General features: G+C 37.8%; 2 protein-coding genes, 1 non-coding gene and 3 pseudogenes across 3 annotated transcripts; 3 read left to right on the plus strand and 3 right to left on the minus strand.

Moving 5' to 3' along the window:
* Positions 1–66,061: 66,061 nt before the first annotated feature.
* On the plus strand, positions 66,062–67,376 carry LOC131812169 (splicing factor 3B subunit 4-like; annotated as a pseudogene).
* Positions 67,377–70,085: 2,709 nt separating this feature from the next.
* Positions 70,086–73,431, minus strand: LOC131812170 (elongation factor 1-alpha 1-like; annotated as a pseudogene).
* Positions 73,432–76,010: 2,579 nt separating this feature from the next.
* JAK2 (Janus kinase 2) lies at positions 76,011–216,086 on the plus strand. Its single transcript, XM_059143324.1, has 25 exons — positions 76,011–76,146; positions 76,466–76,546; positions 126,057–126,307; positions 142,048–142,171; positions 150,177–150,294; positions 156,471–156,616; positions 162,865–163,186; positions 163,944–164,063; positions 172,249–172,406; positions 174,423–174,534; positions 176,855–177,041; positions 177,759–177,886; positions 180,133–180,267; positions 181,517–181,604; positions 185,292–185,419; positions 186,160–186,298; positions 188,018–188,169; positions 188,316–188,466; positions 189,321–189,457; positions 197,213–197,402; positions 198,017–198,141; positions 198,324–198,496; positions 206,777–206,894; positions 208,443–208,556; positions 208,818–216,086. Exons 3-25 carry the CDS (start codon positions 126,088–126,090, stop codon positions 208,923–208,925), a joined length of 3,393 nt encoding a protein of 1,130 aa, XP_058999307.1. The 5' UTR covers positions 76,011–76,146; positions 76,466–76,546; positions 126,057–126,087; the 3' UTR covers positions 208,926–216,086.
* LOC131813300 (U6 spliceosomal RNA) lies at positions 90,440–90,547 on the minus strand. The gene has a single exon (XR_009346725.1). It is a non-coding gene; the product is annotated as a U6 spliceosomal RNA (small nuclear RNA).
* A 4,286-nt stretch (positions 216,087–220,372) lies between the features above and the next one.
* On the plus strand, positions 220,373–224,241 carry LOC131812171 (26S proteasome regulatory subunit 10B-like; annotated as a pseudogene).
* A 4,637-nt stretch (positions 224,242–228,878) lies between these two features.
* INSL6 (insulin like 6) lies at positions 228,879–244,283 on the minus strand. The gene is made up of 2 exons (XM_059142881.1): positions 243,911–244,283; positions 228,879–229,281 (listed from the first exon to the last, which is right to left on the minus strand). Exons 1-2 carry the CDS (start codon positions 244,188–244,190, stop codon positions 228,944–228,946), a joined length of 618 nt encoding a protein of 205 aa, XP_058998864.1. The 5' UTR covers positions 244,191–244,283; the 3' UTR covers positions 228,879–228,943.
* Positions 244,284–279,081: the final 34,798 nt, after the last annotated feature.

The following is a 279,081-nucleotide window of genomic DNA, read 5'->3' on the forward strand; positions in this document are numbered from 1 at the left end:
TTGATTGATAGTGTGAACAGGCATACTTGGAGTCAGTGGATTGGGTCAGGGGACCCGCGCGCGAAAGCAGACAAAGCAATCTTGCAGAAGCAGAACTGGCCGGTTAGCCCACGCATGCGGAAAAAAAAGCACTATCAGGATATTGAAGGCCTGGTTACTATCAAGCCAAGGCCACTTTCCCTCTAATGAGACACTAACATAAAGACAATTGGGAGTCTCCTGGTGAAATGTTACATTCCGGCTATCAAACGTAAGGTAACTTCTTTGTTGTAAATCTCAAGGACATTTGCAAACCAAGGGAGACTCCTACCCTGCAGGACTGTGATTTCTGCAAGTTAACTATTTATCATTTTATGGCAGTCAGGGGTGCCTGAGGAATGCTACACATATGGAGGGGAGCGGGTGAAGGGGGGGTGCAAGGCGCCAGCTTTTGCTTTGTTCTCAGCCAGCCTCCTGCTCCTTCAACATTACTGATTTTGAGTCTGTGAGAGGGCTTTAAAGTTCTAAGGCGGGATGCCTGGGTGGCTCAGTTGGTTAAGCAGCTGCCTTCCGCTCAGGTCATAATCCCAGCGTCCTGGGATCGAGTCCCACATCGGGCTCCTTGCTCGGCAGGAAGCCTGCTTCTCCCTCTGCCTGCCATTCTGTCTGCCTGTGCTTGCTCTCTCTCCCTCTCTCTCTCTGATAAATAAATAAAATCTTTAAAAAAAAAAAGTTCTAAGGCAAAGGGTGTGGATAAGGGAGGGGGAACAATTAGGGTCATTTTTACAGTATCACAATTTTCCCTTTGGCTAAAATTATTCAAGTATTTCCCACATGTAATAGTCCCAAGCTCATCTCAGGACACCAAAAGTCTCATCCAATTACGGAATCAGGCTTGAAATCCACGTTCTGAAGATCTGTAAGTCTGGATGTGATTCTTTGTGATGCAGAGACTTAAAAACAAGTGATCTGCTCCCACACCCCCCACACGCAGGGCTGCAACAGGGAGAAGATATATGCAACAAACATTCCCATTCCCAAAGTGGAAGAATGGGAGGTGCATAGACGGGTCCATGTGGTCCTGAAATCCCGCTGGACAAATACTGTCAGATTCCCTTAGTCTGGAGATGGGAAAGGTTTTCTCATTAGACCCTAGTTCTGCTCCCTGGGAATGGTTTGTCTTTCTGTTCTCCACTGTTGCTGGCTCTGCCCTCTGATAGGCCCCCGTGTTTTCCATTTAGAGAATTATGCCCTCTGAGCACATTTCTCTGTCTGCTTCCTTTCTGGAGAAGGTTGGGAGCCAAGTGGCCTTTTTTAACATTTTGAACAGTTTCTGTTCCTCTTAGTTTAGCCCATTACGCTATTTCAATGATTTGTGAGTTCCTTCATTTTGAGAGAGAGGGGCAGAGGGATAGAATCTTTAGCAGGCTCCACGTCCAGCAGAGACTGACTTGGAACTTGATCTCACGACCCTGAGATCATGACCTGAGCTGAAATCAAGAGTCAGACGCTCAATGGACTGAGCCACCCAGGCATTCTTAATTTGTGAGTTTTTTTATTTTTTAATTTGTGAGTTTTATATGAATTTTGACTAAACTACATGTGTCGGAAAAAATACCCCCCAGTGTCTGGGGACCCTGTCTCTCTCTCTGGAGTGAATCTGTGCGAATTTGGAAATGCCAGACTGCCGTGAGTCCCAGAAGCCCTTTTGTCCCACTGAGTGGGTCTGTTCTTTCCTACCTGGAATCTTCCAGATGTCTCGACAAAGGTCTCACAGCTACATCTTGAACCAGTCTGTGTCCTGAGGCCATATCTAAATCTAAGAACTCTCCTGACTTGGGAGGCTGGACCTAAGCAATTGTTTCATTTTGCAATTTAGTAAATTCTGGCCCCTCTCTGTTCTGTGAAAATTCTGCCTGCAAGAACTGCCTCCAAAGAGCTGGCCTGTTCTTCGGAGCTCTTCTCTTTCTTGAGGTTGCTGATGTGTGCGCAATAGGTAATTAAAAGCCAACTGATATCATCAACATTCTTCCTGGAAATCTTTGCTCAGGTCTGAATGTTCATTTGGCACTTCTTCTGTCTTCTATTACTGCAGGCTATGCTTTTACCAAATATCTTCCCACTGGAAAACGTGGGTCGCCGCTTTTCCACCCCGCATTTATTACTGCCTGGTTTTGAGGCTGCCGTAATTCAGGTTTGGTTACAGCTGTATTACACTTGCAGGCGTCAGTTCTCATATTGATTATCTGCTGACACAATTGTGTTTCAGAACAAGTAATGACAAGATCTCAGTAGCGTTCCTTGTTTAGCACAAGAGCCTGAGCGGATTAGCTGCTTAAGGTTGAGCTTAGGTGATCCTCCCTCAGGTTACTTATGTGTGTAGGTGTCTGGGGCTCATCCCTGGCTGGCAAGACCAGCGAGTCAGGTGTGCTCCGTAGACTCTTCGTCCCCCAGCAGCCTGTGCGTGTCCCATGGAAGTCACCAAGGTGCATGAGCCAGGTCATGCTACTGCTGCTGCTTCTTTTTAAGATTTTATTTATTTATTTGGCGGGAGGGTGCAGAGGGAGAAGCAGACTCTCTGCTGAGCAGGACCCCATCCCAGGCCCCTGGGATCGTGACCTGAGCCAAAGGCAGATGCTCAATGCCAGGTGCCCCCTGAGCAAGCCTCTTATATATAAACGGAGGTGGGTAACCTGAATGGGTATAGATGGATGGATAACTCATAGACCTAAATGTAAAACTCAGAACCATGAAACTTCTCAACGTAGGAGGATATTTTCAAATCATAAAATAAAAAAATTCATAAATTGGGCCTTATCAAAACAAGAATTTTCTGCTCATCCAAAGATATCATTAAGAAAATGAATAAATAAACCATAGTTTGGGGGGAAATGTTTGCCGTATATATATATCTGACAAGACTGATACCTAGAATATGTTAAAAAAAAAAAAAGCCTAGAATTCATAGTAAAAACAAACAACCAATTAAGAATGGGCAAAGGCTTGGTCAGACCTTCCCAAAAGAGAGAGAGGAATGGTTAGATGAAAAGAGGCTCTAATTTCATTAGTGATCAGGGTGAAGTGCACAGGAAAGCCCCTTAGACGAGCTTAGAAGAAATGTGGCAGAGCTGGAGCATTTATTATTTGGTGTAAAATACTACAACCATTTTGGAAAATTGTTTATCAGCTTCTTATGAAGGTATACGTCTACCCGAAGTTCCAACAAATTCACTCCCAGGTGTTTACTGAGAAGAAATGAACATGTATGTCCACACAAAGGCCAGTACAAGAATATTTATAGCAGCTGCACATCTAACAGCCTCAAACTGGAAACAACCTAAATGCCCTTCAAAAAGAGTAGGGAAAAGCACATTTTGGTGTATCGCCATATGGCTGGATGTCAGATGCATTCTGTAAAGCAGAAGAAGCTGGGCATAAGAAGAGCACACACTCTGTGGCTTCGTTTGCATTAAATTAAATATGGGGAAAAGGAATCTACGATGGTAGAAATCAGATAGTGGTTTTTTTGTTTTTTTGTTTTTTTTTTTTAAAGATTTTATTTATTTATTTGACAGAGAGAAATCACAAGTAGATGGAGAGGCAGGCAGAGAGAGAGAGGGAAGCAGGCTCCCTGCTGAGCAGAGAGCCTGATGCGGGACTCGATCCCAGGACCCTGAGATCATGACCTGAGCCGAAGGCAGCGGCTTAACCCACTGAGCCACCCAGGCGTCCCCAGATAGTGGTTTTTAGGGGTGGGGAGGATAGTCGACTAAAATGAGGGCACAAGAGAAATGTAGGAATGGTCTTATCTCCTTTTGGATGGTGAATACATGGGTCTGTACACTTTGTCAAATCTCGAAATCTGAAACAGAGCATTTCAGATTTTGTTCATTTTAATGCAGGTTCATTCTCTGAAGATGGTTTGGGTTGGAATGATCACCAATTATGTTTGAAAAACAGTGGTATTTCTGTGTGGTTACTCTCTTTTTTCTACAGTGTAGCTCACAGCTCGAAGGGGAAGTTAGATGTTTCTAGAAAATGGAAACCACCTGTGGAATGATTCCTTCAATAGCTTTTATTTCTAGGTATATGTGAAAAAAATTTATGTATATATACACACATATATATGTGTGTGTATATATATATATGTGTATATATATATGTGTGTGTGTGTGTATATATATACACACACACACACATATATATATACACATATATATATATACACACACATATATATGTGTGTATATATACATATATATATATATATATATATAATAGTTTTGTTGTGGCTGTTTTGTTTTGCTTGTTTTTGCACAAATGGAAACTACTATGTATCCAGTTATGCAACCTGATTTATGTCTGCCTTGAATGGATATCCTCTTAGTTTGGGTTTGCCCTAAAACAGAATTTGTGTAAAGGACCTAGGGGCAGGTAGCTGTATTTTTACCTTTTCTTTTCTTGTTGGTAATTCTAAGACGCTGGAATGAAATAAAGGGAAGGAAAGAAAGCCAAAGAGGGGTAAAAAAAAAAAGCAGGACCACTAAGTTGACTAGTGCAGTGGGCATAGGAACCAATGTCAGGAGACTCTGGGTAGCTGGGTGGTTCATTTGTTAAGCGTCTATCTTCAGCCTGGGTCATGGTCCCAGGGTCCTGCGATCGAGCCCCGCATCGGGCTCTCTGCTCAGTGGGGAGTCTTCTTCTCCCTCTTCCTCTGCTCCTCCTGCTTGTGCTCTCTCTCTCTCTTTCTCTCTCTCCCTGTCTCTCTCTCTGTCAAATACATACATAAATAAAATCTTTAAAAATAAATTAAAGAACTAAAACAAGGAAACCATGGAGAATGTACCTTGGAATTGCCCTTCCAAAGGATGGGAGGCTGTGGCACTTGCTGAGAGTTTCCTAAAAGGTTAATTCCGTTGTACCTGCTGTGTGCTCTGAGAGCGTTGAGAAAGCTCCTCAGCTTCGGAGAAACTCCTGGAGGTAGAAAATCTGAGAGATTGGGGCTGGTACTTTTCGGGAAGGCTTCATCATGTGTGGGAACTGGCCCCCAGGGCTACTGCTGAGGTTAGGGCTGAGGGGGTGTGGCCTGTGCACTGTCATTAACACGACGTCTTCCCACAGTAGCACACATAGATCTCTATCATTGTTTTTAAAGGCTGCATAGCTGGGGTGACTGGGTGGCTTAATTGGTTAAGCATCTGACACTTTATTTTGGCTGAGGCCATGATGTCAGGGTCGTGGGATTGAGCCCCCCATTGGGCTCTGCTCTCAGCACAGAGTCTGCTAGAGAGTCTCCCTCTCCTTCTACCCCTCCCCCGGCTCACTCTCTCTCTGAACAAATAAAGTCTTTTAAAAAAATAAAGAAATAAATAAAGGCTGCCTAGCATTGTCTGAATGTGCCATGATGAAATTAACCAGAACCCAATTACGGACATCAAGCATGGATTCTCTTTTCTTGCTGTTGCAAGTGACACTGCTAGTGCTGCAGCTCAGACTTTTCTGCTGGCCCGGTTAGTCAGAATGTGATAGAAAGCAGCTGAAAATGGTATGTTGAAATATTTGGGATTCTTCTTGAAGGGGGAATAAGATGTCATCTTTGGCTGGACTGAGTGTCTGCAAGACAAATTGAAAAACATGCTGGAAATTAGACCAAAATCGTTCTAATCAGACTGAGTGTCTACAAGACAAATTGAAAAACATGCTGGAAATTAGACCAAAATCGTTCTAATCATTCTAATGTGGTAATGTTTGCACCAACAAAGCCTCACATTGGAGGGTATCTGCTATCTACTTATTTGTGTTTACTTAGATAACTCTGCCCCACCTGTACGCTCCCTCCTTTGACTGGTTTTGCTGGTAATACCCTTTAAAAAAATGAGAGCCATTCCTCAACTCTCCTTGCAGATGTCCTGCCATCTCCGTTAGGCCCCCACCCACATCCCATCGAGCTTTCCATTTACAGCCTGACGACAGACCTGTGCTCCTTCTCCTTGTGCAGTCTGCTTTGGGAAGGCCCTAATGTTTCTTTAGGGACAACAGACTGCAAGAACCTGAGCTCACATCTTGTACAAGGTCCAGGTAAATTAAACCTAGGTGGCCTGGGGGACGTCTGTGGATCAAAACTGCAGTTGAAGCACCAAGATCCAAAAGATAAGTGAGGACTTTTTTTTTTTTAAAGGATTTTATTTATTTGAGAGACAGAGAGATCTTGCCCTTGCGGGAGAGAACACGAGCAAGGGGAGGGTTAGAGAGAGAAGCAAACTCCCTGCTGAGCAGGGAGCCTGACCTGGGGCTCGATCCCAGGACCCTGAGATCCTGACCTGAAGGTAGCTGCTTAGCCAGCTGAGCCACCCATGTGCCCCTGAGGGCTTTTATTTATTTATTTTTAAAAGATTTTATTTATTTATTTGACGGAGAAAGAGACAGCACACAAACGGGGAGCAGCAGAGGGAGAGAGAAGCAGGCTCTCTGCCGAGCAGGGAGCCCAATGTGGATCCCGATCCCAGGACCCTGGGATTATGACTGAGCTGAAGGCAGATGCTTAACCAGCTGAGCCACCCAGACACCATCCCCCTGAGGGCTTTTAAACATATTTCCCAAGGACTAAAATAATCTGAAAATTGTTGTATGGAGAACTAAAACCTTGCTGAAAGTCCCTTTTCCTCTGTGATTATAATATATTTTTAAATAGAAAATTTTCTCATAACCACAAGTATTTGCTTATACTTGATAGGTTTTATGCTTTTTTCTTGATGTAGTTTTGAACTTTCTAAGCCCCCATTTGCTGACGTGATACTTGTAGGAGATATTCTTCTGGTTTCGCACAATTCAGCTAAGCATTAGACAGCATAGAGTAGAAGGAGTATTTCCCTGTTGCCTCTGCTGTGTCTCAAAAGCCACATTGTCAGGCCAATTCTACCTGTGTCATCACGCCTACTGTGATGGAAGGACATCCTGTGGGCCAGGGGTTGGGAACTGTGTCCTTGATATCTCGGGCCAAGGTACAGCATGACTGACCCAACTACTAGTTCATCCTTGGGAGTCTCTATCCTTGGGAGACCCTTGACTCTCTATATTGGCACTAGTTATATTCTATGCTGTTGCTGTGAACACTGATGAGCAAATACTGAACCATTGCTTCTAGGGGAATTACAAGGTTTGGTTCTTGCAAGTCACTGGTCACAACATTTTCCTCAATTGATACTTACCTAACCTATTTTTACATGTTTTTGTTTAAAGGCACCTTATTTAATATATATTATCGATTCATTAACATTGAACTCATGGCCAGTAGCATTATAACTTATGCTTGAATGAAGCTTACCTAACACACATATTTTCTCTGTAAAGCACATCACAGCTTCTCAAGCTTAGGACACTACACGGCACTTCAGTACTATGCTCAGGTGTCATTTTTGTTTTTTGAAGATTTTATTTATTTATTTGACAGACAGAGATCACAAGCAGGCAGAGAGGCAGGCAGAGAGAGGGGGGAAGCAGGCTCCTGCCGAGCAGAGAGCCCGATGCGGGACTCGATCCCAGGACCCTGGGATCATGACCTGAGCAAAAGGCAGAGGCTTAACCCACTGAGCCACCCAGGTGCCCCTCAGATGTCATTTAAATAGCAAAATCACCAAGGAAGAGCACCCACCCCCCCCCAAAAAAAAAAAAGTGAAAACCATGGCACTGGATGGGCCGTGAGAAGGACTCTCTTTTACAGCCTAAGTATTGAAACAAGGAGGTAGAGCATTGTTCTTATACTTCAGCTGGGAATTGTGGGCTCTCTGATGACTTACATTTTTTGCTGTTCTGTGCATGTCCTCAAATGATCCGCAAAGCTCCACCAGTATTGATTTTAGTGTTCCAAACAACTTTCAGCAGGTAGGTGAATTTGTAAACTCAGAATCCTCCTATAATGAGGATGGACTCTGTGTTACACTGATTGTAAGTCATCACTTTCCCTTTAAGTATACTCTGATCCTTGAGTGCCTGGACAGCTCAGTCGGCTGAGCGTCGGTCTTCAGCTCAGGTCCTGAACCCAGGGCTCTGGGATCGAGTCCCGCATCAGGCTTCCTGCTCATTGGGGAGCCTGCTTCTCCCTCTGCCTCTCTCTCTCTCTGTGTCTCTCATGAGTAAATAAGTAAAATCTTTATAAAGAAATCTCTGAGCTCTAACGTTGCTCTGACCCATCATGACAATGAAAAGGTGAGATTAGATTGGAACTTGGGACAAGAAGCTACGTTTAATTAACATGAAGGATCTCCAGTGATCTTTTGAAGGTTAAAGTCTTTGCAACACCTTGACCTGCTGTTATTTGTTCCTAGTGTTTGTTTTCATTTTTTAAAAGATTTTATTTATTTGTTTATTTGAGAGACAGCACAGAGGGAGAGTGGGAGAGAGGAGCAGACTTCCTGCTGAGGGGAGAGGCTGATGCAGGGCTCGATCCCAGGACCCTGGGGTCAGGACCTGAACCAAAGGCAGACACTTAATAACTGAGCCACCCAGGCGCCGTTGGTATTTGTTTCTGATGAAAGTTTCCTTGTAAGCCCTTTGCTATTATGTCTAGAGGACCATTTTAAGTCTTGGTTTGAAAAAAGTTACTGAAAAACACAAGCAACAAGAAAACAAAGTTTGTGAGAAGGAATTTCAAGGGGGAACTCACTTAAAGCTGTATGCAATTGTATTAAATTTGGATTTTTTTAGGGACGCCTGGGTGGCTCAGTTGGTTAAGCAGCTGCCTTCGGCTCAGGTCATGATCCCAGCGTCCTGGGATCAAGTCCCACATCGGACTCCTTGCTCAGCGGGGAGCCTGCTTCTCCCTCTGCCTCTGCCTGCCATTCTGTCTGCCTGTGCTCGCTCTCTCCCGCGCTCTCTCTCTCTGATAAATAAATAAAATCTTAAAAAAAAAAAAAAAAAAAAAAAAAAAAATTTGGATTTTTTTAGGTACCACATAAATTATTCCCAAATTATTAGGAGTCTCAATATTAGTCATTCTGTTGTTCTTGGAGTCTGCTCAGTTTGTGTGATCCAGTAAGGCCATCCCGTAGAAGGTCCCTGATCCCCTAGAGGAAAACAAAATGGCAAGGAAAGATAAAACCTGCCCAAGCTGCTCAAACTCCTGCTCTGGAAAAATCCCAACCGGAATGAATCACCACCCTACTGAGTAATAGAGCCTTCTCAGCTTAGTTCCCACAGAGTGGGTTCCGAGTGTCTTCTATGAATGACCGTCTTAATAAGTGATCTTCTGTGTCCCTCTCAAATGACACATTCATGTGCTCTATCCTTTCATGTCTATCCCCAGCTCTTGTTTCAAAGTGTGAGTTTTGCCTTCAACGTCTTGTAGCTTCTAGACAGAAATAGTTCACTATTAGGTATAATTGTATTCTGCCCCACTCCCACTAAAAAATGTAATAAAAGCCTAGTGCTTTTCACACATTAACTTGTGCATTACCAACCGAGAGGAATAAGTGACTTTATGCCAAGCATTGTGCCCCTTTATAAGAGGCAGAAACAACTTTCAAACCTGAACCCATGCGGCCTCAACGCTTCTACAGTTTATCATTCACCAAGGTGTGCCATCTATGAAACAAGTCACATAATTCATTGGGATTAACCATGTTTGGAGTAAGAGATTGGTTTGAAAATGGATCCAGAACAAGTCTTCCTATATGTTCTCTAAAGAGTCCCAGCTCTGACATCTACTGGGTCAGGCCCCTAATCTCTGGGGGCCTAACTTTATTTATCTATAAAATGACCTATTTTAAGATTATGTTGTGCTTTTGAGGGACCCTATACTGAACTGAGTATATTTTGAAACTGACAAATAGAAATACTCCGAAGACCATAATATTCATTAAAAGTTTAGGACTTTTTTTTTTTTTTAAAGATCTTATTTGTGTATTTATTTGAGAGAGAGAGTGCATGTGCACGCTCAAGCACCCGTGAGTGGGGGTGGGGAGTGCCTGGAGGGGCTCAAGGGGAGGGAGATGGAGTGAGAATCTCCAGCAGACTCGGCACTGAGTTGGAGCCCACCTCGGGCTGGACTTCGCAACCCTGAGATCACAACCTGAGCCCAAACTAAGAGCTGAGCCACACAGGCACTCCAAAAGTTTAGGACTTTTAAAACCCAGTGTATGTTCAAAAGACATTATTATTATGAAGTTCTTAGATGTAGGGATCAAGGGGCCCCTGGATGGCTCAGTTGGTTAAGCATCTGCCTTCCACTCAGGTCATGATCCCAGGATCCTGGGATCTAATCCCACATTGGGCTCCCTGCTCAGCTAGAAGCCCGCTTCTCGTGCTTGTGCATTCTCTCTGTCAAATAAATAAATAAAATCTTAAAAAAAAAAAAAAGAAAGAAAGAAAGGAAAATATATAGGGATCAAAAATGCTTGCCAAGTACCCCGCACTGCTTCCTGAGAAATTTACATGCATTTTCTCATTTAATCCTCTTTAAAGACTCTATTATTGTTCTATTATTGTCATCCCGATTTTTCAGTGTTGGAAACTGGCATCTAAAGAGATTACGTAATTAGCCCAAGGTCACAGAGCTCACAGGTGCTAGAATAAGACTCTCAACCCAGGCTCGCTGGATTCCAGGGCCCAAGTTGTTGTCCTGAATTCCAAAGAATAATTTAAAGTTTAAAACCTTCTGCTCCAAAGACGATGATGTTTGAATGGGGACTCTTGAAGATGCAACAGATTTAATTAGAATGATGGAACATCTGACTGGTAGAAATGTTTCTTGTTCCTGAAATTAAACCAACTTTGGTTATTTTCTCCCTTTTTCAACTCTTCCGTACTTTGAAATATTTTTGGTACTGTGTATGTATTCTTTACTTGTTTCTAAGAAACAGAATTCACGTATCGGAGAACGTTCACAGCTAAATTGAGCAGGATGTACAGATTTCCCACCTGCCCTCGGCCCCAACTCCTGTACTCCTCCCTCATTATCACGTTTTTTACAGTTGATGAGCCTACACTGATGCATTATTACCCACCCAAATCCAGAGTTTACATCGGGATTTATTCTTCATGTCCATTCTGTGGGTTTGGACAAATGTATAACGATGTGTATCCACCATGATAGTGTCACGCAGGTCGTTTCCCTGCCCCCGAGATGCCCTGTCCTCCACCTGTCCATCCCTCCTCCCCTCTAATGCTTGGGCAGCCCCAGAGCTTTTTATTGTCTCCATAGTTTTGCCTTTTTTAAGAACGTCATAGAGTTGGAAACCCACCGTCTGTAGGTTTTTCGGATTGGCTTCTTTCACTTAGATCAATTAGGTTCCCTCCACATATGTGTTATTTTAAAATGATAAGATATATGATACATACTCCCAACCCCCCCCCCCCCAAAAAAAAAAACCAGGATGTTCCCTTAGGTGGCTGTTCTTCTCATAAGATGGGCACCACTCTGATTTTGCCAAAAGTCTAGAGAGGTGTCAAGCCAGAACTGTTTGAACCATCAGACCAAGCCCCCTGTGAAAAGAGTTTGCACTAGGTTGTCACCAGAAAAAGAGCAAGTCAGAGAGAAGGTCAAGCCTGCCCGTAAATGAGAAGGAGTGTGTAATCAAAGCTGACTTTAGAAGACCTATTTTTAGAAGAGTTCATAGCTCTCAGGAAGACTGAGCCAATGGTGATATTTTCCTGCAAATAATCACCAAGCCTGCATGACGGGAACCGGCAGACAGGACTTACGGGACTTAGAGACCCTCCAGAAAACCAGATGGTATGCCCTGCCCCCAGTGCAGTGCAGTGGCTTTAAACTGTGGTCCACTGGCAGCTGCAACAGGATGTCTTAGGCTCCCTCACAAGGTCACAAGTGGGGAAAGGTTGTCCATGCCTTTGTCACGTGCTCCTTTTCAGGGGCGGTTGGGTTAGGCCAGACAAACGTCTTCTTAGGAAGACGTCTGGGTGGGTGGGTGTTTTTCCATACCCCCTCCAGGAAACTGGAAGTGACCTTGGCTCTTCACGCAGCTGGAATCTTTTTAGTTTCTGGAACTAATTTCCATTTCTGTGGTCCACAGCTCTGACTGCGGGGCCGGGCCCGGCCAGCTCCCTGGCTCTCTCTTGTTATCTTTTCTTTCCTCTGCTCACTCTTTAGCCTTCTGTCCTATCTTTCTCCTACTCTCCCCTGGTCCCACATCCAGGGGTTGTGGGGCCAAGTTTGATCTTATCACCACTCCCCAGGAGCCCAGAGAAATTAGAAGTCATCAGTCAGTATTTAGAGGTGCCCCCTGCTGGTTGTGGGCAACTCGATCTCCAAAATAAAGTGGACACGGAGTTTCCTGGTTGGTTTAATAAAGTTGGAGTGGAGACATAAGCGGGTAGGATAAGCACAAAAGAAAACGCGGCTCGTGTTCTCAGAGCGAGAGCATCTAAATTGCGCTGAGTAGCGCTCAGCTTGTGGTAGAGCCCCGGTTTTCAGCTAGATGTGATTTTGCCCCCAAAGGGACATTTGGCAAAGTCTGGAGACGTTTTTGGTTGTCATGGCTCGGGTGGAGGAGGGTGCTGCTGGCATCAGGTGGGTTGATTTCAACACCCACTGTGCACAGGAGATCCCTAGCCCCCCAGGCCCCGACAGACTGCTCCCGCCCCAGTAGACTGACTCTGACCGACAGGGGTGCGAAAGCTGAAAGCAGACTCTCAGGATTGTGGGGTCTGAAGCAGTTGGGAAGGGAGCTGAGTGGTCCTCAGCCTTGACTGCCCACGGCATCACCTGGGAAGCGTTGAAAACCGGCGCCGGGTCTCATCTCTGCAGACTCTGATTTGCCGTGGTTTGGCCGGGGGGTTTCTATCTCCGCAGGTGGTTTTAATAGTCCGCTAAGGTGAGAACCTCCGATGGATTGTGCTAAGTGAACGAAGCCAGAACCCAAAGGGTGTGTATTGTGTTATTCCCTTTAGGTAAAGTTCTGGAAAAGGCCAAAATTATAGGAAGAGAAAATGGAGCAGAGGCGGGAGGGGAAGGGAGTGGGAGGAGAGTGGGCGTAGAGGGAGAAGCCGGAGGCAACGCTGGGGTGCTGAGGAGTTCCCTGTCTTCATTTTGGTGACAGTTACTAGACTATGCATTTGCCTAGGCTCAAAAAACTGTATACCAAAAAAGAGTGAATTTTACTGTGTATGAATTTTTTTTTAAGATTTTATTTATTTATTTGACAGAGAGAGATCACAAGTAGACGGAGAGGCAGGCAGAGAGAGAGAGAGAGAGGGAAGCAGGCTCCCCGCTGAGCAGAGAGCCCGATGCGGGACTCGATCCCAGGACCCTGAGATCATGACCCGAGCCGAAGGCAGCGGCTTAACCCACTGAGCCACCCAGGCGCCCCTACTGTGTATGAATTTTAAGAGTGACCAAAACAATACATAAAAGCTCAAAAAATAGAAAACTATAAGAAGGAGAAGAAAAAGAAAAAAAACACCAACCAACCACCCAAAGTCCTGTATCCCCAGATGAGGGTAACATTGGGTCAACTTATTTCCAGTTATTTCTCTCTGCATACCGATATGAAAGACATGGATAGACATAGGTAAATATTATGCTCTGGGGTCTACCTACACAGAGGATTGTGTTATAAATAATATCATTGTTTAATTTTACTTGAATTATATGTAAAATCACACTATAAATATTGCCTTTAATTTTAGTTGACTTGAACAAAGGCAAAAGAAACTGAATTTCAAATAATGTTTTGTTTTTGTTTTTTTTTTTCACCACAAGGGATATTTTCTAGACTATCCTTTTAGGGCTAAGAAAAGAAATTATGAAAATCATTAAGAGTCAGTAACTTTTAAGAGAAAATGTGCTTCACTTTGGACAGTACAGGTGGATCCTTTGTTAGGAAAACAGAAGTAGTAGGAACTCCTACATTTTCTCCGGCCTCACTTTGCATTTATGTCCCGATTTTGTTGTTTATATATTTTAATTGCCAAGAGTTGTAAGTAACCTTGGCATTCTGGATTAGTTATAAGGCGCTCAGGTGTTTAGTCTTCATTCAATATTTAAAAGACTTCTGTGATCACCATTAGCCCTTTTACCATGACTTTTCCATTCCTGAGTGGAATTTGATTGGCTGGATTACATAGGTTAAGTTGCTTTTCCAAGAGTTTTATGGGTTCTATGTGACCTGAGTTCTCTTAAATTTTGAGACATAATATCCGCCTGTTCACACAACAGCTTTGTAGTCTGTAATATTTCCTCTATTACTCTTTTCCTCAGAACTTTGTATTTTTGTCTTAACGTTGCTAAAGAGCTTTTGGGAGACTAATTTGATTATTCCTCCTCATAGGTGTCTTGCTGTCTATATGCCTGGAAATAGTCTTTATGATTGAAGTTCACTAACATGGAATCAAATGTTGATTTTTTTTTTCCTAAACATTAAATCCTCATTTAAAAAACACTCTTGGGTACTTGCAATCAATTCTGCCATTATCTCAGGGAAAATCTCTGGTATTATGCTTCTGTCAGCTTTTGCAAGGGTACCAGTTATCCTTATAGAAGATTTGTCTTTAATTTATCTCTTTATGCATCAGCTTTTCTCTTAACTCTCTTAATTTCTTGGTGTTACTCTTCCGCATTAACTGATCGTGTGTTACATTTTCCTTCGTGCCATCAATTCAAATTGTTACTGTTTCCACCTTTACTGGGATAGATTATCTTTCACATTCAGTACCTTTTAAGAGTACTAGGGTGCTTTCCAAACATTTTTCTGTAGACCAGGAAGATGGGTGCGGGTGTGAGGGAGGAAATAGTCTGGGCTGAGAGAGGTCTGTAGTTGGCTGTAGTTCTGCTTTGTTGGCTGTGATTTTTGTGGAAACTCACAAGAGTGAGATGAAAGACCCCTCTCCACCCAGCCAGTGGTCTGCCCCACTTCCATTTCTCTGAGTCAGCACAATACCCTGGAAAATGACAAGCCTTGGCTGCCCTCCTTGTCTCTGTAAACGCTGACTTTGACTTTTTCCAGGGCTGTGTACTCGTCTCTCACTGCACTTGCAAATTGAGTATAATTACTGAGCGTTCTTATGACGTTGTTGACGTACTTTTCCTTAGGGCTCCACTTCTGGTTTTTTTTTTTTTTTTTTACCTTGGTTACCAACCAAGTTTTGAATCTATGGCCCAAGAACAGTCTTCAGTAAGATTATGAGTTCCCACAGTGTTTTCTCATCTTTGGTTACCTATCGATTACATATTGGGGATTTTTTTTTCTATATTTGTTTATTTCAGTATTATTGCCAGTGAAGATTCTGCAGATCTGCTTTTTATACCTTATATACCGGGAAATCTGTTTGTGCCATCACTTAACATTTGAGATCTATTTTCTTATCCATACAGATAGGAGGAAAGCCAACCCTTAAATGATAAAAAGAGGGGCACCTGAGTGACTCAGATGAATAGGCATCTCCTTCGGGTCAGGTCATGATCCCAGGGTCGTGGGATTGAGTCTGCATTGGGCTCCCTGCTCGGTGAAGAGCCTGCTTCTCCCTTGGCCCGCTGCTCCCCTTGCTCCTGCTCTCTCTCTCTCTCTCTCTATCTTTCTGACAAATAAATAAATGAATAAAATTAAAAAAAAATTATTCTAACTTATGCACTTACGAGGCAACTGTTGTTGAAAACATTCTCCCACAAATCACTCGGTGTTCCTGAATAGTGTCCCCTGCAAGGACTTTCAGAATTCAGTACCAGGAAAACCTTTTCTTTCTTTCAGACATTTTCACAGTTCTTTGTCTTAGCTAACTACACACAATTCTTACTAAACTTTCCTCCTTACCCTGGCTTCTGAGAAGCTTAGAGTCAGATCTTAGTCTCTCATAGCAACGGTGTTCATCCAGGGACACTGTGGAATACAACTCCAGGGGCCCCAAATTAGAAGGCCATTATAGACATTTAGGAAAGAAAACTAATCTCTGGAAAAATGAAGGTCTTCTGAGTCCAGACCTACTCTGGAGGGCTTCCTCCCTCCACCTCTTACTCCAGGGGTCTTGAAAAGCTGCTGTTCCTTGGAAGACAGCTTTTATGCTTCCCTGAAATAGATTATTATATTCTCTCAGAGGAAGATGGCAAAGGACACTTCCTCTGGGAAAGCATTTACCTGCACGGTCTCTCCAGAAGTTCATCTTGAAAAGCCTCATTTTCACTGTTGGGTTAATCACACAGAGTGCTATTAGCTGGCAGGCCACAATTCCACTGTCTTTATGTTAAAGCGAAATCAGAGTGTACCTGTGACTTGTCCTCGACTCTGAGAGGTCACACGCACACAGGTTCAATCCTTCGTATCATGCAGACACATGCCCACGCCTGTGTAAAAGCTGACTGTTTTTACAAAGATGGAATATGAAAATTTTCTAGGAAATGATACTCACTGACTCATCAAAGATTTCTCTAGCCTGAATCTTCTAGCATCAAGGCATAATTTTCAATAGAACTTGGATTAGTATCTTCTCAGTTCAGAATCTGCTCAGTTGCGTGAATGTGTGTGTGTAGACATGAAAAGAACATAGCTCTCTATCTTCACCTACTTGAGTTTACTTTGTCCCCATATCTGGGTGAAAGGCTACTTCTTTGTTTTTCCTCTTCTTCTCAAAAACACCCTTCATCTCTCATGAGACCTTTGGCAGTGGGACTCTGGTTGATTGCTCCGAATTTGGTTTTCATACTTGTTCCTGCCTAGGTCAGCTGTTAGCAGGTCCAACGTAGAAATATGATTGGTCTTTCCACTTGAGGGGTTTGTCAAACTCTTCCAAGGACGGAGCATTCTTACAGAGGCTCCCAGCTACTTTTACCCCCAAGAATCAAATGTGTTGGGATAAGTTTAAATCAGAGGTTATGGAGGCCTTTCCTTGCATCTGGAGTGAGGATCCATGTTCATTCTCTCTCCTGTGAGATTCCTGCTCACTCGAGTCCAACAGTTTGAATTGAGCTGTTGGCATTGGTTTGCTTCATGCAGCCTATTTGTGGCTCATTAATCTACTTTGGCTTGACTCTTGGTCATGTGGTCACCTACATGCTGCTACACTGAGAGGGCCTGAGCCGCCTTCTTGGGAAGGAGAGCACCCTGTCCCTGCCTTTGGAAAGCCAAGTGGGAACCAGACAAAAAGAGACCTTTGGGCTGCAACTCTAGGGCTTTCGGAGAATCCCTCTTTTTCAATGCTTTCTCTTGGGTTTTACTGTTTCTCCTTTCCATGAGTTGTGCGCCCTGGGGATTTGGGCCAAGAAGATGATTTTGCTCAAGTTTTTTCCAAGGCACTTGATCTGCTTCTAGCCCAGGCAAATGGAATCCTCTCAGCACACACCCCATGTCATCCAGGCCGCTGGGTACAAGGCTGGAGAGTTAACACCCAACTAGGGAGAAAGGGCCAGTGTGCTTCGGTCATCTTCATCTTCATCTTCTGCTCCAGCGTCTTGGTCAGTGGAGATGTCGGTAGTCCTGGGATCATCAGTCTCCACCCTCCCACCCTCTTTCCCTCTGTCCCTTTTTCCTGTTCTTTTCTCCCTCTTTCTGCTCTATCCCCTAGAAACATAACTGACACCGTGCGTCTTCCTTCCCCGCCGTGTTCCTCCTATGTTGGCTGTCACAGTGAAGGGTCACCTTCCTGCTGAAAGCAGACCCCTCAAGCTCACCTCCTCTTTAACTCTTCCCTGTCCATCCTCTTGTCTCTACCCACACTTTCTCAGGTTCGTTCCTCTCACTCCCGTAGCAGCTTCCAGTCCTGCCCCTCCTGGTCTTCAGGAGCCCAGGGAGAGGGTGGTAATACCCACCATGCACAGGAGAGTCCTCACATGGGAAATACTACCCTACACTGGGAACTCATTCTGTTCCTATAGGACACCCAGGGGCCTCTTGTCTGTATGCCCACAATACCCTGTGTTTACTCGTGTTGTGAGTAGAACTGTACCCCCCCCCAATAAATGATAAGCTCATTATTTCCCCTGCATTCTTGTATCTCCAGTGCCCATCCCAGACCTGACTCCTAGTAGATGCCCAAAAGCTAGCTGGTAAGTGAATGAATGAGATATTTAGAAGACATTTGGAAAGTTGAGCTTTTACCTGAGGAGAGATAACTGAGGGCATTAAGATACTTTGTCATTGTTTTTGCATAGGTGTTGAAACATGATTACCATTTCTACCTGTCTTTATCTTTTTCAAATTTATAGTGCTAACATATATAGAATTGATACTTTCTTATAATTTGCAAAGTGCTTCTTTGGCTACTTTTCATTCTGTAGTCTGCACTGTATTGGTAGAGGGACTTGGAAAGGAAGCATGTGTTTTGAATTCCCTTGATTCCCACGTGACTTTCATGGTGTCCACCGTGCTGCCAGGACCCAGGCAGGCTTGATGAGATCTGGGCAGCCGACAAGAGTTGGCTCTTGGAGGAATTAGCCAGCTTGTTGGATTCGCTGGGTGAAAATGGCTCTTAGTGGGAATGCCAATAAACGTTGGAAAAAGATCAGTGCTAAGGGAGCCAACGTGGGAACAGCAAACCAGGAACCAGGAGGGAGATGGACCACGCACACAAGGCTGGTCAGAGACACAGATTCCAACTGGAGCGTCTGGGTGGTATGACAGCCAAAGGATCCTGCATCTGAACAGGACTGGGCTTGCATTTTAATGCTCATTTATGCAAATAATAAGGAGTCCTATAAAAGTGTTGGCCCAGGAAACCTGCCTGTCCTGTCCAGCCTTGAGAGAGCCCATTCAAAGGACAGCTAAAGGATTTCCAACAGGTCTGTACCATTTGTCCCAATTTATTAGATGCCACATTCAGATCACATTCGGACTGATTTATTTCTCATGATGTACTTTCAAAAAAGGATTTGGGGTAGTTTAGAATAAAAGCACAGATATGCTAAGATCAATACCAGCAATACACATTAAAAGGCAGAAATCCAAGCAGAGAGAAAGAAAATGTTCTCTTAAAAAGTCGTGGCTTAAGGAAATGACATCATGAAGAGCAAAGTTTGGCCCTGGGCTTTCTAACAGTTTTAGCAAAATAGAAACTGCCTGGGCTTTATATTTTTAAATCTTTCTTAAATAGTTTCAAAGTTTTGGGTAACTGAAAAAGAGTATCTATTCATCAGGAGAGGAAATTCTGTATTGGCTATGAGCTCTGGGAGGAATTGCCCTGCAGATCTTTATCTACATGGTAATTAACAACGTAAAAATTATTCAGATCTGTAGTATCCTTATTAATGCTCTTTTTTGATAGTGTTCTGAAAGCAGAGTATCAAAATCTTCTCATCGTGGGTTACATTTATGCCTTATTTCCATATATATATATTTTCCTATATATTTTTATCTGATGTATTTTTGCTATATTTAGAGCGTAAATTTAGGATTATTGTCTTTTATCATTATTAGGGCTTTGATTAAAATGTCCTTATGTACTGCTGCAAATGCTTGTCTCGCAATGCTTTTTGCTATAAAACTGACATGATCAGATACCGTAATTGAACCTTTAAAATGTCATCATGAGTTTGCTTATGTGAGCCACATTTCACGTAATTATTACCACAGATCTTTGCTCAGTTGTTTGAGTCTCTTCTCTTCCTCCCATCACAGTTTTTAGATTTTATTAAAGCTCTCTCGACACAAACGTCGTTATCATTCATTACCGCTGCACATTTCAAGTTTTCAAGCTTTTGGAGGCTCTTCACCTTTCAATTTTCCAGGTGGACTGTGCCGGTTCAACTGGGCACACAGGCTCAGACGTACCAACTTCAGGCAAAAGTTAATTTAGAACGAAGCTCTGACATTGCTTTTCTGTCCTTCTTGTTTTAGATATGATCTGACAAGCGGATGCTAAGAGCGAACTGCTTTTTGTAATAATACCTGCTTTCCACCTCTTTTAGATGCCTCCCCAATGAGCTTCTCAAATCTCTGGCTACTAATATCTAAATTCCTGATCATAATCATTACTGGAGGCCTCATTCATTTTCTTTAAGATCTTTTGGAACCTGAAGTTTCTATATCTCTGTCAATAAAACTGTGTGATGAAATCATTTTATTTACATAAAACTGGCATCATTTTGTAACTTATTTCCTTTGGAGTCTCAAATGTACTTTGTCAACTTTATTACTGCGTGATATTGGGAAAGGGAATGATTTGGACATCAATGCCAAAGTGGTCAAGAGGCTCGTCTGATTAATTCCTGAATTACCAGGCACAAAGTCTCGCTGAAATGTTGGTTGTTATATTTTATGTACTGCAGCCAAGATGTGGAAGCCACTTTAGCTTATTAAGTGGGTATTTCTGGAACCATCCTTGGATCTGCAGGAACATGAGAAATGAGGAAAAGCGGAGGTGGTAATAAGAAATATTCAATAATTCGAAGGATCTGATGAGGGCATCTGGCCTTTGTGGGAAAAGTATCTCATAGGCTGAAGAAATATGGCTAATGATATGAAGAACTTCTTGATAAGGAACCTTGTTAAGTCTTATAATCTCTTACTACATCCTGATGTAATTTTCTTTCTTAAGAGAAGAGATATACAACGGGCCAGGATGAACTGTAGGGTTCTGCTATAGTTTTGCTGTAGGGTTTTGCTACTCAAAGTGTGGTCTGCAGACCAGCAACATCTGTATTACCTGGGAGTTTGTTAGAACGGCTTGGGCTCTACCAGCGAGGTAGCCATCAGTATCTGTGTTTTAACAACAAGATGGCCAGGTTATTTGTCTGCACATTAAAGTTTGCGAAGCACATTGTCTTGGAGCACTGTTCCTGATGGTTACAAATCAGAATAAACTGAGGGGTTTTAAAAAATGCTGATGTCCACCTGCAGAGATTCTGACTGAGTAAGTTTGAGATGTGGTCCTGACACTGGGGATTTGAAAAGTTCTCCAGATAATTTCACACCTGGGTGGCTCAGTCAGTGGAGGAGCCAGTTCTTGGTTTCAGCGCAGGTCATGATCTCAGGGTCCTGGTTGAGCCACCCAGCAGGCAGGGAGTCTGCTTGAAGGATTCTCTCTCTCCCTCTCCTTGTTCCCCTCCCCTGGCTTGCATGTTCACTCACTCATGCTCTTTCTCTCTCTCTGTAAAATAAATAAATCTTTTAAAAAGATTTAATAAAAATTCCCCAGATAATTCTAATGCATAGCAGTTTCCACTGCCTTGGACCTGGCTTAGTGGCTTACAGAAGCCCTGACTCAGACAGTTTTGTATTGTTCTTTGTTTTTAATTGTGGTAAAGAAAAATACATAAAGTTTTCTATTTTAACCATTTTACGTGTACGGTTCAGTGACATCAAGTACTTTCACAATGTTGTGTTAACTAGCACTGCTATCCATTTTCAGAACTTTCTATCATGCCAGTCAGAACTCCATACTCAACAGGGAGGTCATTTCCCATTTCCCCCATAACCCTGGTCAGTCTGCTTTCTGTGTCTATGTATTGACCTATTTGGGAGCATTGGACATAAATGGAGTCACACAGTGTGTGGCCTTTTGTGTTTGATTTATTTTACGTGGAGTATAATGTTTTTAAGGTGAACCCATAATGCAGCATATTTCCTTCCTTCTTAAGGCTGAACAACATTGCCCTGTATGGATATGGATATGCCATATTTTGTTGATCTGTTCATCTGTGGATGGACTTTCGGATTTCGTACACCATATGGCTTTGGTAAATAATGGCGCTATGAACATTAGTATACAAGTATCTGTTTGTTTACCTGCTTTCAGATCTTTTGGGGTATATATCCAGGAGTGGAACTGCTGAATCATTTGCTAGCTCCGTCTTGCTGTTTGAGGAGACACCATACTGTGTTCAACCGTGGCTCCATCATTTTATGTTCCCTCCTACAATGAGAAAGGGTTCCTCTCCAACACTTGTTATTTATTATTGTTTTTACGGTCGCCATCCTGATTGTTTTTTTTTTTTTTTATAGTTAATGTTTATTGTATGGGGATAGTTGCCGCATAAACAAAATATCCACATGGGTGACATGCTGACCATGGATTCTCTGAAGGGCTTTGTGTAGTTGCAATGGCTTCTGTTTGGGGATGATGCAAACACAGCTGTGGCCCACCAGCCTGCTCGTAACCAGGAATGGGAGGGAGGCAAGAAGAGCAGTGCTGCCTCACTCTTCTTAAGGGGTTTTACTTAGAGACCCCTAACCGTTAGGGTCCCAAAGGAATAGATTACTCCCTTCACCCTGGCCTCCCCGAGGCAATGGTGGTATGTGCGTTTCTTCAGGCTGGAAACTACTCACCTGGTGGGGACCCGGCAGCCTATGATGTGGGTGCAGGGAGGCATTTCACTTGAATTATCTCAAGTAAGGAGATATTTTAAGTATAGAGGAGGGATGGCACTCTTCACCACGCAAGAGAAAGCAAAACAACGGAGCCTCGGGGAGACAGGAACCAGAGGCTGGTTCTGCGTCCCCAGATGCTCTGGAGACTGAGTGAATGGAGCTTTTCCGTGGCCTTCCATCGTTAATGGATCCTAGCTACTCGTCAAAAGTAGTTTGTAGTCTGTAGTGCGGTTGTAGTCTTTCTCTTTTTGATGACAATTTCCTCTACCCCAACTCTGCTTCATACAAAGCATGAGGCTTATCAGGAAATCTTCAATTCCTACAGCTGCCATTGCTAGTTGCCTCATTCACTTAGTCAAAATACCAGAGATACCAGAAAAATCTGATTGGTTTAGCTCAGTGCCCTCTACCAGGTGACATCAGTCATTCTCAGGCAGTGGTCCTTCTGGTCCAACCAGCTGGCCTACTTGGCTCCTTGGGCGGGGGGTGTGTGTAGGGAGGTTGGACATGGAAGGGCAGGAGTAAAGGCCAGGCACGATTGGTGCGTCCTGAATAGAATGTGACCCAGAGCTGGCCTCTCTGTACCTACTTGTGAACTCAAGTGCATAGTGAACATCATTTTTTCCTGTGGAAAAATACTGGTTCATCGTGAGGCCTGACTTTCCCACCCACTTGTAAAGGCAAGTGTGTTCTTAAGTGGACATTTAAGAAGCAGTGAATGGAAGAGTCCACACCTTCCCATGAGCGGTAGGGTTGCCAAATACAATGCAGGAGACCCAGTTAGATTTGAATTTCATGTAGGCAATGAATACATTTCAGATAAGCAACATCGATGTTTGTGACATTTTTACACTAAAATAATTGCTCGTTGTTTTTGTTACTGTTTTCTAAATTGGGCCCCCCTAAATGATGACAGGAGATTTTTCAAAGAGAAAACTACTCCTGAGGCGTGCAATGGAAAGGTCCGGAAGTAGGGAATGGTCTGTTATTCCAACTACCTCCTGTGGGAGGGGAGATTTATTTGCAGTGCAATAAGTATTTTGCAGTGTCTATATTATAATTTGATTGGTGCTTAGCGCTTAGCCTTATGGTCCCAGATAAATCATGGCTTCTACTCTTGGCTACTTTTTATCCCATGGTGCCCTCCAGCTGGTAATCTGAGGAGAGGTTAACAAAGGGTCTAGTCACAGTGCCGTGGGGAGTGTGTGGGAAACCATGAGGAAAGAGGGAGACAGCAACCCAAGGAAGGCGTGGTCACCTCACCTCAGCCTTTAGGCCACCTGTCAAAGGACCTCAGCAGACCCTCTCGAACATATACGTTGCCTTCACTCTCCCACCTTCCTGGGGCTCCCAGGTGACCAAATCCAAGCAGAAGGCAGCACACATCGGGGTGGAGAAGAGAAGGGAGGCACCCAGAGGGTCAAATGGGGAGGAGTCAAGGTTCTTCTGTGTGGAGCCCTGTTCAGCATCTACCATGGGCACCTTGCTTAATCCTCACAGTAGTTTTGTAAGGAAAGAACGATTAAGGTCCCCTATTACCGAGGTGGTATGGGATGAGTGATACTGAACGAACGGCTCACGGTCACAGTCAGTAAATAGTGCTGGAATCCCAAACTATCCTTTCACCTTTGTATCCCTACTCAAGACTTTCTGGTGACATCTTTTCATTGTGTGTGTGTGTGTGTGTGTGTGTGTGTGTTTAACTTTTATGTTTTAAAATTGTCAATATTGCCAACTACTAAAATATCACTGCAGACCCAGTTTACAAGCTGGTATACCAAACGTGCGCACTCAGTGTTTGCCTACTTGCAGTTTGATTTCTGGTATTGGGTGGGATGGTAGCAGGACTGGGGAGACCAGAGTTAACAGTTGGCTCAGTCTGGGGGCTCCGGGTAGGCTCAGTTGGTTAAGCATCTGAGTCTTGATTTTGGCTCAGGTTGTGATCTCAGGGTTGTGAGATGTGGCCTTACATTGGGCTCCACGCTGAATGTGGAGGAGCCTGCTTAGGATTCTCTCTCTCCTGTTTCCTCTGCCCCCCAAACTCGTGAGCACACTCTTTCTCCCTCCTCCCAAATAAATGAATAAATCTTAAAAAAAAAAAAAAAAAGAGTTGGGTCAGTTTATTGTTGCCTTGTGGGACAAGTGATGGAAGGAGGCACCTACTTGGAATCCATGGTTCACTGGCACGAGACAAGGTCCATCAAGTCAAGGCTCTCAAACATCCCAAAGAGTAATTTTACAGATCTTGGACTTGCAAGGGGCCTTAAGAGGTGATGTCGCCCACCACCTCTCCCTAATGTGTGATTCCTTGTCTTTATTCCATCTGTCCTTTGTCCCTAGGGCTGCCTCCTGAGCAGACATACTGAGAGAGTGTCTGACCAAGAGGTTGAGGGAAGGGTCTCCAACTCTCCTGAGTGGTTCTTTTTGAGCCCAATACATCCATTTCCCAGCTGACCTGTGATGCCTCTTGGTTTATCTGCTGACCCCGTGGAGGTGGGTAACGTAAGATAGATTCATCTCCATAATCTCCTTGAAAGTTTGTAGTGTTTCTTGAAGAAGGTGCCAATTTGTGCTGTTGAAATAAGTAGTGACTAACTTAGACCTCCCCCTCTAACTCTGTTAGATTTCTGATATATAAAAGTCAGAAAAAGAGAATGTGAGCCAAAAGCTTTAATTGTGAGACAATGCATGAATGATGACTCAGTTAGTATGTTATTATTGTAAAGTAGAAATAATGGAAGGCAAATAGTTTTTATTTCTGGGAAATGAAACAGAGATTAAAAAAAAACAACTTTAAAGAAAAAAAAGGTCAAGCCCATTGTCCATGAAAGCTGTAGTCTTTTATTTAGTGTTTTGAATCCTTATTCCCCCCAGAAAAGTAGTTTTTATTGAGTTTGTGGTTCCCTGAGAATTGTATGTTACTTAAACGCTATTAAATTTACTTCAATTTTATGTATTTTACATGATTTATATATTTTTTCTTCCAACTTTTAGGTTTAGAGGTTTTTAGTAGTCAATGAAGATGGTTTGAGTTCAAAGATTGCATTTCAGAGGGAGGTTAAGTAAAGGGAGAATTTTGATTTTTGAACTTGGTTTTGTCTCTTAGTCTGTTTTAGGGGCACAGGTATCGTGGGCCAAGTTCTGTGTTCATTATGCCTGTCCTTGCAACCCCTGGCCTCCGCTTGGTCCTGTCACCCAGGGCGCCCCCTTCCTGCTCCCAGCACACATCGCACACACACCTGGACACACACGCTTACTGCAGGCGTCTCTCCCCGACCAGGACCGGGGGGCTTGTGGGTAAGAAGTATGTCTCATTTGTCTCAGGAGGCCAGTGGGCCTGGCTCACAGTAGACGCTCAACAAATGTTTGCTGAGAGAAAGGAGCGTCCCAGTCCCCTCTGTGTAACTGGGGTGTGGGAGTGGTGCCCACTCCACTGTGGGGCCATGGCGGGCTTCCTGCGTTCATACCTGTTAATGAAATTTCTTACTTTGTGCCTCTTTTCTTTGACTGGAGACAGGTGCTTTACTTCCACTTAAAGTGCGCCTGTCCTCTGAAGAGGGAACTCTTGAAACTTCACAAAGTCGTGAGCCTTATTCTAAACCTTGCACGTTAGTGTAAGTCCACTTACAGCCTCTGGTCCTGGAAGAGGGTTAGGAAGAGCAGGAAGGTGGCAATGGCCTGCAGGAGGGTGCAGAAGAGAGAAAGCTGAGGATATGGAGGGGACCCTCTAGTTAATTTCATGTCCCCCACACCACGCTGGTTTTTAACGCTTTTCAAAGGTTTGTTGGGCTGTGAGATAAGAGTCCTGAAAACTCTTCCTTTCCAGATAAAAGTTTCGTAACCAAGGCCTTTAAAGATAATGCCTGGGCCTAGGATGTCTAATTGCACTGAAGAGAAACATAATTTCATGAATAACTTACTGAAGGTAGAAATGGCAAGTCAGGAAAGAGGCAAGGTCCACCAAGTCAAGGCTTTCAAAGTCTGCCGGTCATTTGAGGGACAGACAGAATGGCCTTTCTGGCCGCCTTTAAATCATGGAAAGTCATTGAGGTAGCTTAGTCTGCCTGCTGCTAAGATTGGCCCAGGATAATGCTGTGATTTGCTGTTGGGAAATAAGTAGGGCAGCTGTCTGCCTGATTAGTCCGGGACTGCCCCCATTCTAGCCCTGGAAGTTCCATACCTCGGGAAACCCCCGGCCCCTGGCAAACCAGAGCATTTTGGTCACTTTGTAAGACCCACGCGTAAGGCCGATGATGTTCTCTTAATTTTAACGATAACACAACTGCTAACTTGGTCTCCAGTGTCTGTGGGGAAAAGATAAATATTTAAATAAGTAAACAACTAACCCAGTTTGGGAGGATGTCAGCTCTGCTATCTCATGACGATAAGGCAATCTTATTATCAGCAGAGAACTCCCAAATGTGGCTATAAAAAAAAACCCCAGCAGTTACATAATGAAATTTCCCTTGCTTAAACCGCTAGGAGACATTGCCAAATTTTAACTGAGGTTGTGAAGATAAATGCCTTACCTGCAAAGATGTTGCATCTCTCTCTCTCTCTCTCACATACAGTAGAGTTTTATTTTTCTGGTTTAGCACACTTCTGTTTTACCGTACTAAGAGAACACAGTGGGCTGTTACGGCAGCAGAATATCATTTTCAATGGGTATTTGTTGCTGTTGTCTATTGAAAGCACTGTACTGTGTCATTTATTTATTTATTTATTTATTTATTTATTTTTAAAAGATTTTATTTATTTCTTTGACAGAGAGAGACCACAAGCAGGCAGAGAGGCAGGCAGAGAGAGAGAGAGAGAGAGAGAGAGAGAGAGGAGGAAGCAGGCTCCCTGCTGAGCAGAGAGTCCGATGCAGGGCTCGATCCCAGGACCCTGAGATCATGACCTGAGCCGAAGGCAGTGGCTTAACTCACTGAGCCACCCAGGCACCCCGATGTGTCATTTATTTTTAAAATATATGTGATGAGGCATCCTTTCAGTGAGAGCCTACCTGCACTGAATATAAATTTTTGAGAGCTGGCATCATTTGTAGAGATGCCAATATGGAGACAGGAGCTATAGAGAGAAGGCAGAGCCGCAGAATGGCTACTGGCTTCCATTTGCCTAATGATACAGAGGCAGGAAGACACCACAAATCAAATCAATAATAATATCCACCAAAGCCAACCATCTAAAAAAAATTAAAAACTTGTTATTAAATAACTCTTGGGTTAAGGAGAAAAATCAAATGGAAATTTTAAAAAATGTAATTATGAACGGACACAGTATTCCTTGACAAAATCTGTGGTTTATAGTCAACAGGCTGCCCAGAAGGAAAGCTGTAGCCTTAAAGATAGGTATTAGAAAATGAGACATTTTGAAAATAAATGAAGCAAACTTTCAAATCAAACATTAACACCTCAGCCCAAGAACCAGTCAAACAGAAATAACAAAATGAACACTAAGGAAAAGGGAAAAAGTAAACAATGGATTGGCAGGGAATCCTGCAGTAGAAAGGGATAGTAAGGAGCAGCTGAGCTTGAGGAAGTCATTTTTCCACGTTGACCTCAGCGGCCTGGGTTCTGCCTTAGATATTCACCTTCCAGCCCGAGGAATGTGGGTCCGGGACAATGAAATGGAGATAGAAGGAAGACAGCAGGAAACCCATGATGGCACCTCTGTGGGGGAGGACTGCCAAGGGCAGGGTACTAACTGACATTTCCTCAGATCCATGTGTCAAGCATTATGCTGGGCTTGATAATAAATTTTTCTCACTTACAGATGAAAATATTGAAGCACAGTGTAGCTTAGTGATTTCTTCAGATTCACCAGACATCAAATAATAGAGCTTGGATCTGAACTCTAGAGGAGCTAGTATTAATTGGGGTTTAATTTGCCAAATGCTGTCAGTCAAAGATGCCACTGGTTTTAGAAATGTCATGTTTTGAAACTCATGTCTGTCTGGGAAGGTCATGGGCTATCGGTCATTCACATTTTAAATGTTTTTTTTTTTTTTTTTAAGTTTTTAAGACTATTTATTTATTTATTTGAGAGAGAGACAGTGAGAGAGATCATGAGTGAGGAGAAGGGCAGAGCGAGAAGCGGACTCCCCGTGGAGCTGGGAGCCCGATGCGGGACTCGATCCCGGGACTCCAAGATCATGACCTGAGCCGAAGGCAGTCATCCAACCAACTGAGCCACCCAGGCGTCCCGGTCATTCACATTTTAGAGTGAAATGGTTCAAACGGTTGCTTTTCTCTGAACATCTAGCCGAGGTTACCTGTATGAACAGAACAGGACATCTGAAATGGTTGGAGAGAGGAGCCATACAGTAGGAGGGGTCCTGCTTGGAGGTGAAGGCCACCTTCAGAATACGGGGCAGCGGGGATCGGGACGAGATGGTAAGCGAGAGTACAGAACAGGATGTGGGAAGATGCCCAAGATAAAGTCTGACTATTTCAAAATTTTGGCGAGTGTAGGCCCCGCCCTCAGGAAGAGAAGGACAGGTTCTTCTTCCTCTTTCTCTGTCCTCTACAGATGAGTCCCCCCTTCCTGGGCCCAGGAGGACCAGGTCCTCAGGCTGCGTTAGGGAAAATAGAGTGGGGCTCGACTTCGAAGCCATCCCTCCTCCTCAGCTCCAGGCCTCCCTCAGACCCACACATGACCCCAGACTACCCCCAACCATCTTGGCTGCAGCAGAGTAATAGGAAACATGCTCCTTCTCCAGACAGTCTGGGTGTGATCTGGGTTTGAGCTAATTGCTACAAAGGTCTTCCTATCATTAGCAAAAGTCTTGTCTCCTTTCAGCCTCTCTTCATTGGTTCCACTTCAGCCCTCTGTAAGGTATTTGTTCAAATGGAATTTGATCTGTCATGTACTGTTGTTTTTGGCTGATTGGCTGAGTTGATGAGATCCTCTAGAAACTCAGGGCTTTTGGATCAAAGTAAATGCTGATAAAATGTTCTAGCGATTATTTTTCGGAAAGGTTTTGCCACTGCTCTGGTTTTTGTTCCGTTTTCCTTTTAAAGAATGCTTCCAGGGACTCCTGGGTGGCTAAGTAAGTTAAGTGTCTGGCTTCTGCTCAGGTCATGATCCCACTCCAGCGTTGGGCTCTCTCCTCAGCAGAGAGCCTGCTTCTCCCTCCTGCCGCTCCCCCTACTTGAGCTGTCTCTGTCTCTGCCTCTCTAGCTCTGACAAATAAATAAATGAAATCTTTAATATATGTATATGTATTTTAATTTTAGAATATTTAATTTATTCATTTGACAGACAGAGATCATAAGCAGGCAGAGAGACAGGCAGAGAGAGAGGAAGGGAAGCAGGCTCCCTGCTGAGTAGAAAGCCCGATGCGGGACTCGATCCCAGGACCTTGAGATCATGACCTGAGCCGAAGGCAGAGGCTTAACCCACTGAGCCACCCAGGAGCCCAATAAATAAAATCTTAAAAAAAAAAAAAAAAAAAAGAATGTTCCCAACTTACATACTCCTTCTATGAGAATAGGTTTATATATAAATCTGTAGAATAACACACATAAAGTATCCACATAAAAAAGAAACAAGAAGCATATGTTTTCTTATTGATAGGCGTGGCTTGAAAGCTACTTCAGTACTTTTGTGATATAATTAAATAAAGAGATATTGCACAAAGGAGATCATCTAGCTAACCAACATGGGAAAAAGTTCCACTTCACTTTTAATTCAAAAAGTAACAATGGAAAGGATGATAAAGTATCTTTTTTCTCCCATTCATTTAGTTACAAAACAAAACAAAACAAAAAAAAAGAATGTTCCCAACTTACATACTCCTTCTATGAGAATAGGTTTATATATAAATCTGTAGAATAACACACATAAAGTATCCACATTCACAATAATATTAAATATCTGTTAGAAAGGGGTGAACCTAGTACTCTCATACATTATCATTGGTATTAGGAAATCTCTTGGAAATTGATTTAGCAATATCTATCAAGGATTTCAAAGTATTCATATCCTTGTGCCCAGTAGAATCTTTTGGGAATTTGTACTAAAGAAATAATCAAAAGATTAAAAAAAAATATGACCAAAGGGTGTGATTCATTATAGGAAAGTTATTTGTATTAGCAAAAGTGTTGCTCACAGCCTAAAAACCCAACAGTAGGGAATGGCTGATTAGATTATGGTATAGCTATTCTGAGAGATTAGGGAGCCATTATAAAAAATGATTATGGAAAAACACATTGTGTAATCTAGATGGTCCTAGTGGAAACAGCTTTGTTAAGTCTTTTGTGTGAAAGCAGAAAAATATTGAGACTCAAAAGTGTTTGTAACCACAGGAAAAATTCTACAGTATATAAACATCATTTATAGGAGACACACGCTGAAATTGTTCTTGTGATGGAAAGATAGGAGAAGAATTTTATAATTAACCAAGATATTAGCTCAGTGCCTCAGATTTAAACCAAAAGTGCTATATAAATTAATGTTCTTCTGGACTGTTGCCAAGAACTGCATCGCTAACCTTGACTAGCAGAAATGTAGATCTATTGTGATAATATACAAATATAAGTGTAAAAAGCCCCTCTCTGAAAATAAGACTTTCAGGGATCTATCCAACCTTTTATTCCTTCCTGTGCTGCTCTTCTAACAAAACCAGAGAGAGACCAAAGAGAAGAAGAAATTCCCAGAGGCAGATTTTTGAATGTTAACAAGATACTAACACATATACCCATCTCCTTTTCTCCAGGACAGCAGGGAACACCCTGGGAGGAAGAAGTGCTCAGAAAAGAGGGGAAGAGGGAGGAAGTGCAGCAGAGTGAAACCGCTTCAGGCCCTTGATGCCCAGAGAGAAGTCAGAGCTGGATGGTATCCCCGATCCTTGGGCCTATGGAAAGGAAGGCAGATGGCCTGTTAAGTACACACCTTCTTCCCTGCTCCTGCTGTTTCTCTGGAACTCTTACAGACAGAATCTTTAGGACTTTCACACATTTTTTTGACCCTTTTAGTCTACTTTTTTTTTTTTTTTCCTTCAACTTTATTACGGAAGATTATCTAGAGTTTCCAGTTTGTCTGGGGTCTCCATGGAAGGTACTAGAAACACTGCTTCTTGGGGTCTGCAGGACTGCCTGACTGCAGATTTGGAGACCAAGAGTCGATATAAGGATATGAGCGTGTCAGTCAGTTTTCACACCTGTCTGTGCCCCTAAACACGCAAAACTGTGGGTTATACTAGCTATTGTCCCACCGAAGCTGAGTAACAAACAGCCCCGAAACTCGGCAGGTCACAAAAACAGCCTTTCTCTTCTCTTGTTTGTGGGTGTGTAGATGAGCCGGGATGGCTCTGTTTTGGTTGCAGGTCAGCTGGACTTGCATCAAACTTCGGGCTGGGCTCGGGTGCACTCCCTGTGTCCTCAGAATTCCATGAACTGCCCGAGATGCTTCCGTTTCCTGGTGCATCATCACGCACAAGCAGCCGAGTCAAACTGCTTATCTGAGGCCTGTCCTGGTCCTTGCTGTTCTTCAGTGAGCCAAAGCAGGCTGATGCATGGCTGTACCCAACATCAGTGACGGGGAAATCACTCTCGTTAGAAGCTCACACAGCAGGGGCGCCTGGGTGGCTCAGTGGGTTAAAGCCTCTGCCTTCGGCTCAGGTCATGATCTCGGGGTCCTGGGATCGAGCCCCGCATCGGGCTCTCTGCTCTCTGCTTCCCCCCCACCTCTCTGCCTGCCTCTCTGTCTACTTGTGATCTCTCTCTGTCAAATAAATAAAATCTTTAAAAAAAATTAAAAAAGCTCACACAGCAGAGGGAGGGGCTGAAGAATTGAGGACAAGTCTCTAATTTACCACTTGGGACAATGTATCAACAGATTAATTCAAATACTTCAAAAGGTATACCTTCTGACTTGCAGATTAAGTAGAATTATGTCTGTGTGTGGAAGATATCTCATTTTCCAATTAGACTAGTGAAAACTTAATAACATATCTCAGTAACTACATATTTTTTAAAGGAACATAGAATATCACTGTACTTTAGTGACAGTTCCCGGTTATGACTATGTTGGGTATCTAACCAAGTAGAAACTGATTTCATTATAGGTGAGTTTCTGATTTTGAAGTCATACACACACACCCACAAGCACACACACACACACACACACACACACACCACTTGTTTTTAGGAGTTTGTAATCAGTGAGTAAAATGTGCCCCGAAAGGAAATCACTTGGTAAGAACCACTATTTGGTAAGAAAAAGTGACTCAAGAAAAGAAGTTCCTTGTGGTTTTAAACATGATTATGTTACAGGTCTCCTCAAAAATAAGAGTTCCTTTAAAAAATAAGCTGATTTAAGGCAAAAGTTATAAACTAGAAGTTTCCATTTTAATTTTTCAAAATGAAAACACTTCTTAGGAAGTTTTTCTATGTCTTTCAACATAAAAAGTGAAGGCAAGGGTTAAATAAAATCTGAGCTCCCGCTAGATTGGTTTGTTTCCATTGGAAAACTTTAACTCTAGGAAGGAAGAGCTGACGGCTCAGAAGAAATGTGAAAAATGGAGTCAAGGAAAAAAAAAATTTTTTTCTGTTTGGTTTTTAACTTAGTAGAGGTCTTTCTCCAAAAATTTTCTGGCTTTTAGATTCAGGCTAAATATTGAATAGGTATGGGAGATCAGGGAATTAGTCAAGAACAGAGAAGGATGGGGAAAGTTCCACTGAAAAAATTTTATCTAGTTTGCCTGTGTGGAGAAAGAGACCATTGAAACATGAGAGTTTGGGAGTTTGTGTCCAGCTTAGAGGATTACTCCGGAAATGTTGCTGTTAGTTTGAAGCCCAACATCCAGTTGTCTTTTTCCAAGGAAAAATGAAATTGCACATTCTGATTAACCAGCATTAATTATCCCTAATTAATTAACAAAGCACAATTTTCAGAACTTTCCTGCTTGGTACTCTGGAAGCAATCAAGTGAGACAAGGCCTCTATAGCCATAAGAGCTTTTTTCTTTTCCCCCTAGAACAGACAAGAGTAGGGTAATTAAGTGGGTAAGAGCAGTAATTTTATAATCAGAAAGACTGCAACACATTTAATCAATCCTTTGACAAATGCATTAGAGTAATATTGATGCTTTTCTAAAGACTACCGCTCAAAATGGATGAAGAAAAGGAATTGTTTTAATCATGTCCCAGCAGATTAAGTAACATAACTTTAATTTTTCAAAGTGACTTTGTTTTTTGTTTTTTATTTTATTTATTTATTTGAGAGAGAGAGAGTGATCGAGCAAAAGAGAGAACATGAGCAGGATGCTATGGGGGCAGGCGAGAAGCAGAGAGAGAAGCAGACTCCCCACTGAGCAGGGAGCCCACTGTGAGGCTCGATCCTGAGACTCCGGGATCATGATCTGAACCAAAGGCAGACTTTTAACCAATTGAGCCACCCAGGCGCCCCTTCAAGGTACCTTTGAAGCCATCATTTTATTTTATTTCACAGTATTTCTAAAGCGAAGGCATTTTAAAATCCATTTTAAAGATACCTATAATAGAGAAGTTACATTTTCTAAAGAAAATCCAGCAACTACTTAGTGGCTATGATATAATTAGGTTGTGAAACTCTTGAGGACATCTAAAATCAGATTCATGCCATCCATGCAATGCCCTGTGAATGCTCAAAGAAAATGTGCTTCGAGTAATTTATCTTTATTAAACTAATTGCTCTGTGGGACAATGAAGTCCTTTTCCCCATATCTTTAGTATAAAGTTTGCCTTTATAATGGATTAATTGTATAGGTAGAAAACTATATTCTGCTGATTAGTATATGATGAAAAAACATCTATTTCTTTTTTCTGCTTCATGGAAATTGTAGGAAGCTTTAAAAATATAAAGTGCTTTTTTCTTTATAAAATTAATGTGCACTATTAGAAATAACTAGAAAAATATTCCAGAGTATTGACATCTGAGGTCAATTGTATTTTCTTTTATGCATAACTCTTAACATTTTGTTATGAAAATTGTCAAATATACTGAAAAAAATGAAAAATTGTCAAATATACTGAAAAATAATGAAATGAAGTCAGTTCATGTATACTCACCACCCAGGTTCTACAATTAGCAATTAATTTGCTTTGTCACATATTTATCCAAACATCTGTCTGTCGACCCCTCTATTGATCTATCAATCCATCTTGTTTTTTCTAAAACAAGGCAAGAGAGAGTGAGTGGGAGTGGGAGATGGGGGGAGGGGCACAGGGAGAGGGAGGGAGAGGATCTCAAGGGGACTCTGCACTGAGCACAAAGCCTGATGAAGGGCTCCATCTCACAACCCTGAGATCATGACCTGAGCTGAAACCAAGCGTCAAGTGCTTAACCAACCGAGCTACCCAGGTGTCCCAGTCCATCTTATTTTTTTTAACACATTTGTAGTAAGTTGTGAACATCAGTATAATTCACCCAGTACTTAGCATGCCAATCATTAATTAGAGTTCAGTATTTATTTATGTGTTTTTGTGATGTAAGCTTTTTATATAGTGAATGCACAATCTTGGGTGTACCATTCAATGAATTTTGGCAAATAAGTATGCTTGAGTAACCCCAAACCCTATCACCATATGGAATATTCCCATCTTCCCACAGAGTTCAGTTATACTCTTTCTCAGGTAATCCTTACATAGGCATTTATCAATGTTTTTCAACACAGCTTAGATTAGTAGCAGCATGTAAGAATTTCATTTGTTGCACGTCCTCACTGACCTTTGGTATCGTCGGTCTTCTTCTTTTAGCCACTCTGATGCACTTACAACAGGATCTCACTGACTAGTGATTTTGAGCACTAATTCATGTTTTCATGGCATTCCTATACTTTTGTGAAATCTCGGTTTAAATCTTTTGCCCATTTTTAATTGGGTTGTTTGACTTTTTATTTATTTATTTATGTTTTTAAAGATTTTATTTATTTATTTGACAGAGAGAAATCACAAGTAGATGGAGAGGCAGGCAGAGAGAGAGAGAGAGGGAAGCAGGCTCCCTGCTGAGCAGAGAGCCCGATGCGGGACTCGATCCCAAGACCCTGAGATCATGACCTGAGCTGAAGGCAGCGACTTAACCCACTGAGCCACCCAGGCGCCCGGGTTGTTTGACTTTTTAATACTGAGTTGTAGAGCTTTGTATTTTTGGATAACAATCTTTTGTTAGATAGATGCTTTGCAAATCATTTCTCCTAGTCTATGTCCCACCTTTTCATTTTCTTAGCAGTGGCTTTTGATGTAGAATATTGGTTCACTGGGTTATGTAGATCTTTCAAATGTTGACACATTTCATTGTACAAATTTTTCAAATGGCATTCATTAATATCACTACCAATCTTAGCAGAAAAGGTTTAGAGTATTGAAAAACTGTCAGGCTTATGTTGGATGATACAAGGGTTCCAAAATTCTAATTTTTGCTTGAAAGCTTGAATTTTATATTTATATTGTCAGTTTTTCCTCTTGAAATGACAAGCTTATTTACTTTCTTTTCAAGACAAAGTCTGTCATTACCCAATTCTGAAGTACCATAGTTTGTCAGTCATTCTTTCAAGCAAAAATGATGCTCTGTGAAAAATTGGCTAGTTCAGCTCACAAGTCAATCACCCAAGTGTTTTTCCTCTAGAAAACCTTCATACGTCCATATGCGGCATTAGTACTTTATGTGTACTTCTGGTTTCATCATACAAAGTATTAGAAAGCTGTATGTGGGGTGCCTGGCTGGCTCAGTTGGAAGAGCATGTAACTCTTGATCTCAGGGTCATGAGTTTGAGCCCCACATTGGATGTAGAGATTACTTAAACAAATAAGTGAGTAAACAAACAAACTTCAAAAAAAGATATATTTAAACAATCCAATGGAAAGATGAGTAGAAGATCTGAACAGAAACACCTCACCAAAGAAGACATACAGATGGCAAATAAGTATATGAAAAGATGTTCAACATCATATGTCATGAGGGAAACACAAATGAAAATAATGAGATATCACTACACACCTATTAGAATGGCTAAAATCCAAAATGCTAACATCTCCAAATCTTGGCAAGGATTGGAAACAGCAGGAACCCATTCATCGCTGGTAGGAATGCCAAATGTTACAACCACTGTGGAAGACATTTTGGCATTTTGTTATAAATTTAAACACAGTCTTAGCATACAATCCAACACCCACACTCCTTGGTATTTAAATAAGTAAGTTGAAAACATGTCCTTGCAAAAACCTGCATGTGAATGTTTATAGCAGCTCTGTGCATAATTGCCAAACCTTGGATGGAACCAAGGTGTCCTTCAATGGGTGACTAGATAAATAAACTGTTAGGTCAATATAATGGGATACTTATTTTTCAGCAACATAAAGAAATGACCAAACAAAAGACATGGAAGAAAATTAAACGCGTCTTGATAAGTGAAAGAAGCCAGTCTGAAAAGGTTTCATGTGGATGATTCCAGCTATATGACATTCTGGAAAAGGCAAAACTCTGGGGACAGTACCGTATCAGTTATTTCCAAGATGTTAACGGCAAAGGGAAAGAATGAATTGGGGAAGCACGGGGGTTTTTTAGGCATTGGAACTATTTATGATACTGCAGTGGTGGATATATGACGTACAAAACCCATAGAACTTTGCAACTCAAACAATGAGCTTTAATGCAAACTATGGATGTTAGTCAATAATAATGTATCAGTATTGGCTCATCACTTATAGCAAATGGGTCACACTAATGCAAGATGCTAAAAATAGGGTGACTATGAGTAGAGAAAAAAGAGGATGTGCGAACTTTCTGTAGTATGTGCTTAATTTTCCTGTAAACCTAAAACTGCTCTAAGAATGTCTATTAATTTTAAAAAGATAAATACTCAAGGGTCCAAGATTTAATAAAATTAATAATTTTTACCGATTCATCAAGACATTCTTAAAGCTGGCTTTTTTCTTTCCTTTTTTAAAAAGATTTTATTTATTTGAGAGAAAGAGAATGAGCAGTGGGGAGCGGTGGGGGAAGAAAGAGAGAGAGAGAAGACTCCCCACCGAGCAGGAGGCCCAACATAACAGACGCTCAGCCCTAGGACCTGGAGGTGATGAGCTAAGCCAAAGGCAGACACTTAACAGACTAGTCACCCATGTGCCTCCCACTCCCCTTTCTTTGTTTTTTAAATCAGAGTTTCTGGTGGTATAAATGATAATGAATGTTGCTATAGTTTTGTATCACTGCCTTGATTTATGGTGAAGTGCCAGCCCTTTCACAACTCCTACTTTTGCCTCGTTAGTGTAGGTGTCAAACAATGAAAAGGGTGCATGTTATCTCCACATTATTTTGAGAAATTTGTTCTTGTAAGACTACAGGAAGGTCTCAGAGCTCTCTAGAAGTTCATGGCTCATCTTCTGAAGTCTATTGGACTATGATTTTCCTCGTTGTCATTTTCTTCACATTCATTCTCTGGAATTTATTAGTATTCTTGAATATGTAAGTTCATGTTTTTACTAAATATGAGGAAATTTCAGCCATTATTTTTAGCTTTTTTTTTTTTTTTTTGTATTCTTCTCTCTCTTTTATTTTATTTTTTTTTCCTTGTGAGACTTAATTGGATAAATGACAAAATATTTGGCATTGTCCCACAGGTCCCTGAGGCTCTGGTTTTATTTTTTCCCCAATTTTTGTTTTCTCATCTTCAGTTTGGATAATTTCTACTAATCTGTCCTCAGGTTCACTGACTCTTTTATCTGTCATTGTCAATATGCTTTTAAGCCCACTTAGGGAAATTTAATTTTTTCCACATACTGTAGTTTTACTTCTAGAATACTTCACTAGAATACTTTACTAATCAAGAAAATAGCAAAGTATTCTAGTAAAGAACATTTTACTTCTAGAAAAGAAAATTTGGTCCTTTTCATAGTTTTATTTTTTCCCTGAGGTATCCTATCCATTAATTCATTATGAGCTTATTTTCTTTCACATCCTTGAGCATTATTATGACGGCTGCTTTATTTTTCTTTTACGTTTTTATTTTCATTCCAGTTAGGCAACATACAGTGCTGCATTAGTTTCAGGTGTACGATACAGTGATTCAGCTCTGGCAGACGTTACCGAGTGCTCGTCACAAATGCCCTCCTCAATCCCGTTACTCATCTCACCCATCCCTCTACCGACCTCCTGTCTGGCAACCCTCAGTTTGTTCTCTGTAGTTATGAGTCTTTTTCTTGATTTCTCTCTCTCTCTTATTTTTCCCTCTTGTTTTTGTTTTTTCCACATATGAGTGAAATCAGATGGTATTAGTCTTTCTCTGATGAAATTATTTTGCATAGCATTATACTCTCTAGCTCCATATGGTGGCTGCTTTATATCTTACTGGTTATGCCTACAGCTAAATCATCTTGGTGTTGGTCTCTATTAATTACCATCATGGGGGGGGGAGTGGGTCACATTTTCCTATTTCTTTGTATGTTTAATAATATGGAATTTACCCTGGACGTTGTAGATAATACATTGAAAATACTTAAATTCGGTTATGTTCCTTTGAAGAATTCTTATTTCTCTCTTTTACCTTTACAGGGCAGTCCCCTTGGCTGAACTCAAATTCCAAAGTCTTGTCTTTCCTGTAGTGGGCAACAGTTAAACTCTGAATCACTGAGCTTAGCTTAGCTGCGTTGTTTAGCATGTGGCTGTGCATGTGTAAGTCAGAGGTCAGCAAGAGGCCTTGGGGCAAAGTTAATATGGTCTTTGCTGGGATTTATTTATTTGTTTCCACCTGCTGCCCAAAACCATATCACCTTTCCCTTTAAACCAGTAAGACTGCATGTTTTATACTGGAATATTGGCTGTCCAGTTTGGTACCGACTGGGACTTGCCCTCAGGCAAAGAGCTATAAAATCAGGGAGCGCTCCCATGGATATTACCTAATTCCACCTGCAGACTTCCCTTCAATTTCCATCTGCCTTTGCTTACTCTCTAGTACTTGGGGGTAGTTGTTTTCTTGGTCAGTCTTGAATATTTGTCAATTTTGTCAATGTTTTCAAAGAACAACATTTGGTTTCATTGATACTTTATTATTTTTCTATGCTGTATTTCATTTTTATCCGTTCTAATACTTACTACTTTCATCTTTTCTAAGTTTTGAAGTTAGCTTGCTCTCCCCCCCCCCTATTTTGTTAAAGCATAAAGTTGTGGCATTGATTTCATAACTTCATTTTATTAGAATATATGTTTATACATTTTATTTTAAAATAAAACTAAAGAAGTGATTTCAAAAAGAAGAGAAATTGAGAGACAGGGAGAGAGAATTATATCCTAAATATCAATATACAATATACTTACAATCCAGCTTAAAATATGAAATATTTCAATTGAGAACCATTGCCTAATCTTTCTGGATCTCATTTTCCAACCTCCCAACCAGAGTTAATCATCATTTTGAACTTAAAATAGTGGTTACAAATTTTATTTATTGCTTTAGGCTTCATTATATATGTGTGCAAATTAAATAAAAGCCATATATATAGTATTATTTTCTGTTTTAATACTTTAATTATATCATTATCATGATTGATTCAGCTCTGTATAATTCATTTCCAGAACTGCGGAATGCCTTCATGTATGCATATACTAAAATTTATCATCTATTCCTCTGCCAACAGACATTTTATTTATTTCTAAATTCTTATGATTTCAAATACTGGTCTTGTGAGCATCCCTGTACATATCGTAAGAGAACATATTTAACTGTTTATTTAAGGCATAAACCTGGAGTGGAATGGGTGGTGAAGTATATGCAGCAGTTCAACTATAGAAGGTGCTCACCAACTTAATTTCTTCTTTTTCTTTCTTTCTTTTTTTAAGGTTTTATTTGTTCTTTTGAAAAAGAGAGAGAGAGAAGGGGAAGGACAAAGGGAGAGGGAGAAACAGACTCCCAGCCGAGCAGGGAGCCTGACCTGGAACTCGATTCCAGGACCAGGGGAGCATGACCTAAGCTCTAGGCAGACGCTCAACCAACTGAGCCACCCAGGCCCCTCTGTTTCTTTTTCTTTCTTTCTTTTTTTTTTTAAAAATGTAAACACTTATAACTATAAATTCCCCAAAGAGCACTGCTTTTGCTATATTCTTATAGGTTTGGGTGGGTTGTGTTTTTATTTTCATTCATTCAAAGTATTTTCTCTTTTTTCTTCAGCTAAATAAATAATTGTTTTTCCCAGTTTTATCGAGAAATAATTGACCAGTATCACCTACATGATGTTTTGATTTACATACATTGTAGTGATTGCCACAATGGGTTGAGTTAACGTCATATAGAAACAATGAGAAGAAAAGAAAGAAAAAAAGAAAAAATTGTTCTCCTTGTGATGAGAACTTAAAGGACTTACTCTCTTAATGACTATCTTGTCTGGCATACAGCAGAGTTAACTAAACTCATCATGCTGTATAGTACATTCCTAGCACTTATTTATCTTACAGATGGAAGCTTGTACCTTTTGACCGCCTTCAAAGTATTTTTTAATTTTATTTATGACTTCTTCTGTGACCCGTAAGTTGTCTAAGAGTGTGTCCAAGATTTGTAATCTCTCTAAGATTTCTAATATTATTCCACTGTGGTCAAAGAAGATACTTTGGATGATTTCAATCTTTACAAATTTCCCGAGACTTGTTTTGTGATCTAACTTATGCTTTAACTGGAGAATGTTCCATATACACTTGTGTATTCTGCTGTTGTTGAATGGAATGTTCTACATATGTCTGTTTGGTTTCCTTGGTGTAGTGTTTTTCAAGTTCTCTGTTTCCTTATTGATCTTCTCTTTATCTATCCATTATTGAGCATAGACTGTTGAGCCTCCAGCTTTTTTTTTTTTTTAAAGATTTTATATATTTATTTGACAGAGATCACAAGTAGGCAGAGAGGCAGGCAGAGAGAGAGAGGGAAGCAGGCTCCCTGCTGAGCAGAGAGCCCAATGCGGGGCTCGATTCCAGGACCCTGGGATCATGACTTGAGCCAAAGACAATTTACTGAATGAGCCACTCAGGCGCCCCAGTCTCCAGCTTTTATTGTAGAACCACGTGTATTTATCCTTTCAATTCTGTCAGTTTTGGGGCTCTTTGTAGGTGTATATATAGTTTTATAATTTTCACAACCCCTCAATGGATTGATTGTGGTTATAATGTCCTTCCTTGTCTCTTGTAATAGTTTTTTACTTAAAGTTCATTTTGCCTCGGGGCACCTGGGTGGCTCAGTGGGTTAAAGCCTCTGCCTTCTGCTCTGGTCATGATCTCAGGGTTCTGGGATCGAGCCCTCTGCTCCGCAGGGAGCCTGCTTCCTCCTCTTTCTCTGCCTGCCTCTCTGCCTACTTGTGATCTCTATCAAATAAATAAATAAAATATTTTTTTAAAAAGCTCCTTTGCCTCATATTGGTATATCATCCCACCTGTCTTTTGGTTACTATTTGCATAGAATTATATTTTTCCATCCTTTTACTTTCAGCCTGTTTATGGCCTTGGGTAGAAAGTTTGTCCCCTTTAGACATATAGTTGGATCATTTAAAAAATTCATTCTGTGGGGTGCCTGGATGGCTCAGTGGGCTAAAGCCTCTGCCTTCGGCTCAGGTCATGATCTCAGAGTTCTGGGAACGAGCCCTGCATTGGGCTCTTTGCTCAGTGGGGAGTCTGCTTCCTCCTCTCTTGTGATCTCTCTCTGTCAAATAAATAAATAAATAAATAAAATATTTATTAAAAAATATTCATTCTGCCAATATCTGCTTTTTATTGGAAAGTTTAATGCATTTATATTTAAAATACCTACTGATAGGAAGTATATACTTCTGCCATTTTGCTGTTTGTGTTGTGTCTGACATCTTTTTGTTCTTCAGTTATTCCATTTACTGCCATTTCTTTGCTCAACTTTTTTTTTCTATTTTATTGATTTGATTTCCTTTTAATTTATTTTTTTGTATAATTTTTATTTTTTTTCTCTTAGTGGTTACCCTGGGATTGCAATTGACATATTAACTTTATAGCTTCTTTATAAGTTTATAAACTTATATGACAGGGACGCCTGGGTGGCTCTGTGGGTTAACCCTCTGCCTTCGGCTCAGGTCGTGATCTCAGGGTCCTGGGACCAAGCCCTGCATTGGGCTCTCTGCTCATCAGGGAGCCTGCTTCCCTCTCCTGCCTCTCTCTGCCTGCCTCTCTGCCTACTTGTGATCTCTCTCTCTGTCAAATAAATAAATAAAATCTATAAAAAAAAATAAAGCTTTAAAAAAAAACTTACATGACAAAGTTTGAATTTATATCAAGTTAGTTTCAATAATATACACAAACTGTGTTTCTTTACTACTTTATCCCTTTCCTCTTTATGTTGTTATTGTTACAATCACATCTTTATCTATTGAATGCCCATTAATACAGTATTACAATTATTGCTTTATGCACTTATATAAATCATACAGAAATAAAGAAGAGGTACAAATGAAATATGCAATACTACTGGCCTTTACGTGTACCTATGTACCTACCTTAATCATTGTTCTTTATTTCTGTATATGGCTTCAGGTTGCTGCCTAGTGTCTCTCGTTATAGCCCGGAGCAATCCCTTTATCATTTCTTATAGGGCAGGTGTTCTAGTGACAAGCTCCCTCAGTCTTTGTCTATTTGGCAGTCTATTTGGGCATGTCTTAACATCTCCTTCATTTTAATTAGTGTATTTAGACCATTGATGTTCAAAGAGATTATTGGTAGAGTTAGATCATTCTCTAACTTTGTTACTGTTTGCTATTCATTGCACTTGTTCTTTGTTCCTGTTGTAGTCTTCCACTCTTTTTCTGCCATTTGTGGTTTTATTTTTAAATTTTTTTTAAAGATTTTATTTATTTATTTGACAGAGAGAGAGAGAGAGAGATCAGGCAGAGAGGCAGGCAGAGAAAGAAGGGGGGAAGCAGGCTCCCTGCTGAGCAGAGAGCCCGATGCGGGGCTCGATCCCAGGATGATGAGACCATGACCTGAGCCGAAGGCAGAGGCTTAACCCACTGAGCCACCCAGGTGCCCCGCCATTTGTGGTTTTAATTGCACATTTAATATGAGTCCCATTTTTCTTCTCTATCTTTTTTTTTTTTTTTTTTACTTTGTTTTGTGGTTTCTCCTAGAGTTTGCAATATATGTTTACAACTAATCCAAGTCTACTTTCAAATAACACTGTACTTTGGGGCACCTGGGTGGCTCTGTTGGTTAATCATCTGATTTCAGCTCAGGTCATGATGTTCGGGTCCTGGGATCGAGCCCCCACTGGAGCCCCATGTTGAGCCTCGTGTTGGGCCCTGAACTCAGCAGGAGGTCTGCTTGTCCCTCTGCCCCTACCTCTGCTTGTATATACTCTCTCTCAAAAATAAATAAAATCTTAAAAAAAATAACATGTACCTCTTCATGCCCAGAACAAATACTTTACAATAACAAAATATTCCTAATTCCTCCCTCTTCTCATTGTTGTCATTCATTTCACTTATACATAAACACATACAAAGATATACATAATATTATATGCTTTATATTATATTTACAGACATACATATTCAAATACATTGCTGTTATTTTTCTTTTAAAGAAATTGTTACCCGTTAGGTCAATTAAGAATAAAAAGTAAAAGTTTTTATTTTTCATTTATTCCCTCTCAGTCTTCTTCCTTTCTTTACATAGATCCGAGTTTCTGACCTTTATCATTTTCTTCCCTCTGAAGAGCTTTTAATGTTTCTTGCAAGGCAGATCTCCTGGTGACAAATTCCCTCAATTTTTGTTTCTGTGCAAAAGCTTTTATTTTTCTTTCACTCTCGAAGGATAATTTCACAGGGTACCAAATTCTTGGCTGGTTTATTTTTTTTCCTCTCCCTCAATGCTTTAAATATTCCTCTTTACTCTCTTCTTACTTCAGTGGTTTCTTTGGAGAATCAGACGTAAGTTTTACTTTTGTTTCTCTTACATGAGATATTTTTTTCCTTCTAGCTTCTTTCAAGACTTTATCTTTGCTTTTCTTCAATTTGAATATGATATGCCTTGGTGTAGGGTTCTTTTTGTTTGTTTTATAATTTTGGCATTTATCCTGCATAGTGTTTTCTGAACTTCCTGGATATGTGGTCTGGTATCTGACATGAACCTGAGGGAAATTCTCAACCATTATTGCTTCAAATATTTCTTCTGTTTCTTTCTCTTTATTCTTTCTTCTCTTCTTTTCCAGTGTTCCCATGTTACATATGTACACATAAATATTGGATATCCATTGGATATTCTATTCTGCTTTTTACCCTGGTCTTTTTTATTTTTTCTTTTCCATTTGGGAAGTTTCTCTTGACATATACTCAAACTCAGAGATTCTTCTTCAGCTATGATTGGTCTCCTATTGAATCCCTCAAAATCATTCTTCATTTACATTACAGTGTTTTTGATTCTAGGATTTTTTTTTAATTCTTTCTTAGAATTTCCTTCTCTCTGGTTACATGCCCATCTGTTCATGCATGCTGTCTATTTTATCCATTAGAGTCCTTAATATATTAATGATAGTTATTTTAAATTCTTAGTCTGGTAATTCCAACATCCCTACCATATCTGAACTTGGTTCTGATGCTTGCTATATCTCCTGTTTTTTCCCTTTTAATATGGCTTGCAATTTTTGTTGTTGTTGTTGTTGTTGAGAGCCACAGTGTAATGGATTAAAGGATATCTGGTAAATAGACATTTAGTGGTATAGTTGGAGGGTATGGGAAGAGGGGAAGCATTCTCTGGTTACGTGACTAGGTCTTGGATTTTTAGTGAGTCTGTGCCAGTGGACTGTGAACTTCACAAGTACTTCTCAGTCTCCTTCTCTCCATTAGGTTGGACAGGATGGCTAGAGAGGGCTAAAATTGGTTATTTACCTTTGCCCATATGAAAAGCTATGATAGGCTGGAGTTGCCTATTTCCCTGCCTCTAGGTCAGTCAGTCCTTGACAAAACCCCCACAGTTTAGGCTTTGGTAAAATGGTTTCTCTTGAGACAGGTCTTATTAAGAAAAATAGAATGCTGTGCCATATTTCAAAATGGTTGCTCTTCCCCTCCTCCTGCCAGAAGCTCAAGGGGATTTTGCTCCAATATTCCCTTGAGAACCAAGTCAGTTTTCTTCCCTGGAACTGGTTCCTTTGAAGATTTCTGCTTGTGAGTTTCTGCTCTAGTTAAGTTTTGATTCTCGGTATCTGCCTGTTTGTGTCTTCCATGTTTTGGGTGGCAGTTTGCCCTGTGATCTCACTTCTGTCATGGATCAAAGAAGAGTTATTGATTTTTTTGTTTGTTTGTTTGTTCAGCTCTTCACTTGTTGGGATGGGGTGATGATGTCCAAGCTACTTACATGCTGGTCTAGAAACTGGAAGTTTCTCTTTCATTTTTGAAGATGAATTTTCTAGATATAGAATTCTTGGTTGACTTCCTCTCCCCACCCCCCACCACCAGCACTTTAAATATGTCACCCCCCTGCCTCATGGCTCCATGGTTTGTGACTGGAAATCAAATGTTATCCTTAGTATGGATCACTTGTACATGACGAGACATGATGAGTGCCTTCTTTCTTGCTGATTTCAAGATTCTCCCTTTCTTTTGGCCTTTGACAATTTGACAATGGGATCATAACCTGAACCAAAAGCAGATGCTTAACTGACTGAGCCATCTGGGTGCCATAGAAAGATTTTTTTAACTCCAAATTAGACTTATTGTCTAATTAATTAGACATGTCTAATTAGACATTGTGCTATTCATCTTATCTTTTTTTTTTTCAAGATTTTTTTTTTCAGTAATCTCTACACCCAGTGTGGGGCTCAGACAACCCCACGATCAGAAGTTGCACGTTCTACCTTCTGAGCCAGCCAGGTGTCCATACGTACTCCTTCTTGAGTGAATTTTGGTAGTGCCTTTCATAGAATTTTTCTGTTTCATCTAAGTTATCAAAAGTACTGGCAATATGCTGCTCATAACATTCTCTTAATGTCCCTTTAACTACATGATACGCAGTGATGTCCCTTTTCTTATGAAGTATTGGCAGTTTTTGTCTTCTGCTTTCTCTGTTTTGATGTCTGTCTAAAGTTTGTCAGTTTTGTTGATCTTTTAAAATAATGAGCTTTTGTGTTTATTGACTTTCTCTATTGTTTTGTTTTTTTTTTCCCAAAGATTTTATTTATTTATTTGAGAGATAGTAATAGAGATAGTGAGAGAGCACAAGTAGGGAGGAGAGGGAGAAACAGGCTATACTGGGGGTCCAACTTGGGGTTCCATCCCAGGACCCTGGGATTATGACCAGAGCTGAAGGCAGATGCCTAACTGACTGAGCAACAGGTAAGGTACCCCTGTTTTTTTCTGTTTTTAATGTCACTGGTTGCTAGTTTTATCTTTATTATTTCTCACCTTCTTTTTGCTTTGGTTTTAATTTGCCCATAGTCTTCTATTTTCATAAAGCCAAAACTTCTGTTATTGATTTAAGACCTTTCTTTTTTTTCTAATATTATCAATTGATGATACAAATTTCCCTCTAATTATTGCATTAACTATGCCCTAAAAATTTGATATTTTGTGTGTTCATTTTGAGTCATTAGGACATTTTCTAATTTCCCTTATGTTTTTTGTTTGTTTGATCCATAGACTTATTTAACATTGTGTTGGTTAATTTCCAAGCTGCCAGTGGTTTTCTAGATAACTTCCTGTTACTGACTTTTTAGTTTCAGATGTTCAAAGCTTAATGTTTTTCTTTTTTTCTTCTTTCTGTCTTTTTTTTTTTTTTTTAAGATCTTATTTATTTATTTGAAAGAAAGAGCCAGAGAGAGAGCATGAGCAGGGGGAGCAGCAGGCAGAGGGAGAGGGAGAAGCAGGCTCTCCACTGAGCTGGGAGCCCCACGCGGGGCTTGATCCCAGCACCCTGGGATCATGATCTGAGCTAAAGGCACACGCTTCACCGACTGGACCCCCCAAACCCCCCAGTGCTTTCTCTTTATGTGAGAGAAGGGTGTGGGGGAGTGGGCAGATTTCCATCCTGTCCACAGGGGCTGCTGATCACTAGGTACCCACCTAGCCTATTGTGGTAAGGTCTCTCGGTTTTCTACTTGACTTCAGTTACTTATTCCCGTTAATCTGAGGCATGGGGGATGGTCGGTGGGTGATTTAAAACACTGCAGTGCTCTCTTAGCAATAAAGCAGCAGCTTCTTTCTTTACCAGGTCTTCTGGTTGTGATGTTTTTGAGTCAGTTACAGAGCTGTGCAGAAGTTAATTCTGACTGTTTTAGCCAGTTCCTTAGTTGCTTGTGCAGGACAGAGACCTGGAACTTCTACCCATTTTCAGTTCGTGCTATATATTTAGTGAACTTAGGTTTGGTTTTTGAATGAAAGTCTATCTGGTAGAGTGCCATAATTTACTCACACTTTTTCTATCATTGCATATTTACCTTGTTTACAATTTTTTGCTATTTTACATAAGGCCACAAGGATCATCTTTGTACATAAAGCTTTTGCCATTTCACTGAATTCTTTCTTTGGGATACATTTCCAAATTGTCGTAGCAGGGTCTGAGAGTATAACCATTTAAGCATTCCTGATGCCGTTACCAAGTTGTTGAAAATATTGTACCAGTTTATACTCCGACCTCATAAGTAATTTTAGACTTTGAATTTTTCTACAGTGGTTCTGTTATTGGCAAAAGTCTTTATGAGAAACAATATATATTTTAACTTAAGGAAGTGCCTCTCAAACTGTAATGTGCATAAAAATTAGCATCAGATTTTGTCAAAATGTAGAACCTGATCTGGGGTGATGCCCAAGTTCTTGTTTTTTTAAAAAGCTCCTGAGTTGTTCTGCTGCTGCTGCTTGCAAGTGGGAAGACTTCTGAGGCTTTAGCTGTGATAGAAAAGGAAGTGGTAGAGCCTTTACTGAGTTTTAAAAGTGAAGCAAGTTTGAGAAATGGCATTTTTTTTTAAAGCCCCAAAGAAAGTAATCCCCCAAATTGCCTAAATTAAATCAAAGAAAAGGAAAAGGATACAAGGTTTTTAATTATATTAATGAAGGGGGAGAAAAAAAGTAAAACTAGAGACACTGCCTGTGGTTTTGACCAAAAAACTCAGGTTGGAAAGCCTCTTTCTGTGAGGAGTATGTTGAGACTGGAAGCCTGATATAAAAATTAATGTTAAGATATTATTCATCTAGATAAGTAACATTTTCAATTTTGTCAATCAAATGCATAAGTCTCTCTCTGGTATCATGACTTTCTCTGTAGGAATCTCATATACTACACAAATATGCCTAAGATTGTTTTTTCCAAGTTGAACAGATGTTTGTAAATACCTTTATTTTTCATTTGGCTAATTTTGAAGAGTATTTCTGCTCTAAACAAATTCAGATTTCTTAATGGGTATTTGGATATTTACTCCAAGCAGTTAAACCTTCTGCATGCAAGGCATCGACTAATTTAATCATCTAATGTCCTAAAAAATGAAGGATAAAATTACGTAAAAAAAATTTTTTTATGTTTTCATCATTGGACATTGTAAACGTATATATTAACGCCATTAACCTAACAGAGTGACACTCTTTTTTGTCCTCCCTCCTGGGAGTGGGATAAAAGAATTGTGGACATGCCATTTGACTTTCTGTTTGTGAGTCAATTGAATAAATATTTATTGAGAGAGTTTTTAGGTTCTTTATTACTTTAACTATGAAATAGTTTCTACATAATCTCATTTAGGGAGAAACTGGCAAACAAATCACTGAGACAGTCCATCTTTTGGTAGTCTACAACTTGTCTTGGGTTGAAATTAATATGACAGAAATTACAAGGTGAAAAAAATTGACTATTTTCTAGTCATTTTTAATTGATGACTCAAACAAATGTCTAATTGTTTATTCAAGAAATAGTGGCCTTCAGATACTCAGCATTTTATAAGTGGGCTTACCACTAAGTTGCAATGGTGAGGACAGATGCCCCTGTAGAGTAATGTTTCTTAGCCCAAAACTTGTGCCTCTTTTTAATAAACACAAAATTCTCTCTCTCTCTCTTTCTTTCTTTCTCTCTCTCTCTCTCTCTCACACACACACACACACCATCCAATGAGGCTCTGATATTAATCTCCTTCCCCTCATTGCTAATGGTCCGTCTAAAAAACTCTGAGCCAAGCAGGATATGACACTGTTATTTCCTTAATAGTCGAGTTGCCTAGCTCCCCGAGGATTAAATATTAAGTATTTCTGACATGTGAAGAAATCTAAGTAACTGCATCTGGACTCAACTTTAAGGACTATGTCAATATTGAGAGTCTTACCCTTAACGTAGTGTTAATTTGCTGGGACTGGCGTTGGCACATTAGGGTTCCATGACAGTTCATACCTGAATTCATACATGAATTCCAGGACAATTCATACCTAGTGCTTGGAAGGCAAATGAAAGTAAGAATGCTTTTGCTCTGTTTTTAAATTCAGTCAGTGATTTCATGGAAATTTCTGCTTCTTTCTTGATACTTTCAATTATTTTGCCTTGTGGATCTGGACCAGTGTAGTAGACAGGGCTCCTGGGGACTTTTGTGCTGAGGCAGGCCGGGTACTGAATGGTGAAGAAGGCTGGAGGGTTTTGTGGGAATAGGTTCTGGGGAAGAATGGTCTGAGCTGGGTGGCTCTCTTTAAATAAACTGGTGGCCTCTATCTGAGTCCCCAAGTCTTCGAGGACTGCTCAGTGAACCAGGCTCCCCTCTAACTATATGAGACAGCTATAGATCTCCACCAGGAAGAACTGATTAGGGGTACTGCTGACTATGCAAGTCCCCAGAAATTAAATCTCGAGTGCCTGCTGGATTCCTATATCTTATAGGGCAAGATGTGGGGAGGGCAGTTTACAAATGCTAGTCTGGTATTGTGAATTTCACCCTAATTTGAGAACGGGTTTATCAGCATCATATACAGTTGTGTTTCAACTCTAGCTCTCCACTGGGATAAACTGGGAAACTTTTTTTTTTTTTTAAAGATTTTATTTATTCATTTGAGACGGGGAGAGGGGGGGAAAAGACAGAGGGTACACATGAATGGGGGGAAGAGCAGAGGGAGAAGCCGAATTCTGGCTGAGCATGAAGCCTGACTTGGCGGGCTTCAGTCCCAGGACCCTGAGATCATGACCTGAGCCAAAGTCAGAAGCTCAGCCGACTGAGCCACCCAGGCGCCCCTCAACTGAGAAAATTTTAAAAAACACCAATGCTTGGGCTTCTTTCCATGTCAATTGAATCAGACTCAAAAGCCAGCAGTTTCCTCTTGGCCTTGGTAATCATCTAAATGCAACAAGGAGGATGAGAGGCAGAAGTAGTAAATGCTATTTTTTATTAATCTTGGAGATACGTATAATCATGAACCACAAAGTATGGGGAAGGCCTGTCTGAGAGAAGAATCCTCAGGGCTGCAGAACTCAGACCATGTCAGAAGAAGATAGTTCTCCAGAGCACGAGGCAAACCTTGATGTGGAAGGTAAAAATGTGTTTGGATGAATAGGAGTAGGGTAGGCTAGCTGGTAGCAGAGGCATCCCGGCAGCCCTGTTACCTTCTGTGGTTCCACCTCCTCTGTTTCTAGGTCACTCCTTCGGGGATCCTAACACTAAGTATCCTTCAAGGGTCCCCTACTGGACAAGCCATTAGTACTTTTCTGTTTCCCTCACTCGCTTCATGTCTTCGCTTCCTTGCTTACCCAATTCAGATTCCATGATCAACGATTATAGTCCATTATTTGCACACACCCTGAACTCCCCTGCCCTCTTTTCATTTCCTCTTACCTTGAAAAACTCCAACACTGATTTAATTGAACTTTCTCCAAGCTTTGACTTGAGCTGAATGTGGATGGAGAAAACCCCACTTTTCTGAGTCTTGCTTTAAATTCTTGATGTCGAGCAGGCTCTTAACACTTCCTGGTTGTCAAACTGCATTTCTTTGGTCCTTTCAACCTCAAGCTCTTCGAGATGACTTCATTTTTATCTTCAAAGCCCAACATCTCCACCCACTCCCCACTCAGATTCACTGTCGGTTGATAACCTCATTTCCTATGGATAGAAACAAACTAGAATCAATTAGTGAATAGAAGACTCAGCCGTCAGTATCATAGTCCTTTAACCTGACTTTTTTTACTCTCTGGCAGCCTTGGAAGGATCTGCTCAAGGGAACCTCCTGTGAAGTGTGTAGTTGGCTGACGGCCTTGGTGATGTTCTTAAAGTGTTACTGCAGAGTTTACCTGGAGAGCCCTCCCTTCCCTTCCCCCCACACTACTACTACTTCTTCTTCTTCTTCTTCTTCTTCTTCTTCTTCTTCTTCTTCTTCTTCTTCTTCTTCTTCTTTTTTTTTTTTTGAGGTTTTGTTTATTTATGTGTCAAAGAGAGAGAGGCAAGAGCACGAGCAGGAGGAGGGACAGAGGGGGAAGCAGGCTCCCCGCTGAGCAAAGAGCCCAATGTGGAACTCGATTCTGGGACCCTGGAATCATGATCTGAGCTGAAAGCAGATGCTTAACCAACTGAGCCACCCAGGCATCACTTCCCCACACTTCTACTCCCCTTCTTGGGCTTCTCCCAGCCAATGACTGAACATGGCAAGAGTACCAGAGTCATATCATCTTTGCCCCACATGTGATTCCTCTAATGGGCAATCTCTGCTCAAAGACTTCCTGTTGACCCAGCCAAGACTATTTGAGTAGCACTGCATTCTGAGTGTCTTCCTATCCAATCCTCGTTTTTTTTCTTTATTTTTTTAAAGCTTCGTGGAGATGTAATTCACATAGCATATACTTCACCTATTTACAGTGTTCAACTCAGTCATTTTTACTATAGTCACAGAATTGTGCAACCATCATCGTAATCAATTTTAGAACATTTACATTATCCAAAGAGGAAACTCCTACCCTCTTGCCTTCAGGGTTCAAACTGCCAATTTCTTACAGCTTTGGACAACCATGAATTTACTTTCTGTCTCTATAGATTTGCTCCTCCTGGATAATTCACATAAACACAGTCTTGTAATATGTGGTCTTCTGCAACTGGCTTCTTTCACTTAGCACGTTTTCAAGACTCATCCACATTTATCATTTGTTCCTTTTTGTTGCTGAATAACATTCTATTATATGGACATGCCACATTTCATTTATCCATCCACCAGTAGAAGATACTGGAGTTGTTTCCGCTTTTTGCCTATTATGAATAATAGTGCCGTGGACATTTGTGTGCAAGTTTTTGTAAGGACATTTGTTTCCATTTCTCTTGGGTGTATTCTTAGGAATGGAGCGTTGGTCCATGGGATAGCTCTGTTTTTATCCTTCCAGGGAATCACCCAATCCTCTTTTATTTCTCAGACTTGCATCATGGTCTGAAGGCTCTTCCCACCTGCATTCTCACCTTTCTCTTTTATCCTTCACAAGGGTTTCTCCAAATAAATCTCTTGCCTGTCTAATTTTATCCTGACCTCTGTTTCTCAGAGGACCTACACTTACACATCCTCGATGAATGCTCCATGCCACCATGTAAAGCCAAACTTTTCATTTATGATCTAGATCTATTGCCTTTCCCTATTCGAGGACACAAATCTAGCAATTCCCCTTCTTCTTCCCTCACCATGAATCTCTACCTTTCTACTGAACATTTCATTGGATTACATGTATGCTGTTATTTCTCATGATTGTTTAATTAATTAAATCATTCTTCTCTTGCCTTCGCTTTCCCTTCCAGTACTTCCCATATTTCTCTCTTCTCCTTTAACAACAACAACAACAACAACAACAAAAAAAAAAACCCAATAGTTGTCTATATCTTCCATCCTCAGTATCTCTGCCCATTCTCTCTTGAATCTGTTAGAGCAGGATTTTGCCTCACTAATCTGTAACTCCTTTTGTCAAGGTCATCATTAGTGAACTCCAGTGTTAAAAAATAGATAATTCTCCATCCTTATCTTACTTGATATAGCAATATTTGATGTAGTTTTTAGTAACTTTTCTTTAAAATACTTCATTTGGCTTCCAAGCTATATTGATTTTTCTCCTATTTACTGGTCCGTCCTTGTCAATCTCATTTGCTGGTTCCTTGTCATGTGGGCAAACTGTGAACAATGGAGTGTACCAGATCTATGTTATCGGACCTCTTCTCTTTTCTATCTAAATCCACATTCATTATTCTGGTGATTTCACCTAATCCCATGGCTTTAAATATAATCTCTGTGCTTAGGATGGCCAATTTATATCTTTGGCTCAGACATCTCTGCTAAACATCGGTCTAGTATAGTTAGCTGCTTATCTGACTTCTCCTTTTATATAACTAATAAGCTTCTCATACTTACCATACCCCAAACTGAGCTCATATACCTTCTCCTTACCTAGCCTTCTTCATCATGGATAGTCATTCTTACAGTAGCTCAGGCCAAAATCTTGGAGTCATCTTTGGTGGCTTTCTTTCTCTTACACCCTAGCTCCAATCCATTAGCAAATCTTTGATTCTAACTTAGAACATATTTAGAATGCTGTAATTTCTCACTATTTCCAAGGCCACTTCTCTGGTCCAGTCCAAACCGTTTCTCATCTGGTCTTTGTGATGGGCTCCTTATTGGTCTTCATATTTCTGCTTTTGGCCCCTGCAGTCTGTTCTTAACACAACATCTAGAATTATCTGATTAAAATCAAAGTGGGCATACCAACTATCAAAAGACCTCTTTGGGACAATCAGTTACCATTTCCATATGAATTAGATAATACATGATATTAAGGCATTTTTGGTTTCTTTGTGCTATGATAATGGCATGATAGTTGTTTTTAAGAAGTGCTTAATAGTTAGAAATACATATAATTAGAGGTGTACACTAAAATATTTACAGGAAAAATTACATGATATATGGGGCTTGCAAAAAATATAGAGGGAGGTAGAGAAAAACAAGATTGGTAAATGATAGTTCTGAAGGCGAGTTCTTCCCACAGTTGATCAAGCCCGGTATCGGACTTTCTGCTCCACAGGGAGCCTGCTTCCCGCACCCCAACCCCCACCTGCCTCTCTGCCTACTTGTGATCTCTGTCAAATAAATAGATAAAATATAAAAAAAAAAAAAAAAAAGAAGAGAGGAGGGAAATACCTCCAAAGCCTTCAAAGGAACTAAGGTACAACCAAAAAATTTATGGTAACCAAACTTGTTTAAGTAGAGAAGAAACAGAAAAACATTTTTGAACATGCACTACTTAGAGACAACTTCTCCTGAACCCTTCTTGAAGAAACCACTAAAGCATCAACTGACAAATAAACAGAGAAACTATACCAAAATGACTATGAATGTTACCCCCTTGTTCTTGTAGGACTAAGAATACCATAAATGTAGAAGTTATAGCTGCAGAAGAGAATGTAAATTTTGAAAGAAGCCATGTAAGTTATGAAACAGTTCCAGTACTACCCACTTTTAAGCTCAAATGACATCTACTTTAAGAGAACATCCTTCATGGGGAGATAGCTAACTTCAAATAGCAACTTTAATATTTCATGGTTATATTATTTTGGGCCAGTTAATTTCACTGCATTTAATTTCTTGTCCATGAAACAGACATACTAATCCTTACCTAATAGAATATATAGCAAAGTAATTAAAAGTTCATTCATTCCATAGTTATTGGTACCTACGAGGCACCAGGCCCTGACCTAGGTGCTAGGTATACAGGATGAATATAATGCATTTGGATCTCACCTTCTACTTGAGAAAAGATAAACAAGTAAATAAATGAAATGTATTCTATGTGAAGTGGTAAGAAGTGCTGTGGAGAAAATCAAGTCAAGGGACTGGTGTAGGGAGTGGAGTGCTGGGGACTGGGAGACATTCAATTTTATTTTCACCAATATTTCTTAGCAGCTGCTATGTGTCAAACTTTGAATGGTACTGGATATGCACTGGGGAATGAGACAGATATTTCTGCCTTCATGGTCTACAAGAGAGTCTTTGGGTTCTTATGCAAGAACCTCTTTTTAAACCTGTCCTGCCAGACAAGATGTAGGTGGATTGCTTGGGCTGCATCATTTTTGCAACCTTTGTAACTTCTAGAATGTGGTATTAGACTTGATGATTGTATCTAATCAGTGATCTTTATGACCTGTCAGCTTCTTCAACACTTTGTGATTTTAGAATTTTGGTTTAGAATTTAGAATTCAGAATTTGGTTTCATTTGTATTAAGTTTACCCAGGGCTATTTGACTTCAATTCATTGCATTGTAACTTAATATAACCTTAATAAAATTATGGACTTCTATATGATCTAGGCATTACACAGTAACTGCTCAAATATGCACAAGTTTAATACCTAAGAATGATTGAAGAGAAAATTGAAGTTGTACTCTTTTTTTAAAGGTTTTATTTAAATTTTAGTTAGTAAACATAGAGTGTAGTATTAGGTTCAGGTGTACAACATAATGAATCAACATTTCCATACAACATCCAGTGCTCATCACAGAAGGGCCCTTCTTAATCCCCATCGTCTATTTAACCCATGCCCCTACCCACCTCCCCACTGGTAACCCTCAGTTTGTTCTTTGTAGCTAAGGATCTGTTTCTTGGTTTGCGTCTCCCTCTATTTTTTCCCTTTGCTTGTTGGTTTTGTTTCTTAAATTTTACATATGAGTGACATCATATGGTATTTGTCTTTCTTTGGCTGACTTATTTAGCTTAGTGAAATACTCTCGAACTCCATCCATGTTGCAATTAGAAAGCGTTCATTCTTTTTTATGGCTGCATAATATTCCATTGTATAAATGTACAACATCTTCTTTATTCATCAATTGATGGACACTTGGGCTGATTCCATAATTTGGCTATTATAGATAATGCTGCTATAAACATTGGGATGTATATATCCCTTTTATTTATTAATTTTGTATTCTTTGGGTAAATATCTAAATGCAATTGCTAGATTGTAGGGTAGTTCTATTTTTAACTTTTTGAGGAACCTCCATGCTACAGTGACTGTACCAGTTTGTATTCCCACCAACAGTACAAGAAGTTTCCCCTTTCTCCACATTCTCATCAGCACCTATTGTTTTTGTGTTGTTAATTTGAGCCATTCTGATGGGTGTGAGGTGATATCTCATTGTAGTGTTGATTTGTTTTCCCTGATGGTAAGTGATGTTGAGCATCTTTTCATGTGCCTGTTGGCCATCTGGATGTCTTCTTTGGAAAAATGCCTCTCCATATCTTAAGCCCATTTTTTAATTGGATCATTCATTTTGGGAGTGTTGAGTTTTAAAAGTTCCTTATATAGTTTGGATACCAATTCTTTTTTTTTTTTTTTTAAGATTTTATTTATTTATTTGACAGACAGAGATCACAAGTAGGCAGAGAGAGAGGAGGAAGCAGGCTCCCTGCTGAGCAGAGAGCCCAGGACCCTGGGATCATGACCTGAGCCAAAGGCAGAGGCTTTAACCCACTGAGCCACCCAGGCACCCTGGATACCAATTCTTTACCAAATATGTCATTTGCAAATATCTTCTCCTATCCAGTAGGTTGCCTTTTAGTTTTGTTGATTGTTTCCTTTACTGTGTGGAAGCTTTTTAAAAAAATATTTATTTATTGTTTATTTTAGAGAGAGAGAGCTTGAGTGGGAGAGGCAGACGAAGAGAGAGAGAGAATCTGAAACAGACTCCACACTGAGCATAGTGCTGGATGCAGGGCTCAATCTCGACCTTGAGATCATGACCTGAGCTAAAACCAGAAGTTGGACACTTAAGCAACTTGAGTCACCCATCCATCCCTGTGCAAAAGCTTTTTATTTTGATGTAGTTCCAATAGTTTATTTTTGCTTTTGTTTCTCCCGTAATTCAGGAGAATACCTAAAAGGAAGTTGCTATTGCTGATTGCAAAGAGGTTACTGCCTGTGTTCTCCTCTAGGATTTTAATGGCTTCAGGCCTCACATTTAGGTCTTTAAACCGTTTTCAATTTATTTTCTGTATATGTGTGTTTGATATAAGAAAGTGGTCCATTTTCTTTCTTTTGCATGTAGCTGTCCAATTTTCCCAGACTACATATGTTGAAGAGACTGCCTTTTTTCCATTGAATATTCTTTCCTGCTCTGTCAAGGATTAACTGACCATATAGTTATGGGTTCAATTCTGGATTTTTATTCTAGTCTGTTGATTTCTGTGTCTATTTTTGTGCCAGTACCATACTGTTTTGATCACTACAGCTTTGTAATATTACTTGAAGTCTGGAATTGTGATGTCTCCAGCTTTGCTTTTCTTCTTCAAGATTGCTTTGGCTATTCAGGATGTTTTGTGGTTCCGTATAAATTTTAGGATAGTTCTAGCTCTGTGAAAAATGTTGTAGTTTTGTTTTGTTTTGCTATTGGTATTTTGATAGGAATTTCATTAAATGTATAGATTGCTTTTGGGTAGCATAGACATTTTAACAATATTTGTTCTTCCAGTCTAGGAGCATGGAATGTTTTTCCATTTCTTTGCATCGTCTTCAATTTTTTTTCTTAAGTGTTTTATAGTTTTCAGAGTACAGGTCTTTACCTCTTTGGTTAAGTTTATTCCTAGGTATTTTATAGTTTTTGGTGCAATTATAAATGGAATTGATTTCTTAATTTCTCTTTGTGCTGCTTTGTTACTGTTGTATAGAAATGCATTAGATTTCTGTACATTGATTTTGTATCCTGTGACTTTACTGAATTCATGTATAAGTTCTAGCAGTTTTTTTGGTGGAGTCTTTGGTTGTCTATATTTAGTTTCATGTCATCTGCAAGTAGGAAAAGTTTTACTTCATCTTTACAGTTTGGATGCTTTTCTTTCTTTTCTTTTTTTTTTTTTCTTTTTTTTTTTTTTTAGAGGGGGCAGGGGCAGTGGGAGAGGGAGAGAGAATCTTAATTAGGCTTTATGCCCATTTCAGTGCCTGACATAGGGCTCAGTCTCACAAGCTGAGATCATGACCTGCGCTGAAATCAATAGTCGGTCATACAACCAACTTAGCTACCCTAGTGCCCCACATTTTATGTCTTTTTGTTGTCCAGCTGCTGTGGCTAGGGCTTCCAGCACCATCTAAATAACAGTGGTGAGAGTGGACATCCCTGGCTTCTTCCTGACTGTAGAGGAAAACCTCTCAGGTCTTCCTCATTGAGGATATTAGCTTTGGAATTTTCATAGATGACCCTTATTATATTGAGGTATGTTCCTTCTAAATCTACTTTTTTTAGGTCTTTTATCATGAATGGATATTGTACTTTGTTAAATGCTTTTTCTGAATCTATCGAAAGGATCATATGGTTCTATCTTTTCTTTTATTAATGTGCTGTACTATATATATTTTTTTAAAGATTTTTATTTATTTGTCAGAGAGAGAGCAAGTGAGAGCGAGCACAGGCAGACAGAGTGGCAGGCAGAGTCAGAGGGAGAAGCAGGCTCCCCGCAGAGCAAGGAGCCCGACGCGGGACTCAATCCCAGGACGCTGGGATCATGACCTGAGCCGAAGGCAGCTGCCCAACCAACTGAGCCACCCAGGCGTCCCAATGTGCTGTACTATGTTGATGGATTTGTGAATAGTGAACTCAGGAATAAATCCCACTTGATCATGGTGAATGATTCTTTTAATGTATTGTTGGATTTGGTTTGCTTGTATTTTATTGGGAATTTTTGCATCGATTTCATCTAGGTTATTGGCCTGTATTTCTTTTGTTTAGTGGGGTCTTTGACTTGGGTATCGGGGTAATGCTGGCATCATATAATAAATTTAGAAGTTTTCCTCCCATTTCTTTTTTTTGGAATAATTTGAGAAGAATAAGTATGAACTCTTCTTTAAATATTTGTTAGAATTCCTTTGAGAAGCCTCTAACCCTGAACTTTTGTTTGTTGGGAGTTTTTGGATTACTGATTCAATTTCTTTGCTGGTTATCAGTCTGTTCATATTTTCCATTTCTTCCAATTTCAGTCTTGGCAGTTTATATGTTTCTAGGAATTTATCCATTTCTTCCAAGTTGTCCAATTTGTTGGCGTCTAGTTGCTCATAATCTCTTATAATTGTATTTCCGTGGTGTTGGTTGTTATTCCTCCTGTCTCATTTGTGATTTCATTTATTTGGGTCCTTTCTCTTTTCTTTTTGATAAGTCTGGCTAGGGGGTTATGAATTTTATTAATTCTTTCAAAGAATCTGCTCCTGGTTTCATTAATCTGATCTATTGTTCTTTCGGTTTTGGTATCACTTATTTCTACACTAATTCCTTCCTCTAGCTTTAGGCTTCTCTTGTTGTTTTTCTAGCTCTTTTAGGTGTAAGATTAGGTTGTTTATTTGAGATTTTTCCTTCTTGAGGCAGGCCTATATTGCAATATACTTTCCTCTTAGGATCACTTTTGCTACATCCCAAAGGTTTTAGACTTTGGGATGTTTTCATTTTCATTTGTTTCCATATATTTAAAAAAATTTCTTCTTTGATTTCTTGGTTGATCTGTTCATTGTTTTTTGGTTGATCTGTCCACGTATTTGTGGTCTTTCCAAGTTTTTTCTTGTGGTTGACTTCTAATTTCCTAGTGCTATGGTTAAAAAAAAAAAAAAAGTTGGATGGTATGATTTCAGTCTTTTAAAAAATTTTTTGAGGTCTGTTTTGTGACCTAATATGTGATCTGTTCTGGAGAGTGTTCCATGTGTACCTGAAATTAATATATATCCTGCTGTTTTACAGTGGGATGTTCTGAATACGTCCATTAAATCCCTCTGGTCCAGTGTGTCATTCAATGCCATTGTTTCCTTGTTGATTTTCTTTTCAGATTATCTATTGATGTGAGTGGCGTCTTAAAGTCTGCCACGATTATTGTGTTATTATTAATTAGTTCCTTCATGATAGCGATTAACTGTCTTATATATTTGGGTGCTCCCATGTGGGGCATAAATATTTACAGTTGCTCTTCTTCTTGTTGGATTGTCCCCTTTATGGTTATCATCCCCTTCTCTGTCTCTTTTTACAGTTTTTGTTTTAAAGTCCATTTTGTCTGATCTAAGTATTGCTACTCTGGCTTTCTTTGGACATCTTTTTGCATGATAAGTGTTTCTTCACCCCCCTCACTTTCAATCTGCAGGTGTCTTTCAGTCTAAAATCTCTCTCTCTCTCTCTCTTTTTTTTTTAGAGAGACCAAGAGCACATGTGAGTGGGGTGAAGGGGCAGAGGGAGAGAGACAAAATCTTCAGCCAGGCTCTATGCTCAGCATGGTGTGGAGCCCAACACAGGCTCTATCTCACAGCCCTGAGATCATGACCCTAGACAAAATCAGCAGTTGGACGCTTAACCAGTGGAGCAACCCAGGCTCCACTAAAATGAGTCTCTTGTAGGCAGCATAACGATGGGTCTTGGTTGTTTTCTTCCATTCTGATATGCTCTATCTTTTGATTAGAGCATTTAGTCCATGTACAAGTAATTATTTATAGATATATATTTATTTCAATTTTATTACTTGTTTTGTCATTGTTTCTGGAAATTTTCTCTGATCCTTTCTTGTCTTTGTCACTTTTGGTTTCTCCTTTGCACTGAAAGAGTTCCCTTTAATATCTCTTGCATGGCTGATTTAGTGGTCATGAACCTCATTAGTTTTTATTTCTCTGGGAATCTCTTCACCTCTCCTTCTATTCTGAATGATATCTTTGTTGGTTAGAGTGTTCTTGGCTACAACTTTTTTCCTACTCAGGATATTGAATATATCATACCACACCCTTCTGGCTTGCCAGGTTTCTGTTGAGAGACCTCTAGCTTGCCTTACCCATGTAAGTTAAGGACTTCATTTGTCTTGCTGCTTTTAAGATTTTTTTTATCACTGTATTTTGCATATTTAATTACAATATATCTTGATATATGTAATTATATATGTTGACCTGCTTTTGTTGATTTTGATGGGAGTTTTCTGTGCTTTCTGGATTTGAATGTCTGTTTCCTCCCACAGATTAGGGAAGACTTCAGCTATTATTTGTTGAAATTAATTTTCTACCCTCTTTTCTCTCTCTCCTTCTTTTGAGCCTCCTACAATATGCATGTTATTATGTTTGATGGAATCACTGAGTTCCCTTAGTCTATTCTCGTGTTGCATAATTCTTCTTTCTTCCTTTTGTTCAGCTTCATTATTTTCCATTATTTTTTCTCCTAGGTCACTAATTTGCTCCTCTGGTTCTTCCAATCTGCTCTTCATTGTATCAAGCCTGTTTCCAACCTTGTTTATTGCCTTCTTCATCTCTGATTGATTCTTTTTTAAATCTTATGTCTCTGTAGCCTTGCTGATGTCTTCTATTCTTTTCTCAAGCACGGTGAATATCCTTTAAATTCTCCTTCAAGCATATTACCTATTTCTGTTTCGCTTAGATCTCTGGCATTGTTCTTTCATTTGGGATAAATTCCTCCATCTTAGCATTTTATTTAAGTCTCACCTTCTACTCTGTGTTTGAAAAGCTTATTCATGTCTTCTGCTCCTGAAAGTATTGACTTTATGAAGATGAGGTCATGTACTGACTGTTGCTTTAGAGACTGTTGTCTCTTGTGTGTGCTGTGTGCACTCTGTTAGTGTGTTTTGGCTGCTCTCTCCTGGCTCATCATTTGCAGAGCCTGTCCTTGCTTGCTGTGGGCAGTGTTTAGTCCCTGGACTGAATGTGGTGAGTTTTAACTAGATGTACTCTCATAAGCTCGTGAAGTGAGACCTGACACCAGCTCCACCAGAACTGACATCCTGCAGAGCTCTCTGGTCAGTACACAAGTGATGAGCAGAGTTTAGGCTGGTCTTCTCAGGGAGGGGTCTGCCATGCTGGGACTGAAGCAAGCTTGATTGAGAGAGAATAATTTGCCTGCTGTGTACCCCAGGCATTTTCCAGATGCTGTTTCAACACTGTCTGCCCTGGGTTATTTGCTTTAATCCCTACTGATTGCAAGAACTCACGAAATTTAGCCTCTTGATTTTCCAAGCCAGTGACTTTGGGGAAATGTTCTCCTTGTGCATTCCTGTGTGTGTGTGCCTCTCTCTTTCTCTGTCTCTCTTTCTCTTGTCCTTCTCTATGACCATGGGTCCCTCCCCTCTGCATTGTGATCTGATTCTCCCCTAAAACATGTCTCTGTACTTCTTAACTTCTTCATTGTGACCTCTTCTCTCCCTTTCTTTAGTTGTGGGGTTTGTTCTGCCAGTCTTCAGGTCAGTTTCTGGGGTATTTAGGATGATTTGATTGTTATCTAGTTGTGTTTGTGAGACAAGTGGAGCCTAGGGTCCTCCTGGTCTGCTGCCATCTTGAAAATCAAGTTGTTCTTTTAAGGGCATAAAAGTGAATCTTATTGGGGCGCCTGGGTGGCTCAGTGGGTTAAGTCTCTGCCTTCGGCTCAGGTCATGATCTCAGGGTCCTGGTGTCGAGCCCCGCATCGGGCTCTCTGCTCGGCGGGGAGCCTGCCTCCTCCCTCTCTCTCTGCCTGCCTCTCTGCCTACTTGTGATCTCTGTCTGTCAAATAAATAAATAAATAAATAAATAAATATTTTTTTAAAAGTGAATTTTAGTTATAACATAAAGCAAAATACTTTAAAATCATCTTGCGCTGTCCCATCTCTTGTTTCCCTACACATACTGCAGCAACGTGAAACAAGGATCTCTTCTTTCTGCTCGTCACTCAAGTCAGGTTTCATATTCGGGCCTCACATATCTTTTGTCATTCCCCACCCCCCTTCTCTGCACCATCTGTTTATTCTGAAAGTCCATCCAAGCTCTTTGGCTATTTCTTTTCTCTTCTTTTCACTTCACCCATTACATGGATTCCCTACTATAGCAGTTCTTAAACTTTTACATGCATCGGAATCATCTGGAAGTCTTGTTAAAACACAGCCTCACCTCCAGAAGTTTATACAGGAGGTTTGAGTTCGGGCTCAAGTATTTACATTTCTGACAAATGCCCAGGTAGGACTGACATCCAGGGACCACATTTTGAGAACCACTGCTCTACCACATAGGAGCATCTGGAACTGTTCCAGCAAACAAGAATCTGTCCCTGGGTAGAAGCCTTTGTTATACATTAATTGTAAATAATGTTACCTGATTCTTTAGAATGTAATGAATCAGCTTCCATCACCATGTTTAACATTCTTTAAGTAAGGATGTGCATTCGGTAGACTCTGCTGTAAGACGATAAGAATAAAGGAAATAAAATCTATTGTTGATTGCCTGTTCAGGAGACAGTAGAATGTGATCGGCTCTGAAGCCAGGCCTTCTAGGATTCAGCCCTGGCTTGGCAGGATTTCAGGAAGACCCTAGGAAAGTTATTCTTTTGTGCCTCAGTTTCATCCTTTTGAAATGAAGGTAACAAAATGAACCATCTCATAGAGTTATTGTGAGGCTCAAATGATTTAATACATGTAAAGTCCTTGACGAATGATCGGCGTGTTTTATGGACTCTCATGTCATCTATTATTATTCTCAGGAATTTACTGATGTTTTTTATATGTTACATCACTGTAACTTAAAATCAGCCCTAAAAGGTAAGCACCCCTAATATTCTCATAGGGTAGACTAGGAAACAGAAGTTTGGAAAGGTTGAATAACTGATCAAGGTCCCTTAGGCAGTAAAAATCTCAAGTCTTTGTATGTCACCAGTGTTTACCCTTAGAAATCATTTTCTCCCATAAAAAAAAAAAATGGTATAAGGCAGCTGATTTCGAAGATATATTTGAATGTGATTGAATAATTACCTGCTTGGTCAAGACGGTTGGTGAATTTTACAGTCTAATATTATTATGTCTACTTAAAAGTGGAGGCAAGAATGGGTAGGCATAGGGGCCCCTGGGTGGCTCAGTAGGTTAAGCCTCTGCCTTCGGCTTGGGTCATGATCTCGGAGTCCTGGGATTGAGCCCCGCCTCAGGTTCTCTGCTCAGCAGGGAGCCTGCTTTCCTCTCTCTCTGCCTGCCTCTCTGCCTACTGGTCATCTCTCTTCAAATAAACAAATCTTAAAGAAAAACAAAAAAGGAATGGGTAGACATACCAGGAAATGTGTGACATTTGTGGAACACCTGTCACATAACTGGTGTTTAATAGATACTTGTTGAACTATTGGAATTAATGTGATTTGGAATTAAAATTACGTAATATCATAATATCCAGAGTTAGTGAGATTACAGAGAAAGGGGTATTTATATGCTACTATGAGATTTTTGAAAGTGAATTTAACAAGAGCCACCAAATTTTAAATATGTGTTTCCTTTGGCCCAGGCAGTCCAGTGACTATCGTAGGGAATACCTTTGTGCCCATGAAATATATATATAATGATGTGCCAATTTAGCATTGCTTTTAATTGTGAAAATCACATTACTAAATGTTGATAGATTGGGAAATGATTTAATAAATTAGGAGTCACCTGTTTTATTGAATACCATATAAGAGTTAAAAAGCATACATGTTGAATGAAATATCTCCATGTTGAAGTGAAAAAATGGTCACAGAAAAAAGTGTAGAATTATCCATTTTGTTTACAGAGCCTGAAACTGCATTTATAGGAGATAGGCAGGAAAATGCTTAGGAGAAAGTCTGAAACGTAACATACCAAATAGTCGTCAGTGGTTACATCTGGCAAGTGAGGAGGTCCGGGGGATACTTTACTATCTATATTATTTGGAACATTTACTTGTGAGATCTAAAAAGAAAAAAAGTAGCTTGTTCAACAAATCTTCTTAGTCCCTGAATAAGAATATTAGATAATAGGATGATAAGGATAATAGATGCATGATTCTTGCTAAATACTTTATTACTTGTAGTGCTGTTGATTTCCAGAACAGGCTCTGTGAGTAGTACAAGAGTTGAACTGGCATCTGAGTAGAAAGCACCCGAAACTAAAATATTCATAGCATTAGACTGCCTGACTGAAAGAGTTTGCCTGTGGACTATTACCCTTGCTTGTTTTCTGACATGCTTGCTTTCTGACAGATGCAGTGACAATGAGAGAAAAGAAAGAAAAACCAAAGACAAACACAAGTGAGCAAAAGCACCAAAAGGAGAAAGCAAAGAAACAGTATTTTTTTTTTCTTCAAATGGGAATGGTGATATTAATGTTCACTTGGAGACAGTATTTGGTATCAATACTAGAAGAGAAAGTTATTCTCCAGGCTTTTCTCAGTTTCAGTTTGAGAAATGTAGGGGCGTTGTATTTCTATATTGCTGGAACTAAGTATCACAAACTGGGAGGCTTAAAACAACAGAAATTTATTCTTTCACAGTTCTGGAGGCTTCAAGTCTGTGCTCAAGCAAATGGCCATTGCTGTGCTCTCTCTGGAGCCTTCAGAGGGGATTTCTGCCTCACCTCTTCCAGTTTCTGGTAGCTTGAGGGGTTCCTTGGTTCAGATGCATCACTCTAGTCTCTGACTCTCTTTCCCTGGCTGTTTTCACTCTGTGTGTCTGTCTTCTCCACTTCTCACAAGGACACCAGTCCTGGCATAGCTGGGTGGCTCAGGTGGTCAAGCATCTCTCTTCTGCTCAGGTCGTGATTCAGGGTCCTGGGATTGAGCCCAGTGTCGGGCTCCCTGCTCATCAGGGAGTCTGCTTCTCCCTCTCCCTCTGTCCTTCCTCCCTCTTGTGTGCTTTCTCTCTCTCAGATAAATAAAATCTTAAAAAAAAAAAAAAAAGGATGCCAGTCCTATTGGATTAGGGACAATGACCTCATCTTAACTCGATTACATCTGCAAAGACCCTCTTTCCATATGAAATCACATTCCCAGTTACTGGTAGTTAGGACTTCCACATGTCTTCTTGATGGATTCAATTTGTAATTCACAATTTATAATTCCTAACTGAAGTCTGACCAATCATTATTAACAGTTATGAAAGTATGACTTTTGCATATGACTTTGATTCAGTGGGCTTTCAAGCACTTCATAATGGAGCATGCAGGAGCCCCTTGCCATGCAGCCAGGCTGATCTCTGAGCAGAACCAGGGTGCTGCTATCTACATGGGAGGCTTGGATGGGGAGGTTGGCCAACCACGGCTGTGGGAGCTAATCCTCCAGGCAGGGCCAGTAGTCACCTCCCGCATGCCAAAGGATGAAGTCACAGATCAGCACCAGGCCAAGGCTTTGTGGAATTCTTGGACAACGAGGAAGCTGACTACACCACGAAGATCATGAACCTGATCAAACTGTGTGGGAAGGTGGACCAGACATCAGCTCGCAAGAACCTGGATGTGGGGCCAACGTTGTTGTTGGCAACCTGGACTGAGATGGATAGGAAGCTGTTTATGGTATTTCCAGTGCCTTTGGGGTGATTTTACAAACTCCAGAGATTGTGTGGGACCCTAACACAGGCAACTCCAAAGATTATGCCTTTATTAATTTTGTTTTGTTTGATGCTTTGGAAGCAGCTGTTCATGTTCTGAATGGGCATTATCTCTGTAACCTCCCTATCACTGTGTCCTGTGCCTTTGAGAAGGACTCCAAGGGTCAGCACCAGGGTTCAGCAGCCGAACAACTTCTGGCAGCCCAGAACCAACCTACTCTCGCAGGCTGATTGCCCTTGTCAGCTCCTTGCAGAGTCACCCTCTCCACCTTCAACCCCCAATTCTGTGGCATCATCACTGGGATCTGGGCTTCCTCCCTCAGGTAGCCCTCCTCCTCGGCCCCTCCCACCCCCAGTGCTGCCTCCTGGAACCATTCTACCTGGGATACCCCCAGCTAGGCCCCCATTACCTGTGTCTCCTGAGGCTGGAGGACATGGCCCACCATCATCAGGAATGCAGGGTCTGGACATCCTGGACATGGACACTCACATCCTCACCAATTCTCACTGTATGGGATGCCCTATCCAGGGATCTCAGATACAGCTGGCCTACCATGGCCCTCATGGGTCAGGACATCCCCATTCCAGGCCATTAGGCTCTGGGGGGCAGCCATCACCCCAACCCTCACCTGGCATGCCTCATCTAGGACCTCTAATGGGCATGCCTCCCGTCCCCCACCAGTGGCCTCTGTTTGGATCTCCCACGCGTCATCCAGGTCTATGCCTCTACATGGGATGCATGGACCTCCTCCACGGATGCCCCTCATGGATACACTGGGCTTCCACCACCCCCCACCAGATGGCTACCGGTGGGGGCCCCCTCCCTCCACCCAGACCAACCCCCGGCCTCTAGTTCTCCTTGTGGCCCACTTTCAGACACTTTTCCTTAGTAATTGCTCATTCTTTTGCCTCCTGTTCTAGCTTCCCAGTATCTTTTCAATTCTTTGGACCAATCAGAATTTCTGTAGCTCCCTACAGCTAAGACACCAATCCTTCTCAGGCTTTTTTTTTTTTTTTTAAGTGTAACTTTTTTTCACAGGTGGTTTTTTTTTTTTTTTTTTTTTTTTTCCTAAATTGGTCCTAAGTGTTTTTGGAAATGCACAGAGAAAATAAAACTAAATTCCTTGTTAAAAAACAAATAAAATACTTCATAGTCCTTCAGCTATGATAATTTCAACAATGGCCCAGCATAACATAGGTGTCTTTTTTTTTTAAGAAAACATATTTCAAGTCAATAAATTCAGACATGAGCCACTGTTGGGTAACAGGTTTCCAAAAGAACTGAGAGGACAGAAATGTGGATAAAGTAAGACCACCCTAAAGACAGTGCTCCCCCATTACCAGCTGCCTATGCTGGGGGGAAAACACTGGCTTTCCCTTTGACCAGCTCTCATCGTGCAGAGGTAAAGAAGTGCAGCCTCCAGACATTATTTAGAAAGAGAAGGCATGGAGGGAGAGATGGGGACAGGGAGGGGTCTCTTTGTTGAGCAAATATACTTAAGGACAAATTATAGACATTGAGCGTATGTAGAAGTTAAAGTTGAGAACTGCTTTAGGCAGGATTTTTTTGTCCCACTGTGTATTTCGTAGGTAAAATTGAAATACACAATATTTAAACATAGCAGTAAGATGTATTAATATCAAATTAGATTTCCCTTGGGTCAATAGTTTAACTGAAGTGGAGTGACCACAGCAATTATTATAGCTATGGCCCAGAAGATTCACAAAATTCAGTTACAGAGAAAGTTGGATGAAGTGAGTGAGAAGAGAAAACCCAACATCCCTGAAGGGAGTGATGATTTGGAAGAGGAGGTGAGGGTGAGGAAAATTTCTCTGTAAGACGTAGCCACCCTGCTCAAAGATAGCTTATTTTTGGCTAACCAAAATTACATGGGTTCCGTGTAATGTCTCAGATTGTGACTGATACTTACATAGTTATGCTTGGCTCCTTCATTGGAGATAGACTTCAGAATTTGTGGGTAAATTGGATTTTTAAAAAGTTGTACATCTTCTCTCTTGAGACTTGAGAGAATATTCCTTGTTTCTCTTCTCATCGGTGTGCTATAGTATCTGTCTTCTTCAGGTTATTTTGTAGCAAGTACTCTACACTAGTAGATCTAGCTTAAGTAAAAAGCAGAAATTTGTCATAAGGAAATATTTTCAAGATACCAAATACAGGAAGTTTCTTTGGGCCTTAGAAGGAAGAGGAAACTGAAACGTGATGAGGACTCTTTATTGGTGTGTTTCTCTCTTTTTCTCTGTCCTGTCTTAGATCTGTGTTAATCTCCCCCACCCCCAGCAAATTAGGCTTCTGTGCAACTCCATGTACATAAAGATGGCCACATCACAAAACCAGATTTAACTTTAGAGCATTGGAAGCAAATAAGCGAAAAGAGAAGTCTGAGCAACTGTCTCTGAATCCCAGTTTGGGCTTCTCCGAAAGGGAGACCTTGATTGGCTCAGCTTGAGTCAGGTGACAACTCATGCTGCCCTCAACAGATGTGGAGGCTGGGTCATGAACAGTAAGGGGCCAGAGGCTGGCTATTCTGGGTCAAGAGGACCATTCTTAGAGAAAGAGGGCAGAATCCATAATCTAAATAAGAACTGAGGAATTAATGCTCTGTAAACAAAAAATTATGCCAGGGGAATTTCTATTCTTAAGAGTGAATCACAATATGACTCCTTTTATAAAGAAAAATATTTTTAATGAATTGCTAACCATACTCCTGTTTGAAGTAAAACAGTTTCAGTAGAGCATAATTATAATAGACATTTTGCATATTTCACCAATTAATTATCCTCACTTGAAGAAGGTTATTAATTCCTTGTTTACAGAGGGGAAAACTTTTGGTTTTCATACACCAAAGTTAAATGTATCTGGTTATCTCAAGGGAAGGAGGGATCTGTTTGCTAGAAACACCTTTATCTTTGGGACTATAGGAAGGATGAGAGATCAGGGATATGCTGAAGTACAGAGGACGTTTTCAACTCCCTCCACCCCCATAGCTAAGCAAACTTTGAAATGAATGATTCTAAAATATCTGGGTGGTTCAAAGCTCGTCTGTTTATCTGATTTACACTCTGGCCTTTCTGTTTGTATTATAGACCAGGAATAAATCAGCCTCTCTCCATAGCTACCTCCCTTGCCTTCAGAAAAGTACTCTTCCCTATCTTGGAAAGAAACAAAGCAACTCTCCATCTAACCCCAACCATTTGCTTGACCTCTTTCCCTTTCCAAGGACTTTTCTGTGTCTTTTTTTGCTCTCACTTTTCTCTCCCTCTCTCTCTTTTTTAAAAACATTTTATTTATTTACTTGTCAGAGAGAGAGAGCAGCAGGCTGAACAGGCAGAGCAGGCAGAGGGAGAAGCAGGCTCCCGCCAAGCAAGGAACCCATATGGGACTCAATCCCAGGGCCTGAACCCTGAAGGCAAAGGCCCAACTGACTGAGCCACCCAGGTGTCCCTTTTTTTGCTCCTCTTAAGAATGATGTTTTTATTATTTCATCATTTAATGCATAGTTTTTGGTTATATTTGGGTTTTAACCCAAATGTAAATCTTTTTTTTTTCCTCATTTGCTGTTTTTTTTTTTTTTTTTAAGATTTTATTTATTTGACAGAGATCACAAGTAGACAGAGAGTCAGGCAGAGAGAGAGAGAGGGAAGCAGGCTCCCCGCTGAGCAGAGAGCCCGATGCGGGCCTCGATCCCAGGACCCTGAGATCATGACCTGAGCCGAAGGCAGCGGCTTAACCCACTGAGCCACCCAGGCGCCCCCTCATTTGCTGTTTTAATGGGTCTCAAAATTCTGGGACAGACTTTTGGTCAAGTTGTTTCCATTAAAAAGTACTAATTTTAAAAACTAATAACTTAAAAACTGCCACACACAAAAAAAACCAAATGGTCTGCAAAACAGTCTTTCCTTCTGAAGATTTTATGATGCCTTGTTATCATTAGCCAGTCTTTTACTATTAAAATTAAATGGCCAGTTGACTCAAACAGTTCTGAGACTTTTCTTCCATCACTGATTAAGATGAGGTTGGCAAATATTGGGGATAATATTTATTTAGCCTTCTGAGCTTTCTGGACAGACTTGGTGACCTTTCCAGCTCCAGCTGCCTTCTTGTCCACTGCTTTGATGACACCCACAGCATGGACAGCAAAACAGACTAGAGGAGGATAGTCAGAGAAGGTCTCATCACACACAGGCTTTCCAGAAACCATATCAACAATGGCAGCATCACCAGACTTCAAGAACTTGGGACCATCTTCCAGCTTTATTCCAGAATGACGATCTATCTTCTCCTTCAGCTCAGCAAACTTGCGAGTAATGTGAGCTGTGTGACAATCCAGCACAGTTATATCCCCAGCACTGATGTGGCCTGGATGGTTCAGGATAATCACCTGAGCCATGAAGCCAGCTTCTTCCATTGGTGGATCATTTTTGCTGTCACCAGCCAGATTGCCAGGACAGACATCTTTGGCAGATATGTTCTTGACATTGAAGCCTATGTCGTCCCCAGGAAGAGCCTCACTGAGAGCTTCATGGTGCATTTCAGTGGACTTTACTGGACTTTACAATGTTTGTTGTAACATTGACTAGAGCCAAGTTGACCACCAAGCCAGGTTTAAGAACACCAGTCTCTGCTCGGCCCACAGAGACAGTATCAATACCACCAATTTTGTAGATGTCCTAGAGAGGCAGACACAAGGGCTCATCAGTTGGATGAGTTGGTGGCAGAATGCAATCCAGAGCTTCAAGCAGCATGCTTCCACTGGTGTTCCCGTCTTTACGGGTGGATTTCCATCCCTTGAACCAAGGCATGTTATCACTTGGCTCCAGCATGTTGTCACCGTTCGAACCACAATCTGGCATAAATGCTACTGTGTCAGGGTTGTGGCCAATTTTCTAAATGTAGATACTGACTCCCTTAACAATTTCCTCATATCTCTTCTGGCTATAGGGTGACTCAGTGGAATCCATTTTGTTAACACCAACAATTAACTGTTTTATACCCAGTGTGTAAGCCAGAAGGGCACGCTCATGGGTCTGCCTGTTCTTGGAGATACCTGCTTCAAATTCACCAGCACACAGCAGTGACAATCAGGACAGCACAGTTAGCCTGAGATGTGCCTGTTAATCATGTTTTCGATAAAGTCTCTATGTCCTGGGGCATCAGTGATGGTCACATAGTACTTGCTGGTCTCAAATTTGTCAGGCAGATAGCAATGGTGATACCATGTTCATGTTCAGCTTTCAGTTTATCCAAGACCCAGGCATACTTGAAGGAGCCCTTTCCCTTCTCAGCAGCCTCCTTCTCAGATTTTTTGATAGTTCTTTTGTCGCTCTCACCAGATTTGTAAATCAGATGGCCAGTAGCAGTAGACTTGCCTGAATCTATGTGTCCAATGACGATGATGTTAATGTGAGTCTTTTCTTTCCCTTTTTGGTTTAGGTTGAGCAGTGGTTTTCACACCTGTGTTCTGGCAACAAACCCGTTGTGAAAAAGCCCAAATGTAAGTCTTTGCATTTATCTCTGTTAAAGCTCTGTCCTTATCATTACAGCCCACACAGTTCTGGGGAATGTGATAGATTGTGACAAATGCTTCAGGATTACTAATAAAATCCAACATAGTTCTCATACCTCCCAGCCTGCTGATATCTGTAAATTGACCTTACCACAACTCTAATACGCATTTAATAGCTGTGCTAAGGGTTTAAAAATACTTTTTCATCTAATCTTCCAGATATCTCAAGGAAGATATTACTATCCTCATTATAGTGATGAGGAAATGGAAGCTTAGAAAATCTAAATGACATCCTTGGTGAAGGCTGGGATTCAAACCTGGGTCTGCCGGACTCTCAAGCTTAAGTTCTTAAACCCTTGGCCACGTCTTTTCAACCTTGCCTTTGCATCAAAACCACCTAAGAACTTTACAGAGACACAACAGCCAAAACCCCATCTGACAACATTGTCACAGTCTTGCTGTAGAGGTGGTTTTGGAGAGCAGTAGCGAGACCCACTTCTGCCATGTTCTGCTGCAGTGGAAGGACAGGATCTTAGTGGGTGCCACACACTGCCCCATAAAGGTGACAATTAGCTGCTAATTTTTACTTTTAGATCTGGCCATATAATCAGTTTTGAATCTAAATAAATCCTCCAACCCACATTTCTTCTTTCTCATAGTGTGTGAGAGAATGTCATGAAAGACTTGGTAAAATTTATTCTCTTGGGGGGCACCTGAGTGTCTCAATTGGTTAAGCCTCCAGTTCTTGATTTCAACTCAGACCATGATCTTGGGGTTATGGGATCCAGCCCCATATCGGGCTCTGCACTGGGCATGGAACCTTCTTAAGATTCTCTTCCACTCCCTCTGCCCCACTGCCCCACACTCTCTCTCTAAAAGAAAAGAAAAAAATTGTTCTCTTGGAATTCTTTTTTATCGTTTTCAAAAATAGGGGTATCTTTCTGAAATGTTTGTCCTGGGAGCAACTTTCTAGCTATGCCACTACCAGGGATCACATAAAGAGCTAAAAAATTCTCTATGAGGTGAAAAGAGCTCAACATCCAAGGGGAATATTGACTTAAAAATCATATAGTCTTAGTGAGAAGAGAGGCTTCCACTCTCTGAAAGACCCTAAACAAGTCACTTTATCTCTCTGGGCAGGCAGATAAATTTCTCAATTCTATAAACCTAAGAATTTTTCTTTTCTTTTCAGGCCACCTGTCTTCCATATCCAAATCACTTTTATTAAAAAAAAAAAAAAAGTCCCTTTGTAGAGGCTGCTTTCTGGTAAACAGGATTGAGCAAAGGAATGTAGAGAAGGTCCAAAATAGCCAGAGGCCCCAACTGACCAATAGGCTATTTACACAGAGGCACCATTACCAAGAAAAGGAGAATTCCATATGTTGCCATACCTCTTTATCTTCCCCCTTGAAAAATGGCCCCCACCCACTGGTTGCAGACAGCCCCTCCATGGCTATCCTGTGCACAGCTCCCTTTCTGTGTATTTGATAAACTTCTATCTCCTTTGTTCTGCCTTGGGTGAACTCTTTCGCTTCCTGTGCCCACGGATCCCACCTGATCTTCACCCTGCATTTCGAGGCCCCCATCCTATCAAGAGACACCCATTTAGACACCACACCTTTCCCCACAAGGAATTCTGAATATTCACTTTTTCCTTCCTGCAAACAGGCAGTGGCTGGTAACAGGCACCATGTCTGGTTGAATAAATAAGTATTATAAAATATAGGAATATAGAATTATAGATTATAGAAATATAGAAATATCACTCATTGCAGTGAATACCTCTGCACTGTTTCAGAGCTCATAAAACAGGCATTTTTTCTCAGAAAAGCGAATGTTTCCATTTCCACAATTCAGGTAGATGATTTTAATCTTAGCTGTGACATGAAAGATGACTCTGCCATTTTATCTTTTTTGTGTGGGTCTGTGTTCTGGTTTCTACTCCAGTAACAGGTTTCATTTTCAGGAAAAGGGAACTTGCATGGTGGTTGCTGCTTGTGATCTCGGCCTTTATATTCTAAGCAGATTTTAGATTTGCCATCGACTCACAACTATTTTTGATTCCTTTTTAGATATTAAAAATAAGGACTCTCCAGCATATTTTGCTTGTAAAACAGTAGCCATTGGAACGCAATTCTCCCTCACTCTTATGAGAAAACTTAAATCCCTCCCTCTTATGAGAAAACAAGAGCTGTAGTTCACTATTTACTTTGAAGGAGTCAGTATGAATTCAAGTCATTTCCTATCCTGCTATCATCTGCTCAAAGACCTTTTGCAATGGGTCTTATGTAAGAAGGAATGCAAGAATTGCACTGGTGAGTTGGTTTAAAGATATCATTAAATTCAAGTTAGACCTGAATCTCAGCATCAATTTGTGAGTGGAGAAACAGGTATAAATGCATCAAATGTTTCAGAGAGAAAGAGAGCTAATAAGTGAGAAAGACCGTACATATTTGGGTCCCAGGCTACTCCTTTGGACTCCTCTTTTTCCACTGCCCTCTCCTTCGCTGTCCTCCAACCACATTGACCTCTTTCCTGGTCCTTGAACTTGTCAAGCCCATTCCTTTTTCAGGGTCTTTGCCTTTGCTAGTCCCTCCGCCTGAAACTCTCTTCCCATGTAGTCACACGACTGGCTCATTTTCATCCTTTACATCTCTGCTCAGATGTCACTTATTCTGGGAGGTCTTTCCTGGCCACCCTCACTAAAATAGCACCCTGCTTCCTCACTTTCTTATTCCTTTACTTTGTATTATTTTTCTTAGGTGCAATTATATCCTGGTATATGATACAAAGTATATTTGTCACTTTTATCCGAATATATGCTCCAGTAGAGCAAGTGGAATGCGGGTTGCAATTACTTAGCAGCATCCTGGGAGCCCTTGCAGCCCAGCACCTGGTAGATGCTATGCGAATATTCGTTGAACGAATGAATGGGGCTTTGGGGAGGCGGTGGGCTCTTTCTCCTCATTCGCTGGGTCTCGTCGCCAATCGGCGAGCAGCTGGGCGCCTCGTGCCACCCGCCCCCTTTTCTTGGGTTGGAGCCAGGCGCTCGGGATTGCACCTGCACAAAACTGCGCCTGTGAATGTTGCCCCAACCCTCGGCGCCACTTTCCCTCGGCCTAGAGGCCTGGACTGGGGAAGGACAGGTTTGCCGGACGCGGACCGTGGAAGCGAAAGCAGAAGGGGAACCAAGAGCAGGGCACGGGAGGATGGCGCTGTGGTGCCAGGCTGCGCGCAGGGGGCGCCTTCCCGACCCGGCTGACTCATTCCCGGCCGCCTCCACGGCGGGCGGCGGCCACACACACGCCCGTCTGGGGAGGGCCAGGCCCAGCGCCGGCGCCGGGATCCTGGGGGCTGTGGGGCCCAGGGTAGCCAGCTCCGGCTCCATTGCTCACGCCCGTTCTCCCAGGGGACGCCCCGGGACTCTCCGCGCGCTCCCGCCAACTTCCCGAGAAGCCCAGGTTGTGCGCGGCCTGCCTCTGCCTGCCTCACAGCGCGCGCGCGCACGTCGGGAGAAGGGCAGCGCGGCGGCTCGGCGCACGCGCGCACGCGCAGTCGGGGGAGGAGGGGCGCGGTTGGGTCCCGCCCCCGCCGGTGCCGCGGGTCCGCCTGAGTCCGCGGTGAACCGTCCGCCCGAGTGGAGGCTGACGCCGACGCGAAGAGAGCTTCCGAGCCAGTGTCGCCTGAGGCACTGAGAACACGGGGTGGCCCGGGAGAGGGCGGAGACGACGCCTGTGACGACAGGCTTCCTGGCTGCCCAAAGTGGGAGTGGTGTGCGCTGGAGGAAGGAGAGAGGAAGAGAAGCCGAAGGGGGTAGCGGCGGCCGCGGCCAACGGCTTCCCTCAGCTCTGACAGGCTGGGCCGGCGCCCGGCGCGCTCGGGAGTTGCTGCCGCCGCCTCGGCCGCTCGACCCCGGGCCCGGACTCGCGGCGCGCCTCGGGGCGGAGAGCTGCTGCGGCCGCGCGGGGACAGGCCCGGGGCTCGCCGCCCAGGGATGTGAGTGGGAGCCGACTCGGCGCGGGAGGGCCCGGGAGGGCCCAGCCTGGCGGACGCCTGGACCCCTGCCCACGCCGGGGGCTCCGCAGATCTCGGCCCGCCGCGGGCGCCGGTCGGAGCAGTCCCTGCGGGCCTGGGGGCGCGTCCTCGCCGCGGGATCGGGGCAGCTGGTGCGTGCGATCGCTGCTTGGCCTCTGGGTGGGGGGCAGCGGGCGTCGGCACACCTCCCTCCCGCCCTCTAACCCCGGCTCTGCCCCCGCTGGAGCAGTGAACTTCTCGGCAAAAAGCCTTGCTCTTGGGAGGGGAAGCCGGCCGCGGCGTGTTCCGCTGTTGGCTGTTCGCATCCCTGTGTCCCTCTCCCCTGACTGCTCTTTAAAATGTTCTGGACGTCGGAATGGTCTGGAGGAGAGCATCTCTTTCCCCCGGATTTCTGCGGTAATAACGGTTGCTTCTTCTTCTTCTTCTTCTTTTTTTTTTTTTTTTTTTAAGGTTTCAGAACCTGGCGAGGGAACAAGATGTGAACTGTTGCGCTCCTGAAGAAAAAAGGCCCTTCCTCCCCTTCTCGCGAAGGTGGGTTTGCGACCCTGGCGGCGGGGCTGTGCGGCGGCGGGGAGGGCGAGTGTGGGGAAGCGGGAGTGCGTGCGTAGGACGGCCCGGAGCGTGTGTAGACAGGCCGGGCTCCCTGTGGTTCAGCCTCTGAAAATGGCAGCGCGGAACTTAGAATGTTGGTCCGGGAGGGCGATTCGGGGGTGCGTACTGTTGCCCGCTCGGATCCTTTAAGAGATACCGCTGCTTCTTTCTCCTCTGATCATACAAGTAACAAGGCTTCGCAGAAGAAGCGTTGCCAGAGACTCTGTCTCCTCGAGCAGCCGGAGATTGTTGATCTTTCAAGGAGGAACGTTTTCAAGGAAGGGATACCAAGTGGGAGAACACGTTGGCTCCTCTTGCTGGGCTTTCTGCTACCACGCTGAGTGCTTCCTGGGTGGTTTTATCTGCCCAAGTTTGCTGTGTCGGTTGAATGTACCCAGTTTGCTTTCCGGTGGTGGTTAATCAGTCAGCAGAGACTCGTTTTCTTTGAATGAAACGACAGAAGCGGCTGAGTATGTCACAGAGGGAAGGAGAAATGTGGAGAAGGAAACTAGAAGTGGGAATAAGAGAGATGACAGTTGCTTTTGGTTTCTTAATAGGTTATACAAGTGAGTCATTGCTAATGCAAATAGTCTGTGCAACACCCAGCACATTTGAAGATGAATAATCACCTTTTGACCTGTCTTTCTCCACCTCACTCACCTTTTATCACGAGTGTGGACATCGCTAGCTTGCACGTGCAACATGTCTGTTAGAGAAACACCTGCAAACTGGATGTCCAACACTTGCCTTAATAGTACGTGTACTTACCTGTAGAGGAAAGTTACAGTATTTGCTGACTACATGAGAGTGTGAAGCTTTGTTTTTGCTCGAACTGAATGTCCTGTGTTTGGAGTTCATAGCATGTTAAAATTAAAATTAAAGGAAACAATAGTTTGTTTTGTATAGTGGGTTTACCTAGTGACAGAGACCGGAGTCTCAGTTATGGGAAGGGAACATGACGTCTTTTCTCTACTTCACCTGGCTGTCGCTGAAAGGTGGGATGCTCTTGAGGCAGAATAGGGAAGCACTGGCTCTGGAGTCAGATCTGGGTGTTCCTGCCCCTTCATAGTCGTATTATTTAAATGTCTTTGAGCCCCGCTTTTCTTAAAAGGTTGCTGTGAGGATCAGTAAGATTGTGCAGGGGAAGGCTTGGCTACTGTTGAAGCCTGGGCTACTCTCAGGGGCCGGACAGGCAAAGGAGATTTAGAGAAAGGCAGTATCACTCTGCATGAGGTGGTCTGCCAGGGACCAGTGATTCTTCCTCTTTAGCAGAAGGAAAAAAAGCACTTACAGTTCTTGAACTGGTCAACTAGGTCTTCTTAGAGTCTTTTTATGGGAAGGTTCCACTCTTATTTCTACTTGACACCCCTCCCCCCACCATCGTGTGGCCTCTACCAACTATTGTGCTGCCCTCTTGTGGTTAGCTGTGCTAAAAACTTTCTTCTGCTCTCCCCTCTTACATTTTGTTTTCCCTCTTTTTAGGCCCCTTGCCTTTGCTCCCAGTTTCCCAAACTGTGCTGAGGTGCCCAAGAGAAGCAGTGAACTCAGGCTTGGAACCATTAGTTTGAGGAAGTTCACAGTTTCAACGTTAAATTGACACATTCTTTTTTCTACAATGCCCTGTCTTTGAAAGCTGTTTTTTTTTAAGAAGTTGCTCTGATAAAAAGCAACTACTGTATGAGGATCAGTGTGATACAGGAAATGAGAGTGTGATATTGTTCAGTTTGATTCCAAGAAGTTGTACAAGGCCGGACAAGAACTAAGTTATATGGATATTAAATAGCTTGAATTCACCTACTCAAGTATTCACACCACTCACAGAAGTGCTGTGAATATATTACTAAAACTAAGAATTCCCTGAATGGAGAAAGTTTGGGAACCCTTGCCTAAGCTTTTGGTTGACTTTTCTGATACGAACAAAATTTTTTTAAACAGAAAAACTGCATTTTTTTTATGTTGGTCACTAACTGATTCCTGTCCCCCCAGAAGTATTGATATAATTATTGATGCAAAGCCAGTACCAGCTGATCATGGCTTAGTATATTTCCTCTCCTATTTAATATCTTTATAACATTTGCCTAGTTCTTTTATTTTATTTTATTATTTTTTTAAGATTTTATTTATTTGGCAGAGAGAGAGAGAAAGCGAGAGAGAGAGAGAGCTAGAGCGTGCCCGTGTGCATAAGCAGGGGGAGTGGCAGGCAGGGCAGAAGTGCTCAGCAGGGAGCCAGATGCAGGACTCTATCCCAGAACCCCAGGATCATGACTTGAGCAGAAGGCAGACGTTTAACCAACTGAGCCACCCAAGCACCCCAAGTTCTTTCATTTTAAAACAGATTCTGTTGCTGGGGCACCTGAGTGGCTCTGTTGTTAAGCGCCTGCCATTGGCTCAGGTCACGATCCCAGAGTCCTAGGATCTAGCCCGGCATTGGGCTCCCTGCTCAGCTGGAAGCCTGCTTCTCCCTCTCCCACTCCCCCTGCTTGTGTTTCCTCTCTGACAGTGTCTCTGTCAAATAAATAAATAAAATCTTAAAAACAAACAACAAATTCTATTGCTCACTTGTTATTCTAGTCACTTCCTGGTTATTCCAGGCCTGCTTTTCTAGTATTTTGAATGTCTCCTTAAACTCACCATGCCCCAAATGAAAATTTATCATTTTTATACCCTGTTGGAATTTCCTTCTCTCCTGATCATATAGATCATCTGGGATGCCTGGGTGGCTCATTCAGCTAAGTGTCTCCCTTCAGTTCAGGTCATGATCCCAGGGTCCTGGGATCAAGTCCCACATCAGGCTCCCTGCTCAGCAGAGAGCCCACTTCTTCCTCTCCCTCTGCCTGCCACTCCCCCGCTTGTATGCTCTCTTTCTGTCAAATAAATAGATAAAATCTTTAAAAAATAATAAATTAGGTATCATCTTTACCTCTTTCATTCACCTCTTGTGTTAACCCGTTCAACATGTCCTGTCCATATTTCTTTTCTCCCTCATAGCTCTGCTTACCTACTTTACCACCAGGACTTATTTCCTCAGCCTAGAATATTGAAAGTCATATCAGCTTCTCAGAATCCAGCATCTCTTTCTTCTGTTTATCCACAATAAAAATGTCACTAATATTCCTTATTGTGGCATTCTTTTGTCCCCAGATCTTCAGTGGCTTCACACACTCTACCTGTTAAATTTAACTTTCTCTTCTTGGCTGTCAGGAGACTCGGTCATTATTCCCTACGCTATTTATTTGGTCTTTAAGGAACTGCAATGATCATTCTCTGCTGTAGTCTTTCAAGCCACTTTTCTACATTTTCTGATAATAGTTATGCTTATTTCAGCTTTTGACTTCCATTAATGTTTTCCATCCTTTATCCACCTCGCCCAGTTCTGCTTTTGTACCACTCACTATTCCATAAGAAAGGAGGGCCTCAATCTCATCCGAAAACTTGGGGATGACTGTAGTACTTTTTCCATAGGGTTGTAATGAGAATGAAGTGAATTAATAAATGAAATGTCTTTATGACCGGTGCCTGGCACAGTAAGCACACCTCAAGTTTTAGCTTTTATTATTGTAATTATTAATTTATTAATTATTAATAATCATCATCATTATTACTATTATTACTATGGCTATACTCTCAGTTAAAATTCTTCCTCATTTCTAAAACTGTTTCTCACTACATACTGCTTTTTCCTTTCTATATTTCTGCTGTTCTTTTAAGTCACAGAGGATCTTCATGTAGTTTATTTATATATCCTGATTTGGTAGTTTGATAATTATTTCCCTAGTGTTAACCTTATCTTTTCTTGTTGGTTGTATATACTTTGAGGAACACATACACAGAGTGCTGAACACATGAGGAGCTTTCAGTGAGTGCTGTGTATTAGAAAGGAGCTTTAGTCAATCACCACACAAATATTTATTAATATCTACAATATAGAAGGTACTTTGTTATGTCCAAAGAGATGCAGAAAGATATAAAATAGGTTCCTTTCATTGAGAACTTAAAATGTAATTTGGAAGATAAGGTAAATAATAAAAGTTATCGATATTTGAGACGACTTAGAGTTGAAGTGAGCAGGGAAGTCTCCAGAGAGGAGGTAAAATCAAAACTTGGCATGATTTTATTTTGCATAAGAGGAAGGACCTTGTACAGGTGGTAAACAGAATCAAAATATGCACGACATTTTCAGAGAACAGTACATAAAACAATTTGAAATGAAGGTTTGTATGGTAAGGTAGTAAGAAATCAGGTTGATAATAGAGATTGGAATTAGATTATGGATGCCTGTAAGTGCTAGGATGGGAAGAATGTACGTTGCTCCATAGGTAACAGAGAAACTTTAAAAGTTTGGATTGAGAAAGAGCATGCTAAAGGAGTATTTTAGAAAAAACTGTGGTACCAGTGCTATGTATGAATTGGAAAGAGAAGTGATAGAGCTGGGAAAATAATCTAGGCCTGGTGTTTGGATTTAGTGAAAACAGGACTGGAGAGATGTCACATAAGACGTCATTATAGACTGGATAGGAAGGGAGCATGTGGGGGGCGGTAAGGGGGGAGAAGAGTAATCAAAGATGACTTTGAAGTTTCGACCCTCAATCACATAAGAAATTGAAGACTGTTGGAATGCCAAGACATCTGAGAACATCTGGGCTAGCCCATGGATTTTGTGCATTAGGATTCTGATGCCCAGAGAGATTTAAAAGTATATACAAAGTTACTCAGCCAGTTAGTGACAAAGAAAGAACTAGAATTTTTTAAATGGCAGTACTGACAGAGATAAGAATGTAAGTATTAGTAGTTGTTTGGAGATATCTAAAGAGCTGGACTTAAATTTGGGTATCTTGAGTTTGAGATGACAGTGGGATAGTCAAGTGAAAATAGATGGCTAGACAGTAGTTAAGTAGAACTCGGTAGAGAAATTTAAGACTGAAATTGTGGTGGTCAGAAAGAAGAGCAGTGGACCTGAAATTGAGCCTTGGGTATTGCCCGTAATTACAGCGTGAAAGAAGAGGAACTGACAAAAAAAGATGAAAAAGGAGCAGTCGGCCTGAGAGGCGAGTGGGTGGGTAGGTTAAGAGGGTGGGAATGATTAACATTTTGATCACTGTTGATCACCTCCAAGAAATGAGAAGAGTTAGAACTGAAAAAAGGCCTTAAAAATGTTCCTAACATGAAATCAAGAAAACTAGAAGAAAGAAGAAAATTGCTTATAGTTTTCCCATGTAGAAATAGCCACCGTTAGTATTTTGTTCTCCTTAGTATAATAGATGACCTTTGGATTTGACATTTGGGTGAGTAATGGAGACCTCTATCCAAAGCTCTTACCACTGGGACTAAAGATGAGAATTTTAGGCATAATAAAGACAGGAATGTATTTTTGACAGTCTTTGTCATTCATCTGTGTCCTATATAAGTAACTGCTATTCCTTGTGGGAATTAGCCTTACAGATATGTTATTTGAATGAGTAGACATTCAGTGGTCTTATTAGACCTTCAGTGGTCTTGCAGGTTAGAAAGGTGATCTCTGGGTGTGTCTGTACTGGTAAAATCTGAATAAAATAAGGTATAATTTCTAAAAGGAAAGAGAAATCCTTGGTAAATAACTTATAGAAGTGAAGGTAGCATGGTTAAAACTGTTCAGATTAGGAGAGCTGGAAAGGGTAAAAGGAAGCATAATCTGTCTTTAAAACCTGTACAGTACAGTTATCAGAGGTGGACTAGGTTGAGAATCCATGGGCTGTTTGTTTTGCCAGAATGCTTATTTTGATCTCCCAAGGACATACTTTAACCTGCTCTTTTGCTATCAGTCCTTGGGATTAGGGTATTCATTATTGCTTACTAAAGTGACTTTCATAAATGCTGATTATGAAATAAAATGACACTAGGTAATATTTTGTAATTTGAACATCAGTGTGATGTGAAGAAGTGCACTGTTTTGGAAATCAAGGGGGATCAGGGACTAACTGCTGTCAAAAAGAGTTTGAGCAACTCATGTGATGATTGAACCTTCCCCCACCTTCATTTGGAAAATGAGAGAATGGAATAAATCTGTTTTTTTTTTTTTTTTAAAGATTTTATTTATTTGACAGAGAGAGAACACAAGTAGGCAGAGAGGCAGGCAGAGAGAGAGGAGGAAGCAGGCTCCCTGCTGAGCAGAGAGCCAGATGCAGGACTCGATCCCAGGACCCTGAGATCATGACCTGAGCCGAAGGCAGCGGCTTAACCCACTGAGCCACCCAGGTGCCTATAAATCTGTTTTTTAAAAAAACTTATGTGTACTTTAGAAATGTGGAGTCACATAGTAAAATGTGAATAAACTTAAGTAATGGCTTACTATGGTTTATAGCGAAAAAACCAGCCTCTTCCTCCTTCTCTATCTCTGATTCCTGCTTTCCAGTAAACCACTTTCAGATTTCCTAAGTATCTTCTGGTGCTTACCTCCATATTTCTAAATAACATAATCCATTATCACCCCTAACATAATCCATTAGCACCCCTCCTCATTCTATATCTATGCCTATACTCTGTCCTTTTGACCTTTATTTATTAAAGATTTTGCTTACTAGAGAGAGAGAGAGAGCGCGTGCGCGCACACACACGAGAAGGTGGAAGAGTGGAGGGTGAGGGAGAAGCAGATTCCCTGTGGAGCAGGGAGCCTGACCTGGGCTCCATCCCGGGACCCTGAGATCATGACCTGAGCCAAAGGCAGATGCTTAACAGACTGAGCCATCCAGGCACCTTTGTCCTTTTCCTCTTTAAAATGAATGAATTGGTCAATGTCGTATCTAAGGCTTCTCCACTACGTGTGTAGAGAAACCCATCTCCTTTTGCCTTCAAGGACTTTGCTATTTTATTTCTCCCTCATTTTTTTGCATTTTAAATTTTTCCCTCTATTGGCTCATTTCTGTCAGTGTGTATTCTGGTTGTTATTGCTGTTTGCTTATTGCAAAACTTAGTGATTTAAAACAACTATTTTATTAGGCTCACAGATATTATGGTTCAGTAATTTAAATAGGGTACACCAACCATGCCTTGTTTTTATTCCACAAAGTCTAGAACCTCAGTTGGGAAGACTTGTTGGCTGGGGGTACTGTGAAGGTGGGGGGCTAGAATGAGTCATCTGGAGGTGTCTTCACTTACATGATTGGTAGTTGATGCGGGCTGTTGACTGAAGCATACATGGGAGCCTCACTTAGCTGTCTTTCTTACATGGTGAGATGGTATTTAAAAGCGCGTGTTTCAGTGAACATGGTGAGGTGGGGATTAGACTCCACCTGTTAACTAGACCCATGTGAAAGAAAATATGTGGGATGGGAGATATTGTTATGGCCATCTGGACAATACTATTGCCATAGTTCGTCTTTTTTGCCACACTTCATATGTCTCTCACATGCAAAATACACTAACTCCCTCCTCAGAGGCCTCTGATTTATGTCCCATCATGACATCAGCTCAGAATCTAGTATCTCATCATCTAAGTCCAGATGCTGTTGAGGTTCCTTGGGTCTGTTTTTTGAGAGTGATTACTCTTTAGCTGAAGACCTGCAAAGAGACAAGGAATATTCCCCCACAGGGTTAACATACTAGACTGGAAAGGCACATGTTAATTGCCTTAGAATTCCTGTTCAAAAAGAGGGACAAGGGAGTATATGGTAGTCTACAACAAATATGAAACCCAGCAGGCATATGTTGGCAGTTCCTTGAGTAGGGCTCAGTGTTCCTGCCCATAATTGTTCCAAATGGGCCATGGCTACTTCTTTTGGTCATTGAGTTCGCTTTCTGAATCATACCTTTTTCCCAAAAGACCTGAACTGTCTTTGCAACTGAGTAACCATTGGAACTTGTTTCCTACTTATAGTCATTTAGGATCCCAGAGGCTGAATTTTAGGTAGTTACAGTCCCCTTCATTCTAAGCCGATGTAGCTCTTTTAAAAAAGTTTGTGGGCTTCCTGTGCATCAGGTCGTAATCTCTTCCCTCCGTCAGAGAAAAGCCATACTTACAAATCTCTTAGAGGAGCCTTTTTTTTTTTTTTTTTTTTTTTTTAACCTTAGGCTCCCTGTGAGGCTACTGTGGAGCAGTACCCTTAAGATCTGTAGGTAATTTTTTTGTTTGAAAGGATCAATGAGGTACTAACTTGGATCTTTCTGAGGTTTTAACAGTGGATCTTACAGTCCCACTCTAGATTTAATCTTTGCCCTGAAGCTCTCTTACTTTAAGAACATTTGGCTGGCTGGCTGGCTAAGAAAGGGTATTCTCAGCCCTTTACATTTGCTTGAAATTGCATTCAAAAAGTGAATGGCTTATTCTTTTTTTTCTTATTTTTGTTAAAATTTTATTTATTTGACATAGAGAGATCACAAGTAGGCAGAGAGGCAGGCAGAGAGAGAGAGAGAGGAGGAAGCAGGCTCCCCGCTGAGCAGAGAGCCCGATATGGGGCTCGATCCCAGGACTGGGGGATCAGGACCTGAGCCGAAGGCAGAGGCTTAATCCACTGGGCCACCCAGGCACCCAAAATGGCTGACTCTTTAGTTCATCTCTCTACTCTCTCAGGAAGGCAACTACAAGAAGCCCCCCCCTGCTGCTTTAGCATTCTACCTAGAGTCTCCTTGACTCATTAGGTAGATACTACATTTCCCATGTTACTCTAGGTGATAGTTTTGCCAGACATTTTGCTATTATATAGCAAGGGTCTCCTTTTATTCAGCTTTCCAATAGTATTTTCCTTAATTGCCTTGAAACTCTCATGAACAGCCTTGTTGGGGCCTTTTGCTTTCATTAAGTCTCCTCTGGCAAACTTTAGCTCCCAATTTGCCAGTTGACTGTTTTTGTAAATAAATCTTTACAAGCCCATTCATTTATGTACTGTCTATGGTTGCTTGTGCACCAAAAAGGTAGAGCTGAGTAGTTGCTGCAAAAATAATCTTGCCCACAAATCCTAAAATATTTACTATCTGGTCCGTAATAGAAAAACTTTGCTAATCCCTATTTGTTTGGTTTTTTTAAAGGCTTAAAATATATTTTAGTAAGTTGATGCTGCACTACTGCTCCATTTCTCAGAAAAACACCAAAGGTACCAGGGACAAATCAAACATGGTATACCAATAAAAAAGAGCACAGCATAACTACCCAAGATAGGCAAGGCTAAGAGCTACTGTTCAAATCTTCAGCACATAGCAACCCTGTTTCCAAGACTACTAGGCCTATCAAGAAAAGCTGTAAACAGCAACATCACAGACACAAAAGGGCTGTTCCTGTGTCAACCCATTTCAAATCAGTGATTCTCAGTCTGGTCCCCAAACCAACATTATCAGCATCATCTGGACACTTAGAAATGCAAATTACTAGGTCCTATTCTAGACCTCCTGAAACAGAAACTCTGGGGGTGGTGCCCAGCAATTTTTATTTCAGTTGGCTCTCCAGGTAATTACCGCCAGTTTAGGGGACAGTTCTGGTACAGCCAAGGAATAGGAAAGGACACATCTGAGGTTTTGAGTTTACATAATTAAAGGAGCTTGAGGAGACTTAATGTAATAGATCTTTTTATTGTACATTTATAAAACTTGAATGACTTCACTGTCATTAATGTGTATAAAAAGGCTGGTTACGTAAGATAGTAGGGAAAAAGGAGATCCATGTCTTGCCTAAAGCATTGAAATTCAAGTGGGTATTAAAAAAACTTTATTTATTTATTAAAAGATTTTATTTATTTATTTGTCAGAGAGAGTGCACATGCACAAGCAGGGGGAACAGCAAGCAGAGGGAGAGGGAAAAGCAGGCTCCCCACTGAGCAGGAAGCTCCATGTGGGACTTGATCCCAGAACCCTGAGGTCATGACCTGAGCCAAAGGCAGATGTTAAACCAACTGAGCTACCCATGTGTCCTTAAAAAACACTTTATTAGCCAAAGTAAATATGGACTCATACAGTCAATTTGTTTGACTTTTGTTATATGAGTTTTGGGTTTCTCATTTTGTATAACAAAGTTTTTGGTTTCAGGTAAAAGTTTCCCAAAGATTCTTCCAGTATTTTATACTTTATTTTGGAAGTATTTTATTTTGTTAAATATTTATTCAGAGGTTATTTATTTTTTTATATAAAGTATAAGTTTAGCATGTTTACTCTGGTTGTATTGTTATGCTAGTGCCTTTTGTCTTTTTTTACTGTATTGAAATGTCATCGTTATTACCTTGAGTTCCCATATATACTTGGATTTATTTCTGGATGCTGTTTTGGTCCACTGATCTATGTGTATGCTAGTACTATTTTGGTTATAGTTTTTTTTATAGTAAGTTTTAATATACGATGGGGTAAATTTTTATGTTATTTTTCTGACAAATGTGTATATGACAAATACAACAAAGAAAAAAATAGGAAAAAGCCACAGACAACATAATTTCATAAAGAAATATACCAATATATATTGTTGTCCAATATATTTGGACAACAAATATACCTACTTATATTCACCAATAATAAGGAGAATCTAATTAAAGATAAGAACTAACTTCTTTCCTTCTTTCCTGGTATAATATTTCTACTGGAAAGTTTGAATTACAAACTATGCAAAAAAAAAAAAAAAATCCCATCCCTAATGGTAAGAACTTTTAATGCCTATCAAATTCACATAGAATTTCACAGGATCTGCATTAAAACAAAACAAAACACCTCTTCTGCATTTTTAAAAAACATTTTATTTATTTATTTGACCGAGAGAGATCACAAGTAGGCAGAGAGGCAGGCAGAGAGAGGAGGAAACAGGCTCTCCATGGAGCAGAGAGCCCGATGCAGGGCTCGATCCCAGGACCCTGGGATCATGACCTGAGCTGAAGGCAGAGGCTTTAACCGACTGAACCACCCAGGCGCCCCCTCTTTTGCATTTAATCTTGTTTTTAGGTGATACACATGTCCCTATCTAATCAGTGAGATTCTCGTGTTATCCCAGACATACCTTCATTAGTCCTTTTTTACTATTAGTGCTTTTATACAGCTTTTAAAGCATATTTTAGATAAGGAAAGAGTCTGTGTATGCACAAATAAAGCAAGATCAGCAAATAACCAACTGCTTTTTATGTACCATCTTTTGGTTTACTATATCAAATTCAGAGGACCTTTCTCTTTAGCAAGCATTTCTAGGTTTTGGATAATTAAAGTATGTGATACCTCCCCTCCCACAACTAAAGCATTCAAAACCCCTGCCTTCACAAAATTTAGCTGATGGTTTCATGGTAAATGTACTTAATATAATAGTCTCTACCATTTCTGACTTTATGGCATTTTTTCCCTCTAATATTTATATGCAAACAAAATGTGTAGCCTAATGGATTGGATGGTGTGAATATGAGATAAAAACACTTAAAAAGCTGTATCTTTTTAAAAAATTTTTTCCTCAATTTATTTTTCTCTATTCTAGATAATGTTACTTCTAGACTCTCTTTTTCTTATGCCATGTTGGGAGGACATTCTGTTTTTGACAAAAGAAGAATGTTCACTCTCTCTTTAAAGAAAATACAGTCAGTTTACGTGTAACTAATATTATTAAAATTAGCGTCACTCAGTTTTCAAGCAGAAGTTGAGGAAGAGCAAGTTCTGGATCAAGTAGTCCATAGAGCACAGACCACATCTCCTTTTCTCTTTTTGTTCTCTTTGCTAATAGTGTAATTGTATAGCATGGCTGTAGTTGATGCTGTACGTGATCCACCAGTAGCCCCTGAGAGCTTCACTGCGCTTTGGGAAACTTCCCTTATTATTTGCATCTCTAACCTGCTAACTCTTCTTGGAAATGTAGGAAGCAGTGCTTGTGGGGTATGTGGCAGGCCCAAAGGGCTGTGAAATTAACACTCTGGGTGCAATCTCAGGGTTTGTTATTGTCTAAATACTCCAGTTGTTCCCTTGGGTGGGATGGTTCTGAGACAGGTTTTACACTGTTTTTTAGAGCTTTTCTGAGGGATTAAGCCCACTGTGGTAGCTGGTTTAAGAGTGCAGTTTTAGGGGCGCCTGGGTGGCTCAGTGGGTTAAGCCGCTGCCTTCAGCTCAGGTCATGATCTCAGGGTCCTGGGATCAAGTCCCGCATGGGGGCCTCTCTGCTCAGCAGGGAGCCTGCTTCCCTTCCTCTCTCTCTGCCTGCCTCTCTGCCTACTTGTGATCTCTCTCTGTCAAATGAATAAATAAAATCTTAAAAAAAAAAAAAAAGAGTGCAGTTTTATTGGCTGCCTTCCCTTCTCTATACCATTTCTCTGTTTTTCTGCCATTGTTACCTGAACTTCTAAATTAACCTCCTTTGTTTTGAATCCTGTACCAGGTTTTGCTTCTAGGAATATTTAAACTAAGATGGCGCCACTTTGGCAGTAGTGTGACCAAACTTCAATGAGAAGTTTCATTTCTCAGCAATTTTATTTTTCAGCATACATTAATTACCATACTTTTTTCACCCTCACTGTCTATATGATTGGAAGGGGAAAAAAGGAAAATCAAAAAGAGAAAAGAAAAGGGAAAAAAGAAAAGCTCTAGTATTGTCTAATACAATGTGAGGAGGAAGGAAGGTGCTTGTCTCCACGTGAAGTTATTTCAGTTTATTGCATTTAATCCTTATAAAAATCCTATGAAGTAGTGGCCATTGTTATTATTATTTTTTTTAAGATTTTATTTATTTATTTGACAGACAGAGATCACAAGTAGGCAGAGAGGCAGGCAGAGAGAGAGGAAAGGAGCAGGCTCCCTTCTGAGCAGACAGCCGGATGTGGGGCTCAATCTCAGGACCCTGGGATCATGGCCTGAGCTGAAGGCAGAGGTTTAACCCACTGAGCCACCCAGGTGCCCCATTATTACTATTTTTTAAGAAATAAAAACTGAGCTCAGAAGGATTAGGCTGATTTCAGAGAAACATCACAGGGGACAGGATTCAAACCAAGTTCCATTTCAAACTTGGATCCTAACCCAAAGGCTATATTCTTCTTTTTTTTTCCTTTTCATTTTAATATTTGAAAACAAATTTTTTGAAATATTCTTAACATATGGGAAATTAAAATAAAATAAATTATTATAAATAAAATTATTATCTGCCATCCAGTTTTAACAAAGTTGGCTACTTTTTGCTTTAGATCTTATTTTTTTAAAGAAATAAATATTGTAGACACAGTTGAAGCTCATCTACATATTCCTACTCCTGTGTCTCCCCCATTTACCTCACTAGACATAACCACTAGCCTGAAGTTAGTATCGTTTGCATGCATATTTTAAACTTTTACTGCATATATGTATCAGTGAATAATATGTGGTAGTAAATCATGGGTTTAAACCTTAAATAAATTGTATCATGCAAAAATATCAATCTGCTACAACTTGCTTTTTAAACCTCACTTATCTTTATGACATTCATTTATCCATGTTTTGAGATAAACTCTAGTTCATTCATAAAATTGATGAACAATTATAAATTATTATGATAATTACAAATTATGAATATGAATAATATATGAAATAGTGGCCATATATATAGAATCTTATATAATTTATATACCACTTTTATATAATTTATATACCATTTTTACCATCTGTAATTTATATACCATTTTTTTCTACAGATAGACATTTAGATATTTGTTTTATTTTATTAAGTTTTCATTTTAATTTCAGTATAGTTAATATACAGTGTTATATTAGTTTCAGGTTTATAATACAGTGATTCAGCAATTCCATACATTTCTCAGTGCTCATCTCAAGTGCACTCCTTAATCCCCATCACTTATTTCCCACATCCTCCCGTCCATCTCCCTTCTGGTAATCATCAGTTTGTTCTTCTATAGTTAAGAGCCTGTTTCTTGCTTTGTCTCTCTCTTTTTCCCCAGAAATACAGAGTACTTCATGAATTTGCATGCCGTCCTTGCACAGGGGCCATACTAATGGTCTCTGTATTGTTCTAATTTTAGTGTATGTACTGTTGAAGTGAAGCACTATTTATGTTTTTTATCATTACAAATAATGCTACTGTGAACATCATGCAGTGGTATACTCATTTCTCTAGGGTCATAACTGGAAATGGAATTTCTGGTTTGTAGGGTAGTTGTATCTTCAGCTCAGTTAAATGTGACTAATTGCTCCCCAAAACCAGTTGTTTGAAGGGTTCTGCATCTTCTCATCCACACTTGGTATCTTCAGACTCCTTAATTTTGGCAACCTGATGAATATGATTTGGTATCTTGATTTGCATTTACTTAACTACAAGTGAGACCTACCATCTTCTTTGTTGATCTATTCATATCTTTCGCTCCTTTTTCTGTTGGTGTTTCTTTTACTTATTGATTTATATTTTGTAGTTACCTTCTTTTAGTTTGGCTTAAAATCACAAGGATTAGTACCATCTGGCACCTGTCAGCTTGACAAAAATGTCCTTTTTTGGTTAACTTTTCTGTATGGTTTTGTTATGTGTCTCTTCTAAGCACTATATACATTGATTTCAAAAAGGAAATCTGGGGCGCCTGGGTGGCTCAGTGGTTAAGCCGCTGCCTTCGGCTCAGGTCATGATCTCAGGGTCCTGGGATCGAGTCCCGCATCGGGCTCTCTGCTAAGCAGGGAGCCTGCTTCCTCCTCTCTCTCTCTCTCTCGGCCTGCCTCTCTGCCTACTTGTGATTTCTCTCTGTCAAATAAATAAATAAAATCTAAAAAAAAAAAAAAACAAAAAAAAAAAACAAAAAGGAAATCTGCACTGGGTGCCAGGGTAGCTCAGTTGATTAAACATCTGACTTTGGCTAAGGTCCCGATCTCAGAATCCTGGGCTCCAGCCCTGCCTTGGGCTACTCCTTCAGTGGAGAGTCTGCTTGTCCCTCTGCCACTCCTCCTGCTTGTACACACACACACACATTCCCTCTCTCTCTCTGTTTCTCTTTCTTTCTCTCTCAAAAAAATAAATAAAATCTTAAAAAAAAATACAGTCTGATGTTCTTTGTCTTCTAGAAGGTGGGTTTCATAGGTTTATTATTTAACATTTATTATATTTGTTGACATTTGGACTTTAAAACTTCTTGCCAGCTTTTCCTTTTAATTTTTTCCTGCCATTTTATAGATTATAAATCTTTTCTTTAAATTGTTAACCTAAAAATTTTTGACGTATATACTTAAATATTCACTTTTATTTAAAAAGCTCAAAAGTTATTTAGTATACTTCTCCTGATAAATAAGCGGTATCCTGATAAATAAGGAGGTATCAAATACCCCCTGTTATCTTAGTCTCATCTAAAGTTTCAGTTTTACCTGTTGCTTTTTAAGTTCTCCTTTTTTAAAAACCTGTCAGTACCTAATACCACTTTTACTATACTGAGAGATCAGAATCTTTAAACAAAAAGTTTTGTAGTAAATGTTATGAACAACCTTTGCTTTTAAATGTATGAGAGAGATGAATTGTAAAATACAAAATAAAATCTGGGATTTCATTTCCTGAAATTTTCTGATTGAGTAACCTGAAACCACTCATAAGAAATAATAGATGAAATATAGCAAACATCCTTTTAAAAAGCTTTTTTCTTAGGGAGAATTTTGAACATACAAAAGTAAACATAATGGTACAATGAACTCTTACGCACCAATCACTCGACTGCAGTAGTCCTTATTGCCTGTAGCATCTTATTCTGTGCTACCTGCTTTCCCTGTTACTGTGTTATTTTGAAGCATATTGTAGACATCATATTATTTCTTCCATTAATATTTCAGTATGCATCCCTAAGATATAGGAACACTTTTTAAAATTAAAAACATTATATTCCTTAATATCTTTAAATATTCAGCAAGCAATTAAATTTCTGAATGCCTGATATATCATGATATCATATATCAAATGGCTTTTAAAAATGATTTTAGGGGGCGCCTGGGTGGCTCAGTGGGTTAAGCCGCTGCCTTCGGCTCAGGTCATGATCTCAGGGTCCTGGGATCGAGTCCCGCATCGGTCTCTCTGCTCTGCAGGGAGCCTGCTTCCTCCTCTCCCTCTCTCTGCCTGCCTGTCTGCCTGCTTGTGATCTCTGTCTGTCAAATAAATAAAATCTTAAAAAAAAAATGATTTTAGGTTTTTTTTTTTAAATGGGGGCCAAATGAGGTCCATACATTGTAACTTTACAGTCTATTTTTCCTGCATCCCTTGTCTTTTTTCTTTTTTCTTTCTTAACCATGTTGGTTATAATTTCCCATAGTCTAGATTTTTCTGATCACATTTTTAGGGTGTTCCTCTGTTCTCTGCATTTCGTATAAATTGGTATTTTACAGACTTCATTGTATTCAGAATTGTCATAGACTGCCAGAAAATATTTCCTTACATATTGTTGTCTTACTGTTTATACTTTTTCAGCTGATTGCCTTCCAGTCCTTCTTATAGGATGCTTCCGAATTCCCCTTTCCCTTATAAATTCAGTTTTCTTTTTTAAATTAATTAATTAATTAATTATTTTTTAAAGATTTTATTTATTCATTTGACAGAGAAATCACAAGTAGTCAGAGAGGCAGGCAGAGAGAGAGAGAGGAGGAAGCAGGCTCCCCGCTGAGCAGAGAGCCCGATGCGGGACTCGATCCCAGGACCCTGAGATCACGACCTGAGCCGAAGGCAGCGGCCCAACCCACTGAGCCACCCAGGCACCCCTAAATTCAGTTTTCTATAGCATTAATCTCTTGGGTAGATAGATAGGGTAGATATGATGTGATACCTTTAGGAAAGGTATCATTGATGTTGCCTTTCCTAAAGGTATCACATCATATCTACCCTAGGGTGTAGAGGAAGTATTTACATTGCTGCTTCCAAAGGGTAATATTTATCACCCTAATACCAAAACCAAAAATCTTATCTTTTGAGATTAGTATGTTACAGATTACATCATCCTCAGTCCTTCCTGTTGCCCTCTGCTGTGCTTTCCTTGCCTACTCCTATGTTGTTAGTTGAGAATTTTTGGCATCTAACCTGGTTTTCCTCTAAACCCCTTTTTTTCTGCCATTATCATAGGTTATGTCATTGTCGAGGTGAAGAACTCACCTAAAGACACTTCCAAGTTTCTTAATATATCTGACTCCGCAGTGTCATCCAAACTTGACACCATTACTCCTTTCTTATAACCTCATTCTAAGGGAACCTTGTTACTATCTCAAGTTTGACGGTCTCTGAAGTGAACGGTTAATTGTACCAATCTCTGGTCATGTTCTTCTGGTTTTTTTTGTTCGTTTGTTTGTTTGGTCTTTTATGTTGTATTCCTGTGCCCTTGATCCTGTCCCTGTCCTCCTAGGGCTAACACCTTCCCCCTTTGTTTTTCCCTTGTTTCTTTCGAATTAGCTCAAGAATGATCTCTTAGCTTTTTTGTTTGTTTGTTTGTTTTTTTTTTTGTTAAATCCCCTTCTTTCACTATCAGCAGCTATCCTGTCTCTTTTCTGCTCTTCATTCTTAAGAATAGCCTTGCAGCCTTGATTTCCTTTTCCTCATTACTCTTTTCTTAAATTCCACTACCCCCCACCCAGATATTTCATAGGCGTTGGTCTACAAATCAGATCACACAGAAGAGTTTATAATGCAAAAACCATTACAATGAGAACTTTTATTCTTCCCACTTCAGTCCTTTTCTTCAGGAGTTCATCTTGACCAGTAATTTCTTGTAGTTCGATCTTGATTTCACCTAAGCACTGTTCCCTTCCCCTTTCCTCAAATTATGCATTTCACGTAAGGTGAAGTAGTATATTGAGAACTTGATTTCTTCCAGAAATCGTAGGCAGTATTGATTTCTCACTTTCTAGGATTAATGGACTTCTTCCCAGCTTCTCTTTAGCCACCCCCTTGCCTTCAGCTCTCCACCTCTAGCACTTGCATTTTTATATCAAGATGAACATTTACATTGTGCCTGGTAACCATAATTAACACTTGAGTGCTTTGTAGATGGTTCTAAATTTGCAAAGCAATGACAGTGCTTATATTATATTGAGGGTTGTTACAGAGCCAAGACACTTGCTATAATTTCATCACCTTTCTTGTCAAGTTTTCTTCTACTGGAATTGCCTTATTCCCCCTTACTTCTAGTTTTCCTTTATCCTCTGTGACTATGTTGTGTTATGTTGTATTTTGTATTTGTTTTTAACTCTTTCAAGCAGCCTAGTACCCACTTTTTTCTGAAGTCTTCCTTCCAATGTCCCCTTGCTGGGCTGAGTGCTTTAGGTCTGCTGACCACCTGTCTCTCAGCACGTAACTTCACTACTGTCCAGGGTTGGATCAATCTTCTGGACCTGATGTCATCTTTTTGATTTACTCCTTTGGTTTAGTTGGTATGTTGTATCTTAAGAAATTGACTTCTGAAATGTTGCTTTTGAGGTAAACTTGAAATATTTAAATATTTGAAATCACTTTATTCTGCTGGGTAAGAATTCTAAGTTGAAAACCATGCATGAGGTTAGAAAATAAAAATAATGACTCAAAATGAAAACTATCTTTACCCTTCAGTACCTTTCCCTAGGTTTTTTTGCTAACTTCTTAATTGCTAAATTCAGTGAATTTTTCCCCTTTCTGTTTCTATCTTATTTAACCTCTTCATAGTATTTGACAAATCTCATGACACTCTTTTTTCTCTTTTCTTTCTTTTAAAGGAACTTTAGTTTTATTAAGATAGATACAGAAAAGCACGCTACTCAGAAGTATACATATAGCACAGTGAATTTTTACAAAGTGAACACTTCCAGCTTTTCTCCTGCTTCTTGACCATTTCTTTTTAAGAATCTGCTACATTCCTCTTTATGTTCCCCCATTTCTGACATTTCCAGATAGTTCTTAAATGTTTGGACTGCAACAATTTGGTTTCTAACCCTTTTCTCATCTTGTATATCGTGTATCTTTATGCTTAATGACTTCAAAAATCTTTAGCAAAAACTACATAATGTTGCCCTTAGCTTTTAGGAATCTAGCTGCCTGTACGATATCCCAATCCGGATGTATCATAGGTAACTCAGTTTCATTATGTGCCAAACTGAATTAATCATTCCTCCAAAGCTATTCTTCCATCCTGCTCTGGGAATTGTGACACTGGACACCTACCTAGCCTCTCAAACCCTAAACCTGGAAATCATTCTTAATTCCTCATATAGCAAACTGATTACTATGAATCTTCCTTGTACTTGTTTTATAGGTGCTTCATAGTCCAAATATCTAAAATCTACTTTCCTTTCAAACTTACTTTTCTCTATCTTGGTGCTTAGCATTGCTTTCTTTATACCTAGTTGTTCAGTTGGAAATCTCAAATTCAGGTTAGATTCCTCAGTTTCCCCAATGTCCAGTTAGTAATAAAGGTAAATCTTTGCGGTAAATCTAGGTAGTACACAGCCCTGTCCTTTCACCATGTGTATTCTATTACAGTTGTTGTAACACTTTATGTATTGATTTATATCTGTCCACATTATTTCCTTTCTACTCCAGTGAAGAGCTTTTGAGGCAAAAAGTTACATCTTTCTTTTGGAAAATGTTGAACGCGTAAATGAATATGAGATTAGTTGAATGAAGTCAGATGATATGCTATGTAAACAGAAAAGTATTGGAATAATACATTTAGACTAGAAAATTTGGCATCAACAAGTTTAAAAATTCCAGAATTTCTCATAAGCTAACAAACATGGTACATATCTGTCTTATCTAGGTTTTGGTTGAATTACTTCTAAAATATCTTTGTAAAGAGAGGGGAAATATATAAGTGAGCACAGTGTACTGATATTTTATCTTTTTTTGTCAAGGATTCATAAGGCAGCACTTTATATTTTTCTGTATCACCTGGAAGTTTCTTTGACAGTTACGGATTATTGTGGTATATTCTCCAAAATAAGCTCCATTCTGTGAACACGGGTTTTAAGTGATTTTTTTTCTACTTTTAATTTTTATAAGTAATAGTAGAGAATAATGGAAACCAACATAAAGAAAACTAAATTTCAACAAATTAATTAGAATATATTCCAAATATTAGCAGTTAGCAATCAGTACAAAAATATTTTATGAAATGTATACCAGAGTTGTTTTAAGGTTAGCCTGAGGCTGATTAAGACATTTTTAATAGTATATCAAAGAACAATTCTACTTAGTGAAAGAGGTGATAGAAGCAAAAACTGAGGGAAATAAGAAACCAGAATATGGTTTTTTAGGAAAGAGTCCTTTTATTTGAGATGGAAGTGTATAGTAAAGACAATTTCTTAAAGTGACAAATAAAAGTAGGTGAGGCTAAAAAATAATTGATACTTCTTGCTGTTACCTTTTTAGCTGTCATTCCTCAAGTGTTAGTTTAGCCTTTGAGGAATGTACGGATACAGAAAAAGAGGCACTTTAATTCTGTAGCATTCTACTACTGTAGTTCTCAGTCACTGTCATTACTGTGGGAAATTACATTTGATAAAAAAATATCTTGAGACCTTTTTTTCACAATAGTTGCTGAAAAGTAGATAGATCCAAGTTCTTACTGATGATTTCTGTTGAAGACATAATGTTCCCATTACCATTGATGAGAAGCTCAAATTGGACTTTCTCTGCCCTTGTGCAATTCATGTTATGTAACTTCTTGGCTGTCCCTGTACTTGGATGTTTGATTACAGTTTGGGGGAGGTATTGCATTAGATGTAATTGGCCAAATATGAACTTTAAAAGTATGTCTGGCAGCCATATATCTGGTAGAAACCAACAAATCTGAAGTAGGAATGAGAAAAGGTAAAGACAACAAAAGTTTGTTTTGATGCTAACAGGTATCTGAGGGAATTGTTTCACATTCTCTATGTTTCTTCTAAGAATAGGCATGCTTTTGGGGCTCCTGGGTGGCTTAGTCGGTTGAGCCTTCAGCTCAGGTTATGATCCCAGGGTTCTGGGGTCAAGCCCCATATGGGGTTCCCTGCTCAGTTAGGAGCCTACTTCTTCTGCCTCTCCCCCAGTTGTGTTCCTGTTCTCACGATCTCTTTCCCTGTCAAACGAATAGATAAAATCTTTAAAAAAAAATAGTTTTATTCAGATGTAATTCACATACCATACATTTTGCCCCAACCATACATTTTTGTCTTAAATTGTAGAAGCAAAACTAGAATCTATATGAAAATGAATAGTGATAAATTGTGTTTAGATATCATTCCCAACTGCTTTAGTGATAGGTTTTTTGCTTTTTCAAACCATTCTCCAAGAATTTTCTAGGCTTATTGGGTTAGGATGAGGGATTTGGGAGATGACAACCATTTGTCTTCTAGAATGGTATTGTAGATAAGGAACAGAGGGAAAGTTATCCATGTTATATGTTTTTCTGTTCATAACTTTTTTCTTGACTAGTTTCTGTGATTTTGAGCTAAGAGGATCCAACAGGCTTAAAGAGTGAGAGTCTGTTTTTGTGCTGTGCCTTAGTATTTTTGCTTCTTTTATCAGAAACTGCTAGAATTAGTAATCAGACCTTGGGATTAAAAATGGTGAGGGAGTATCTTTTGGGGTGCATTTCTTTTCTAAAACAAAGTGCTTTTGTGGGAAATTCTTTTGATTTGAACCTTTGTGGCCTTAAAGATAACATATCTTTTCGACTGGGTTTGCATGTAAGCAATACTTTGCATAAATGGAGGATAAGGGAGTCCTGGGAAGGCTACAGTTCCAAGAAAAGATTTATTTACTAAAGTTTTTTTTTATTTTTTTAAAGATTTTATTTATTTATTTGACAGACAGATCACAAGTAGGCAGAGAGAGAGAGAGGAGGAAGCAGGCTCTCCGCGGAGCGGACGGCCCGATGCGGGGCTCGATCCCAGGACCCTGGGATCATGACCTGAGCTGAAGGCAGAGGCTTTAACCCGCTGAGCCACCCAGGCGCCCCTTGTTTTTGTTTTTGTTTGACAGTAGGTTATTCAACTTTATAGGTAGTTTCTGCTCTTATTATTAAATGCCCTTTTCACATGATTTGATTAATTTATTTGGATTTTTTTTCCTTATATAGTGTAAAAGAGCTATAAGACCTGCTAAATTGCATCACAGAGATTTATTGTCCGTTCAAAAAAGACAAAGCAGAACGTGATAAGTAAAATTTACCATTTGTTATTCTAAGGAATCAACTCTACTGGTTGTAATTCAGTTGAATTAATTTGGTATAATTATAAGGGTGGCTCCTTAAGTTATTTATTTCAGAGACTTGATTCTGTTGGGAAAGAAGTTGAATATACTAAAAATTATTTTTAAAACCAACATTTTGAGGGGTGCCTGGGTGGCTCAGTTGGTTAAGCGACTGCCTTTGATCGAGCCTGGGATCAAGCCTTGCATCCAGCTCCCCGCTCAGCAGAGAGCCTGCTTCTCTTTCTCCCTCTGCCTGCCACTCTGCTTACTTGTGCTCTCTCTGTGTGTCAAATAAATAAATAAAATCTTTTAAAAAATAATAAAACCAACATTTTGAATATTTATTTATTGGAAAGAAAACTGTCTTTATTCACAGATAGTATATTCAAACAATTCCAAAAAATTCCATGGAATCCACAAAATAACTAAGAAGATTACTATGAGAATTTACCTGAACTGTTAGGGTGTATCAGGTCACACAAACCAGTTGCATTCTATTTACTAATAATAAACAGTGGGAAAAAATATTTTAAACATTATTTGTAATAGATTAAAAAGAAAAACAAAATAGAAGATGTGTAAGATTTTTATAAAAGCTACAAAGCACTGTAGGAACAAATTAAGGAAGATACTAAAGTGTTTTAAAGTTGAGATTTGGAGAAGCACATCATTTTGGACTTGGTTTGGCTGCATATACAGAAAATTGCAAGTAATAGTGGATTTATGTTTCTCTCCAGTAAAAGAAGATATTATGCTGGACATTTGGCTCCATGATTATCAGGAAGCTAGTTACCAGCTGTCTTTTTCTTTTTCCAAACTTTACCCTTAACTTCCATCGCGGGATCACCTTGTGGTTGCAAGAGGGCTATTAAAGCTCTAACCATAGTATGTTCATTCCTCATAGCCTAAAGGAGGAAAGGGCAACAAAAAGAATGCCACTTCATAGTTAAATCAGCCAAGAGTGGAATTACTGCATCATAGTGTGGATATCTGGCGCCCAATGGGTGCAAGAGCATCTGGCCCTGCAGGTGCCAAACAGACAAGTTCTGCTCTTCAGTGCTGACAAAATCCAAAGGCAGAGAGATGAGAGGTGGTGAAACATGAAAGTAATTTATTTTGTGAGGCCAATATTGGAAGGACAGCAGGCCAATGTCTCAAAGACTGTTTCCCAAATCGTGAAAAGGTTTATGTAAGGAAAATGTGGGACAAAGGTAGGTGAGTACATTCATGTGGGCAGTAAAGGTCAAGTTGATCATTGTCTTGGAGTCAGTCACCCAGGGTCTTGCTGGCATCATGGCAGCCATTATTGCTTGAGGGGGTAGTTTTGGTTCCCATCACAGGATGCTACTGCCCCATTGCCCCAGGTCTTTTGACTGAGTTAAGAAAAAAAGCTGGAAAGAATTTAGTCAGTTGGAAAATACAGACTAAGGTCAGATGGAAGTAGTTAAAGTCCCCTTTCATATGTATAACTTTGTAAGAAACTGCCAGTTTTTCAAAGTGGTTGCTCATTTTTTTTACATTCCCATCAGGAATGAAAATTCCAGTTGCTGTACAACTTTTGTAACATTTGGTGTCATTAGTCTTTTTACATTTTTGCCATCCTAATGGGTGTGTGTTGGTATCTCATGGTTTAATTTGTACTTCACTGACTTGGTGGTATTCAGCAGTTTTTCATGTGGTCTTGGGCAGTTTTTTAAAATCTCCATTTGTTAAGTTTGTTCAAATATTTTTGTCTTTTTTATATTATTGGATTATCGGTGTTTCTTTGTATTCTAAATATAAATCCTTTGATGTATGTATATATTGCACATATTTTTCTCCCTGTCTTTTCATTTTCCCAACAGTCTTTCCGTCAGCAGAAACTTTTAAGTTTTGGTAATATCTAACTTGTCACTTTAGTAATATCTAACTTGTTGCTTTTTTTTTTTTTTTTAAATGGCTAGTACTTTGTGTCTTATCTAAGAAACCATTATAATTCTAAGGTTAATCAACTGATGGTGTGTGTGTGGTTCTATTTCTAGACTGCCTGTTCCATTTCATTTATTTGTGTATTCTTATGTCAATACCATATGTATTGATTATTGTAGTTTTATAGACAATCTAGAGATCAGGTAGTATAAATCATTCACCTTTGCTCCTTTTAAAAACTGTTCTGACTTTTCTAGATCCTTTGCATTTCTTTTATATATATTTTTTAAATATTTAAAAAATGTAAACATTTAAAAAATATTTATTTATTTGACAGAGAGAGAAAGAGAGCACACAAACAGGGGGAACAGCAGAGGAAAAGAGAGAAGCAGACTCTCTGCTGAGCAGGGAGACCGATGTGGAGCCCCATCCCAGGACGCTGGGATCATGACCTGAACTGAAGGCATTGGCTTAACCAACTGAGCCACCCAGGCGTCCCAATCCTTCACATTTCTATGTACATTTTAGATTTAGCTTCTCAATTTTTGTAAAAATGCCTGATGGGACTTTTTAAAAAGGATTTTATTTATTTGATAAATTGATAGACAGATCACAAGTAGGCAGAGAGACAGGCAGAGAGGAGGAAGCAGACTCCCTTCTGAGCAGAGAGCCCGATGCTATGCAGGGCTCCATCCCAGGACCCTGAGATAATGACCTGAGCCGAAGGCAGAGGCTTTAACCCACTAAGCCACCCAGGCTGATGGGATTTTGATTGGGATTGATTGGGATTGCATTAAATCTGTATATCATTTTGGGGAGAACTGACAGATTGGCAAGCTAAAATCTTCTACTAAAATCTAGTCCATAAAAATTATTTAGTTTTCTTTAATTTTTCTCAAGTTTTTCATCTCATGTTAAATTAGAACATCTTTCATCATCTGTATCTCTCCATATTTCATTTTTTGATGTTATCATGGGTAGTATCTTTTAGATTTTATTTTGTAGTTTGTTGTAGGTATGTAGTTTAAAATGTAGATTTTATTATTCCGGTATGGTGAGCCCAATAAATCAAGAGATAATTACCATTGATAAGATAATTGTTACACTCAGAGATTCCAATAAAAGGAGGGGTTATACCATGCCAAGAAGGGCCACAAAGGGAAACATCAGGGTCAGTCAGGAGGTAGAGAGAGGGGGTGAAATGTAGGCAGGAAGCTTTATTGTGGTTTTTGTGGAACACATCGGGTGAGGCCAGGTATGCATGTTGAGGATTGACTAATCTGAACAATTTCAGTGGTCTCTGGGGTACAGAGGCTATACCAGTTTACATTTCCACTTACAGTGTGCACAGGTTCCCTTTGTCATATCAAAACGGCAGTTTTTTTTTTTTTTAAGATTTTATTTATTTATTAGAGTGTGCACGTGAGAGTGTGTATATGCACACTGCATATGCATGTGTGGGGATAGGTGGGGATAGGAGCAGAGGGAGAGACCAGCAGACCTCCTGCTGAAGGTGGAGCCCTTCTTGGGGCTCAGTCTCAGGATCCTGAGATCATGACCTGAGTAGAAATCTAGAGTCAGGTGGCTAACTGACTAAGCCCCCCAGGTGCCCCTCAAAGCAGCTTCTTGTGATCTTTATATTTCATTGTGCAGTATTTGCTCTACCATTTTCCTTTCCCATTTTTGTCTATTTGTGTTCTCCTTCCATTTTGGTCTTGAACTACTTGATTATTTTAACTTCCTACCTTAAGATCCTAGATTTGTGCTGTCTAATAATAACTACCCAACTACATGTGACTATAAAGTTTAAAGTAATACAATTAAAAGTTAAACTTCATCTCTCAGTAGTAGTGGCTAAATTTCAAGTATTCTATAACCACATGTGTGACAGTTATTATATTGTACAGTACAGATACAGAGCATTTCTTTTATCTTGGAAAATTCTGTTGGCATGGTGATCTACATCTTATGTTTTTATTATTTTTTTATTTTAACTACTTCATTTTTTGCTTCTCTGAATTAATTTCTTTTTACCGATTTCATCAGGTGATTTTCTTCATTCTTTAAACATCTTTAGATATGTCTTATTAAAAATTAATATATATTTAAGACACATAATTTCATGTGAATATTGTTTTAGCTTTGTTTCATTTGTACTTACACAGAGCTGTATTCAAATGTTACTATTTTTCATAATGTACTTAAAAATTTTGCATTAACTTTAAAGGAGATTTCCCCCCCTTAATTTTTAGTTGACAGATTGTGTCTTCGATGAGTGTTGTTTTCTGACATTGTTTCATTGTAGGGCTATTGCATATTCCTTTTTTAAAAAAATATGAGCTTTTCCTCCATTTTGGTACAGTAAACCATTTGTATGCACTGTCCGTTACGCACCTTGAAAACATCTTTTTAATGATATGCTGCTTTCATAGATAAAATTCTAGAATAATTGTAAACTTAAATAAAATTTCACCATTCCTGAATTGCTTTGAATGTATTAGATGTTGAACAAAGGTTGAACTTTGATTTGTAATCCAATGTGAGATGATGTATTTCTTTATTTTCAGTATTAATTGATGTACATTTGTTTTGGTTTAATACTGTCTTCATTTTATTTAAATGAAGAAATAGGGACTTTCTTTGTACCCTATGATTTGTCTTTGCTTAATTGTCTGTGAATTGCTAAAATGTAAGAAATAAGGAGGCAAACCATTTCAGTGATGTGAACTACTATATCCTTAGCACCTGGAATAGTGCCTCGCCCATCACTGGTGTTGAATTTTGAGGGAGCTCAGTTAATAACATCACTTTCCAGACTGTAGTTCCAAATTGAATAAAAGGGAAATGGCAGGTGAGTGGGTATGAGTAGATATCATTTGTTTTTATTGACAGATCTGTTGGCGACCACAGATACGCTGTGGAGGAACAAAGGTCCTTAAAGCACTCCAGAGGTAACAAAGTGTGTACAGATAGCCCTGGGATGGCTGGAAGTAAAAGACCTACTTCTTCAGGGTTAGCAATGACTTTAAAATGTTAAGGCATTATTGAGGAGGCATAATGCCTCCTTCCAGTTAGCTCTTTAAGATCTGGGGGAAGAACCTCTAGTGTGTAATCACCCATTGTGAAGTCACCGAAGATATAAGTTATTATTTCTGCTTTAGTGAGAAAGCTAGTCAATATATTTTTGCATGAATTACTGAAAAATTTATAATCATTAATTAGGTTTTGTTAGTTTTTTTTTTTTTTTTTTTTTTTTTTTTATTTGACAGAGAGAAATCACAAGTAGTCGGAGAGACAGGCAGAGAGAGAGAGGGAAGCAGGCTCCCCGCCGAGCAGAGAGCCCGATGCGGGACTCGATCCCAGGACCCTGAGATCATGACCCGAGCCAAAGGCAGAGGCTTAACCCACTGAGCCACCCAGGCGCCCCGGTTTTGTTAGTTCTTTTAAAGATTGCTTGTATTGCTGTGGTTTTTGAAATGTATTTAATCCCGATTTTCTTTTTCTTTTTTTAAGATTTTATTTATTTATCAGAGAGAGAGAGGGAGAGCGAGTGAGCACAGGCAGACAGAATGGCAGGCAGAGGCAGGGAGAAGCAGGCTCCCTGCTGAGCAAGGAGCCTGATGCCGGACTCGATCCCAGGACGCTGGGATCATGACCTGAGCTGAAGGCAACTGCTTAACCAAGCCACCCAGGCGTCCCTAATCCCAATTTTCTGAGATTAGCAAATCAGTTTTGTTGAACTTTTCAAAGAATCAGATTCTGGTTTTATTGATCTGTTCTATTTTTTTCTTCCAGTATAATTTATTTCCGCTCTAATTTTTGTTATTATATGCTGGGTTTTGGTTTTGTTTGTTCTTTTTCTACCTCCTTTAGGTGTATGGTTAGGTTATTTGAGATTTTTCTTGCTTTTTAAAAAATATTTTATTTATTTGACAGACAGAGATCACAAGTAGGCAGAGAGGCAGGCAGAGGCGGTGGGGGGGGGGGGAAGCATGTTCCCTGCGGAGCAGAGAGCCGGTTGCGGGGCTTGGTCCCAGGGCCCTGGGACCATGACCTGAGCTGAAGGCAGAGGCTTCAACCCACTGAGCCACCCAGGAGCCTTTTTTTTTTTTTTTTAGAGATTTTTCTTGCTTCTTGATGTAGCTTTGTATTGTTATAAACTTGCCTGTTAGATCCACTTTTGTTGCATCTCAAAACCCTTAATAAAAAGATAAAGAGCCAATCAGAGATGAAAAACACAATAAGTGAAATAAAAAATACACTTAATAAAATACATAGCAGACTAGGTGAAGCAGAGGAATGAATTAATAATCTGGAATGAGAGTAATGGAAAGGAACCAAGCTGAGCAAAGGAGAGGAAAGAAAATTCTGCAAATCCAAAATAGTCTTAGGAAACTCTGGGATTCTGCCAAGCACAATGACATTTACATTGTAGGGATCGCACAAGAAGAGAGAGAAAAGGGGTAGAAAATTTGTTTGAAGAAATAATAGCTGAATACGTCCCTAATTAGGGGAAAGAAACATATCCTGATCCAGGAGGCACAGAGATCCCCACTACCCCAAATTTAGCCCAAGGAGGTCCACACCAAGACACATAGTAATTAAAATGCAAAAAGTAGCAATAAAGAAAAAAATTTTAAAGCAGCAAGAGAAGACAGTTACATACAAGGCTGACCTCATAAGGGTATCAACAGATTTTTCAGCAGAAACTGCAGGCCAGAAGGGAGTGACATGAAACGTTCAAAGTGCTAAAAGGGAAAAGTCTGCAGCCAATAATACTCTGTCCAGCAAGGCTATCATTCAGAATAGAAGAAGTGATAAGGTGTTTATCAGACTAACAGAAACTAAAAGAGTTCATGACCACTTAAACCAGCTTTCCAAGAAATATCAAAGGGGACTCTGAGTGGGAAGGAAAGACCATGAGAGAGTATGAAACGTAAAAAAACACAAAAGCAGTAAAAATAAGTATTTCTATAAAAGTCAAAGGATTCATAAATAAAAAGATATAAAATATGACATATGCCTAAATATACTTAAAACTTTAGGGTGGGGAAGAGGAGTAAAGAATGGCTTCAAACTTAAGTGACCCTCAACTTAATATAGATTGCTATAGGAAGAATTTTTTATATGTGAACCTACTGGTAACCACAAATCAAAAACCAATAATAGATATGCAAAGAATAAGGAGATAATAGATAATAGATATGCAAAGAATAAGGAGAAAGATATCTTTAGAGATATCTAAAGAGATATACTTGGATATCTTTGTTACCAGGTAACAAAATGGTAATGGGTCTGTTCAAATAACCAATCTTTGTTACCAGGTAACAAAATGGCAATACATCCATACTAGTTATTAATAAAATTAATACCAGTGTTAATTTTGAATGTAAATGGACTAAAAACTCCGATCAAAAGACGTAGGGTGACAGAATGGATAGAAAAATAAGACTTATCTAAATGCTGCCTGCAAGAGACTCATCTCAGACCGAAAGATTGAAAATAACAGATTGAAATGAGGGGATCAAGAAGCATATATTATGCAAATGGGTGTCAAAAGAAAGCCAGAGTAGCAACAGTTATATAAGACAAAATAGCCTTTAAAACAAAGACTGTAATGAGACAAAGAGGGACACTATATAATAATAAAGGGGACAGTCCAACAAAAGAATATAACATTTGTAGGGGCACCTGGGTGGCTCAGTCAGTTAAGCATCTGCCTTTGGCTGAGGTCCTGATCCCAGGATCCTAGGATCAAGCCCCATGTAGGGCTTCCCCCTCAGTGGGGAGTCTGCTCAACAAAATTGATAAACCTCCAGTCAGACTCATCTAAAGAGAAAGAGAGAGAACACCCAAATAAACATCACTAATGAAAGAGAAATAACAGTCAATACCTCAGAAATACAGTTGTAATACAGTTGTAACAGAATGTTATGAAAACCTATATGTCAATAATTTGACAACCTAGAAGAAATGGCTAAGTTCTTAGAAACCTCTAAGCTATCAAAACTGAAGCAGGAAGAAATAGAAAATTTGAACAGACCAATTACCAGCAATGAAATTGAATCTGTAATAAAAAAACTTCCCCCGCCCCCAAAAGCCCAGGACCAGAGGGTTTCACAGGCATGTTATGCCAAACATTTAGAGTTAATACGTGTTCTCACACTATTCCAAAAAACAGAAGAGGAAGGAAAACTTTTATTTTTTATTTTTTATTTTATTTTTAAAGATTTTATTATTTATCTGACACAGAGAGAGAGAGAGAGAGAGAGAGATCACAAGCAGTTAGAGAGGCAGGCAGAGAGAGAAGGAAGCAGGCTCCCTGCTGAGCAAGCCCGATTCAGGGCTCGATCTCAGGACCCTGAGATCATGACCTGAGCGGAAGGCAGAGGCTTTAACCCACTGAACCACCCAGGTGCCCCAAGGTAAACTTTTAAAAATTCATTCTATGCGGCCAGTATCACCTTGATACCAAAACCAGATAAAGACATCACACAAAGAGAACTGCAGGATAGTATCTCATGAATATGATGCACAAATCCTCAACAAAATATTAGGAAGCCAAATCCAACAATACATTGGAAAAATTGTATCTCATGGCCAAACGGGATTTATTCCTGGGGCACAGGGATGGTAAAATATTTACAAAGTAGCCAATGTGATATATCACCTCAGTAAGAGGAAGGATAAAAACCACATGATCATTTCAGTAGATACAGAGAAAGCATTTGACAAAGTATAATATTCATTCATGATAAAAATCCTTTGCAAAATAGGTCTAGAGGTAACATACCTCAACATAATAAGGGCCTTATATGAAAAACCCACAGCATCATCCTCAGTAGTGAAAAACTACTACTCAGTAGTGAAAAATAGTGAAGCAGTAGTAAGTGAAATTAAAAAAAAATTCCATTTATAATTGCACCAAAACTATCAGAATACCTAGGAATAAATTTAACCAAAGGGGGGGGACCTGTACTCTGAAAGCTATGAAACACTGATAAAAGAAGCTGAAGATGATGCAAAGAAAGACATTCCATGTTGATGGATTAGAAGAACCAAATATTGTTAAGATGTCTATACTACCCAAATGAATGTATAGATTTAATCCAATTCCTATCAAAATACCAACAGCATTTTTCACAGATCTGGAACAAATGATGGTAAAATTGGTATGGAACCACAGAATAGCCAAAGCAATATTGAAAGAAAAAAAAAAAGCAGGGCGCCTGGGTGGCTCAGTGGGTTGGGCCGCTACCTTCGGCTCAGGTCATGATCTCAGGGTCCTGGGATCGAGTTCCACAGGGAGCCTGCTTCCTCCTCTCTCTCTCTCTCTGCCTGCCTCTCTGCCTACTTGTGATCTCTCTCTCTCTCTCTGTCAAATAAATAAATAAATAATCTTAAAAAAAAAAAAAAAAAGCAAACCTGGAGGTCTCCCTCTCCCAGATTTTGAATTATACTACAAAGCTATAGTAAGGAAAACAGTATGGTACTGGCATAAAAATAGATATATAGGTCAGTGGAATAGAACAGAAAATCCAGAAATAAATCCACAATTATATGGTCTATTAATCTCTGACGAAGGAGGAAAGAATATACAATGGTAAAAAGGCAATGTCTCAGCAAATGGTATTGTTTACTGGACAGCTTCGTGCAAAAGAATAAAACTGAACCGCTTTCACTATACATAAAAATAAACTGAAAATGGATTAAAGACCTAAATGTGAGACCTGAAACCACAAAATCCTTGAAGAGAGCACAGGCAGTAGTTTCTCTGACATCAGCCATTGCAACATTTTCTCTGTACATCTCCTGAGGCAAAGGAGAGAAAAGCAAAAATAAACTATTGAGACTACATTAAAATAAAAAGCTTCTGAACAGCAAAGGAGACAGTCAACAAAACGAGAAGGTAACCTACTGAATGGATAAAGGTATTTGCAAATGACGTATCTGGTAAGGGGTTGGTATCCAAAATATGTAAAGAACCTATACAATTCACCACCCAAAAAACAAATCACCCAATTAAAAAATGGGAAGAAAACATGAACAGACATTTCCCCCAAAAGACGTGCAGATGGCCATTAGACCGATGAAAAGATGCTCAACATTACCTATTATCAGGGAAATGTAAATCAAAACTATGAGATATCACCTCATCTTTTAGAATGTCTAGAATCAACAACACAAGTATCAACAAATGTTGACAAGGGTGTGAAGAAAAAGGAACCCTCTTGATGGGAATGTGAACTGGTGTAGCCACTGTTTTCCATAGAGGCTATACCAGTTTACATTCCCACTTAAGAGTGTGCACAGGTTCCCTTTTCTTCACATCCTTACCAACATTTATTTTTTGCCTGTTTGATAATAGCCCATCTGACAGGTGTGAGATAGTATGAGTGTTTTGATTTGCATTTCCTTGATAATTAGTGATGTTCAGCATCTTTTCATGTACCTGTTGGTGCCTATATGGCTTCTTTGGCAAAATGTCTATTCAGAGTCAAAGAGCTTCAGTCCATGTTTTCTTCTAATTTTATGCTTTCAGGTTTTACATTCAAGTTATTAACACATTTTGTATTTATTTTTGTATATGGCGTAAGATAGTGGTCAAGTTTCACTTATTTGTATGTAATGGATTAGTTTTCTCAGCAACAGTTAGTGAAGAAACTGTCCTCCATTTCATATTCTTGCCTCCTTTGTAAGTAGGCTAATTGACCATATATGTGTGGGTTTATTTCTGGGCTCTCTGTTTAATTCTACTGATTTGTGTGTCTGTTCTCATACCATACCGTACTGCCTCCATTACTATAGCTTTGTAGCATAGTGTGAGGTCTGGGAGAGTGATGTCTCAGCTTTGTTCTTCTTTCTCGATTACTTTAATTGGGGCACCTGGGTGGCTCAGTGGGTTGGGCCTCTGCCTTAGGCTCAGGTCGTGATCTCAGGGTCCTGGGATTGAGCCCTGCATCGGGCTCTCTGCTCAACGGGGAGCCTGCTTCCCCCTCTCTCTCTGCCTGCCTCTCTGCCTACTTGTGATTTCTCTGTCAAATAAATAAAACAAAATAAAATAAAAAGATTACTTTAATTATTTGGGGTCTTTCATTTTTTCATGTAATTTTAGGATTCTTTGTTCTAATTTTGTGAAAAATGCCTTTGGTATTATGAGGATTGTATTGAATCTGTAGGTTCCTTTGGGTAATACGTACATTTTAACATTAATTCTTGTAATTTATGAGCAATATATTTTTCTATTTTTGTTTTCAATTTCTTTCATCAATGTCTTACACATTTCAAGGACAGAATTTCTATACATACAGGCTTTTCAAATTTAATCTTTTCAAATTCACTAAATTTAGTTTATAGACTAGGCTGGCATATGATATAACTTAGTGAATATTCCATGTGCACTTGAAGAAAATGTATACTCTGTGTTTGTTGGGTATAGTGTGCTGTAAATGTTTTGCTAGTTAATGTTTTCAGGTCTTCAAAATTCTTGCTTATTTTTTTGATCTGTTTCATTTTTGTTAATTCTGGACAGGAGTATTAAAATTTCTAGCTATTATAGTCATTTTGCCTATTCTCTCCTTACCTTTTTGCTTCATGTGACTTGAAACTATTATATGCATGTAAGAAGTCTAATATATAAATCTATTATAGTTTTTAAATGTCTTGTTTTAAGAGATGTTATGAAGATACTCACTTTTTTTTCTGGAATGTTTATTACATGACTTATTACATATTGGTTAGTTCTCCATCTCAGTATCTTTGTATGGTATAAATTGGAGGGCAAGATTTCTTTTTTCCCTTGCCATTTAAAAGTCATTTGACTGGGGGCGCCTGGGTGGCTCAGTGGGTTAAGCCGGTGCTTTTGGCTCAGGTCATGATCTCGGGGTTCTGGGATCGAGCCCCGCATCGGGCTCTCTGCTCAGTGGGGAGCCTGCTTCCTCCTCTCTCTGTGCCTGCCTCTCTGCCTGCTTGTCATCTCTCTCTGTCAAATAAATAAATAAAATCTTAAAAAAAAAAATCATTTGACTGAAAAACATTTACTCTAAAGACCAACATTTCTCCACCAAAATGCAATTGATATATCTAAGTTTTAGGTTACCATATGTGTGGATGTTTTTCTTAACTCTGTTTGTTCCTTTGGTCTATTTTTCTGTATTTATGCCAGTACTGACTTGACAATTACTCTAACTTCATGGTAAATCTTGATGTCTGGTCATGTAAATCCTGCTCTTCTAGATTATTTTGACTCTTGTAATCCTTTGTTTTCCATGTAGATATTAACTTGTAAATTCCCTTAACTACTAAGATTTTCATTGGGACTGTGTTGAATTTATAGATTAATTTAGAGACGAGTTGGTAACTGAAAATACTGAGTTTTCCTGTAGTCTTATATCTGTATGTTCTATTCTTCCATTCTTTAGCTGGCCTTTATTTTCTAGCAGTGCTTTATAGTTTTTATTACAGAATTCTTACAGATATTTTAATAGATTTATTCTTAAATATTTGACTTTTTATTACTATTGTTAATGATACTGTTTTTATTCTTCACTGTTTAAATTGCTTCTGGTATAAGGAAGTCAATTAAGTTTTGTATATTGATTTTATATGTACTATTCTTACTACATTCACTTAGTAATTGTTATATCTTTAAAATTTTCTACGTCTATAGTCATCATCTGTGAATGATAGTTCTTTAACTTCCTCCTTTCTAATCATTATACCTTTTATTTACATTTCTTGCCTTATTGAACTGAACTTATTAACTTACTGAACTTATTAACTCCATTAAAATGTTGGGCGGAAGTCATGAGTTTAAACATATTAAGTTTTTGAATTCAAGAAGAATGAAATGAATACTGCACCATTAAGTATTTTAATTCAAGATCTTAAATAGTTACCTTCTATCAGAATGAAGAAGTTTGCTGTTTTAACTAGTTTAGCTGTGAGTTCCTAGTCCTAAACCATTGTTGAATTTTATCAGTCAGTTTCTACATCTATTGAAATGGTCATATATTACTTTTCTCATGTATTATAATAATGTGGTAAATTCTGTTGATTGATTTTTGAATGTTAAAATAACTTTGCATATTTGGAGTACCCAGTCAAGATTTGTTAGTCTTCTAAAATATTACTAGCTTCAGTTTTCTAGCATTTTATTATTTTTTTCATATATGTTTATAAGAGATATTTATGTAAAATTTTTCTTGTCACAACCGTATTACATTTTGGTATTATGTTTGTATTCTTAAAATATGTAGTGAAGTGTTTTCTGTTTACTGAAACAGTTTGTGTAAGTTCTTCATTCTCGCACATGTTTGGAAAAATTCACTAAGAAAGTCAGTGGACATTGAATTTTCTTTGTGGAAAGTTTTAAGATATATATTCACTATATTTAATAAATATTAGAATTTTGAAATTATCTTTCTTCCTTTGTCAGTTTTGATAAGCTGTGTTTTTCAGTAACTTGTTCATTTCTTCAAAAATTCCAAAATTTTTAGAGGATGTTTCTATATTAACATATATTTTTAATATTGGAAGCTCTGGTTATATGTAATTTCCAACTCTTGATATTGGTCATTTATGTTTTCTTTTTTTAAAAAAATCAGTCATTTTTAGTGTTTTATCAATTTTATTAATGTTTAAAAGCCAACTTTTTTTTTCCTTCCACCACTAATTTCTGCTCTTAAATATTTTTCATTCTGTGGTCCTTAGATTAGTTTGTTGTTCTTTTTCTAGCTTCATCCTAGCTCATCCTATAATTTTGTTTAGCTTTATTCTTTCTTTCTTTCTTTATTTGACAGAGAGAAAAATCACAAGTAGACAGAGGCAGGCAGAGAGGGGTGAAGCAGGCTCCCTGCTGAGCAGAGAGCCTGATGCAGGACTAGATCTCAGGACCCCGAGATCATGGCCTGAGCTGAAGGTAGAGGCTTAACCCACTGAGCCAACCACTGGGTGCTCAGTTTAGCTATATTCCTTTCTCACATAAGACTTTAAGACTAAACATTCTAGTAAATACTTTTAACTTCATTTCTTTCATATGTTTATCGTTTAACTCAAAGTATTTTCTGGTTTCTTCTTCGCACCATTTGTTATTTAAAAGTATGTTCCTAAATTTCTAAATACATGGGGATTTTCTAATCATTTTTATGTTACTCATCTTTAGTTTAACCCATTGTGATAAGAGAGCATACTGTATAATAAGTATATGTTATGATACTTTTATCAGTGGTCATAATTTCCATAAGAGATTTCTGTGCATTTGTAAGTTTACATCAGTTCACATGCAGAACTTTGTATTTTTCAATAAATTTTTTTCTTCTTGGTTGAAGTTATTAATAAGAGCAGGAATTTACGGAATATTGAGTGTTACTGAATATCATATGTCCTATTTTGCAATTAAATGCAATTTTTTAAAATTTTAATTCAGTTAATTAATATATAATGTGTTATTCATTACAGAGGTAGAGGTCAGTGATTTATTAGTCTTGCATAATACCATATCCAGTGCTTGTTACTTCCTGTGCCTCCTTAATGTCCATCCCCCAGTTATCCCATTCCCCTACCTCCTCCCTTCCAGCAACCCTAGTTTGTTTCCTATGATTAAGTCTCTTATGGTTTGTCTCCCTCTCTGATTTCATCTTGTTTTATTTTTTCCTCTCTTCCCCTACGATCATGTTTTATTTCTTAAATTCCCCTTATCAGTGAGATCATATGATAGTTGTCTTTCTCTGATTGACTTATTTGCTTAGCATAATGCCCTCTAGTTCTATCCACATCATTGCAAATAACAAGATGTCTTTTTTTTTGGTTGAATAGTATTCCATTGTATATATGTATATACACCCCATGTTCTTTATCCATTCATCTGTCAATGGACATCTAGGCTCGTTCCATAGTTTGGCTATCATGAACACTGCTACTATAAACATTGGGGTGCAGGTGCCCCTTTGGATCACTACATTTGTATCTTTGGAGTAAATACGCAGTAATGCAATTGCTGGGTGGTAGGGTAGATTTATTTTTAACTTTTTGAGGAACCTCCACACTGTCTTCCAGAGTGGCTGCACCAACTTACATTCCTACCAACAGTGTAAGAGGGGTCCGCTTTCACATCATCCTTGCCAACATCGGTTGTTTCCTGAGGAGTTAATTTTAGCCATTTTGACCAGTGTGAGGTAGTATTTTCTTGTGGTTTTGATCTGCATTTCCCTGGTACCGAGTGATGTTAAGCATTTTTTCATGTGTCTGTTGGCCATTTGGATGTCTTTGAAGTTATGTCTGTCTTTTGCCCATTTCTTTTTTCTTTTTTTAAGATTTTATTTATTTATTTGACAGAGGGAGACACAACAAGAGAGGGAACACAAGCAGGGGAAGCGGAAGAGGGAGAAGTAGGCTTCCTGCTGAGCAGGGAGCCCAATGTAGGGCTCAATCCCAGGACCCTGGGGTCATGACCTGAGCTGGAGGCAGACACTTAACAACTAAACCATCCAAGCACCCCTGTTCTGCCCATTTCTTGAATGGATTATTTGTTCTTTGGGCACTAAGTTTGATAAGTTCTTTATAGATTTTTGGATACTAGCCCTTTATCTGATAAAACCTTTGCAAATATCTTCTCCCATTCTTTTGGTTGTATTTTGGTTTTGTTAACTGTTTCTTTTGCTGTGCAAAATCTTTATATCTTGATGAAGTCCCAGTAGTTCTTTTTTGCTTGTTTCCCTTGCCTTTGGAGATGTGTCTAGCAAGAAGTTGCATAACTAAGGTCACAGAGGTTGCTGCCTGTTGCTGTTTTGATGGATTCCTGTCTCCCATTTAGGGCTTTCATTCATTTTGAGTGTTTTTGTGTATGGTGTGAGGAAATGGTGCAGTTTCATTCTTCTGCATGTGGCTGTCCACATAATTTTCCCAACAACATTTGTTGAAGAGACTGTCTTTTTCCAGTGGATATTCTTTCCTGCTTTGTCAAAAATTAGTTGTCCATAGAGAAAGGTCCATTTCTGGGTTCTCTATTCTGTTCCATTGACCTAGGTATCTGTTTTTGTGCCAGTACCATACTGTCTTGATGACTATAGCTTTGTAATAGTCATCTTGAATTCTGGCATTGTGATGCTGCGAGCTTTTATTTTGGCTATTTGGGGTCTTTTCTGGTTCCATAGAAATTTTAGGATTATCTGTTCCAGCTCTGTGAAAAAAGCTGATGGTATTTTGATAGGGATTAAATTGAATGTATAGATTGTTCTTGGTAGCATAGGCATTTTAACAATATTTATTCTTCAAATCCATGAGTATGAAACATTTTTCCATTTCCTTGTGTCTTCCTCAATTTCACTGATGAGTGTTTTATAGTTTCCTGAGTACAGATCCTTTGCCTTTTTGGTAAGGTTTATTCCTAAGTATCTTATGATTTTGGGTGCAGCTATAAATGCAACTCCTTAATTTCTTTCTATCTTATTGTTAGGGTATAGAAATGCGACGGACTTCTATCCATTGAGTTTATATTCTGCCACTTTGCTGAATTCCTGTATGAGTTCTAGCAATTTTAGGGTAGAGTGTTTTGGGTTTTCCACATAGAGTATAATGTCGTCTGCAAGGAGTGAGAGTTTGACTTCTTCTTTGCCGATATGAATGCCTTTTATTTCTTTTTCTTGTCTAGTTGCTGAGGCTGGGACCTCTAGTAGTATGTTGAACAACAGTGGCGAGAGTGGGCAACCCTGCTGTGTTCCTGATCTTGGGGGGGAAAGCTCTCAGTTTTTCCCCATTGAGAGTGGTATTTGCTGTGGGCTTTTTGTATATGGCTTTTATGATATTGAGGTATGTTCTCTCTATCCCTACACTGTGAAGAGTTTTAGTCAAGAAAAGGATGCTATACTCTGTCAAGTGCTTTTTCTGCATCTATTGAGAGAATCATGTGGTTCTTGTCCTTTCTTTTATTAATGTAGTATATCACATTGACTGACTTGCAAATATTGAACCACCCTTGCAGCCCAGGAATAAATCCTCCTTGGTTGAGGTGAATAATCCTTTTAATGTACTATTGGACCCTATTGGCTAGAATTTTGGCAGCTGTGTTCATCAGGGATATTGGTCTATAATTCTTCTTTTTGATGGGGTCTTTGGTTTTGGGGATCAGGTAATGCTGGCCTCATAGAAAGAGTTTGGAAGTTTTCCTTCCATTTCTATTTTTTGAAGCAGCTTTAAATGTTTGGTAGAATTCCCCTGGGAAGCCATCTAGCCCTGGACTCTTGTTCGAAGGGAGATTTTTGATTACTGCTTCGATTTCCTTGTTGATTATGGGTCTGTTCAGGTTTTCTATTTTTTCCTGGTTCAGTTTTATAGTTTATACATCTCTAGGAATGAATCCATTTCTTTAGATTGCCTACTTTTTGTCATATAGTTACTCATAGTATATTCTTTTCTTTCTTTTTTTTTTTTAAGATTTTATTTATTTATTTAACAGAGAGAGAGAGATCACAAGTAAGCAGAGACGCAGACAGAGAGAGTGGGGGAAGCAGGCTCCCTGCCGAGCAGAGAGCCTGATGGCGGGGCTCGATCCCAGGACCCTGAGGCCATGAACCGAGTTGAAGGCAGAGGCTTTAACCCACTGAACCATCTAGGCATCCCTCATAGTATATTCTTATAATTGTACTTCTGTGCTGTTGGTTATGATCTCTCCTCTTTCATTCATGATTTTATTTATTTGGGTCCTTTCTCTTTTCTTTTTGGTAAGTCTGGCCAGGGGTTTATCGATCTTATTAATATTTTCAAAGAACCAGTTCCTAGTTTTGTTGATTTGGTCTCCTTTTCTTCTAGTTTCTATTGCATTGATTTTAGCTCTGATCTTTATTATTTCTCTTCCCCTGCTGGGTTTAGGCTTTATTTGTTGTTTTCTCCAGCTCCTTTAGGTATAAGGTTAGGTTTGTCTTCTTATTTCTTTTTTTTTTTTTTTTTAAAGATTTTATTTATTTATTTGACAGAGAGAGATCACAAGTAGATGGAGAGGCAGGCAGAGAGAGAGAGAGAGGGAAGCAGGCTCCCTGCCGAGCAGAGAGCCCGATGCGGGACTTGATCCCAGGATACTGAGATCATGACCTGAGCCGAAGGCAGCGGCTCAACCCACTGAGCCACCCAGGCGCCCTGTCTTCTTATTTCTTGAGAAAGGCTTGTATTGCTATATACTTCCTTTTTAGGACTGCCTTTACTTCATCTCAAAGATTTTGAAGAGTTGCGTTTTCATTTTCATTTGTTTCCATGAATTTTTAAAAAAATTCTTCTTTAGGGGCACCTGGGTGGCTCAGTGGGTTAAGCCGCTGCCTTCGGCTCAGGTCATGATCTCAGGATCCTGGGATCGAGTCCCACATCAGGCTCTCTGCTCAGCAGGGAGCCTGCTTCCCTCTCTCTCTCTCTCTCTCTTTCTCTCTCTGCCAGCCTCTCTACCTACCTGTGATCTCTCTCTGTCAAATAAATAAATAAAATCTTTAAAAAAAAAAAAGGAATTTTGAAAAGAAAAAAATATATAATGATGCAGATTAAATATTAACAACAAAGTTAAAAAAAAAGTTCTTCTTTAATTTCCTGGTTGACCCATTCATTCTTTATTAGGATGCTCTTTAGCCTCCATGTATGTTTGTTTCTTTCAAATTTTTCTTGTGGTTGACTTCAAGTTTTAAAGCATTGTGGTCTTAAAATATGCATGGTGTAATCTCAGTCTTTTTGTATAAGTTGAGATCTCATTTGTGACCCAGTATGTGGTCTATTCTGGAGAATGTTCCATGTGCATTCAAAAAGAATGTGTATTCTCAGACTTGTACCCCTGGGGATAAAAATATGTTTATAAAAAAATTAAAAAATTAAAAAAAAAAAAGAACAATGTGTATTCTGCTTTAGGATTAAATGCTCTGAATGTATCTGTGACGTTCTTCTGGTCCAGTGTGTCATTAACAGCACTTGTTTCCTTGTTGATTTTCTGCTTACATTATCTGTCCATTGCTGTGAGTGGTGTGTTAAAGTCCCCTACTATTATTGTAATGTTATTAATTAGTTTCTTTAATTTTATAATTAAGTGGTTTATATATTTTGTTTCTCCCAAGTTAGGGGCATAGACATTTATAATTGTTAGATCTTCTTGTTGAATAGACCCTTTTGTTATGATATAGTGTCCTTCTTCATCTTATTACAGTCTTTGGTTTAAAATCTAGTATATCTGATATAAGGATGGCTACTCAAGTTTTCTTTTGATGTCCATTGGCATGGTAAATGGTTCTCCAACCCCCTCACTTTCAGTCTGGAGGTGTCTTTGGGTCTAAAGTTAGTCTCTTGTAAGCAGCATTTTGATGTGTGTTTTTTTTTTTTTTTTTTTTTTTTTTTAATTCTATCAATCTCTGTGTCTTCTGATTGGAGCATTTAATCCATTTACATTCAGAGTGAATAGTGAAAGATACGACTTCATGCTATTATATTATTTGTACAGTCACTGTTCCTGTAGATTATCTCTGTTCCTTTCTGTTCTTTGTTACTTTTGGATTCTCTACTCAGAGATCCTCTGCTCAGAGGATCACCTTTAATATTTCTTGCAGTAGTTTAATGTTCACAAATACCTTTAGTTTCTGTTCGTCTTGGCTGCTCCTTATTTCTCCTATTCTGAACAGTAGCCTTGCTGGGTAAAGTATTCTTGGCTGCATATTTTTCACATTTAGCACATTGAATATATCATGCCCATCCTTTCTGGCCTGCCAGGTGTCTGTGAACAGATCTGTTGCCAGCCTTATATTTCTGCCCTTGTAGGTTAAGGACCTCTTGTCCAGAGCAGTTTTCAGGATTTTCTCTTCATCTTTGAAATTTGCAAGACTCACTGTTATATGTCAGGGTGTTAAATTATTTTATTGATTTTGATGGGGGGGTGTTCTCTGTGCCTCCTGGACTTAAATGCCTTTTTCTTCTCCCAGGTTAGGGCAGTTCTCTGCTATAATTTGCTCTGGTATACCTTCTCCACCCCACCCCCCTGCCCTTCCTCTGCGATCCCAAGTGTTTCAAATATTGTTTTGTTTTATGGTATCAGTTATCTCTTGAATTCTCTCCTTGTGATCTCAAGTAATTGTTTCTCTCTTTTTTTCTAAGGTTCTTTATTTTCCATCATTTGGTCTTCTATATTACTAATTTTCTTTTCTGCCTCATTTATCCTTGCAGTTAGAGCCTCCATTTTTATTGCATCTCTTTAATAGCCTTTTTAATTTCTACTTGATTCGATTTTAGTTTTCTTTCTCTAGAAAGGGGTTCTCTGTTGTCTTCTGTGCTTTTTTTCAAATGCAGCTAGTATCCTTATAATCATTATTCTGAACTACAGTTCCAACATCTTACTTATCTTATACTGATTAGGTCTCTAGCAGTCAGAACTGCCTCTTGTTCTCTTTTTGAGGTGAGTTTTTCCATCTTGTCATTTTGTCCATATAAGAATAGATGAACAAGAGAGCAGAATACTAAAATGGCCATGACGACCCCAGAGAAATATACATAAAACAATTCAGCAGAGACCTGAAACTGAAAAAAAAAAAGAAAATTAAAGAGAGAGATTATAATCAGACAGTTGAACAGAACAGAGCAATACACTGGATTCTGTGTGTATTTTATTAGAAAATTAGATCCCAAAATTGTAATGATAGGAAAACTTATATATGTATAAAAATAAAATTAAATACAATGAAAGGATAGACTGTAACTGTAAAAATGAAAATTAAGACAAAAGAAGAAAAAAAATACAGACAGGTGAACAGAACAGAGCAATATACTATATCTGAGTATATTTTGGTCAGTTAGTTAAACTACATTTCAAGATTGTAAAGAAAGAAAAATTTATGCATATACTAAAATAAATTAATTACAGCAAAAGGATAGAATGTAACTAAAGATGAAAATTTAAAAAGACTTTAATAACAACAAAAAAAGTATGATCAGACAGGTGACTAGAACAGACTCATACACTAGATTCTAGGTGTATTTTTTTGTTTGTTAGAAGTAACTACATCCCAAGATTGTAAAGAAAGAAAAATAATTTGAACTTTTTTAGAGCTTCCTTATTATCTTTGGTTTTATGACTGTTTCTTTTTATCTGTGTAAATAAAAGTGTTTTTATTTATTTTATTTATTTATTTTTTTAAAAAGAGATTTTATTTATTTATTTGACAGACAGAGATCACAAGTAGGCAGAGAGGCAGGCAGAGAGAGGAGAGGAAGCAGGCTCCCCGCTAAGCAGAAAGCCTGATGCGGGCTCGAACCCAGGACTCTGGGATCATGACCTGAGCTGAAGGCAGAGGCTTTAACTCACTGAGCCACCCAGGTGCTTCAGTAAAAGTGTTTTTATTTTATTTATTTATTTATTTATTTTTTAAAAAGATTTTATTTATTTATTTGTCAGAGAGAGAGCGAGTGAGAGCACAGGCAGACAGAGTGGAAGGAAGAGTCAGAGGGAGAAGCAGGCTCCCTGCGGAGCAAGGAGCCCGATGTGGGACTCGATCCCTGGACGCTGGGATCATGACCTGAGCCGAAGGCAGCTGCTTAACCAACTGAGCCACCCAGGCGTCCCAGTAAAAGTGTTTTTAAAACTGAACTTTATCTCCTCTCAGAAGATTCTTTTACTGTGAACCTAGACATGTTTAGTACCAGTGAAATTTCTTCTTCTATTTTTAAATGTTTTTTTCTTGTCTGTGTTCTTTTTTCTTCCTAATGGAACTTTTAGAGTTAGACTTTCTTGATTATTTCCCCCTTTCTTAGTTTTTTTGCTCATATTTCTCTCTTTTGATCTGGGAGACCAGGAGTTTGTCTTGAACTTGTCTTCTAAATTATTTGATATTTTCTGCTGTATTATTCAGTGTTTTCACTGAATTGTCATTATTTTTTTGTGGTTAACTATTTTCATTCTCTGGTACTTTTTAATGATCCTTTATGTTTTCAAAATATTCTGAATCTCTCTGAGGATACCAAGGAGTATTTTTTAAAATTTTAATTCAATTAGCCAACATATAGTACATCATTAGTGTCACATGTAGTGTTCAATGACTCATGGTTGTGTAGAGCATCCAGTGCTCATCACATCACGTGCCCTCCTTAATGTCCGTAACTCAGTTACCCCATGCCCCCACTCACCTCCCCTCTGTAACCCTCAGTTTGTTTCCTAGAGTCAAGAGTCTCATGGTTTTTCTCCTTCTCTGATTTCCTTCCATTCAGTTTTCCCTCCCCTCCCCTATGATCCTCTGTACTATTTCTTATATCCCACATATGAATGAAACCATATGATAACTGTCTTTCTCTGATTGGCTTATTTCACTTAGCATAATACCCCCCAGTTCCATCCATGTCAGTGTAAATGGTAGGTATTCATCCCAAGGAGAAAAAAACACTCTCTTCCCTGTATTATGTTGTTTCATCTGGAGTCCGCTGTTTTGCTGCTCATTTTGGCCCTCCTCTTTTATGCGTTCTTCCTGTCCCCCTTCACCTCTAATATGTGATGATCCTTATCACTCCATATTTATGCTATTTGTATGTGTATGCAGACTATTTTTAAATACCCCCTTCTATATGTATTTTAAATAAATACTCCATTCTGTTGTGTCTGTCATCTGTTCCTATCTACTTTTTATCTTCCATCAGTTCTTTGAAATTTCTGATTTTGCTGATAGCCCTGTTTCTTATTTTTCCAAGCTCTCATGAATTTTGTCACATGTACATTTTACTCCTTTTCATCCTTTTGGCTATTGTTGTTATCTCTTTTGCTTTTACATCTATTATAAATTTCACTGTCCATTATCATGCTTTTAAATAATTGTTATTGTCTTTTTAAAAATTGAAGAAAAGAAAGAAAAATAGGATGTTACACTTACCCACATATTTACTATTTTTGAGTTTTTCATTTCATTCTACAAATCTAAGTTTGCATCTGGTATCATTTGCCTTAATCCAGAGACCTTTTTTATTTTAAGCATTTCTTGAAGTTTGGGGGCAGTTTTTGGTGATGTGTTCTCTCAGCATTCATTTATCTGAAAATATATTTATCTTAAATTTTAAAGGTCGTTTTTGAGATGTCAGTTGTAAGTTTTATCATGGCTCTCCTGTATGTATGTGGCTACTTTTCAGATTTTATCTTTGATTTTTTTTTAAAGATTTTTATTTATTTATTTGACAGATAGAGATTACAAGTAGGCAGAGAGGCAGACAGAGAGAGAGAGGAGGAAGCAGGCTCCCTGCTGAGCAGAGAGCCTGATGTGGGACTCGATCCCGGGACCCCGAGATCATGACCTGAGCCGAAGGCAGTGGCTTAACCCACTGAGCCACCCAGGCGCCCCTTCTCTTTGATTTTTAACAGTTTGATTATGGTGTAACTAGATACGGATTTTTACAAATTGGGGCTATATGAACTGTTTGTATTTGTGGTTTGAGATACTCAATTTTAGAAAAAATTTAGCAAATATTTTTCCAAGTATTTCTTCTGTCTTGTTTACATGTATTGGATTGCTCAGTATTGTAGAGGTCATATGGTTTTTTATATCTTCATGCATTTATCTTTTAATGTGAGTCTATTACATTTGTATCATAGTGAACACATTTTATAAAATAAATTCAACATTTGGATTTGCTGTTATTCCTTTCTTCATATTTTATCTCTTGACTCTCTATAACATTTTTTCTTTATGTTAAGTAAGTTTCAGTTGACAGTTGTCTGTTGTGGATGATATCTTGTATAAACCCTGGGTAGTGTGGATTTCAGTCTTTCTTTGAAGTGTAGAGCTTTGTTGTAGCAGGTAGTTCACCCTGTGGGGCTTTGTGTTAGGCTTTGTTAGGACTGTTCATCCAGTTTTGTCCTTACTTCTGGTATGTGGCTCCTATTCCTCAAATGTGCCTTTTCTGGAGTTTCAGTGAAAAGGGTGGGATATTTACCAATTCCTTCTACATTCAAACTCTGATTCCCCAGGACCAGGTAGCTAATGAAATCTCTTCCTATTTCTTTTAGGTTCCTAGTTATTGCCTCTCCTTGGGCTTTTTGGGTTTTCATCCCATGCAGGGGGTTTCAGGAATCAGCCCCTCTTTTCCCCCAGGATTTCTGCCTTTGATTTCTTTCTGATTTAGCAACTTCCTTGATTCTTCCAGCCAATAAGGCTACAACTTTGTATAAGAACTCTGTCCTCTTTTCCAGCAACCACTTGGGCACTACAAAGACTTTGTAGTTCTTCAGGATAAAAGGTGGAAGAATATGGACCTCATTCAGTGTTTTTCCTTTGGTCAAGGGTCATATCTCCTTCCGTTGCTGTCTGCTTTTGTTTGCTTGTAAATATCTTCAGTGTTTTTTAAGGATAGTTTGTTCTAGTGTTTGTAATTATTAGTAGTAGATTGTATGGGTTTGTGTAGGATATCAAAAGCATCCAAATAGGAAGAAGTAAGTATGTATGTGTACACACACACACACACACACACACACACAGGAGGAGTATTCAGCCTTAAAAAAAAGGAATACACATTATTTGCAACAACATGGAGAAACCTCAGGGGCAAGTAAAATAAGTTAGAATGACAAATACTGCATGGTACCACTTACATGTGTAATTAAAAAATAGTCTAACTCTAAGAAACAGGTAGAAAAGTCTTGCTAAGGACTGGGATTTGGGAGAAATTGGTAAAAGGCTATAGATTTTCAGTTATAAGGTAGATAAGTTTTGAAGATCAAATATAACATGGTGACGATAGTCCTGAACATTGTATTGTATAAATGACATTTTCTAAGGGAACAGAAATTAAATGTCCTCACTGGGGTATAAAAAGTACCTTCATGAGGTGACAGGATGTGCGAACTCAGTGCTGGGGAATCATTTCACAGTGTATACAATGTAAATCATTATGTTGTATACTCTAAGTATGTTCCAGTTTTGTCAATTATATTTTAGTATGGTGGGAAAAATATTTTTTTCAATCAAAGACTAAAACTTAAAAATCGTTAGGGCCTCACTGAGAGACCTACTAAAAGACACACTTCAGCAGAAAAAAAAGTCCAGAAGGAAAGCATAGGATCCAAAACAATGGTGAGGACAAATTGATGAAATGATTGCAAATTTGCCCCTTAATGGCTAAGAGTTCATTTTAGATGCCGTTCTCTGTTTAAAAAAAGAGTATAATAATTAAAAGAAAATTTATAAAAATTTTTATTTTTGAACAAATTAAAATTGTTTGAATTTGTGTATCCAGTTGCAGGTAGACTTCACAAATCTTGTGGTTTTAATAATTGCCAGTTTCTTGTTTCTCGTTTCTCTAGTCACTGGAAGTCCCCAGTTATTTGAAGAACTAAGTATTAAACTCTAGTGTTTTCTCTAATTTAATAAGGTCCTTATAGTTAGATACAGAGCTGAAGTTCACCTTGCACTTCACTTAATCATCATTTCTCTTTTCCTTTAATGTCTAAACTTAGTATGGTGCTTGGCACTCAGTAAATGCTGTATGCTGTCTGTTTGCTGTTGTTTTCCCCTTCTTCCTTCACATGGCTCTGCTCATGAGTTAAATGAGTACATCTGTGGGAAAGATTGTGAGATTTTTAGCTCTTTCTGATGTCAGTCTCATGTTTAGCTGCTAGCTAGATGCTTGTGTAATTGCCCTGCTTCATTTCCAAACAAAAGTGTGTAAAGCAGCAGTCTTGATTCTCCTTACCTGCCAGGTCAAGGGGCAAAGTCTTCATTTTCTCATTTCCATTAATGGTATTATAGATCTCATAAACCTGAAATAGTCACACCATCTAAACCTGAAATATTCTCACTGTGTTTTACTCCTGGATTTAAAAACATTTTTTTAGTACAGTTTTTAGTATAGTATAGTACAGTGTTGCATTAGTATCAGGTGTACAGTATAGAGATTCAGCATCTCTATACATTATGCTGTGCTCACAAGTGTAGCCATCAACACTATTATACTATACTATAGTATAATAGTATAGTATAGTACAGTATATAGTATACTATACTATACTATTGTACACTATTACAGTATTACTATGTTCCCTGTGCTGTGTCTTTTATTCCTGGGACTTATTCATCCCATAACTGGACTCCTGTCTTCTTCTATATTCAGTTAATTACCAAGTTGCATGAATTCTTACTGTTACATTACCATTCATCATTCAACTATTAAAGTTTCACTTCAGGATCTTACTTCTCCTTGGACTATTGCAGTCGCCTTTTAACTGTTTCTGGTTTCAACTTTCTAATTCATCATTGACTGTAGGATAAAGTTTAATTTCTTTGATCTGATCTATTTATTTGTATATTTATTCTTAAGTAGGCTTCATGCCCAATGTGGGGCTTGAACTCACGACCCTGAGATTGAGTCGCATGCCCTACCCATTGAGCCAGCCAGGTGCCTCTTAAGTTCTTTGATCCGATACTCAGATTTTTCTTAATATTGCACTATAGCAATTAGGATTGCATTCATTTACAAATAATAAGATGTCTGGTGGTAGATAGGTGATTCTTGACATTGATTTGGATGCTTAAGTTTGCTAGGTCTTTTATTCTCTTGGCATTTCCTTCCTGGTTGCTCCATGGTTTTAAAGTGACTGCCCTACCCGGTATTTATGCTCAGAGGCAGGTAGGAAGAAAATGAAAGGGGAAAAGCAAAAGGCAAAAAGGGAAGCCAAGTCAACTTCCTTTTAAGGAAGGCTCCTAGAAGTACCACCCAGTAACCTCCACTTAAATCTCATTTCTTGAAACTGGTTCACGGGGCTATCCATCTGCGGGAAAGTACAGTTCTTTGGGGATATGTTGCTCTCCCCAACAAAACTGGGCTATATCAAGAAGGAAGGAAAAATGTTTTTTGGGTATGTAGTTGCAATTTTCCACAAATATCTTTTTTTTTTTTTTAAATCCTTTCTTAAATGGCATAACTTCTCAAATACTGTACTTCAGGCCAGTAAATGAGAATTGATCTTATACCTTCCTACTTCTCAGCACAGTTCTACTCTCTCATTCATACAAATCCAGTCTGTTGTACAGAATCAGTTTTAAATGTGACCTCTCTAATAAAACTCATCAGTTTTAACACAGTTTGAAATGTGATTTACCCCCTGCAGACACCCAATAAGCAATTGTCATAGTAATTCATTTGTTGAGAATTTATGTTGCCTAGTGGGATCTCTTCTGTCCTGTGTTTGTTTGGTTAATATTACATATCTGTATTATGTTTCCTCAGTTAAATTGTAAACTTCAGCTTTATGTTTTTTTTTGTTTGTTTGTTTGTTTGGTTAATATTACATATCTGTATTATGTTTCCTCAGTTAAATTGTAAACTTCAGCTTTATGGTCCTTGTCCACAGGAAGTTTATAATCTCAATTTCTCTCACTATGCTTTGTATAGTAGTATACAGTATTTATTTAGTTAATGAATTTAGCAAAGTCACTGCTTTCGGGGAAGCCTTCTTTATATATGAGGGATGCCTTATCAGTATCACTTCATTTTGTAACTTACTGTTTTTTTTCTTAACAGGCAAATGTTCTGAAAAAAACTCTGTGTGGGGATGGCTTGCCTTACAATGACAGAAATGGAAGGAACGTCCGTATCCCCTGTACATCAGAACGGTGATGTTCCTGGAAATGCTAATCCGGTGAAGCAAATAGATCCACTCCTACAGGTGTATCTTTACCATTCTCTTGAGAAAGCTGAAGGAGAGTATCTGAAGTTTCCAACTGGGGAGTATGTTGCAGAAGAAATCTGTGTTGCTGCTTCTAAAGCTTGTGGTAAATATTTTTTAAAAATTATTTTCTTCTTTTTTAATAGATTATCACTTCATTTATGCTCCTATAATACAATGTGCAGGTATAATGTATTATTTTTTATTTTTTAAAATGCTTATATGGCAGTGTGCTTTCAAAGAAGAGCTGCTAGAGCTTGGAGACCTGCATGCTACCTGGTGCTGCCTCACAGTGAGGGCTCTGCAGGCGCTGAGCTCCTCGGTTGCCCCAGGTGCAGCTCCGTAAGTGCCTGGTGCAGCAGCTGCCCACCATACGGTTCAGACAGCAAACTTTGATGGAGTGTGTTGTTTGCAGCAGGGGAGAGTACATAGGCCCAGTGAGAATGGCTGTCTCCACCTAGGTTTCAAAGGATGGAGCCCCAAATCCATAGGGGCTGGGCAGCCGGGAGTTTTGGGGCCAACCTCTGGTAAACAAGGACAGAAACCTTGTCCCAGTGTGTCCTGTAGGCAAGACCTCTGCCCTAGTGGGCTGGGAGAACAGATTGTCATGTCAAAGAGGATTATTCTCAAGCCTTGGATCTGATAGAATTTTCCCTGTTGGGTTTTAGACTTGCTTGGGACTGTAATTCCTTTTTTTCTTCTTCCTTTTGGAACAGAAAAGTCTATCTTATGGCTGTCCTGTCATATTTTGGAAGCATTTAAATTGTTCAGTTTCATAGATTCAGAGCTGGAGGGCAGTTTGCTTAAAGATGAATGAATGGTACCTTGAGTCTCACCCAAATATGATTTAGTTGGTATTCAGATGAGTCTTTGAACTTCAGAGTTTTGAGTTGATGCTGGAATGAGTTAAGATTTGGGTGACTGCTGGGATGGAGTGAATATATTTTGAATGTGAAAGGATGTGAATTTTGGGGTCCGGGGCAAAATGGTAGGTTTCTGTCGCTATGTCTTTATGTCTCCTTATCTTTATTTTTTCTGCAGCTTTTACTCTAGAAGTTTTATTTGTATTGCTTTTTAGTAATTTCCATTGCCTCATCATGTTTGTGTTTTGTGCTACCTTCTTTGCTAGAGGGAATATATTACAGTACCTGATTTATCTATCATTTATAGGTATCCTTCTACTGATTGATGTTTCTTCTGGTTATAGGTCATATTTTCCTGCTTTTTTGAATGCCTACAATTTTTTATTGGATGCTGGGTATTGTAATGTATATTTTCAATTTTCATTGTTACCTGCTGGATTTTGTTGTATTCTTTAAATAGTGATGGACTTTTTTCTGGCACAAGGTTAGGTAATTGGTGGGTGGTTTACTTAGCTGCTTTTGAGATCCCCTCCTTTTCTTTCTTCTTCTTTCATTAATCCAATGTTTCTAGTACATTCACAGAGCCATGCAACTATCATATCAGTTTTCCACCCCCAGAAAGAAACCTCTTACCCATCAGAAATCATTTCCCATTTCTTTCCCAGCTCCCAACAACAAATATACTTATTTCTCTAAGAATTTCTTTATTTGGAACATTTCATATAAGTGGAATCATGCCATATGTGGTTTTTTTGGTGACAGTTTGTTGAATTCCTGAGTCATACTGTGACTTTGTGCTTAACGTTTTGAGGAACCACCAGAATATTTTCTGGGCACCTAAATCATTTTACATTTCTACCACCAGTGTATGAATGTCCCAGTTTTTCTGTGTCCTGATCAACACTTGTTATTACCGGTCTTTCTGATGAATGACACTGGTGGGTGTGAAGTGGTATCTCATTGTGTTTTTTTGAAAAAGTTTTACTGATAAATGATCCATATTTCATATTTTTAGAAAGGGTACATCTCAGTGATTTTTTAGTATCACCAGTCAATTTTAGAACACTTTTTCACCCCCAAAGAATCTTTGACTATTGACTATCACTGTCAAATCCCCTCATCCCTCTCCAGCCTCAGGCATCCCTTAATCTATATTCTGTCTCATTTGTTTGTCTAGATATTTCATATAGATGGGGTCATATAATAGGTGACCCTTTGTTACTAACTTCTTATACTCATATGATAGCTGATTGCCATGAAAATCTTTAGTAAAAGTTGAAAGATTTTTATGATTTGAAGAGAAACTCCAGAATATTCTACTCATGCAGTTTTTGTGAAGTTCATCCATACTGTACCATCTGTCAGTACTTCATTCTTTTATGACTTGATAATATGCTACTGTATGGATAATGCAATGTATGATTTAACTGTTGATCATTTGCTGGACATTTTGGCTGTTTTGATCTTTGTCTATCATGAATAATGTTCTTGTGAACATTGTATACAGAGTTGTGTACAACGTGGACAAATGATTTCATTTCTGTGTGTATACTCAGGAGTGGAATTGTGGGTCAAATGGTAACTCTTTGTTTAACTTCTTGAGGAACTACCAGAGTATTTTCCAAAGTGGCTGCACCATTTTTTTATTCATACCAGTATGCATCAGGGTTCTGATTATTCAACATCCCTAATGACAGTTGTTGTTATATGACTTTTAAAACTTATATCCACTCAAATGGATATAAGATGGTATCTTATTGTAGTTTTAATTTTTTTTTCCTGATTACCAATTCTTTTGAGCATCATTGCAGTGGTTATTGGCAATTTATGTATCTTCTTTGGAGAAATGTCTATTCATATCATTTGTCCCTTTTTTAAATGTTTTTTGTTTGTTTGTTGTTGAGTTGTTAATAGTTATATTTTCTAGATACAGATCCTTTATCAAATATATAATTTGGAAGTCTTTTCTCCCATTTTGTGTTTTGTCTTTTCACTGTCTGGATCTGGTAGTGTCCTTTGAAGCAAAGATTTTCCATTCTAATGAAAGCTTGTTTATTTATTTTTGTTGTTGTTGCTTGTGTTTTTGTGTCATATCTAAGAATCTATTGCAAAAATCCAAGTTCTTGGAGAATTGCCCCTGTAGTTTCTTCCAGGAACTTTATAGTTGTAGTTTTGCTTCAGTTTGAGTTCGTTTTTGCAGCTGGTTTGAGGTAGAAGTGCAGTGTCACTCTTTTGCATGTGAATGTCTGTGTGTTAATGACTTCTACCATTTTGTGTAGTGTTTGTAAGTTTTGTCTATGTTGTACCATGTATTAGTACATTATTCTTTTATGACTGAATAATATTCAGCTAAATAGTATCAAATACAGGGTACAATACGGATGAACCTTGTAAATATTATAGGAAGTGTAAAAAGCCAGTAACAAATGGATATCTACACTCAAATCCCAGCACCATTTGATGAAGAGGCTATGATTTCCCCACTCAGTAGTCTCAGAACCCTTTCAAAGTATCATTTGGCCATACATGAGTGGGTTTGTTTCTGGATTTTCAGTTCTGGTGTCTATATATCTTAATGCCAGTACCATACTCTCTGCATTATTATAGCTTTGTAAAAAGTTTTATAATCAGGAATTGTGAGTTTTCCAACTTTCTTATTCTTTTTTGAGATTGTATTTTTTTTATCCTTTTATTAGATTTTGTGTTAGAGTTTTTGTACTGTTCTTTTAGAATTATCCTAGATACCACAATGTACATTTTTGGCTTATTACAATCTTAAGCTAGTATGTTTTAATTTTCTAAACAATTCAAGAACTTGAGAGCAGTTTAACTCCATGTACTTCTTTTCACTTTTGGTACTATTTTTTTTATTTTATTTTATTTTTTTTATTTTTTAAAGATTTTTTTTTTTTTTTTTTTTTTAAATTTGTCATAGAGAGAGAAGCGAGAGCAAGCACAGGCAGACAGAGTGGCAGGCAGAGGCAGAGGGAGAAGCAGGCTCCCTGCCAAGCAAGGAGCCCGATGTGGGACTCGATCCCAGGACGCCCGGATCATGACCTGAGCCGAAGGCAGCCGCTTAACCAACTGAGCCACCCAGGCGTCCCTCACTTTTGGTACTATTGGTATCATATGTATTATTTCTGTAGACATCATAAACCCCACAGGGCACTTATATTATTGTTGCTTTAATAGTAATTCTTTTGTATTTACTCTTTCCTTTGTTATTTATTCTTTCCCATGCTTCCACCTGACATCATTTTCCTACAGCTTAAAGAACTCCTTTTAGTATTTCTGTATCACAGGTTTGCAGGTGACTGATACCTTCAGCTCTTACTTATCTGAGAATGTCTTTTCTTTCTGATTTCTTTTTTGAAAGGTATTGTCACAGGGCATAGAATTTCTGGTTGGCTTTTTTTCATTCAGTATTCTCAATATGTCATATTCATTCATTGTCTTTTGGCTTCTCTGGTTCTTGTTGAAAAGCTACCTATTAATCTTTTATTTCTCCTTTGAAGGGAATATGTTTCTACACTCTGGTTACTTTTAAGATTTTTCTTTCTGTTGTTCATCTTTAGCAGTTTGATTGTGGTGTACCTATATGTTGTTTTCTTTGTCTTTATTTTGCTTTGGGCTCTCTGATCTTGCTGAATTTGTAGATCAGTATCTGTTTAGCTTTGGAAAATTCTGGGCTATTCAGTTACATGTAAATTAGGTCTGTTTGACAGGTCTTAAATGCCTTTTATACTCTCTTCAGTTATTTCCATTCTGTTATTTTCTTGTCCTTCAATTTGGGTGCTTTCTGTTGACTTGTTATTGTGTTGTCTAATTCTCTCTTCTATAGTATATTGTGTGTTGTTAAATCCATCTGTTGGTCCACGGTTTAGTAGTATCAGTATCACCAGGGAAGTTGTTAGAAATGCAGTATCTCAGGCCCATCCCAGAATCGGTGAGTAAGAAATTATCTTTTTCAACAAAACCATGCTTTTCAAGGTTTTCAGCAAAAACCATGGAAGCCAAAAGACAGTCTCCAGGTTGTTATAGGGATAAACATTAAATTTTGAAAAGTACTGGTATGGCTCATTCTAGCTTATTCAGTTAGAGAGAACAAAAAACCCTATTTATTTATTTATGCAGTTTATGAAGCCCGGTTAGGATATACTCTTGGGATCTTTACAGTGGAACCCATATTATATGCCATGTACTTTGCCAAGTGCTTTATTCAGATTATAGCATTTTATCCTTCCAACTATCTTATGAACTCAGTTTTCTGTCCTTAATCTTAGTTGATGAAGTATAAGCTTAGATTAACTACCACAAGTTTACCTAGCTAGTAAATGGCCGAGCTCAGACTTGACTCATATCAGACTCTAAGCTAATGGTATATAGATTATCACTGTTTAAACTGGGATCCTTTCGAGGTGAAAAGATAGGCTATTAATGATTATGCTGGCACAGCAGACAAACCAAACCTGTCTTGGTCCAGCCAGATTATATGCTCCTCCTGTCTGTAGTTCTATGCTGTATAACTCCTCTCTTTTCTTTTCTATTTAGCTATTTTAGCTTCAGGAGCATTTACAGCAGATCCTTTATGAATATATACATTTTATGTATTCTGCTTACAATTACATAGAATAACTAAATCCTAATGTGCTTTCAGTTTATACATTATCTCTTCAGAAGCCTTCATTGAAGTCTTTACTTCATTTGACTCTCTCTCTCTTTTTTAAAAGATTTTATTTATTTATTTGACAGAGAGAAGGCAGAAAGGCAGGCAGGGGGTGGGAGAAAGCAGGCTCCCTTTCTGCTGAGCAGAAAGCCTGATACGGTGCTTGATCCCTGGACCCAGAGATTTTTAAAATTTTTTCTCTACTGTACTTTTAACCATTCTTTTCTTTGTCCCATATTAGTAACTGAGGCTGTAATCTCTTGTGTATCCTTCTATTATTTTTTCCTTGATCATATAAATACATCATATTATATATGGAGACATAATCCCCCTCCTTCCTATACACAGTCATTAGGATTTTGAGGTTATTATTTTATATATTAGAATCATATTTTATGCTTCTTGCATTTATCATGGAAACATATAATGTGAAAAGTTTATTCAAGCCACACACTTTTGCATTAATTCTTTTTATTGAGTTTCCTAATATTCTGCTCCATGGATTGCACTACCATATTTTTTTTTAATTTTTTATTTTTTATAAACATATATTTTTATCCCCAGGGGTACAGGTCTGTGAATCGCCAGGCTTACACACTTCACAGCACTCACCAAAGCACATACCCTCCCCAATGTCCATAATCCCACCCCCTTCTCCCAAACCCCCTCCCCCCAGCAACCCTCAGTTTGTTTTGTGAGATTAAGAGTCACTTATGGTTTGTCTCCCTCCCAATCCCATCTTGATTCATTGATTATTCTCCTACCCACTTAAGCCCCCATGTTGCATCACCACTTCCTCATATCAGGGAGATCATATGATAGTTGTCTTTCTCTTCTTGACTTATTTCGCTAAGCATGATATGCTCTAGTTCCATCCATGTTGTCGCAAGTGGCAAGATTTCATTTCTTTTGATGGCTGCATAGTATTCCATTGTGTATATATACCACATCTTCTTGATCCATTCATCTGTTGATGGACATCTAGGTTCTTTCCATAGTTTGGCTATTGTGGACATTGCTGCTATAAACATTCGGGTGCACGTGCCCCTTTGGATCACTACGTTTGTATCTTTAGGGTACATACCCAGTAGTGCAATTGCTGGGTCATAGGGCAGTTCTATTTTCAACATTTTGAGGAACCTCCATGCTGTTTTCCAGAGTGGCTGCACCAGCTTGCATTCCCACCAACAGTGTAGGAGGGTTCCCCTTTCTCCGCATCCTCGCCAGCATCTGTCATTTCCTGACTTGTTGATTTTAGCCATTCTGACTGGTGTGAGGTGATATCTCATTGTGGTTTTGATTTGTATTTCCCTGATGCCGAGTGATATGGAGCACTTTTTCATGTGTCTGTTGGCCATCTGGATGTCTTCTTTGCAGAAATGTCTGTTCGTGTCCTCTGCCCATTTCTTGATTGGATTATTTGTTCTTTGGGTGTTGAGTTTGCTAAGTTCTTTATAGATTCTGGACACTAGTCCTTTATCTGATATGTCGTTTGCAAATATCTTCTCCCATTCTGTCAGTTGTCTTTTGATTTTGTGAACTGTTTCCTTTGCTGTGCAAAAGCTTTTGATCTTGATGAAATCCCAATAGTTCATTTTTGCCCTTGCTTCCCTTGCCTTTTGTGTTGTTCCTAGGAAGATGTTGCTGCGGCTGAGGTCGAAGAGGTTGCTGCCCGTGTTCTCCTCAAGGATTTTGATGGATTCCTTTCACACATTGAGGTCCTTCATCCATTTTGAGTCTATTTTTGTGTGTGGTGTAAGGAAATGGTCCAATTTCATTTTTCTGCATGTGGCTGTCCAATTTTCCCAGCACCATTTATTGAAGAGGCTGTCTTTTTTCCATTGGACATTCTTTCCTGCTTTGTCGAAGATTAGTTGACCATAGAGTTGAGGGTCTATTTCTGGGCTCTCTATTCTGTTCCATTGATCTATGTGTCTGTTTTTGTGCCAGTACCATGCTGTCTTGATGATGACAGCTTTGTAATAGAGCTTGAAGTCCGGAATTGTGATGCCACCAACGTTGACTTTCTTTTTCAATATCCCTTTGGCTATTCGAGGTCTTTTCTGGTTCCATATAAATTTTAGAATTATTTGTTCCATTTCTTTGAAAAAGATGGATGGTACTTTGATAGGAATTGCATTAAATGTGTAGATTGCTTTAGGTAGCATAGACATTTTCACAATATTTATTCTTCGAATCCAGGAGCATGGAACATTTTTCCATTTCTTTGTGTCTTCCTCAATTTCTTTCATGAGTACTTTATAGTTTTCTGAGTATAGATTCTGTGTCTCTTTGGTTAGGTTTATTCCTAGGTATCTTATGGTTTTGGGTGCAATTGTAAAGGGGATTGACTCCTTAATTTCTCTTTCTTCTGTCTTGCTGTTGGTGTAGAGAAATGCAACTGATTTCTGTGCATTGATTTTATATCCTGACACTTCACTGAATTCCTGTATAAGTTCTAGCAGTTTTGGAGTGGAGTCTTTTGGGTTTTCCACATATAGTATCATATCATCTGCGAAGAGTGATAATTTGACTTCTTCTTTGCCGATTTGGATGCCTTTAATTTCCTTTTGTTGTCTGATTGCTGAGGCTAGGACCTCTAGTACTATGTTGAATAGCAGTGGTGATAATGGGCATCCCTGCCGTGTTCCTGACCTTAGCGGAAAAGCTTTCAGTTTTTCTCCATTGAGAATGATATTTGTGGTGGGTTTTTCATAGATGGCTTTGATGATATTGAGGTATGTGCCCTCTGTTCCTACACTTTGAAGAGTTTTGATCAGGAAGGGATGCTGTACTTTGTCAAATGCTTTTTCAGCATCTATTGAGAGTATCATATGATTCTTGTTCTTTCTTTTATTGATGTGTTGTATCACATTGACTGATTTGCGGATGTTGAACCAACTTTGCAGCCCTGGAATAAATCCCACTTGGTCGTGGTGAATAATCTTTTTAATGTACTGTTGAATCCTATTGGCTAGTATTTTGTTAAGAATTTTCGCATCTGTGTTCATCAAGGATATTGGTCTATAGCTCTCTTTTTTGGTGGGATCCTTGTCTGGTTTTGGGATCAAGGTGATGCTGGCCTCATAAAATGAGTTTGGAAGTTTTCCTTCCATTTCTATTTTTTGGAACAGTTTCAAGAGAATAGGAATTAGTTCTTCTTTAAATGTTTGGTAGAATTACCCCGGGAAGCCATCTGGCCCTGGGCTTTTGTTTGTTCGGAGATTTTTAATGACTGTTTCAATCTCCTTACTGGTTATGGGTCTGTTCAGGCTTTCTATTTCTTCCTGGTTCAGTTGTGGTAGTTTATATGTTTCTAGGAATGCATCCATTTCTTCCAGATTGTCAAATTTATTGGTGTAGTGTTGCTCATAGTATGTTCTTATAATAGTTTGTATTTCTTTGGTGTTAGTTGTGATCTCTCCTCTTTCATTCATGATTTTATTTATTTGGGTCCTTTCTCTTTTCTTTTTGATAAGTTGGGCCAGGGGTTTATCAATTTTATTAATTCTTTTAAAGAACCAGCTCCTAGTTTCGTTGATTTGTTCTATTGTTTTTTTGGTTTCTATTTCATTGATTTCTGCTCTGATCTTTATGATTTCTCTTCTCCTGCTGGGCTTAGGGTTTCTTGTTCTTTCTCCAGCTCCTTTAGGTGTAGGGTTAGGTTGTGTACCTGAGACCTTTCTTGTTTCTTGAGAAAGGCTTGTACCGCTATATATTTTCCTCTCGGGACTGCCTTTGTTGTGTCCCACAGATTTTGAACCGTTGTATTTTCATTATCATTTGTTTCCATGATTTTTTTCAATTCTTCTTTAATTTCCCGGTTGACCCATTCATTCTTTAAAAGGATGCTGTTTAGTCTCCATGTATTTGGGTTATTTTCAAACTTCCTTTTGTGGTTGAGTTCTAGCTTTAGAGCATTGTGGTCTGAAAATATGCAGGGAATGATCCCAATCTTTTGATATCGGTTGAGTCCTGATTTAAGACCGAGGATGTGGTCTATTCTGGAGAATGTTCCATGTGCACTAGAGAAAAATGTGTATTCTGTTGCTTTGGGATGAAATGTTCTGAATATATCTGTGATGTCCATTTGGTCCCGTGTGTCGTTTAAGGCCTTTATTTCCTTGCTGATCTTTTGCTTGGATGATCTGTCCATTTCAGAGAGGGGAGTGTTAAAGTCCCCTACTATTATTGTATTATTGTTGATGTGTTTCTTTGATTTTGTTATTAATTGGTTTATATAGTTGGCTGCTCCCATGTTGGGGGCATAGATATTTAAAATTGTTAAATCTTCTTGTTGGACACACCCTTTGAGTATGATATAGTGTCCTTCCTCATCTCTTATTATAGTCTTTGGCTTAAAATCTAATTGATCTGATATAAGGATTGCCTTTCCTGCTTTCTTCTGATGTCCATTAGCATGGTAAATTCTTTTCCACCCCCTCACTTTAAATCTGGAGGTGTCTTCGGGCTTAAAATGAGTTTCTTGGAGGCAACATATAGATGGGTTTTGTTTTTTTATCCATTCTGATACCTTGTGTCTTTTGACAGGGGCATTTAGCCCATTAACATTCAGGGTAACAATTGAGAGATATGAATTTAGTGCCATTGTATTGCCTGTAAGGTGACTGTTACTGTATATGGTCTCTGTTTCTTTCTGATCTACCACTTGTAGGCTCTCTCTTTGCTTAGAGGACCCCTTTCAATATTTCCTGTAGAGCTGGTTTGGTGTTTGCAAATTCTTTCAGTTTTTGTTTGTCCTGGAAGCTTTTAATCTCTCCTTCTATTTTCAATGATAGTCTAGCTGGATATAGTATTCTTGGCTGCATGTTTTTCTCGCTTAGTGCTCTGAAAATATCATGCCAGCTCTTTCTGGCCTGCCAGGTCTCTGTGGATAAGTCAGCTGCCAATCTAATATTTTTACCATTGTATGTTACAGACTTCTTTTCCTGGGCTGCTTTCAGGATTTTCTCTTTGTCACTGAGACTTGTAAATTTTACTATTAGGTGACGGGGTGTGGGCCTATTCTTATTGATTTTGAGGGGCGTTCTCTGAACCTCCTGAATTTTGATGCTCGTTCTCTTTGCCATATTGGGGAAATTCTCCCCAATAATTCTCTTGAGTATACCTTCTGCTCCCCTCTCTCTTTCTTCTTCTTCTGGAATCCCAATTATTCTAATGTTGTTTCGTCTTATGGTGTCACTTATCTCTCGAATTCTCCCCTCGTGGTCCAGTAGCTGTTTGTCCCTCTTTTGCTCAGCTTCTTTATTCGCTGTCATTTGGTCTTCTATATCACTAATTCTTTCTTCTGCCTCATTTATCCTAGCAGTGAGAGCCTCCATTTTTTATTGCACCTCATTAATAGCTTTTTTGATTTCAACTTGGTTAGATTTTAGTTCTTTTATTTCTCCAGAAAGGGCTTTTATATCTCTCGAGAGGGTTTCTCTAATATCTTCCATGCCTTTTTCGAGCCCGGCTAGAACCTTGAGAATTGTCATTCTGAACTCTAGATCTGACACATTACCAATGTCTATAGTGATTAGGTCCCTAGCCTTCAGTACTGCCTCTTGTTCTTTTTTTTTGTGTTGAATTTTTCCGTCTTGTCATTTTGTCCAGATAAGAGTATATGAAGGGGCAAGTAAAATACTAAAAGGGTGGCAACAACCCCAGGAAAATATGCTTTAACCAAATTAGAAGAGATCCAAAATCGTGAGGGGGGAGAAAGGGAATAAAAAGAGGTTCAAAAAGGAAGAAAGAAAGAAAAAAGAAAAAAGAAAAGAAAAGAAAAGAATTTTTAAAAAAAGAACACCTAAAAAAATATAAAAAAGAAAAAATATATATATTAGATAAACTAGTAAAAAATCGTTAAAAAAAGAAAAAGGTAACAGTTAAAAAAAAAATTTTACCCGAAGGCGAGAAAAAAAAACAAAAAATGAAAAAGAAAAAAATTAAATTAGCTGCAAGACTTAAAAAAAGTCACAGGGAAAAAGCCATGAGTTCCGTGCTTGGCTTTCTCCTCCTCTGGAATTCTGCTGCTCTCCTTGGTATTGAAACCGCACTCCTTGGTAGGTGAACTTGGTCTCTGCTGGATTTCTTGTTGATCTTCTGGGGGAGGGGCCTGTTGTAGTGATTCTCAAGTGTCTTTGCCCCAGGCGGAATTACACTGCCCTTACCTGGGCCGGGGTGAGTAATCCCCTCGGGTTCGCTTTCAGGAGCTTTTGTTCCCTGAGCGCTTTCCATAGAGTTCTGGAGGACGGGAATATAAATGGCGGCCTCCTGGTCTCCGCCCCGGAGGAGCCGAGAGCCCAGGGCCCACTCCTCAGTGCGCCCTCAGAGAACAGCGCCCAGTTACTCCCGTCTGCCTGACCTCCGGCCGCGCTCCGAGCTCACTGAGCCTGCGACCGGTTCAAGGTCCTCCCGAGCTGCGAGCTTACTGTCGGCTCTGTCTCTGTAGCCGGCTTTCCCATTCCAATACCCGCAAGCTCTGCGACACTCAGACACCCCCGATCCTTCTGTGACCCTGCGGGGCCTGAGGCCACGCTGACCCCATGTGTGCTTTGCCCCGGGTAGCCTCTGGAGCGATGTCCCTCAGCGGAACAGACTTTTAAAGGTCCTGATTTTGTGCGCGGTTGCTCCGCCGCTTGCCGGGAGCCGGCCCCTCCCCCCTGGGGTCTATCTTCCAGTCACTTTGGATTCACTTCTCCGCCGGTCCTACCTTTCAGAAAGTGGTTGTTTTCCTGTTTCCAGAATTGCTTTTCTTCTCTTCCGATCTGCCGATGGATTTTCAGGTGTTTGTAATCTTTAGATAAGCTATCTAGCTGATCTCCGGCTAGCTGAGGAAGTCTCAGCCTGCTACTTCTCCGCCATCTTGACTCCTCCCCTGATTCATTATGCACTACCATATTTTTAAAATTTTTTCTACTCTTGAATTTACATTTTCTTACTACTGTACTTTTAGAAGTACATTGCTGGATCGAAAGGGTGACATTTCTAGCAATTATGTGACATAGTCCCTTTTCACCTCATCCAATCAGCCCTAGATGTTATCCCTTCTATTTTTCCTAGCTGAGTGATATAAAGTGATTATTTTATAATTTTGATTTGCATTTTCTTCAATACTAGATATTACCTCCTTTCACATGTTTATTAGTTATTACTCTTTTAATTGCTCTGTTGTGACTGAGTTCCATTTTTTGCCATTTTCACTTTTGTTTTGCATTTTTAATCCTGATTTTTTATTATAAAATATTTAAAGTAATACTTTGCATAGAAGAATATAATACTTACCAGTGTAGTCACCATACAACCTTTCAAATGTATTATTTTGCCATTTTCACATTTTCCTCTGATTCATTGTTAGGAAGAATTACATTAATTTTTCCAGTTAAGCCATCTCAACTGTTGTAAGACAAATGAACTTTGTCTTAATTTTCTTTAAAGAAACGTTATAGGATTTGGTTTGCTGATAATTAAAATGTTTAGGGTTTTTCTGTCTGTTCGTTTACGATGTTTGGCTGGTTTTGGTGTCATAGTCAAACTAAGCTCACAAATTATTTCAATTTCCCTATTCTCTCTCTCTTTTTTCTATAATAGTATACAGAAGATTAGAATTGTCTTTCATGTTTCATTGAACTCACATATAAACTTCCTCTGGGCCTAATTGTGTTTTTTCCTTTCTTCTTGTTACTTTTCTTACCTCCCTGCCTTTCTTCTTCTTTATTTTTTTTTACATGAATATATTATGGTTCCTTTTGAAGTTTTTTGTTCTTGAATCCATTTTTTAAAGTTATATGTGTTTTTAATATTGTCTGTCTGCATTTTCAAATTTATTGGCATTATCTATTTTTGTCTTTATAACCTATAATTACACTTTAAAAAACCATTAGGGTTTATCTGTTTTTTTTTTTTTTTCCTTGCTCAGATTTGACAAAAGCTTGTTTATTTTGTTGGTCAATGCAAATAATGAGCTTTTATTTTGTTGGTTCTCTTTACTGAATCTTTATTCTGTTAACTTCTATGCTTTCATATTTTTTCAGCTCTCTTAGAGATTACGCTGTTGGATTTTTTGGGGTTTTGTTTTTTGTTCTTTTAAAGGTTTTATTTATTTATTCAACACAAAGAGAGATCACAAGTAGGCAGAGAGGCAGGCAGAGGGAGAGGAGGAAGCAGGCTCCCCGCTGAGCAGAGAGCCTGATGCAGGACTTGATCCTGGGACCTTGAGACCATGACCTGAGCCGAAGGCAGAGGCTTAACCCACTCAGCTACCCAGGCGCCCCAGTGCTGTTGGTTTTTTTAATGTAATGTTAGATTATTCTGTTATTTTCTGATATAATTGGATTAAAGCTATAATTTTCCCTCTTACGTATCAGCTTAGTTATATTCCATAATTTTATTTTTATTAATCTTTTTAAAAATACTTATTTGTTTATTTTAGAGAGAAAGAGAGTGTGTGTGCACGTTGGGGGAGCAGCTTCAAGCTGACCCCATACTGAGCACAAAGCCCAACGTGGGACTCTATCTCACAACCTGTGAGATCATGACCTGAGCTGAAACCGAGTCAGCCAGTTAGCCTAGTGAGCCACCCAGGTGCTCCTGTTCCTTAATTTTTAATACATGTTATTAATCATCATTCATTATAAATACTCTTTAGTTTCTGTTATAATTTCTCCTGTGACCTGTGAGGTCTTTAGAAATGTGTGTAAATAAATACAAGAATGAATGCAAGGATACAGTTTAAAAGTTACTTTTATATTGTGTAACTTACTGAAATTATTACATATCTAGGAGTAAGCAGTTGTGATAATTTTAATAAAAATTGTAAATCTTTGTTGTCAGTGTGTCAAGTTGGTGTCATTTTTGTTTACAGTGGAAAAGAATGAAAACATTATTAGAATAAATATACTTTGGGGGTTTTTTGAGGCATATGTTTTTAAATATATAGGTTTAAATATTTTTAAAATACTCATTTTTTTATTTAGTTGAAGTGTAGTTAGAGAACATGGTGTGTGTGATTATTCCCTAGCATTTTGAAAGACTGTGTTTTCTGTGTGCTGGGAAGTAATGTGCATTAATTAGCTGTGTGGCTTTGCTGTTTCATATGTTTTTTTTAAAACGTTCAATAGCCAGGGCACCTGGGTAGCCCCATGGGTTAAGCCTCTGCCTTTGGCTCAGGTCATGATCTCAGGGTCCTGGGATCGAGCCCCACGTTTGGCTCTCTGCCTCTCTGCCTACTTGTGATCTCTGTCAAATAATAAAAATAAATTTAAAAAATAAATAAAAATAAAAATATAAAAAGTTCAATAGCCTTCAAACCTTTGTTAATATAGCTCCTAAAATATCTTTGAAAAAAATCACATACCCTTGCAATTTAAGTTGACATTTAAAATTTTTCACTGTAAGTTTAAGTAGTGCAGAAGATACAGTTTTTACAGTATCTTCTGTAAAATTTTACAGTGTAAAATTTGACATTTAAAAATAAAACTGCTGTGCTAGTCTCTTAAACGTATCCAGTGACCTCTAAATATTTCAGTTGATACCCTTATTATCAATTAAAACTACACACAAATTTTTTTTCTAAAGATTTTATTTATTTGACAGACAGAGATCACAAGTAGGCAGAGAGGCAGGCAGAGAGAGAGAGAGGAGGAAGCAGGCTCCCTTCAGAGCAGAGAGCCCGATGTGGGGCTCGATCCCAGGACCCTGGGATCATGACCCGAGCTGAAGACAGAGGCTTTAACCCACTGAGCCACCCAGGTGCCCCTAAAACCACACAATCGACCTTTCTGTGTAAGAAAACGAAAATAATTGGTTAAGATGTTTTTAAAAATCTGAAATAGTTCCAGCAGTCATATTTTAAAATGTAGGGAAAAAAGATTTAATTAAGAATTCAGTTGTAAGCCATGTTGAACCAAAAGATATCAATTGCTACTGCATTCGTGCTGATATGAGGAAGTGGTGATGCAACATGGGGGCTTAAGTGGGTAGGAGAAGAATCAATGAAACAAGATGGGATTGGGAGGGAGACAAACCATAAGTGACTCTTAATCTCACAAAACAAACTGAGGGTTGCTGGGGGGAGGGGGTTTGGGAGAAGGGGTTGGGATTATGGACATTGGGGAGGGTATGTGCTTTGGTGAGTGCTGTGAAGTGTGAAAACCTGGCGATTCACAGACCTGTACCCCTGGGGATAAAAATATATGTTTATAAAAAATTTAAAAAAAAAGAGTTGTTATTTTTAATGCCATTATAAATTAATGGATGTTATATAAATGTACTTGTTAGTATCTGTAATCATTTCTTTTTCTACTTCTTTCCTAGGAATCACACCTGTGTATCATAGTATGTTTGCTTTAATGAGTGAAACAGAAAGGATTTGGTATCCGCCCAACCATGTCTTCCATATAGATGAATCAACCAGGCACAATGTACTCTACAGAATAAGGTACTTTCTCTAATAAAGCGATTCATTTAATTGTGAAAAGGCAAAGTGAGAGAAATTATCAAACATATTTTTAAATTGCAAGGTACTTTATAATAGAGACCAGAACTTCATTTAAGATATTCTGTCCACCAGAAGACATGTTTTTATATAGTTTTTCACTAGACTGCTCTTGAGCTTTTCTGGTGGGATGCTACTTTACCACTTGTGATTATAAATTAAATTTTAAAATGATGAGAATGGCCTTTACTAACAAAATCCCAAATGTTTGGAATATTGTTAGTTTCCCAGGAAATTCAGTGTTTTGTGCAATAAAATATAATCTCACATCTCTTTTTAATAATTTAATTTTTAAAGTTGAAGTGAAGGAAAGATGTGATTTTGCCAGTGTTTATTTATAGCCTCATATTATTAGTTAATTCATTTCATAATTTATAGACATCTGTAGTACCAATATAGAGCAATCCAGAGGTGCTTTTCTATTCAAAGGCTAAAACAAAGTAATAAGTTTGATCTGTGGCTTTTATGAAATAGATTCATTCCATTTGCAGCGTCAGTGTTGCACAGTAAAATAGCACTTGGACTCCTTCATGATCTTAAGGGAAAAAAAACGAAGCCTTAACAAAAACTAAGACTCAAGAGAAATAGCCTTAGCAGGCAGCAAATAATATTCTCAAATGGTGAGGTGTTAGAAACAATCTCTGTAAAATCAAACACAAGATAGAAAACAAAGAAAGCCACCACCACTGCTTCTGTTTAGGATTTTAGTGGAGTTCCTAACAAGTACAGTAAGACAAGAAAAATGAATAAAATATTTAATAATTGTGAACAAAGAAATAAAGAGTCATTTTTTTGGAGATGATATGATTGTTAACGTAGATAATATAAACAACTTTAGGCATCAGTAATAAGCATTCAGAAGAGTGTGAAGAGTGCTAGATCTGTATGATCAGTATGTTAAAAAATCAACTATTTCTGTACTCCACATACAGAAAAGGGGTCATTTAAAATAACTAGTAGCAACAAAAAATGCAAGTACCTAGGATTTAATCTACCCAAAGTTATATAAGACTTCTTTGCAGGTTTAAGACTTTACAAAGTTGTATTTAAAGAAGCATGCTAACATGCTACGTATGATTGATAAAATATCAGTATCTTCTTAAGAATATTTTTTCACTTTCTGTGTAATGACTATACTTTCTGCAATTAGCAAGTGTATTTTTTTATTTGAAAAGGTCTGTGGAGCAGAGGTCTACAGTCTTTATCCGTAAAAGACCAGTAGTAAATATTTTAGGCTATATTATCTCTGTTCTAACTATTCAGTTCTATTATTATAGTGTGAAAGCAGCCATGACTAGTAAGTAAATGGATGGGCATGACTGTGTTCCAATAAAACTTTATTTGTAAAAACTTAACAGTGGACCAGAATGGGGCTGTGAAGCAGAGTTTGCTGACCTCATCTTAAGAATTAAAAATTGGAAACAAACAAACAAAAAAAAGAATTAAAAATTGGGGGCACTTGGGTGGCTCAGTGGGTTAAGCCTCTGTCTCTGGCTCAGGTCATGGTCTTAGGATCCTGGGATCAAGCCCCACATCGGGCTCTTTGCTCAGCAGGGAGCCTGATTCCCCCCTCTCTCTCTGCCTGCCTCTCTGCCTACCTGTGATTTCTCTCTCTCTGTCAAATAAATAAATAAAATCTTTTTTAAAAAAAAGAATTAAAAATTGTTTCTCTTATCAAATTTATGTATTTTTCCTATCCTACATGCTGTCTATTATAAGAGGCACACTTTACATTAAAACACACAAGTAAACTGAAAGTAAGGGATTGAAAAAGATATAACAGGCCCTCAATAACCAAAAAGGAGCTGGTGCAGCAATATTAATATCAGACAAGATTGATTGAAAAATAAATTGTTACTAGACACAAAGAAAGGACTTTTTATAATAATAAAAAAAGAGTTAATGAGTCAGGAAGACATAATATTTGTTTATAATTGCTGTAACTTGGATCTGAGGACAGAACTCCAAAATCCATTAAGCCAACAACTGACAGAATTGAAGGCAAAAATAGATAATTCCACATTAGTAGTTGAAGACTTCAATATATGACTTTCAGTAATGGATAAGGCAGCTAGACAAAAGATCAGCAAGATAAAGGAAGATTTGAGCAACACTATAAACCAACTAGATGTTCTTATATAGAATACTCCACCCATCAATAGCACAATCACATTCTCTAGAAGAGACCACATGTTAGTCTTCAAAATGAGTCTCAGTTAAGTTTTAAAAGACTGGAATAATACAAAGTATGTTCTTTGACCACAGTGGAATTGATTTCAAAATCATTAACAGAAGGAAAACTGGGAAATTCAGTAATATGTGGTAATTAACAACAGTTCTAAATAACTACTTAGTCAAAGACAAAAATCACAAGGGAAAATAGAAAATACTTTGATAGGACTAAAAATGAACATGTCCACTTGTAGTCACAGTTTAAACAGTGCTTAGGTGAGAATTCATAGCTGTGCACAGCTATGGTGAAAAAGGAGAAAGTTCTGTAATTAAGAGTATTCTACCTTAAGAAAGTAGAAAAAGAAGAGTAGAACTCAAAGCAAGTCAAAGGAAGGAAGTAATAAAGATCAGAGTAGAAATAAATGAGAAAGAGGAAGGAAAACCACAGAAAATCAAGAAACAAAAAGTTGGTTCTTTGAAAAGATCGACACTATTGCTAAGTCTTTAGCTAGATTGATTAAGATAAAAAGAAGCTTAAATTATTAAAAATAATAAGAGAGAACATCTCAAGAAGAGAGAACATCAATCACTGTGACATTACAGAAATAAAGACCACAGGGAACAATTGAATGCCGACAAATTACATAGCCAAAATGAAGTGAACAAATGGCTAGAAAGAACAAACTATAGGAATTGCCAAAAGAAGAAACAGGAAGTCTGATGGACCTCTCATATAAGTACAGACATCGAATTAATGATTTTTAAAAATCCCCACAAAGAAAAGCCTGGGCCCAAATGGCTTCAGTGGTAAATTCTATCAAACATTAACAAAAATTAATACCAATTATTCACAAAAAGAATGAAAAGAAAGGAACACTTCCTAACTCATTCTGTGAGTTCAGTATTACCCTACTACTAAATCCAGGCAGATATCCAGAAGAAATGAAAACTATAGGTCAGTATTCCTTACGAATACAGGTGTAAAAGTCTTCAAAATACTAGCAGACCAAATCCAGCAATATTTAAAAAGGATCAAATACCATGACAAGGGATTTATTCTAAGAAATATAAGGTTGCTGTAATATCCCCAAATCAATCACTATGTAGCACTGTATTCGTTAAAGGACCAAAACCACATGATCATCTTGTTGAAACAGAAAAAAACATTTGACACAATCCAACACCCTATTATGATCAAAATAGTCAATGCAATTGGGATGGAAAGGAGCTTCCTCAGTCTCACAAAGTGCTTCTACAAAAATGCCAAAGCCAATATTATTCATGATGGTAGAAGACTGATTGCTTTCTTCCAGGGATCTGGAACAAGACAAAAGATACCCATTCTTACCACTTCTTTTTAACCTTATACTGTAGATTCTAGCCAGGGAAAAGAAAAAAAAAAAAAAGGCATATTGGCAAAGAAGTAAAACAATCTCTATTTACAGATGATATGGTCTTGCATATAAAAAAATCCCAAGGAGGGACACCTGGGTGGCTCGGTTGGTTGAGTGTCCGACTTTCAATTTTGGCTAGCGTCATGATCTCGGGGTCCCAGGATCAAGCTCTGAGTTGGGCTCCACACTCTGTGGGGAGCCTGCTTGAGGATTCTCTCTCTGTCCATCCCTCCCCCTAAATAAATAATTTGTTAAAAAAAAATCCTCAGGAATTAATAAACTATTAGAACTAAGTAAATGAGTTTAGTCATTTGGAGGATAGAAGATCAATATATAAAAATTGGTTATATTTCTCTACACTAGCAGTAAACAATGCAAATGTGAAATTAAGAAAATAGTTCCATTTGCAACAACGTTTGAAGAAATACTTAGGGATAAGCCTCACAAAAGAAGTGCAAAAACTATGCATTGAGAAAAGTAAGATATCCCTGAAGAAATATATTTTTTTCCTAACGATTTTATTGAGAGAGAGAGAGAGAGAGAGAGAGCTAGCAAGAGCACAAACCGGGGGAGCAACTGAGGGAGAGCGAGAAGCAGACAGACTCCCCATTGAGCAGGGAGCGGGACATGGGGCTGGATCCCAGGATTCTGGGATCATGACCTGAGACAAAGGCAATTGCTTAACTGACTGAGCCACCCAGGTGCTCCATTGAAAGAATTTAAAGAAACACTTACCTAAATGGAAAGATAGCTCATGTTTATGGATCAGAAGACTTAATACTGTTAAATGGAAGTACTCCTCAAATTGATCTGTGTAGTTAATAGTCTCTATTGAAATCCTAAATGTCTTTACTGCAGAAATTGACAAGTTGATGGTAAAAATATCAAAGTGATTTGAAATAGTCAAAACACTTGAAAAAGAACAAAGTTGGAAGATTTATGCTTCCTAATTTCAAAACTTACTCCACAACTTTAGTAATTAAGACAGCATGGTATTGGCTTAAGGTTAGGTATATAGGTTAGTGGAACAGAACTAAGAGTGCAGATGTAATCCCTGATATTATGGTGATTGATACTTGATAAGAGTACTAAAACAGTTCATGGGAACTGTTCATGCAACAAATGCTGCTGGGACAACTGGATATTCACATGTATAGTAATGAAGTTACTATACATAATGTATAGTTATGTCACACTACAGACATACAAAACATTTACTTAAAATGAATCATAGACCTAAATCTAAGAGCTAAATCTGTAAAACTCTTAGAAGACAATATAAGAGTACATCTTTGTATACTTAAGAGTAGGCAGTGGTTCCTTCAGTATGGTACCGAAAGTTAAAGTGATGCAAGAAAATAGATTAGTTGGGATTCATCAAAAGGTATGTTTGTGCATCAAAGGATGCTGTCAAGAATGTGAAAAGACAGCCCACAGAAAAAAGAAAGTGTTTGTAATCATATTTAACAAAGGTTTTGTATTTGGAATACATAAAGAAGTCTTGTTCAACAGTATAATGACAGCTAGCCAATGAAAATGAGGGCAAAGGGTTTGAATAGCATTTTTCTAAATAAGACATACAGATAACCAGTTAGCACATGAAAAGATGCTCAATATTATTAATCTTTAGGAGGAATGTAAATCATAAACACAACAGCATACCACTTCACCCCAATAGGATGACAAAGGTATAAAAAATGGTCAATAAAAAGTTATAAATTTTTCTAATTATCACCTTTTTTAAAAAAGATTTTTATTTATCTATAAATAAAAGAGAGAGAGCGAGCTCACAAGCAGAGGGAATGGCAGGGGGAGAGAAAGAAGCAGGCAGGGAGCCTGATGTGGGGCTTTGATCCCACCACCTAGGATCATGATCTGGGCCGAAGGCAGACACTTAACTGACTGAGCCATTGGCGCCCCTCAAATGATCACTTTTTACGTAGAGCATAGGGTGCTAGGTAGTGAGCCATGCTTCAACAACAGAGCACAAGAGAAACCAAAGTAGAAAAGTTTATTATTCACAGGTCCTGGAGGAAGTACCCTGCAGGCCTCCAGGGACCATATGGGGAGATCAAGGCAGAGTAGTACAGAGACACAGGACCCAGGGCACATGCCTTTACTAGGGTTTGTGAGTGGGGTTCCAATTTTAATTTTGGGGTTCCAAATTTAGTTCAAGCCAAAAGAGCTGGTCTTTGATAAGCCATGTTGGGTGTCTTGTTGACTTATTGACTTCAGTAAGGGTTAGGTGCTGGGAAACGGGAGATTGTTAGGAAGCTGTATCAGAAACTTGTATTTGCTTATGACTCAATAGGCTGTTCTCTAGGGCATGCATGTGCATGAGGGGCTATTGTCATTTTAAGATCACTGCAGGCCTCTTAGCTAAACAAAATGGATGCCAAGGCAGCAATACCAAAGATTAACTTAGCTAAACTCTCCACATGTGTTGGCAAGGATGTGAACTATTGAGACGATCATGTGTTGCTTTTGGAGATATAAACTAGTACAGCCAATTTTTAAAATTGTTTGGCTGTTCCTCAAAAAGATGAACATAAAATTAATATATGATACATCGATTCCATCCCTAAGTATGTATGTCGGACTAACACACACACACACACACACACAGAGACAGTTGTACATATAGTTCTTAGCAGCAGTGTTCCACAATAGCAAAAAGATGGAAACAGCCCAAATGTCCATCAAGTGATGAATGAAGAAGCAAAATGTGATTTAGCCATGCAAGGGAATATTAAATGGGCAATAAAAAGGAATGAAGTGCTAATACTTGCTATAAGGTGGATAGTCCTTGAGCATATGCTTAGTGAAAGAAGGTAGAAAAAGCCACATATTATATGATTCCATTTATATAAAATGTTCAAAACAGGCAAATTTATAGAGAGACTAGTGGGAATTCAGGGCTGGGGAGTAGGTGGGGTGATTTGGATGTGACTGCTGATAGGTATGGAGTTTCTTTTAGTGGGGATGAAAATGTTCTGAAATTAGATCGTGGGAATGTTTGTACAGTGCTAGGTATATAGTAAAAAACATTGAATTGTATACTTGAAATGGGTGAACTTGAAGGTATGTGAATTATTATCTCAGTAAAGGTGTAAATAAAGCAATATAGGATATTTTTAGTTTCTTTGAAGGACAAGTTTTTAACCTATTTTATTCATTCATTCATTTATATTCATATGTAACTGACATATTAGCAGCAGATAGACAACACAGTGATTTGACAATTATACACGTTATAAAATGCTCACCATGGTAACATCTATCACCATACAAAGTTACCACAATATTATTGACTATATTCCCTATATTGTACTTTACATCCCCATGACTTACTTATTTTACAACTGGAAGTTTGTACCTCTTAATTCCCCTTTATTTTGTCTATTCTCCCCTCCCCCCAACAACCACCAGTTTGTTTTCTCTGTTTATTAGTCTGTTCCTTTTTAACTTTTTTGTTAATCTGTTTTGCTTTTTAGATTCTCTGTATAAGTGAAGTATGATATTAGTCTTTCTCTGACTTGTTTCAGTTAGCATAATACCCTTTGGGTCTACCCATGTTGTTGTGAATGGTAAAATTTCATTCTGTTTTATGGCTGAGTAATAATCCATTGTGTATATACAACATACCTTCTTTATCCATTCTTCTCTTGATGGACACTTAGGTTGCTTTCACATCTTGGCTGTTGTAAATTATGCTGCAGTAAGCATAGGGGTGCCTATGTCATTTCAAATTGGGTGTTTTCATTTTCTTTGGATAATACTTAGTAGTGGAATTATATACCCAGTTGTATGGTACTTCTGTTTTTAGTATTTTGAGATTCTCCACACTGTTTTCCATTGTGGCCATGCCAGTTAACAGTCAGTCCTACCAAAAGTGCATAGAAGGTCTCTGTTCTCCACATCTTTGCCAGCACTTGTTATTTTTTGTCTTTTTGACACTAGCCATTCTGACTTGTATGAAGTGATATCTTAGCGTGATAACCCCCATTCCTTAAAGGAAGAAGCAATTATTTGTTTTCATGCCAAATCAGTATTTATTTTGAATTCCTTTACTCATATTATTGGATTAATATTAAAAAATTTTTAATATTTTATTTCTATATTTCTCTGTTTCCTATTATTGCTTTTGCATTCTGCACATAGAAGCAGGCAGCATATTGATTGTACAGTTGTGTTTCTTAATTTTCTGTCTACATTATCATGGTCTTACTCAGATTTTCTTTTGTCCCCAACTTGTATTTAACACTGTTAGCTATGTTTTCTGGTTATGGGATAATACCTTTCAGTATGCTGGAAGTGGTTGTATGTATACATTTTGTTTCCATTTTAACTATTTGAGACTGATTGAATATTTTGTCTCCTAGATTTTACTTTCCTTACTGGTATTGTAACGGCAGCAACAGAACCTATCGGTATGGGATATCTCGAGGTGCTGAAACTCCTCTTCTTGACGACTTTGTCATGGCCTACCTTTTTGCTCAGGTATCATTATGTTATCTTACTTGCATATGTGTTAAATGATAAGAATCTTGCTGTGTAGTATAGCTCTTCATCAGGAAAATCTTCATATGTGGGAAAATTGATGTTCTGTCTTGGATAACAGGCACAGAAAGGTAACAGAGTTGAGTCTTCTTATCACTAATTTTTAATCCCATAATTTATACATAATAGAATTTATTTTAAAATGGTTCCCTTTATTGGCCCTTTTGAATTTTTTTAAAGTGTTTTAGGACATTTTAAGGATTTCACAAAGTTTAGATTGAGTTATACAGCAGGATTCATGTAGATATGAGTATCTGGAATATAAGACAGTAAAATTTCCTCAGAGAAACTTCTTAAAATTCCTGAACAATTTCAGACTTAATTAGTGGATAGTAAAATGTAAAGAAAGTGGGAAAGTAAACAAAAAGTGAGCTATAGTAGTTGTTTATTTCCTCATAAGAGGATGACTGGGTATTTTTACATGATCTGAGAGTTGTGCTCCGGTTGTTTATTAATACTGTTCTATGAAATTTTTATAGTATATTTGAACATTTTGTAATGCTTCCTTACCTATTACCTTAATTTAAACAGTAATCAAAATGTTCTGTCATTAAATAACTTTTGTTTTTTATGGGCCACAAAACTGAGGAGTAGAAACTAAAGAAAAAGATATTAGTGCTTTTGGGTAAAGATATACTGTTGTTATCCCAAAGATGTCAGATTAAGGAGTTCTGAATCAGATTTGCTAATATCATAGGAAATTATCCCGCGGATCCTCATGGTTCACATTTCTAAGATGCTAGGAAGACTGGTTCAGTTTGTGAGCAACACATTGATAAATATTCCTTTTTTGGGGAGAACAAGCAACTTTTTTTTTTTAACTTTTTTTTATTCTGGTAAAATATACTTAGTAAAAGTTGCCATTTTAACCCTTTTTGGGTGGGGACAGATTGATGGTGTTAAAGCTCATTCACATTGTTTTGTAACCATCACCCTGATTCATCTTTAGAACATTTTTCTTCTTTTTAGATTGGAACTTCTTACCTGTTAAACAGTAACTTGCCATGCCCTCCCCTTAGCAGCCAACTTCTACTTTCTGTCTCTGTGGATTTGCCTATTCTGGGTGCCTCCCATAAGTAGTAGTATACAGCATTTGCTCTTTTGTGACTGACATATTTCTCTTAGCATAATGTCCTCAAGGTCTTCCATGTCGTTGCGTGTGTTAGAATTTTCTCCTTTTTAAGGGTGATTAAAATTCCTTTGTATCTGTCACATTTTGTTTATCCATTTATCTATTAATAGATTTTTGGGTTGCTTCCACTTTTTGGCTCTTAAGAATAACACTGCTATGAACATGGGTATATAGATATCTCTTTAAGATCCTGCTTTTTGTTCCTTTAAATACATATCTAGAACTGGAATTATTGGATTATTTGGAAATTCTACGTTCAATTTTTTTTTGAGGAACTGATACACTGTTTTCTATGGCAGCTGTTCCATTTTACATTCCACCAGCAGTGTATAAGTATTCCAATTTCTCCACATCCTTGCCAACACTTATTTTCTGTTTTTCTAATAGCTATTTTTCTGTGGAGTGTGGAGTGATACCTTGCTGTGGTTTTAATTTGCATTTCCCTAGTGGTTACTGATGTTGAACATTTTTCTTAAGCTTTTTGACCATTTAAATATCTTCTTTGGGGAACTTCCTTTGCCCATTTTTAAATTAGAATGTTGTCAAGTTGTAAGTGTCCTTTATATATTCTGGATATTAACTCCATGTCAGCTATATGACATATTTTCTCCCATTCTTTCGTTTGCCTTTCACATTTCTTGATGTGTCCTGTGATGTCCAAAGGTTTTTAATTTTTGATATAAACAGATTTGTTTCTTTTTTCTTTGATTCCCTGTGCTTTTGGTGTCATATCCAAGAAGTCATTACTATCATGAAGCTTTTCCCCTATATTTTCTTATAACTGTTTTATTGTTTTAGCCCTTAAGTTTAGATCTTTGATCTGTTTTGAGTTAATTTTTGTTGATGGTGTAAGGTAAGGCACAATTTTATTCTTTTGCATGTGCATATCCAGTTTTTCCAGCATCACTTGTTGAAAAAGACTGTTTTTTCTCTATTGACTGGTTCTGGTGCTCTTGTCAAAAATAATTTGACCACCACCCAACTTTTATATAGCTTTCTTTTTTCAGTAGTCATTGGAAAAAGAGGGAGAGATAGGCTTTTGAGAATAGATACTATGTGGTTATGACTTTCTGTTGCTTTTATGATTGTGCTATATCATCTGTGCTGAAGAACTGATTTTATTTTGGTGGCGTGATAGTTTAAATCCCATTAATAAGACAATTTTTCTAAACTGTTCATCTGCTTTACCCTAAAACTGTGGTATCTAATACTTTTGATTTAGAAAAAATATGATTGATTTCTAATTTTGTCTTCCTAGGAAGGATTTTCTCATTTAGGAAAGCAAAATAATTTCACAATAGAATCGTAAATTGTGTCTAGATAATAAAGACCACATGTAATTTTTCTATTTCTTAATGTTTCTATTTCTCTAAACCTGTGCCCAGAAAAATACATAAGGTAGTAATTAACTTATCCAGATTATTTTGATATCAGCATGGATTATATGCATTTTATAGAATAAAGCATGTTTGACCAGTGACGACATCAGAGTATAAGATTATGTTGATATTTTTTAATAACTAAAAAATAGTTCAGCCACTGAACTATGAAGTCTGTTAAGACACTACTATAGAGGGCGCCTGGGTGGCTCAGTGGGTTAAGCCTCTGCCTTCGGCTCAGGTCATGATCTCAGGGTCCTGGAATCAAGTCCCGCATCGGGCTCTCTGCTCAGCAGGGAGCCTGCTTCCTCCTCTCTCTCTCTCTCTCTGCCTGCCTCTATGCCTACTTGTGATCTCTCTCTGTCAAATAAATAAATAAAATCTTAAAAAAAAGACACTACTATAGAAAGATGGATTTAGAAAAGGTAAGCCAATGAAAGCCAAAAGTTAGATATCCCTTTTAAGTTCATTTTCTTCTGAGGATTGCCTTGATACCATCAAATATGGTGATGCAGCAAATAATTTGCTGCCATGTGAACAATCTTTAATGAATTTCATATACTTGGCAAAAAAATGTCTATTCACTCCATGTTGTTTCTTTGGTTCATTTCTGATTTTGTGTCTGTCACAGTTTTCTTATTTTTCTGGGTGAATGCAGATAAAATTTTTTGGTTCAAATGTTGTCGGCTACTGAGATGAAAAACAATTAAAAAAAAATTTCTTTCTGTTGGGGCACCTGGGTGGTTTGTTGGTTGAGCAGCTGCCTTAGGCTCAGGTCATGATCCCGGAGTACCAGGATTGAGTCCTGCATTGGGCTTCCGGCTCCATGGCGAGTCTGCTTCTCTCTCTGCCCTTCTCCTCTCTCTTGCTCTCCTTCACTGTTTCTCTCTCAAATAAATAAATAAAATCTTTAAAGAAAAATTTCTTTTAATTTAAATTATCCAATGTATAGTACATCATTAGTTGTTGATATAATGGTCAGTGCTTCATTAGTTATGTATAACACCCATTGCTCATCACATCACATGCCCTCCTTAATGTCCATCACCCAGTTACCCCACCCCTCTACCCACCTCCTGGAGACTCTTGACTCCGGAAAACTACTTTTCTACAGTTACAATTAAAGGCAGTTTTCATTTGTACACCTGCATTTTTGAAAGGAAGTTTAAAAATAGTTGAAAATAGTATGCTTTGGTATTTGGGACTCTGTTTCGGTTGTAATTCTTCTCTAATGAGCATTTGATTGGTTATGTTCTTAGTGCTGCTCTTAATGGCTTTTCCTATATTTATTGTCTTTTGGGTATAAATTGCACAGAATATCTTCATGATCATAATTTATTATACTTTGGTCCTATGTAAGAGATGGAACAAAAGCAAGGTATTAAAAAGAATGGACCTAGCAATCAGTTACCTTTTTAAAAACTTAAATTCAGTTAATTAACATAGAATACATTATTTGCTTTAGGGCTACAGGTCTGTACTTCGTCAGTCTTATATAATACCAAGTGCTCATTACAACACATCCTCTTTCTAGTGTCCATCCCTCAGTTATCCCATCCCCCATCCTCTCCTCCAGCAGCCCTCACTTTGTTTCCTAAGATTAAGAGTCTCTTATGGTTTATTTCCCTCTCTGGTTTCGTCTTGTTTCACTTTTTCCTCTCTTCACCTTGTTTCTTCAATTCCACTTATCAGTGAGATCATATGATGATTGTCTATCTCTGATTGACTATTTCACTTAGCATAATACCCTCTAGTTCCATACATGTTGTTGCAAATGACAAGTTTTAAATTTTTTGATGGCTGAGTAATATTCCATTGTGTGTGTGTGTGTATATATCCCACATCATCTTTATCCATTCCTCTGTTGATGGACATCTGGGCTCTTTCTGTAGTTTGGATATTGTGGACATTGCTGCTATAAACTTTGGGGTGCAGGTGCCCCTTCTTTTCCCTACATCTGTGTCTTTGGGTAAATAGCTGGTAGCGCAGTTGGTGGGTTGTAGGGTAGCTCTATTTTCAGCTTTTTGAGGGAACTTCATACTGTTTTCCAGAGTTAGCCATCAGTTATCCTTTTTTTTTTTTTAATTTACTTATTTAACAGATAGATCACAAGTAGGCAGAGAGGCAGGCAGAGATAGGGAGAAGCAGGCTCCCCGCTGAGCAGAGAGCCAGATGCGGGGTTCGATCCCAGGACCCTGGGATCATGGCCTGAGCCAAAGGCAGAGGCTTCAACCTGCTGAGCCACTCAGGTGCCCCAGCCATCAGTTATCTTAATCAGAATAATTTACTTGCCTGTTTCTGTAAGTGTGGTGAGATGAATGTTAGCAAAACAAAATCTAACTCCTTCTGTGAATTAACTTTGTTACCAATATTAAGCTTTTGTTTTGGTTAATACTGGTTACTTCGTGATTTGTGCCTTTTAAATAATATAGTTTTTTATACTAAAATGCCTTCTAATTTATTAATAGGAAGTTAGCAAATATAATTTTAAATGTGTATTTATTTCTTTTAATAAAATTATTTTTTTATTTTTTAAAAGATTTTATTTATCTGAGAGAGAGCATGAGCAGGGGGTGGGTAGAGGGAGAAAGAGAAGCAGACTACCTACTGAGCAGGCATGGGTCTCGATCCCAGGACCCTGAGGTCATGACCTGAGCTGAAGGGAGAAGCTTAACCCACTGAACCACCCCTATTTTCTTTTTAATCAAATTATTTTTTAAGAATTTGTGTTAAACTTTAATTTCATGAGACAAGTTATCACATTAAAAGGAAGGAGATATATACACGAAATAAAGAGAGTGATCCTGTATTTCTCTTACCCAGTTTAAAACCTTGTTTAAGGGGTGCCTGAGTGGCTCAGTCTGTTAAGCGTCTGCCTTGGGCTCAGGTCATGATCTCAGAGTCCTGGGAATTGAGCCCTAAGTTGTCATGCTCCCTGCTCAGCAGGAAGTTTATTTCTCTTTCTCCCTCTACCTTTTGCCCCCAGCTTGTGTTTTTTCTCTCTCTCTCAAATAAATAAATAAAATCTTTTACAAAACTAATAAAACCTTGGATAAATATTGCTATTTCAGCTAATATTTTAGTTCATACCTTTCTTATCAAAAAAATTGCTATGTTTTTAGAATATTGGTGGTTTTTATGTTTTGACTTTCTTTTCTACCATTATATGTTCAATCTCATTTCCAAATTATCTAGACCAAAATCTTATAATTTCTTGTTTTTCTTTTTCTTCATTTTTATATATAATGATAAAGTTATAAGCTTTTTTTCGGACTCTTTTTGTGTCTTCTGTTCCCTATATCCCTACTTATTTAATTAACTAATATCTATCTTAATTAGATATTTTTATCTCATTTTGTGATTTTTATGTAGAAGATATAATTTAGAGATACAAGTAGGGAAATAGGTTGACATCATATGTACTGTATTCAGTTTCCATTGATAAAAAAAGTTACACTGAAATTTTATGGCAAAATGAAAATCAGTGAAGGAGTTGACATTCTTTTTAAATGCATATATTCTAGAAATTATAGGTTACAATATAATAGATTTAAATGTGATAGTGAAATTTAAGAGATATTTCCTTTTAAATTTTTTTCCTGTAGTGGCGGCATGATTTTTTACATGGATGGATAAAAATACCTGTGACTCATGAAACACAAGAAGAATGTCTTGGAATGGCTGTGTTAGATATGATGAGACTAGCCAAAGAGAAAGATCAGACCCCATTGGACATCTATAGCTCTATCAGGTAGTTTCCTTATGCAAATCCATATGCATAAACGTGAACAGTTAGAGTTTTTCTATAATTAATTGCATTTTCTGTGTCAAATCTTTCCAATTTTATAATTAAAAGTCACATGGGTAACTTTTCTTCCTTGTGTACAACACATACTTTGTGAGACAAATTTATTTTTTCTTTTTTTCTTCTAGTTTTATTGAGATATAATTGTCATTTAGCACTTGTAAGTTTAAGGTGTACATCATCATAATTTGACTTACGTATATCTGTGAAATAATTACCAAAATAAGTTTAGTTAATATCCATTATCTCATATAGGTACATAAAAAAGAGAAAGAAAAAGAAATTTTTTTCCTTATGATGAGAACTGTTAGGATCTACTGGTTAAAAACTTGCGTGTATACCCTATAGTGGTGTTATAGTGATCATATTGTACATTATGCCCTCAGTACTGATTTATCTTAGAGTTAAAAAAATATTGAAAGTTGGAGTACTGCAGAAATATCATAGACGTTTGATACCTATTAATTTTTTGATCCATTTATTCTAAAAAGGGTAAGCAAAGTTAGGGGAGTGAAAAGAGCACCAGGAGGCATAATTTCTGATAGCAAATTCTCAAATTGTCTGTTTTGTCTCAAATAATTCTGAAGCGGTATTTCTCGAATATTGGCCCATAGTTTACTTGAATTTAGTATCACACGAAGTGCCTGCTAAGATTGAATATTTCTGAGTGCTACCCAAGAATTTGGATTCAGTAAATCTGAGGGAAAAGCCCACCTATACAAATCTTCACAAGTTCTCCTGGGAATTTTCCTAAAAATTTTACACTTTATTGAAGTGTCAGTGCCATATAAAATTGGGAGGTGATTGGAAGTGTACTTCCTGGTGGTTTGCTCTATGTATACACAGTGAAAGCACTCCCCCATCTACTTCATTAACACATCCATCGCCTCGCATATTTATCTTTCCTACTTACCGTTTTTTTGTTTTTTTTTTTTGGTGAGAACATTTATACACTCCTCTTAGCAAATTTCAGGTCTACAGTATAGTCTTATCAGTCACCATGTTTTATATTAGATCCTTAGATCTTTTCATGTCATAACTGATCCAGCAGATTCTTTTATAAGTGCTTCACACTCCACATTCTCCAAATTACTCTTGTGCATATTGAATTTTGTCTTGCCTAACAGGATTTTTTGAAATACTTCTTCTACAACCCAGCTTTAATGGCTGTAAGACTTTTGCTGTTTTTAAAGGTGTATATGATTATTATAAGAGTTCTTTGAGTTTTTTTTTTAAGTTTGAAGATTAAATATATGTTTTACATATTGCATACTTAGGATTAGAAGTTTGAGGATATTATGAATCTGGTTAAAACTCTCTGTATTTCTTGAAATCCTTCTCTCAGTAACTCATTTCAGTTACTCCTTTGCTAAGTGCCTTAAAAACAGTTACATACCCACACTGCAGGGTATCATTTTCTGTTTCCTCTTTGGTTTTAGGTATTCTTGTTATTATCAGATACCTGTTAGGCCAAGTTCACTCATTTAAAATGAACAACTCACGATTTTTTGTTATTAAATTGTAAGGGTTCTTTACATATTTTGGATACAAGTCTTCAGATGAAAGTTACTATATTTCTAATTTGCAAATATATTCCCCATTCTTTGGATTGTTTTTTCACTTTCTTAAAAGTGTCATTCATAATACAGAAGTTTAGATTTTGAAGTAATTTATTTTTTGTTTCTTGTGCCATGACAATTTGATATTAGATGAATAAATTCTCCTGAAGTAAATATGCCTGCCTTGCTTGCCTTTTTTAATAATTTAATTCAACTGATGTTTTCTAAATTCACATTTAATGCTTATTTTTGAGAAATAATCAAGAAACTCCACTCAGTGTTAAAATATTCAAGATTGATGGGAGAATAGATGAATGATTAGTTGTTGGCAGAATGAAATACACTGTTTTGTTCCCAGAAAATCCCTGTAGGATATGGATATCTGATTAGCATAATTAAATACATATTCCTCCCCCGACTTTAGAAAAATGCATGTAAAGTGCATCTTTGTGTGCCTATGTGTTAGCTGTGTTTGTGGGTGTGGGTGGACACCTTTTTGTGCATGTGTATGCATTAGATACTTTTCTATATGACACTTCCTAATTAAATATTATGGCTTAGGTATTAGAGCATAGAAAGTGAAGGAAAGTATAACATTTTTGCGTTTTCATTCTTCATGTGCTCTTTAAAATCCTGTCTGCTAACGGGTGGGAAGAAGAGAACTGGAAAATGCAAAGAGTGTTAAGGAAACTGCTGAATTTGTAAACATTAGGCCAGGACCAAGGCCACTTATATAGCTACTGAGCTACTCACCTCATCTCACTGGACTCCCTTTCTAAAAAACTAAGTAAATAATAATGGAGTTTCTAATGGCCTACTCTAATAATAAGCTGCAGATTTCATTTTATAGTGTAAAAAATAATATACAGTTTCTAAGCCAAAACTCAATTTCAGAACCTTTTGGAACCTCAATTTTAGCATTCTTTAAAAACTCAAATAAGAAAAGCATGAAAAAAAATGTTTTATGCTTCAAGAGTTAACCTTTCTCTTGGAAAAATTTTGTGTTTCTAACAAGTCTGGTTCTGAAAGCATGATGCTGAAGTGGATTCACCATGTTCAAGAACCACACATGCCTATGGTATTCCCAAAGGAAGCATTTCTGGTCCTTTATGCCAGGCATCAATGTGGAAACTTTGTTTTCTGTTGTTATTTTAAATTACTCTTTTTATATCCAAATACACCTTATTAAAAAGTAGCCATTGGTGATTATTTATTTTGCATTTTTGAAAAATGTTTATATAAATTGTATTCGGATTTAGTAAGTCTCTTGGTAACTAATGTTTTTGACAGAAGTAGTTTAGCAAGAGTCATTTGTATTCTGATTCTATTTTTTAAGTCTTTTCAGTGTTTATTCTAAACTTCCTGAGGCTCTCCTCTATGCTATCTAGACTTTTTAGATTTCATATATCTATTTATTTAGAAATATATAATTGTTAGGAACAAAAGTGTGACTTGTAATATCTGAAAAAAAAAAAAGAGTAGAATTTGATGACAGAGTGAGGGGAGTGATGGAGTGTGTAGAGACTCATGGAAAAGGCCTTGTAGCAGAAGGGAGAGTGAAGAAAATCAGTATGGCTAGACCCCGAAGAGTTAGGAGGGACAAAGCAGGGACTAGATCAGAACCTACAGAACCTTAGAACCATGTTGACAAGGTTATGAGCACTCAGAAACCATAGAAGGGTATTAAGCAATGGTGAAATGATTAGATTTGTGATTCTGAAAGATCCCCATGAGTCCAGTGTAGAAAAAAAAGTCAGACAATGGCAGAGTAGATGGAAATGCTATTTTTTCAGAGACAAAAACCATTGCAATATTTTCTTCCAGGCAATGTGGTTAGTAATGAGTTCGTAATGAGAAAAATGGGTAACTAAGAGAAGTATTTAGGAGGGGAACTCATGGGAACATGCTGATGAATGGAATAATAGGAGTCAAAGGAGAAGGCCGCATCAAGGATTATTCCCAGGTCTTGGGTGAATTGCAGTGCTATTTACTAGATAGGAAATGCTGTAAGAGGATCTTTTAGGGGAGAACATCAGTAGGACTTATGAGTTGGGTTTGACGTATTGTTTAAGGAGATTTTGAGACATTTAAATTAAATGATCGAATGACTTGCCTACAGAAGATAGGAGTGTGGAGTTGAGAGGTCATTGCTAAAGACAGGTATCAGAGTCATTTGCATATAGAGAATCTAGAGAGAGTTAGTTTAAATAAGAAGAGAAGAGGGTCTTAAATCCTGAGGAACTTCAACATTAATCACTAGGTAGGAGTGAAGGTAAAAAGGAGATTGAGAAGTATCCCAAGAGATAGGAATAAAGTGAGGAAAGCTGAGGGGAGAAAGCTGAAGGAGAGAATGATCAGCAATGTTGGATGCCGAGGAAGAATGGCAAGGTAGATGAATATGGGAATTTGGTTTAAACAACATGAAAGTTTTTCTTGATTTTTAACAAAAGCATTTTCTATGGAATGATGGAGTAGAAGCTAGACTGGAGTGAATTGAAGAGTAAGTAGAAATGACTGTATAAACTCTTTCAAAATTAGGCCAGATAAGCTGTAGCTGAGGGGGATATGCAGGACAAAGAAATTTTACATTTTAAGTTGGAATGAACATTAGTCTTTTGTGGCTCGAAGAGAAATAAGAGTAAAAGTCCCCAGAGTAAATGTATATTAGAGGAAGAAAGAGGCTATAGGTAAATACGTGTCCAGGAAGTGGCGTTACCTTGCTGGTAACATTTGTTGGAACAGATGGGGAGGAGGAGGGAATGAGTGCACATGAATGTGGATTTGCTAGTGGAATGTTGAGGGAACTCTGCTCAGAGAAGCTTTTTTTCCTCCCTAAGAAAGAGATGAAGTCATGTGGTGAACATAAGGAGGAATACAGCTGAGGTTTGAGGCGGAAGAAAGGTAGGCAGTTTGAGAAGATTGGAGAGGGTTTGACATATTGTGGAACTTGGGAGAATTAGTTGAACAGAGAAGTGTTGTAAAATTGGTCGTGTTGAAAGCATGTTTGAAATTGGTGGTGATGAATTTATGCTGCTGTGTCTGCCTTATCAAATGACTCTCCAGCCCCTCTGCTGCCTGGGTACAAAGCTGAATGTTCCTCAGCCAGGTTCAGGGAGAGTAGGGGAGGGAAGAAGCCATGGTATGCTAGTAAATGCATAACAACCAGTTCTCAAAAAAACCCAAACCCCAAAGGTGTGATTGGTTTGCCATCTTTGCTGATATCCATGGTATAAATCCTGCATATGGCCAGTTTCAGGGTATCAACCTGATGTGCCTGATGTAGAATTGGGAAGAGATGAGCAATAGCAAATCTTTTACATCACTCATGTACGAGTGATGTAAATAACCTCAAACGCATAGGTAGTAATAAAGTGTAAAAATTTAAAATGTAAAATAATTAGAAAGTGATACATTTTGAGTATTCCCTATATTTTTACTATAATTGTAACCATAGAACTTAAATTTTAATGATAGCTCTTTAGCAATCAACTCAATAGTCTTACACTGTAAGCTCTCAGCATGAGACAGCTGGAGCACTAGCTATAACTAGTCACATACAGAATAGAGTGAGAAGTGATCTCATGGAGTGGTGGTGCACAGAATGCTGTCTGACAGTGGGGAGTAGTATGTAATGTAGTCCTAGAGAAAGGTTGTCTGGATTTGATGATGCTTGAGCTGAGACTTTTGGAATGAGTTAGAACCAACCAGGTAGGAGATGGTGATGGGAAGGATTAGCATAGGTGAAGGCATGGAAATTTAATGCAGTTGCATCTTCAGAAATAAAATGGTCTTCATTTGTCAGATATTTGAGTAGGAGGAAAGTCATCATCTCTCTTCTTTAGGGTATTTTATATAGACACAAAATTACAGAAGCATCAGAACATTTCTAAGTAGAATTGTTTTGAAGGCAAAGGAATTATTAAGAGTTATTGAAAAGGGTCTAGAAAATAGTATATACAAAAGAAGTATGTTTGCATAATGAACAACAAAATGTAGCAATTTCCAGAATTCAGATAAATTTTGGTGTACAGCATCATAGGAAATATTGCAACATGGTGCCAAAATATAAGATATAAGATATCTTATAAGGTATAATAATAATAATAAGGTATAAGATAATCAGAGAAAACAAATTTTTAGAGACTCCATTATTAACTAGACTAAGTCTTCATTTCATTAGGGGAAGAAAATTAACATATCCTATTCTAAACATTTATGGTGACTCAGAGAATTTTTATATGTATTCACATCATCAGTTAAAACCTTAATATTAGGGGCGCCTGAGTGGCTCAGTGGGTTGAAGCCTTTGCCTTCAGCTCAGGTCATGATCCCAGGGTCCTGGGATTGAGCCCCACATCGGGCTCTCTCCTCGGTGGGGAGCCCGCTTCCTCCTCTCTCTCTGCCTGCCTCTTTGCCTGCTTGTGATCTCTATCTGTCAAATAAATAAATAAAATCCTTAAAAAAAAAAAAACAACTTAATATTGTACACATGGTGGCTGTGTCACCTTTCTCCGCTTGACCACTGTGTGGTAGCAGTTACCAGTCGTGGAGAAAGGTGGTAGTTTCTCTCCCAGTGTCGTTTTAGATTTATCTTCCAATTTGTTTTGTTTTTCTGTGTGTGCTCTTTATCCCCAGCTACAAGACATTCTTACCAAAATGTGTTCGAGCAAAGATCCAAGACTATCATATTTTGACAAGGAAACGAATAAGGTACAGATTTCGCAGATTTATTGAGCAGTTCAGCCATTGCAAAGCCACTGCCAGAAACTTGAAACTTAAGTATCTTATAAATCTGGAAACTCTTCAGTCAGCCTTCTACACAGAGCAATTTGAAGTAAAAGAACCTGGAAGAGGTCCTTCAGGTGAGGAGATTTTTGCAACCATTATAATAACTGGAAACGGTGGAATTCAGTGGTCAAGAGGGAAACATAAAGAAAGTGAGACACTGACAGAACAGGTAATCCTTAATGATACGTTCTCATTCTTTGTTAATTTAAGTGAATGGCAATAGAAGCAGAGTAATTTTACTCATTGGAAACATGGTCTTGCAATTCTCTTCTCTCATTGATAGAAGAGGAAGTTTTTAGTAGTGTGAAACTATCAAGGTCATATCTATAATTCTTTTCTCGTTGTTCTTAAATGGTTTTTTATTTAGTTTTTTAAATGACAAATATTACTAATGGTTTTCTTATAGTTTTCGAAAAGGCTTGAATTCTAAAAGTGATTTTTAAGGTAGTTTTGCCTCTTTAAAATTTTGCTGTTACTGGTAATGGGCATAATCATAAAATTTAATTGGAAAAAGTTAATTTTAATTGATTTTATGATGATGCATTCATTTTTTTAAGGTCTGTACTCTAAGTTTTAAGTTTGTACATATCTCTGTTGTTCTTAGATTATTAGACATTTACCTTTACCTTTCTCCTTTGGTGATTAAACTTACAGTTTTCTGACAATGGTTCCTATTGACATTGATTGGATTGAAGGGAACTGTAACATAATTAGATTCCTGGTACCTTTAATGCTCTCATTTTTAAGTCAAAGCAAGATATGGTTAAGTCTTAGGGTTGGATTATTGAGGGAGAGAATCCCATTTAGTTACTATCAATACTTTTTTTAGTTTAAAGAATTTGGAATGCATGTTGTTATGTCCTTCTTGTTTTAAAATGGCTCCCTTAGTTTTACCTGTTTTTAATTTCAAATGCTCTTAATTATAGGATTTACAGTTATATTGTGACTTCCCTGATATTATTGATGTTACTATTAAGCAAGCAAGCCAAGAAGGCTCAAATGAAAGTAGAATTGTAACTATACATAAGCAAGATGGTAAAAATCTGGTAAGTTTACTTTATAACCAAATAATGATTATGCTTGTTGTCAGAAAATTTTAATACTAAAGTTATTTTCTCCTAGGAATTCTGATTATAGTTTTAAATATAGCTCTAAACATAAATTATCAGTTTAGTAAGGTTTTGGTCACATCTAGCTCTTCTTGTATCGCTACCAATACTATATTCCCAGAGTTTCTTAAACATTAATGTATTTTTCATTCATTTTTATGATTAGCAAGGCAACAGTCATTCCCCCGGAAGCCCCATTACTCTGGATTGTGCTAATTCCCTGTTGTAATGCTCACTCTGGACTATATTCTTTTTCTTTTCTTTTTTTTTTCCAGTAGGGATGTGCATAATTCCACTAATACTGCCTAATTAAAAGAGAAAAATTAAAACAATGCTTTCTGGGATTCACGTAACAGTGTAAACCAATCCCAAGTTAGCCCTACCCAAGCTAAAACACATGATTGGTTCTAAAAGATTAATTTCTTGAGGAATCTCCACACTGTTCTCCAAAGAGGCTGCACCAGCTTGCATTCCCACCAACAGTGTAAGAGGGTTCCCCTTTCTCCACATCCTCTCCCACACATGTTGTTTCCTGTCTTGCTAATTTTGGCCATTCTAACTGGTGTAAGGTGATATCTCAATGTGGTTTTAATTTGAATCTCCCTGATGGCTAGTGATGATGAACATTTTTTCATGTGTCTGATAGCCATTTGTATGTCTTTATTGGAGAAGTGTCTGTCCATATCTTCTGCCCATTTTTTGATATGATTGTCTGTTTTGTGTGTGTTGAGTTTGAGGAGTTCATTATAGATCCTGGATATCAAACTTTTGTCTGTACTGTCATTTGCAAATATCTTCTCCCATTCCAAGGGTTGCCTCTTTGTTTTCTGACTGTTTCCTTTGCTGTGCAGAAGCTTTTGATTTTGATGAAGTCCCAAAAGTTTATTTTCGCTTTTGTTTCCTTTGCCTTTGGAGACATATCTTGAAAGAAGTTGCTGTGGCTGATATCAAAGAGATGACTGCCTATGTTCTCCTCTAGGATTCTGATGGATTCCTGTCTCACATTGAGGTCTTTTATCCATTTTGAGTTTATCTTTGTGTATGGTGTATTCCTCAAGAAATTAAAAATAGAACTTCCCTATGACCCTGCCATTGCACTCCTGGGTATTTACCCCAAAGATACAGATGTAGTGAAAAGAAGGGCCATCTGTACCCCAATGTTTATAGCAGCAATGGCCACGGTTGCCAAACTGTGGAAAGAACCAAGATGCTCTTCAACAAATGAATGGATAAGGAAGATGTGGTCCATATACACTATGGAGTATTATGCCTCTATCAGAAAGAACGAATAACCCAACTTTTGTAGCAACATAGATGGGACTGGAAGAGATTATGCTGAGTGAAATAAGTCAAGCAGAGAGAGTCAATTATCATATGGTTTCACTTATTTGTGGAGCGTAACAAAAAGCATGGAGGACATGGGGAGTTAGAGAGAAGGGGGTTGGGGTAAATTGGAAGGGGAGGTTAATCATGAGAGACTATGGACTCTGAAAAACAATCTGAGGGGTTTGAAGTGGCGGGGGTGTGGGAGGTTGGGGTACCAGGTGGTGGATATTATAGAGGGCACAGATTGCATGGAGCACTGGGTGTGGTGAAAAAATAATGATGCTGTTATGCTGAAAATAAATAAATGAAAAAAAAAAGAAAAAAAATAAAAGATTAATTATTTCTCTTTTTGATTAGCTCTGGAAAACCCACATATTTTTTAATTTTTTTAATGTCAAATACAATGTGATTTTAGTTTCAGATGTACTGCGTCATGATTTGACAATTCTATACTTTGCACAGTGTTTGCCATGATAAATGTAATTAGAAATCCCACTTACTGTAATTGAAAGGGAAGAAGTAAATTCCTTTATAATCTCTTAAACTGGCTTACTTACGTGACTCTTTTTTTCTTTTTAACTCCGATGTTTTTTGACCTCCTGGCTGAAATGTCACATTAATGTTATTTGTTCGTTTAATTTCAGTATTTGTATGCTATCTCTCTATTCTATGGTTATATTTACTAAAATTATAACTAACTTGTAATTCACTTTAGTCAGCATACTTAACTGTTCTTAGGTAAAAATTTGTAAATAGTGTACAACCACTACCTACTAGGCTATGAGCTTCTTCAGTGTAAGGGTCATTTTGGGCTATGCGTTTTTACCCTCTGCACCTTGCATAATACTCTAGGCCCCACTTTAGAAAGAGCTTGATCTGTATTTTATGGATCAGTGGAAGGATGATTAATAACTTTCAACCACAATGTGGAATTAAGAGAAGAAATATTTATTCTGTACATATCAAAACTACACATGTGTATTGTATAAATACACCTAAATACTTATAAGCATACCCTGGAGATATGGTGGATTCATTTCTGGGCCACCACAATAAAACAAATACCACAATAAAGTGAGTCAAATGATTTTTTTTTTTTTTTTTTGGTTTCCTAGTGCATATAAAAGTTATGTCTACACCAAACTGTAGTCTATTAATATGCAGTAGCATTAAATCTGAAAAAAATGTACATGCCTTAATTAAAAATACTTTATTGCTAAGAAATGCTGACCATCATCTGAGCTTTCAGACAGTTATAATATTTTTGCTGATGGAGGATCTTGTCTCAGTGTTAATGGCTGCTAACTGATCAAGGTGCTGTTTGCTAAAGGTTGGGGTAGGCTATGGCATTTACTTAAAATAAGGTAACAATGAAGTTTGCCCAGCTGACTCTTCCATTGACAAGTGATTTCTCTGTAGCATGTAGTGCTGCTTGATAGCTTTTTAATTTAATTTTATTTTTTTCAGTGTCCCAAATTCATTGTTTATGCACCATACCCAGTGCTCCATACAATACGTGCCCTCCATAATACTCACTATCTAGCCCCCTCACCCTCTCCCCTCCAAAACCCTCAGTTTGTTTCTCAGAGTCCACAGTCTCTCATGGTTTGTCTCCCCCTCCAGTTTCCCCCAACTCACTTCTCCTCTCCATCTCTCAATGTCTTCCATGTTATTCCTTATGCTCCACAAGTAATTGAAGCTATATGATAATTGACTCTCTCTGCTTGACTTATTTCACTCAGCATAATCTCTTCCAGTCCCATCCATGTTGATACAGAAGTTGGGTATTCATCCTTTCTGATGGAGACATAATACTCCATAGTATATATGGACCACATCTTCCTTATCCATTCATCTGTTGAAGGGCATCTTGGTTCTTTCCACAGTTTGGCAAACTTGGCCATTGCTGCTATGAAAATTGGGGTACAAATGGCCCTTCTTTTCACTTCATCTGTATCTTTTGGGTAAATACCCAGTAGTGCAATTGCAGAGTCATAGGGTAGCTCTATTTTTAATTTTTTAAAGAATCTTCACACTGTTTTCCAAAGTGGCTGCACTAACTTGCATTCCCACCAATAGTATAAGAGGGTTCTAAGCCAGGGTTCCTCTTTCTCCACATCCTTTCCAACACTTGTTTACTGTCTTGTTAATTTTGGCCATTCTAACTGGTGTAAGTTGGTACCAATGTGGTTTTGATTTGAATCTCCCTTATGGATAATGATGATGAACATTTTCTCATGTGTCTGTCAGCCATTTGTATGTCTTCTTTGGAGAAGTGTCTGTTCATGTCGTCTGCCCATTTTTTGACATGATTATCTGTTTTGTGTATGTTGAGTATGAGGAGTTCTTTATAGATCTTGGATATCAGCCCTTTGTCGGTAGTGTCATTTGTGAGTATCTTCTCCCATTCCATGGGTTGCCTCTTTGTTTTGTTGATTGTTTCCTTTGCTGTGCAGAAGCTTTTGATCTTGATGAAGTCCCAAAAGTTCATTTTTGCTTTTGTTTCCTTTGCCTTTGGAGACATATCTTGAAAGAAGTTGCTAAGGCCGACGTCGAAGAGGTTATTGCCTGTGATGTCCTCTAGGATTTTGATAGATTCTTTCCTCACGTTGAGGTCTTTTTGCTTGATAGCTTTTTACCCACAGTAGAATTTCTTTCAAAACTGGAGTCCATCCTCTCAAACCAAGTTGCTGCTCTTTCAACTAAGTTGAGGTAATATTCTAAATCCTTTCTTACTATTTCAATAATCTTCACATTTTCACCACAAGGAGGTTCCATTTAAAAAAAAAAACAAACACTTTCTTTGCTCATCCATAGGTAGCAGCTCCTTATCCATTGAAGTTATATCAGGAGATTGCAGCCACGTTCAAATTATTTATTTATTTTTAAAAATATTTTATTTATTTATTTGAGAGAGAGGGAGAGAAAGAGAACTAGAGCTCACATATGCAGTCAGGGGTAGGGGAGAAAGAGAGGCAGAGAATGCAAGCAGGCTCCTCACCAAGCACAGAGCCTGATGTGGGGCTCAATCCCAGGACCCATGAGATCATGACCTGAGCTGAAATTACGACTCAGAGGCTCAGCTGATTGAGCCACCCATGTGTCCCACATTTTCAGCTCCACTTTTAATTCTTTTGCTATTTCCACCACTGCTGCAATTATTTCTTCCCCTGAAGTCTTGAACACCTCAAAGTCATCTGTGAAGGTTGGAGTCAACTTCTTCCAAATAGCTCTTCATGTTGATATTTTGACCTCTTCCCTTGAATCACAAATATTCTAACTGTCATCTGGAATGTTGACTCCTTTCTGGAAGGTTTTCACTTGATGGCTCAGATCATACAGAGGAATCACCATCTATGGCAGCAATAGCCTTAAGAAATGTATTTCTTAAATAATAAGACTTGAATACTAAAATGACTCCTTGATCACAGGCTGCTGAATGGATGTTATGTTAGTAGGCATGAAAACATTAGTCTCATTGTTCATCTCCAAGATGTATGAGCAAATGCTATAGGAAAAGTGGCACTGATAGACTTGCTTTTGATGCAGTGTTTCCTCAAACCTTCAGTGTGTGTGTTTGTTTTTAAAAAGGGCAGTATCTGAGAAATGCACTAAATGAATTGCACTGAAACAGGATATGCCTTCATTCTGTAAATGTGGTATTTATAAAAGAGTAAGTATGTCTAGAAGAATTTATTGATACTTATGTGGACATGGGGTAGTAACGTAAGGAACTTCTTTATGGGATGGTATTTGGACCTCTTGGCTATATTTTTAAGTCTACAACATAGAGAGGTTAAGTAACTTTCCAAGTTCACAGTATTAGTTAAGTGATAGGACCTGTATAAAACCAAATGCATGATTTGACAACTTAAGCCCATCACTGTGACAGTGCTGTTTGTTGAGTAGTCCTGAAGTTCCTCAAAGTATTGTATTTACATTTTGTTAGAATCCCTATAAAGATTAATTTGGGAAGAATGTATATTTACCATATTACATTTTCTATTTAAGGGATACATCATATTTCTCTTTGTATCCAAGTATTGTGTTTTCAGTAACCTTTTGTCCTCTAAGATTTTATTTATTTATTTGACAGAGAGAGAGCGAGCGAGCACAAGTAAAGAGCAGCAGGCAGAGGGAGAGGGAGAAACAGGCTCCCCGTGAGCAGGGAGCCCAGTGCGGGGCTTGATCCAGGGGTCCTGGGATCACGACCTGAGCCGAAGGCAGACGCTTAACAAACTGGGAGCCATCTGGGTGTCCTTGTATTTCAGTAACTTGATGGTTTTATTCATATCGATGCATCATGTTTCTTCCTGAGTTTTATTCATGGTATATTATCCTTTTTCTGTCACTTAATAGGATTCAGAACCTTTTCTTAATATATATTTTTCTGACACATTATTGCTAGATATGAGAAATAAATTTTTGCTTATTATTTCCTTTTTCCAGTGTTATATATTAGTTACACTTTAAAAAAAAAACATCCTTTTACTCTACTCTGACATTTTTCTTTGTCTTTCTTTTTCTCTTTTAAAAAAATATGGTAAAATACATTTCATGAAATTTAGCATCGCGATTTAGCTCTTCTGCTTCTGGGTATATATCCAAAGGAAACAGAATCACTACCTCAAAGAGATATTTGTACCCCCATGTTCATTGCAGTGCCCTTGGATGTTATCAATTTTTAAATATTTTGGGACAAAAATTGCTATCCTATGTAATATTTCATTTCCTTAATTAGAACCTGAGTTGGAGAAATTTCTCTGTGTTTACAGACCGACTGTTTGTGTCTCTTTATTGTGTATTATCTTTTCATATGCTTTGACTCATTTTCTTTTCTGTTTTTAATTGATCTATAGCTTTTTTTCTCAATATATATATATTGCATATTAATCCTTTGATGTACAGATTTACAGTTCCCCAGTCTTTTAACATTGTTTATGGTATCTTTTTTAGTACCTATTTTTAATTTTTTTTTTTTTAATTTTTTGAGAGAGAGAGAGAGAAAGAGAAAGCTTGAGCAGGTATGGGGAGGGGCAGAGGGAGAGGGAGAAAACCTTAAGCAGGCTCCATGCCCAGTGCGGAGCCAGACATGGGGCTCAGTCTCACAACCTTGAGGTCATGACCTGAGCCAAAATCCAGAGTTGGGCCCTTAATCAACTGAGCCATCCAGGCATCCCTAGTACCTATTTTTATGGCCTAATTGTGTTAATTCTGTTATAGTTCTGATACATCATACACTCTCTCATTATACTTTTGGGATAAATCTGTATTCTGTGTTCTCATTATGACTAAATATTTGTTCATTGCTGAGGCAAGTAGTAGTATTCTGTAAACACATTTCCATTCTTAACACAGGTTTTTGTTTTTCTGGGGATTATTCATTACTTCAACTTTTTTCCTTCGTATGTATCCTTTCTCTGTATCTCTTTCTGTTTCCAGTGAGCACTCTGAAGTAGCTCACTTCTCAACACATCGTTTTACATAGTGAAACATTATATGACTTCTGTTTCTTTCCTGGAAAAGTCACTTTGAGATCACTGGTTTTGCTCTCTCATCTGGACTGGAAGCTCTTTTGACCTTCACAGCTGTCATCTTTGGGTATCCTACTCTTATCACCCTGGGAGTTATCTTGTCTGTCTTTACTTGGATCCCTGGTTTTCTGAATCTCATATTTGTCTTGTTTTTCCTGCCAGTACCTATTGGTATTTTTGTTGGGATTGTGACAAATTAGAAAATTAGTTTAGGGAGGATTTTTACAACTTCATGATGTTGAATTTTCCTACCCAATAACATGGTAAATCTCTATATTCAAATAAAAAGTTACATTTTAACAATAGAGTTTTGAAGTATTTTAAAAATTATTTTGCTCATTTTTTGGTGAAGTTTAATATTAGATATTATCTTTGTATATGTACTGGTATAAATGAGGCTATTTTTTCATTATATAATCTAATTGACTATTTTTTACATATGTGAAAGCTGTTTTTTGTATCCTACTATCTTAAGGAATTAATCTTTGTGTTGTAGTAGTTTTATAATGGTCTTCTTTTGTATTTCCCAAGTATACAATCATATAATCTCCAAATTGAGATTGTTCTACCTCCATGTTTCCAATTTCTATTCTTATATTTCTTTCTGTGGCCTGATTATGTTAATTAACTACTATGCAATGCATTAAGTATTGGACTTTCTGTCTTACTCCTGATTTGAGGAGAAGTTGCTTCTTTCATTAAATAAAGTGTTTTTCCATTAGATGTTGCATTTTAGGCTGATTATATGCTCACATACGTATGTATGATACAATCATAAGATACCTATGTATGATTTGATTTAGACTACATACCTTTGAACTTACGTCATGAATGTTTTAACCTTAGCCATGTATACTTGGTATATAAAAATAAATGCTCATTATTTCTAATTAGTACCAACTTTTGTATCAGACTAGATAGATTTCTCATTGAGATGACTGACATATTTGTCTAATAGGATTATGGGAAATATAGTAAAATTATGGGTGAAAAGTGAACTGGAAATATATAAGCCCATATTTGAGAGGGTCTTAAATATCATACACAAGAACTTACAATTCAGATTGGGTAATTTGGGAGCCACAAAAGACATTTGAGCAATTTAGAAGAAAATTAATTTGGGGAATTAATCTAACAACATGAAGTGAATTTTTTTAGTATATGTGCTGCCGAAGCGAGCACCATGAAGTGAATTTTTAATATGTAACATGCAGTTGACTTTCAAATGGTACTGATTATTTCCTTTTCTTTTCTTTGTTTAGGAAATTGAACTTAGCTCATTAAAAGAAGCTTTGTCCTTTGTGTCATTAATTGATGGCTATTATAGATTAACTGCAGATGCACATCATTACCTCTGTAAAGAAGTAGCACCTCCAATGGTCCTTGAAAATATACAAAGCAACTGTCATGGCCCAATTTTGTGAGTAATACTGACTTTAAAAGTAAATTTTTTAAAAAGTAAATGAGATACTAACAGAATTTTACATAATGAAATGGTACATGTAGGTTTAGGAGTTGAGGAACCAAAATACTATCTTATGTGGCTGAAATTTCTTTTTTTTTTTTAAACAAAAGTTTGCGACTAGATTACATAATAATTAGAATTATTTAGGATATCATTTACTGTCTGTATGCGACTCTCTAATACTTAATTGTAAGTCTGACATTTTGTTGCATTGGTGTGTTTAAGTAATTCGTGGGTGTTAATTTTTTTTAAAAATCCTCCAATTTATACTTCATTAATTTTGAAATACTGTGGAGGAAACACAATGCAAAATTTGATAATTGTTATTATTTTTGGATAATCCAGCTCCCTCTACTGAAAGTTTTGAACACAAGATGTATATGATGTCCCTCTTTCTGAGACTCCTGCTAGGTAGTACTTTCTGCAGTGATGCAAATGAAGATGTTTCATTTCTCTGCTGTATAATGCAGTAGCCACTAGTGTAACTGAGGAAACTGAATTTTAATTTCTTTTATTTATTATTAATTTTTTAAAGTAGGCTCCCTGCTGGGTGAGGCTTAAACTCACAAACCTGAGATCAAGACCTGAGCTGAGGGCAAGAGTCAGATGCTTAACTGACTAAGCCACCCATGTGCCCTGAGGAACTGAATTTTTAAATTTAATAACTATATTTAAATAGCAATGTGCGGCTATTAGCTACCACATGGATCTTCACAGTTATAGACCTTTACTTTAATACCAGATAAAGCCAACTATCATGCATAACATTTGTTTTGCCCAAGTACTAGTTATCTCTCAGCCACTATGTACTTTAGTGATTGGCACTGGGCTTGAAACACTCAAGCAGAAGTAGTCTGAGTTTGTGAGCTTGTGTCTTGACATTAACCTACCCTTAATTAAATATTTGAAAACATATCCTGACTGATGTTTAAGACTTGATTTTGTCTTCTACCTCTTATCTGCCTAATAAGTATTGTTCTGTCTAAGTTCTATTTAAGTATTATTGTTCTATATAAGTATTATTCTATAACTTAGGTGGTTAGTATTTAAAAATTCCTACCAGGGACGCCTGGGTGGCTCAGTTGGTTAAGAAGCTGCCTTCGGCTCAGGTCATGATCCCAGCGTCCTGGGATTGAGTCCCACATCAGGCTCCTTGCTCGGCAGGGAGCCTGCTTCTCCCTCTGTCTCTGCCTGCCATTCTGTCTGTCTGTGCTCACTCTCTCTCTCTCCCTCTCTCTCTATGACAAATAAATTAAAAAAAAAAAAAATCTAAAAACTCCTACCATTCATTCTTTCATGTGTTATTTATCCATTCATTCAAGCGTTCTTTCATTTATTTATAGAACATTACTGGGTACCTGATATGTGTTTCTGGTTTATGTATGAGAAATACAGTGATGAATGAAACAGATTTTTCTTGCTTTATTATAGATTACATTTGACTTTTATTTCAAGATGTTCAACTTCAACAAAACATATAGCACATTTTGAAAATCAGTAGTTTTTGTCACCTGCCATAGATCTTCTATTATACTTTGGTATTATATTAAATATTAAAATAATCCATATGAATTTTTATTGCTATATCGAAAATTGCTATGTAGAAAAGACACAAGTGTTTTACAATATATTGTTTGCATGGTAGGAGTAAATATGGTTTTTAAAATACTAAATTTTTAATTAGAAGGCAGAAAATTCAAATGAATGAAATGTTCTTAGTGATTTTGTGTGTCTTATAATCCCTTTTATTTGTTTTTAAAATCTGTTGAATTGGTTTGAACTTATTGCAAAATAGCTTGGTGCTTCAGTGTTTTTCCTTTTTCCTTGTAAGATAACTGATAAACATATAAAGTAGAGGAAACTTAAAATTCTCAGACTTTCAGATTTGACTTTTGATCTCTTAGATGACATTTTGGTCTTAATGTCATGGCACTTGCTACATTATCATTCAAGTTATTTCTTTACCTTTAGAATGGATTTTGCCATCAGTAAACTGAAGAAAGCAGGTAATCAGACTGGACTCTACGTACTTCGATGCAGTCCTAAGGATTTTAATAAGTATTTTCTGACTTTTGCTGTTGAGGTTAGTATTTCTCATTAATGGTGACATTTTTCTTTTTTAAATTTTATTTCCCATTCCATTCCCTTCCTCTGGAAAATGTAACATCTTTATTTAGTCTGTGTAATTCCCCCTTCATGTTGATCTACCATTGTTTCTTTTTTTTAATACTCAGAATTACAGCTCTGGATATGATAACTAATATAAAAATGCTTAGTTTCTCTTAGGGATTCTGTATCAATAAATAAGATATAATTTCTAGACTTTTTATAAAAATATAAAGTTATTTTTAATGTCTATATTTGGAATTTATTGATGTTTGAATGTTACTAGTGTGTCATATTTTTTCAAGTCTCTTCAAGTCTCTTTTCACAAAAATGGAGATCTTTACAAAGACACATAGGACTAAAGGCATCAAAAGAAAATTTTGCTTTTACTGATAGTGGTTACAGGATTAGAGTGAAATAGGTCAATGACAAACAGAGCATTTTTTTTTTAAAGATTTTATTTATTTATTTGACAGAGATCACAAGTAGGCAGAGAGGCAGGCAGAGAGAGAGAGAGAGGAGGAAGCAGGCTCTCCGCGGAGCAGACAGCCCAATGTGGGGCTCGATCCCAGGACCCTGGGATCACGACCTGAGCCGAAGGCAGAGGCTTTAACCCACTGAGCCACCCAGGTGTCCCCAAACAGAGCATTTTTAACTAGTGATTTTCCAGTATTCAGGATAAGGTTCTACATTATATTTGTTTTAAAGATAATACTACAAAAAACCACACTATTAATACAGATAATTTTGGATCTTTTCTAAGATTGTTTATTACCCAAAATATTTAAAAAGGCACTATCGCTTATAACATAGTTTTTGGTATAAATCTTGAGAAACTTTATAGCAGGTTCCAAAATTTATCTTACTTTTCCAAAGTATAGCATGAGGATTTGGTTGTTATTTTAACTTTTAGAAAATGCATTCATATTTAGCATATAGAATAGATTAATTGTCCATAAATACAAAAGGTAGGTTACTCAGTGTGTTTAGCATCGTATAATACTAATAATCTATCCTAATTTCATTGCATCTTTTAATATAACAGTCCATTATATTCAATTATCAATTCTAAATTTTTTTTTATTTTTACTGTATTTGCTTAGGCTAATATGAGGACTGTTATATTAGAGAGTGTATGATACAATCTTGCTTTAAGAAATATATCTTTTGGAAAAAGTAGGAAGATACACCTAAAAAGTATTAAATTGATCACTGTAATTGTTTAATATAGACAATAACAAAGGGTTACAATTAAGAAAGTGCTTTTTTAAAAAGATTTTATTTATTTATTTGTTTGAAACAGAGAGAGTGAGCACATGGGGAGGGACAGAATGAAAGGGAGAAGCAGACTCCCTGTTGAGCAGGGGACCTAGTGTGGGTTTTGATCCCAGGAACCTGAGATCATAACCTGAGTGGAAGGCAGATGCTTAACTGACTGAGCGACCCGGGTTCCCCACCCCAGCAAATACTTTTAGGGTAAAGAGGACTTAAGGTATTTTGCCCTTTTTTTTTTTTTAAAATAAATGGTCCCATGGAGGTTGAATATGCTAGTAAGAAACTCAAAAAATAGATGAGGAAGTTCATTGTATAGTACATAAAACAGACATTGAAAAGCTGAAGAATATTAAAATCGCCATATGAGAGGTAGCTATGTAGATACAGTAGTGGCACAATGAATGGGTAATCACCTCTGCTTGTGAGGTGAGGTCAGGGTCGTTAAGGAGGACCTCACAGAAAAGAAGATACTTGAACTGGCTGTTAAGAAATGTCTAAAAGTCCACTGCTCAGAAGGAGAGGATGTATATTCATAGGTAAAGAGATAGCATGTACATTTATCAAGGCATGAAACAACATGGCATTTGCTTGAAATTTTTGAATTCTCTTAGTAGAGCTGGAACATAGGTTGTATGTCGGCAATGGTAGATGGTGAAGTTGGAGATGGCATCAGAAGCCAGCTCATGGAAGGCTTATGATGTAAAATAGTTTTAGATTTTATCTTGTAAATGACCCAAAACTGTTAAGGATAGTATTATTATTGTTAATTATCATTGCTTTCTTACTTGCTTTTTGAGAAAATCGACCATTAAGCCATTTATTGTAAGGGTACGTAATTATCAGATACCTTTTTGAGGAACCAGGCACTCCTATCACCCTATACCAGTACTACATTAAGATTCAGAGTTCAAATGTCTAAATGTTCTGTTGGCTGTTTTTGTGATAACATTTTTGTCACAATAATTACTGTTTTGACCATTGTAATTTTGCCTTCTGTTTCTTTTATAATTAAACTTACATAGCGAGAAAATGCCATTGAATATAAGCACTGTTTGATTACAAAGAATGAAAATGGAGAATACAACCTCAGTGGGACCAAGAAGAACTTCAGTAACCTTAAAGATCTTTTGAATTGCTACCAGATGGAAACTGTTCGCTCAGACAGTATAATTTTCCAGTTTACTAAATGTTGTCCCCCAAAGTTGAAAGGTAAAATAATTTTCTTGTTAGTTTTAAAATGCTTGTCATGGATTGTGTGTATGGTAGGAGGCATCTTTAGTATATTGCTTTCAAAGGAAATAGAAAAGAAGCTGCTTGAAAAACAGAATTTTGTCTCATTGTCTCATATGAGCATCCTCAGATAGGATTGTTCAGTTTGGTTTAGGTTGTCTAGACATGACCTGAAATGCTATAATGCTGAAATGGCATTTAAGAAATGGTAACTGCATGGTATAAAATCCATCACCTACTTACTGAACTGTGAAAGACTTCACTACCAGATTCTCCTATGTTTTTCTAAGTAAAACCTTTCTACTCTTTTAGAATTTTAATTTCTATGCTTTTAAAATAAAGATAGTAAGATTGGAAATCCTTGAAGTAACAGATTTATTAAAAATTATTATTAAATTATTCATGAAAAATTGTATTAGTTGAGGGAATCATTACAATTTTGAAAGTTTGAAATAATTTGTTAAAATATATCAAAGTTCAGTGAGTAAATTTCTAAAATAAATTTCTGTTTATTAAAAACATTAACAAGCTGTTAAGTGTTTTTTATATATAGAACACATTTTATTTTCTTCTTTGGAGCAGTTTATATCCTCAATGTATTTTGGTTATATACATTTTTTTCATTGCTTCTTTTCTTCTGTTTTTTTTTTTTTTTTTTTTTTTTGTTTGTTTTTTGTTTTTTTTTTTTGGTAACAGATAAATCAAACCTTCTAGTCTTCAGAACCAGTGGCATTTCTGATGTTCCCACATCACCAACATTACAGAGGCACAATAATGTGAACCAAATGGTGTTTCACAAAATCAGAAATGAAGATTTGATGTTTGTAAGTCATTAGGTGCTAATTATTATCTTTTTTGTCCTTTTAAAACAACTGTTTTCTTAACTTCCTATCCCACATTACATTCATGGGACATTTGGAATTATTTCCGTTAAACCTATAAATTCCAAAATTTATTTCAGTTTAAATATTTTTATTTCTTGTGCAATACCAAACTTGTGATACCAAACTTGAGTTAGAAATTAGCTAAACTAATTATTTTAAAATATTTTATTTATTTATTTGACAGAGAGAGAGATCACAAATAGGCAGAGAGACAGACAGAGAGAGAGATGAGGAGAAGCAGGCTCCCTGCTGAGCAGAGAGCCCGATGCGGGTCTCGATCCCAGGCCCCTGGGATCATGACCTGAGCCGAAGGCAGAGGCTTAAACCACTGAGCCACCCAGGCGCCCCTAAACTAATTATTTTAAGAAAGGAATTTTATTCTCTTTTTAAGAATTTAAAAATATTCCTTTGTGAATCTTAATTTAAAAATTAAAAATCTTCATCTACAAAAGACCTGTGTCTTAATTCTCAAGTTCTCAAGAAAGTAAGGGAAATGCAAGGGATTAAAAATAGTTAAGGAACTGAAGACAGAGTGTACTTAGAACTGATGTTTGGGCTGCGGAACATGTTAGGGGGTGGGGATTAGTTTCACTAATCAAGGGAATTAAGATCTAAAAGCAACACAAAGAAGCGCCAAGCCTTAAGACCTACATAAGACCAGGAGTTAAAAGTGAGACCATCTCTGAATAAAGCCAGGACCGTCAAGTAAATACATTCTCATGGATTATGAAAAATTCACCCACTAGAAAAAGAAAAAAAGGAGTGTTGTGTGTTTTAGTTGGACTCTTAGGGAAAAAGTATCTTCTGAGAATTTGTATCCATAAGCTTTTCAATTTAGATTTCTTTATACCATCTGCATAATCTGAGAAACCCTAAGCTAATAAATTAAAATAAAAGGAAGTATTCTCCTAGTAGTACCCTGTGATGCTTGGAAGAAGCAAATACAAAATCTTTTTGAACGAACTTACTCTTGACCTTTGCCATCCACGATCCCCTCAAATAAACTACTCTAAACATGAGTGTTCAGTCAAAAATTTTAAAACATACATGGAAATAACTCAGGATTAAGAAAGAGTCAGCAGACCAACAAACATCAAAGTTAGACCTCCAAGAACTTCATATAACAGACTTTTCAGATTGACATAATAAAATACATGTACATGTTTAAAGAAATAAATGGAGTTAAAAACATGGAAAAGAATTAAGACATTATCAAAAAAACCAGAATGATTTGGAGAAAGAAAAGTATAGAAATGAAAAAATATGCTCATTGACATTAAAACAAAACAGACAAGTTAGAAAACAGATTACTCATGATTGAAGGGAGAATTAGTGAATTACAAAATAGACCTGAAAATTATTCAGTTAACAGCAGATAGGGAGGAAGAAATGGAAATTATGAAATAGAGCTTCAGGGACACGGAGAGGGAAAATGAGAAAGACCAACTGATGTCTGAGTCCCATAAAGAAACAGTAGATAGAATTATACAGAATTATAAAGATAGGGATCCCCATGTGTGTGACAGCAAACAAAGAGTTGCTACATGACTTAATGTCACAAAACTAGTAACAGTAGATCTTCAGTTTGAACAGGGGTGGCCCTACTTTAGCGCTCAGGCTTTCAACAATAGTTTTGTAAGGACATGCAAGAAGTTCTAGTAATAGTAGTAATGACCAACCCTTATCGAGCATTTACTATATGTCATGGACTGTACTCAGTGCTTTCATGTGTTCATTCATTTATTGTTCATAATAACACTATGGAAAAACGATTCTTCCCATTCCTCAGAGGAGGAGACCGGGATAGCTGCATCCCAGAGATACATTAGCCTGTCCGAGGTCACACAGCTAGGAAGTGGTGATGAGGAACAATCCACCTTCTGCCTCCATAGACCATTCTGTACTGCCTTCTCTGTTACGAGAGGCAGACAGAAATATTTGTATGTAAGTAAGTGTAGGTAAACACTGACACTGTGAAAATAAAGTGATAATAATAGCTAATTTCAGGGGGTTTAAGAACATTGTAGAACCAAAATGTACTTTATTCATTTAATCCTCCTGTTCTTTTATTACAGAATACAATTAGTATTTGCTCATGGATTTTTAAAAACTCTTGTCATTAAACATGTTTCCTAATTCCTATATCTTACTTCATTCTTTTTTTGGCCCCCTTTTTTCTTTTGAAGAATGAAAGCCTTGGCCAAGGCACTTTTACAAAAATTTTTAAAGGTATAAGGAGAGAAGTAGGAGATTATGGTCAACTACATGAAACAGAAGTTCTTTTAAAAGTTCTGGATAAAGCTCACAGAAACTATTCCGAGGTATGTATACTCTTTGTGTAGCTTGTGTAGTTTCTGATATTTAAACATACGCTCTCATATTGACAGAACACATTCATGCATGGATCTCTTCAAAAGTGTAATTTTTGAAATTATATTATTTTAAGGACCTTTCTGAGGATGCTTTTTTAAGATTATATTTATTTGTCAGAGAGTGAGTGAGCACAAGTGGGAGAGCAGCAGGCAGAGGGAGAAGCAGGCTCCCCACTGAGCAGGGAGCCCCATGCGATGTGAGGCTCAATCCCAGGACCCTGGGATCATGACCTGAGCTGAAGGCAGAAGCTTAACTGACTGAGCCACCAAGGTTTCCCTAAGAATTTTTTTGATAATAACTTATTTCCAAATTAATTACTCTTAACATTGTATTATGGGTATTAGTACATCTCTGCATGTATTAAGGCAGGAGCTTTCAAACTTGGCTCTCCAATGTTTTATGGGTCCCATAGTTTTCCTTCACAGCTTATTTTTTAAAAATTTTGATAGGCACTGTACTAAGGGACACTCTAGATGAAATATTGATGGCTCTGGACATCATCCAGAGATGCTAGCCAGCAGCAAGCCAGTCGTTAGTTGCCAGGATCCTTAAAATAGCAGGGCATCAAAAACATGACATACAAACACTTAAGACACTTAAAATGTCTTAAATGATATTAGTGGAAGGTGACATGAAACATCTGAGTGAGTGTTTTTCTAATCCAGAATACCACAGTGTTGGTGATTTCGATCTTCCTCAACTGTCCCAGAAGTTCTAGTCAAAGGTTGGTTGAATTAGAGTGATAGTCATACCATGCTGGTCTCCTGACTTAATTGTCATAGTTTATCTGCACAGAGAACATTTTTAATCCCTTGGGGAGTTATTTGAAGCTCTCATCCATTTACTTGAGTCCCTTATCACGGTCTCTGGTGTCTGCCTCTGTGCTCTCTCCCAGGTGCTGAGGGTCCAAGGCTGTTGATCTCGCAGCATTTATGTGGCCCTGTGCCACTATTGCACGCTCTCTCTTTGCTGTTTCTTATTCCAGGCTTACTCAGGGGTTTTCTCAGAATGAACTCTAGCATCGGGATTGATAGCAGTCACAGGTCCATATAAGGGAACCAACACAGCCTTATCTGTAGTCCTGCTGGGAATAGGAGAGAGTGCATTTCTCATACAGCAGACAGTATCTTTCTGACCTTTGAACATTTATAGACAAAGTAATTCTTTTGCATTTTTGTATGTTTTTCTTTTCCTTAGTCTTTCTTTGAAGCAGCAAGCATGATGAGCCAGCTTTCTCACAAGCATCTAGTTTTAAATTATGGAGTGTGTGTCTGTGGGGAGGAGAGTAAGTAAAACTACAGACTTCCTTATGGTAATGTTATGCCTTCTCAGAGCATCTATTTTTGTTTATAGAGAAAATTTAATTTCAGGATCATAACTAAGTATCACTATAAACCATAATTTAAGAAGAGTTAAATATTGTTGAAATAAAAAACTGTTCAGTTATGTCTTCTAAAAAAAGAAACCATTTAATGAAATTAAAATGCAGTAGACAGTTAACATACCTTATGTTAAAATGCCCAAATAGTAGAGTGTTAGAGTAAACAAATGTCTTACAACCTTTCCTGGTAACCATAGCAATACGAATTTTGGCTGGTTTGGTATCACTGGAATAACTGGCTATTTCAGTATAAGTTTCTTTGGAATTATTGAAAAAGACATAAAAATAAATGATAGACTGAATTTTTAATGGAACTGACTAAAATGACTGGATATTCAGTTTATTCTAGGTCTAAATTTAGACTGTTCATAAAAACTCATGAACTTTATATTTAGAAAATTGTGTATGTAATTCTCCATTTTCCTTCATAATATAGATTAAATATGCATCCATACTTATGCAATATTTTTTCATATATCTTTGAAAACATAATCATTTCAAAGGCAGTGATTTTCAAATCTGTTCTGTGGAGATATTTCAGTTATCTCGGGGTTGATGAAGTGAAAGTAAATTAACTACAGTCATGGAGACTTCTGCTCACTTATTCCCAGCTAGAGTAGTTCTGTATTTATCTTTTTTATTGATTGATATTTCTCATAATTTTCCATTTAAGGGAAGAAAAAATAAAAATTTTTTTAAAGTTTGAAAACAGTGTTTCAGAGCAAGTAATTCCAGTTCTTATGCTTGCTTTTAGGTTTATTTTATTGATTCTGTGATGTACTTTTTTCACATTTAAAAATACCTGAAATTGGGAAGTGTGATATAGTCGATGGCATGTCATAATTCAATTATGTTTTTCTTTTATGATACATAAAATAATGGACTTACAACAATCAGTTGTATCTGTAAAATAGATCTTAAATGCCACATAAAAAAGTTTTATTAAGCTTTTGTTCGTTGTAACTCTTAGATATTTATTGTTTTTTTTCTTTTCTTTCTTTTTTTGACACTTGCCATAAATTTACCTGTGGTCAGTTCTTAATTATTAGTATATGGATTATTCTCTAAATTAACCTTGGCCCAGCAAAGCATTCATTAAATTTGTTTTAGTTACCCAATGAGGTCCAAAGTTACTAACTTTTGTCATTAACAACAAAGTTGTTACACACCAAGTGAGAACTAAGTGATTTTAATATTAGACCAAGGAAAATCAAAATTTGAGGTAAGATTATGCTTTTTATTTTTATTTTTATTTTTATTTTTATCTGGGGGAAGGAGGGGCCAAGGGAGAGGGGGCAGACAATCCCAGACAGGCTCCACGCCTAGCACAGAGCCTAAACTCTGGGCTCAACACAGGGCTCAATCATACAACTCTGAGGTCATGACCTGAGCTAAAATCCAGTCAGAGGCTTGACCAGCGGAGTCACCCTATGCCCCAAGATCATGCACTTTAGTTCATTTTTTTAAAAGATTTTATCTATTTATATATAGAAAGAACATATAAGCAGGCGAGGGGCAGAGGGAGAATGAGAAGCAGACTCCCCTCTGGGCGGGGAGCCTGGTGCAGAACTTGATCCTTTGACTCTGGGGTCATGACCGGAGCCCAAAGCAGATGCTTAAATGACTGAGCCACCCAGGTGCCCCAAGATCATTCATTTTAAAACAAATGTGAGCCTGGTGGTGGGTATTACGGAGGACACATATTGCATGGAGCACTGGATGTGGTACATAAACAATGAATTCTAGAACACTGGAAATAAAAAAATTAATTAATTAAAAAACAAACAAAAAAACAAATGTGAAACATAGGCATGGTGAAGTATAGGCACTTAACTTACTGGGCCACGAATTAACATGGATTACAATGTGAAAGTCTGTCAGAATTTCTTTAAAAATATAAAAAATTAAAAAAAAAAATAAAAATAAAAATAAAAATATATATTTTGTGATGCCGCGGTTGAATTTTTTGCTTGAATTTTTTTAAATTTAATTTTAATTTTATTATTTTAATTTCCATTTTTATAATTAAAAAACCCGAATCTTTTTTTTCTCATTTATATAACTTACTGTTTATTAAGCATTAGCAACAGTAAAATAATCTCAATAAATTTAGATTTGAAATTGAGAACCTGAGCTTATTGCATTACAAATTAGTACTAGATGACTATAAATAAACCCTACACCCAGTTTAATTATTAAATAACATGTCTTAATGTAGAAACAGTCTTGGCTTTAAGAAACTTGGTCAGTACTAACAGGGCTGGGGATTTTTATCTGTTTTAAAAGGCAGTGAGGACTTTTTAGAAGCAAAATATATCTTAATAGTATATTTAAAATATACTTCTAAAGATAAAGCAGTACAAAACTAATTTTTGCTTTTTGGCAGCATAAATTAAAAGGATGAATAGAGATCAAACTCAAATTCTCCTTAATGCCTGCAAAAATAGACATTGTTGTAAATTTTTATGTGTAGAAGAATCTCAGGAAGTTTTGATGTCTAAATACAGTAGTCCTCTTTGTCTGCAGCGCATTTTTTTTTTTTTAAAGATTTTATTTATTTATTTATTTGACAGGCAGAGATCACAAGTAGGCAGAGAGGCAGGCAGAGAGAGAGGAAGGGAAGCAGGCTACCTGCTGAGCAGAGAGCCTGATGTGGGGCTCGATCCCAGGACCCCGGGATCATGACTTGAGCCGAAGGCAGAGGCATAAACCCACTGAGCCACCCAGGCGCCCTGCAGCATATTGTTCTAAGACCCCCAATGGATGCCTGAAACTGAGGATAGTACCCAACCTTATAAACACTAAGTTTTTTCCTATACATACATACCTGTGATAAAGCTGAGTTTATACATTAGGCACAATTAAGAGATGACAACAATAAGTAAAAATAAAATAGAGCAGTTATAGTAGTCTACTGTAATAAAAGTTGATGTGGTTTCTCTCTTTCAAAATATCGTATTTGTATTGTACTCACACTTCTTGGTCTTGGTAATGATGTGAGACGATAAAATGCCTGTGGGCTGAGATGCAATGAGGTGAAGGACATGGGTGGGCAGTGTGACACAGCATTAGGCTACTACCTTCTGACGGTAAGTTGGAAAGAGGATCATCTACTTCTGAACCTGTTGACTACGAGTAGCTGAAACTGTGGAGAGCAAAACCACGGATAAGCAGGGGACACTACTGTAGTTTCATGGAAGAGAAGTTAACTTGGTGAGAAATTTTCATTTGTTTAAAAAAAAGCAGCTATAACTTAGTACTACTACATAGAGGTATGCTGGAGTAATATATATGTAAATATAAAAATATATAGTAACATAATAATGACAGTATATAATATATATTATATGTTATAGATAATTATATAACATATGTAATTGTTTAGATTTTGCCATCTTGCTGTTGTGAATAAACTAAACCCCAAAATACAATGGTGTATAGTTGTTAAGCTTTCTTTACTTTAATGAATTTTGCATAATTTAATCTCTTTACCTATAGTACCCACATATAATCGTATATTTATAAATTTAAAAATTATATATGTTTTTATGTAAGTGTACTTGAGCCTTTTATTTTTATATTTTAATGCAGATATTCTGGTTCAAGAGTTTGTAAAATTTGGATCATTAGATACATATCTGAAAAAGAATAAAAATTCTATAAATATATTATGGAAACTTGAAGTGGCTAAACAGTTGGCATGGGCCATGCATTTTCTAGTAAGTAATAAGTATAATAGTCTATCAAAAACTTACTGTTCTGTCTTATGAAGCAATGTACAAAGGTTCTTGACTCAGGATCAAGAAATATATTAAATAAATGCTGAGACACTGAAAATAGATAAAAGATTATTTTAAGCATATATTTATTTATATAAAATCATGTTTTTGGAAGAGTGTTGTCATTTTATCAATCTCTTAATATTGCTGATGAACAATTTATGTCACTTGGGTTTAGAGAATTTAAAATATGCAGAAAAATATGCAAAAATATGCAGAAACCTGTTGTGCTAGTTATGGATAGCAGAAAATCCCTGCAGAAAATGTCTTCTTAGGGTATTTGTGGGCAATTGGACATTATATCCAGTGAGAAAGCGGTGTTGCCATAGAAGCAGAATGGTGGTCAGACTCCTCAGAGTGCACCTGTGTCTGGCCGCTGAACAGAAACAATATTTACTTACTTTTTAGAAAGACATACTGTTTAAAATCTCAGGTTTAGAATGTGAAGTGGCACTGAGTAGTTTTAATATATTCTTTTCATTATGGGTGTAGATTGTTGTTTCATTTGAAAAGTAAAACAGAAAGCACAGCACTGCCATAAACCTTTATTTCAAAGCATGCTTCCAAAGAAATGTTTACTAGTTAATACTGTCCTATTTTTTTCTTTGAATCCATGTTGGGACAAGTTTTCAAGTATTTGTAGATTGATATTTGAATGTCTGTGCATTTAACTTTAATAGGAAGAAAAAGCACTTGTTCATGGGAATGTGTGTGCCAAAAATATTCTGCTTATCAGAGAAGAAGACAGGAAGACAGGAAATCCTCCTTTCATCAAACTTAGTGATCCTGGCATTAGTATTACAGTTTTGCCAAAGGACAGTAAGTTCTACAGGAAACGCATTTAACTTCTTTTTAATTTTTTTAAATTTGAATGTGGTTGACCCACAACGTTACATTAGTTTCAGGTACACAACACTAGTGATCCCACATCTTTACTTGGAGAGTAGTATAAAAAGCATATTGTTGATTTTTTTTCTCAAGCTCTGTTATTGACATGTTCTTGATTAATCAGAAAACTTAACCACCATTTTTAGCAATCCAAATTAAGTTATAGTTACATTCTAGTCTCTCTCCATTTCTTCTTTCTTATAAGCATGTTATTATGGACTGCAAGATGATTTTTTAAAACAGTTTAAATCCCTACTTGAATGGAAGTTCAGATTTTATCTGTTTTTTAATGTGACGTTTTCTAATACATTCTTTGAGCCACAAGTAAATTATGTAAATTTTTCTTTCTTCAGTCACTAAGTAAAAATTTGAGAAGATATATTATCTACGTTGAGGTCTTATTTAATTATCCAGCTAATTCTGACTTCTAAAAACTTAGAAAACATCTTTCTTTTGGGTTTATTAGCCTTCTATTTAACACTATTAAAGGAAAAATTTCAGTCACATAGTTGAAAGGTTTTTTGGTACTAATAATGTTATAATTATATCTCATCATCTTAGTTAATTTCTCTAATTGCATGTTCTAGACATGGACTCTAAATTGATAAACTTCTGTGCATTGATGTATCCTATTGAACCAACAGTATTGAAACTTGATAGCTTATCTGATGGTGAAGACAGATAATACAGCAGAAGATGTTATAAGATCTTAAAACATATATTCAGGAAAATTTTACTCTTCGGAGTGAAAATGAAGAAAGAGAAAATTTATTCATGTGGTTAAAGAGAAAGGAACATGTACTCTTTAATCTCTTAATTATACAGCAAAGATATTCATATTGCTTTGGCAAAATATATGAAAACATACAACAGATTATCCTTCATTCTTGCATATTATTTTATTTGCTTTATCTATGCATCCATGCCAGACTACCAGAAGGTGAATTTAAAATTGCTCCCTCCTTCCTTGAATAGCGTTTTTCTGATGGGGTCAAAGACCGTAGCAACTTTAAGGGGAAATTCCTTGATCTTAGTAGAAACTACCTATGTCAGTTCTGTACTCATAGTATCTTGGTATAATTCAGTCATTCATCTGTCTGTTGGTCCTTCTTTTCTCATGTACAAGTTAGAATTGCCACTGCTGTTTAGTCATTAGAACAGCTCAGAATGATGTTAGCATTACCTTTACTACTTAGGCATTGTAAAGAAATTAAAAAAAAAAAATCCAAAGGCAGTTTAGGACAAATTATATGGAAAAGATTTGGGGTAGAGAGAGTAGGACACGAGTTGAGACGTGGACATGAGTTGAGACATGGTGACTTAATGGAAGAAAGTTTAGTTGATCCAGGATTTGTTGTGTAAGATTCTAATTCTCTCCATGCTACTAACAAATTTTGTGTCTTTGGGAAAATTATTTAGTCTTTATGGGTCTCAGTTTTATCATTGTTTAATCTGAGATATTAAATTCAATGCCCTCCAAGGTCCCTTCCAGCTCCCAAGTGTATACACCTGCTTGTATGAGGCACAAAACACACAACCCCAAACAAAAAAGACCTGATTATTCAAATGAGTTTGAAAATTATCTGCATATAAAAGAATTGTTTACTTGTGGGAACTATTTTACCATACTTTGTTCCTATCATTTAAAAGTTCTTCAGGAGAGAATACCATGGGTACCACCTGAATGCACTGAAAATCCTAAAAATCTAAATTTGGCGACAGACAAATGGAGTTTTGGTACCACTTTGTGGGAAATCTGCAGTGGAGGAGATAAACCTCTGAGTGCTTTGGATTCTCAAAGAGTAAGTTTTTATTGACTGTGATGTTGGAATTACTCTGTGATCCTTGATTTTCATTCACATGACTTGGTATCTTTCTAGCCTGTCATTAAAGAAGAAGCTTGATATCACATTCTACAATTTATTCTTATCTGTTTCTTTGATTATAGAAGCTACAGTTTTACGAAGATAGGCACCAGCTTCCTGCACCAAAGTGGACAGAATTAGCAAATCTTATTAATAATTGTATGGATTATGAACCAGATTTCAGACCTTCTTTCAGAGCCATCATACGAGATCTTAATAGTTTGTTTACTCCAGGTACGTATTGATGAAATAGTGTTACTGAAATTCCAGCTATCTTTCTATCTTTATTGTATTTAACAAATCTTTACTAATTTTGTAATCTCTTGCAGGAAGTTCCTTGATGTCTTTTTTCTTTAAGTTTTTATTTTAATTTCAGTTAGTTAACATACAGTTTTCTATTAGTTTCAGGTGTACAGCATAGTGTCTTTTAGATCTTCTTAGTTTCTTATGTTTGTATGACTTTTCCTATTTTATACATATTCTACTCCTCTTGGTTAAACAGTCTCTCCATTTTTAATGGAGAGTTCTTTAAAAATCCTGTTTTAGTTAATTAATTAATTACCAGTTAATGAATACTGTACTCCAGAAGTCTGTTTGGCTTATTTGACTTTTTAAAATCAATTTTTAAACTGCTCGTATATTTTATAATTGAGTGGTTTTCTAAACATGAAGTAGGTTTGTTTTTGTTTATTCAGTCCTGTAAAATACATAGCTGAATGTATATTATAAACATTATACATTATAAAATATAAATATAAAATTTATATGTCTGACCCATAGGTATTTCCTATTCCAATACTACTTGCCATTCTCATCAAAAAAGTCAAAATAATATCATAAATACCAAAACTACCCATGTTGGAAATTATTTATCCTTTGCAAAAGTCTTTTTTAAAAGCCTGTTAGGTTATGGGTAATAAAAAAAGACTGTCATTAATATAGCTTAAACTATTAGAGTTGTCCTCTGTCAATTTGTATGTAGTATTTCTGACTCATTCTGATTATTTTGGTTAGTTTGAATATATATCATTTTAACTCAAAAAATGTGATTTGCCAGCTTATGGTAGCAATATACTTTATTTCTCCAGATTATGAACTACTAACAGAAAATGACATGTTACCAAATATGAGAATAGGTGCCCTGGGGTTTTCTGGTGCTTTTGAAGACCGAGACCCTACACAATTTGAAGAGAGACACTTGAAATTTCTACAGCAACTTGGCAAGGTAAGATGTCAGAAGCTTTTTTTTTTTTTTTTTTTTTTTTTTTTACTTGAGAGAGAGACAGTGAGAGAGAGCATGAACGAGGAGAAGGTCAGAGAGAGAAGCGGACTCCCCATGGAGCTGGGAGCCCGATGCGGGACTCGATCCCTGGACTCCAGGATCATGACCTGAGCTGAAGGCAATCGTCCAACCAACTGAGCCACCCAGGCGCCCCTGTCAGAAGCTTTTTAAATAGCATATAATCCTAGAACATTTTATTTAGAAAATAAAGGCTTTAGGGACACTTGGGTGGCTCAGTCGGTTAAGTATCCAACTCTTGATCTCAGCTCAGATCTTGATCTCAGGGTCAGTAGTTCAAGTCCTGCACTGCAGCCCAGCATGGAGCCTATTTAAAAAAAAAGAAAGGAAAGAAAAAGTCTTTAGAGATTCTCTAAGATTCACTTCACACAAAATTTAGGGACTGTTTATAAGAAAAAAGGTTTAGTCTTCAGTTGTTAGAGAAATGCTGTGTTAAATAAATAGCTCTTTTTACTGACAAACCTTTTGGAGTCTTTAACATGTAATGTGCATTGAACATCTGTAAATGGATGATAATTATGCAGTATTTCTCCTATTGATTTGATTATGGGACTCTTTCATGGTAGAGGTGCTTTAGTTACACAATAAAGAAAGGGTCATTAAACTTTTCTACCAGTCTCCTTTTTTAGTCATCTCAGGGTGAAATAATTACTCTCATTGTCCAGAGTCTAGATGTTGACTGGACTGTGTTTGTTAACAAGACAGAGTCTCTATCTGCTAAAATTCACACAGTCATGCCTAGCCTATGTATTTTAAGTAAGACCAGGAAAAGCTTAGTTCTTAACAAGTCCAGTTAAAGTGGTAAGCTTTCTTTCTTCTCCTAAGCTTGTTAGTATAGACTTCTGTATCTTGTTGTGACTTAGAAACTGGAAAGAGAAAATCCAGGCATTTGGGGTATATTAGTTATCTTTTTTTTTTTTTTTTAAGATTTTATTTATTTATTTGTCAGAGAGAGAGCGAGCGAGAGCGAGCGAGAGCGAGCATAGGCAGACAGAGTGGAAGGCAGAGTCAGAGGGAGAAGCAGGCTCCCTGCGGAGCAAGGAGCCCGGTATGGGACTCGATCCCAGGACGCTGGGATCATGACCTGAGCCAAAGGCAGCTGCTTAACCAACTGAGCCACCCAGGCGTCCCTAGTTATCTATTTCTATGTAACCTATCACCCTAAAACTTAACAGCCAAAACCAAACATTTCTTGTCACCTAGTTTAGGAATTAGAAATTTGGGAGCAGTTTAGCTGGGTGGTTTTGGCTCAGGGTCTCTCGCAAGACTGCAGTCAAGTTGTCTTCCAGGCTTTGCCATCTCATCTGAGGACTTGACTTGGGGAAGATTTACATCCACTCACATGGCTATGGACAGGCCTCCAATCTGCTTCCCATCTTCCTACTTCTGCTTCCCATCTTACCTACGGGGGCCTTTCTGCAGGGCTGCCTCACAGCATGGCAGCTGAGAGCAGACACCATGGTGGGAGCCATGTTTTTTTTATAATCTAATCTGAGGAGTAGTATCTCACCACTTTTGCCATATTCTGTTCATTATAAATGAGGCAATAAATTCAGCCCACAGTTAAGGGGAGGGGATTATAAAGGAGCATGAGTGTCAAAGTTAGAGAACATTGGAAGGTATCTTCGAGTCTGCCAACCACACTGTGCATCTTGGCCATAAGTCTATGTTGAGAGCATCACTTTCTTATTAGTATACAGTGTGTCCAAAACTTATTAAACCTTTTTGTCTTTTATTCCCTGACCTTCCACCCCCCAAATTTATCTATTGATATCTTAGAAAGTGATTTTTAGAACAGTTTGGGAAGTGATCCTTTCAACTTAAGAATAGTATCTTCATTTCACAATGAGAAAAATTAAGGTCCAAAGAGGTTAAGTAACTTATCTGTGATCAAATAGCTCGATAGTAGCAGATGTGAGATCAGATCTTCCTCTGTTCCTACTCCTGTGCTATCTCTGCTCTCTCACTTATGTATTTGTTTTTGTTTGTGCGGGTATACTTCAGTTGCATTATCTTCTGTTACCTTTTGGCGCAAGTCATAGCATATGAAGAGATAAAGAAAATAATTATTTTATTTCCCTCAGGGGCTACATTGCAAAATTGTTTATGGAAAAGGCAGAAATTAGTGTAACATGACTTATTCATGGGTTTATTGTTGAATAAATCTTGATTTATTGTTAATTATATGCAGATATTTTCATGACCAGAAACACTCGTCATTAGACTAGTAACCATAGTCACTAGTCATCACAAAATAATGAAAACCTTAAAATTATTTTTTGTTATTCTGAACAAGCCATTTAATTTCTGTCATCCTTAGATCCAGCCTTACTGTATATTATATATCCTAGAGATCTTTTTTGGTAGACTCTACAGAAAGTTCTAGAAAATAAAATTCAACTTACCTGAAGTAAAGGGAACAATCTAAAGTGAAATTTCATTATCTTCAGTTGATTTTTTAATAAGCATCTTAATTCTTATACTTTTATATTTTCTCAGCTGTTAATATGAACATGAATATATGAACATTTGTTTGATTAAGACCATTTTCTAGGGGGAAATAAAAGGACATTTCAAATTCCAATATCCAAAGTGGATTCCTTCACTTCAGGAGTCAGACTTTTTAAACCAGTGAATGAACACTTAAAGGGCAGTCTAGAAATAAGACATCTTTGAGAAGATCTGAATTACTTCTAGATTTTTGGGTTTTTCCCCTGAAATGATGTGGCTTTTATATACAAAAGCTGAGTTATTTTAAATGTGAGGTGCTCTGCTGGTCATTGTGGATATGGGATATAGTAATTGCCTTAGTAGAGTTTACAGAGGAGGTGGATCGCAACTGACAATTAGAGAACAGTGTGATAAGTACATACTGTATTTAAATTTCATACTGATCACAATTTCTAAAATTTTCATAATAGGTGGATTGGTAGAAATGTCAATACTGTAATTTCATGTATATTTATGAACTATTCAAATATTGAGATATTGCATAATTTTCTAATTACAGGTTGCTTTTTTCATGTAAAATTCTACTAACATAGGCCTTATTTTGGTTATTTTAAGAGTTTTTTAAAAAGAGGGTGCAACACTGTGGTGTTATTCAGTAATCAGTAATCTGGATAATTAAAATTACCCAGAAAGTATTCCTGTTAAGCAGTTACACAATAAATTGTAGTCTACTTATTTATACAAGAATATTATTAAATTATTTTCAGGAGTATCAGAGGCATTATTAGGGTATGCTTCTTTTTTTAGAGAATTCCTTATTTTTCATAATTACCCCTTTATTTATTCTTTATTACATGTGTTAATGTGCTTTCTCATAGACTGGGGTGGTATCTCATTGTGGTTTTGAGTTGTAGTTCCCTGATGCCTAGTGATGTTGAGCATTCTTTGAAATGTAATTCTAAAAGTGAATATACTATATTTACAACATTCTGCATTATTGCAGCTTTGAGTTATTTCCTTTTACTTTTCAGCATTTTTAGTTTTTTACATAGTTCTTTGGATTTAACATTATTTTAATATGTGAATTGGTAAAATTAATATGTGAATTAATATGTGTAATATTAATTCTAATATGTGTATAGAATTAATATATGAATTAATAATGAAGGAGACTTTCAGGATGGCTTTTTTTTTTTTTTAAGATTTTGTTTATTTATTTGATAGAGAGAGAGCACAAGCAGAGCAGCAGAGGGAAAGGGAGAAGCAGGTTCCCCACTGAGAGAGGAGCCCAATACGGGCATCAATCCCAGGAGCCTGGGATCATGACCTGAGCCGAAGACAGTCACTTAACCAGCTAAGCCACCCAAGTGCCCCAAAGGATGGCATTTTCAAAAAGTATTTTTCACTAGTTTAGTTTGTAGAAAATGAAAGGAAAGTAGTATGGTCTTTAGTTAGTGGCACCTATTTTAATATGGCTATTTCCTAGCTGCATTTAATACTGTAATATTAACTTCATCTTCATTTATTTGAAAAAATTGATATGTTCAATTGCCTTATTGAATCTAAATCCAAAATGCCATCCCTACAAAAGTTCTCGTGTGTCACCTTTTCATTTTATAAAAACACAGCTCTTGGTATACTGTGTTTCTTTATTCTTTTCAATTAGCAGCATGGCAAAAATATTCAAAGGAAGGATTTGTACTTAAAATTATGTCTGTATTAAAAAAAAAGACAACAGAAATAATGATTTATTTTAATTTAATACTCATAAAGGGAGCTAAGAAAATATTGCAAAACCTTTCTTCTGCTACTTGAATTCTAAAATGAGTAATTTTGTAATCTTACTTTATACTAATGCCCTCATATACTTCTATTCTTTACTCTTCACCTCAGTTAAAACATAATTTTTTAAAAAATCCTCTTTTTCCCTATTCCTTCATGGTCCAGATCTGGGATACACAGATCTGGACCTTGCTGCTGCTACTTTTCAAACATCAGACTATCAGGCATCATTTTTAGTCCCATGTGAATATGGTTATTATTCCCTCCTCATCATTGGCCAGCATCTTGGTTGATGCTCCACATTCCTTGAGTACTTTTAGTACACACTGTTTTCATCTTCACCTTGCCTCTGCCATTATTTTGGGCACGGATTCAATACCCTGTACCCCAATGTTTATAGCAGCAATGGCCATGGTTGCCAAACTGTGGAAAGAACCAAGATGCCCTTCAACGGATGAATGGATAAGGAAGATGTGGTCCATATACACTATGGAGTATTATGCCTCCATCAGAAAGGAGGAATACCCAACTTTTGTGGCAACATGGACAGGACTGGAAGAGATTATGCTGAGTGAAATAAGTCAAGCAGAGAGAGTCAATTATCATATGGTTTCACTTATTTGTGGAACATAACAAAAAGCATGGAAGACATGGGGAGTTAGAGAGAAGGGGGTTGGGGTAAATTGGAAGAAGAGGTGAATCATGAGAGACTATGAACTCTGAAAAACAATCTGAGGGGTTTGAAGTGGCGGGGGTGTGGGAGGTCGGGGTACCAGGTGGTGGGTATTATAGAGGGCACGGATTGCATGGAGCACTGGGTGTGGTGAAAAAATAATGATGCTGTTATGCTGAAAATAAATAAATGGGAAAAAAAAAAGAAAATAGAGGCATTCTAAATTAAAACGGTGAGATTGATTTCTATCAATGTGATGAAGATTTAGAAAAATTATAGTGTTTAGTGTTGTCAGGAATATGATGAAATTGACATTTTTCCACTGCTATTAGAACTTAAATCAGTGACCCTTTTAAGAGAACTTCTGGTATCAGGGGCCTTTGAAATGTCCGTATCCTTTGAACTGCTAATTCTGCTTATAAGAAGAGTATCCTTATTAGAGATGTACAAAGGTATTTATGAATATAATTGAATCCATTTTTAAAACTTCTCTTAACTATATATATTTCTATTTTCAATTTAAAAAATCAATACATTCGTAATATACAGTAATTAAAAATCACATTTTCAAGAAATACACAGTGGCATTGGAAAATAAATTTTATGAGCATATTGTTAAGTAGGGGGAAAGAACATAAAACGCTGTTATTTCCTGCCTGTGTTTTTAAAAATGTATTTTAGAATAATTTCTTAGTAAGGCAGTATGAAATAGGTATTTATTATCCTCCATTTTAAGGTGGGGGTAGCTGGTATTACAGAGAGAAGTGACTTGCCCAAGGTCCCAAAGAGAGTAAGTGGTGGACAAGATTCTAGCCCCAGTCATCAGACTCCAGAGTCCCAAGTCTTATCCACTTTACAGTGTGGTCTTTGTAATAAGAGACTTAACTTTGAGACTAATATATGGTCTAGTTTTTTTTTTGTTGTTTTGTTTTTTAGATTTTTATTTATTTATTTGACAGAGAAAGCACACAAGCAAGGGGAGCTGCAAGCAGAGGGAGAGAGAAAAGCAGGCTCCCTGCTGAGCCTCGAACCTGATGCGGGGCTTGATCCCAGCACCCCAGGATCATGACCTGAGCCAGAGGCAGATGCTTATCTAACTGAGCCACCCAAGCGCCCCTAGTTTTTGTTTTTGACTTTTACATATATAACTGGAAATATAGTCACTTAGCATCTTGTAGCTCAAGGACTACATTGTTTTATTGTAGAAAAGCAGGAATGCCATAATATATTAATTGGATTAATGGAAAAAACTAATACTTAATTTTAAATGTTATGTATCAACCTAACAATTCTATCTAGACAGTAAGTCTTAAATAAAAAGAGAGTTGATTTTGTTAAGGATTGGCCTTTAAAAATTTTTGGAAACATCCTGATAGGCTAAAAAAATATCTTCTTCTTCTTCATTTTTTTTTTTTTAAGTTTTTTTAATTTATTGAGAGAAGGAGTGGGGAGGGCCCAGAGGGAGAGTGAAAGGGAGAAGTGGATCCATCACAGGACCCTGAGATTGTGACCTGAGCCGAAGGCAGACACTTAACTCACTGAGCTGCCCAAGCGCCCTAAAATTTCTTCTTTTCTTGAGCAAATAAATCAACCTTGTGTTAGTCTGCTCAGGTTGCCATAACAAAATACCATCGCTGGGGGCTTGAACAACAATTTCTTGCAGTTCTGGAGGCTGAAAGCCTAAGATTAAGGTGCTGGCAGGGTTTAGTTTCTTTCTTTCTTTCTTTTTTTTTTTTTTTTAAGATTTTATTTATTTATATGGCAGACAGAGATCACAAGCAGGCAGAGAGGCAGGCAGAGAGAGAGAGAAGGAAGCAGGCTCCCCGCTGAGCAGAGAGCCCGATGCGGGGCTCGATTCCAGGACCCTGGGATCATGACCTGGGCTGAAGGCAGAGGCTTTAACCCACTGAGCCACCCAGGCGCCCCCAGGGTTTAGTATCTAGTGAAGATTCTCTTCTTGGCTTCCATATGACTACCTTCTTGGCTGTGTCTTCACATGGCAGAGAGATCTGGTGTCTTTCCTCTTTTTATAAAGGCACCAGCCTCACCTTTATGATCTCATTTAACATCATGTCTTCACTGGCCCTGTCTTCAAATACACTCACTTTGGGGGTTAAGGTTTTCTCACAGGCATTTGGGGGGAACACAGACATTCAGTCCATAATAGACCCTTCCTCATTCTGTCCAGCTCATTGTCAGTGATATCAAAGGGTATATTGTGAAGCAGCAAAGATCTCCATGGGAGTTAGTGATAGAGATTTAGGAGTTCCCTGACGTGTCTCTTGGCTTTTTTTTTTTTTTTTAAGATTTTTTAAAAAATTTATTTATTTGTCAGAGAGAGACAGCACAAGCAGGCAGAGGCAGAGATAGAGGCAAGCTCCCCACTAAGCAAGGAACCCAATGTGGGACTCGATCCCAGGACCCTGGGAACATGACCTGAGTTGAAGGCAGCGGCTTAACAGACTGAGCCACCCTGGCGTCCCATCTCTTGGCTTATCTTAATAATTCATGTTCATGATTTGTTTAAATGCCTTTTTGAAGTTGTTTATATTTCAGCCTATAATTTCTTTGGAAGAAAATAAATTTATAGATTTACTGCCTTATCTGTTGAAATATTATTTCCTTTTCTTATCCTAAAAGTTGCCTAATGTAAGCTTAGAAATCCATCTGCTAATTCTAGCTACTGTATACTGAATTGTCTATAAAATTTGAATTTATTCATAATTTGTCTAGAAGACTTTGAGGTCTCTATCCTACTGTGACGTGTTGTTTAGGGTAATTTTGGCAGCGTGGAGATGTGCCGGTATGACCCCCTGCAGGACAACACTGGGGAGGTGGTGGCTGTGAAGAAGCTCCAGCACAGTACTGAGGAGCACCTGAGAGACTTTGAGAGGGAGATTGAAATCCTGAAATCCCTGCAGCATGACAACATTGTGAAGTACAAGGGAGTGTGCTACAGTGCTGGTATGTTGCCCATTGAAACCTAGTTTGAACTCAAGGTATGTCCTTGGCATCCTGGGTAATGGAAACAAAATGTCTCAAGATCTGGACTTCTCCTCTGCCAGTGCCTAAGGAGAGAAGCGTTCTTGTGACTCTAGATTGTGCCTGGATGTGCTGGGCTAGAACTACAGGAAGTCTTTGACTTCTAGGTTAATCCTTCTTTTCACTGAGGTTGGTGGTTACCATGCTTGCTTAAGCTTACTGAGAGACTATCATTTTTAAATAAATTGTCTTTGCTCACTTTTTATTTGAAAATATTTTTAAGATTAGATACTTTTTGTTCAGTACAGATAAGGAGAAAGGAAATTTTCTCATCAGCTTACCTGGGTTTGCATAATGGGTTACACAAGGTTAAACCATAACTATTTTTTAAGCTTCTTTTTAAAACTTTTTGATTGAAAAAGGCTGTGTTCTTAACTACTGCATCACTTAATTTATGATCAAGTTTTGTCATCTTAGAGTTTATATATATCTTTTAAGTCATTTATGTATGTTTGTTTTTAAGTCATTATGTATGTTTGTTCTCTAATATTTTATCAGTGAAATATGACATTGTGTTCTCATTTGTGTGTTAAAAGGTCGGCGTAATCTAAGATTAATTATGGAATATTTACCATATGGAAGTTTACGAGACTATCTCCAAAAACATAAAGAACGGATAGATCATAAAAAACTTCTGCAGTATACATCTCAGATATGCAAGGTATATAATATCCTCGCTACTTGTTGTAAATAAAAAGAACATGCTGAAGTAATTGCTACAAAGTCCTCTAGAGTTTTTTTAGAAGATTAAGGAAGTCTAGAGAGATAGATGGAGGAAAGACCCATTTAAGTTGTTTACATTTATAAAACTTAGCTGAAATAAGAATGTTATTTTATCCATAGGGCATGGAGTATCTTGGTACAAAAAGATATATCCACAGGGATCTGGCAACAAGGAATATATTGGTGGAAAATGAAAACAGGGTAAAAATTGGAGATTTTGGGTTAACCAAAGTCTTGCCACAAGACAAAGAATACTACAAAGTGAAAGAACCTGGTGAAAGTCCCATATTCTGGTGAGTATATTTTAGTATAATAAAGTAAAATTTTAGAGCACAAACTTCAAACTTTGTTGTTATTAGTATTAGTAGTTCATCATTTATATATTTCTAATGATACCAAAAATTTATCCTGCTTACATTGGGCTAAATGCATTTCATGGATTATCTCCTCTAATCTTTATAACTACCCTTGGAGAAGATGTATTATTATCTCTATGTTAAATATGAGGAAACTGAAGTACAGACAGGTGAAATAGCTTGCTCATGGTCATATGACCAATAAATGGTAAAATTAGGATTCAAACCCAGAGAGTCTGTTTTTAGAATTTGTGCTTTTAAGCTTTCCTAACCATGGTGGTGATTTAGTCTGTCATTAAAGGAACATTTTATAGCAGTTTGAAGCTAAAGGTAATTTTTGATCTTTAATTAAAATTATGAGTTGCAAGGAACATACAAACTAATTTTTTATGTGGTATGCATTGTTGTTTTATTGCTTTGTGCTGTGATGCAGTCTTCTTTTTTATGTCTTAGTTCATTTATGGTACATTTTGTTTTATAGGAATAAATTGCTGAAATTATATTTAAATGTTTAAATTTGGGATATATCCCAAATAGGCTTTAATTCTGGTTTATTCATCTGAAATAATACTTTTAAAATTATATTGTTTAAATCAGATGATACTGTTAAGGGCTATGTTTTGTTTATTTTAATTAAGTATATTTTATTAACATTTTGGATTTCTGACTTAAAAGTTAGAATTACTAATATAAACAATATAACTGTCAATATATAAATATTTGTGTGATTCATCAGTATTATTAGAAACATAGATTATTCAGTTAGCTACTAAGTTCATTGATGATCCATATATGTTGGTTATCTTTTTTTTTTTTTTTTAAGATTTTATTTGAACAAGAGAGAGATCATGAGCGGTGGGGGGTGGGTAGAGGGAGAAACAGACTCCTTGCTGAGCTGGGAGCCCCATATGGGACTCACTTCCAGGACCCTGGTATCATGACTTGAGCTGAAGGCAGATATTTAACGACTGAGCCACCCAGGCGCCCTGGTTAGTTATCTTCACTTATTTTGTATCTGTAAGTTTTACAACTTACCCCAGCTATTATAAACTGGGAGAAAATTAGATAAGAAAGCCCAAGTGATTTAAAACAAATTATACCTGGGGCGCCTGGGTGGCTCAGTGGGTTAAAGCCTCTGCCTTCGACTCAGGTCATGATCTCAGGGTCCTGGGATCGAGCCCCGCTTTGGGCTCTCTGCTTAGCAGGGGGCCTGCTTCCTCCTTTCTCCCTCCCTGCCTCTCTGCCTACTTGTGATCTCTTTCTCAAATGAATAAATAAAATCTTAAAAAAAAAATTTTACCCAAACAATGAATCATAGAACACTACATCAAAAACTAATGATCTCCCTGATATGAGGAAGTGGTGATGCAACATGGGGGCTTAAGTGGGTAGGAGAAGAATCAATGAAACAAGATGGGATTGGGAGGGAGACAAACCATAAGTGACTCTTAATCTCACAAAACAAACTGAGGGTTGCTGGGGGGAGGGGGGTTAGGAGAAGGGGGGTGGGGTTATGGACATTGGGGAGGGTATGTGCTTTGGTGAGTGCTGTGAAGTGTGTAAACCTGGCGATTCACAGACCTGTACCCCTAGGGATAAAAATATATGTTTATAAAAAATAAAAAATTAAAAAAAATTAATGATGTACTGTATGGTGACTAATATAACACAATAAAAAAATAGAACAAATGGATTATTACATAGAAGAGTAATATATAATGGCATTGTGGATATTTTAAAGAAAAGCACTTATCTTTTTTTTTAAGTTTTTCTTCCCCAAATCTTTATTATCCCTGAAATTATAGTACTATTTAATTAACTCTGACATATAGTATACTTTCTTCTGGAAAGGAACCTGTTATTGAACATCAACAACTAAAAAAATGCCCATGAATATACAATAATCATGTTTGAAATACTGTTGTGTCCAAAATTCACTTCCTATAAATCTAGTGGGGGTGGAGATGGGGAATAAGTCCATAAAGCAAGGCAGGCAATGAATTTAACTAAATGACATGTACATGGGTGTTTATTGTTCTCTAATTTCTGTATGTTTGAAATCTTTCATAATAATAAAAACACTTTTAAGGAACAGCTTGGGTGATAATCAATAGCATTACCACCATCTAATTATTTTTAGGGTATAAGTGAAATATAAAATATAGAATATAAGACTCATCTAAACTTAACTATCTACTTTGGTCAGATACCCAGTGATACATGAATTTCATTCTTTTTTTCCAGAATGAGAAATAAAAGAAGTTAAATGGAATTAAGAAATTCATAGAGTTATGAATTTCATAGAATTAAGAAATCCATAAAGCCTAGTTATATGAATTCCAGTGATTTAGGCATGCTTAATGAATATACTTTAATGAATATACTTTAATATACTTTAATAAATACTTCTTAAGTACCTACTGTTCCAAACACCATAGAAGGAACTTGGGATATGAAGGTAGGGTCAATATCAGGAAGAAGGAAAAAACAAAAAACAAAAAAAACTGTGCCCAGACACTAGGAAGGCCAGACTAAAAAGAAAAGTTTTATGTGGCAGCCATATTCAACTGCCAGGTCCACTATGCATTTTCCCTTCCCTTTAAGAGCTCATAGTTTAGAGGAAAAAATCAAACGTATGGTCAAATCATTGTAACGTAGTATATAAGTGGAAGAATGAAGAAGATGATGGGGAAACATAAGAATGCAAATAATTCTGATTATTTAAATTAATCAGAGAAAAGCTCAATTAAGAAATGATATTTCAGGGGTGACTGGGTGGCTCAGTGGGTTAAGTGGCTGCCTTTGGCTCAGATATGATCCTGGGGTCCTGGGATGGAGCCCTCCATCAGGCTCCCTGCTCAGCAACGAGTCTGCTTCTCCCTCTCTCTCTGCCCCTCCTACAGCTTGTGCTCTCTCTCTTGCTCACTCACTCTGTCTCTAAATATATATATATATAAAATTTTTTTAAAAAAGAAATGAAATTTCAACTATTGATTAGTAGTTTACCAGGTAGAGAAGAGGAAAGGCATTCCATGAGGAGGGGGAAAACTTGTTTGTGTAAATAAATAGATAGGAATGGAAGGAGTTTTGTTATAAGAATATTCATTTCTATGAGTCCTTCTGAGATAAGTAGTAAAAAAATATATAGTGATGTACCATTAAAGTTTATCTGTTAGCTGGCAATTTCATTAGATCCATTCTTTTTTTTTTTTTTTAAAGATTTTATTTATTTTATTTGACAGACAGAGATTACAAGTAGGCAGAGAGGCAGGCAGAGAGAGAGGGGAGGAAGCAGGCTCACTGCTGAGCAAAGAGCCCGATGTGGGGCTCGATCCCAGGAACTGGGATCATGACCTGAGCCGAAGGCAGAGGCTTTAACCCACTGAGCCACCCAGGTGCCCCTAGATCCATTCTTTTTTAATTTTTTAGAAAACAAAGAATTAAACCACTGGACTTTCAAAAGAGAAATCATTAGAGTCATTCCTTTTCTCAGTGTCTGGGATATATACCAAAAGTTTTTCAAAAGTCTGACATCATGTTTCAATTGAAGTAAGTTATTAAAATTGTGAAATTATAAAATTAAAATTAGAAAAATAAATTGTGGAGTACATGCACAGAGGCATGTTTATAACAAAGCATATATGCCAGAGTACTTTTCTTTCAAGATTACTTCTTTTCTAATTTTAAATATTTAGTTTCATGCCTAATTTTATATTTTTTGTTATAAAGAAAGCTCCTAAATTTTATAAGCTTTGGGCCCTGTATTTCTCTATGAATATCTGGAAATCACAAGGACAGTCAAGATAAACTTCAGATGATAGGTATCTAGTATAATTAATTTTATATTGTTATAAAAATCATTTCTCATTACTTAGTTTGTAATAAATAATACAGAATAAAATGTAGCTAAGATTATAATGTATGTAATAAAGTATATGGTAAAAGATCTATTATTCCTTCAGTAAATGTGTTGGGAAGAGGTATGTATCAAACTCTGATATTTTACTTTGGAGAACTATTAAGAAGTCAGTATAAAAATCAGAAGTAACATTTTTTTTTAAATTATGCAGATCTACTTTTATTGAAACAGAAAAGATGTCCATCCTAGGGTGCTAGGAGAAAAGTGTTACAGTATAGCGTCAGAAGTAACATTTTTATTGTGATCAAAATTTTCCTGTGTATTTAATGGAAAAGAAAGCTATCTACTGCTAAAGACTAGTCACGTAGGCAGTTGGCATATAGTTTTATATTTATATTAGAAAATATTAAATTTTTTATATAATGTAATTAAGCTGACTAAATTTTGTGTAAATATTTCAGAACATGAATTGATAAAACAGGTTTTAACTGGGGGCACTGCTGTGTGTGGCTCAGTCAGTTAAGCATCTGACTTTTTTTTTTTTTTAAAGATTTTATTTATTTATTTGACAGAGAGAGAGATCACAAGTAGGTGGAGAGGCAGGCAGAGAGAGAGGAGGAAGTAAGCTCCCTGCTGAGCAGAGAGCCCAATGCGGGCCTCGATCCCAGAACCCTGAGACCATGACCTGAGCTGAAGGCAGAGGCTTAACCCACTGAGCCACCTAGGCGCCCAGCATTTGACTCTTGATATCAGTTCATTTCAGGTCCTGATCTCAAGGTTGTGAGTTCAAGCCCCATGCTGGGCTCTACACTGGGTATGGAGCCTACTTTAAAAAAAAAAAAAAATAGGTTTTGGGTGCCTGGGTGGCTCAGTCATTAAGTGTCTGCCTTTGGTTCAGATCATGATCTCAGGATCCTGGGATCGAGCCCCTCATCGGGCTCCCTGCTCAGTGGGAAGCCTGCTTTTCCCTCTCCCACTCCCCCTGCTTGTGTTCCCTCTCTTGCTGTGTCTCTTGCTGTCAAATAAATAAAGTCTTTTTTAAAAAAATAGGATTTAAATGATTAATTGAATAACAAATACTAAATCTGAAGTGTTGAAAGGGAATGCATATAATTTTTATCCATGGGATTAGCCATCATACCATTTTTTAAAAATATTTTATTTATTTATTTGAAAGAGCATGAGCAGGGGTGAGGCAGAGGGATAGAGGAAGAAGGAGAAGCTGACTTCCCACTGAGCAGGGAGCCCGAGGTAGGGCTCGATCCCAGGACCCTGAGATCATGACCTGAGCTAAAGGTAGATGCTTAACTGACTAAGCCACCCAGGTGCCCCTAGCCATATCTTTTAAACAATCCTTGTTATCTATATTACTTTTCTTGCTCAAAAGTGCTCTTTGTTTTAAGCTAACATGTTCCAGCATGTCCTAGGGTTGGTATTAAGAAGAACTGAAAGAAAAATGCTTCTGATAAAATAATTATTAAAGCAGGCTCTGGGACTCATGGAGGATCCTTATACTATTCTTGCTGTAGAGTATCCCTTGGAAAATCTTTGTAAATACCTGGGGTTACTCTTCACCTGGTTTGAAGACCTCTGTACAATACATGTGATAAGAATCTGACCCTAGATTGTAACAGTGGTATTGGGTTAGGAGACTGATTTGATATATATATATTTTTTTAAGATTTTATGTATTTATTTGACAGACAGAGACCACACGTAGGCAGAGAGGCAGGCAGAGAGAGAGGGAGAAACAGGCTCCCTGCTGAGCAGAGAGCCTTGATGCGGGACTCGATCCCAGGACCCCAAGATCATGACGTGAGCCGAAGTCAGAGGCTTAATCCACTGAGCCACCCAGGCACCCCTGATTTCATATATTTTTAAGATATATTCTAAAGGCACTTGATGGCTCATTAGCTATTGGATTGAAAGATGAGTCAAAAATAATTCTTTAGATTTCTACCTGGGGAGTAAGCTAAATTGTTGATGCCATTCATCATATAGGGTAAGTAAAACAACCAGCCGGTTGTGGAAAAGGAGGATGGAGTTCTCTTTGCCACCACTTTATTTAACGTGCAAGTGTTCAGTAAGTCAAAGCACACAAAAACAGTCAAGATACAGTTATAAGTTTAGGAGATGTTAGTGGATAGGTGAATGAATACTATCTAATAGAAAGTTTTTGACAAAAAGGTAAAGCTCTGATGATGGAACCTTGGAAAACCCAAATTTAAAAGATGGAGAAAAGGGAAAGTGTTAGGGAAATATAATTAAAAATGAAATCTCCTCCGAACCCAGAAAACCTCTGCACAAAGATAGAAGAGAAAGAAAAATTTTATTACTGAATAAACTTTAATCCTGAAGTCATGGCATCACAAGCAACCTGCTAAGAGATTGCAAAGACAGAAAGAAAGCTCACTTTTTTTATATGGCCAGATTCAACCCATTACATAATGTTCTCAAGATAAACAGTAGCCAGTCCTCAAGTAAGACACATAATTTACTCTAAGTTCACTTGGTAATTAGAGTGACCATCTGCATTGGCTAATTGGCATTATCCATAGGAAAAACAAACTTCTCATATCTTTATGATAGGAGATATTTTTGCAACTTGGGAGGAGGCACCTGCAAGAAGTTAAACTCTTACATCCCACAAAAACTGGGAGGTCAAGGTGCTACTTGTTTTGGAAAGGTGGTTCCCAGTTTCTTGAGAAAGACATTCTTGCATCATAAAGCTGGGAAGAGTCTTTTAAGCATAATTTAAAAAAAAATTTACATACATTTTAAAGAGACAAAGGATTAAGTTTTCTAAAGTAAATGCTCTAAGAAAAAGGAGGAAGAGTCTTTTCCTTCATTTTCATCAGGGAGATTTTTTTTTTTCTTTTTTGATTTGTATTTATCCTTACATGGGAGAGAGAAAACCAGCCTTGGAGATGAGAGGGGAAATTGTAGACAGTGCTTTCATGAAAATGAAAGGAAGAGACTGTTTTGCAAGCTTTGGGGTGAATGTCTTTAAGAAGGTTTATTCCATTTGTGAGATAAAACTAATATACATTTAAAAATAACTATGTGAAAAATTTTTTGAATCTAAATGTAAAAAAATAGCCTGATTATAGTATGGACAATAAATGTTATAGAAATTTAATGGCATGAGGTCATTAAGACCTTAAGTGGCAGAGAAAGGTCTGTGGAAGTGAGGAAACTTAAATTGGATTTTGAAGGAGAGATTGAATTTATGTAATTCATATGTTTAATCTCATTAGTCTTAAACAGATCTTTGTCACTGTCCTCTGTAATAAGGATAAACTTAGCAGTGGGACCATGATACAGTCCATTAGCCAAAGTCCTCCCTTGGATAGTGTTGATACTTGAGTAGATAATGACACCATTTTCCCCTGTGAGTTTACATTTTTGCGTTTCCTGTCATAATCGCCCTCCTTATGATTAACAAGTTCTTTCATGTTTATGGCTTTAGGTCTTGTTCCAGTTTAGAAGCCATTTTTCCCCCTCCCAGGAGACTTACTAGCTCAATTCATTTAAAACTTTAACTTGCAAGGAGCAGCTTCCCTACCCCCCTCCATCCCCCACCCCAAGTCCTGGAAGGTACTTTGCAGTTAACTTTGGTGTTACTTATAATAGATTTTTTGGATTTGAGTTATCTTAGTGTGCCAGAGGTTCCCAAGACCACCCTTAGGTTTGATGATTCACTGGGAGGACTCACAGGGCTCAGCATACAGGCATACTCATGGCTATGATTCATTTCAGAGAAAGGATATGTAGCAGAATCATTAAAGGGAAAAGCCATTTGGGGCAAAACCTGGAGGAAACTGAGCACAAAGCTTCCAAGGGTCCTCTCCCAGAATAGTCACTCGGGACACATTCAATTTCCCCAGAGAACGTGACAACTCATTCTCTGCCTGGCATGTACCAAAATTCCAGACTCCCAGAAAGAAAGCAGGTGTTCAGTATAGACCATATTTTTTAGGCCCAGTGAGCACTCTTCTCACTTAGGGAACTGTGGCAACCCTTCTGAAATCTTATTTCCAGGCACAGTCAGTTGTCAACATTGTAAACAAGGCTTTTGAGGATGGTAGCCTCAGACCTGCTTATGTTAACTCTTTTCTATACAGCTTGTCTTTTTAGTCCAGTGATTTTCAGGTAAAGTCAAGAGTTGGCATATCAAATAACTTTTTTTGTAATGAAGTGTAGCTGGTACATGTTACATTAGTTTCAGGTGTACACACTGTGATTCAAGGAGTCTATATGTTCTTTGCTGCTCACCACAGCTGTAGCTACTGTCTGTCACCACACAATGCTACTACAGTTCAAGTAACTGTCTTATGAATGTGTTTCGTATGTTATAGGTATGCTCCAGAATCACTGACAGAGAGCAAGTTTTCTGTGGCTTCAGATGTTTGGAGCTTTGGAGTGGTTCTCTATGAACTTTTCACATATATTGAGAAGAGTAAAAGTCCCCCAGCGGTTAGTGTGCTTTTTCTTTACTTTTGACTTTTCTTAACATGAGAAAAGCTTTTTCCAAAGAATAATAGTAAGCTTAGGACTCATTTTAGAGCCTCTTATTGCTTATTTGGAAGACAACATCCAACAAAATAATCCTAAACTTTAACTCATTAAGTTAACTTGCATTTTCAAAAGGGAGGAGGTTAGAGAGGAAAATAAATTAGTAAAAAGTAAATAAAAGGGAGGAGGTTGTATACGTTCTTTATGTTATTTTTAGTAAATCTAATTTATTCACTCTAGAAATTATTGAAAAATTTAAACATTTAAAAAAAAATTTCCCTGTTCTAGAATTTTTTTAATAAGGAAACCAGAAAAAGAAAATAAAAATCATCTCTAATTAATCTTCTTAAGGTAACCATTTTAATATTGTGTGTTTTCTTCCAGGCTTTTTACAATTTTATGTATGAAAGTGAAATGTTATCAAAAATATTTCTTTTATAAAACAAAAGTCATACTGTACACTTTGCTATTCTGCTTTTTCATAAGTTTTATAGCATGGATATTTTACCTATATTAGTAAATGTTTTCTACAAATATAACTTCTAACTTCTGGGAAGCAGTTTATCATAAGAATATAATTTCTGGACAGTTCTTTTCCATTTTTCAGTCTAATTTTAAGTAATACTTCAGTGAACATAGTGAATTTCCTTATGTATAAATATTTATCTCTTGTCAGCTTAGAATAAAAGTACAATTATAGGTAAAGGATTAGGAACTCTCTTAAAGCTTTTTATTTATTTCAAAATGATTTCCAGAAAAATTGTACCAGATTGTACTCTCAATAACAGTGCCTAAGAGTTTACATTTTATCATCTGCCAGTATTGACCATTATATTATGCAGTTTGGTCAAATTGATAGACGTTATATTTATTTGATTTTAATTTGTACTTCTCCTATTAGTGTGATTGAGTGCATATTTATTGGATATTTGGAGTTTATATATATATATGTGTGCATTATCTCATGTGCTTTGCCCATTTTTATATTCATAATTTTTCTTACCTACTTATAAGAACACTTTATAACTCTCTAAATGATGTGTTCATAAATATTTCTCTAGCTTATAGTTCAGGCTTTACTTTTAGGAATTTTTAACATACAAATATTTTCTCTCCATTGCATTTATGCTTATATATGCATTCTATGTTATCTTTTTATTAAGTCCTCTTTTACAGTCAACATTTATTTTAGCTGAAATGTAATATGATATGTTAAAGCAACAATAAAAATACCAAAGCAAATATGTTTTAGTTCACCTGTTTTGAGCCCTTCTCAGGAAATTTGTGCCAAGCATATTATAGTTATGGAAATGGCATGATAGGCGTTCCACATTCAGTTGTCTTTTGTGAAATATGATTGAAAAGAAAGGTTTTGGTGCCCAAAATAGTTTGTCCTTAAAAGGTCTCAAACATATCAGAAGACATACATATACAAAATTTTTCACATTTACTGGAAGTTGGGAAACTGATTCAAATTAAATATCATTGAAAAGTGGGTTTGTATTACAGGAATTTATGCGCATGATTGGCAATGACAAACAAGGACAGATGATTGTGTTTCATTTGATAGAACTCCTGAAGAATAATGGAAGATTACCAAGACCAGATGGATGCCCAGATGAGGTAACCCAAAAAACCATTTTTTTATCCACATTCATCAGGTGATTTTATTTCCTTTTTATACAAGGATTTCAGGTCACTTTATGACATTTAATTTGCTGAGCTCTTGGATAAATAGCATCATCATAGGACTGTGGACCTAAGCATGACCGTGACATGTGCCTGCCTAGGACAATTAAGTGGAATTTCTCAATTCATGTCTTCCACCAATTAAAGATGGCACTTTGTGTTCATTGTAATTGTGGCTTATTTTCTCTTTTCTAGATTTATTTGATCATGACAGAATGCTGGAACAATAATGTCAATCAACGCCCCTCTTTTAGAGACCTAGCTCTTCGAGTTGATCAAATAAGGGACAACATGGCTGGATGAAAGAAACAAACGTCACTCTGAGACCAAAATAGACTTAAAGAACAAAGTTTTGTATTTCACATTACTGTGGACTATTATTACATATACCATTGTTAGGTATATCATGATGCTAGCCAGCAATGATGTGGAAATATCCATTCAAAACTTTCAAAGTTTAGTGAGCTTTTTCTTCGTGAAGACGTCGGTAAAAGACTTGATGAAAAGTCCTTAGCAAAGAATTTTGTGATTTCACAAACCTAATCAGTCCATTAACATCACTTTTCTTTGGCAAAAGAAAAAAATAGACTTTTTTCAACTCAGAATTTTGAAAGATGAAAATATCATAATGTAGATTTTACAATGTTGACGATGCACAGAATATGTATGTACAGTTTTTACCACAGTGAATGTATAATACCTTTGCATCTTGTGTGATGTTTTACACAAGGGCTGGTGTTCATTGATAATGTTTCCGAATTTTTCCATAGTTGATCTACAATAATGTCACTATACAAATTATGCTTAGATAATTGAATAAGCACCTTGCGTTCTTGTTCATCTATATCACTGGCCAGCAATGTAAGCAGTTGTACACTTTCAGCTTGTAGTTCTATGTACTGTAAATATTTTTCAAAGCAACGGGAACAAATGTTTAGTTTCATTTGTATAGGAAATTTCCCTTACCCTAAAGAATACCTTTTGAAATGGAACAAGTTTACAAAGATATAACACAATCTATTTTCTTATTTGTCTCCCTTGTATCTCTTTGTGGTGAGTATGTTTTTAAAATAGAACTATCTCCAAATTTTTCTAAGACTGCAGTGAATAGTTTTCTTTTAAAATTTTGAGATTATGAATGCCAGGAATATTGTCATGCATTTAACTGTTAGCTGCTAATAAGATTTTTCAATCCCTGGGACCTTTGGTCATGCATTACAATTAAGCATAAGCCATAAAATATATTGTTTTTTAAATGTATATGCTTATTGAGATGCGTAATAGGTTAGGAATTTTTTTTCTGAAGAATATATATTTTAGGGGTTTCAGAAATCTCTTGTCATAGGAGAGATTTCCTTTTGTTAGATTCTCATATACAAGGGAGAAATGAGAATAAATTGGTGAAAAGTATCCTTGTTAATTTTATTCAAGAATGCCAGTAAAAAATTCATAATATATGTCTTTAAGACAAATGAGAGATATATATTTTCAATTAAGTATAAAGAATTATTTGTTGTTACCATCCTTTGTTTTAGTGCTACTCCAATGTGGAAACCATACATAAAATGTGGTGGGGAAGGGTTGTGTGTGTTATTTATACAAAGTTTAAAATACTTATTAGTATTTCATTTAACTAGAGGGTAGTTTATTTTCAGTGGTATATGCTGTTTTTTTTAACTTGTACTTAAAACTTTTGGTTATTTTTTGGAGGTGGCTTTGAAATGCAAATTATATATTTTTTAAAAATGCCTTACACAGAAAGTTTGAGATTTTTTGGTTGGAAAGAAGGAAAGGTAAGAAATGCTTTTTACATTATCTTTAAAGCATTTTAGTAGTTACCAAATACAGAAAACATCTAAAATGATAGTATATTAGGTTTTTAAAAGATTTCTGAAATTTTGATGAAAGTTGGATATAATTTTTATTTAATTTGTGGACTTCTCAAGGATTTGTATAAATACTACAATTAAGAGATCTTCCATGCTGCTACTTTTCAAGTCAAAAGTAGAATATGCTTGATTTCAAAAACCTAAGTATTTAAAAGATTTTTAAAGGTTTATAACATTTTGTTTGTCTTTAAAAACAAAGGTATTAACTAGATTACTTAAAATTTTTTTCTCTTAATGTTTCAGTTTTTAGTTTTAGGGAAAATAATCCCACATAAATGTTCTGAAGTTTTTAGAGTGGGATGAGTACCTTATTGTAAAATTCTTAAATTTGCAAGAGAATTATTATTCATTGAAGATTTGTGATGTTTTAAATTTTTATTCTGACTATACATAAAAACAAGTTAACCTGCAGCTGTTCAGTTGGTTCTGCACAAGAAATAGGTAAGTAATTATTGTACCAGTTAATGCCAAATGTTTCTTCAAATTAATATTCTTTAGAAATGAGGGTAAAGATTTTCTTAGAAGTCTGTAATTCTGTAAATATTTCAGTATATTAAGTTATACAGTCTTTATATAAATAATCCCTTACTTCCATGCCTACTTACTTTGGGAAATAGTCACTTCCTTATGTTATCTGTATGTATGCTGCCAGTCACGCTCTAATTTGCTGTGGAAGAGTGCTGTCTTACAAATTAAGACTTCTCTTTTAAAGTTAAGTGAAATTTTTACCACAAGTATAACTCGATACTTAAATTTTATTTAAATACTTTTATTGTGGAGTAGATATAAGAAAGTACCTACAGTTCTATACCAGGGGAGTGGCGTTATGTGGTCCGTTTACAGACTGCTGTTTTCTTTGTTGTGCTTTTAGCATGTTTCTACAAAATTGAAATATTGGTGTAATAAATATTCAGAAATTATTTTCTTTTTTATTGTCACCTAACCAAGGAAGGGGGGGGTATACACATTGATGTAGGGATATGCAGAGAAAGCCTTGTATAAAAAATAGTAAATTTGTCTTTTGATTTTTTAAGAAGCGCTTAAAATTGTTAACTCATGATTGTTAACTCATGATGTGCTCTTTATGAACACTGCTGTATCCACGCCACGTCTGGTACTTAAATTATCTCTAAGGAAGGTTTTTTTTTTCCTAATTTTTCAGTGTAACCTATTACAGATCTTTCAGTTTGCTGTATTAGAATAAATAATAATAGTAAGTATATAAGTCAGCAAGATTATCCAAACAAAAGACTAGGTTATATATGTTAAATCTCATTTTATTTAAGAAAAAAAGTCAGAGTGTGGATCTGAGAAAATACTTGGCATTTACTCACAGGTTTGGACTGGTGTACTTAATTTCAAGATAAATAGGATGAAGTGTTTCACGATGCTGACAGGAACATTTAGAGAGATATCAGAATGACAAGAGAATTTTAAAACTTTCAAATTCATATCAGATAGCCTTAACTTTTCACATGAATCAAACTTTTAGTAAAATGCACATTATATCCTAAATAATAAAATATTTAATTTTGTAATCTTACCAGTTTTATTTTACTTTATTACCATATTTTCTTTAGATTAAGAAGTTAGTTTCTATTGTACTTATGCCATATGGGATTGCTTGGTTGGTGCAGGCCCTAAAATACTGTTCATTTCCAGTCTTATAAATTTATAAGGAAATGCTCCAACTGAAACACTGGTCTTCATTAGTATGGTTGTAAAAGTTAATGATCATCATTCCATGGTAAGTCCTTTATTTGCATAACAAATTACTTAACATTTTATTTTTGAAAGTAACTGTAGCAGGTTTATAATATAAGAACATTAAAAGAGCTTTAAGAGTCCCTGTTCCCGGTTACCCACATTCTTAGATTTTGTAAATGGTTTACATTTTAATACTTGCCTAGGAAGCACACCTATAGATGCTATTTATTGGGGTCAAGCAGGTCAGCTTTGAGCAGTGTGAGCAGAAGCTTAGCTTTTAGGGGCACCTGGGTGGCTTAGTTGTTAAGCATCTGCCTTCGGCTAATGGTCCCAGGGTCCTGCTTGGTGGGAAGACTTTTCTCCCTCTCCCACTCCCCCTGCTTGTGTTCCCTCTCTCACTGTCTCTCTGTCTCTCTCTCTGTCAAATAAATAAATAAATAAATAAATAAATAATTTTTAAAGAAGCTTAGCTTTTAGATCTGTTTGTAAATAACAATAAATTGAGCAAGGGGGTGAGATAGAGATGGCACAGCAGGTAATACGGATGCAGCGGGCAGCTGAGAAGGCAGATTATCAGTTGCAGATGATAATACAGTATCAGAACAAGTACTAGAAACACAAATGAAAGGATGCAATAGAGGTATTTTTTGATCAGTTATCCTTTCAAGTACAGTTGTATACATAGATGGAAACCTTTAGATGATTTTCAAAAAAAAAAAGGTAAGGGGATAATATTTTTAAGAGTAAGTTTAGGTGCTTTTATCTTCTTTATTTTTTATTTTAGGTTCTTTTAGTTTTTGTTATTTTATAAAAATATTTATTTAAGAGAGAGAAAGAGAATGAGCAGGGGAGAGGGACAGTGAGAGAGGGGAAGAAGACCCTCTGAGCAGGGTGCCCGATAGATAGATATATAATGCTATATATTAATATATTAATGTATGATATAATATTAATATAATATTGTATAATTATATATAACAATATTTATAATAAATGTATATATGATATGATGTGTGGTATATTGTATATTATATAAATATAATGTTTTATATTTATATATTAAAAGTTTATAGTGATTAATAATATTAGAGGTTAAAGAAATCACAGTAAAGAAAATGGAAACCAAATGAGAAAGATAAATCTAACACTCAAGGTACGCAGTTATGAAAATGGAAATTTTCTTTTTTGACTATTTGAAATACACTTATGCTTTCTTCTTCTGCATAATAGTTTTGTTGAAGGTTGCTATAGCAATGAGTCTTTATAGCTATCCCTGATTTTAAGTATATTAACACAAAGTTTATTATTTTATGTCCTTAGTAACATTATTTTATTTTTTATTTCTTCTTATTAGTAACATTTTAGACCCATCAATTTTTGGTTGAAGGAAAAGTAAAAAGAAAGTTATTTGCAGGATCTAAGACTTCATTTTGATTCTTAGGAACAAATGACTGAATTTGCTAACACTTGTAATCTACATAACAAAGGTGTCAGGGCCCTTGAACTGCAAGCTGCTGGGTGGCCCAAAGCTAACTGACATAATCAGAAGTGGTTTGTGTTAAATGTTTGCAATTATTCACTACTATTCAAAAAGCATTTTAAAAAATAACAGTCACTATTTCCTATAAATCCTTCCAGAAGAAGGTTTTTTAAAATGCTGTGTTTTTTTTTTTTTTTTAAGATTTTTATTTATTTGTCAGACAGAGCAAGCGAGAGTGTACAGGAGGGGGAGTAACAGGCTGAAGGAGAACAAAATACCCCGCTAAGCAAGGAGCCCCATGCAGCGCTGAGTCCCAGGATCCTGGGATTATGACCTTAGCTGAAAGCAGATGCTTAAGCGGCTGAGCCACCCAGATCCCCAATCCATGTTTCCATCAGTAATTTTGAGGATAGTATGAATCTTCTAGTACCACTTCTTTCCCTTTCTGTTAGTGATTTTATAACAGTGCATTGCAGCTTGTTGAATAGGAATTCTTGATAATAAGAGTAAAGGTATTGTTGACAATGAAAACTGAAACTGAATTTTGCCTTTTTATTGAAGGACTTGGAAAATGTTGAACTCTATCATTGTAAATTCCTTAAGAGACCCCATTTATTTCCAAAAGTATTATTACAGGGAAACAATTTTTCAAAAACTGTAGAGGATAGTTCTTTTCTAAAAATGGTTTGTAAATCTGAGACCTACGGGACAGTGAGTATGGTTCTGGGAAAAAAAGGAATTTATAAATTTCTGTCAGAGCTGAGATTAAATTCACATTTTGTGGGAATTTTTCTAACATCTTGAATTTCTCTTATTTTAAATTTGCTATAATAAATGTGGAGGATTAGAGTACAAATAACTCAGTCAAATGCCAAAAATACTTCAGCTCTAATAATTACCTAGGTCATTTTCTTATATTTGCTCCAACTTGCCTCTTAATGGTCATATTCTTAGTAGAATTCTTTCTCCTCTCTAAGATAAAAAAAAAAAAAAAAAAGTATCCTGTCCTCATCGTGTATCACTTCAGATCTTCCTACATAGGTATTCGCAAATCCTGGTGGTATATCCACTTAGAATTCCCTGTTAGATAAATATTCAAACAAAACCAAGAGATAAAAAAATTAATTATGTTGCAACTCTGAGAATATTATCCCTAATCATGATGTTTTCAGGGATCCAAGTTTGCTGTGGCCCCAAACAAACTCAGATACAAAAAAGGTGGGTATCTTGGGCCTGGACTTAGTATGAGAGAGTTTCATATACTACTTCTCTTTAGAACATGGTTTTTTAAGAGCTATCACCTGTAAGAGGGTCAGTACTCTTATTGGGGGAAGAAAACTCTTTTTAAGTATAGAGCACATAAACAGATATGCTGTGCTTTTAAAATTTCATGGTGGAGGAGAAGAGGGAGAAAATGAAAGGTCAGCTTCTGGTTGGGGAAGGGAAAAGGGAAATAATATAAAGACAGTTGAGGAACATTGCTCTAGAGGGTACTCTTACGGACATGGGCCAAACCAGCACTACCTCAGAAATGACCTCAGGAAAGGGAAGATATGTGTGTCAGAACAGCCGAGAGTATGAGAGCTTTAAGCAAATATTCCAAATAGTGTATCTGAAATAAGAAGTAGCTGATATGTAATCTTTCTAAAAAGTAATCTAATTTTAACCTCTCTAGAATTTAAAGGTTTTTCCTTAACAGATATAAAAGTTGGGTCCTCTTCAGTGGAGATAAATCCCTGAGTACCATTTTGTTGTCTTGTTTTTACATTTTACAGTAAGTAAGATTTAATACTCCCCTCAAAAAACTTAACAGGTATTTTAATAATATATGACACATTAACAATTTGCTTATTGGTCAGACAAGGAGGTAATAAAGTACTTTTTGATATTAAAACTATGTCCTATCACTGTATATTAAAGTAAAAAATAAAATTTCCACAGAGAAAAAGGAAAGAAGCAATGCCAAGTTAAGATCATATTTATTTTATGAAATGAAATTTATGGAGAAGACTGACTACTCATTTTTGACTGAAAAAATGCTACAGGGTTTGGTTTGGTTTGGTTTAATTTGTTAACTATCTTCCAGGGTGTGAAGTGGTGTAGCAGTGTGGTTTTGATTTGCATTTCACTAATGATGAATGATGTTGAGCATCTTTTCATGTGCAATTTATTGGCCATTTGGGGAAATGTCTATTTAAGTCCTTTGCCCCATATTAAAATTGAGTTTTGTGTTAAGTTTTGTGTTAAGTTATAGGAGTTCTTTGTATTCTGGATATTAACCCCTCATCAGATATATAATTTGTAAGTTATTTTTCCCATTCTGTGGATTACCATTTTACTCTGTTGATTTGTATCCTGTGAAGCACAAAGTTGTTCAATTTTGCTGTATTCCAATTTATCTCTTCTTTTGGTGTCCAAAGAATCACTGCCAAATCCAATGTTGTGAAGCTTTTTCACTATGTTTTCTTCCAAGTATTTTACAGCTTTGGCTCTTACATTTATGTCTTCAATCCATCTTTAATTTTTTTCATATGGTGTAAGGTAAGGGTCCAACTTTATTTTTTTGCATATGGATTTCCAGTTCTCCCAGCAACATCTGTGGAAGAGTGTCCTTTTCCCCACTGAATGATCTTGGGGCACCCATGTTGAAAAATCATTTGGCCATAAATGTGAGAGTTTTTATTTCTGTTTTATTCCAATAGTCTGTGTATTTGTCTTTATGCCAGGACCATACTGTATTGATTACTAGTAGTTTTTGTGGTTAAGTTTTGAAATCAGGAAGTGTGAGCTTCCTTTGTTGTTTTTCAAACAACAAACAGCTTTGTTGTTCTTTTTCAAAAATTATTTTGGCTTTTTGGTGTCCCCAAAATTCCATATGAATTTTAAAATTGGTTTTTCTATTTCTGCAAAAAAATAGATTTTTGCAGATCTTGGGGTTTTGATAGGGATTGCATTAGATCTGTATATCACTTTGGGAATAGGTAGTACTCTCTTATGTAGATTATCTCATTTTATTTATACAACTTGTAGGTACTATTATTTTTCTCATTTTAGGTGTGTGGAAACTGAAGTTTAGCAATATACAATAATTTCCAAGTCTCACGTATAGAAGGAAGAGATGCTACAATTTGAACATAGGCAGCCTGACTCCAATGCCAGAGTTCATAATATGTGTTGCCTTTCATAGCTTTGGCAGCACACATAAAGCAGCAATAGATTTAGGTAAGCTTTCTGCAGTGATCCATAGTTATACTGCCCAAGTGGCCAGGTGACAAAACCATTTTCCCAGTACAAATTATTTGAGTATATTTTTAGTTGTGTGGCTACACATCCTATGCTCTGAACAAAAGAATTTAAGTGGGCAAACATAGAAAGTAGGTCTTTGTGGAAGGAGCAGTATAAGGGATGATACTGCCTTTTCCTAGAGCTGAAAGAAAGTTGAAAGTAAATGAATTTTTTAAAAGTTTGGACTAGATGATCTTTGCCTCTGAGAGTATTCTGCCAAAATTCAATTTAATTAACATACACTGTATTATTAGTTTCAGGGGTAGAATTTAGTGATTCATGGTACGCATTAAGTGTCCTTCTTAGTGCCCATTACCCAGTTACCCCATCCCCTGATCCGCAACCCCTCCAGCAACCCTCAGTTTGTTCCTTAGAGTTCAGTGTCTGTTATGCTTTGCCTCCTCTGTTTTCATCTTATTTTTCCTTCCCTTCTGCTATGTTCATCTGTTTTTTTCTTATATTCCACAAATGAGTGAAATCATATGGTATTTGTCTTTCTCTGACTTACTCTGCTTAGCATAATACCCTCTAGTTCCATCCACATCATTGCAGTTGCAAGATTTCATTCTTTTTAATGGCTGAGTAATATTCCATCACATCTTCTTTATCCATTCATCTGTCAGTGGAATCTGGGCTCTTTCCATATTTGAGCTATTGTGGACATTGCTGCTGTAAACACTGGGGTGCATGTGAACTTTCAAATCACTATGTTTGTATCTTTTGGATAAATACCTAGAAGTGCAATTGCTGGGTCATAGGGTAGTTATGTTTTTAACTTTTTGATGAACCTCCATACTGTTTTCCAGAGTGGCTGCACAAGCTTGCATTCCCCACCAACTGTGTTGGTGTTGGGAAAATTGGATAGCCACATGCAGAAGAATGAAACTGGACCACTCTTAAACCATACACAAAAACAGGCTCAAAATGGATGAAAGACTTAATGTGAGATAGAAATCCATATCCAGGAATCCAATCCAATCCAAATCCAGCTTTGGTTTTCTTTTTCAACATTCATTTGGCTATTCGGGGTCTTTCTGGTTCCATACAAATTTTAGGGTAGTTCCAGCTCTGTGAAAAATGCTTGATGGTATTTTCATAGGAATTGCATTGAATGTGTAGATTGCTTTGGGTAGCAGGGACATTTTAGCAATGTTTGTTCTTCAGATCTGAGCTTGGAATGTTTTTCCATTTCTTTTTGTTTTCCTCAATTTCATTTATAAGTGTTTTTAGTTTTTAGAGCACATATCTTTTATATCTTTGGCTAGGTTTGTTCCTAGGTATCTTACGGTTTTGGTGCAGTTGTAAGTGGGATTGATTCCTTGATTTCTCTTTCTTCAGTCTCATTATTAGTGTATAGAAATGCACCTGACTACTGTGCATTGATTTTATATCCTGCAACTTTGCCAAATTCCTGTATCAGTTCCAGCAATTTTTTGCTGGAGTCTTTCAGGTTTTCTACATAAGTATCATGTCATCTGCAAAGAGTGAAATTTTAACTTCTTTGCCAGTTTGGGTACCTTTTTTTTCTTTTTTGTCATCTGATTGCTGATTTTAGGACTTCCAGTACTATGTTGAACAACAGTTTTACCATCAAATTCTTAACTATTATGTCAACATACTATAAATTATTGAAAAAGTACCGCTTTTCAGGACAGTTATACCCAGGAGAGATAACTTTCTCTGCTACCCTTATGAACAAGGATTCTGTCATTTCAAGACCTTCAACATGTGTCCCAAACTGCCTTACCTAGATTTATTTCTTCTTACTCCTCAACAGTAACTTTCAAATCCAACCAAACTGGTTTATTCACCATTCATTCCCTTATAGTATCTTATAGCTTGGACTAGAGGGTATGGATAGAAATGGAAAGACATAGAAACAGATCCAAATGATGAATTGGATGGGAGGGGTGACAGAAAGGAACAAATCAAGGATGTTCCCTTGGTTTTGGTTTGATGGATGAGTTCTTATGGAGAAGGAGGGAGTTTAGACAGAATTCCATTTGGGACATGTTGGGATGCCTGCAATATTTCCAAGTAGGGATGTCACATAGATACATAGATAAACATTTAAAATAACAGATATAGGTAAGGTAACTTAAAGAAGTGTTTTTAGAGAAAGGAAGCAAATAGAGGGTAAGGTTCTGAGACAATCACTTAAAGGTTAGATAGAGAATGAGTCAGCAAAGAAAGACAAATAGTGGCCAGGGAAAGAAGAAAACAAGCAGAGTGGAGTTTCGTGAAAGCAAGAGAAACGTGTTTTTAAGTGGGGAAAAGTGGTCAGCTTTTTTTTTTTTTTTTTTAAGAGAGAAGTCGGTAGGGTGAGAGGGAAAGAGAGAATCTCAAGCAGGGGGCCTCACAATCACAACCCTGAGATTATGATCTGAGCTGAAATCAAGAGTCAGGTGCTTTACTGAGCCACCCAGGCGCCCCATGGTCAATCATTTTGAATGTTATTTACTGAAGCACCAAGTAATAGAAGCTTTGTTCACTGACCATTGTACTTGGCCACTGTGAACTGATGGTAAATTCATTGTAGGTTGAGGACAGCTTCCAGACTGGATCCGGTTGAGGAGGTTATAATGTTGGTAAGGAACTAAAGACAGTGTGGGTAGATTACCATTTGAGAAGTTTTGCCATGAAGGGGAACAGGAAAGTAAACTGATAGTGGGCAAGAAAATAAGATTCTTGGTATTTATTTGGGAGTTATTATATCAAGTTTATATGCTGATGGAGTGAGCCATGAAGAAAGAAAAACTAAAGGGGTGCAAATTATAAAGGGGGTAAAATTTTGAATGGGATCCGGGCACAAGAAAGAAATGAGTCTTTAATACATCAAGGACATTTCTCCATTTACAGCTAGAGGGCAGATGGTAAAATGGTAAATACAGGTAGGTTTGTAAATTTGGTAGTAGAAACATGAGAGCATCTTCCTGTGTTTATTCTGTATTCTACAGAAGTTTGAAGTGAAATTACTAACCAAAACTGATAATTTGATGGTACACCCATGTCTCATTTGATTACTATGGTTTTTGTTTTTGTTTTTGTTTTAAGAGATATTTCTTTTAGAGAGACAGCACATGCATGAGATTTTGGCAGGGACAGTGAAGAGGGAGAGAATTGCAAGCATACTTCCTGCTGAGTGTGGAGCCCTATGTGGCACTCAGTCTCACAACCCCTGAAATCATGGCCTGAACTGCAGTCATGACTCAGACACTTAACTGAGTGAGCCACCCAGGTGTCCCTTTTCTTTCTTTTTGATTTCCTTGAAAGATCTTTGGAATGAGCAGAGCCATCCATCCCCCAGCTTCCAGTGCTGCTGTCCTCCTTCCTTCTACCACTTCGCCCACTCTAATGGCCATGGCCATTCTTGGCATCCCCTGTGAGTGATGGTCATCACAGCAGACCATAGAAATAATGAGCTTCCAGCACACGAAAAGATGAAGGAGCACAAGAAGATCAACAACTGTTTTGAAGAGTTAAGGGAACAATTAAAAGAACTTACCGATCAGTATGAAAAGTCCGAAAATGATCCAAAGGACCCAAATCTGGGCAAACTATGGATGAATTACTTAAGAACTTAACCGAAGAAAAATTTTGTTGTTAAATGAACCAAGATAGGTTGTCGGATGTCATTGTTAGCTTGAAAAAAAGTAAGCTGAAGCCAGGAACGAGAGTTGTTTTGGCTGTGACTACATTGATACTTGCCAAGATCCACTGGTTTATGCAGGTCTCATAAGCACATAGGGAATATTTCTTTTTGTGAAGTAGAGGGGTCAGTGGAAGGGTTGGAACAGATGAGAGAATTCAGAGGTAATAGAAATACCTTTTTACAAACCTAGAATTGTATCAGTATAGGGATACTTCCAAAAGGCTGTTTGTTATAGGGCTAGTAGTTAAGAAAAACACTAATAGCAAGAGCTGCTATTAGCCAACTGGAATGCAATTTCTTAAATGTAGCATATAGTTCTGTTGTAGACAAGTACATTGGTGAAAGTGCTCATTTGATAAGAGAAATGTTTTCACCAGGAATCATCAGTCATGCATCATTTTTATAGATAAAAAAAAAGGTGCCATTGGTGGGTACTTGTTTCCTGGAAGTACTTCAGCTGATAGATTCAGAGAACTTTATGGAGTTATGCAAATGGGTGGATATGATACTGTGCACAGATAAAATAATCATGGCTACAAACAAGTACAGTGGATCCTGCTTTGCTATCTCCAGATAAATGGGAAAGATACACATTATGTATAAGCAGGTTAGCTATCTTGAAAATCTGTGGCTGTAACATTACAAAGCCTGATTAAATAGACTATTAGAAGCATATACAAAGCCTTCAGATGACTCATGGAGCAGACCTGAAAAACGTTTGCACTGAAGCAGGCATATTTACAATTCATGCTGATCATGAGTCTGGAGTATAGAAAGACTTCATGAAAGCCATCAGAAGTAACTGATTTTAAGTAGCTAGAGTCTAAATTGGACTACAAACCTGAATTCTAAAAAGATAGAACATAAGATGAATTATAGGTTTTTGATGGCTACATGACACATTGACTTAATGTAAAAATCAGTTGAAAATGAATGCAGTGGCAGTAATATTATTAAATGTGTATGAATTTAAAACAAAATAGTAAAAATATGTAGTTTGTAATAGATGTAGAAGTAAAAGATACGGTACAAATAGAAAAGACGGGGAAATTAAGTATACTGCTGACAAGGTCTATAAGTGCTTGTGAAGTGATATTTGAAGGTAATTTGTGATAAAGATGCATATTGTAAACCCTAGAGTAACCACTAAATGTCAAAATTAAAATTTAAAAGAAATAGCTAATAACTAATAGAAGCAATAAATTGGAATTAATTTTTTTTAAATCAATTCAATAGAATGCAAGGAGAAAAAAGAACAGAGATCAAATTGGACAAATAAAAAATAGCAGGAGCCTAGATTTAAGCCCAAATCATACTGGTAATTACATTAATCAATGATTTAAACATTATAAAAAGACACATTATCAAATGTAATGAAAAGGCGAGAACCAAGCACATGCTATTCACAAGGAACCAACTTTAAATATAAAGATGAAGGTAGGCTATAAGCAAAAGGGTGGAAAAATCAGGTATAATGGAAATGCTAATCAGTAAGTTGGGAGTGGCTGTATTAATATCAGGAATATTACCAATGATAAAGGGAGACATACATAAATAACAAAAAGCAATTTATCAAGAAGACACACCATGCACCTAGTATCAGTGTTTTGAAATACATGAAATATAAATAATCTAAAAGTATAAATAGACAATTACACAATTCTACACATTTCAACACTTCTGCTAATTGACAGAACAGGAAGAATCCAAGATCCATAAATATACAGAACATTGCAATCAGCGAACTTGACCTGACATTTATAGAACACTCCAGCAAATAGCAGCAGACTATGCATTCATGTCGAGTACACATAAAAAAATGGTTGGTTGGCAGATGGTTATCTGCCCTCTAGTTATTTCATGCCCTTCATCAAGATGAAACATATCTTGGGCCCTAAGACAATTCTCAAGAAATTTTAAAAAATTATTCTCTGTCAATAAGTTAAAACCTCAGTAAAAGGAAGATCTTGTGTAATGCTATGAAAAATAGGAAACTTGAAAACAAATGGAGTTGAAGAAAAAATACAAGAGAAAATGGAAAATATTTTGTAGGGGCACCTAGCTGGCTTGGTAGAGTATGTGAGTCTGAATCTCAGAGTCATGGGTTCCAAGTCCCACATTTGGTGTAGAGCCTAATGAAAGCAGATGTATATATTGTAATGAATGAAAATAAAAATACATATGCAGGTAAGCTGTGATTAGGGTGGAATTTATAGCTTTAGATTCTTCTATTAAAAAGGAAGAAGGATCTAAACTTCAGAAACTGGAAAACGAAGGAAATTAAATTCAAGTATAGAGAAAATAAAGTTAGAAGTATAACAAAGTAGAAAAAAAATTGAAAGGGAATACCAGTGAAGGCAAAAGCTGCTACTTTGAAAATATCAATAAAATTGATAAACCTCAGAATTACCAAGAGAAAAATTTAAAAGGACATAAACTACCACAATCAGTAATAAATGGGCTATTATTTATATCCTACAGACATTTAAAGTAATGAAATAAATATGAGGTTTATGCCAATACATAGGACTAAGAACTTAGACACAACTAATTTCTTGAAAGAAAAAAAAAAAAAAGCCAAAACAGACTAAAAATTTATAGTTAGAAACTTGAGGTAAAATAACTTCAGTGTGAATTTTATCAAAGAAGAAATAATATCTTACATGATTTTATTTTAAGATTTATTTAGTTTAGAGAGAGAGCTTGTGCATGTGTGGTGAGAGGGACAAGGGGCAGACGTCCCATTGAGCATAGAGCCCGACCAGGGGGCAATCTTTCAACCCAGAGATCATGACCTGAGCCGAAATCAAGAGTCAGATGCTCAACTGAGTGAGCCACCCAGGCCCCCTCACACAGATTCTTTATGAAAAGAAGAGAGTGAACACTTGCCAACTACCTTCATGAGGATCCCTTTATTCTAATACCAGGACCAAAAATAGACCTAAGAAAAAAACTGTATGCCCATATTCCTTATAAATACTGACAGAAAAACCCTTCACTAGTAGCACATAGATCCAGGAAAAAGGAAAAAAAAAATATTACTATATCACAACAGATTCTTCAGATTCTTATCTGAGGAATAGAAATTTAGTTTAACCCTCAAAAAAATCAATGAAATACATCATATTGACAAGATAAAGAAAAAAACTCATATCATCTCAATATATGCAGAAAAAGCATTGAACAAAATCCAACACTCATGATAAAAACTCTCAGCAAACTGGGCATAGACAAACTTTTTCAATTAGAATGCATCTGAAAAAATCAAGCTAACATCACACACTTAGTGGTAAAAGAATGAATGCTTTACCCTTTGGACTGGAATAAGACAAGAATGTTTACTCTCTTGTCTACATTGTACTGTAAGACCTAGGCAAGGCAATGAAGCAAGGAAATAGAAATAAAAGACATCAGAAAGGGAGAAATAAAAGTGCCTGTACTCATATATGACATGATTATTTATGTAGAAAAATCCTACACAATTTATTTTTTAAAAAGTTACTAGACTAAGGGAATTTATAATATTGCAGGATGGGTGGCTAAGGTACAAAAATTTATTATTTCTATATACTAGCAATAAAAAGTAAAATTATTAAAAATACCACTTAAAATAGCATAGAAATAAAATACTACGGGATACCTTTAACAAGGTATTTGTAAGTATTGCACACTAAAAACTACAAAATAGTGTTTGGTCTACAGTATTTTGTAGTTTTTAGTGTGCAATACTTAACAAATACCTTGTTAAAGGTATCCCATAGTATTTTATTTCTAAATGGAAAGACATACCGTGTTCGTAGGTAGGAGACTCAATTTTCCTCAAAATTATCTGTAGATTTAGTGCAATATCAATCATAATCTCGGCAGAATTTTGTAAAAATTAACAGGGTTGCTCTAAAATTTATATGGAAATAGCAAGAACCAAGAACAGCTAATACAATATTTAGAAAAGAACACAAAGGTGGAAGAACTTAGACTACCTGATTTTAATACTTAAAATAAGGCCATAGTAATAAGACAGTGTGATGTTGGCACAAGGATAAATGTGTGGATTAATGAAATACTACAGTATCAGAAATAAACCCACTCATATATACGGTCAGTTGATTTTTGTAAGATATGCCAAGGTGGACTGGATGACAGAACAATCTTACAATTAACATACTGGAACTACTTGTTAGCCATTTGTAGAAAATAAACCTGGCCTCTCTTCATCGTACACAAAAATGAACTCAAATGGATCACAGACCTAACATGAAAGTTAGAACTGTGAAAATTCTAGAAGCAAATTTAGAATATCTTAAACTTGAAAAAGATAAAGATATGTTAGATATACAGTGCAAAATACCCGTTATAAGAGAAAAATTGATGTTGATCTTCATCAAAATTAGAAACATATATATTTTTTAAATTATTTATTTGACAGAGATCACAAGTAGTCAGAGAGGCAGGCAGAGACAGAGAGAGGGGGAAGCAGGCTCCCCACTGCGCAGAGAGCTGGATCCCAGGACCCTGAAATCATGACCTGAGCCGAAGGCAGAGACTTAATGCACTGAGCCACCCAGGCACACCAGAAACATATCTTTTAAAGATACTTTAAGGCAGGGAGCCCGGGTGGCTCAGTTAGTCATGCCTTCGGCTCAGGTCATGATTGCAGGGTCCTGGGATGGAGCCTCCGGATGGGCTCCCTGCTCAGCAGGGAGTCTGCTTTTACCTCTCCCTCAGCCCCCCCCACTCATGTGTTCTCTTGCTCTTCCTCTCTGAACTAAATAAATACTATCTTTAGAAAATAATTTTTAAAAAGATACTTTAAGGAAATGAAAAAGCAAGTCACAGAGTGGGAGAAAATATTTGCATTTCATGTATCTGACAAAGCACTTGTATCAAGAATTTATGAAGACCCCTTACAATTCATTAATTAAAAAAACTAAAAATGGGCAAAAGATTTGTACAAACACTTCATAAAAGAAGATGCACAAATGACCAATAAACACACAAAAAGAGGCTCAACATCATTAGTCATGAGGAAATGCAAATTAAAACCCCAGTAAGATAGCACAACACTCTCACTAGAATAGCTAAGATTAAAAAGACTATGTAAGATATATGTAAGTCAGGATTCACTTTATAGCTAAATATATTCAAAGGCCAGATTTATAAAAACATAACCATAAAAAATTTGAAAGACTGATAATACAAAGTGTTGGTGAAAGGATGGAGAAACTGGATATTACTTAGAAAAACCACTTGACAATTTTTATGAAATTAAATATACACTTCTATGCCACTGCACTGCCACTCCTACGTATTTATGCAAGGGAAAAACATGCTCACAGTGAAAATTGTACATGAATGTTCATAGCAGCTTTATTCCTAATGCAATAGAACGCTATGCAAAAATCAAAAGGAAAAAATTACTGATTGATGCAACAACACTGATGTATCTCAGAAACCTGAGCGAAATGAGTGAATTGAGCCAGATGTAAGAATATGTACCGGAGGGCTCCACTTATAGTGAATTTTACAAAAGGAAAGACTTCCACAGTGATGGCAGTAATCTGGGCCTGGACTGACTTGCAAATGGGCAAGGTACTACTAATCATTTAGAGTTTCCTTTTGAGATCAAACAATTTACTACCATCCTTGCCCTAATACAGTTCAAAACCACTTTTTGAACCACTGTCAGGGGCTTCATCATTCAAGCCCACCCAACAAAACAGAAGCCACATCAGGTATTTTTAACAGTAAATTTAATATAGGGTGTTAGACTTGTATTAGAGGACTCAAAAGGAAAAAGTCAAATAGTAAAGTAGCGCAGATTAAAAACAAAACCCCACAACTTTTAGGAAGCAACTACCATGCCTGCACAAAGGAAAAAATTAGAGATTATCAAAACCTAGAAGCTTGGAGGAAGGGCCCCATGGAGCTGAGACCCAGATCTCTGCCTGCCTGGCTGGTGCTAGTGCTGTGGGAGCTTGAGGAAGGGCTCCCCAGAGATGGGACTCAGATCTCTGGGATCTCTGAGGGAAAGTATGAAGCTGGTTGTGGAAGTCAAGGATAAAACAAAAAAGACCATCACTACCAGTGAGCAGAAATGCTTACTTGGTAATGCTGACAGAAACAGCAAGAGGGGAAGGGGTCCTCTCTTGTGCCCCAATAGCACATTCTCACAGGAAACTGACTACTAAAGGAAAAGCGTGGTTTACAGAATCCAAGTCTGAGCATCACAAAGCATAATAAAGAACAAAAGGAAATTCAGGGCTGAGAGCAGATAGGTTACTGACCAACACAGAAGTCAAAACAAAACAGAGACCAAATAAATAAACTCCAAACAAAAACACATGGATAATTTCTGCTCGTGATTTTATTGACATCAGGAGTATTGAACAAGATGCTGGGATTAAATCTTGACCCAGCTCCATCACTAACTAGCAGGTAACAACATAAAGGACCCTTAATAAGTTGCTTAAAATCAAAGTGTCTCAGCTTTCTTCCTGCTTCAGGATTGTTCTAAGGAGTCTGTAAGGAAATTGTGAGTGTTCTATGCAAATGCACTAAATCATTGTTAGCGCAATTATAAACATTAAAAGATAGTCATCAAACCACAAAACTATTATACACCCTAACAAATTATTAAAGTGTGTAGGGAAGTATACAGCTATGCAAATAGCACAGTTGGTTAATCTCACACTTTCCCCCCCCCCCTTTTTTTTTTTTTAACGAGTGGGGAGAGGGCCAGAGGCCAGAGGCCAGAGGAAGAGGGAGAATCTCAAGCAGGCTCCATGCCCAGCATGGGGCTCAACTGCACAACCCTGAGAGCATAACCTGAGCTGGAACCGAGTTGGATGCTTAACTGACTGTGCCACCCAAGAGCCCCAATCTCATGCTTTTCTAATTTGGACTTCTGATGTGTGTATATCAGTAAGCTAATAAACTATTTTTATTTTTAAACTATAAGGACAAACCTATAATTCAGAGTGGGCTCAAGTGCATCACTGCATTTTAGCCTAAGCATGGGCAGTTCTCAATGGTGCATTTCCATCCAACATCAGCAGACTTATTCCACCACTAAACCATGATTCAATCTGTCATTTTGTATCTAAACGGGTGGCTCCCATATTTAGAAAGACAACTGAATGTAGACTCCCCAGGAACTGGTAAAAAAGTTCAGACATACTTATTAATGGGTTGTTTAAGTGTCTATGATATAGATACATGTGAAAAAGAACCTTTGTCCTAAGAAATAACAGCGCCAAATAGAAACAAAACTTAACTGTAAAGAACATTACAGTACATATTTGAGAAAGAAACTAGAGAAAGATTTAAAATGATGTTTACCTCTTAATGGTGGAAAGTAAGGATTCCACTCTGAATTCTTTGGAATAAGCTTTTTTTCTAATTTGCACCATTAAAAATATTTCACATGTGGACATAAAGTGGAAAAATACACCATGAACTTAGTGTTATAACATCACATCGAGTGGAAATATGCAAGCACAGAAATAGGATCTCAACAGTATTCCACAGGACTATTACCAGTGGTTCTCGACCTTAACCCAACATCAGGATGAGCTGGAGGGCCTGTAACAACACAGATTGCTAAGCCCCACACGGGCAGTTTCTGATTCAGGAGGGCTGGGCTGGGACTTGCGAACTGTGCCATTCCCAGGTGCTGCTCACACTGCACTGTCTTCTGACTGAGCCAAAACAGAGTGTCCCGTTAGAGCAGTTCCTTCACAGCAGAGTAGCATGGAAAGGCGTTCACTGAACTCAGTAGAGATTGTGAGAAGATTACTGACCAGTTACTATAAAATGCAAGGAATTAAAAGAGAACCTATGATTATAGTGTAAAAGCACCTAGTAGGAGTGGGAGCTGGTTAATTATTTTGAAGATGGTGGGACAGACTGGCATACTAGAGTGAGCCTCACTGGGGTGAACCTCATTGTCATGGGGCATCAGTCCCATGGAAGGCAGAACATACTATAATCCACTTAAATGCAGCCTGAGAAAGTTTCAAGCATGATGACAAGCATCAGCAGGTCATTCTTAGATGTTTACATGGACCATGCCACCTCCAGTAACATTTTCTTCAAATATAAATATATAGGAAAAATTGGGGTTCCCAAAGAAAATACTAAGTTCCTATTACTACCATAAAGTATTGCTAAATACCTGCAAATACTTTTAGATGGTGTTCACGGCAAAGAACCTACAAGGACAATTACCAAAAATAAAGTAAAATAAATATATTAAGCTTTTATTAAGTTAGTATAATTCCCAGGATGGTTAGTATATCTCCATCACAAATCATGGTACTTGTTTATGTACGTTTTTGTATTTAGTGTATGGAAAGCATGCAATACTGAGTTCTTCTATTGTACATCCTTTAAGACAACACTTTTCTGAAAATCCTCTGCGTTTTCTTTGGGGATGATTCCCCCAAAATACGTTGCTTAAGGTTTTAATTTTGTTTGTGTTTGTCTTCTGAAATTCTGAAATTTCATGAATATATTGATTGTTATCTTGTAATGAGGAAAATTCTCTTGTCTTATCAGGTGGCAAGTTGGCCCTTGTAAGTCTATACTCAGGCAGCGACGACATCTCCAAACTGTTCATCTCTTCTTCCTCAGAGGCAGAAGTAGAGACTGTTGAAAGACAAGAGAAAGAATCCTACTTTATTAAAATCTTCCTTTAGATGAAAATTTCATCATAATACTAGAATACTAAAGTCCATTAATTATTTTTTAAAGATTCATTTATTTGAGAGAGAGAGAGAGAGCAAGCACACCCACATGGGGAGGGGTAGAGGAAGAGGGAGAGAATCTGAAGCAGACTCTGTGCTGAGCATGGATCCTGATGCCAGGCTTGATCTCAAGCCCTGAGATGACTGGAACAGAAACCAAGAGTTGGACGCTCAGCTGACTGAGCCATCCAGGGGCCCTTAACGTCTGCTAACTATTAAAAACAAGTAATTAAATAACAAAATGGGTTTCAAAAACGATATTTATTTTTTAATTTTTAATTTTTAAAAAAGACTTTATTTGTCAGAGAAAGAGAGAGACCACAAGCAGGGGAGCGGCAGTCAGAGGTAGAGGAAGAAGCAGGCTTCCTGCTGAACAAGGAGTCTGATGTGGAAGTGATCCTAGGACCATGGGATCATGACCTGAGCTGAAGACAGACGCTGAACCAACTGAGCCACCCAGGCATCCTGGCAATATATATATTTTAACTAAAAGAGTTGTAAGTAGTGTTTTCCTATAAAAAAGCTCAGAAATCTTTGCACATTTTTTATGGAAAGACATTTTTTATTGAGATACCATTCACGTGTCATAAAATTCAGTATTTAAAACATACAATTCAGCTGAAAATAAATTAATTTAAAAAAAAAACATACAGTTCAGTGTTTTTTAGTATATTCACAAGGTTCTGCAATCATCACCACTATCTAATTCCAGAATATTTGTGTCACCCCCAAGAGAAGCCTCATACCCATGAACAGTCATTCCTGTTTCCTTCTTCCTCTAGCCCTAGGCAACCACTGATCTATTTTTCATTCCTAAAGATTTGCCTATTTGGGAAATGAAATCATATCACACACATGTGGCCATTTATGTATGATTTCGTTCACTTATCCACGTTGTAGCATATATCAGCATTTTATTCCTTTTATGATTGAAAAATTTTTCATTGTATGGATATAACCCATTTTGTTAATCCATTTATCAGCTGATGGACATTTGGGTTGTTTCCACATTTTAGCTATTATGAATAGTGCTGCTATGAATATTCACATACAAGTTTTTGTGTGAACATATGTCTGCAATCTTCTTGAGTATTTATCTCATAGTAGAACTGCTGGATCTTTAAGTAAACCACCAAGCTTTTCCAAAATGACTACGTCATTTTGCAGTCCCACCACTGATGTATTAGGATTTGAGTTGCTCCACACCCTCATCAACACTTGTATTTTCCATTTTTGATTATGGCCATCCTAGTGGATGGGAGGTGATATCCCACTGCGGTTTTGATTTGCAAATTACCTACTGACAAATGATGTTGAGCATCTTCTTGTGTGTTTATTGTATATCTTCTTTGTATAAATGTCTCTTCACATCCTTTGCCCACTTTTACTTGGGCTACAGTACTCCTCCCTTATCCGCAGTTTCTCTTTTTCTGGTCTCAGTTACAATGCAGTGAACTCTGGTCTGGAAGCAGATGATCTCCCTTCTGACAGAGCATCCAAAGGTCAGTAGTAGCCTAATGCCACATCAGAATGCCTAGTTATTAATCTCACTTTCTCTCAGTACATAGGCCTTTTATTGTTTCACATCACCAAAAGAAGGGTGAGGACAGATAACATATTTTGAGAGACAGAGACCAGACAGAGTTACATTCATGTAACTCTTATTACAGTATATTTATAGTTGTTATATTTTATTATTATAAATATCTTACTGTAACTTATTTATGAGTTAAACTTCATTATAGGTATGCATGCATAGGAAAAACAGCGTATGTAAGGTTTGGTACTATACAAGGTTTCAGGTATCCACCAGGGGTCTTGGCATATATCCCCTGCAGATAAGGGGGGACAACTGTATTTGTCTTTTTATGCATATTTTATAACAATTTTTTTCATTGTTGAAATATGAAGAGATGACGAAGTGGTGATATGCTCAATGAAATCACTGCTATAATACTGCTCTTAACTCATTCAGAATTACTGGAAAGAAATTAAAATAAATTCATAAGGTAATTACTTGGAGGCTTTATGGATTTCTATCATTGCCCTTCCCTGTCTACTGTCCCTTCCAGGACGATAAATTTGCCTAGAACCACGCTGTAGAGCCAGACCTTAAAGAGCCTTGTTCTGAACCACAGGATTCTACCCTACAGCCACAGCTGAACAGACTACAGGTTGTTAGTACCTGACCCCAAAGAAATCAATCTACCATGGAGGCCAACAATCCATGCCATTTGAAAACAAGAGTTAGCCCAATCAATGTCCTCTCTCTGAAGTTAGAACTAAGACGTAGTGAGAAACAAAACTGAAAGTGTACCATGAAGCTTGTCATATCAGGCCAAAGTCATTAAGAAATACTGGAGGAGAAGAGAGAAAGAGGGAGAGAGAGAGAAAAGTTGGTTTTTAAAGTTGGTGTGATTCCTCAGGTTTTCCAGAGACTTTCCAAGTCGGCTCCTAGATCTTGTTTCTATGATAACTATCTCCCCCACCACTTTTTCTCAGAGTTATTTAGGTGAATCCCTGTACCTTGTAGTTAGAGTCCTTTTAGAACACCATTCATTTTCTATTTAAAATTCTTAAGCTGAATTATGGAACACTAAAACTTTAGGATAGCTATTAAAGATATTGAATACTAAGTCATCCAAGGCAGATAAATGTGATGAATTAAAGAAGTATCATAATTCATAATTACAGAGTACAGTGAGGGAAAAAGGAAATTAGGTTGTCCAGGCAAAATTGAAGAAAGAACTTCCTGTTGGGGATGTACCATCCAGGTTCTGTTACTCAAAGGGTAAAAAAAGACAATAAGAAGGAAACTTATTCATGAATGAAGGCAGCTAAAGACTAGTTAATGACAACTAATATGTCTAAGTGGGGAGGTTATTTAAAGAGAAACAAGCTCTACTCACCAGAAAATAGAAAAAGTTAAACATGAGTATTTAGATCTATGAATTTGAAAAAGAACAATGGAAAGGACCCAAAGTAGTAAGAAGGAAAGAAATCAGTGAAATACAGAACCAAAGCACTATAAATGTTTAGAAACCCAAACTTGGTTCTTTAAAAGGATTAATAAAATAGATACAACCCTAACCAGATTAATGAAGAAAGAAAAGATGAAAATGAACAACAGAAGAGTAAAAACAGAACAGATACAACAGAGTATTTAAAATAAATGAATGTTATGAAAGTTACATATTTAAAAATCAAAATGAAATGGATTAATCCATAGAAAAATACAAAATGCCATAATTGGCACAGAAAATTTAAAAAGATTAACACAGATGATTTTAAAGGTAGGTTCTATGTGCTTTTCAAGAACAGTAAGTTCTAATCATATACAAGTTGTTCCAGGAAAAGAGGAAAAGTTGCTCAGCATATTTTATGAATCTAGTATATTCTTCATTCCCAAATTAGGTAAGAACAATGTGATTTAAAAAAAAAAGAAAAAGAAAAAAGAAAAACCCTCGTGAGCCCACTTATGTTTGTTTGGAAGTCCTAAAAAAAATATTAGTTAACTGAATCCACAAACATATGTTACAAATATATTAAAGCATTCATTCCAAAAAATGCAAGGATAGGTCAAGATCCCCAAATCTATCAGTGCAATTTACCACATGATTAGATTCCCGTACTCACTCTCAATTGGTTTTGCTTTCTACTTGGTAAGAAAATGAAAGCTATCATCGGAGAACTTGCATTTGGTCCCTTCACCATTTTTTTTTTAACCTCATCTTTTAACTTCTGTACCCATACATTCTGCCTTCCTAACTACTTACATAGGTGAACTATTCACTCTAAAGCCAGTTCCTCCATTTAGGGACCATATCCTCATACTCCAAGGAATCACTCCAGCAGTGCTCCCCTATACCCTCATCATCAACTCTTCACTTCAATAAGCAAAAAAATGTTATTTCTCCCGCTTTAAAAAAGCCAAAATCACTTCTCTTGGCCCTGCTTACCTTGCCAGTTATCATCCTGCTTGCTTTCTCCCTCTGCAGCAAAACTCCGTAGTTTTCTTTCTTTCTTTTTTTTTTCCTAAGATTTTATTTATTTGTTAGAGAGAGAGAGAGAGAGCGCAAGCACAGGCAGACAGAGTGGCAAGCTAGAGGCAGAGGGGGAAGCAGGCTCCCTGCCAAGCAGAGAGCCCGATGTGGGACTCAATCCCAGGACGCTGGGATCATGACCTGAGCCGAAGGCAGCTGCTTAACCAACTGAGCCACCCAGGCGTCCCCTTCGTAGTTTTCTATTACTGTTTAATCCTTCTTCTCTCATTCCACCTTAAGCCCTCTCCAGCCGGGCATTTGTTCCATCACTGCACCAAAACTTCTCTTTTCAAGGTCACGGATGATCTCTATATTACTAAATTCAACAGCCCATGCTCATCTTATCTGACTCATCAAAAATATTCCTTCTTGATACACTTATTGAACTTCATTTCCAGGACACCACATTCTACCCACCTATATGTTCCTCTTTTATCTTCTTTGTAAATACTTCCTCCAACTGTTTAATGTTGGTGTTTCCCAGGGCTCAGTCCTTGGCACTCCTCTCTCTGTACACTTCTCTTGGTGATCTCATCCAGTCTTAGGCTCTGAGAATCACCTATACACCTATGACTCCTAAATTCCTATCTTCAAGTGACGTCATTTCCATAATCCAGATGTACATTTATATCCTACGTCCTACTCATTGTCTCCACTTCAGTGTCTCAAACGCAACATGTTCATAACGCCATCTTATCAAACTCCAAACTGCCCCAAACTGAGCTGCCAATATTGCCTTCAGACCTCTTCCACCTGAGGCCTTTCCTATCTCAGTTGATAGAAACCTTAGCCTTCCAGATGTCTGAAGCAAGAACTTGGGGATCACATTAAAAAAAAAATATTGGAATCACTCTTGAGTTCTTTTTTCTCATATTTCACATAAAATCTGCCCAAATATATCTGGAATAAAACAATGTCCACTCCCTCCACTGGTCCCATCTCATCTAGCTGCTATCACCTGTAATACCACACGCCCAGAGGAAGACTCTGCTTCTGCTCTTGCCTCCCTACAGCTTGTCCTCAAGGCAGCAGCCAGAGTGATCCCTTTAAAATGTCAATTAATGTCACTCCCCTGCTCCAAAGTCTGTAATGATTTCACCACTCAGAGTAAAGCCAAAATCCTTACAATGGTCTAAACGTTTCACTAGGCCTGCCTGTTACCTCTCTCTCTGCCCCAGTCACACTAGCCTCCTTGCTGTTCCCTGTGTAAAAAGGGCCAAAATGTATTTGCTCTGCTCATTCCTCTGCCTCAACACTCTTTCCCCAGGTATCTTTGGCTGATTCCTTTATCTCCTCCGTTCTCAAACTTCACTTTTTCAACGAGGCCTACCTTGACTACACTATTTAATCCTATATCCCACGTCCAGCCCCTGAACTCTTGATCTCCCTTATCTTGTTTCATTCCTTTTTTATGACCCTTATTACCTTCAAACATTTATTATGTTCACTTCCTATGCAAACTCCTTGAGGCCAGACATCTTTGCTTTGTTCACTGATAAATCCCAAGGGTTTATAACAGTGGCTGGAACTTAGCAAGTACCCAATAACTATTTGGTGACTTAATCAATAAAAGAGACATATACAAAAATATACCCCCAAAAAAACCTTTAATAAAGTTTAGCCCTACTTATAATGATTAAAAAAATAGCAAGCTCCCTTATCATGGTGAAAGTTATGTAGCACAAACCTACAAATTTTATACCTAACGGAGAAATTTAAATGTATTCCCCTTTAAAATTGGGAACATGACAAGATATCCCACTATCACTACTACTTAACAGCGCTAGAGGACCTGGCTAATGTTATAAGAAGGAAGACGACTGGTGAGAGGTGAGAAAGGGAGAACAAAGCTATCATTTGCAAAGGATAGACAAATCCGTAGAACAAACTATTAAACCATTAAGATAATTTGGCATGATTACTGGATAAAGATCAACCTGTAAAAATCAAACTCATTTCTCTAACCAAAATCACTAACAAAAATATAATTAGCGAGTATTTACAATATCAAAAATAAATATTAAACATTAACTTAATAAAAAATGTAGAAAGTCTCCACTAAGAAAACTTTAAAATTCTAATATGAAAACATTCCATGCTCCATGAATTTAGTTTGTAATTGCTTTATATTAAAAAGATGTAAATCCTCTTCAAATTAATCTATATAATCCATGCATCTCCATTAAAATTGCAGATGGATTTTTATTTTATTTTTTCATGATATTGTGCTCACCACAAGTGTAGCTAGTATCTGTCACCATACGATGCTATTATACCATTGACTCTATTCCCTATGCTCTTTTGGTCCCATGACTTAGTCATTACATAACTGGAAGCCTGAATCTCCTACTCCCCTTCACCGATTGGCCATCCCCTCCATCTTCCTTTTCTCTGGAAACCATCAGTGTTCTCTGCATTTATAGGTCTGATTTCACTTTTTGTTTGTTTGTTTATTTGTTTGTTTTTTTAGATTCTACATACAAGTGGAATAATTTGGTATTTATCTTTCTCAATATGACTTATTTTACTCAGCATCATACTCTGCAGGTCTATCCATGTTATCACAAATGGCAAGATGGCATCCTTTTTATGGTTGCATAATATTCCTGTGTGTGTGTGTGTGTACCACCTCTTCTGTATCCATTCATCTATCAATGGACATGAGTTGCTTCCATTTCTTGACTATTGTAGATAATGCTGCAATAACACAGGGGTACCTCTATCTTTTTGAGTTATTTTTTTGTTTTCTTTGGGTAAATACCCAGAAGTAGAAATACTGGATCATATAATAGTCCTATTTTTAATTTTTTGAGGAGCCTCCATACTGTTTTTCATAGTGGCTGCACCAATTTACATTCCTACCAATAGTGCATAAGAGTTCCTTTTTCTCCACATCCTCACCATTACTAATTTCTCATGTTTTTCATTTTAGCTATTCTGATAGGTATGAGGTGATACCATATTGTGTGTGTCTTTTTAAAATTAAATTAATTTTTTTTCAGTGATCCAAAATTCATTGTTTATGCACCACACCCAGTGCTCCATACAATATGTGCCCTCCTTAATACCCAACACTGGGCTCACCCAAACCCCCACCTCTCTCCCCTCCAAAACCTTCAGTTTGTTTCTCAGAGTCCACAGTCTCTCATGCTTCATCTCTGCCTCCGATTTCCCCCAACTTACTTCTCCTCTTCCATCTCCCAATGTCTTCCTGTTATTCCACCACAAGTAAGTGAAACCAAATGATAATTGACTCTCTCTGCTTGACTTATTTCACTCAGCATAATCTCTTCCAGTCCTGTCCATGTTGCTACAAAAGTTGGGTATTCGTCCTTTCTGAAGGACGCATAATACTCCATTGTATATATGGACCACATCTTCTTTATCCATTTGTCCGCTAAAGGGCATCTTGGTTCTTTCCACAGTTTGGTGACTGTAGCCATTGCTATTATGAACATTAGGGTACAAATGGCCCTTCTTTTCACCACATCTGTATCTTAGGGGTAAATACCCAGTAGAGCAATTGCAGGGTCATAGGTTGGCTCTATTTTTTATTTTTTTGAGGAATCTCCACACTGTTTTCCAAAGTGGCTGCACCAACTTGCATTCCCACAAACAGTGTAAGAATGTTCCCCTTTCTCCACATCCTCTCCAACACTTGTTAACTTTTTTGTTGATTTTGACCATTCTAACTGGTGTAAGGTGGTATCTCAATGTGATTTTTATTTGAATCTCCCTGTTGGCTAAAGATGATGAACATTTTTTCAGACATATAGTGATTTTGATCTACATGTTCCTGATGATTAGTGATGTTGAGCATATTCTGATGTGTCTGTTAGCCATCTGTATGTCTTCTATGGGAAAATATCTATTCAGGTCCTCTGGTCATTTTTAAGTTGGATTGTTTGTTTGTTTGGTGTTGAGTTGTATATGTTCTTTTTATATTTTGAATATTACCCCCTTATTAGATATGTTATTTGCAAACATCTTCCCCCACTCAATAGGTTGCCCTTTTGTTTCGTTGATGGATTCCTTTGCTGTGGAAAAGCCTTTTATTTTAGTGAAGTCCCAATAGTTTATTTTTGCTTTTGTTTCTCTTGCCTTATGAACCATATTTAGAAAAATGTTCCTATGACTGATATCAAGGAAATTACTGCCTGTGTTCTCTTCTGGGAGTTTTAAGGTTTCAGGTCTCACATTTAGGTCTTTAATCCATCTTGAATTTATTTCTGTCTATGGAGTAAGAAAGTGGTCCAGTTTCATTCTTTTGCGTGTAGCTGTTCAGGTTTCTCAGTACAATTTACTTAGAGACTATCTTTTCCCCATAGCATATTCTTGCCTCCTTTTTCACAGATTAACCATATAAGTGTGGGTTTATTTATGGCTTTTCTAGCTTGTTCTATTGATATATGTGTCAATATATTGATATTTTTGTGCCAGTATCACACTGTTTTGATTACTATACTTTTGTAGTAATCTTGAAATCTGAAATTGTAATATATCCTACTTTATTCTTCTTTCTTAAGTTTGCTTTGGCTATTTAGGCATTTATTTTTGTGTGTGTGGTTCCACACAAATTTTAGTATTATTTGTTCTAGTTGAGTGAAATTGTTGTTGGCATTTTGATAGGAATTGCATTGAATCTGTAGGTTGCTTTGTGTAGGATAGACATTTTAACGATATGAACTTTTCCAATCCATGAGCATGGCATATCTTTCCATTTGTGTCATCTTCAATGTTTTTTTGTTGTTCTTGTTTCTTTGTTTTGTTTTTTTTAAGATTTTATTTATTCATTTGACAGAGAGAGTGAGAGAGCAAAGGCAGGGGGAGGGTGAGAGGGGGAGGCAGGCTCTCTGTTGAGCTGGGAGCCCAACATGGGGCTTAGTCCTAGGATAGAGCCCTGCAATGGGCTCGCTGCACAGAATCTGCTTCTCTTTCTCCCTTTGCCCCTCCCCACCACTTATACTTCCTTTCTCTCAAATAAATAAAATCTTTTTAAAAAGATTGGTGATATGCCCATCTAAAAATTATATCCTAGAGAGTCATAACATTAAAAACAGTATAGTAATTGTACAAGGTCAAACAAAAGACCAATTAAATAGAATGGGAAACTCAAACAATAAACAATATCGTAAAAAATATCATTTAGAAGATGGTGTTTAGAAAACTAGCTCCTTTTGTAGAGAAAAATAAGACTTGTGGAAAAAATTGAGATAGTAATCCTAGCCAGAACAGACCAAAGTGGTCTCCAGAATCAAGAACCTAACGTGAAAAGTAAATCTATAAAGTTAACAGAGGGAAGAAAAGGACCTCTAAAATGAAATTTCAGAAGTATGAACAATAAGGCAAAATGCTTATTGTCTAATTATATAAAATTAAGGCTTTCTTAAACAATACCAATAGATGACAGAATAGGAGACTATATTGCAATATCTAAAGCCAACAACTATTGTTTTGTTTTGTTTTGTTTTTTTGACACAGAGAAAGAGAGAGATATTACAAGTAGGCGGAGAGGAAGACAGAGAGAGGGAGAAGGAGGTTCCCTGCTGAGCAGAGAGCCCAATGTAGGGCTCAATCCCAGGACCCTGGGATCGTGACCTGAGCCAAAGGCAGACGCTTAACCCACTGAGCCACCCAGGCACCCCTAAAGCCAACAACTATTGTAATGGTACAATAACTCCTACACATCAACCGGAAAATGACCAGTCTAATGAAAATTATAAACAGAAAACTTTCAGAAAAAAATCGTACAAAAGGCTAATTTATATATGAAGATGTGCTCACATCCAGAGTAAGTTAAAACAAAAATAAGATGCCATTTCATTCTATCATACTGACGAAAGTTACAAATCATACAATGCTAATTGTTGGCATGGATATGAGAATACAGGAATCCACATGTATTCGCAACCTGACACATCTCAAGCAAAGCATACATGTGTTTTATTACATAGAAATTTTACTCATGGGTATAGATCTCTGAGAAATGTCCACACAGGTCCTTACTGGAGCACATATGATGATTTTCACTGTGGTGTTAGTGGCAGGGAGTTGGAGGCTATGCAAGTTAGGTGTTCACTGCTGAGAGGGTAAGTAAAATGTGGGGAATGTATATGAATTTTGTGGAGCAGTTTGAAGCAATGTCCACAAAGCAACCATAAAAGATAGATCTTAACTGCCATTTACATATAATTTAAGGGCACCTTAGTGGCCCAGTCAGTTGGGTATCCAACTCCTGATTTCTGCTCATGATCTCAGGGTCATCAGATTAAATGGCGCATCAGGCTCCGCACTCAGTGGGGAGTCTTCTCCAGATTCTCTCTCTCCCTCTTCCTCTGTCCCTCCCCCCACTCACGTGGGCTCTATTGCTCTCTCTTGCGCGCTCTAAAAAATAAATCTGAAAAATAATACCATTTATGTATATTTTAAAAATAAATGAGCAGGAAACAATGCACAATTTGCAAAAACATATACAACTAAAATCACAAACTAAACACTTTGGAATGGTTACCTATGGGAGGAGGAGAACAGGAGTGGAGAAAGGAGATATATGGAGACTTATCATCTTTTTTTCTTTTTTTAAAAGATTTTATTTGAGAGGCGCCTGGGTGGCTCAGTGGGATAAAGCCTCTGCCTTCGGCTCGGGTCATGATCCCAGGGTCCTGGGATAGAGCCCCGCATCGCATTGCACTCTCTGCTCGGTGGGGAGCCTGCTTCCTCCTCTCTCTCTCTGCCTGCCTCTCTGCCTACTTGTGATCTCTGTCTGTCTGTCAAATAAATAAAATCTTTTAAAAAAATGAAAGATTTTATTTGAGAGAGAGAGAGTGAGCGAGCATGCACAAATGGGTGGGAGAGGCAGAGGGAAAGGGAAAAGCAGACTCCCCCTCGGGCAGAGGGACTGGACTGGACTCAGTGAGGGCCTCAATCCCAGGACCTTGAGAAAATGACCTGAGCCAATGGCAGATGCTTCACAACTGATTATCCAGGGACCCCCAAGACTAATCATCGTCTAACACACTGTGCAATGTATTTATGCTTACTGTCCACCTTCACTATTATGTAAGCTTCATAAGAGCAGGAGTCTTCACAGCTATCTGAGTAAAACTCTTCACTCTTATATCCCAAGTACCAAGAAAAATACCCCGCATGTGATAGGCAATCAAATTTTGCTAAATTAATATATAAAGAAGGGGGACTTGCTTAACCCATTTGTGATAAGACATCTAAAAAACAAGAAAACATGTATAGGGGAATATGACCAATCCAGCTGGAATAGGGGTTATGGATTATAAAGCATTAATGCATTAATGATTTCACCTGGCTCTAAGAGCTAGGAAGTACCATATCAGCTAGAATTTAGCAATATGGTGGGGTAGGTCTTAGAGACATGGCCCCTACCCTCAAGGATCCACTATCAAGAAGTACACAATTTCAGCGTCAAGTTATGTATGAGTAGTTCTGAAAAAAAGCATTTTTAAATATGAGTACACTAAATTTTCTTTACCTGTGTCATACTCAAATAGATCATCAGAAAATTAAAATTGTTGGTAATTGACTTGATTGAACATAGAAATGCATCCTGCTAGTACAGCCTAGTAAAAGTTAACTTTTCAGCCACATTCAAATGAAAATGAAATGGCATAATTATATATTCTATATTGAGAACACATACCTCTTCTCTATAACTTCTCATTGTTCATTGGAAATTAGCAGGATATATTGAATGTCCTCTTTCCTTATAGGTCAATAATTTTTTTACAAATTGAATTTTTAAAAGATTTTATTTATTTAAGAGAGAGAGAGTATAGGCAGGGGGGGAGGGCAGAGGGACAGGGAGAAGCAGACTCCCCACTGAAGCAGGGCTCAATCTCAGAACCAGAGATCATTACATGAGCCAAAGACAGACACTTAACTGACTGAGCCACCCAGGCACCCCTAAATTTTAAAAAAATTATCACAAATACATATTAATAACTTAAATCCATTTTTCATTCTTCTACACATTGTAAAACAACTATGGCTTTATGGCCCCATGACATTTCCACTATAGAAACTTGTCCTTAACATAGTAGCCATAGTAACATGTTTCATTGGTATGCCAATTCTATGATGCTATAAGCTACATTTTTATTTCCTACAAATCTTCTTTCATTGCAGTTTCCTCTTCATTGAACTAATGACATTTCTCCAGGGAAGTGTGAATAACACCTAAAACAAAGGGGTCATTACTCAGCTCTGAGTTTCAGTATATGTGCTACTGAAACAAGCACAGCTCTGAGTTTTAAAGTTGACTCAAAAAAATTAATAGTCTCCAGAGCAGGCTTTGTTGAGAAGCGGGATTCCAAACTCTTTTTTTTTTTACTATTCCTCCTGTCTTCCTGGAGATGTTTTATTTTCTTTTTCCTTTTTAATTTTTTATTTTTAATAAACATATATTTTTATCCCCCGGGGTACAGGTATGTGAATCACCAGGTTTACACACTTCACAGCACTCACCATTCCAAGCTCTTTTTAAATAACAGACTCAAGCTTGGATGTCAGAGTGTAAAATTTTGATATGGTAGAGGTAGTGACAGCAGCATCAGCTATCTCTGGGAGCTTGCCAGCATGTAGGTGCTCAGGACCCCACCCACTGAATAAGAACCTGTACATTAACAATATTCCCCAGGTGAATCATATGCACATTAAAGTGGGAGAATCACTGAATTAATGTACTAGTGGAAAACTGGGGGAGAGTCACTTCTTCCATTATAAGAGGAAAACAAAGTGTGTTTATATGTAGGTAGGTTTTATGGTAGAAAACAATCAAGAATCAGTCTGATGGTTTCTATTATTTGTCTTTCAAAGTTTTCATCCCTTTAGCAACAATAGGAAGAATGGAATAAGTCCCATTCATTCATTTAGTAAGTTAAAATGAGTGCCCATAATGTGGGAGGCAATTTTAGTCTTCCAGTCATCTAAACCTGGGTGGGTTTTGGTGCGTTTTTGGCACTCCTTTCCTTAATTTTAAAAATCTTGCCTTTTGCAAAATATGTCCAAATCAAATTAAATTAATTGAATGACTTTAAATGCAATAATTTCAATGACACTGTGCTGGGGACAGCCTGTAGATAAAGTGCATTTTAAAATGACAAATAAGGGGCACGTGGGTGGCTCAGTGGGTTAAAGCCTCTGCCTTCAGCTCAGGTCATGATCCCAGGGTCCTGGGATGGAGCCCCGCATGGGGCTCTCTGCTCAGCAGGGAGCCTGCTTTCTCCCCGCCTAACCACCCCCACCTCTCTGCCTACCTGTGATCGCTGTCTGTCAAATAAATAAATAAAATCTTTTAAAAAAAAAAATGAAAAACCATATTGGTACTAAAATGTAAATACATAATTAGAAGATAACAGCGAATTTGAAATAGCAATATTCTTCCTAAAGACTACTTAAAAGCATTAAGTATACATTTAATATATATTATGCAACATACCGTGTGCTAGATCCTCTGCTAGGCATTTCACATAAAAACATGTATGAAATAATCTCTAGAAAATGATCTGATATACACGCCTGGCCTTAAGGGAGAGGGCTGGTGCACAGTCACACAGGCCCAGTGCTAGGGAGGACCTTGCATTTTATTTAATGCTGTACTGTCATAGTCTTGAAATTCCCCAAATTTTATCTTGTAAAGGTGAAGTGTTAAGAACATGAAATCTGAGGAGAGAAGGGACAGTGTGTGAGCAGAGGAGAAACACACCAAAAAAAGGGGGGGGGGAGGGGGCTTTATATTTTAGTACCTTCATTGGCCCTTCCCTGCTTTTGAAAAAGGGGCCCTGCATTTTATTCTGCACTGGGCTGGCCCACTTATGTGGCTGGTCCTGATGACCGCCAGCTAGGTCTATGTGTAGCTATTGTGGTCGACGGAGAATGGAGTCAGCACCTATGGAAGGGTCAGTGACGACTTCAGAGGAGAAATGAAACCTCAGAGGCTCTGAAGGACAAAGTGGGTTTTGTCAGGTGACAAGTGTACTCCAGAAACGGAAAGCCAAGGAAGCAGCAGCATTCTTACAGAAACGTATAGATGTGTATGTGTACACTTATTTCCTCTAAGTTAAAAAAAAAAAAAAAAGCTTCCTTGGGGCGCCTGGGTGGCTCCGTGGGTTAAGCCGCTGCCTTCGGCTCAGGTCATGATCTCAGGGTCCTGGGATCGAGTCCCGCATCGGGCTCTCTGCTCTGCAGGGAGCCTGCCTCCCCCTCTCCCTCTCTCTGCCTGCCTCTCTGCCTACTTGTGATCTCTCTCTGTCAAATAAATAAATAAAATCTTTAAAAAAAAAAAAAAAAGCTTCCTTGAGGTTTTGCATACCTGCGATATATTGGCTTATACAAATGTTCACTTATCTGTGTCTTCGGCACAAATTCCATTGCCCGGGGAAGCTCACCACCTGGCAGAGCCCACTTGGATGCGCAAGTACAAGGATGCGCAAACATGCCCTCGGTTTCCGATTTTACCTGGGTTCGTGCCTCTCGCCCAAGCCGGGAAAGTGGTTTGGGAGCTTTCTGACCGGTCGGGGATGAAGGTTTCGATCTCGTTGTCCTGGGGAAACAGGGGCGGCGGGGGGGGTTCCTCCTCGAAGTAGCTCCAGTTGACGTTGCCGCAGAGTTTTACTATTTCCTTCAGGAGGTGCCTGCCGCACAGCCTCCTAGCTCTGCTGATTTCGCTCAGCTCCCGGGAGAACCGGACTAACAGGAGCCCCAGCCACAGCAGACACACGCAGAGGAGCCGCGGCATCCCTGGACCCCCGCCGCCAGGTCGGCCGCGCGGTCTAACTGCCGCGGACCCCGCACCTCGCGGCACCCGCGCCCGCCCGCTCCGAGGAGCCGCGCACGCGCACCTGGCGGTCTGGCGAGCGCGTGCGGACCTCGCGAGAACGCCGAGGCGCGAGGCGGGAGGCGCGAGGTGCGAGATGGCGGTGAGCCGGCTTCTGGCGCTTCCCCGGGCCCTCAGAGCATGGTAGGTCGCGTTCTTTAGTTCTTAAAATCCTTCATTCGTTTTCTTTGCCCGCCTCCTTACATCCGCGACCCCTGCGGCCCTCGTTAATCGGTAAAATGCTACCCGCGGAGTGCATTTCCCGCCCTTTTGCCTGGTTGGTAACGGGGCGTCGCTTCCTCAGACGCAGCTTCTCTCTCTCTGCCTCTCACAGCTTCCCTCGTGGTGTACCTCGCGGGGCGTTTGTTCCCGTTGGTTCGTGTGCTTGTTTGACAACCTCTTCCCGGCCCCTCGAGTCCCGAAGCACCCCGCAGGCACGGCCGGCCGGTGTTTGCTTCCCAGGGCAGCTCGGGGCCCCCGCGCGCGGTCCGCTTGGGAAGGGCTGGAGCCTGGACGCACCTGGAACGTGCGCTCCTCAGCCCGGTTCACGGCGCGCTCGGGAGATCCCGCGCCCTCCTCGGGGAGAAATGGGCCGGAGCCTCGGCCTCGAGACCCGGGCAGTAGCGGGCATGCTGACCTGCGGCCGTCGGCGGTAGAGGGGACAGGACTGTCTGTCACTAGCTTGTGACAGCGACCCCGCGGGGTTTGCTTCTGAGGATCCCAGTATTTTGCTAAACCAGGGGGGTAAGAGATGAGGACGTGCCCCGCGCTGGGGGCGGGTGGCGTGGTCATTTGGGAGGAGAGCGGACGGGTGCGATGCCCGGAGGACGCACTAGCGGCCCCCAGCGCGGAGTCGGGGGCCGCTGGGGAGGAGGCGCGATCGCCGCACAGTCCCCCGCGCGCGGCCCTGTGGAGTCGGGTGGTGCCGTCTACTGCCCCTTTCTGCCGGCCGCCTCCGGGTCGTGGTCTCCGTGGCCCGTTTCCCCAGCCTTGCCCTGCTGTCCCGTGGCACCCAGGAGCGCCGTTCCGTGAGCTCCAAAGGCCCGCGTGATTTCAGTAGCGCGATGTCATCACCTTCCTTAAAACGGCTCCTGTCCAAGCTATGGTCGCTGTAGCCAGAGCTCCATCCGGGGAGCCCTGTGGGGACTGGGAACATTCCTTATGCGGAGAGGAACCCTTGAAACAGTTCTGCTGGCCTCCAGGGAGGGAGGCAAGCGCCTGAACTGAGGGGACCGCTCAGACTCGGGTGGTGGGTGTCTTGGGGGGAAGCCACTGAAAACTGTGGGGACTGAATGCTTTGGCGCTGACACCGGGGTTTCAAGCACAGCGTAACGGAGGAACTCTGTTAGAATAGTGTCTGATGCTAGATTCCCGATCCAGTGACAGAACTGGATTTATATCGACTTGTGAAAACTGAGGAAGAGGGGCTCCCGGCTGGGCGACTCTTGATCTCAGGGTGGTGAGTTTCAGCCATGTGGTGGGTGTGGAGCGTTCTTCAAAACAAAACAAACACTAAAGCTGAGTATTCCTTGCATGGCAAAAACTGTCCTTTGAATTCGTACCTGTTACACCTAGACACATACTCTTTTAGGAATAAGAAGAGTATGGCTTATATCTCACACAGGGAGGTGGGGGGGTTATGTTTTCCATCTTTAATAATGGGGGGAAAGGTAGGCTAGGCGTAGTGGTGTGTATGGAAGATGAGGGTAACTGAGTCATTGCATGACAGTGAAGGACCTCAGTCATCGTGGCATGACCTCAGTTGAACAAATACGTTCCTTTACCAATCTAGCTCTTTTCTAAGATAAAACATTAAGTTTCTTACTCAGTTATCTACTGGACTATCCATTTATGTCACTTAAAAATACTTACTTGAGGGACGCCTGGGTGGCTCAGTTGGTTAAGCAGCTGCCTTCGGCTCAGGTCATGATCCCAGCATCCTGGGATCGAGTCCCACATTGGGCTCCTTGCTCCGCAGGGAGCCTGCTTCTCCCTCTGACTCTGCCTTCCACTCTGTCTGCCTGTGCTCGCCCTCACTCTCTCTCTCTTACAAATAAATAAATAAAATCTTTAAAAAAAAAAATACTTACTTGAATCACCTAGAAATATGAAAGTACTCTAACTTGAAAAATAATTTTTATTTGAACCCCCAAATCCAAATGTATTTGGTAATAAACCCGATTGTTTTCTTTTTTTTTTTTTTAAGATTTTTTATTTTTATTTATTTGACAGAGAGAGATCACAAGTAGGCAGAGAGGCAGGCAGAGAGAGAGAGAGAGAGAGGAGGAAACAGGCTCCCCGCCCGAGCAGAGAGCCCCATGAGGGACTCAATCCCAGGACCCTGAGATCATGACCCGAGCCGAAGGCAGCGGCTCAACCCACTGAGCCACCCAGGCGCCCAACCTGATTGTTTTCAAACATAATTTCGGCAAGGCAGAAGAGCCACTTGGGCTCAAGTAGAAAACTGCCGGTTTTGTAGTTTAATGTTAACATGGTCTACTTTGGCAAGATCAATGAAAATTTTTATTACTTTTGTATGTATCTGGTGTTAGGTATATATAAAATGAATTATGTTGGTTAAATAATTAAGCATTTTATAATCACTATGAAGTTAATAAGGTTAAAATGCAATTGGTGCAATGATAGCATTAATTAAAAAAACAGATTCTTTAGTATTAAAAGGGTTGATTTTTGAGAAAAGCATATTATAGAGAAACTATATACTATTACAGAACAAATGAAGAATGTGAACACTAATAATGATTTCTTATGTTCTAGTAATCAGTCATGACTGACTTGAACATTGATAAATGCATCATGGAGAATATACAATTACTCTATATTGTGCATATTTTGAGGAAAAAATTTTTGTTACAGCCTTTTTTTTTTTTTTAAACAACATAATTATATTGATAACTTCCTTCTCCTTTTGTTGGGAAAGTAGTGCCTCCATCAAAGATGACTGCTTGTGAGTGTTGTCTTGAATTCTGGTGGAAAATTAGGAATGTTTTTTACATCATTTTTAAGGTTTCTGCATGTTGGCTGATAGAGGGTGACAAGATTTTCTATTAGGTTTAAAAAAACAAGTGGGAGGTATGAAAAAAATTCATGTCAAGGAGAATCAGGAAAATTATAAACTTTTGTATGGTCCAAAAGTTGAGTTGCTTCTAGATAATTAAACTTGCAACAGAATCAACAAGTGTCCTAATATCTAAACAGCTTACTTATAGTGGGGCAGTGTGACCTACCACAGTATTACCAAGGTTCTTTAGCCACTGACTAATCCTAGGATTGTGCTAAAGCTTGCACAGTGATACTTTTGACTCTCCTGACACTATTTTGATAGATTACTACATCCATCTGCATGTGTGGCATGGGGTTGAACACAGGCAGCCAGTTTGAGTCAGGCCCTGCAGGCTGTCATTCACATTGGTGGGCAGCAGCCAACAGGAGGGACAGACCAGCAGGGGCAGGAGCTCTTTCACTCATAGCTGCTCTTCCTGGATGTCGGAAAACCTCTTACAGTGTTTCTCACCCATAATCATCATATCGAGGCATTCCATGTCACGTAACTTCACCTTTTCATTGTTTACCCACTAGGCGGTGCTTTCTTCTAAAGAGTTGGCTCAACAGCAGGTGGGATCAAAACAGGCCCAGCATCCTGAACCTGGTCTCTCCAGCCTTTTTCTAGGGACTACTGCTGCAGTTGCTTACTGCATTTGTGTGTGTCCCTATCCTGGGTTTCAGAATACTCTCTCTTCCTGGCTCCAGGTAGCTTTTATAGCACTTGGCTTAACACTCAGTTCTTGAGTCAAGGCTCTACCCCTTTCCCCAAAAGCTGGCAAAAGATTAGCTTTGTCAATACTTTCACCCTCTGCACCGCCTTCCCCTTATCTCCTTTCTCTTAATGTTCTCAGTATTCTACTCCTTGCTTGTTTTAAAATTTGAATTTACCTTTTCTTCTTCCCTCCTCTACAACTATTTTTATGCTTACTTAAATATTTGGTTTTTAATGTCATCTTATTTAAATGTATGTTACGTTTATTATAGAAAATATAGTTAAAAAATAAAATTGGGGGCACCTGGGTGTCTTAGTCTATTAAGCCTCTACCTTTGGCTCAGGTCATGATCCCAGGGTCCTGGGAACAAGCCCTGCTTTGGGGTCTCTGTTCAGCGGGGAGCCTGCTTCTCCCTGTCCCTCTGCCCCTCCCCCTTGCTTATGCATGCGGTGCTCTCTCTCACTCTCTTTCTGTCAAATAAATAAAATCTTTTTTAAAAAATAAAGTTGACCTATAAACTCATTAGCTAGAGATTGTCTTGGCTTAACACTTACTGTGTAACCTATTATTTTTCCAAATTACCCCTTTTATTTCTATTTAATCTTCAAGCATTAAAAAATGTACAACAGTTAGATTGATTTCTGTAGTGCCTTGTACATCCATCTATGGTATCTTGATAGATGCACAGAAAATTGTTCACAAAAGAAAGAAAATTGATGATGTTCAAACCAAGTTCTATGAAAAGTATTAAAATTCCCAAAATACCACTTTAGGGTTGTACAATCATGTATAAAGTTTACATGGACTTTTCCATTCATTATTGCAGGGGACTGGAATCCTAAACTTAGTAGGAACTTCTGCTCTCTTGAGATCCTGATAAGGATTAGGAAAACCTATGGACACCTGGTATTGTCTCTTAAGTCTTAGCACGGGATTAAAGTTCTTATAGTGGTAGGTAATCAGACTCTATCACTTTCTACCAATTTCTTATTTTCTTTTGACTTCCTTTGGTGATCGGTGAGTTGTTGCCAGCTATCTGAATATTTTTTTTTATTTGAAATTAAAATTATTATCTCTAGATACAGGAAAATAAACACACACACGTGGGTGCACGCATACACACATACACACACACACACACGACAAGGAAAAATCAATAGGATTTCACAATCCCAGGTAGAATATGCTGGTAACACATATTCATGTAAAAACCTTATATCTTTTTTAAATTTATTTTTTCAGTATTCCAAGATTCATTGTTTATGCACCACACCCAGCACTCCATGCAGTACATGCCCTCCTTAATACCTACCATCAGGCTCCCCTATCCCTTCATCCCTTCCCCTCCAAAACCTTAAAAGTTTGTTTCTCAGAGTCCATAGTCTCTCGTGGTTCGTCTCCCCCTCCGATTTCCCCAATTCACGTTTCCTTTCCTTCTCCTAATGTCCTCCATGTTATTCCTTATGCTCCATAAGTAAGCGAAACCATATGATAATTGATTCTCTCTGCTTGACTTATTTCACTCAGCATAATCTCCTCCAGTCTCATCCATGTTGATACAAAAGCTGGGTATTCATCCTTTCTGATGGAGTTGTGATATTCCATGGTATCTATATGGACCATATCTTCTTTATCCATTCATCTGTTGAAGGGCATCTTGGGTCTTTCCATAGTTTGGTGATTGTGGCCATTGCTGCTATGAACGTTGGGGTACATATGGCCCTTCTTTTCACTACATCTGTATCTTTGGGGTAAATACCCAGTAGAGCAATTGCAGGGTCATAGGGTAGCTCTATTTTTCATTTTTTGAGGAATCTCCACACTGTTTTCCAAAGTGGCTGCACCAACTTGCCATCCCATCAACAGTGCAAGAGATCAAAACCACGTTGAGATACCACCTTACACTGGTTAGAATGGCAAAATTAACAAGACAGTAAACAACAAGTGTTGGAGAGGATGTGGAGAAAACCTTATATCTTTATGATGGACTTATGGTATTCTATGCTTGTTGCATTTTGTGATCAGGCTTTTAATCGCTTTTTTAAAAATTTTAAATTTAACTTCAATTTAATTAACATGCACTGTATTATTAGTTTCAGGGATAGAATTTAGTGATTGATCAGTTGCATACAACGCCTAGTGCTCATTATTCCAAGTGCCCTCTTTAATGCCCATCACCCAGTTACCCCATCTCTCCCCCACCTCCTCCCCAGCAACCCTGTTTGTTTCCTATAGTTAAGAATATCTTATGATTTCCTCCCTCTCTGTTTTTCTCTTATTTTATTTTTCCTTCCCTTCTCCTGGGTTCATCTGTTTTGTTTCTTAAATTCCACATATAAATGAAATCATATGGTATTTGTCTTTTTCTGACTGACTTATTTCACTTAGCATAATACCCTCTAGTTCAATTCAAGTGGTTGCAAATGACAAGATTTCATTCTTTTTTTTTTTTTTTAAAGATTTTATTTATTTGACAGAGAGAAATCACAAGTAGATGGAGAGGCAGGCAGAGAGAGAGAGAGAGAGGGAAGCAGGCTCCCTGCCGAGCAGAGAGCCCGATGCGGGACTCAATCCCAGGACCCTGAAATCATGACCTGAGCCGAAGGCAGCGGCTTAACCCACTGAGCCACCCAGGCGCCCCAAGATTTCATTCTTTTTGATGGCTAGGTAATACTCCATTGTATTTGTATACCACCTCTTCTTTATCCATTTATCAGTTGATGGACATCTGGGCTCACTTTTTAAATTTTTAAGTAAGCCAACACAGCTGGGGGAAATGGGCTCATTAGATGATGCTCAAAGGATACATTAACTTGTAAATACAAATAGGATCACATATTTATAAACCTAATTTGTTTGTGTTCAAAATCTAGTTGGACTAGATCTGTTCCACCCATGTAAGCCTGTGGCCTTGATGAAAGTTATAGTACTTTTGAAATAAACTAATAAGTACTCTCAGTTTCCAATGAAAATATATGATTTAGGTCCCTCATAATTGGAGGAAAGCCATCTGTCAAATACTGGGCATTCTGTAATTCTTCACATAATATTTGTTTATAGCTATGGGATGGTCAGACTAGTCACTTTGAATACACTTTCATTATGACAAGCACTTTAGGAGAGGCTTTTATTTTATTATTATTATTTTAAAGGACCATGGATTTTTTTTTTAATTGAAAACAGGTTTTGAAGGTATTTTTATGGGTTGGCTAACTTTGAATAACAAGCCGTGTGCAATAAATACTCTACAAATTAATTGATTATTTAAAAATGAATTTCCAGGTGTCTCATCATATCATGCTGAAAATTTTTTTTAAACATTGTTTTCTATTTCATATGTTCTAGATATTAATCCTTGTATAGTTTTCTCCCATTTTGTGAGTTTTTATTTCCTTCTCTTGATAGTGTCCTTTGATACACAAATGTTGAAAACTTTTTCTCTGAAATGTACTTCTTTGTATAATTAACATACAATGTTATATTAGTGTCAGGTATACAACATATTAATTTGACAGTTCTACACATTAGTGCTCATCAGGATAAGTGTAGTCATCATCTGTGATCATATAATGTTATTACAATATTACTATTTCCCATACTGTACTTTGCATCTCTGAGACTTATTTATTGTAAGAGTGGAAGTTTACTTATTAACCTCTTTTGTCTATTTTGCCCTATAGCACTAATCCCTACCTCTTGGCAGCCAACAGTTTGTTCTTTGTATTCATGGGTCTCTTTCTGCTTTGTTTGTTCTGTTTTTTAGATTCCACATATTAGTAAAATGATACGGTATTTGTCTTTCTCTGTCTGACTTATTTCACTTAGCATAGTACCCTCTAGATCCATCCATGTTGTCAACAACAAATATCAAGAGCTTATCTTTTTTTTATGATTGGGTAATATTCAATTGGGGGAGTATGTGTTTGCATGTGTGTGTATCAACTCTTCTTTATCCATTCATCTATCAATGGATACTTGAGTTGCTTCCATATCTTGGCTATTGTAAATAATGCTGCAATAAATATAGGAATACATGTATCTTTTTGAATTAGTGTTTTTGTTTTCTTTGGATAAATACCGAGTGGTGGAATTACTGGATATTATGGTATTTCCATCTTTAATTTTTTGAGGAATTTTCATACTATTTTCCACTAGTGACTGCACCAATTTACATTCCCACTGCAGTCCATAAGTCCATTCCCTCTACAGCCATACAGTCCTTACATTGCTTTTCTCCACATCTTCACTGACACTTGTTATTTATTGTCTTTTTAATACTAGTCATTCTAACTGGTATGAGATGATATCTCATTTTGATTTTGATATGCATCTCCTTGATGATTAGTGATATTGAGCATCTTTTCATGTGTGTATTGGCCATCTGTATGACTTTGGGAAAATGTCTATTCAGGTCCTCTGCCCATTTTTATTTTTTTTTTTTAAAGATTTTATTCATTTGTGAGAGAGAGACAGTGACAGAGATAGTGACAGAGAGTGCACAGGTGGGGAGGAGAGGCAGAAGCAGGCTCCCCATTGAGCGGGGAGCATGACCTGAGCCGAAGGCAGACGCCTAACCCACTGAACCACCCGGGTGCCCTCCTCTGCCCATTTTGAAATTGGAATGTTTGTATGTTTGTTTTGATGTTGTATAAGTTCCTTCTATATTTTGAATATTAACCTCTTATTGAATAAATCATTTGCAAATATCTTCTTCCATTCAGTAGGTTGCCTTTTCATTTTATTGATGGTTTCTTTGCTGTACAAAAAGTTTTTATTTTGGTGTAGTCCCAGTAGTTTATGTTTGCTTTTGTTTCCCTTGCCTGAGGAAACATATCCAAAAGTACAGTGCTCAGGGCAATGTCTAAGAGAACAAGTGCTTCAATTTTAATCAAATCCATTATATCTGTTTTCTTTTGTTGTCTGTGCTTTAGGTGTGAAATCATTGCCACATCCAGTGTTAACCAGATTTTCTCCTAATAATTTTATTTTTAGCTCTTACATTTACATCTCTGCCACATTTTACTTAACTTATATGTATCATGTGAGGTGAGTGTCCAGGTCCTTCTTTTGCATGTAGGTATCCAATTTTCCCAGCACCATTAGTTGACAAGATTGTCCTTTCCCTATTACATGATCTTGGCACCCTTTTCAAAAACCATTTGACCAAACCAGGAGTTTACTCTGCGCTCTCTGTTCTGTTCCATTGATTTATATGACTGTCCTTATGTCAGTACCTCACCATTTGATTACTGCAGCTGAAGCTCTGTAGAAAGTTTTGAAATCAGGTTGAAGAAAGAAAGAACTTTGTTCTTATTTATCTTAGTTCTATTTCTGGGAAAAAAGTCATTAGCATTTTGATAGGGATGACACTGAACCCGTAGATCACTTTGGATAACATTGATCTCGTAGTAGTGTTAAGACTTCTGATCCATAACACATATATGTTTTTTCATTTATTTCTGCTTTCTTTAATTCTTTTAACAATGTTTTATAGGTTTCTTCTTGTTTAACTCGTTCCTAAGTATTGTATTTTTTTAAATGTTCTTGTAAATGGAACTGTCTTCTCCATTGTATTTATGAGTGTTCATTGTTAGTGTATATAAATACAGCCAGTTTTTACATGTTGATTTTGTATCCTGATACTTTATTGAAATTGTTTATTAACTCTAGCAGTTTTGTGGAATCTTTAGGTTCATCTTCAGGTGGAGAATATTTTATTTATTCTTTTCCAATCTGCATGCCTTTTTTCCCCTTTCTCTTATCTAGTTCTTCCAGCTACTATATTGAATTGAAATGGTGAAAGTGATCATCTTTTCCTTGTTCCTGATCTTAGGGGATAAATTTTCAGTACTTCACTATTGAGAATGATGTTAAGTTGGGTTTTTCATACATAGCCTTTATCATGTTGAGGAATAGTTTTTCTATTCCTAGTTTGTTTGTTATCATGAAATGGTGTTGAATTTTGTCAGTTTCTTTTATGACATGTTTTCCCATCATTCTATTAATGTGATATATTACATTAATTGGTTTTTGTATGTTGAACTATCATTGCATTCCAGGAATAAATCTCTCTCAGTCATGAGGGTTCCTTTTAATATTTTGTGAAATTCAGTTTGTTTTTTGTTGAGGATTTTGTCATCAATATTCATAAGGGATATTTCTATGTAATGCCTTTGGCTTTGGTATCAGAGTAATGTTGACCCCTAGAATGAGTTAGGAAGTGTTTAACCCCTTCAATTTTTTAGAAAAATTTGATAAGGTTTGGTTTTAATTCTTCTTTAAACATTTGGTAGAATTTATCAGTGAAACCATTTTGTCCTGGGCATTTTTGTTGTTGCTCTTATTGTTGCCAGATTTTGATTACTGATCCAGTGTGAGATTTTCTATTTCTTCATGATTGATTTTGATAGATTAGTTTGCTTCTAGGAATATATTAATTTCATCTTGCTATCCCCTTTATGTGCATATAATAGTTAATAGTATTCTGTTACAATACCTTTTACTCCTCTACAATCAGTAACATTATCCTACATTTCATTTCTCATTTTAAGCAAACTCCTCTCTCTTCTTTAATCAACCTTCTAAGTGTTTGTCACTTTTGTTGATCTTTTCAACAAAAATTAAAATCTCCAACTTTTGTCATTGAAATGTCTATTTCTCCACTGAATTTTGTCAGTGTTTGCTTCATATATTTGGGGGCTCTGGAGTTTGTTACATGTATGTTTGTCACTTTTATATATTCTGAATTAATAAGTTCTTAATATTTAATGTTCTCATTGTTACTTGTAACAGTTTTGACTAGAAGTCTATTTTATTTGAGATGAGTATAGAGTCTCAGTCCATTTAGTCTGCTATAACGAAACACCAGACTGGGTGGCTTATAAGCAACATTTCGGTCTCACATTTCCAGAGGCTGAAAGTCTGAGTTCAGGATGCTAGCATGCTTCAGAAGACTGTCAACTTCTTATTGTGTCCTCGCATAGTGGAAGGGACTAGGGAGGGCTCTGGGGTTTCTTTTATAAAAATATTAATCCTGGAGGAGGGGCAAAATGGCAGAGAAGTAGGAGATCCTGTGTTAACCGGTCCCCTAAAGTGAGCTAAATATCTACCAGAACACTCTGAACACCCATGAAATCAGTCTGAGATGTAAGATTACACACTTCTGGATCTCTTTGGGGGCAGAAGACATCAGTGGTGAGACAAAGTAGAGTGGGAATGCTCAGACTGATATTGGAGGATAAATAGAAGGGGGAGGAGCCACCAGAAGCAACCCATTGAGAAGTAATACCCGAATACAAAAGTGCCCTGTGATTGGGAACCAGCATTAACTTGGAGTCTGGTTAAAAGCACTCAAGAAGAGCAAAAGATCTTAAGGGGCAACAGGTAGAATTGGGCACTTACCGGCATGGGCCTAAGCCCACGTTCCCAGGATGGTCACCAATGGTGACCACCCTGCCAGAGAGAGGCGGGGCCTCCAGTCCACAGGCCCTGAGCCTGGGGCTTTCTGATGCGCATTCCTGCCCACACCTGAGAAAGCCTGGTGTGGGCACCAGCCTGTGGTCTCTAGGACTGCAGCCTTCCCCAACTGGCCACAGGGTCTGAATGCTCCCAACCCACAACTGAGAGAACCTAGTGCCATCTCCGGTCTGGATCCCTCCTCCGGCAGTCTTCTGCGACGTGCATGACCGCAGAGTCGGAGCACAGCTGGTGTGGGTGTGGACTCCAGACAGCAGTCCGAGCAGAGGCAGCCACTAGAAGCAGGCTTCCTGGACCAATATTGCTCGAGGTTTTAGTGGCACAGGGATGCAGAGACAAACTGGGGACCTCAGGTGACCACTGGGATGGTGGCCGGGGCTCTGTACTGCCTGTGGGAGGTTGTGCTGTTCAGTGAAGCAGAGGGGGCAGTCTGTGTGTTCTGGAGCAATCTGAGGTTTCTCTCTGAGGCAGAGGTCTAGGTGCCCACAGATTCTTTCTTTGCTCTGACCTTCTTGAAAAGCCACAAAAAGCCTCCAAAGAACAGAAACCTCCAGAGAACAAAAGCCTGAAAAACCGGTTTCCACAGAGCTCAGCCCCTTGATGGCCTGCAGGTCGATTCAACCCAAGCAAGATTGATGGGAGAACAATGCAGCAGGCCCCTCCCCCAGAAAACAAGCCAAAAGAATGAGAGGACAACCACCACAGGGTCCCCATATAACTGTAAAACCCCAACATCAGGGGAAAACAGTATATTAAGCTCTCGGTCTTGCTCTAAAACCTGTATATTTCATAGCTACAACTTTTTTAAAAATTTGTTCTCACGATTCTTGTTCTTTTAATTTTTTAAATCTACTTATCATTACACTAGAGGTTTAATACAACATATTCCATAATAAGTTTATAACTTGAACTTTTTTCATACATATACCTTTCTTTTTCTTTTTCTTTTTAAAAAATATACATCTAGATATAAGCTCCAAGGTAATCCTTTTTCCCTATTCAATACTACCCCTATATATAAACCAGATTTAATTTCCCTTTATCTCTGAAAAATTGAGTCCTTTAACAAAGGTAACACGATACACCTAGGAAGAACTAAAATTACCTTCCTTGCTCACATTGAGGGTTCATAACCACCCTCCCATCTTATTCTTCTGTCAGTGTTTCTGTGTATTTGTTTTTGTTCAGATACTATATAAATCTTATTGTGGGGGTTCATTGTGGCTGGGTTCTTTTTTTTCTTGTCATTTATTTTTGTTGATCTTTTTGTTTGTTTTTATTTATACACCTTATAAATCTTACTTTGGGGGCTCATTTGAGCTGGGTTTTCCCTTTCTCTCTCTCTTTTCTTCTTTTTCCTTTTTTTTTGGTGGTGACTTCCTATTGCTCTGAAACTTTCCAGGTTGCACCTTGCCTGGATCATGGTTGATATATTCAGCTATACATCCCCTCAACCACCTCTCACCAAAATGACTAGGAGGAGGAAAAACCAAAAGAGGAAAAACTCAGAGACTCTGCCCTTTAGTTATTTATTTTTCAGCTCCAGAATTTTTGTTTGGCTCCTTTTCACGTCCAGTGATTGGGCTTCCTCATGATGGCTTCTGTCAACTTATATTGTTCTTTTAAATGGTCTATGTTTTCATCTTTATATGCCTTTTGATTTTGTTGTTATTGTTAAAGTGGGGGGGGGGGCAGTTGGATATACAGCCCATTCTACCAGTTTTAGCAGGTTCTCTGTACTGATAGAATTCTTCACCAATGAGCTGGACTTGCTCTGAGCCTAGAGAACAGCCAGAAGTAAAAGCTTGTTCTCTGATTTTTTCTAAGCCTGGGTCTTGTCTTGCCTTTCCTGTGAGTTTCTCAATCATTGTGGTACACAAGATGCTTTTGAATGTCTTAATTCCTTAAAGAGTTTTGCCCTACTTCTTATCAGGGCCTGGGATTGTCTATTGTTTGTCTCCACCAGTGAACTCTTGCCCCCGGTGTTTTGTGGGTCTGTAGTCTTCTTGAAGATTTCATAAGCAGTGCCCTCTCTTTTTCTACTTGAGATCTGAGTTAGGTTGAACAAATGCCAGTCTTTCAGATAGCTGTCATATACAGTAACTTACAAATAATGTTGACTCTTCACTCCAGTTCAGGAGAGGGAAAGGATTACTGGACTGTCCCCTCTTCCAGAGCCAGACTAAGAGTTCATGTGAGGGTGGGACAAGAGCAATCAAAATACCACAAATCTTCTCTACTGTTGTGAAGGTGGCATTCATTAAGCTACTGTAACCTGATTGGTTTCATGGTTTTCCAGAATTTTTCTGCAGTTAGTTTGGCCAGTTTCTGCTTGTTTCCACAGGGGAACAAGAGCTTATAGCTTCCCAGTCTACCATTTGGCTATTTTCTATTATTAAAGGACATTTGTAAAATATCTTTAACCTTCCCAAACTGAAATAATATAATACATAAATAGAAAAATACTTTACAAATATTTGAAGTCTTTGCACTGAAAACAATGAGATTGCTGTAAATTATGTCATTTTTACAATTTTATCTTTTCCTATATACTTCATGTTTATACATATTTTTTACACATCTTGGCTTTATCTGAAGAAGCATCTTATTTCTTTTGCAGCTAAGGAAGATAATGTGCATTATTTTTTTAATAGTGTAAATTTTTTCAATTGCTTTTATTTTTTACATTGAAATTCGGTCTTTAGCAAAAGAAATTACTTTAGTACCAGCTCATTTTCTGTAAGAAATAATTGAATAAAAGAGCAAAGAAAGGGCACCTGGGTGGCTCAGTGGGTTAAAGCCTGGGTGGCTCAGGTCATGATCCCAGGGTCCTGGGATCGAGCTTTGCATCGGGCTCTCTGCTTGGCAGGGAGCCTGCTTCCTCCTTTCTCTCTGCCTGCCTCTCTGCCTACTTGTGATCTCTGTCTGTCAAATAAATAAATAAAATCTTAAAAAAAAAAAACAGCAAAGAATTACTAGTTTAGACAGTCATTTGTAATATACCTACTACATAATTAGCTCTGTCATCAGAGATGTAAAGAATATGTTTATAAAGTTCTTAATTCAAGGGGTTCATAAACTGTTCAAATGTATTTCCTGAGGCCTAACCATCTTGATGCATGAGAATTAAATGGATCACAAAACATCTCTAAGCAGGCCATCAGGTTAGAATTGAGAAGAGAGAAAGAACACACACATATTGAGTTCTTGAGTGGTTTATAGGCATTCCACATGAGTCATCTTTTTGAGTTCTCACTATTGTCTACTGATGTGGATATTTTCATTTTTAACAAAGAGAGACATCCAGTTGAGAAAGGCAAATGAACATGTCCAGTGTAACTTTGGCTTGCACATGTGCAATATGTGGGCTTATCCTATAGTTGAGGGTCACTGAGAATTTCAAGATTCATAGACTTTTGAGACACAACTAAAGTGTGTATGAGTTCTTAAAAAGAAACAAGTATACCTATTTAAAGAAAAGATATAAATGTGTTAATGAATATATCTGGTATGTGCTGGATCTGTGATTCACATTCCATGTCTATTGGATTCTAACACCTCCTTTTTTTTTTTTTTTTTTTTTTTTGCCACTGTATTCTTTAAATCCAACTCTAGTTGGAGTTAATGAAAATGGTGAAAGTGAATAGTTGCAGATTAATGTCTTTGAATGAATCATTCATGGTATAAGAGCAGAGCAGTAAGCCTGAGCAAAATATTAGGTTGACTGGCCCAATCTCCTTCTTAGTCTCTTTTGCTTACCCCATGAATCTGTCATTACTAGGAATGGTTTCCCAGTGTCTTCTGCCGTATTATGGTCTTAATTGTTTCCCCCCACCTCAGATTCATTTGTTGGATCCCTAACTCCCAACACTTTAGGATGTGACAGTTTTGAGAGATTGGGCCTGTCAAAATGTAACTGAGGTTAAATGAGGTCCTAAAGGTTCGTCATAATCCAGTAATACTGGTGTTCTTATAAGAAAAAGAAAAAAAGGACACACAAATGTTTGCATACCAAGGTAAGATCATGGGAGGATATAGCAAGGAAACTACTGTCAGCAAGCCAAAGAGAGGCCTCAGGAGAAATTAACCCTGCAGCATCTTGATATCTTCTGCCCTCAGGTGAGAAAAATTATTGTTTTTCAAGCCACTCAGACTGTGCTGCTTTATTATGGCAGGCCTAGCAAATGAATACAGATTTTGGTACAAAGAAGTGAATTGTTGCTGTAAAGAAAACCTAAAGTGTGCAACCTTTAGAACCAGATAATAGAGGTTTTAAAAGAATCCTAAAACAAGTCTAGATTGCCTTGAGGATTGCTAGTGTGAGTATGAATGGTATATTGGTGGTGTTTCTCTGTGAGATCTTGTATAGAAATGGAGAATGTGTTATTAAAACTATAGGAAAGATGATTCTTTTTACACAGTGGCAACGAATTTGTCTGAATTGTCTTCTAGTGTTGTGTGGAAAAGTAGAAGTTAAAAGTGATGAATATGGATATTTAGCTGAGGAGATTTTAAGTAAAGTATTCAAGTACAGCCTGTTTTCTCCTTACTGCCTATAATACAGTGTTGGAAGAGAAAGATAAATTGAAGGAATTGTTAAGGAATATGGACCAGAACTTGAGGATTTGGAAAATTCTCAGCCTATCCATGTTGAAAAAAAAAAAATGAAGGTTTTCTGAAGAGGCCATCAAGAGAGCAGCTTGATGATAGTCTTCCACAGAGAGATCACCCATGGATCTAAATGGCCATCTCAGCAGAAGCCAGGAATAAAGATGGGGTTATACCAGCAAAAATACTTCTGACTTGGACTAAAGGGACAAACATGGGACAAAATGAAGGAAGACTGTTGGACTTCTGGGATTCTACAGAATGGAACAGCAGAACTATTCCATTGTGAATATTATTTTTCAAGAAAACAGGAGAATGATCCCATGGGTGATTCAGGGAATGGCAGGGCTACCTCTGAATCATAGGTTCAGGGAGCAAAGCTGCCTCCTCCATTTCAAAAGATAAGACTTCTGCTTCCCATTGCCTCAGGGGCAAGATTTCTGCCCAGAGTTGTGAGGAAATAGCATCCAAGGCAGAGCCGCAGCAGGTCCAAAAGGCAGAGCACCAAGCCAAAAAGGATTATACTTGAGCATTAAAATCTAATGAAATTTGCCTTGTCATGTTATAGATTTGTTTGGGACCCATCACCTTTTTTCTCTCTCTTTTTTTATTATGTTCAATTAGCTAACAGATAATACATCATTGGTTTTTGATGTAGTGTTCAACGACTCATTACTCATGTATAACACCCAGTGCTCATCACCACACGTGCCCTTCTTAATACCCATCACCCAGCCACCTCATCCCTCACACCCCCTCCCCTCCAGCAACTCTCAGTTTGTTTCCTGAGATTAAGAGTCTCTTATGGTTTGTCTCCCCTCTCTGGTTTTGTCTTGTTTCATTTTTTTCCTCTTTTCCCCTATGATCCTCTGCCTTGTTTCTTAAATTCCAGATATCAGTGAGATCATATGATAATTGTGTTTCTCTTATTGACTTATTTCCCTTAGCACAATATCCTCTAGTTCCATCTACGTTGTTGCAAGTGGCAAAATTTCATTTTTTGGATGGCTGTATAATATTCCATTGTATATATGGACCACATCTTCTTTATCCATTCATCTGTTGAAGGGCATCTTGGGTCCTTCCACAGTTTGGCTGTTTTGGACATTGCTGCTATGAACACTGGAGTATATGTGCTCCTTCTTTTCACTACATCTTATCTTTGGCGTAAATATCTAGTAGTGCAATACCTAGGTCACAGGATAACTCTATTTTTTTTTTAAAGATTTATTTATTTGATAGAGAGAAATCACAAGTAGACAGAGAGGCAGCCAGAGAGAGAGAGAGAGAGAGAGAGGGAAGCAGGCTCCCTGCTGAGCAGAGAGCCCGATGCGGGACTCGATCCCAAGACCCTGAGATCATGACCTGAGCCGAAGGCAGCGGCTTTATCCACTGAGCCACCCAGGTGCCCCGGATAACTCTATTTTTAATGTAAAGGAATCTCCATACTGTTTTTCAGAGTGACTGTACCAGCCTGCATTCCCACTAAGGATGTAAGAGAATTCCTGTTTTTCCACATCCTTGCCAACACTTTTTGTTTCCTGTTTGTTAATTTTTGCAATTCTGACTGGTGTGAGGTTTGTGGTTTTGATTTGTATTTCCCTGATGACTGGTGATGTTTAACATGTTTTCATGTGTCTGTTAGCCATTTGTATGTCTTCTGTGGAGAAGTGTCTCTTCATGTCTTCTGCCCATTTATTGACTGGATTATTTGGTTTTTGAGTGTTGAGTTCTTTATAGATCTTGGATACTAGCCCTTTATCTGATATGTCATTTGCAGATATCTTCTCCCATTCTGTGGGTTGCTTCTTGGTTCTATTGACTGTTTCCTTTGCTGTGCAGAAGCCTTTTATCTTTTTTTTTTTTTTAAAGATTTTATTTATTTGTCAGAGAGAGAGAGAGGGAGAGAGGGCACAGGCAGACAGAATGGCAGACAGAGGCAGAGGGAGAAGCAGGCTCCCCGCTGAGCAAGGAGCCCGATGTGGGACTCTATCCCAGAACGCTGGGATCATGACCTGGGCCGAAGGCAGCCGCTTAACCAACTGAGCCACCCAGGCTTCCCAAGCCTTTTATCTTAATGAAGTTCCAGAAGTTCATTTTTGTTTTTTCTTCCCTTGCCTTTGAGGACATGTCTTAAAAGACATGTGGCTGATGTTGAAGGGGTTATTACCTATGTTCTCCTCTAGGATTTTGATGGATTCCTGTCTCACATTGAGGTCTTTTATCCATTTCAAGTTTATCTTTACGTATGGAATAAGAGAATGATACAGCTTCATTCTTCTGCATGTGGCTGTCCTATTTTTCCAGCACCATTTATTGAAGAGACTGTCTTTTTTCCATTGGGTATTCTTCTTGATTTGTTGATTAGTTAACTATAGAGTTGAGGTATCCATTCTGGTGTCTCAATTCTGTTCCATTGATCTATGTGTCTGTTTTTGTGCCAATACCATGTTGTCTTGATCACAGCTTTGTAATATAGCTTGAAGTCAGACATTGTGATACCCCAGGTTTGGTTTTCTTTTTCAACAATCCCCTCGTGATTCAGGGTCTTTTCTGGTCCCATACAAATTTTAGGATTATTTATTCCAGCTCCATGAAAAATGTGGATGATATTTTCATCAGGATTTCATTGAAAGTATAGATAGACCTGGACAGCATTGACATTTTCCCAAAGTTTATTTTTCCAGTCCATGAGCATGGAACGTTTTTCCGTCTCTTTATGTCTTCCTCAATTTCTTTCATAAGTGTTCTATAGTTTCTAGAGTATATATCCTTTACCTCTTTATTCATAAGTATTTTATGGGTTTTGGTGCTATTGTAAATAGAATCAATTGTATAATTTCTCCTTTAGTCACATTGTTAGTGTATAGAAATGCAACTGATTTCTGTGCCTTGATTTTGTATCCTGCCACGTTTCTGAATTTCTATATAAGTTCTAATAATTTGGGGGAGGAGTCTTTTGGGTTTTCCACATAAAGTATCACATCATCTGTGAAGAGTTTGATTTCATCTTTGCCAATTTGAATGCCTTTTTGTTATTGTTGTTGTTGTCTGATTGCTGAAGATAGGATTTCTAGAACTATGTTGAACAAAAGTGGTGAGAGTAGGCATCCCTGTTGTATTCCTGACCTTAAGGGAAAAGCTCTCAATTTTTCTCTATTGAGAATATTTGTGTGGGTTTTTCATAGATGGCTTTTATGATATTGAGGTATGTTCCTTCGATCCCTATTTTTTGAAGAGTTTTAATCAGGAAAGAATGATGTATTTTGTCAGATGCTTTTTCTGGATCATTTGAGAAGATCATATGGCTCTTGTTTCTTCTTTTGTTAATGTGATCTATTACATTGATTGATTTGTGAACGTTGAGCCACCCTTGCATCCCAGGAATAAACCCCCCCTGGTTGTGGTGAATAATCCATTTAATGTAGTGTTGGATCCTATTGGCTAGGATCTTGTTAAGTACTTTAGCATCCATGTTCATCAGGGATATTGGTCTGTAATTCTTTTTTTTTTTTTTTTTTTTTTTTGATATCAGGGTCTTTGTCTGGTTTTGGGATCAGGGTAAAATTGGCCTCACAGAATGAGTTTGGAAGTTTTCCTTCCATTCCTGTTTTTTGGAATAGCTTCAGTAGAACAGGTGTGATTTTTTCTTTAGATGTTTGGTAGAATTCCCCTGGGAAGCCATCTGGTCCTGAACACTTGTTTTTTGGGGAGGTTTTTGGTTACTGTTTCAATTTCCTTGCTGGCTATTGGTCTGTTCAGATTATCTATTTCTTCCTGTTTCAGTCTTGCTGGTTTTTAAGTGTCCAGGAATGTGACCATTTCTTCCAGATTGCTTAATTTGTTGGCATATAGTTGCTGGTAATAAGTCCCAATAATTTCCTCTATTTCCTTGGTATCAGTTGTGATGTCTCCCCTTTCATTCATGATTTTATTACTTTGGGTCTTTTCTCTTTCTTTTGGATAAGTCTGTCTGGAGGTTTATCAATCTTATTCTTTCAAAGAACCAGCTTCTGGCTTCTAGAAAACAAAAGTTAATAAATGACTTTTAAAAACATAGGTTGGGAAATACGAATCTCTTTGAAATGGGAGCAGGGTTAAAAAAAAGAAAAGGAAGAAAAAGTAGGAAAGAAAGTAAAAAAGAAATGTAAAATTTTAGCCCGAATTATACGTGAATTGTGAGAGAACACCTGGAGCTCCCTATATTATTTTCCCCTGGTGCTGGAATTTTACAGACCTGTGAGAAATAAGCTTGTCATTCACCTGCCCTTCCAGTCTGTCTTCCGGGGGAGGGCCTTGCTGCTCTGCTTCTGAGACATCTTTGCCTGGTTTGAATTACACCACCCCTTGTCAGGGGAATGGGTTTAATGTGAGCTGATTGGCATGTGGGGCCTAGTTCCCTGGCATCTTTCTGTTTTTCTGTAGAGAGTGAGAGCAAACATGGCCATGCAAGAATCTCCAGCCCAGAGCCCCAATGTCACAACTCCCCTCAGCAAATCATCCAGGTCTATCGTCTCCACCTCTGGGCATACCAACTCTACAGACTCAGACAATCATGCCCACAATACCTCTCCCATTGGAGTCATGGGGACCTGTGAGCATTTCTGCACATTGTGATTTTGCAATTGCTCGTGCCCTCTTATGCAGCTCCGAGGTCACAATGAGTACTGCTCCAGTGTCCCTTGGGGGTCACACTGCTCTGACAGCTGTTGCCCGGTTGTGGGCGCAGGTTCTTTATGTGCCAAATCACTGAATCCCATGGCTGCCCCGGGCTGCACTTCTCCCAGGGGAGCCATAGGAACTCACCAGCACCTTTGTGCCCCATGACTCTACAGCTGCCAGTGGCCATGGGCTCATGTGCACATGTACCCTCCTCTGCACCTCCTAGGTCATGTTGGGTTCTGCCCAGCATCTCCTCTGGGCCACACCACCTCAAGAGCTGTCTCTGTCATGGACACAAGCAGTTCTGTATCTCCCCTAGGAGTCAGACAGTCCACACCTTCTAGTCCTTTTCAGGGCAGTCAGGCAAAGGGGGCAGTCTCTCTAGTTGTTTGGCTCACGGTTTATGGTGTCCGAAGTTGAAAGTCTCCTCTGGGCTTGCTGACCACAACCAGTCTCCCCACTCCAGTACTTGGGCCCTCTATTGGTGCAGACTCCCTCATTCTTTCTGAGTCTCACGGAAAACTGAGACCACAATGATCTACTTAGAATTCTGCCCTACTTGCCCCCTGTGCCCTTTTCAAAAGGGGGTGCCTCTCACTAGAGTAGATATCCAAAGGTCCCAGTTTTTTTGCTGTGGTGTTATATCATTTTCTGGCGGCCAGCTTATCCCTCTATTTCTCCCCTATAAATATTGGTAATTTATCCCAGATAAATGATATAGTAATGTATCATATTACTAATTATTATCAATAATTGTGTCATTAATAATTATAATAAAGCATATTAATATATTTAACATGTTATATATAATTATGTTGTTATAATAATGTAAATATATTTATAAATTATATAATATTACTCATGTTTGTGCTCTACCCTGTTTTTCATGACGGTAATGTCTTGTGATGTTATAGTGTAATATCACAGCTAGGATATTGACATTGATAGTCAAGATATAAAGCCATCCCAATATCACAAAGATCCTTACAGTCACACCAAATTACCTCTCAAGATTATTCCCTTGGCCTTAACCTTTGGCAGATAGATCTTTGTATAATTTTGTCATTTCAAGAATGTTTTTAAAGGAATAATACAATATGTAAACTTTAAGTCTGGCTTTTTTCACTTAATCTAGTTCTGTGGAAATTCACCCAAGCTTTTTCATGGGTCATTACTTGGTTACTTTTTAAAAAAAATTTTTTTTTAAGATTTTATTTATTTATTTGACAGAGAGAGATCACAAATAGGCAGAGAGGCAGGCAGAGAGAGAGAAAGGAGGAAGCAGGCTCCCTGCCGAGCAGAGAGCTCGATGCGGGACTCGATCCCCGGACGCGAGATCATGTCCTGAGCCGAAGGCAGCGGCTTAACCCACTGAGCCACCCAGGTGCCCCACTTGGTTACTTTTTATTTCTGATTATTATTCTATGATACAATGTACCGTGGTTTATTTAACCACATAGTATATTTATGATCTATAACTATTATTAGAAAAACTTATTTTCTAATTTCTAATACTTATAACTACTTATTAGAAAAACTAACTTTCCTGTGAAGCCCATCTTCTATAACTTGGATTCTCTTCCTCAGTAACATGACTTACGCTTGAGTTCAGCCAATAGTCTATGGCCCTGTCTCCCAACTTAGGCCCTAACCTCTGCCCAATGATTCGCCATTGTTACAACACATTATATTCACCTGGGGGAACTTTCTGTAAAAATCCCATGCTTGTGTTACATGTCAGAACAATCAGTCAGTACATCCCAGTGTCAGAGCTGTGGACTATATAGCTACTTTTAAGGTTTTCTTCTTATCTCTAGGGTGCTGTAGAGTTGGGTAATCACCACCTAGTGACTCCCTAAGGCCCTGTTGTAACATTTTAAGAGTAATCCAATTATTTTTGTTGCCTGTATATCCCTCAAGAAGTGGCAAAATTTAACGTATTTTATAAATACACCAACCATCAGCAAAAATTAGTGGGATATCAGAAGGGTTAAAGGGCATCATCCTAGAACTGTTCTTTCCATCATTTGTAAATGCGTGGTAATCCAAAAAAATTTGCAAATATTTCTCACAAGGTTTAAGAAGAGAAGGGAGATAGATAAGTGAATTTACTTATCTATATATCTTATGGATAAGGAAAATATGGTCAATATATGTGAAGTGGAATTCTTGGTTTGGGTTTTTTTTTTTTTTTTAATTCTTGGCTTTTGCTGTACTGCTCAGTAGCTTTAGAAAGGACTTAACATGTTGGTGTGTAGTTCACCTCCCTTGCTTTCATTAATATTTAGTAATTAATCATAGTGTCTTTTTTCTCAAATATTTGCATTAAATTCTGTTATATAACTCAAGTGGGCTCAGTTGGAAGCTCAGATACTCTGGGGAACTGAGAATTCCAGAAATATGTTCTATGTTTGAGGATTTGATGGTAAGATCCCATGTTTCAAGGCACAGTTTAACGGGGAAAATGTTTAAGAATGATATTCCCAGCCAGTGGCAGAAGTTTAATTTATGTTCACTTGATAAAAATGAAGAAGTTGAATATTTCTTACACACCACAGAGTGTGCCTATAAATTCATACCTATTACATGAAGAAAGAATATTTCAAGACAACTTATTTTATCACTTAAAAATATATACTTGGAGCTCTTAGAAGCATTAAATGACCCTGGTTTAAAAAGCACCTGAGGAGTGATGTCACCAAGATGATGACATAGGTTATTCCTGACTTCACTCCCTGTCACAAGACTAGCAATTGATACCTACCACGGACAAAACACACTGAGAGAACATGAACGAGGACTAGAACATGGAAGTGAGGCTGAAACACCTCCTCCACCACAGAGACCAAGACAGACTACATAGAAGAGTAAGAGAAATGGCTATACCTGGCTGCTTTGCCCTTCCCTCAGGCTCACACAGCACTTTGCTGAGAAGTCTCCTCTGGGCCTGCAGTTCCTCCAGTGGGACAAGAGAGTCCATAGTGGGTATCCAGCTTCACCAGCATTCTGAGTCACTTCATAGGAGCCTGAGCACTGGTTGCACTCTAAAAGTATCCTGGGAATCTGTGGTTCTCAACTAGGGGGAATCTGAGATGGAGAAATGGGGAGGGGCTTTAAGCAACTAGTTCTTGGATCTTGACAGACCAAGTTCCTATCTGTGAACCCAACTAGTAAGCATAACCATTGATTTTGCTAATATGCAGAACCAAGTCAGTAGTGTAATCTGATCAAGAAACTCAGTGGTGTTTGGGTGTGCTTGATTTGGATCCTCAAACAAGGAGTTTTGCCAACCCTGGATCCTACTCTACCCACTCCCAGGCAGAAGAGCTGAATCATAGCCCCTTCCAGTGTAGACTGTGGCTTCCAGCCCCATTTGACAGGAAGAGCTGATAAAAACACTTGGAAGCTTCTGTGTACCAGCAGTACTTAAGCTGAGAGATGGGTGGGCAGAGCTGATTGCTGCCAGAGCAAAGTCAGTGGCTCTGTTTGGCCAAGGAACTTGAGTCAAGAACACAAAGAACCTTAGTGGCCTTGGAGCTGCTTCTCCTCCTATGTCTAGGTAGGAAAGTTTCATAGCCCCACTTATTGTTGAATAAAGCCTTCATCCTGCCCAACCAGAGAACCTTACCAAAGCACACAGGAAGCTCATAGCACATTCATCAGCTGTGCTTACAGTGGCTCTTCAACAGAGAGCACACCCTGTGTCTTTCCTTATCTGTAGAACAAAATCTGTAGCCTCACTTGACCAGGATATTCAGTTTATACTCTTGCCTCGTTCAGATCCCAAGACAATGAGCCATGTAGGCTCTGAGTTCTGTCTTGCAGCCCATCAGGTCAGGGAAGATAATTCATAGTCCCACCGACTACTGAGTAGGATATCCAGTTCCAAACATCTAGTAAGCCTGACGAGAGAACTGAGGCAACTGTGGAGCTCATCCTACAGCCTCACTTGGACAGGGAACCAAGCCAGCAGTTCTGTCCATTTCTCAACCAGTAGCATACACCTTCCCACCCCTGTCCTAAAGAGCTTGAACAGTTGCCTCACCAAAAAATAAACCCTAACAGAAGGTCCCACTTGCCAAAGGATATTCTCTTCATATATGTCCAGAAATCCAAGCTGAACTGAGTGGTGAAGAAATGTCTACCATAGCAAACCTGCAAAGTTTGGATTAGGAGAACACTTACTTAAATGAGCAGATACCAATGCAAAGAATCAAGGATTACAAAAAAAATTAGGTAAATAAGACACCACCATATAAAGGAAACTTATTTGTCTTTAGTAATTGACTCTAAAGAAATACAGATTTTTGAGCTTTTGGACAAGGAATTCAGAATAATACTCTTAAAGAAATTTAGAACACACAACTAAATAAAATCAGGGAAATAATGCATGAACAAAACAGGTTCAACAAAAAAATAGAACCCCCCCAAAAGAAAAGAAAGAAGGAAATAAAGAAAAAGAAAACAAATCCTAGCACTGAAAAATGCTATAACTGAACTGAAGAATTCAATAAGGACCTTCCAAAGTGGACTTAATTATGTGAAAAAAAGAATAGTGTCCTGGAAAATAGGACATTTGAAGTTACCCAGTTGGAGGAACAAAAAGAAAAAATTAAAAAGAATGTAGATAACAAGACAATAAACAACATGTATTGGAGAGGATGTAGAGAAAGGGGAAGCCTCTTACACTGTTGGTGGGAATGCAAGGAAAGGATGTCCACACTCACCACTTTTATTCCATATAGGGCTAGAAGTCCTAGCCATAGCAATCAGACAACAGAAAGAAATAAAAGGCATCCAAATTGGTAAGAATAAAGTGAAACTTCCAGTATTTGAAGATGACATGATACCATATATAAAAAACCCAAAAGACCCCAGCAAAAAACTGCTAGAATTGATAAATGAATTCAGTAAAGTCTCAGGATACAAAATCAACATACAGAAATCTGTTTCATTTCTATATACCAAGAATGAAGCAAAAGAGAAATTAAGAAAACAATCTCAGTTATAACTGCCAAAAATAATAAGATACCTAAGAATAACTCTAATCAAAGAGGTAAAAGACCTGTACTCTGAAAACTATAAAACACTGATGAAAGAAGTTGAAGATGAAACAAAGAAATGAAAAGACATTCCATGCACATGGATTGGAAGAACAAATATTGTTTAAATGCCTATACTATCCAAAGCAGATTACACATTTAATGTGATCTCTATCAAAACACTACCGGCATTTTTGACAGAGATAGAACAATCTATCCTAAAATTTGTATGGAACCACAGAAGACCCTGAATAACCTAAGCAACCTTGAAAAAGAAAGGCAAAGCTGGAAGCATCAAAATTCTGTAAGAAAAAAAAGGCGTGTTAGCAATCATGATAGCCAGCATGATACTGGCACAAAAATGGACACTGATAAATAGAACACAATAGAAAACCCAGAAATGTATCCACGACTATCTGTTTAATTCATCTTTGACAAAACAAGAAATAATATCCAAGGGGACAAGGACAGTCTCTTCAAGAGGTATTGGGAAAACTGGAAAGCAACATGCAAAAGAAAGAAATTGTATCACTTTCTTACATCATATACAAACATGAATTCAAATGGATTAAAGACCTAACTGTGAGACAGGAAATCATAAAAACCCTAGAAGAAAACAGAGACAGTAACCTCTTCAACATTGGCCATAGCAACCTTTTTCTAGATATGTCTCCTGAGGCAAGAGAAATAAAAACAAAAATAAACTGTTGGGACTACATCAAAATAAAAAGCTTCTTCCCAGTGAAGGAAAGAATCAACAAAACTAAAAGACAATGAGAAAAGATTTTTGCAAAAGACATTTCCAAAAGAGTTAGAATCCAAAAATATAAAGAATTTGCAAAACTCAACACCCAAATATCAAATAATTCAATTAAAAATGGGCAAAAGGGGCGCCTGGGTGGCTCAGCGGGTTAAAGCCTCTGCCTTCGGCTCGGGTCATGATCCCAGGGTTCTGGGATCGAGGCCCACATCAGGCTTTCTGCTCAGCAGGGAGCCTGCTTCCCCTCCTTCTCTCTCTGCCTGCCTCTCTGCCTATGATCTCTGTGATCTCTATCTGTCAAATAAATAAATAAAATCTTTAAAAAGAATAAAATAAAAATGGGCAGAAGACACAAATAGATATTTCTCCAAAGAAGACATCCAAAAGGCCAACAGACACCTGAAAAGGTGCTTATCATTCATCATCAGGTAAATGCAAAACAAAACTGCAATGAGATATCATTTCATACCTGACAAAAAGGTTAGAATCAACAATACAAAAAGCAACAGATGTTGCTGGGGATGCGGAGAAAAAGGAAAACTTATGCACTTTTGGTGGGAATGTAAGATTGTACAGCCACTGTAGAATGCAGTATGGAGGTTCCTCAGGAAGTTTAAAATTGAATACCTTGTGATCTAGGAGTTGCATCCCTGGGTATTTATCGGAATACAAAACCACTAATTCAAAAGGATATATACACTCCCATGTTTATAGCTGCAATATTTACAATACCCAAGATACAGAAGCAGCCCAAGTGTCCACTGACTGATGAATGGATAAAGAAGATGTCACATAGGTATTTAATAGTGAAATATTATTCAATCATAAGAAACAATGACATTTTGCCATTAGCAAAAACTTGGATGGAGCTAGAGGGTATATTGTTGCTAAGTGAAATAAATCAGAGAAGGAGAAATGCTGTATTTCACTCATATGTGGAGTTGTTGTTTTTTTAAAAATATTTTATTTATTTATTTGACCGAGAGAGATCACAGGTAGGCAGAGCAGCAGGCAGAGAGAGAAGGGGAAGCAGGCTCCCCGCTGAGCAGAGAGCCCCATGCGGGGCTGGATCCCAGGATCCTGAGATCACGACCGGAGCCAAAGGCAGAGGCTTAACCCACTGAGCCACCCAGGCGCCCCTCATATGTGGAGTTTTAACAAAACAAGCAAAGGAAAAAAAGAGATATGTAAATCAAGAAACCCAATTATAGAGAACAAACTGAATTACAGAGAACAAACTGATGGTTACCAGAGGGAGGAAGGGTTGAAGGAATGGGTTAAATAGGATATGAGGATTAAAGAGTGCACTTGGGAGGGGGGTGGGTAAAGGTGGGGAAAAAAAATAATAATAAAGAGTGCACTTGTCTTGATGAGCAGCGGGTGATATATGAAATTGTTGAATCACCATATTGTATACCTGAAACTAATATAACAGCATACATTAACTAATGAATTAAAATTTTAAAAAGAAGAAAGAGATGATCTGAATACACCTATACCCATTAAAGAAGTTGGATCGATAATTAATAAATAACCTTCCAACAGAAAACACGAGGGCCAGATAGATTCACTGGGAAATTCTGCTACATTTAAGAAAGACACTTTAGAAATTCTTTGTAATCTCTTTTGAAAGGTAGAAAGAGGGAATACTTTCTAAATCATTCTGTAAGGCCTCCATTGCCCTAATACCAAAACCAGACAAAGACATTATGTGACAAAGAAAACAACAGACCAGTGTTTTTCATTGTCATATTTGTAAAATTCCTCATCAAAATATTAGCAAATCAGATGTAACAATGTTTAAAAATAAGACTACACCATGAGGGGTACCTGGGCAGCTCAGTGGGTTGAGCCTCTGCCTTCTGCTCAGGTCATGATCCCAAGTTCCTGGGATAGAGCCCTGCATCAGGCTTTCTGCTCAGCAGGGGGCCTGCTTCCCTCTCTCTCTGCCTGCTGCTCTGCCTGCTTGTGGGGTCTCTCTCTCCCTCTCTCTCTCTCTCTGTCAAATAAATAAACAAAAATCTTTGAAAAAATAATACACCATGAGGGACACCTGGGTGGCTCAGTTGGTTAAGTGGCTGCCTTCGGCTCAGGTCATGATCCCACCGTCCTGGGATCGAGTCCCACATCGGGCTCCTTGCTTGGCAGGGAGCCTGCTTCTCCCTCTGCCTCTGCCTGCCACTCTGTCTGTCTGTGCTCGCTCTCGCTTCTCTCTCTATGACAAATAAATAAATAAAATCTTTAAAAAAAAATAATATACCATGACTAAGTAGTACTTATCACAAGAATGGAAGATTGGTTCAAGATTTGAAAATCATTTAATGTAAATAACATCAACTGGCTAATCTTGAATTTATTGAGACTTGTTTTGTGGCCTCACATGTGATCTATCCTGGAGAATGCTCTATGTGCACTTGGGAATAATGTATATATATTTTTTTTGATGGAATATTCTGTATATATTTGTTAGGTCTATTTGGTCTAATGTGTCGTTTAAAGCCATTATTTCCTTGTTGCTTTTCTGTCCAGATGATCTATCCATTGGTGTGTGTTGGGGAGTAATTAAAGTCCCCTATTATTGCATTACTGTTAATGTTACCCTTTATGTCTATTAATAATTGATTTATGTATTTAGGTGCTCCTATTTTGGGTGCATGGATATTTACAATTGTTATATCTTCTTATTAGATTTTTCTCTTTATCATTATATAGTACCCTTCTTTATCTCCTACTTTAGTCTTTCTTTTAAAGTCCATTTTGTCTGGTGTAAGTATTGCTACCTTGGCTTTTCTTTTGGCGGGGGGAGAGGGCTTGAATTTGCATGATACATGTTTTTCCAGCCCTTCACTTTTAGTTGACATGTGTCTTTAAGTCTGAAGTGAGTGTGTGTATACAGCATGTAGATAAGTATTTTTTTTTATCTTTGTCACTACTCTATATCTTTTTATTGGAGCATTTAGACCTTTTACATACATATACACATTGATTGTTTGATTTAAATTTTTTTTTCAAGGATTTTATTTGTTTATTAGAGAGAGAGCACACAAGTAGGGGGAGCAGCAAGCAGAGGAAGAGAGAAAAGTGGAGCTTGATCCCAGAACCCTGGGATCATGACCTTAGCTGAAGGTAGGTGCTTAACTGACTGAGCCACCCAGGTGCCCCAGAACTTTTACATTTAAAGTAATTATTGGGGAGCCTGGATGGCTCAGTTGGTTAAGCGGCTGCCTTCATCTCAGGTCATGATTCCAGGGTCCTGGGATCAAGCCCTGCATCAGGCTCCCTGCTTAGCAGAGAGCCTACTTCTCTCTCTCCCTCTGCCTGCTGCTCTGCTTTCTTGTGCTCTCTATCTCTGTCAAATAAATAAATAAAATCTTAAAAAAAAAAATAGGTGTGTATTTGTTACCAGTATATTACTTGTTGTATTGTGGGATTTTTAAAAGATTTTCTTTATTTACAAAGAGAGGGATAGTGAGAGAGAGAGAGAACATAAGTAGAAGTAGCAACAGGAAGAGGGAAAGGAAGAATCAGACACCCCTGTTGTGGTTTTTATGGTTCTTCCTTGTTCCTTTCTTCTTTTCTTGCCTTTTCCCCTCGTGATTTGATGGTTTTCTTTAGTATTATGCTTGGATTCCTTTCTCTTTATTTCTTGTGTACTTATTATAGGTTTTTGATATATGGTTACCATTAGGTTCACATAGAACAACTTATGTATATAGCATTCTATTGTGAGTTGATGGTTGCTAAAGTTTGAGCATATTCTAAAAACAAAATTTTTACTCACCCCTCACATTTTACATATGTCATGTCATATTTTATATTCTTTTATTTTTGTATTCTCTTGACTGATTTTTATAGATATAATTGATTTTACTGCTTTTGTGTTTTTAATGTACATACTGGTTTTATAAATGATTAGTCTACTACCTTTATTATATATTTGCAATTACCTGAGAAACTTCTTCCTTTCATAATTGTCTTACTTCTAATAATGGCCTTCTTCCCCCACCCCACCCCCCCGATAGAATTCCCTTTATCGATTCTTGCAAGGCTGGTTTTGTGATTGTGAACTCCTTTAGCTTTTGTTTGTCTAGGAACTCTTTATCTTTCTTTTTATTCTGATTGATAATCTTGCTGGGTAGAAAAGTTTCTGCTGAAAAATCATATGATAGTCTTGTTGAGTTTCCCATTTGTGTAACTGTTTTCTCTAACTGCTTTTAAAATTTTGCTATTTTAACTATTATAGGTCTTGGTATGGACCTTGATGGATTAACCTTGTTAGGATCTCTCTGTGCTTCCTGGGTTTGGATGTCTGTTTCTTTCTCTGGATTAGGAAAGTTTTCAGCTATTAGACCTTCAAATACATTTTCTTCCCCTTTTTCTGTTTCCTTTCTGGGAATCTCTAGAATGTGAATGTTATTACATTTGATGACATTGCTGAGGTCCTTTAACATACTGTCATTTTTTAAAATTCTTGTTTTCCTTTTAGCTTGATTGCTTTCCATTAACCCATGTTCTAAATCATTGATTTTTCTCTGCATTCTATAATCTGATGTTTATTCCCACTAGTGTATTTTTTATTTCAGTTACTGAATTCTTCATCTCTGACTGGTTCTTTATTATATTTTCTACCTCTGTTGAAGTTTTCACTGGGACCATTTATACTTTTCTCAAGCCCAATATTTTTATGATCATTACTTTGAATTCTTTATCAGGAATATTGCTTATCTCCATTTCATTTAGCTCTTTTCTGTGATTTTGTCTTATTCTTTCATTTGTGACATATTCCTTTGTCTCCTCAGACTCTCTGTGTGTTTCTGTGTATTTGGGAGGTTAGCTACTTCTCCTGGTCTTGAAAGTAGTAGCCTTGTGTAGAAGGAATCCTGTGATGTGCAGTGCTCCCTTGTCACCAGAACCAGGTGCTCCAGGGGTGTCTTCTACGTGGGTTGCTTAAACCCTACTGTTGTGCCTGAGCTGCATTTGTCTTCAGTTCAGTTGACTGCAATGACCTACTTTGCCTGCTGTGGATGTGCTGGACAGGATTTGTCCTTGTGCTGTTGAGGATCTTTTATGAGGCCTCTGCAAGCTCATAGATGGGCAGGGTCAGCAATCAAACTAGCTTTTAATAAAAGAGTTCCATTTAAAATAGCATCAAAAGGAATGTAATATTTCGGAATAAGCTTAACCAAAGATGCAAAAGATTTGTACAGTGGAAACTACAAAGCATTGCTGAAAGAAATTTAAAAAGACAAAACTAAGTGAAAGACATCCCATCTTCATTAGGTTGAAAGACTTAATGTTGTTAAATGTCATTACTACCCAAAGCAATCTGCAGAGTCTGTGCAATCCTTATCAAAATCCCAGTAAATATATATATATGTATATATATGTATATATACATATATATATTTTTTTTTTCTTTTCTTTCTTTCTTTCTTTTGCAAAGAAGACAAACATGTCTGGAGATTTATACTAGATCTCAAGGGATCCTGAATAGCCAAAACATCTTGAAAAAAGAACAGAATTGGAGATCTTGTATTTATTGATTTCAAAACTTAGTGTAAAGCTACAGTAATCAAATAGTGTGGTAGTGGCATTAGGAAAGACCTATAGACGAAAGGAATAAAATACTGAGCATAGAAATAAACTCTTATATATATGTTCAAATTATTTTTTACAAGGAGTCCAAGACCATTCAATAGGGAAATGACTTTTTTTTTTTCAACAAATGGTGGATAAAAACTGGATTTCCTCATGTAAATAGAGGAAGTTTGACACTTACCTTATACTGTCCACAAAAATTAACTCAAATGGATCAAAGACCTAAACGTTAAGAGCTACAACTATAAATATCTTAGAGGAAAACAGAGGATAAAAACTTTATGACATTGGGTTGATTTCCAATGGAATGATTTCTTGGATGTAACACTAAAAGCACCGAAAGCATTGGATTGATTTCCAATGGAATGATTTCTTGGATGTAATACCAAAAGCACAGAAACAAAATAAAAATGGGTAAATTTAATTACATCAAACATAAAATCCTTTTTGCAACAAAAGACTGTCAACAGAGTGCATAGGCTACTCACTGGAATGGAAGAAAACATTTTTAAATTACATATCAGAAAAGGTATAAGATCAAGAATATATAAAGAAGTCTCCTGCAAGTCAACAACACAAAAACAAATAACCCAATTAAAGTAAGTGCATGACTTGAATAGACATTTCTTAAAAGAATATGGCCAATAGACACAAGAAAAGATACTCAGTGTCACTAGTAATTAGGTAAATACAAATCAGAAGCACAATGGGATCCTATTTCACATTCATTAGATTAACCATTGTTCCAAAAGGAAAATAACAAGGGTTGGCAAGGATTTGGAGAAATTGAAAAACTTGTGCATTGCTATTGGGAATGTAAAATGGTACAGCCTCTCTGGAGTCAGTATCATGGTTCCTCAAAAAGTTAAAAATAGAATGAGCATGTAATCCAGTAATTACCCTCCTAGGTATGTAACTCAAAAGAATTGAAAGCAGGGACTCAAAGAGATATTTGTACATACATGTTCATAAGCAGCTTTATTCACAAAAGCCAAAAAGTAGAAATAACCCAAATAACAATTAATGGATGAGTAGATAAAGAAAATGTGGTATATACAATGAAACATTATTATAACATAAAAAAAAGAATGAAATTTTGATACATGCTACAACATGAGTGAACCTTAAAATCATGGTAAATTAAATAAGCCAGACACAGAAGGACAAATATTATATAATTCCACTTATATGAGGTATCTGGAATAGCCAAATTCATAGAGACAGAGGGTAGAGTAGTGGTTGGCAGGGGCTCGCAGCGGTGGAATGGGGAGTTCTTGTTTAATGGGTACAGAGGTCCAGAGTGAGATAATGAAAAAGTACTAGACATAGATAGTAGTGTTGATTCTACAACAGTGTGAATGCACTTAATACCAATAAAGTAGTCACTTAAAAATGGCTAAAATGGGGGTGCCTGGGTGTCTCAGTGGGTTAAGCCTCTGCCTTCAGCTCAGGTCATGATCTCAGGTTCGTGGGATCGAGCCCCGCATTGGGCTCTCTGTTCAGTGTGGAGCTTCCCCCATCTCTCTGCCTGCCTGTCTGCCTACTTGTGATCTCTTTCTGTCAAATAAATAAATAAAATCTTTTTAAAAAATCTTTAAAAAATGGCTAAAATAGTGAATTTTTTGGTTTTGTATTTTACCATTAAAAATGCAAAACTATAAAACTGGTAGAATATAACATAGCAGAAAATCTAAGTGATGTAGGTTTGCATGATCTTTTATTTTTATTTTTTTATTAGAATTATTTATTTATTTAATTCCAGTATGATTAATGTACAGTATTATACTAGTTTCAGGTGTGCACTATAATGATTCAACAGTTCTGTACATTATTCACTCCTCATCACATTAAATGTACTCTTTAATCTTTAATCCCCATCACTTATTTCCCCCACCCTTCCAACCACTTCCCTCCTGGTAACCATCAGTTTGTTCTTTATAGTTAGAAGCCTGTTTTTTTGTTTGTGTCTTTTTCCTTCATTTGTTTTGTTATTTAAATTCTGCATGTGAGTAAATCATCAGTGACCTTTTAGATATAATGCTAAATCATGATTCATGAAAATAAAAATTGGTACATTGGACTTTATTAAAACGTGAGCCTTCTTCTCTGTGAAAGACATTCATTGGAAAATGACACAACAAGCTACAGATGCATAAACATGTTTCTGATAAATGACTGGTATCCAAAGTATACAAGAACCGTTAAAATTCAACAATGAGAAAACAAAGAGACTGATTAAGAAATTAGCAAGAGATATGAACATACATTTCCCACCAAATAAGATATACTGATGGCTGATAAGATGGATGTGAAAAGATGCTCAGCATCATATATCATTAGGGAATTGCAAATTAAAACAATGAGATACTGTTGCACACCTATTAGAATGACCAAAATCCAGAACACTGGCAATATCAAACGCTGGTGAGGATACGCAGTTAGTAGCACAACTCCTAATTCATTGCTGGTAGGAATGCAAAATGGGATAGCCAATTTGGGGAAGAGTTTATCAGTTTTTTTCAAAGGTACGTATTCTTACCATATGATCTAGTAATTGTGTTCCTTGGTATTTGCCCAAGGGAGTCGAAAACATGTCCACACAAAAACCTACACACAAATATTTATAGCATCTTTATTCATAATTGCCAAATCTTGGATGCAACCAAGATATCCTTAAATGGGTGAATGGATAAACTGTGCTACATCTGTATAACAGAATATTTTTAAGTGGTCTCAAGAAGTGGGCTGTTGAGCCTTGAAAAGACATGGAGGAATCTTAAAAGTGTATTACTAAGTAAAAGAAGATGATCTGAAAAAGTTGTGTGAGAAAGTAGAAAGTATTAAGGTGAAAGTAGAAAGATTAGTGGTTGGTTGCCAGGGACATGAGG

The sequence above is a fragment of the Mustela lutreola genome, chromosome 12 (assembly GCF_030435805.1).
Source record: "Mustela lutreola isolate mMusLut2 chromosome 12, mMusLut2.pri, whole genome shotgun sequence".
NCBI lineage: Eukaryota > Metazoa > Chordata > Mammalia > Carnivora > Mustelidae > Mustela > Mustela lutreola.

Coding starts and splice junctions, on each gene's coding strand:
- JAK2 (XM_059143324.1), top strand. CDS start 126,088: ATGGCTTGCCTTACAATGACAGAAATGGAAGGAACGTCCGTATCCCCT. Junction 142,172..150,176: donor AATGTACTCTACAGAATAAG/GTACTTTCTCTA, acceptor TTTGTCTCCTAG/ATTTTACTTTCCTTACTGGT. Junction 180,268..181,516: donor CTCACAGAAACTATTCCGAG/GTATGTATACTC, acceptor TCTTTTCCTTAG/TCTTTCTTTGAAGCAGCAAG.
- INSL6 (XM_059142881.1), bottom strand. CDS start 244,190: ATGCCGCGGCTCCTCTGCGTGTGTCTGCTGTGGCTGGGGCTCCTGTTA. Junction 229,282..243,910: donor GGCGAGAGGCACGAACCCAG/GTAAAATCGGAA, acceptor GTCTTTCAACAG/TCTCTACTTCTGCCTCTGAG.